This window comes from Mastigoproctus giganteus, chromosome 14 (genome assembly GCF_048544385.1).
Source record: "Mastigoproctus giganteus isolate SK-2022 chromosome 14, ASM4854438v1, whole genome shotgun sequence".
Taxonomy (NCBI): domain Eukaryota; kingdom Metazoa; phylum Arthropoda; class Arachnida; order Uropygi; family Thelyphonidae; genus Mastigoproctus; species Mastigoproctus giganteus.
In genome coordinates, this window is record NC_143588.1 from 58938344 (window position 1) to 59186879 (window position 248536).

The following is a 248536-nucleotide window of genomic DNA, read 5'->3' on the forward strand; positions in this document are numbered from 1 at the left end:
TAGTATTATTACACAGAAAAAAAAGAAATCTAATAAGTAAAAAATATGACCCTCTAATAAGTGTTTTCCCCCCTTCTAATAACTATTTTTCTCAGTTCACGTCCTTCACACAACCTTCTGTTTGTCATGTAACATAACACGAGGGGTACAGTACCTTTCCTGACTTAAAATATATTTCTCAATATCCTATACATTATATTTATTATCCTATTTTTATTTGGTCTAAATTCAAAACATTTTAAATTCAAAATGAAGATAGATTCTCTACAAGAGAAAATCACAATAAGTTAGCATTTCTCCAATTTTACAAATATTAGCGGGTCTCAATCACACAAGTTGTCTGTCCAACATGAGGGGTACCGCTACTGAATTTCAGCCTTTCTGTGAAAAATAAAAAAATATTTTTTTAAGAAGTGTGATAATTTATTTTATAAGTTTAGTTCAAAGAAGTACTGTATATATATTTAATTTATATTTTGCATGTGAATATTTTTTTATAAAGAAAAAAAAAAAGAGATGTATATTGTTGCTAGGGGGGGCTGTAAAATTCTCTCCCCCACAGATGTCCCACATTTATTACAGTGGATTCCAGTTATTTGGGCCACTGGTTAATTGGGGCAAATCTTAAAAAACTGAACCCAATCGAGAAAATAGCCAGGGTTTACTTCGCTTAATTGGGACAACATGCCATTTAATCGGGGCAGGAGACTGCAGCACTGGAGATTGCGATCGTCTGCGACCGTACCACGTGGTTCTGTCAGATTTCTGGAGATCACAACCATAAAATAAAAACAACTAGCAGTCACCTGTTTGCTGGGCTTTTCTGTTAGTGCAATCTATCATAAACAGATAAACTTGATCTTATTGAATTTGCAATAATACAGACAGCTGGAATTCTGTGGGTTATTATGGTAAAATGGAATCTTCAATCATATAAAAAATTAATTTTCAGAATCTTCTCTTCATTCCTATTTTTAAAGCTTTGCAACTTATTACTCTGTTCTCACTTGCACATATCATGTTACTTGCAATTTGTGTGCCATGTTCTTTGTTATTGATTGCTTATCTTTTTACTGTTTTAAATTTTAACCTCCACCCACAAATGTCAGCGAACAGGAATGTCAAATAATTAGTATGTACATATTACAGCAAGTATTAATTATTCCAATTATCACATATAGTCTTTGATTTTCACAGATCATTTAATTTTTTAATTGGTAAATTTGTGCTTAATATATCTTTAATTTTATAGCCTGTGGATAATATTCCTCCTATTTTCGCTAATTAGAATCGCTGTTTAATAGAATTAAAATTCTATTCACAAACGTGATCACAATGACCGGCGCTTACTACATATCATATAGTGAAGGGTACTTTACTATGGTGAGTCCATCGTAACGTGATTTGATTGTACAGTGAACCAATTGTAAAGGGGGGGGTCCATTGTATTTTTAACTCTTTACATGAAACGTTGGGTAATTGGGGCAGCTGCTTAATCGGGTCAAAATGCACTAGTCCTGATGTGTCCCAAATAACCAGAATAAACTGTATTATTATTATTATTGGAATATTAAGGATGCATCACTTTATTATTATTATTATTATTTTAGCCATATAGTGGAAGGAAGCCTAAGGTAGGCTTATGCTGCACCAGCCAAAAAAAAAAAAAAAATTCTCGAGTTACCCTGAGAGAGAGAGAGTCAAAAGTAGAAAGGAATCACCAAGAAAGAAACCCTGGGTGTGCCAAGCCAGATGTGAGCCCCTGGGGTAAATGCAGGCTAGTAGTTGGCTTGGTGAATTTACTGCAATAAACTCAATTAACAGATATATTTGTCATGACCTTTAATTTGAGCTTATCGTTATAAACTAATCTACTAAAGGGATATATTGTAGTTAAGAGCAATACATGTATTTTTGTGATATACAGAACATTTTTTGAAATGTTCTGTATATCACAAAAATACATGTATTTGCATTTATGATCCAATTGGAATGCATTTATGATCCAAAATAACAAAAGTGATCTATCAGTCCAATTCTGAATGATCACAGAACTGTGGTTGTTTGAAAAAAAAGCTATGCAATTCTGCATGGTATAAAATAAAAAAAAGGAAAAATTACCTAGTGAAATGTTTATTCCCACTGGATATGGCCCTACTTTTTTAAAATTTTATGTAACACCTTTCATAATAATTCAGTAGTGGGAATGAAAAAACGCACGGTACTGCACCTGGGTAGCAATAATCCCAGATTAACATTAATATTAACAGTGGCACATGATACTAGAAAGAATGCTTATATAGCATCAGCCAAAACAAAAAAAAAAAAAACTTCCTTGATTCATTACGAGATGATTATATATTAACAAGTTATTTTAATTTCAAAATAAGGGAAGGCACCAATTCATATGGTATTAGAACTTCCATATTATATCTGCACAGTGTGCATCTTTACAGGCTCATTCGCCTGCTGTGTGGGCCAAAAAACAAAACTGCAGCCGTTATCAATCCACTGAAGGATGGAAGCCTCTTTATCAATTCATGTTGAGAGAAATGGATCAAAATGTTCCACGCTGGGCCAGTGCTGGTTGGCAGATTGACAGTATTTAACAATCAGGGACTTGAACCTTTGTCTACTCAAGGAGAGGGTGCTACTGCACTCCTGCTCATGGAGGCCTTAAAAAACACCACAAACTTTCAAAGAAAAACCCCTCTCTTTCTGCCCTATTTAATCAGGGATGTAGTTAGTCAAATGACAAAATATTTTGACTTTTAACAATGTGAAAATGATTTCAGTTTAGGAAATAATAAAATAAATGTGTTTGTTATATTAGTATTTGTAGTAAAAAAATGATGGCAAAAAAAAAAAAAAACTTCCCATATCACCTGTCCATCCCCTCAAATAATTTGTCTAGCTTTTCCTTGAATTTATTCAAATTACCCACTTCCACAACAGATGGAAGCTTGTTCCAATAATCAACAACTCACTGCCTAAAGGCAAACCTCCACAGATTTATTCTATAACCAAAGAGATCTATTGAAACACTTTTCTGTTGGAAAACGCTACATCTATGTAATGATTCTGGTTTTTATAAGATATAAATTTATTGAATGTGGACTTACTATGGATTATACAAAATTATAGGATCATTTGACATTTATATTCAAAGAGGTTGATTGTGTCAGTTAACAGCTCACTTTTCAAAACTGATTTTTTTTCTGAAATGGTACAGCAGATAAATATGCTTATTTAGATAATATATAAAATATACAATTACATTTTATATCTTAATCAGACAAGTCAACTTATACACCAATCTTAGAAAGAGAAAATATAACCCAAACCACATCATCAAGTTTATTCAACTGATCAAGAGGAACAGATCTATTGAAACATTTTTCTGATGGAAAACACTACATCTGTGTAATGATTTAGGTTTTTATAAGATATAAATTTATTGAATGTGGACTTAAAAAGGCAAACTGGCAGATTTTCACAGAACATACAGCAGTTCGGCTGCAAAAACAGGAAAATGAGTGGTATAGATCAGATAACAATTGCAGCCCAGACCAAGCACTTACTCTGGCAAAATGCCAAGTTAACAAAAACATCGGACCTGTCAAATCACGGAAAAACCTGAGGAAGAATGTAGTCCTTGGTGGTTCCCTATACTTGGGAGACGAGGAGACACTTTCAAAGAGACAGAACATCTGCACAAAATTAGGTGGATGCACTGAGAGATTGGTACAGACCTCTCAGGAATCAATATACAGCCCTCATTAGAGACAAGGAAATGAACTCCCTATACCCAGGAGAAGGGTGCACTGAAAGATTCATATAGAACCTCTCAGGAATCAATATACAGCCCTCATTAGAGACATTCATTCAAAGTGCCATTAAGTACCACTGCCTAAACCTAGGCTTATATGTGGCATAGTGCTTAATGTCACTTAAACTTGGCCATTAAAACTCTCAACTTTCAATTTAACAATTCAACACAACTAAAATAACTAAAAATATAAACTACGAGAGCTCTTATACTGCTTGACCCAAGCTAAGTGAGACAGATGTTAGGTTCACTGCTAACCTCGCCTATCCCAATGGACCTGGTTTCCATCCCAGCCCCTGGGATGGGCTCTATCCAGCTATGATAAGCTCTCTTCTTTTAAACACAGCAGGTATAAACTTGTTAAAATAACAAAATCTGTACTTTGCCACAAACATGATCCATAACATACTCTGCTCGAGGCCACCCAATAATAATTCACAGTTTATACCCATGTATAAACTCATTAAAATAACAAAATCTGTACTTTGCCACAAACATGATCCATAACATACTCTGTTCAAGGCCACCCAATAATAATTCTAGTTGATTCCTAGATGCAATAAAACAGAACATGTTCTGATGTTTCCTGCTCTCCACAAGTGCAGTTCTCATCTCTCACCAGACCCAACTCATACAGTCTCTTTGCAAGTCCATGCCCAGTAAGAAAGAAGGCCGCATATACTCCAAACTGTTGCCAGACTTTCTTTCTTACTTCTATAATATTCACTTTAGGTAGAAACATACAAGTAACTCTTCCTTTTTCGGATGTTTCCCACATCATCTCCCATACTTGCATCAGTTCTGACAAGATTCTCTTTTTCTCTACTTTAACATCCTGTCTGGTATACAGCCCCCCCTCCTCAGGACATGAACTCACACCCAAGACAATCTTCCTTACATTATGCCTTGTATAATACACCATTGAGCCAAAACATTATGACCACCTACTTAATATGATGTTGGTCTTCCATGTGTAGCCAAAACAGCTCATACCCAGCGAGGCATGGATGCTACAAGATTTCGAAACATCTTGTGGTATCTGGTACCAACACCTAACCAGCAGATCCTTTAACCCCCTGTAAGGTCCGTGGTTGAGACACTGCAGATTGGAGTTGCTTTTCCAACACAAACCACAGATACTTGATGTCTGGGGAATTTGGAGGCCAGGGCAATACCTGGAAGTCGTCCTCATGGTCCACGAACCAGTCCTGAACAATTCAGACGGTGTGGCATGGTGCATTATGCTGCTGAAAGATGGTACTGCCAGAGGGGAAGACCACTGCCATGAAAGGGTGTACCTGGTCAGCAATGATATTTAGGCAGGTGGTAGATGTCAGAGTGCCCAGCACATGGATGACTGAACCTAGGGTATCCCAGCAGAACATCATCCAAAGCACAACACCACCACTGGCTTGTTTTCATCTCATGGTGCACCCAGGCACCATCACTTCCCCAAGTAGACGACACGCATGTACCTGGCTGTCCACAGGAAACTTGATTCGTCAGACCAGACAACCTTCTTTCAATAATTCAAGGTCCAGTTTCGATGCTTGCATGTCCATTAGGCACTATCACCGGTGAACTGTAGTTAGCATGGGCACTCAGAGTGGCCTGTGGCTACGCAGCCCCATTTTCAGCATGGTTCGATGTGCTGTGTGTTGTGACGTTACTTCCATCACCAGCATTCCAATTACTGGCAAGTTGTGCCACAGTCACCCTTCTGTTGCCACGTACCATCCGGGAGGGCCTTCGCTCATCTCGAGCATCAATGAGCCATGGTTGTCCAACACCTTGCCGGGGGTTTGTGGGTTTCCCATCCTCGGATCACTTTTGGTAGGTATTAACATGGCTGAAGGTGAGCACCCCGCCAGCCGTGCTGTTTCAGATATGCTCTGACCCAGTCATCTGGCCATTACAATCAGCCTTTGTCAAAGTCCACTGCTTTTCCCCTCTGAAGAACAAGAGTAACACTGATTAATGGAACTCAGTGTCAGGTGTTTTTTTATAGTGTCCCGACCCATGCACACGACATAGTTCACCTGCACTTGCTTCAATTTGCTGGTTGTAATGTTTTGGCTCATTGGTGTATATCAATGCAGATAAAACTATCTGCAGATCAGCAGGTATTCTACCCGAAATCACCTAGAGAGCATCCGTAGACACTGTCCTGCACACTCTATGACAGATAGGAGGGCAAATCTTTGGGCCTGCAATATATGCTTCTTTATCAATGAATTAGTCATCCTATGTCGCCAAGCTGCCAAAGCATAGGTGACTATAGATACAAGTAAACAATCATATAGCAAGTTTAATGCACAATCGTTGATACCCCAGTCAACTAATGACTCTAACTTGGCATTAGCATAAGTACACAATGCAAGAAAGCAAGCTTATGCTGCATCAGCACAAAAAAAAAAAAAACCTCCCATTTCACCCCTCCATTTGTTCCAAATGCCTGTCCAGCTCAGCCTAAATTTATTTAGGCTATCAACTTCCACAACAAAGATGGAAGTCTGTTCCACCAATCAACTATAGGTGGAACAGACTGCTGGCTAAAGGCAAATTTCCACACATCTATTCTAGAACTGTCTTTCCTCAATTTGAATCTGTGCCCCCTCAGGTTCTCTGAGTAAGAGGAAGAATCCCATCAGCATTCAGCTTGCTCAACTTGGCATATAATATTCTAATTTTCTGTTTTAAATATTAAGGAACAAAATTCATTCGCTCTCCTATCACCACCCCGAGGTACTTAACAGATGTTACAGATACTCCTTGAGTCCTCACAACAGGGTGTCTACTCATACTGGGTTGACCTTTAAATAATAACTGCACCGTCTTCTTTTCTGAGATTTACAGGCCATACATCTTAGACCATTCCATCAGATCCCACATAATTCACACAGCCTGTTCTTCTAGGTGTGACCAAGCATTACTGTATATCAAGACAAGAAGGTAATTACCATACGCCAGAAAATCAATCCCAACATAGCTCTGCATCAAAAACTCATCAATGGTCACGCACCAGGCCAGAGGATCAATCACAAAGCCCTGAGGACATACTCTTACAACCTCTCTGTGTAATCAGTTCTTACAATTACTTTCCTTTTCTCAAAATACTGTCTTAAAGACAGAAAACATTTTTTTGTGCATTCTGTAACTCTTAGCCTAGAGAGGATCCCCTCCCACCACAGTCTATCGAATGCACCGTGAAAATCAGTAAACACACCCAGCACATACCACCCATTGTACTCTTGTACATACCTCACATATGGCATTTTCTGTTGATATCCCTTTCCTGTAACCAAATTGGTTACAAGAAGACAACATTCTTCGTTCATATCTAATCATTATCCTACTTATATATAGGCATTCGTATGTTTTAGCCAATACTGATAGCAAGGCAATCGGATGGTATGCAGCGGGCTCTTCTGGTGTCTTATCTGGACTTTTAACTATCAATCTCAATAGTGCAGTTCTCCAGGCCAGGGGAAAGAAATCCCTATCCAGACATTTATTATACATTTGTACAAACAGCACTGATTTCATCTGAAATGCTCTTTTCATAACTTTTACTTCAATGAGGTCAAGGCCTGGCGATCGGTCATCCTTTGCCTTGCAAGACCTCCTCCTCCTGCTGCTGAGACCAATACTCAAGCATTGCCTCTGACCATCTCTTGTTGAATCTCAGTATGTTCCATCTCCAATACTGGAAATAGATCATCCAAAACTATGTTTGTGGATCAATACCAATCTATAGTGTTAATACCATCTATTTATTGTATAGCTTACTTCATTAAATATACCTTTTCTGTAACTATCTTAAAAATAGAACCCCGTGGGTCTCTTGATCCCCTTTCGCTCACAAACTTTCTAAGAGTTTTCTTTAACAGTTAGAGATAAGAAAAAAGAATCCTGGAGGCAAATGGTGGGAACTTCTGGAAACAATGACCGCTGGGGAGTTGTCTACAGAATAGTGACCAACAAGCTGCCAAGAGATGTTCTAGAAACAACTGTCAAACCACATGGAATCTTAACCCTTTGTTGAGCAGAATCTGTGAATAACATCTTCAACAGTATTCTCCAGACTGAGGCTGGAGATTACTCCCCTGCCCAGATTGACATCATGAAAGAAAATACTGATTATGACAATGCCAATATAGAACCTCTGTTCACTATAGAAGAATTAGAAATAATATCTAAAATCAAAAACAATAAATGCCCAGGTTTTGACTTCTTAGAGGTTGAAATCATCAAAAAGTTATCCAAAATAGCACTAACTGCCTTATATAATAAATGCCTGACAGATAGAATATTCCCTAAAATTTGGGAAAAAAAGCTGTTTTAAGATTAATCCTGAAAAACCCCCTACTGATCCCAAATCATGCAGACCAATAAGCCCTACTCCCTGTACTTGGGAAAATATATGAATGACTAATATACAACATATTTCAGTACTACACAGAAGCAGGCTTATATTGTAACAATCAATATGGATTTAAGCAGGACTTCAGAGGATGCCATGCACCACCTACTGACAACAGTTAAAAATACAGAGGAGGAATATATGTTGGCAATCTCTATTGATTTTGCTGGGGCCTAGTGTCCTTAGAAGACTCTGCCAGGAAAATTCACCACAAAATCTCTACAAGTCATTCCCAAAAGCCTAGCCTTTGGGGATGACTTGATTATCCTTGTAAAAGGTAACATGTGAGTGGTTGTAGAACAAAGATCAAATGCTGCCCTCAATGCAACTGCAGGAGTGGGCACAAATGCACATGCTCAAGATATCCCTTGAAAAAACTAAATCCATACTTTTGAAAGGAAACCTAAGGAGACGCCCTCAAATTAAAATTAATGGAAAAACTAAAAATTGTATTAGAACTAAAATAATTTTGTTAATTTTGTTTTTGACTCAAAATTAACTTTTTATCACCATTTGGCATATTTGGCAAAAAAAAGTGAAAAACTATGCAAGCATGATTGCCAGGATCAGTTAGGCTAAGTGGGAGCTCGAAAGAAGGACCCTGGCAATCATATACAGAGCAGCGTTCTTGCCTGTCATCACTTATGAGAGCCGGCAGTGGCAGCTCACGACTCTGATGTTTGGGGGTGCTGCATCTTAAAGTTACATTAAATTGCCTTGGTTATAAGACATGTAGACATACACAGTATAATAATAAGCAAGTTAAAAATACTACAAAACATTAACTAGAAATTTAACATTAACATACTAACTTTTATTTTAAAAAAAAATCCATTCTTTGGTTTTTATTTGTTGAAAATAGATTAATAACTTTTTCATTCAAGTCTGGTGCACTGTTGACCAAGCTTTTCTCTATCGAAAGCATTGCTTGAGCATTTAGCCTTTCTCGATTCGTAGCGCTCCTTAAAAATGCTTTTATTCTTTTTAATGTTGAATGGCAGCGTTTGGGCTCTGAAGTAGTCATCAGAATGGACAAAAGAACTTTTATGAGTTTGTAAGTTCATCAAGAACTTCAGCTAAATTATTTTCTGAGATAAATTTCAGCAAGTCAGTTAATTTGCAATAATGGTATAGATCATGTCTCTTATAGAAAACTTGTAATTCCATAAGAAGTTTTCTCTTTCAATCAAGGGATATGCCTCAGTAGTCTCCTGTACCTCTTCCATGGGCATTTTAGTACGAAAAATAACAAAAGTTCTCCTTGTTAAACAATTTAGCAGCAATCAATTGCTTTATAAAAGAATATCTCTCACCTATGTCAACACTTATAAGGCGCATACTTCCTTTGCTTCAATCATGAGTGTTTTTGAAGGATTTTCAGAGCACATCGAATTACTGATTTTTAGAAAGAATTCTTAGTTTCCTATATATTCATGTATTTTAACTGCCTCAATTTCTCGAGATCGCATTTGATTATAAATAACTTCCACGTGAGGCATTATCTGATGGAAAAGTTCTAAACGGAACTCAAATTTATCATTACTCAAGATGTGCAAAATTCCAGTTGCTTCTGAAATAGTCTTACCTGTGTTTGCTGTTGCTTGTAGTTCCTCCATGCACTTTTTAAGGATTCAAAATTTTCATAAAAGCTGTTCAGGATACAATATTAGCATTAGTAGAGGCATATGATGCAAGAAAGCAAGCTTATTCAGCATCAGCCAAAAAAAAAAAAAAAAAACCCTCTCCCATTTCACCCCTCCGTTCGTTCGAAATACCTGTCCAGTTGAGCTTTAAATTTGTTTAGGCTATCAACTTCAACAACAAGTGATGGAAGTCGGTTCCACCAACCAACCACCCGCTGGCCAAAGGCAAATTTCCGCACATCTATCCGACATCCGTCCTTCCTCAATTTGAATTTATGCCCTCTGAGGTGATTATTCTGAGAAAGATGAAGAATCCCATTGGCATTGAGCATGCTCAAACCATTCAAAGCCTTATACACCTCTATCAGATCACCTCGCCGGTGCCTAGTCTCCAGACTCTGTAATTTGCAAAACTTAAGCCTTTCTTCGTAAGAGCAACCCTTTGTTCCATTTACTAATCTTGTTGCCCTTCTCTGTACCCGTTCCAGCAGCTCTACATCCTTCTTGAAATGAGGCCTCCAGACCTGTATACAGTACTCAAGATGTGGCCTAACCATTGCCTTATACAAGGGAATAATCACCTCCTTATCCCTACTAGAAAAATTCCTGTATATCATTGACAAGACACCATGAGCTACTCTTGCAGCTCGTCTGCACTGCTCAGAGAACTTCATATCTGCCTGCACAATTACCCCCAGGTCCTTTTCATTCTCCACCACTGTCAGTGTAGTACCGCAGAGTTGATACATTGCTCTGGGGTTACTGTTACCCATATGTAGTACTTTACATTTGTCAATGTTAAACTTCATTTGCCACCTCTCAGCCCATCTGTTCAACCTTTCCAGATCCTGTTGCAGCAGCATAGCATCAGTAGTGTCCTTAACGACCCTGCCAACCTTTGTATCATCTGCAAAATTAGACATTAAACTTGATATCCCATCATCAATATCATTCATAAACACCGAAAACAACAATGGACCCAACACTGAACCTTGAGGAACTCCACTAATAACATTAGTCCACGTTGAGCAGTGTCCATTGATTACCACTCTCTGTCTTCTGCCACTCAACCATCCCCTTATCCATAGCAGCAATTTGCCTCCAATGCCACACTGCTCCAATTTGTGCAGCAGTCTTCCATGTGCAACAGTATCAAAAGCCTTTCTAAGATCCAAATATATAATATCAAAGTTATTCCCTGCATCCAGCTCTTTTGTGACTACATCATAGTATCCAATCAAATTGGTCAGGCAAGACCTGCCCTTAACAAAACCATGCTGCGTCTGAGCTATAACTGAATTCTTGTCTAGATGATCCTGCAGTGCTTCTTTAACCAGTGCCTCCATTAATTTACCTGGAACAGAAGTTAAACTAACAGGTCTATAATTACTTGTGTCAGCCTTTGATCCTCCTTTGTGAATTGGGGTTACATTTGCACATCTCCAGTCTATGGGTACCTCCCCTGAGTCCAAAGAAGCTCTCATAATTATGGCTAGGGGTTTGCATACTTCCTTTGCTGCCTCCTTTAATATAATTGGATAGATCCCATCCACCCCAGGTGCCTTTTTTATGTTTATCCTCAACAAACTCTCCTCCACTTTCCTCTCAGTTATTACAAAATCATCCAGCTCACTGCCAATGTTTACTTTACCTACATCATTCTCCTTCCTGAATAACTCCTCATGCGTGAATGTAGATGCAAAATACTCGTTTAGATTGTTAGCCACCTGAGCAGGATCCTCAACTGTTGAACCATCAATATCCAGTGGACCAATCTGATTCATCCCTTTCCTTCTCGAGTTCAAGTATGTAAAGAACTCCCTTCTGTTTTTCTTTGCATCCTTTGCCAAGGATTTTTCGTAGTCTGCCTTTGCCTGCCTAATCTCCTTTGTGACTTGGTTACAGACCAACTTATATCTATCATAGGCTTCCATGTCACCCATTAATTTGTATGTATCCCATGCATTTTTCTTTTCTGCCACATGTCTCATTAGTCCATCTGACAATATTGAAGTTCCATCTTGTAGGTGAAGGTTAGGCAACATAGCTGTCCATATGCTTTCTGAGAACAGAGAGACACTGTGGCGATCTTGAGAAAAATGTTGGTATTGACATGATCGAAAAGAATATTCTTGAATCTCAGGTACTACTTGCTGCATTTCTCATCATCAGATTCAGTTGGTGTGCATAGCAGTGAATAAAATGTGCATTTTTGTACACTTCTTTTATTTTAGCCTAAACTTCCCCCTTCTTGCTTTTCATCACTTGCGCCGTCAAATGTCCCAGCAACCAGTTTTTGAGTATTTCCTTCAAGGATTATGTCTAACTGATCTAGAATGCACTTCGATATTCCATCTGCTGTTTGGTTTTTTCCAGAGTGAAAAAAACTCCAAAAATGCCCAAAAACCATCCAGTTCATATCTCAGAACAATTACCATTTGTATATGTTCTGAAACATCTGTTGTGTCATTAGTGATAACAGCTATGAATGAAGATTCTTTAATTTCTCTTTATTTCATCCCGGCATATTTGTAGCAAATAGTTTTTGAAATGTCTTTAAATGCTCCATTACTTTCTAAATGGTTCTTTAAATTGGAATCTAATGTACAGGCAAAAATTTATTAATCCTCTGAATACGCCTGGATTTTTAGAATAAAGGAATTTCAAACTGTCCACAAAATTTAATGCAGTCTATTTTAGATAATACCTCACAATTCTTGGTAACTTTTCTGTTATGCTTGCAGATCGAAAGTCTGTAGGCCTCACTTAGCTGTTCTTTAATATTTACGTCCTAAAAGAGACAGTGAAATCACATTATCAATGTTTCTTTGAACTCTCATGTTTTAGAGTTTTTTTCTTTCATTCTGTTTGTTTGTAAAGCCACTTTTTATCCACGTCAAGTCACCTCCGAACAGTAAACATGGAAAACAAAATGCATTTTTAACTTCACAACCACAAAGCCAACTTTTCCTTTTGTATCATTCAGTTTTAAAACTGCAAATATATTTCTTATTATTACTTATTTCCCACTGAGAAATTTGAATCTTTGGTATGGGGTGGCTTTTTTAATCGCATTTTTTTTCTTGGAGAGATAATTGTGAAAAACTAAGTTGCTGAAGTTTATTCACTGTCATGCAATTTACTTCATGGGGAAGCATGGAGGCCATGATTGAATCAAATTTCACAAACCTTGTGTTGTAGAAATAATGTTTTACTTACACATCACCTCATAATATAACTTCAACTTACCGAGTTCAAGCTCAATATGCAATTAAGCTGTAATCACATAATTACACTGTTGAGTATTGACTTAACACTAATATTATTTAGTTACATAATGGGAATTCAGGTGAATAACAAAAAGACACTGACATTGTGGCTACACATCCATAATGGTCAACAATGAAATCTGCACTGCATGCTTTACAGTGACTTTGATTCGTTTCAACTATAAAAAAATGTATGTTGCCAATGGCAACCAACTACCAGATATTCACTGGAATGCAAAATGTGTCACTGCCTGGTGCACAGTGAGGCCTAGTTAATTAAACTTCAAAGTTTAGAATACTTATTCTTACTTAAAGAATACTTATTTACAATAGAAGAAAATAATTATAAAGCTTTCACAAGCTTCACACAAAAAGTATTTTAAATGCGTAGAAACATCCAGAAACCGGCCTTACAGCCCACAGAAAAGTTAAAATCCATATCCCTTTGTGCCCGTGCTCTCACCATGCCCAGATGACGACATTTTAAACTGACAGGGTAGCTGTATTAGCTCCCTAACAGATACCCAAATTTGACTAAACCGGATTGGTAAGTGAAACAAAAGGGTGGTCTTACCAAGAAAGGCTTCAATTTAGAAAAATTCAGTGTCTGTAAACTAGGCACCTGAAAGGTGATCTGAATAAGGTGTTTAAGGCTTTGAAGGAATTGAGCAAATTCAATGCTGATAAATTCTTCCTCTTGTTTAGACTACAGACAATGGTGGGGGAGAATAAGTTTAAATCAGGAAAGGATGGCTGCAGGGGAGATGTGCTGAAGTTTTTCTTCAGCCAGTGGGTGGTTGATTGTCAGAACAAATCTGTTGTTGTGGACATAGGTAGTTTTAATAAATTCAAGGAAGAACTATACAAGCTATTGGAAGGGAAGAACAGGTGATGTGAAAAGGCTTTTTTTTTTTTTTTTTTATTGATGCCTTGCTTTCTTGCATCATTTTCCACTACTAATACTATCCAATATATCAGTGGAGAACATGGCATTGGCAAGTTCTGGCATTACAACCAGTAACTTTTATACTGAACAAGTAAATCTACAATTACATTCTCCTTTTAAACTCTTGTATCAGGGCAATGTATGCCAGTGGGTGGGTTTTTTTACCCCTTCTATAAGCACAAGTGTGCAACACACTTCAACCAGAAGTAATGTAGCACAGATCTTTTCTCCTTATGACTTATCTTTGTAGTTAATTCCACTATTTGCAGAGAGAGAGAACTGTTGAAATGATGTAAGCATTACCTTGAAAGATTGCCTGTCATACTCTGTGCAGGCTTGTACTATATATTTCTTGACTGCAAAGTTGTCCTTATCTCATTCTCCTATATTTCCACAAAGTCAGTTGCAATTTCCTAAGAGAAGGCAGTAGTAGCAGTATGTAATGAACGATGATTAAACAAACTATTGCAAAACTTCTTGATCACCATGTACTTTGCATTGCTTTGCATTTTTTTTTAATTATAAAACAAATAACCCAATTCAATTAAAAATGTTTACCTAATTTTTTTACAGTTTTTCATTACTCTTAGTTGGTTCATTATCAAAATATTAAGAAATTTTCTTACTATTCTTAATTACCCAAGAGACAAAAAAAAAAAAAAAAAACTAATAGAATACAGGCAGATTTAATACCATTTACAGTGTAAAATTAAATGAAAGTCTTTGGATTTTTTGGTCAAGAAATTTTACTATTATTTTCTAAAACAGATGTCCTTTATTTATAAAATAATTAATACATTAATTTTTGCTAGGAGTTTGGTAGTTAAAAAAAAATATATATCAATTTAGAAGCTTACTTTCCAGCTAAACAATGGGAGGATGGAATAAAGGAATAAATTTTTCTCTAACTGTATTTCAGCTATTTAGTGAACAGTATAGTATCATAGTGTATGATAAAAAGTATAACAGCACACGAAAAAACAAATGTCGACAAACAGGATTAAATGGATAATTAACTGCAATGATTATCTCAATATATAATTAAATCAAATAACAGAAATAGTAGCAAATTGAGGAAAAATGCAAAAGAAAAAAACATTGTCACATTTTGATTTAATGTGAGGGGCAAAGGTAAAGAAAGCCAACAAGAGGAACACAGGAAACTTTTAGTGTTCAAACATGTTTCCCAGTACCGCAGTTTCTCCCTACATTCTCAGTAAACAGATGGTGCATGTTATCAGTATAGGAAGCCGATAACGATGTATTGATTAGTTTTTTCTCATCATTAAAAGCAGATTATTGGAGTTCATGAGTGTAATTGCCTTTGCAGCTGCCTCACCCTCCAAGACTGCCTCAGTCTTAGGGTGTTTATTCCCCCTTCCTGCTGTTTTAACCTGATACGAAAAAGACTTCTGCTGCAACTATCGATAACATGCACAATCTGTAGAAGTTGTTTTCATATTGGGTTAAGACAGCGGGATGGGGGATAAACACCCTAAGACTGAGGCAGTCTGGAGGGTGTACCTGTAAGTAAATTTCAGCCCACTCATGAACTCTGATAATCTGCTTTTAATAAGAAAAAACTAATCAATACATAGTTAGACTTCTACTGCTACTACCAATAACACACACACACACACACACACACACACACACACACACACACACACACACACACACACACACACAATCTGTTTACCGAGAATTCAGGGAGAAGCTGCGGTACTGGGAAACACTTTTGACCGCTAAAGGTTTAACAAAGTTTCCCGTGGTTCTCATGTTGGCATGTTCTCATGTTACCTTAGCCAAGTGTGGTTTGAATATACATGGAGATATAGAAAATGACAGATATTTGATTATATAAAACTAAAAATGCATAACAGTAATGAATTAAATCACATTAGATTACACATACTGAAAAATGGAAAATAGAAGAAAATATTGCCAAAGAAGTTAACAGTTTCACTTTGGATGTGTAAATAACTATAAAATCAATCTAGAGATTTCACAATATCACAGGAGCAAATGACTATTAAATGTGTGAAAGAAAAATTCTCTAATACAAATTAAAGTCCTGTGAAACAAGCCAATGGATTAAAATAAGGTGATAAATGAATTTTCTCCTCAAGGTTCAAAAATAAGATTAACAAATCATACTTGTAATATTTAGAATATAACACATATGACGTATCACTTGAAAATACAATGTTTATTATACAGGATTATCCATTCATTATGCAACCCACTGGTCACTGGTATTTACAGGGATAAATGTGACAACTGCATACATAATGCCATTGGATAGGGCGTGAGATATTTCTACAGGTGACAGAAGGCAGTTTTATAATGAAAACTGCCTTCTGCCACCTGTAGTATTTGAGTACAAAATTTATTAGTGCAAGTGCATAATACAGATTTTTTCCTAAGAAAAATGCACATTCAGAACTTTACTACCCTGTATCCAAATCATTTCTGCCAAGCCAGGACATTCAGTAATTCAGACTGATACAGGTCTAATACAAACAGACCTGTATCAAATAAGACTAAAGCAAAACAATGAAAACTGTGCTGTTGTAATATTCTTCAAAAAGGTGCATAAAAGGTGCATGGTGAATACTTTCAGCACAATATGCAACAGTTTAATTCTATATTTGTTTTTAATATTTTTATTATATTGCAAAGTGGGTTGCACTTTAATTAGATAACCCTGTATCTTGCACAGGTACCAGATAAACATTACCATTTAGACATCATTATAGTAAAATGTTTATTAAATGTTTTGGTGCGTGAAAGTAGGTGTCACCATCCTTGTACATTATAATTTTGAAAATACAAAATTGCCAGTCCAGTCTGTTAGGAAAATTAAACCTTCCTTTTATCCTGAATGGGAAGTTTTGTCTCTTGAAATAAACTGTCGAAATAACTTGATCCACATTGTGTGTATACATTATGAAAATACAATATACAAATGGTTGTTTGAAGACATTGGGTAGGGAGTTCTTCATCTAATACCTAACACAAAATAATCAGAGACAGAAGAGTAAATGTCAGGAAAAATTTCCATCTACAATCTTGGCTGTCAGTAGGCAGAAACTGTTGCACTCATAACAGTGTTATATATTGAAGAAGAATGGAAACTGCATTAAAAAGCTACCCAATACCTATGGTTCACCTGTCTCTATATTTTTAGAACAGAACTGTACTACAATTGGTAACCATCTTTACCTGGTTTAAATTGTTTACCATATTATTAATATTTTAAGCAATTTTAGCCAGTGTTTCAAAATAATCTGTGTAAATATAAAAAACTGCACTGCCAACAGTCATCCACAACCTATTTCAAACACCATCAATTATTTAATTCCTTACTGTACATTTTTTCTGGGTTTTTAAAACTAATTAAATTGCATAATTTAATTAAAGCAGTAACTACCATCAGGAGTAAAGGGAAGGGTTTTTGCTTTCGTAAAGGTTGGCGCAGTATAACTGTAGTCGTTTTTGCGCCAATAAAATCAAAATCAAGCTTTCGTAAAGGCAACTACAGTGGTCTGAAACAGTATTTAAATTCTATATGGTGGGACCAACTGATGTTACCAGCAGAAAATTCAAAATGGGAAGCATTCAAAGAATTAATCTTGGAAGCTACTAGGCTTATAATACCAACTAAGAAATACTGTTCAAGGTTTAGGCCTAAATGATGTCAGATGAACTAATGAGACATATTGCAGAGAATAAAAATGCATGGGATACATATAAATTAATGGGTGACATGGAAGCTTATGATAGATATAAGCTGGTCTGTATGCAAGTCAAAGGAGATTAGGCAGGCAAAGGCAGATTATGAGAAATCCTTGGCAAAAGATGCAAAGAAAAACAACAAAGAGTTCTTTACCTATGTAAACACTAGAAGATAAGGGATGAATCAGATGGGGTCCACTGGATACTGATGGTTCAACTGTTGATGATCCTGCTCAGATCCTGCTAACAAACTAAATGAGTATTTTGATTCTACATTCACTCATGAGCAGTTATTCAGGGAGGGGAATGCCAGAGGTGAGTTAAACTCTGGCAATGAGCTAGATGATTTTGTAATAACTGAGAGTAAAGTGGAGGAGAAATTGTTGAAGATAAACACAAGAAAGGCACCTGGGGTGGATGGGATCTATCCAATTATATTAAAGGAGGTAACAAAGGAAGTAAGCAAACCCTTAGCTATAATTATGAGAGCTTTGGACTCAGGGGAGGTACCCAGGGACTGGAGATGTGCAAATGTGACCCCAATTCACAAAGGAGGATCAAAGGATAAGTAATTATAGACCTGTTATTTTAACTTCTGTTCCAGGAAAATTAATGGAGGAACTGGTTAAAGAAGCACTGCAGGATCATACAGACAAGACTTCAGTTATAGCTCAGACACAGCATGGTTTTGTTAAGGGAAAGTCTTGCCTGACCAATTTGATTGGATACTATGATGTGGTCCCAAAGGAACTGGATGCAGGGAATAACTTGGATATTATATATTTGGATCTTAGAAAGGCTTTTGATACTGTTGCACATGGAAGACTACTGAAAAAGATTGGAACAGTGTGGCACTGGAGGCAAATTGCTGCTATGGATAAAGGGATGGTTGAGTGGGAGAAGACAGAGGTAATCAATGGACACTGCTCATCGTGGAAATGTTATTAGTGGAGTCCCTCAGTGTTCAGTATTGGGTCCATTGTTATTTTCTGTATTTATAAATGATATTGATGATGGTATATTAAGCTTAATGTCCAAGTTTGCAGATGATACAAAGGTTGGCAGGGTTGTTAATGACACTAATGACAGCACTCTGCTGCTACAGGATCTAGAAAAGTTGAACAGATAGGCTGAGAGGTGGCAAATGAAGTTTAACATTGACAAATGTAAAATACTACATATGGGAAGTAGTAATCCGAGAGTGACGTATCAACTCTATGATACTACACTGACAGGGAACGAAAAGGACCTGGAGGTAATTGTGCAGGCAGATATGAAGTTTTCTGAGCAGTGCAGACAGTCTGCAAGAGTAGCTCATGGAGTCTTGTCAATGATATACAGGAATGTTTCTAGCAGTAATAAGGAGGTGATTATCCCCTTGTATAAGGCAGTGGTCAGGCCACACCTTGAGTACTGTATACAGGTCTGGTGGCCTCATTTTAAGAAGGATGTAAAGCTGTTGGAATGAGTATAGAGAAGGGCAACAAGATTAGTGAATGGATCAAAGGGTTGCTCTTATGAAGAAAGGCTTAAGTTTTGCAAATTACAGTGTCTGGAGACCAGGCACCTGCGAGGTTTGTTTGTTTGTTATTTGGTTTTTAGGAGCATTAGCAACTAAGGCCATATTGCTCTGGGATATGCGATGGTCATTCTCTGACCTTTCCACATCCTCCGTATTTGGTGGTGACGGGCTCGAACCCCGGTCTAATCAAGAAGCATGTGCTACGCACTGCTGCTCCTTCCCACCTGGCTATGGAGGTGCCCACCTGTGAGGTGATCTGATTGAGGTGTATAAAGCTTTGAATGGTTTGGGCATGCTCAATGCTGATGGGATTCTTCTTTTTTTTTTGATAGTTGTTGGCGCATCAGCTTCTGTGGCCATAATGCACCTCCCAAGGTTTTTGCAGTACTTCGATCCAAGCCCAAGGCAGGATTCGAACCCGCGACCTTTGGGTTGCCAGGCAGGCACTTTACCCACCTGGCTAGTCCGGTCGGCTTCTTCCTCTTGCTCAGAATAATCACCCGAGAGGGCATAAATTCAAATTGAGGAAAGACAGATGTAGGATAGATGTGCGGAAGTTTGCCTTTAGCCAGGGGGTAGTTAGTTGGTGGAACAGACTTCCATCCTTTGTTGGGGAAGTTGATAGCCTAAATAAATTTAAGGCTGAGCTGGACATTTAGAATGAATGGATGGGTGAAATGGGAGCGGATTTTTTTTTTTTTTTTTTTGGCTGATGCTGCATAAGCTTGCTTTCTTGATTCATATGTCTCTACTAATGCTAATAATAAATACAACTGTTACAATTATCTACTGGTTCATAATGCTACCCATTAAAGTCAAAATCTAATTAGAGTGGGAGGAGAGAAGCAAAATTAGTAAATTAATACTTCAGTAAAGTTATGTTACCAATTGTAGAAATATGAAATGCAGGAGATAAGATTTTACAATGTAACATATCAAAACTGAAGAATTATTGAAGTTCAAAGAACTCAAGTGATGTTTATTTTTATTGCTTTTGTACTTCAAACACAATACGTGTGATATTAACAGATTTAATTCAATTTATAAACAGAATATTTGAAATGCACCTAAAGTTTTATGCACAATACCTGGGTAAAATTTGGAAATGAAGAAAGAAAACAGATTTCTGTCCTAATCAGAATAAACTGGTAAAATAAAATTTTACAGAAAAGTTAAGAATTTTTAAACTTTTTTACTGTAACTATTTAAAAGTTACTATAACCATTTCATTCCATTAGCAAGTACAAAATCTCACATGCTCCTGATTGTTTTCTTTATTAAACAAAGTTTATTTATTAATAATGCTGATTATGTTATTATAATATATTGCAGCTTATGTCAATCATGTGAAATCAAGTTTTTCATCCTTTTCCCATTATACAATGTTAAAACTGCAACGGTCATTACAGATCATCAGAACAATTGTCTAGGTAGATGAGCTTGGCAATGTTAATACACAAAATCCATTTATATATAAATTTGTCTTAGTGCAATAAGAAAAATTTTCTTTCAGTTTACTGCATGGTTCTGTACTTATGTTATAAAGTTACTAGTTACATAAGTAATTTTTTTATGCCAATACAATCTGAAAAATCACAAGGAACTACATTGTTAATTTTGGAATTTTTAAGCCAGATCAGTTAATAATTTGTTTAAAATTATAAATAAATAGTTAAACCTTTACATTTCTCAACCAATAAAGTAATCTATGAAAACATCTTATCATCAGCATCTTGAGTTTTTCAAAGAATTTTCAAAAACATAAATCAAAATGAAATATTTGTACAGATGTCAATAAAAAGCCACAAGAAATTATCTATATCAAAGCAAACTATTGTTTTTGAATTTTGGATCCAAATGTATAACATATAAAATTCTATTTAATCAATCAGTGCACGATTAATGATTAATAATACTTGATAATTCAACATTTTATTCTGTCACATTTTTAACTCCCAGTAGAATTTCAGTGGTCATTAAACACAGTGCTGTGCAAACTGGATTTAAACAATTAAACAAATCTTAGGCATTTCACACATTAAAAAAGTCTAATTTCATCTTTCCCAACTCTAATACCATAGTATATTAAAAATATAACTAAGCTTGTTTGCTCAAATGTGCCATATTCTAATTTTGAAAATATAAAAAAGCTACAAACTTTTGAAAAAAAATTTCTTTCATGAAAAAAATAAAATAAAAAAGATTGTAACTGTTTATTAAAGCAGCATTTATTTTAAAAATTCAGTGTCCCAAGTGGCAAAAAAAAAATCCTATCACCACAGTTGACAATACACATTTATCAACACTTAGAAATGAACTGATAGAAATTAAGCTGTTTTATATTCTTCACGTTATTTTGAAATGAAAATGGTACAATATACATGAAAATGATCAACAGCACAATGATACCGACTAACAAGCTATAAGAAACAATATATTCTAGTATTTTACTGGATCTAATTCTGATATGAAAATGTTTTTATGATATCTGTTAAACTTTGGAGTAACTTTCTTTAGAAATAAGTCACACAATAAAACTTTCCTATAAAGAAAAGTTGATTTTTTAAAAAATACAAAAATACTATTCTTTTAATTATTTATAATTTAATACACAACAGTCCTTAACACATAATCTATTGCTTAAGGGTCAACTAAAAACCATTATCTATAATTTTTAATTCTAATCTCAAAATATGAAAATCTGGTTTCTGGTCCCAGCAAGAATAGCTCCACAAATAAATATCCTGATTACATATCAGTAATTAACATTTTTCCCCCCTTAAATGGAAAGAAACACCATACAATTAAATAAAATGAAAAACAACATCTCTCACGGTAAAATTAATATAACATTTCATCCTACAAAATGTTCCCAAAACATTCTAACATTTTGTGATGTTAAAGAATTTTGATTGTGACAGTTCTGTTCCTCTTGTTAGATTTTGTATGCATGTTCAACTTTCAATACCTGAAAATATTCCCCAATTTAAATTTTTCCATAAGGCATTATAGTATTTCAAAAGTGGATGGACTACTAAACCTGGATTCAGATATTATTTTACTATGCAACTGTTTGTTAATTTTTTTTATTTATTTATTATTTATTTATTTATTTTTGTTTCAAATGCATTGTTTAATGCTATAACAATTTTCAAATGTGCAGTCTTTTATGCTTTTAATATTTTTGCACCATAAGAATAATCAGTCAATGTATTTATATTAACAAATTTACACTTAAGGTGTAAAGAGTATTAACAGATATAGGACATATATATTTAATAATGGTCCCAAGTTTTAAATAAGAAAAATTTCCCTTTTTTTTTTACTGTAATCACAACTTCCTTCCTTCCTTCTGGAAGAGGAAATGATCGGTTGAATGTATATATATAGCCATGAATGTACTAAAAAACAAAATGCAATCGTTAACATCTTAATTTTTTTTTTTTTTTACTCTGTACAATCTGCATTTTGTACATAAACTCCATAAGCTCCTAGATAATGGAAATGTTTTTATGATGAAAATGCAATAAAAACTATTTTTACACCAACTGATATTTTCACCCAGAGTCCTATATATTACATCACTAAGTCTGGAAGACTTCAGTGCCTTTTATGAATTTTTGAAGTGATCGAGCTGAGATATTAACAGTCTCTCTAGTCATATATTCTCATTAATAGAATTTCTTTGCTTGTGATTCCTTATTATTCCTATAAAAAAAAAAAAAAAGTTATGAAAAAATAAGTAAAAAAATTAACCATTATAGATGTTAAAATATATAACAAATTCTTTTCATTTTACAGTAAGCTGGCAAAAAATTTTATTTACCATTGAATTCATTTAGGCTACCATGAAAATTAAGTAGTAGCATCTATCATCCTTTAAATTAAAAGGAAGAAGCAAATAGAACTGGTGATTTTGCCATGATATTGAAAGATTAATATATTAGTTAATGGAATGAAATCTGACTTCAAAATATATTTCAGTGTTGCAACCTACAACAAAGACTTACCGAGAAATGGAAAATTTGAAACACCGATATGTAATGCCATATTTCAGCAAAAAAAAAAAAAGAAGCCTTATGTAATAGGCACTGTTATGTGTAATTAACTGCTAATGAGCAGGTTTAAGAGAACTAATGAAAAACAAAATAACCTTAAATTTTTTATTTATTATTATTATTTTTTTAACAATACTCATCCATTAAAGACATTGATAAAAGAACAGGAAAAGGTGAAGAAAAAAGTAAATTTTAAAGAAAATTCATGAAATCAATGTGAACGCATACTAAACAAAAAGCAAGTCTTAAACAAACACCTTTGCTATACCATTATCCATCCTTGCTAAATATGAAGAATTATACTTCAGTTCACCTATTAAAGAGACACTTTACTCACTCCAGCCTTTACTATTTTGGAGGTAAATTGCACATAAGTTTCCTTAAGCACTGTCTGAATGCCTAAATTATTCTGAAGTTCCTCTTGCTTATCAAGTTCTTCCATGTTTCCAAAGTGCCCCAGCATTATCAGTAAAGCATTTTTAATTACAGCTATTTATATAGAATGTCCCAGAATGATGTTCACATCCTGAAAAAAAAAAGAACAGCTTCATGAAAGGGTCCAAAAATGGGCAATTCAGATGGTGAGATTAACAGAAGGACGACCGTATAAGGAAAGACTCCGATTATGCGGGCTACAGAACTTGACAACCAGGTACCTTAGAAGTGACCTGATTGAGGTTTATAAGGCTTTGAAAGGGAAGGTGGATTCTCACTGTTATAAAGAATTCCAGAACTAGGGGTCATAAATTTAAATTGCAGGGCTTGAGGTTTAGATTAGATTGTAGGAAGTTTTCTTTAAGCCAGTGAGTCATTGATAGCTGAAAGAAGTTGCCCTTGGAGTTAGTTGAAGCTGACAGTGAATAAATTCAAAGGACAGTTACCTGCAAGAGGAGGGAAACATGTTTTCTTATCTTTTTTTTTTTTTTTTTTTTTTTTTACCAGTGCAGCAAAAGCCAGTGGCTTCCTTGCATTATATGGCAAATACCATTACTATTACTTTTGAAAAGTTTCTGGCTAACCATGATTCATTATCTGAAAATATAAACATAATATTAAATTACAAATATTTAAGTGATCTAACAATTTTTTGGAACATATCTTAAATATTATCATTCTTTTTAAGTTTAAAAAAGTCATGTTCACAAAACCTAATAAGAATAATCTTTTTTTTTTTGAATGGGCTATCTGGGTAGCAAATCCACAAAGATATGAAGACGTTACATCTTGACTGACCATTATATGGTATGATCAAGAACTGGGATGCCAAATTAATCCATAGAATCACCAAAGATCAACAGAGGCCTGCATGACCTACAAGTGTGTCAATCACAGAAAACACTGCTGTTTGTGACAAGTTCTAAAGGTTGTAGGATTTGGTTAAACATATAGCAAAGAAACTAGAAATATACTGTGAACAAGTCCAATATACAATCCACAACCTGGGAATTAAATAATAAATAGAAATTCAAGGTAATGGGTAACAAAGGATTCATAACTGAAATGTTTTAGGATATTAATTGCTTTAACATTCACCCTGTTTGTCAGATGTGACTCCTTCAGGTTACTATCACTCAAAAAAATAAAAAATTAAGAAAAAAAAAAGCGGAGGGAAATAAATGGGGAACCTAAAGATAGATGATGAAATTAACTTTTGAGGAGTGGTTAGAGGACCAAGACAACAGGTCTAAGTAAGTGGGTCTAGAAAACATGGGGGAACATTGATTCAAGTGCATAGTCTCAGGGGTGACAATGTTGAATAAAAGTTAATCCATTTCCAAATTGCTTCATTATTTTTAATTTATAGTAATGCCAAAAACAAAACTTTATATATACTTCCCATAATACATAGCATGTAAAAAAAAAAAGCAAAATAATTAATTGATGCTACTTACAAAAGCAAATATTGAAATGTAAAGATATTAAAGGAGTAAATTTTTATTAAAAAGAAATCAAACACTCAATATATCCACTCAAACATATGCAAAATAAGATGTGTTTCTTCCCCTATTCCCACATTATGGAGTATTTTAAAGTAGAGCTAGCTTTCACTTTTTCCCAGGAAAGTTGATAGTGTTAGGAATGATGAAGTTAATTAAAAGTTAATCCATTTCCAGATTGCTTCATCATTTTTACAGTAATGTCAAAAACTTTACAAATATATAGTATGTAAAAAAAAGTCAAAATGATTAATTAATGGTAAATACTGTATACAAGGAGACATAACATAATGGAAGGAGGAGTTATACATTGTGACAAATGTATAGATCCAAGATGAGCATATCCAGTAGATCAGCGTTTCCCAAATTATTTTAATTATGCAACACTTTTCATCTCACAATGTATTTATGGAACACAAGTTTAGTGGGAGCCAAAGAACTGTTTGCTAATATTTTATTACATAAGACTTGCTGTGCATCAGGAGCATCTTTATTTCCAACACATGTAAAGCTGAAATTTAAATAACGATCATCATACTTTCATTTTGGTCTTTTATTAGTTGGTTCCTGTTTTTTCACTTCAGAACAGCCTCCATAGCTAAGTGGTCAGGAGCAGGAGTGCAGTAGCACACGCTCTTTGGGTAGACCAGGATTCAAGCCCCTGACTGGTAAATACAGTCGATTTGCCAACCCACACTGGACCAGTGTGGCAGATTATGGTCCATTTCCCTCAACGTGAATTGTTGAGGAGGCTTCCATCCTGCAGTGGGTTGAAAATGGTTGCAGTTTACCTTTTTATCTTTGTTTTTCACTTCGGATTTTTGGGGGGAAAAAAGCTGTGATTGTTCATTCCTCACTTTGAAGTGTGACAATATTGTGTTTGTTTTCATTGACCACAGTTACAATACTAGAAATACTTGCTTCTCATTTTTTAAAGTTCATTTTTCAACCACAAATTTTTTCATTTATTTTAATAAAAAAAAATTTATACAAGGAAATGAGTTTAGTTATGATATTAGTTCGTTTCCCCTCTCCTTCAACCCGTATACTCCAGGCTAAATCACATAAGAATGGCATATTGGATTACAACATCGATACTTTTTTGTCAATGTCATTGCCTCTATGCAAAAGCGCATCAAAATAAAGTGTTCCGTGGTCTATTTGATTATTAGTCTATGCTAGTATATTAATAACTGAAAAAAAAAAAAAAATAATGTTCAAAATTATAATGATACAAAAGTGGTGTAATGCTACAAACATGCAAAATTTATTTTATTTTATTTAATTATGATTTTTCACGGAATACTTGTTCACAGAACACTAGCGTTCCATGGAAGACAGTTTGGAAAACGCTGTAATAGATAATTACACAGCTGCCAACTTTTGACTATCAAAAGCTAAAAATCTTCATTTTTTTGCAAAATGAAGGAAGCTTTTAAAACCCACACTATACTAGAAATTAAATTTTCCTGACAATGTATACATTTTATATTAAAATACAGTCATACGATTGTGTTACCAGTAGTATGCTTTCAAATATTAGCTTGCCTAGGATTTCTCTGTCTGTGGTTTTGTTATTTTGGGTTTTTTTTTTAGGAGCATTAGCAACTAAGGCCATATTGCTCCAGGATATGCGGTGGTCATTCCCTGACCTTTCTGCATCCTCTGTATTTAGTGGTCACGGGCTCGAACCCCAGTCTAATCAAGAAATATGTGCTATACACTGCTGCTCCTGCCCACCTGGCCTCTGTCTGTGGACTTCTGTTTGGATTGTCTGTTAGTTATCAACTGATAAACGCTTCAAGAAAAATACTATTGTTGACTTTGCCTTCTTCAGAACTGAGTCAAAATTTAATTTAAAACAACGGCATGGCTGTCTAGACTTGGCTGTCAAAAGTATTTCTAAAGCTCTCACAAGAAAATTTGAATGTGGTTCCTATTATTCTCACCTGGATGAATATCCACTCTCACTAGGTACTGCTGTGAGGAATTGTTAAAATTTGTTATATTTAAAGTTTACATGCATGCTTGTCAGTTCCCCAACCAAGGACAACTGTACATAAATTCTTTTTAGTTTCATAACACAGCAAGTGGTAGGTTCTCACAGTGAAACTTACAGAATTGATGCTGCAAAGCATCTACTGCTTCATCTATTTTTTTTTTTTTAAGTGACATTAAGAAGTATTGGAAACTTATCCACAAAAAATTTAAGTTTAAAAATCATGCACTATCAAGTGATAAAATTTGTGGATCTCAGCATTTACAAGAACATCATTTTTTAATGGGAACTTGTGCATTATGTAGTCACATGCAGCAATAAAGTACTTTCTCAGTGAACAAAATCTTCTCCTCTTGAAAGAAGTTAACTAGTGTACAAGTTAGTGCAATAGCATGACATACGCTATTTAACTTCTTTCATAACCTGAGGCTTTAGCCATAAATTATGCTGTAATCTAAATTACCCCACACCATCAGGCATCTCTCACATTGTGGAGTTATACTTCGCAACTGGGTTATCATTGCAACAGCAGGGTACCTGCCCACCCACTGACGAGCCAATAAGGTCCAAAATGGTGCCTATGGGTGATGGTATCTGCCGAGAATAAGTAACAATAGTCTTCTCCTAGGGTGAAACGTTACGCATTCGAGGTAGTGCAATATCATGGTAGCAACGTCGTGAAAGTATTCACAATATGAGATATACTTAATGATGTCAATTTATAACTACTTAAGTAGTAGGCTACATACAGAAATGATGCTATTGCACTAACTTGTACACTAGTGTACTTTTCAATTTGATAACTCTGAAAAGTGCTTTACCCTTTTTTTTTTTTTTTTTTAAACTTCAGTGGCATGTATTAATTGAATGTGTTTAAATTTATTTTAGCTTTTAGCATTTCTTTCTAGATAGATAGATAGTTAGTTAGTTTTTTTTTTTGTTTTTTTTGTTAGTTTTTGGCGCATCAGCTTCTATGGCCATATTGCACCTCCCAAAGTTTTTGCATTTTACTGTGATCCAAGCCCGATGCGGGAATCGAACCCATGACCTTTGGGTTGCCAGGCAGGCACTTCACCTACCTGGCTAGCCCGGTCGGTAATTTTCTAGATAGTAGTATGTGTCCACAAAATATTCATTTACTTTCACAGGAAGGCAGGAAAGTGGATAGTCCCATTTTCAACACAGAACAATGAAATAAGAACAGATTATTATCACCAGTCTCTCTTAAAACCCCTGATACTTCAGTTTTAAGGACTACCACAACAGGGCCATTATCAACACTAAGTGCAAGACAGTTTTTTTAAAGGAATCCTACAAGCTTTTTAAGTGATTCAGCAGAAGATTGTCAATGTTGTATTTTTTAAATACTGGCACTGAGAGCAAGATGCTCTCAATTTGACAATTTATTTTTGTTATTACAATAGCATCACTATTATACATAAGGGAATCACCAAAATGGTGAAAATAGTATAATTTTTATCATATCTCATATTGTGAATACCTTCACAACGAGTTGCTTGATATTGCACTACCTCGAATAACCAATGCTTCACCAGTGGAGAAGACTTGTTTATTCTCAGTGGATAGTACCACCCAGATGGCCATTTCAAGGCTGTTGGGCCTCTCATTGGTGGGTGGGTAGGTACTCTGGTGTTGCAATAAGTTAGGGCTATTGCACTAACCATTATGTCAAGTGAATTCCTCATAGGTTGAGGCCATAGCTCTTCCAAATTCTTTCAGTCTATACTGTTGTATACCATCTGGCATCTCTCATATTGTGAAGTTATACTTCATAACTGGGTTGTCACTTATTTCATTGGTAAACTGTTGCTTATTTGAGGTAGTGACATTAGGAAACTCCTTGTGAGGGTATTCACAATATGAGATATGATAAAAACAATAACATTTTCACCATTTCGGTGATTCACTTACATATAACAATTATGCTATTGCACTAACCATTAAGTCAAGTGAATTCCCCATAGGTTGAGTTCACAGCCTAGAATCACTTTATTACGTCCACTTATAGCAACTAGTGGCAAAAACAGCAAATTTTCCAGAGTCAATCCTACATCCTTTTTTTCCTATCTGTGCAATCTTGCTAAAGGATGACTGTTGTTTTTGTTCTTTTACTACTGTACTTTTTTGCTATTTCAGTATCAGCAAACATATTTCTGAATAAATTGTCTGCAAAACTAAGAAGCTTATGTTCTATGATAAACAATGTTTCCGTCTTTTTTTTTTTTTTTTTTGCAGCTCTTTCTATGTATTGCGTGTTTTTCTTATGCTTATTTGTTTGCTTATTATATTCCATTTCCCACCTCTTGAAATTGAAAATCACATCTACATTCAGTACATAAGGTTTGTCTTCTTTTCAGATTTCACAATATGAAAAATCTTGCATATATCTTCTGAAATCTTATATCTTGTTTCTTTCGCATCTTACTTAAAGACACTGTAAATTACAAGCAGTTCTTCATTACAAAGAGCAGTGTTATTGTTCTGTATTCATATTTTGAAACTCATACAATTAGTAGCCTATATTTGTTAACAAAAATAAGAGAAATTTTATTAGTTTTCAAAATAATGCCGCTTTATAATTGTAATTTTACTATTTTTTTTTTTTTTTAATACTAAAACTACAAATTCTATCATAAACTAGAGAGCTACTGGCTGTGTTGTAACTATATTGAGTTGGTCTGGTGTAACATAAAAGGCTGAGAAAAGAAGCACAAACAGCAGTCAGAGCAAGATTAACCTCCTTTGATTTTCAGAATTAACCTCCTTTGATTTTCAAAAGGACCCAGAAATGCTATGAGCTGCATTGATTACATTCTTTTTAATATCATCATTACTAAAATGATTATTTTAGATACCAAAGATAGTATATAGTAATCTGATTTTCAAACATCTAATTTAGGAATGAGAATTTTTGACACCATATCTTACAAACTTTAGCTCAACTTCATAAGATGTTACATTTTATAAGTAAAATAAACAAGAATAAAACATTTCTTTCAATGTTTATGAACAATATATGTTACAGAATGCACACATATACTCAGCCCAACACTTGAGGCCATACTCCAGCATCAAATTATACAAAACATCTGCTACAGTAGAGATCTTTGGTCCCACAGGAAATAGCTATAGTTGGTAATGCAAATGTCAAACATATTGTGCAAAAAAGGCAGTTGGAATAGAACTAGGGTATGTCTGCCAGTAGCTAAAGTAGATGACGTTATAGAGCAGCTAACATCTTCCAAGGGTACAAAATGTGATATTATGTGATATTGTTGTACACATTGGCACTACAGATATTAAGAATAGGAAATTTGAGGATTTAATTAACAAATACAGAGCAATTTTGAGAAAAAGTTGCAGGATAGGATCAAAATTGAAAGTGTCCACAATCTTACCTAAACATGATAGGAGCGAGCACATGAGCCTTGTCAATCAATTTGGTCCTGTGTAAGGCTCATAGGGTAGAAATTTTCTCAGGGTGGTCCAAGCTTAACAGGAGAGAGTGTTTCTTCAGAGATGAGATACACTTAAACAGAAGGGGGTACAAGAACATATGCTGATGATATTGATGCAGTGTTAGATGGGTCGGAAAACTGCCAACCTGGGTGGGGGCTAGACAGACTAGATTAACAGTAGCCACAGGCAGAGTTGAAAGTGATTCTTGCACTACTTCTATCAGAACATTCAACAGTACAGAAAGCAAGGTGTCAAGATTTTAATACCGCTGAGGTTACTCATGGAACAAGCAAACGCATAGGCTACATTAGGGTTACTAAAGAAAAACAGCAAGACTTCTTTACTTATATAAACTCTCAGATTGGTCCACTTGATATCAATGGTTCGACTGTTGATGATCTTGCTCAGATAGCTGTCAAACTGAATGAGTATTTTGCATCTACAGTCACACGAGGAATTCTGTGGGGAAGTGGAGGACAGAAGCTCATTAAACTCTAATAGGAAGTTGAAGTTAAACATAAGAAAGGCACCTGGGGTGAATGGGATCTAACCAGTTATATTAAAGAAAATATGTAAACCCTTAACCATAATTATGAGAGCATCCTTGGACTCAGGAGAAGTCACCCACAGACTGGAGATGTATATCAGCAATTCACAAGGGGGAATCAAGGGTGACACGAGTAATTACAGACCTGAAATTAAAGAGGCCTGGGATACCAGCTTCCATAGATGAGTAAAGAAATGCAGTGCAACCAGTATGAACAAGTAACTGGGTTTAATAAGTAATTAATTAACAGGAGCTTTTGAGATTTAAGTATCTCTTCATCAGCTGAGTTTTTATATTTACATACATAAACATAAAATATGAAACGTTAAAAATGGAATGTGCAGAGTGTGGGCATGTTGAGTAAAAAGAGAGAGAATTCAAGAGGATATGCGAATGCTAAAGCACCACAGTGTAGAACTGGGTGATTGTAGATGCTGGCTGCGTACATGGGCTGATTGCCAACATTTGTCATGCTATAACACTACAGACCCCATGATTTGGTGTAGATGCACGCCTCTACTGCGGTTAAAAACACTATGACAACTAGATATGTGCAGTGACTCAAGCCACAGTTGTTGATGGTAGTGATGGGATTGGTCAACCACCTCAGTATCACGTCTGGATTGAGGTCATGTTACATCGACCAATAATGCTCTGCAACTGCAGAGTCAGCTAATCGAATGGCCCTTTCATGTTCAAAGAGGCGGTCCTAGAGTCTTCTGGCAGTTCCCTCCACATAGCAGCTGCTACAATCGTGACATGTGATGCAGTAAAAGAGGTGGGCCGAGTGTCTTGACCCTCGAGACAAGAGATCGTGATCCTCTCCCAAAAAGTTGCAGGCACTTTATCCGGTATCCACATAAGATCTTAAAAATGCAATCTGAAATGATGGATAATATGAGATATAAGCAGAAGAAACTGTCTCATCGCTATGGGGGGCACGTTGGATGTGCGGTAAGCTCACAGGCTTGTAAGTCACCCTTGTTCAAGACATAGGTGGGATAGCCACAGTTGGTAAGGTCAGCTCTTATCTTAGAAACTTCATTGAGCCTGGCGTCCATGGAGCTGGAATGACTCCAGGCTCGAGAAAGTAGTGCACATGCAGTACTGGACAGGTAGCAGGGGCATGCGCTGACCTGTAGTTGGTAAATAGGCCAGAGCACATGGGCTTTCGAGTATACCAAAGTTTCCAGATGCAAGCCTATGCATTCACCAGGACATCCTGGAAGAAAAGGGTGTTGCTCAACTAATTCTATTGTGAACTGGATGAAGGAAGATAGGGAGTTGGGATGTAGTAGTTGTGCCTCTGAACCTCAGGGGATAATAGTTAAGATGTCATCAACACAATTACACCAGAGGGTGATGAGTACCTCCAATTCCTCCATCGCAATGTTAGCAACAATGGAACTGACAGGGGCATCCATAGCCAAGCCATGTATTTGTCCGAAGAGAGAATCACCAAATGTGACCATGCTACTGGACAAGCACAAACTGAGAGCAGTACAGATATCCTCCTTGGATAGAGATGTTCTGTCTGGTAAGCTGGTGTCTCTATTCAAAGAGTGTTTTGTATATTATGATGGCTTGCTGCACAGGAATGGAAATAAATAAAGAGACAACATCAAATGATGCCATGATCTTGTCTTCAGGAACGGTGAGGTATTTGATGAGGCATAGGAATTCCTCACTGTTCGAAACAGTGTGACTAGTATATCCTACTAGGGATGTTAGTAGATGGGTGACATACTTCAATGGCTCGTATGTTGGAGAATTGCAGCAAGAGACAATTGGTCTTAAAGGAATGCTTGTCTTGTGAACTTTCAATAGGCCACAGAAGTGGGAGAGCTGGCAGCCCGTGGCATGCAATTGCCAACGTGTGGATTTGGAAATCTTCCCAGACTTGAACCAATCATTAACTGATTTATTTACCTTGGATTCCAATTGCTCCAAGACTTTGATGGGAGGGTCCTGCACTGGTTCATAGATGTTGGGAACAAGTAGAAGGGATAGAGCTTAGATATTCAGGACAATCCATCACAGCCACGTGGCATCCTTTGTCGACGGGTAGAATGACGATGGAATTGTCATTCCTGATCGAATTAAGGGCAGCATGATGACAACAGATGAGATTAGAGGCAGCGGGGCGGACACACTGAAGAATTGACGCTGTCTTGAAGCAAATTTCATTTGCAGTATCTTCAGGGAGGTGGATCAAAGATGCCTCATCCCCATAGCAAGTTGGGTGATTGGAGTTCTATGCAGTAGAATAGCAAACTTCATACTGAAGGTGAGGAGTTCGTCTGGTTGTCAGATAATTGCTTGCTGCTGAGGTTTCAGAAAAACTGAGAATTGTCCACTGAGGGATCTTTCTGGGTGTTGGAACAGCGAACCTCTCTGAGTAGGCCAACAAATTTATGCTGCTGGCACAAGCGGTAAATATCAGATTAGTGGTTAGCCTGGGAACAAAGAGTGAATCAAGTTTGAAAAGGTTAACGGAGAAACCAAACCTCTGAGTTCCTGGATAAGTATGGACTTGTTGATGGTGGTTCTATGCAGCTTTAGGTGGCGGTAGTAGTAGTAGTGGCATGTGATGCAAGAAAGCAAGTGTATGAGCTTATGCAGCATCAGACAAAAAAAAAATTTCAAAAAAACACGCCATTCCCTCCAAATGCCTGTCCAGTTCCACCTTAAATTTATTTAACCTATCAATTTCCACAACGACAGATGGAAGTTTGTTCCAGCAATTAACCACCTGCTGGCTAAAGGCAAATTTCCGCACATCTATTCTACATCTATCTTTCCTGAATTTGAATTTATGCCGCCTTAGGTTCATAATCTGAACAAGTGGAAGGATCCCATCAGAATTCAGAGTGCTCAACCCATTCAAGGCCTTATACACCTCAATCAGATCACTGTGCAGGTGCCTAGTCTCCAGCTACTGCAATTTGCAGCACTTATGCTTCTCTTGGTAAGAGGATCCCTTCATTCCCCTCACCAATCTTGTTGCCCTTCTCTGTACATGCTCAAGCAAATCTACATCCTTGCCAAAATGAGGCCTCCAGACCTGTACGCAGTACTCAAGGCATGGCCTGACCATTGCCTTATACAGAGGGACAATCACCTCCTTTTCCTGCTAGCAAAATTCCTGTATATCATTGACAAAACCTCATGACCTGCCCTGGCAGCCTGTCTGCATTGCTCAGAAAACTTCATAATCTGACTGCACAATTACTCCCAGGTCTTTTTCATTTTCTACCACCTTAAGTGTAGTACCACACAGTTGTTACGTTTCTCTGGAGTTACTTCTACCCATATGCAGTACTTTGCATTTGTCAAGGTTAAACTTCAATTGCCACTTCTTAGCCCATCTGCCCAAATTATCTAGATCCTGTTGCAGTAGCACACTGTCAGCCATTACTGTCATTAACAACCCTGCCAACTTTTGTTGTATCATCTGCAAACTTCGACACTAAGCCTGATATACCTTCATCAATATCATTGATAAATAAACCAAACAACAGTGGACCCAACACCGAACCCTGTGGGACTCCACTAATAACATTAGTCCACGAAGAGCAGCACCCATTGATTACCACCCTCTGTCTTCTCCCACTTAACCATCCTTTTATCCATTGTAGCAACTTACCCTTAATACCATTCTGCTCCAATTTGTACAATAGTCTTCCATGTGTCAAAAGCTTTCCTGAAATCCAAATATATGATATCAAAATTATTTTTTGCATCCAGTTCCTTTGTAACCACATCATAATAATCAATCAGATTTGTCAGACAAGACTTTCCCTTAACAGACTGACGCTGTGTCTGAATTATTGCTGCAGCCTTGTCTTGATGATCCTGCAATGCATCTTTAACCAGTGACTCCATTATTATTTTACCCGGAACAGAAGTTAAACTAACTGGTCTGTAATTACTCGTGTCACCCTTCGATCCCCCTTTGTGAATTGGGGATACATTTGCACATCTCCAGTCCGTGGGAACCTCCCCCGAGTCCAAGGATGCTCTCATAATTATGGCTAAGGGTTTGCTTAGTTGCTTTGCCACCTACTTTAATATAACTGGATAGATCCCATCCACCCCAGGTGCTTTTCTTATGTTTAACTGCAACAATTTCTCCTCCACTTTGCTCTCAGTTATTATTAAGTACCCTGCTACAATTTGATAACATTCTGCCATTTTCAAACCTTAATAACTCCCTTATGTGTGAATGTAGATGCAAAATACTCATTCAGTTTGTTTGCTATCTGAGCAGGATCATCAACAGTCGAACCATTGATGTCAAGTGGACCAATCAGATTCATCCCCTTCCTTTTTGAGTTTATATAAGTAAAGAAATCCTTGCTGTTTTTCTTAGCATCTTTTGCCAAGGATTTCTCGTAATCTGCCTTCGCCTGCTTAACCTTCTTTTTGCCCTGATTACAGACTAGCTTATATCTGCCATAGGCTTCTGAGTCGCTTGATAATTTATATGCATCCTATGCATTTTTCTTCTGAGAAAAACTGAGAAAACTAAAATGAGGGTAGCAGTGTTATAGGCCTAATAAGCATGATGAGTACAATAAACAATTGTACAGACGAAAGTGGGTCTTAAAACTTTCCAGATATTGACTGGACCCTGCGGGTTGGTCACTCACACAGTACCAAGACTTTAGTAGATTTATCGGATGATTCCTACACTACCATGTTAAAGAGTAAGCATTTCTCTCTCTCTCTCTCTCTCTCTCTCTCTCTCTCTCTCTCTCATCATCAACAACACTGACCCTTCATGCATTAAGAATCTGCAGATAAAAGACCCACTATGTGGGAGTGATCACAATTGTATTGAAGTGGGATTTACTTAAAGATCTACCTACCATCAAAGGCAAAGGGTAGAGCTTTTGCTTCCATAAAGGTGACAACGGTGGTCTCAGTCAATTTTTAAATTCTATGCAGTAGGACCAACTTACTTAAAGACACTGTAAATTACAAGCAGTTGTTCTTTACAAAGAGCAGTGTTATTGCTCTTTGTAATGAACAAATTTCCAATAGCAAATTCTAAATTGGAAGAATTCAGGGATATTATCATAGAAGCTACTATGCTTTTTAGACCAACTAACATATAGAAGTTGAGGTATATTTTGGAGTAAATGGGAAGGAAACTCGACATGGGGAACAAAATTTTTAAATCAACTAGATGACTGTTATTTGTATCAACATGTCAAGGAAAGTACTAGAGAAAAGAATATCCTAGACATCATCACACATGAATCAGATGACATAACAGCGCTGACAGTAGAGGAACCAGTAGCAGGAAGTGATCATGGAGTTGTACGGTGGATGATGACGAGAGAGGTAGCAGAAGTAAAAGGCAAAGGAATGGGTTTTAATTTCAGAAAAGGAAATTACGATGCCTTAAGGTACTACATGGCCTCTATTAACTGGGTAGATATCGCGCAGAGAATGAATACAATTGAACTGTGGTACGCTTTTAAAACATTAATCACAGATGCCTTGAATGCGTATATACCATTAAAAAAATACTCCACGAGAAGGGTTCCAAGTTGGATGAATAGTGAAGCTGCCACATTACTTGAGCAGAAAAAGGTGGCATGGAAAAGTTACAGAGCAATAAAAAGTACTGAAGCCTATAACAGCTACAAGGTGATGTGTAATAGAGCCACAGAAAAGGTTCGACAGGCAAAGGCAGTTTATGAGAAATCACTAGAAAACAGAGCAAAGAGGGGGGATAAAGAATTCTTCACATATATAAATGCCAAGAAGAGCAGGACAAACCAGATCGGACCTTTACGTAAGGGAAAGGGGATAGTAATAAATACACCAGCTGCCCGTTGCAGGTGAACTCAACAGTTATTTTGCATCGATATTTACAAATGAAAAGCCTTTTGTGGCAAAGGGAAATTGTGGGAGCAAAGTTAAAAAATATGTAATTAATGATATTGAAATTTCGCAAGATTATTTAATGAAAAAACTTTCAAGCCTACAGACCAGTAAGGCTCCTGGAGTTGATGGAATATACCCTATAATCTTAAGAGAGGCGGCAAGCGAGTGCATTGAACCACTGAGGCTAATTATGCGAGCATCACTAGACTCTGGGGAGATTCCCTTGGATTGGAAAAGTGCAAATGTATCTCCCATACATAAGGGTGGCTCTAAAAGTGAAGTGGGAAATTATCGACCTGTCAGTCTGACTTCAGTAGTAGGGAAAATCGTGGAGGCAATGATCAAGGGTGGAATTCAGGATCATTTGGATCGAATTGAAATTCTCAAGGATACTCAGCATGGTTTTGTAAAGGGAAAATCATGTTTAACAAACCTGGTTCGCTATTTCGAAAGGGTCACTCACGAGCTGGATTTAGGGAATAATTTCGACATTGTTTATTTAGATTTCAGCAAAGCTTTTGACTCAGTCCCACATGAGCGGTTGCTTTATAAGCTGGAACAGGTTGGAATCACTGAGAAAATCCTTAGATGGATAGAAGGATGGCTTCAGGGCAGGAGGCAGAGGGTTGTGATAAATGGCTATTCCTCAGATTGAGTTGATGTAAGAAGTGGGGTTCCCCAAGGATCAGTATTAGGACCACTGTTGTTTTTAATTTTCATAAACGACATTGATGAAGGGATAGAGGGCGTTTTGTCTAAATTTGCAGATGATGTTAAAATTGGTAGAGTAGTTAATGATCACTGTCAAGCTGAGCTTCTTCAGAGAGACCTAGATAGACTTCAAGAATGGTCAGAAAAATGGCAGCTGTGCTTTAATCCAACAAAGTGTAAGGTATTACACCTGGGAAACAGTAATCCCAAAATAACTTATTCACTTGGTGGAGTTCAACTAAACCCAGTACTGGAGGAAAGGGACTTGGGTGTTATGATACGGTCAGACATGAAATTCTCTGAGCATTGTAAACAGGTTGCAAGAAAGGCCCATGGTGTCCTATCGATGATCTATCGAACTTTTGCAAGTAGAGATAGGGACGTGATAATCCCATTATATAAGGCTTATGTTAGACCACACTTGGAATACTGTGTTCAAGTATGGAGACCGCACCTAAAGAAAGACATCGAGCTTCTTGAAAGGGTGCAAAGAAGGGTAACTCGCTTGGTGAGATCGGCAAAAGGGCGTCCTTATGAAGAAAGACTTCGAATATGTGGGTTGCAGAGTTTGGAAACTAGACACCTTAGAGGAGATTTGATTGAGGTGTTTAAGGCTCTGAGAGGCATCAGTAAAATGAATGAGGACGAAATTTTCAAGATTATAAATGATGCTAGAACTAGGGGACATAAATTCAAGTTACGGGGGGAAATGTTTAGATTGGACTGCAGGAAGTTTTATTTTAGCCAGCGAGTTATAAATTACTGGAATAAGTTGCCTTCATGGGTGGTGGAGGCCGACAGTTTGGGGAAATTCAAAGGTCATCTGGATAGTACTTTCGGGTAAGGGAAGCGCATAGGATGATAGGATTAATTTCCTTTTTATTTATTTTTTATTTTTATTTATTTATAAATTATTATTATTTATTTAATTAATTTTTGTTTTTATCATTGTTTTGTTCGGATTTTTTTTTTTTTTTTTTTTTTTGGCTGGTGCAGCATAAGCCATAGGCTTTCTTGCACCATACGGCCGTTACTAATACTAATACTAATAGTATAGACCTAAATGGATGTCAGAAGTGATAAGATTGTAGCAGCAAAGAAAAAGCATAAAATCAAATTAAATAAGGCCAACTGATTGTTGGAACTTCCATCTGGTGTTTTAGAGATGAATAGTTTGAATACATTTGAGGGACAAGATAAACAGTTAGAGTTGCAAGGAAGAACTAAGTAAACTGTTAGAATGGATGGACAGCTGAAAAAAAAATTTTTTTTTTTCTTTTTTGTTTATGCTGTATAGGCTTGATTTCTTGCACCATTTGCCATTAATAATAATATACAATACTGTACAGTAAGCCTAACAGCACAAAAAAAAAAAAAAAAAAAAAAAATATACATATACAGTAAACCCCCCACTATTCGTGGTATCTGTATTTGCGGTTGCTGATTTAATATAAAATGAAACCTAAAAAAAATGCAAATTTTAAAGCGCCGTGAACATTTTCGGCCATAAAAAAAAACATGGGCATGGCTAAAATTATCTTTCCCGGTCAAAACAGCACTCAGTGGGTGGGGGTGGGGGGGGAGAGGGGTAACAAAATCGCGAGCATGGATGTTTCTTGCTAATCCTTATTCAGTATGTGTTATGCGCTTGTCATGGAAGGTTTCATCGTTTGCTTTTAATTTATATGCTTATAAATTGAATAAATTTATCAATTTATATGTATACTTACAAAATACATACTTATTAAAGTGATAAATCTACTGTTTTGCGGTATAAAACAGACTTTTTCGAGTGTGTTAACAGAAGAAAGTGACTTTATTGTGGACAAGTTCATTCTAACCCGTACAAAAATATGGCTACGAATAACAAGGGAAATGTGAAAAGATCAAAGGTGGTGATGACATTAGCGAATAAAATTGAGTTATTAGATAAAATTTCTAATGGTGAAAGTGTCTCCTCAGTGGCAAAACATTATAAAATCAATGAGTCAACTGTACAATTGATCAAGAAATCGGAAGAAAAAATCCGCCGTAGTGTCCGTGAAAACGAGCTAATTGCTTCAAAAATTTGCTCTGTAACTCGTGATGTTAAATTAGAAAGGCTTTAAATCTGTGGGTAGAAGACGAAACCCAAAATAAAATTCCATAAGTTCACTCATCATTCATGAAAAGGCAAAACTCCTTTATAAACACTTTAGCGAAACTGGCAATAGCACCGGCAGGATGTTTTTTTAGCTAGCAAAGGCGCTAGTTTGAAAGATTTGTTTGAAATTTCTAATAAATATTACATTTAATATTAAATTGTTTCTTATTTTCATTTCGATGCCATATGCTTGCATTTCACTATGTACTGTCTATGTACATAGTCATATTACATACATAGACAAAATTTTAGACTAGTTTTTCTTATATATTTCATACTTTGGAACGGAACCCCTTTATTACTATGGGAGCCATAACTCAGTATTTGCAGCATTTCTCAGGAACGTAAACAAGAATAGCGGGGGTTTACTGTATATATAATAATAATGTTGCCACTAAACCATTTTCTGTTAATCTAGTTTAGAAAAGACACTTCTCGATTGTTTTTATGGAGCATCAACATCTTAAGCCATGTTGCTTCAGCCTATATATCCGTAAAGATATAAATTCACAGCCAGATCTGCATATTGCGCAGGCAAAAGCCCTAGAAAAAAAAAAAAAAAAAAAAATCAAGGGAAGAACTCAGAATAACTTAGGAGAAAAAAAAAAAAAAAAAAACTCTTTTCACCTGGGTTTGGCCAACTAAAGCCCCATTTGTGCTTTTCCATATTTATTGAACAGAATGCATATTATCAATATGTGGAAATTTCTAAAGAAACATTGAAACTATATATTTATATATTGTACAATAAATAAATAAATAAATGCCACACAAACTCTCCAACATTACTGTGACCCAGAAACAAAATGGATGTGACAACCTTGTAGCTGGACCACTGCCAGATTTCAGAATGAAATCTTCAACACTTTGTTAATGTAAGGGTTAACATATGCATTAACAAAGGCACGAAATTTTGTTTTTGAAATGTATTCATTCATTATGTCACTATATGTATGGAAAATGAGCACAATGTCATTATATTAATGGATAAAAATTAAGAAAAAATAAGCTTTACTTATTTCTTTAGACTATCACTTAAACTCCCTAAGATTTCTCATTCCAAGGTTTGAAAATACCATTTCAAATTTACGATATATATATATATATATCATTTTTGTAAGAATTAAAAAATACAGATAACAATACTCACTGATACATCATGTAACCGATCATTATCACAAGCTGTAATCCCATAAACACAAAGAAGTAAAGTGGTGTAAGGCAATTTAGTGCCTGAAGAGGTGGGCATGGATTAGTCTGCAAAATATTAAAAAAGGATAAAAATTTAAAAAACACACACACAAGTTAGAGAAAATATGGAGTACCCCCAGTAACTTTCATATTTATACTACAGAAGAAATAATAAAATGAACTGATGAAAAATCAAATCACTATTATATGAGTGGCAGTAAATAAGTATTTACTCTTACCTTGAAATATCTGATTTGGGGATTTCATATTACGTATATAAAAATATATTACTGTCTCATAAGTTAAATTACAAGGGGTGATCATTTAATTCACAGACTGGTGCAAGATCTTATCATAGTTATCAACTGAATCTTCTGTGGATTTCTCCTTTTTGAAATACTCTCCCCTAAACTTTACACATATTCACCACCATTGTACTTACACATTAAATGCTTCTTGCAAGCCATTTTTCAAAAAACTGCAAAGTGCTTCCATTGTGGCTCTGTGGAACAACTATGAATGCATGAAACGTTTGCTTTTCAGAGCTTTCTTCAGATGTGGAAACAGGGGGGGGGGGAAATCACACAGGACTAAAGTCCAGTGAATAATGGGGATGTGGCAGAATCTCAGCACCTACAGCAGTGATCACTGGTTGCACAATATTAGCCGCATGGGGGCCTGGCATTGTCTTGATGGAGAAATCACTTCGTGCCAGAAGGTTCTTGACATTTCTTATGAATGGTGCGGCAAAGTTTGATTCTGAGAACCTCAGAGTATGCTTCCTTATTCATAGTTGTTCCATGAGGCACAAAATGTGTAACAAAAATGCCTTTTATGTCAAAAAACACAAGAACCATTTGTTTGTCAGCCAAACGAGAAGCTTGAAATTTCTTACATCTTGATGAACCAGAATGCTCCCACTTTCCCGACTGTTGTTTTGTCTCTGGATCATAGCGAAAAATCAGTCTCATCACAAATTCAACTATTCACAACTATTCCATTTAAGAAGTTTCGACCCTATGTTTCAAAACTACCGAGCATTTCTTTGCACAAGTCTACTCTTTACTGTTTTTGTTCTGGAGTCAAATTGTGTGGAATCCAATTTGCACTACTGTATGAAATGGACATTCTAACAGATAATTCACAGAGTGTAATTTGCCTGTTTTCAACCAAGACTTCTTGGGTTTCTGTGATTTGCTCAGGGGTTGTTGAGGAGGAAGGCTGACCAGGTCTTGGGTCAGCTGCAACAAACTCATGGCCTTCACCGAATCATCCATGCCATTTAAATATGGCCATCCTACTGACACTCAATACCATATGCTTCATTAATCTCTAACTGTTTCTGATTCATTTAAGCCCTGTCTGACACAATAACAAATCACATATTGTTCAATATGTATGTCTGACATGATACTTGCTTCAAAACGATTGTCAGTGATACGCGGCTAAAAAAACTCTTCACGCAACACTAGCTCAGCAGGTACTGGCATGTGCACAGTCTGCCCAGTAGCGATCAAGGAAAGTGGAAATTATGGAAAGTTTGTGCAGTAAACAAAATCTTGCACCAGCCTGCAAATTAAATGGTCACTCCTCATATATTTATTTTTCCTAGGTCTATTGGTCACCAAACTAGAACCATCAATACTGCAAGAGATGAGGTGGTATGCTGGAGAAGGTTTTGCAAATCCATGAGGAGATGAATGCTGTATATGGGGAGGATTGATCATCATATGAAACTGAAAAATTGGAAAGACAGTTAGGTGTGGGCAAAGCAGTGTGTACAATGACCAAGAGAAGGAAGACCATCTCAGCAGCAAACTGCCATTGTAGCTAAAGTGGAAGAGCTAATCCTTGAAGATAGATGTGTAAATATAAATCTTATAGCAAAGGATGTGAACATTAGCCATGGGTCTGTTTGCACCATAATGCAAGAGTTTCTGCATACAGACATATGCAGAGACTCTTGCAGAGGAGAAGGTGGCAGCCAAATAGGTTGTGAGACTTACACCTCCTCAAAAGCTCTATAGGAAAGTGTTCCACCAATTTTTAAAGCTTTATAGAGAGAATTTTGATGATTTTTTGATTGAATTGTAAAGACAGATGAATAGTGGTTACATTACAATGACCCAGAAACAAACATAGGAGCAAATAACAGAAACATTCATCTTCACAAACTCCCCCAAAAAAACAAGAAGATTCAACTGTCTGCAACTAGTTCATGTTGTCAGTCTTCTGGGACTCTAAAGGTATCAATCATCCTTACAGAATATCTTCCAAAGGCAACAGCATCACCGGAAGCATCGCTACAGAAACCACCTGGGAAAGTTAAGAGAAGCAATCGATATGATTAAAGAGGCCCATGCGCTCTAGATTCATTATTATTGTGTGACACATAGCGAAATGGAAGACAGAATAAATAATGAATTCTCATTATTTGTTTTTTCCTTAACTGTATAAGTGAGGTCATTTATGTTATACTAAGTATAATATATGGGCCTTACTTATACAGTTAAGGGGAAAAAAAATTAATACAGGTTCTGAATATATCCTATTATTATTATGTGCAAGGGTTTTACAAGATTCTCAAACTCTTAGAAATACCTGGAAAATCTCCAGAAATTCTGCATGAACTACTGAGAGTCTGATTGTGTTATGTACCACAACTCATCCACATAAACAGCCCTTGGTGCATATAATGAACATTTTTACAAACAGCTGCACAAAATTAAAGTTATGATAAATATGTTGAAGTTACTATTTTGTTAGAAGTATGTAAAAGCCAAGTTGAAGTAGCTTGTCATAATGATATATCAAGGCATTTAATGAAAACTACAGGTAGCCTCAACTTTTAGACAATGCATTCCTGAAAATGTGTTAATGACATGTCTAAATATTATAATGGGGATTCCATTTCCAGACAATCTGAAAAATATAAAATCTCTAGTTATGACATACACTTTTATTTTTGTATCATGAAATGTTATTCAATGTATACAAAATATTTTTAAACACTTAAAACTGAATTTGTTTATAATTATGTCTCCAGCCCATACATTGTGGAATCTAGGACTTTCACAGGAAATGGTCCAAAAATTTGGCAAACATGCTCACCTAAATAAGATTGAAATTTAGATTGCACACAATTTACAAATAACTGTGTGCAATTAATTTCTATTTTTGCAAGTGGACATTTATTAAAAAGGAAGTGACAAGATCAAGCAAACTTCATTAACTATCCCAAAAGGCATATTTAACTTGTGAAATGCTATACTTTGCATAAACAAGATATGAAGTGTACAATTAACTTTGAATTGTCGTAACCACAGTTGACAGAGCCATTAGAAATACTATCTAATGGTGCTTATGGTTCCAATAGTTCAGTGTTTAGGTAAGCTTTAATTGCAAAATTATCTGATGTGATGAATTAAAAATATCATGTGCTGGGTGTTATTGTGCATAATGCTCTTGCATGATAACACCAAACAATTAATAAAAAATTGTGCCTGAGAACAGTAATGTAAATTCTAGTTACTGTAGACTGTATTCTATTAATTTATTTAGAAACAGGACAGTAAATTGAAATTACATAGACCAAACTCCATATTCCAAGGATGATACATGAAAAATTGACTATGCAATGAGAAATTCAGCCTCATCCACCATTATTCAGACCTCGATCCATCCGCTTATCACTTATTTAAACTTATTCTGCATTTCCGGAGAGATCAGATTAACTGCTCCGGGGTTACTATACCTAATTCTTCTGAAATAAATACAGAGGAATTGAGTTTTGCTTTAAAATATATTAAAATTTGCTGTCATGTATCCAAAATCTGTTAAAGTTTACCATCAGATAGTTCACCATACCTATAATAAATCTACTAGAAATGAAAGGGCAAGAAACATACTATATCATGTTTTACAAGCTTATATGGAAGTAGTATACCAGTTCTGATGAGTCAAATGTCTAAAAGTGATTTGAATGGGTACTTGGAAAATGGATAAATCATATTCTTCAGTGGCCATGTCGAAGCATTTGGATCTCTAAAAAGTTGTGTAAATTTTTTTTCAATGAGATATTTAAACGAGTTTATGATTTATGAATAAGGTTTTAAATTTTATACCAAAATCTGTGAAACAATATAAAAAATAAGTTAAAAAACCTATGTCTATAATATGTTTATTATCAACACTTTTTCCTACCTGTGTCTTTGCATTAACTGCAGCCACATCACGTTTAACAATATTAAGGCCATCTTTTAATTCTTGGAATACAGCCTGAGCTTCGAATGTTTGTCCACCGCTTGGTTTAGCTGGCTGATTTTGATTAGTAAGTATATTACCTGTACGCTGATGGATATCCACAACAAATGCTCTAGAGAGAAAAAAAAAACAATTCAAAAACGGTACAGTCAAACAGCCTCCTATAAGTATAATAAATCTCCCAGAGATGCGAGGGCAAGAAACATTTTGCATCATATTTGACAGGCTTCAAGTTGTGACATGTTTAAAAGCTGAAGAGAGGATGGCAGTCAGTCAGTAAGTCAGTCCTCACGTGTGAGGACTGACTGACTATGTGCTGAAACACAAGCAAGTATATCAGTAGAACAAGCAAAGGCAAAGCTATGCCAGAAGTTTTTTGACCACAAAAACATAGTCCATTTTGAATTTGTACTGAAGAAATGACAAATTCCATTATTTGAGTGATTAATTACAAGTGCCGTATGCTGTTGGTTGGTTGGTTGGTTATTTTTTTTTTAGGAGCATTAGCAACTAAGGCCATATTGCTCCGGGAATATGCGGTGGTCATTCCCTGACCTTTCCGCATCCTCTGTATTTGGTGGTGACGGGCTCGAACCCCGGTTTAATCAAGAAGCGTGTGCTACGCACTGCTGCTCCTTCCCACCTGGCTACGGAGGCGCCCGCCGTATGCTGTCTTCTTGATTAAGTGTGAATTTAGTTTATGTAGGGAAAAACAGCGTTTTGAGAAAATTTAGTTTACTGCTGGATTAATCTGATAATACACTGAAATTTATACAGTGCTAAATTTAATTTTTTTTGTATTCTTAAATCCTACCCTTAGATGTGCTTAATATAGATTGAGAGTTTAGGGTGTAATGTGAATACAAGATGCCATACTAATAATCATGATCCTAATGCTTGCTCATATCTGTAGGTAAGTACAACAATAAATCTTAAGGCAACTAATGCATGAACATTAAAAATAAATGTAAATTATTGTATTATTAGGAAAGTCAGATTGGAGAAAGTAGTTTCAATAAGAGAAAGTCAAAATTCCTATTTTCTTAGACTGTAATGCAATGGAGAATCGCTCCCTTCGGTTTATAACCCGAGCTACAACACCTCTGCTACTTTGTGCCCATTGCCATGCTGCTCTAGTCTGGGGCATGAATTCTGTTTAAATACAATCAACTGATTAACAATGAATTAATAAACTTAATTAATTAATTGACAATACTACACTAAGATAACAGATTCCTAAATGCAGTGAAACTTATTTATCTAGCTTTACGTTATACCTTGCGCTAACAAGTTCAGGATATATGTTAAGCTATACTTTAACGATCACAATGTTAAATTAGTTATATCTTTAGCTAAACACAAAAGATATATGCCCAACAAGTGATTTGAAGTTAAGTTAATTATAATATAAAAAAAATTCAACTAATGCCAACCTAATTGATTTGAACTTTAGAGCTACCTATTTACCACAATTAAAAATTGAGTTCCCCTACCACTCACTCTATAACAATGGCAACAAGATTTGCATGAAACAAAGGTTATGCATATATTAAGTAGTAACCTTCAAAATGTCTAGCTAAATTAAGAATAAAATAACAAGTGTGACTAGGACTATAAAGCTTCTTACAGAGTATGATTTATCAGTTTCTTGGAGCTGAAAATTCCGTGACTTGCACTTGGATAATCTCTACACAGGTGAGATAGCCGATTGGCCCTTTTGAATTGGTTTTGGCAAGCTCAATAAATGGCAGACAAAAGGAGTAAATTATCCTGACAGTGGTATGGTCATGACTATGTTCCAATGATACACTTCCCAAAAACTTTCTGGTCTTATGATGGCTTGCTACTATTTACTGGTTGGATGCATTTTCTGGCCTCTTGATAGGATATGTTCAGCTGTTTTCTGTTTCTCTTTTTATTCTTTCCACCGCTGGCAAGCATGAAAGTATACAGGGTGCTCTCCTACGCAATTTGTACAAATTAGCTTTGAAGCTGGACATTCCTTGCAGTTGTGGTTTTTGGCACTACATTAAGCACAGGCATGGTTGCCATGAGAGGTTGTTCGTGTGTGGCTGTACTTTTAGCATTTAAAACACCTCAATGCATTTGGAATGTATATCCTTACTGAGCAGTTCAAATAACCTGCTTTGATGGAATTTGGAGCCGCACGGTATTGAATGTAAGGATGTGAACTAGAGTAAGAATGAGATTCCCATCCTTGCACATCAATATTCAGTTGATAGCTGCCACACCATAATCTTTCAATTCAGAGCAGGTCATTTCTTCAGAAACATGGAGATCCCACTCTGATATGACACCATGTGAAGGGTTTGGAGTTTTATTGGGGGGGGAGGAGTTACAGCGACAGGTATTCCCCTATCAACGTGGCTTTCAGAATATTTTGGGCATGTCCAACACACAAAGCTTCCACTAAGATATTTTGGGGATCCTGCCAACCCTTCTAATCCTTTCTGGATGAAGGGTGAAATTTATTCAATTTCCTGCTCTCTTGCAGAATGGAGAATAAGAAAAAAAAAAAAGTAGTGTCAATGATGCTGTATCTTCTGTTCTAGGCCTTTCTGCAGAGGTGTTATCTGAATGGTTACGCAGGGACCTTGTTGGGGGGGCCCCAAAAGAAGAGGAATTTAAATTACTCATAGAAGTAAAATAAAAATTTCTGATGCTTTAAGTACCTCACCCACCATGGAGCCCTATGAGGGATGCCCACTTGCAAACTAGCAGGTACTGCATATGTGAATGGAATGCAGAGTTCACTTAGAGTATCAATGCCCATCCAATAAGTCTTGACTGTCTCAGGACCAAAGGAAGGAGACTTAGTGGAATGCAGTTGATGCTAATAGCAAGGACCACCAGCCAACTGATCCTAGTCAGGTTGGTCTGGGAATTCCCATCTTGTCAAAGCAGGGGCCAAAATGGTATATTAGAGCTGGTGGGCTACTCACCCACAAAGATCCCCCTTTCAGAGTTCACACATGTTGCAGCTCATGGCTGCACATGCTGGATTCCAATGATGTAACCAAGGTAGGAAGGAGTACAGGATCCCAGTGATGCCTATCCGGAAGCCTAGCAGCATTACTGAAAGGTCCCCTCACCATGTACAGGTGCCCATGTCAAGGGGATGAGAGTTGGCAGAACAGAGGCAAGATTATAACACCAACTGCCTTAGGACAATAAGTTCAAGTCAAGTGAGCTATATAACATTGGCCTTCAAAGCCCCTTGTAAAGCTGTACCCTAGAATTATAAGCAATATTGGGTCTCATTGCAATGCTAAGTGATTGTACTTCATGATAAGAGCCACCTACAACCTACCACTGCTTTGGAGATCCAACCTCTGATACTTCTTAGCATCGTAGAGGTTGGACCATTCCTCCATGAGAGATGTCACACCTCGACAAATGTCTACACTGATTTGCACCTGGGTGGTCATCTCTAGGATACTAGGTAATCAATAACATTTTTGAATCTTGAATATGGAAGTAACACCCAGGGTTATTTTGCTTGCAGCTCTGTAGTGTAGAGGTGCAAGCAAAGGATTTGGCTGATGCATAATGAATAGACTTTTAAGCAATTCAAAGTCTATTCATTCTGCAGCAACCAAATCTCAGGTACATCCTTTGGGTAGGGGAAAGGGCTATATATTATTTATGTTTGCATTTTCAATATATTCCTTACTAGAATACACAGGGTAAATATTTTTCCAAAACTGTTACAGAGAAATAAAGATTAATATCAAAGTAATTACAAAAACCTTTCCCTCAGATCCCTTTGCTGCTAGCTGTCAGTGGGATGGACTTCGTTAATAAAATATACTTAAAAAAAAAAAAAAAGACTAATGCAATGTGATAATTTTTTGCATTACTATACCGTCCTTTAAAAAATAAAAATTATTGCATGAGAAAATTACAATTATTCTAGTGTACCCATTGTGAATATTTTGCCAAAACTGTTGCTCAGTAGCTTTTTAATAGAACTTTCTAATAAAAAATAATGGAAATTTTGAAAATCTGTCAGAAAATTTTACTGAAGGTTTTTTTTTTTTAACTCAATTTCACTGCTAAATAAAACCTATAGCAAAAGTAATCAGGTTGAAAGCTTGTTAGCCAGAGTTATTCAAGTACCAGTGGCAAATATTTTGCCAAAACTGTTGTTCAATAGCTCCGTTATGGATCCTCGAGTTATCCTTATTAGGACACAACGTGGACAGCCCTAAATTGGAGAAGTTCTTTTAAAGGAAAGAACAGAATTCAAAGATCTCTATTTTTGGTAGGTTAACTCATAACTGTAATCCATGCACAGGCTAATTCAAAACATTAAATTTAAATAATTCATATACAACTCACTTTACATCTCTGACAGCCTGAACAAATTCTCTTTGGTTTCCTAAAAGAGCTTCAACTTCATGTCTTCTAATGGTATCCAACATCTGGGGTGGTACACCTTGTCCTTGAGGGATCTGGCCCTGTGGAACTGAAGTGATTACTTAATAAGTTCAGAGAATCAGTACTTTATTATTTATGTGCATCTATATAAATCTATTTAGTATAATAAGAGCTATTATCTGCTCAATAGCTCCTATATTCTTTGTTACTTTTTGTTACTTAATAAATATCTTGATCTCTTTATTAGGAAGGCTTCTTATCCAACTCTCCTAGTCCATGACATAAATTAATTAAAATACAACAAAATTAATAAACTATGTTTAATGTGTTCCATGATGATATCAACAACAGCGATTTAATAACCTGGAATCACCATTGAGGTCCCAACTCAACTCCATAACTATCAAACCATCAGTATGGCACCTCCGTAGCCGGGTGGGCAGGAGCAGCAGTGCATAGCACATGCTTCTTGATTAGACTGGGGTTCGAGACCGTGACCAACAAATACGGAGGATGCAAAAAGGTCAGGGAATGACCACCACATATCCCGGAGCAATATGGCCTTAGTTGCTAATGCTCCTAAAAACCAAATAACAAACAAACAAACCATCAGTATAGGAAAACATGTCAAATTTACTCATAATAGGAAAAAAAAAAAAAAAAAAAAAAACAAATAAATAGGAAATATGTGAAGACAAATTTCTTCCTCCTTAAGTTAGATGGAAACTTTTTGATACTTCACGTTCACAGGATGGAAGGAAACTAAAAAATGCGTCGACACGCAAGTATTTTAAAAGAAATTTAGTCCCCATCATGCAGCATTTATAGGACCAATCATCTGATATTAAAAAAAGGTCTGCGAATATTGATTGAGTTTTTACAGAGTTTCATTTCAAGTGTTTCAGCAATAAGTAATTTACTATAATTGTGCTGAATATTAATTATTTTGGCTTCATTAAAAAGACAGGAATGTGCCTCATTCACAGCATGAAATGCCAACTCTGAAGCGTTTGCTCTTGACACACATACAGAAGCCTCGTGTTGTTTAACATGAAAATCCAAACACCCATAAAGTATGACAGAACTGGTATTGCCAAGCCAATCATTACTGATAAGTAACAACAGAGAGGATCCAGGGTTAAGAGCATAAAAACTGGACATTTGGTGGTTAGAAACATGTCATACTTTTAGACGAATCATCCTTCACACTTTTTTCAACATCAAGGAGAGTTTACATTTGGTGAATGCCAAAGGAAAACACCATCCTGACTGTCTTGTGCAAACTTTCCAACATGGAGAAAGATCAACAATGGTTTGGGCAGCAATATCTTGGTATTTTTTAGGTCCTGTCACCACTTTGAACGGGTGAATTACTGCCACTGATTACTTTGATATTCTGACTGAACCATTTTATCCCATGGTGTAAACATTTTCTCACAAACGATGCTGTGCTTCAAGATGATAATGCTCTAATATACACACAGTCAGATGCATCCAATCTTGATCTGAGGAGTGTGAAACTGAAGCTAGGCATCTCACTTGGCTTGCTCAACCACCAAACTTAAATGTTACTGAGACACTGTTTATGCATATTTGGAGAGGAGAGTGAGAAGCAGATTTACTCTGTCTTCATCACTCAAGGAACCCGAAACGTTTCTCCATGAAGAATGATTCAATATTCCTCTTAAGAGTTCAAGATTTATCTGAATCTCTTCCATATAGAATACAAGCTGTTTTAAAAGCAAATGGCAGCCCAACATCATATTAGTGCATGCTAATAACTCTTATCACAGGCATTTCCCATTATTTTGTAAATACCCCTGTATTTACTAGTACCCTAGGCTTTTGCCAAAAAAAAACTGCTGTACTGCAAATTATACTATGACCACAGAAATTGAATGCAGTGCTTTTTATAATGTCATTAACTCATACCATAATATGACTAAGCAGTTTATCATTCATTGTTCCAAATCATGTCTGACAGATTATGTCATTCACACCATACACCACATAAATTTTAAGGCTTAGAATGTGATGCTCGAGGAGCTTTTCCTGTGGGTGCTGCTTCAGAGCAGAGGAGAGTTTCCACAATGAAAATAGGACTCACATTTGGTGAGTACAGGCTTGTCACACTCCTGGTCCTGAGTTGGATATCATCATTCTTCTCTTTCTTGGTGATTCTCTTCTACTCTTACTCTCTCTCTGATTTATTTTTTTTTTTTTTCCCCTTTTAAGCTGGTATAGTAAAAGCCTCAGCCTTCCTTGCACCATATGGCTAATAATAATAATATGCTATAACCATAAAACCTGCAATCAAGGGATGTACCTACAAAGAAATGCCCACCAGGAAACAAGCTCCTTGAGTAACATTCAAGTGGTCACTTACGATTCATAACAGTTCAAGCAACAACACTCGAAGCTTTTTATTTTTAATTTAAAAACTTTTCAAAGAGTGCCAGATTTTTTAATGCTAAATTTAAAGCCTTATATTGATTTATATATTAACAATGGAATATTCATTTATATATTGATAATGGAATCAATTTGTAAAACAAGTAAGCTCTTTGTACCTTAAATCACAGAAGTCTTACGCAGAGGGTGTTCCAAATCAAAATAAAAACTATTTTAAACATTCATTAGATAGTATGAATCAGAGCTGTAATACTCAATATGTTCTACGTTGATAATAATATTAGTAAATAAATAAGAGGAGTTTACCTCAATATAGTACGTGGAACACTTCCGTATGATACCCTCCAGAAATTAAAACGGAAAAAAATCGACAACTTACCGGTACATTAAAGTAAAATATAAATAATTAAAGTAAAATATAAATAATTAAATAATCAATTTAACACAATTCAAAATCAATTCAAAACAATTAAAATTCAAATTAACGCAATTAAAAGAATCTAACGAAAATATTCAAAACGATTTTCCTTCCTCTCCTCCCTTCCTTTCTTCGTAAGGAAGGAAAATCGTTTTGAATATTTTCGTTAGATTCTTTTAATTGCGTTAATTTGAATTAATTGTTTTGAATTGATTTTGAATTGTGTTAAATTGATTATTTAATTATTTATATTTTACTTTAATTATTTATATTTTACTTTAATGTACCGGTAAGTTGTCGATTTTTTCGTTTTTTCCGTTTTAATTTCTGGAGGGTATCATACGGAAGTGTTCCACGTACTATATTGAGGTAAACTCCTCTTATTTATTTACTAATTTAAACATTCATGTAAAAGTTAATCTTTAATAAATCAGGCTGTCAACATAAAAATTAATCATTTTGATATTTTTAGATGTCCCCCTACACACGCACACACAGTGGCCACAAATTGCATCACCCTCTATGGATAAAATTATTTTGTCATTCTATAATGTTAGTGTGGTATTGCATCATCTTGTTTATAAAAGCATCTACCTGCTACTATTTGTCTTCACTTCCTTTCAACAGAGGTATGGCATAGATTCAATTAACTACAAAAAAGAAAAGAACAATTATTGCTCTTGATAGGGAGGCTTTTCTAGTTGACATATAGCTGCAAAAGTTTGCTGTAACCAGTCATGGTTATTTAAAAAGAAACATCAGACTGGAGATGCTAAAAGATCTGAAACTGGACTGAAATGTAAAAGTACTACATACAGGACAGAATTTTGAACTTTTGCATTCATTGTGCAAGTTCCACAGATCTAAAATACATGTGAAAAGAACAAACTGGGGTAAATGTAAGTGAGAGAAAGGAACAAACTGGGATAAATGCCACTAACCAACGAAGACTTGTGAAAAGTGATATGAAAGCATATCAACTCTGTAAGAAGCCTATATTAACAAAATCCATGAGGAAAAAATAACAAACCTGGGCTAAAACATACTAATTGACAACTGAGCAAAGGAGTAGGCAGAATACATTTTGTAAGTGATTTCTGTTAATCATGACCACTACATAAAAATTTTAAAGGAAACTTTCTGTTCATCATCAGAAACCACTTTAAAAGAACAGAAAATTGTTTTTCCAAAATGACTCTTCACCTTGCCACAGTGCATGTGAGTTTAGAACAACATTACATAATCATTAATACAAATTCTAGTATGCTATTTAACTTGTTTCAAGCAATGACTGTTTAATCTTTTTTTTTTTTTTAGGTGAAGTCATGCAAGATTGCAACACCCAATACTTATGGCCAGGATATAGTCCTCATTTGAACTCAACCAAAAACTGCTGGAGTGTTATGGGACAGAAAATTTCTGCTAAAAACCATGAAGCAAAGTGGCATTGCAAGACACTATTCATGTCTGGTATCATGAGAACTAAGGAGCAATTCTATCAAGGATCTGATGCACACCATGCAAGACAAATACAGACAGATAATTAAAGCTCACAGCAGCCAACAAAATATTATTAATATCTGTTATAGAAGACTTAATTCTATTGGAACATGTGCAGTCTGGAAAGCAAGGTGTCAAGGATTTCAAGATCTGTAGTGGATCATCAAAAAACAAGTAAGCTGTGTTCTTACTAAGAGTAAAACAAGTGCAAGTATAGTTGCATGTACACTACTATTAAAAACATAGTAAATAAATTTGGTGAATTTGAAGTACTAATTAAGTAATAAAATTCAGATATTGTAATGATATCGAAGACTTGGTGTCACTAAGACATAAGGGATGATGAATCTGAATACAGAGAGTAGTACAATATGCACAGAAAAGACAGTTACAGGTCTTGTAGCACTGAACATTTCTACTAAATCCACAGCACAGAAATGACATACAAAATAGGAGAGGTAATGCTCTTAGTTAAGAAACATTAAATCTACAGCAGTGCAACAATGAGTCAGTTTACCAGGAAAGAAAAATGAGATTAGGAATGTGTTAGAGGCCTAATAACTACACAAACAACTATAGAGATAAATAGTGTACCAGTAAACCACAATGTCATATAATGGGGAATTTTAATACTGCAGATATTGAGTGGTACTTGTAGTTGGTCAATCACACAATATCAAGACATGGATTTACAGGATGACTATTTTCTACAGCAAATTGGTAGAGAGGCAACAAGAGGAAGAATACTCTTGATCTGAATCAATTCTTCAAGCATTAAGAATCTGCAGTTAAGACTCACTGAGTAGCAGTGATTACAGTGTACTGATATGGAATTAACTTAGGATGTAACTACTGTCAAGGATAAAGGGAACATCTTTTGCTTTCGTAAAATTTGACTATATTACTACTATGACTATACATTACTATGATTATAGTTGTCTCAAACAGTTTCTCAATTCTATGGGACTAAATTAACTGTTGGTAACTGATGTTACCAACAAAATCTAAATAAGAAGCATTCAGGGATGTAATCATAGAAGCTACTAGGCTTTTCATACCAACTAAAACATACTGTTCAAGGCTTACAGGGATGTCAGATGAATTAATGAGACTTGTGGAGGAGAAGAAAAATACATGGAATGAATATAAATTATCAGGTGATCAGAAGCTTATGGTAGGTATAAACTAGTCTGCAGTCAAGTCACAAAGGAGGTTAGGCAAGCCAAGGCAGATTACAGGAAGTCTCTGGCAAAGACTTCTTTACTTCTGCTAACAGCAGAAGGAAGGAATAGAATCACCATGGCCCATTTGATATTGATGGTTTAACTGTTGATGATCCTGTTTAGGTTGCTGATAAACTGAATAGTTATTTTGCATCTATATTCACACATGAGGAATTTGTTAGGGAAGGGGATGCCAGAAGTTTATCAAACACTAACAGGGAGCTAAATGAATTTGTGATAACTGAGAGGAAAGTGGAAGAGAAATTGTTGAAGCTAAACATAAAAGGTAGGTACTGGGGTGGGTGGAACCTATCCAATTATATTAAGGGAGGCAGCAAAGGAGGTAAGCAAACCCTTAGTCATAATTCTGTGAGTATCTTCAGATTCAGGGGAATTCCCTATGTTCTGGAGATGCTGGAATATATCCCAAATTCACAAAAGGGATCAAAAGGTGACATGAGTAATTATAGACCTGTTAGTTAACTTCTATTCCATAAAAAATAATGTAGTCACTAGTTAAAGAAGTAATGCGGGATAATGTAGACAGGGGTGCAGTTAAACTACAGTCACAGCATAGATTTGTTAAGGGACAATATTGTCTGACCAATCTGATTGGATACTACTTCAAGTTCTCTACCCACAGGCAGGTTTAGGGCTCCACTGATCCATTTTTTTTTTATCTTGTGCTTTACTTTTAATTCCTGCATAATTTCCTCTTCCCATTCAATACATCATTCCAATTCTCCTTCTCCCAACAGCTCTCTTCACACACATCTTTCCCTCTATCACTTTCCTCAGCATTTTTCTTTTTTCAAAAGATGTCCTGTAAAGTTCTTTGGTCTTCTTAGTTCTTTTACTAATGTTCTCTCTTCTACTTTCCTCAAAAGTTCTTCAATACTCGCTCTGTCCACCCATTTCACCCTTTCCATTCTCCTCAACACCCACATCTTGAAAGCTTCTGGCCGTCTGATCTCTTCTCAGCATCCATGTCTCTGAGCCATAAAGTACAATAGTCCATATTAATGTTTTCACTATTTGCTTTCTTAATTCCTTCTTGAAACGAAACCTTTTCTCAATAGTTCTTTTCTATTACTACGCAATTCTTTTTTTCTATTTCCTCCATGCTTTTCCCACTTTGTCATTATGTTTCCCAAGTATCCGTATTTATCCACCTGTTCCAATCTTGATCCATCTAATGTTACATTGATTCTTCTTCCTGGCCTCTTTGAAATTAACATTATCTTGGTTTTCTTGCTGTTAATTGTCATATTGTACCCCTTTACTTTGCTGTCCAAGATATCCAAGGAGCTCTGTAATTCCTCCTCATTATTAGCAACCAAAATCTGGTCATCTGCAAATCTTATTGTCTTTATCTTCTCCCCTCTGCTCTTTTTTCATACTTTTTCATCAATGCTTCTGCATACAGATAGTTCTCGACTTTACAAGTTAATTCGGTCTTAGCGCGCACTCGTAAGGCAAAAACTCAAAGCAAAAACTTATTTCCCATAGACATAATATTAAAAACAGGGGTTACGTTCACAACAGTAAAATTTGACCCTAGTAATGTTAAATAATGGTCAACGAAACAATAGTTTATGCTTAAAAATGATTTATATTTCTAAAGAAATGAAAACATAGCCTTTAATATCAAGCAAATTATAATAATAAAGAAATTATTTATGTCATACAAATGTTAAAGAATATTTATTCTTCACATTTGCTTACGATCGAAAATTTTGTTTCCAATGTTATTCCTCTTTGCTGTTTCTTTTTATTAACATCACTTTCTGTAGTATTACTTCGTTTTGGCATACTGTACAGTATTAAAAGCGGGATAAATTTGAAATAAGACAAGACAGCAAAAATGAAGAGCAACACAACCACTCTTTGTAACGTCAGCGTGGTAACTGCTTTATATTATGTAGTTAGTGAGATGCTCTCATCTGCTTGAACAAACAAACACACAGTAGTATGCTATGTAATACTACAGTAGTACTGTATAGCTATGTGTATGGCTTGAAATGCTGTATTTATGAATGTTTGGCATTCATTTATCGCAATTAATGTTCATATTTTTGATTTTGTTGATACTTGATAAAAAGAATTCTTAAACCCGGGAACTCAAAGCGAAAACTCTTAAAGCAGAAACTGCCTGTGTACATTAAATAGTACATGGAACATCCTTGCCTAACACCCCTACCAATGTCTACTTCTTCTGAATCCTCTCCATCAATCCGAACCACAGCTGTCTGTCCTATGTAAAGTTTCCAAGTTAGTTTTATCTCTCTTTTATCTTGGCCAACCTTTTCTAGTACTTCCAACAGCTTATTCCAATTCACTCTGTCAAAAGCTTTTTCGAGAAAAAAAAAATTGCCAGATCTTTTCCTATTTCCATGCTTTTTTTTCTGCTAGTTTTCTTAATATTCCCTATTGCCTCTCTGGTTCCACATACTTCTCTGAACCCAAACTGATCTATGAATTTGCACTCCATTTTTGCTTTAATACATTCCGAGAGAATTTTTTGGAATATTTTTGAGGAATGAGAAATTAAACTAATTATCCTATAGTTGGAACAATTTGCTGCACTCTTCTTTTCTAATGGAATAATTATGGATTTTAGTAAGTCTTTGGGCCAGCTTCTGCATTCATAGATTTTCCTGCAAATCCTGAACAATTCTTTCTCTGCCTCTTCTCCAAGTCCTTTTATAATTTCTGCTTCATCCAGTCCAACTACCTTCCCTCTTTTTAACGAGGCCACTGCCTTTTCGAATTCTTCTCTTAATAATTTTAGTCCTAAGGTCTCTTCTTCATCTTCTGCTGTCACAGGCCAGACTTTTGGTTTATTTGTTTTATCATATAGCTCTTCTATATATTTCTTCCATCTTCTCCTTATGTGTTCTTCGTCATATAGAAATTTTCCACTTTTATCTTTCCACTAGTCTTATTCTTCTTGTTAAACTCTTGACCTTTTCGTACATTAGATTACTTCTTCCTCTTCTTGCAATTCCCTCTGGTTCTCTGCACTGTTCTTCCCACTATTTTTCTCTTGCTTCATCTGTTGCTCTTCTAAGTTCATTATTTAAACTCCTATATTTAATCCTTGCCTCTTCTGAACTTTGGTGCTTCCATTTTCTCCTCTTCCCCACTTTATAATTTCTTCTGTGATCCATGGTTTCCTTATCCTTTTCTGATCTACTGTACCTAATTTGCTTTCTGCTACTCCTACTACAATTTTTTTAAATCTTTCCCATCTCTTCTCCACTTCTTCTATTACCTCCCCCTCCACAATCTCTCTGTCAATTGCCTCTCAGAAATCTCCAGCTAGTGCAGTCTTCAGTACATTCAAATTCCATTTCCTTCTTTTTATTGTTTGTTTGTTATTTGGTTTTTAGGAGCATTAGCAACAAAGGCCATATTGCTCCAGGGATATGCGGTGGTCATTCCCTGACCTTTCCGCATCCTCCATATTTGGTGGTCACGGGCTCAAACCCCGGTCTAATCAAGAAGCGTGTGCTATGCACTGCTGCTCCTGCCCACGGTGGCACCCTTCTTTTTATTGAGCTCCATATTCTCTTGAATGTAACTTCATTTTCAACGCTACCAAATTATGGTCAGGGTCGGCGTCTGCACCCGCCCGGATAGCTATGCAAATTCTTCACAGCATTCCTATATCTTTTGTTGATTAAAATAGTCTATTTGGTACCTGTCAACATCCCCTGGTCTTCTCCAAATGTAAAATTCTAACATCATCTTACCCCTCCCATTCCTTGTCCCAAGTCCATAGTCCCCAAACTCATCTCCTTCTCTTCCTTTACTGAGGACAGAATTCCAATCTCTCATCACAATGACGATGCATCTGTCACTCCCCAGTTCTTCCATTATTTCCTCCATTTGTTTATATACCTCATCCTCAGTATGGCTGCTTGTTGGTAAATATACTTGCATAATCAATAAATCTATTGGCTGGGCCTTTAATCTTATACCTATAATTCTGTCACTGACTTGCATCCCTTTCTTCAGGCTTTTCAGTGCATTTTTATCTAGAAGTATAGCTACTCTTTGCTGGCTGTCATTCCCTCCTTTGTATATTAATATTACCCTTATATCTTCACTCATGAAGTCTCCCTCATCTTTCCATCTAGTCTATACCTAACATATTCAGTCTATTTTTCTTCATTTCTCTTTTCACATTTGAGTTTCCCCTTTCCTCAATGTTCTTACATTCCACATGCCAATCTTCATAAATGCATACTTATTACAAGGATTTAGCTGGTTTATGACTGAACAGCCTTATTACATCTCTTGCCGATAATGACATTCACAGCATCTGCCTGTTGAGTCCAGTTTCTCCTAATATTTGAATCTGACATCATGAAGCTACTAGGGATAGATGTACAAAGTGGTTTTCCATTGCCTTCCTTGCCAGCAATGACCCTCTATGGGGTTGAGAGCACTAGCCATTTCTCAGACTTCTTATCCTCTGCTTGCCACTTTTCCATTCCACTGTTGTCATTTCTGTGATCTTCCGCTGGTCAGGAAGAATGTTGTTGCTGCCTCAACTTCCGGCTATTTGTCAGCTTATCTAGAAGCTTGCTTGCTTTCTTGATCGTATACCTTTACTAATGTCACATCCATCGTCATAGGAATTGTGGCTTTTTATAGAGGTAGACCTGCCACAAGTGACTGTTTATTCGTAGCAAACCCTCACTGAGGGCCATTCCACTATCCGCAACCTGTGGGTTCGCTTAGTGGCACAGGACCAATATTCCTGGGAGGTCTCCCAGAAAAATGGATTGGATACTATGATACAGAAACAAAGGAACTGAATGCAAAAAATTATTTTCATATATCGTATACTTGGATTTCAGGAAAACTTTTCATAGTGTGGCACATAAAATACTGCAGTACAAATTGAAGCAGTGCGGCACTAAGAACAAGTTACTGCTACAGATAAAGGAATTGTTGAGTGGGAAAAGGCAGTTGTTATTAATGAACAAAAATAAGTTTGCCTTTAGCCAGTGGGTAGTTGATTGCTGAAACAAACTTCCATCTGTTAACATTAGCATAGGCACATGATGCAAGAAAGCAAGCTTATATAGCATCAGCCAAAAAAAAAAAAAACACCCTATTTCACCCATCCACTTGCTCCAAATGTTTGTCAAGTTCTGCTTAAATCTATTTAAGCTATCAACTTCTACAACGACAGATGGAAGTTTGTTCCAGCAATCAACCACCCGCTGGCTAAAGGCAAACTTCCGCACATCTATCCTACAACCGTCTTTCCTCAAACTGAATTTATCCCCTCTCAGGAGATTATTCTGAACAGGAGAAAGAATCCCATCAGCATTGAGCATGCTCAAACCATTCAAGGTTTTATACACCTCAATCAGATCACCTCGCAGGTGCCTAGTCTCCAGACACTGTAATTTGCGAAACTTAAGCCTTTCTTCATAAGAGCAACCCTTCGTTCCATTCACCAATCTTGTTGATCTTCTCTGTACTCATTCCAACAGCTCTACATCCTTCTTAAAATGAGGCCTACAGACCTCTATACAGTACTAAAGGTGTGGCCTGACCATTGCCAAATACAAGGGGATAATCACCTCCTTATCCCTGCTGGAAAAATTCCTGTATATCATTGACAAGACACCATGAGCTACTCTTGCAGACTGTCTGCACTGCTCAGAAAACATATCTGCCTGCACAATTACCCCCAGGTCCTTTTCATTCTCTACCACTGTCAGTGTGGTACCACAGAGTTGATACATTACTCTGAGATTACTGCTTCCCATATGTAGTACTTTACATTTGTCAATGTTAAACTTCATTTGCCACCTCTCAGCCAATCTCCTCAACCTTTCTAGATCCTGTTCCAGCAGTGTACTGTCATTAGTGTCATTAACAACCCTGCCAACCTTCGTATCGTCTGCAAACTTGGACATTAAGCTTGATATATCATCATCAATATCATTTATAAATACAGAAAACAACAATGGACCCACACTGAACCCTGAAGGACTCCACTAATAACATTAGTCCACGAAGAGCAGTGTCCATTGATTACCACACTGTCTTCTCCCACTCAACCATCCCTTTATCCATAGCAGCAATTTGCCTCCAATGCCACACTGCTCCAATTTGAGCAGCGGTCTTCCATGTGCAACAGTATCAAAGGCTTTTCTAAGATGCAAATATATGATATTAAAATTATTCTTTGCCTCCAGTTCCTTTGTGACTACATCACAGTATGAAATCAAATTAGTCAGACAAGAATTCCCCTTAACAAACCCTTGCTGTGTCCGAGCTATAACTGAAGTCTTGTCTAGATGATCCTGCAATGCTTCTTTAAACAGTGCCTCCATTAATTTCCCTGGAACAGAAGTTAAACTAACAGGTGTGTAATTACCTGTGTCTCCCTTTGATCCTCCTTTGTGGATTGGGGTCAAATTTGCACATCTCCAGTCCAGGGAAGCTCTCATAATTATGGCTAAGGGTTTGCCTACTTCCTTTGCCACCACCTTTAATATAACTGGATAGAATCCATTCACCCCAGGTGCCTTTCTTGTGTTTATCTTCAACAATTTCTCCTCCACTTTACTTCCAGTTATTACAAGATTATCTAGCTTACTGCCAGAGTTGAATACACATCTGGCATTCCCCTCCCTGAATAACTCCTTGTGTGAATGTTGATGCAAAATATTCATTCAGTTTGTTAGCTACCTGAGCAAGATCATCAACAGCTGAACCATCGATATCATGGGGACCAATCTGATTCATCCCCTTCCTTCTAGAATTTACATAAGTAAAGAACTCTTTGCTGTTTTTCTTTGCATCCTTTGCCAAAGATTTCTCAATCTGCCTTCGCCTGCCTAACCCCCTTTGTAACTTTGTTACAGACCAGCATATATATATCATAGGCTTCTGTGTCACATGTTAATTTATATGTATTCAATGCATTTTTCTTCTCTGTCACATGTCTAATTAGTTCATTGATATCCATTTAGGCCTAAGTCTTGAACAATATTTCTTTGTTGGTATGACAAGCCTAGTAGCTTCCAAGATTAATTCTTTGAATGCTTCCCATGGTTCCACCATATAGAATTTAAATACTGTCTCAGACCACCGTAGTCACCTTTACGAAAGCAAAAACCCTTCCCTTAACCCTTGATGGTAGTTACCTCTTTGAGTTTTTTTTTTTTTTTTTTGATTTGATTTGGTAGTTGTTGGCGCATCGGCTTCTGTGGCCATATTGCACCTCCCAAGGTTTTTGCAGTACTTTGATCCAAGCCCGAGGCGGGAATCGAACCCGCGACCTTTGGGTTGCCGGGCAGGTACTTTACCCACTCGGCTAGCCCGGTCGGCACCTCTTTGAGTAAATCCCACTTCAGCACACTGTGATCACTGCCACCTAGTGATTCCTTTATCTGCAGATTCTTGATGCATGAACAATCACTACCGATAATCTGATCAATTACCCCCTCTAGTTGCCTCCCAAACATGCTGCTGTAGAAAACAATCATCCAATAAATCCACAAAAGCCTGGCTAGTGTGTGAGTGACCAACTCACAAATTCCAGTCAATATCTAGGAAATTAAAATCCCCCATTATAAGACACTAATTTACTGGCTCTATTTCTCTGCACAATTGTTCATTATACTCGTCAGATTCATTAGACTAACACACACACCTACTCTCATTTTTCCTTTCCGAGTTGTTATGTCACACCAAATAGACTCAACATTGCATTGTCCACCAACATCGATTGGATGCACTTCCTTAGATTTTGTGTTTCTTAACTAACAGCATAACCCCTGCTCCCTTCCTGTCCTGTCTAGTCTTTCTGTTCACATTATATTCTCCAAATTCCAGTTCTACACTGCTTATGTCTGTGTGATACCATGTCTTTGATATCCCAACAATATCTGCCTTTGATGTCTTGACTAGCACTTCAAGCTCATCGAATTTATTAACTATACTCCTAGCATTGGTGTACAAGCAAGTATACATGCACCTGTTTCTACTCTTAGTTACCCTAACATAGCCCATGTATTTACTTGTTCCACTATGACTCCCAGGAATTTCCAATGTTGTTGTGGAAGTTTATAGCTTAAATAAATTCAAGGCAGAACTAGACGAACATTTGGAATGAATGGATCGGTGAAATGGGAAGGGTTTTTTTTTTTCCGGCTGATGCTGTATAAACTTGCTTTCTTGTATCATGTCCCTTTACTAATGCTAACACTGCTCTTTGTTGACTAATGTTATTAGTGAAGCCCACAGGGTTCAGCACTTGTTTTCCCTATTGCTTTCTATATTCATTAATGATACTGATGAGGTCATATCAAGCTTAATGTCTAAATTTTCAGATGATACAAAGGCTGAGAAGCTATGATTGAAGTGCAATATAGACAAATCCAAGCTACTTCATATGGATAGCAGTAATCCCAGATTAACGTACCAGCTGTGTTGTGCCACACTCAGGGTAATGGAGAATTAAAACATTGTTGTTGTTTGAGGTTTTAGAGTGCTACAGCAGCTAAAGGCCATTATGTGCCAAGCAATGGTAGGAGGAGAATGAAAAAGATTTAGAGGTTGAGTAGTCAGATGTGAAGTTCTCTGAGCAGTGCAGATAGGCAGCCAATGGGAGTTTTGTTAATGATATACAGGAATTTTGGTAGCAGGGATAAGGAGGTGATTATCCCATTGTACAAGGAAATAGTTAGGCAGCATTTGATTACTGCATATAGGTCTGGAGGCTTCATTTTAAGATGAATATAGTCTGCTGAAACTTGTGCAGAGAATTATGGGAACAAAAAGGGTGGTCTTGAGGTGATCTGACTGAGATGTTTAAGTCTCTGAATGGTCAGAGAAAGCTCAATGGTGATGGCATTCTTCCTCTTGCTCAGAATAAATGTAAATGAAGAGGTATAAATTCAGATTGAGGAAGGATGGTTGCAGGATTGATGTTTGCAGTGATGAGCAGAGTTTGCCTTCAATGAGCATGTGTCGATTGTTGGAACCAACTTTAATCTGTTGTTGTGGAAGTGGATAGTTTGAATAAATTCAAGGAAGAACTAGACAAGCTATTGGGAGAGATGGATAGGTGGTGTCTGAAGTTTTTCTGCCACTACTAATACTAAAGGTATCACAATCATTTTTTTTTTTTTTTTTGCTGGTATATATATTTATTTATTTTATTTTTCATTGTATTAATGTTTATTTCAGACGTTGGTCACAAAGAAAAGGCATTCATATGGTCTGCAGTGTATCTCTGTGATTATTTGTAAATAATGAAGTTTAAATATTTTTTCTTTAATTTCTTATTAATAAAATGCCTAATCATTTTACATCAGTGTACAAAAAATTCAGGCCATGGGGCAATTATTTGCGGTGTAATGTTTGCTTTGGAAAAAAAACTTACTCTCATGCAATTTATGTGATTGCCATTATGTGGGGGAGGGGGGCATATAAAATATCAATATGATTAATTTTACTTACACGATCCATTAGAAAATAAACCAAACAATCATAACATATCTGTCAAAATACAGGGTGCTTCAAAAGTGATGGTCAATAATTTAAAGGTTAACTGTACAGACTACATGCAAAAAAAGCCTTGTAAACATGGGTCCTTAAGTGAATCGCTTTCGAGATATTGCACATTTCTAGTTGAGACCCACCACTGACAAGGTGAACTGTACAGAGTTGGGATCCACCACTGACTTGTTTGTTTAGGTTAAGTTATGCTCATTCTCTCCGTTTCCCCTCTCTCGATGCTCTAAGTCTAGAAGGCATACTAGTACTTGTCAAAGGATAGTCAACATGGAAAGAGGTTACAGCAATGAAGAGTATGCAGACATACACTTCATGGATGGTAAAGCCAATGCAGTGCACTAGAGGCTGCACGTTTGTAGTAAAAAGCATTTCCCCACCAAAGACAGCCCAACAGGTACTCATTCATAAGGGTACATCAACACCTTAGAGAACATGGGTGCTTTGCACATGGAGTATAAGCAGGTAGGCCCAGAAGCATAACACCTGATGTTGAGGAAAGGGTGTTAGAAAGAACATCCTGTAACATCTATAAAATCCTGTGATGTTGAAACCAAAAATTAAAAATGTATTATCTTATGTTTAATAAAACCACCCTTAGCAAAGGATTCACAGCTTTTTTGCTAAACTAGTGCTCCCATAGTCAGTGGCGGATCTTAACAGAAAATGTGCATTATCTCGAAAACTCGTTATCTCGTTCATTTGCAGTCCAATGTTCACTGGGACTTTTTTGCTTATTTTAGTTTGTACTTTTCACCTTTAAATTATTGACCATCATTTTTGAAACACCCTGTATATGCACAACACTTATGTTGAAAAATGCATTAAAGAAGTAGTAGTAACCTTATTTTATTTTTCAGGAAGTCTGGCATACCACTTTCTTTTCTTTTTCTTTTTTTTTTTAAATTTTATAACTAAAATTGGCTCAACAGTTTCCCAGCTGAATACCATACTTGAAAATAATATTTCTTGCTTTGTCACCTGGCACTGTTAGCATTTTTTTCACAATCACACAGAAAACAAATCCTTCACCCTTGGTATTTGGGCAAGCAAGGATGAATACCTCATTATGGATGACCTACCCCTTATTGACCAGAATTCATGGTCAACAAAAAGTTTTAGGTCTGTTTTGAACCATCTGATCAACTGACTTTTTTTTTTTTTTTTTTTTTTTTCAACATGCAGATAAACTACAAGAGGTTCAAACAGCCTTGAATTGGTTCTCATTAAATTTCAAAATATTATTAAAAACATAATACAGTGCAGGAATGATTAGAAGGTACCAAATGCAACATCACGAAACTGGTTAGTGTTGAAGGAAATCTGGTGATCAAAAGGTGTGTCTGTGTGTGGGGGGGGGGGAGTACTACAGAAAGTTAAGGGATTTATTACACCATATGAACTGGGGTGACAGAGGCAAATGCGTAAAACCTCTAACTACTACCCCAGTTAACAGAGAATACAAGAGAAGAGGCAGATGAAGCATATGTAGGAAATGTTTAAGGGAATTATTCTGAAAGTCACAAATATTTGTTCCGGTGGGAGGGTATTATGAAAGAAGGATGTCAAAACGGATGATAAGAGAGTTGGCAGATCTTATATAGCTAAAGAAGGAAGCATGGGACAGTTATAGATCATCACATGACAATGTTACATATTATAACTATAAGCAGGTACATAAATACTAACAGATTGGACAGGAAAGGTAGAAAGCTGGATATGAAAGATCAACTCAGCATGAAAATCAAGGGCAAAAAAGAGTAAATCAAATAGGCCTTCATGTCTGAAATAGTTAAATGAGACAATTCATTTGGAGTTTCAGATGAGTTATGTATTTTGCATCCATTTTTACAACTAAAAACACATTTGAATCAGAGGGAAACAGAAGAGTCAGATTACTGTAAGGTTAGTGATCTGATCTCTGAGAAACATCAATCAGAAAAATTGCCAAGGAGGGTCTTGGGATGGATGATGTGCACCCAATCATATTCAAGAATGCAGCAAAGGAGAGCTGCCATACCACAGAGAATGCTCCTGAGATTATCACTGAAAGAATACAAGAAACAATGTTAGTCATTCGCGAGTTACGTAAAACTCGACTTACGTAATAAGTCCTGGAACATATCTCTTATGTATCTAAGAGATATGGTCCAGGAAATTTTTTTTTACCATCGATCTTGGAAAATCCAGTCTATTGTATATGGAAACAGCATTTTAATTTACTTAAATACAGATTTTAAGATCAACAATAAATCTTTATTCTTTGAGATTTTAATAAAACACACATCCAGAAATACATTACATTAGACAATTTCTTACTATTCACATTAATATGTAAATTTTTGTTTTTAATGTTTAACTTTCTTCATGCATTAATACAAAAATTCAACGTTAGCTGATCGAAAATGTGCAGAGTCACATTGCAAAAGTTGAATGGTGCCATATTGTTGTTTGTCGTGGTTAGGTTGGGAGGGAAGATTTGAGCATAATCAGAAATGTTGAAAATGTGGTAGAAGGTATAGCTGTATCTTTCAAACCTATTTTTACCTTTATTCAAGCAAAACTTTCCATAGAATTATTTATGTATACACTGTTTCCTTTCATTACAAAACAATATATTTTAGGTATAGGCAGACCTTGAAAAATAATTCATTGTAATTTTCCAACAAAAATGTATTTGCTATAAAAGGATTTTACTTTATTTGGCCTCCCCAAATAAAGCATGCAGTGAAGGGATTTTTTTTTCTTTAATAAAAAGTGTCATTTATTCTGAAGAGATATCCATATTCATTTTATTTTCTATTAAGAAGATGCATAATCTAGAGTTATGCTACAATTTACATTAGAACTTTACACTCTTGATTTTCATTTCATTATCCAAGTAAATGGTTCAATGGTTAAGACTGTCATAGTACACTGGTGTCCAAAACTTAAGGACCAACACTATTTCTAAAAGTTACAACCACAAAATCTTTACTTAAAGTACTCTTTACTGATGAGAGTAGATTCAGTCTCAGCAGCGATTCTGGACATCAGCTCAACTGGCGAGAGGTTGGCACATGGTATCACCCCGCAAACATCACTGAAAGGGATCGATATGGCGTTCGAGGTGTTCTCGTCTGGGGAGGCGTTATCTTGGATGGATGTACACAACTCCAGATACTGGAAGCAGGACTGAAACTTGTTGAATGCTAATGTACTGAGGTAATCCGTCCCACGAGTGTCTGTTCCGAGATGCCATTGGCCCCGAGTTCATGTTTATGGATGATAACGCCACACCACACCACATTGCACTGCAGCTGTTGATATGCTTTTGGAAAGTGAGGACTCTTTGTATGGATTGGCCTGCCCGTTCCACCAACCTAAATCCCATCGAACACATATGGGATGATTGGGGAGACGCCTAGTGGCACATCCACACCCACCATTAAAAAATGTTCACCAGCTGAAGATGGCACTGACAGAGGAATGGACGATGTTACCACAAGAAATTATCAACATCGACATTAGGGGTGGCCATATCTCCAACCAAGGACCACCTCTTTCCTTTGTTCCATCTTTGGCACTGATGCATCTGTATCATGGCAGCCAGTACCATGTTGCCATTTTTGAATCAAGTCCCTCTGTACCAGTTTGTTTCTGTTGTTGTGTCAGTGTTGTTTCCTTCTTCATTTCAGTACCTCACGAGGTTCCTTTGGTATGCTTTTCCCATATCCAGGCCACTCCTATGAGAAGCTACAGGTGAAAATCTGACTGGTCCTTAAATTTTGCACACAAGTATATAAGGCTGCCCTATGGTTGGTTGGTTGGTTGTCTGAATTATCGAATGTATGATTCTTTCGCTTCAAAGGTGGTACTTGTTCATATGTCCATTCTGATATTCCCTTGTCAGAGCCTTAGTAATTTAGAATCTCATATTTTCGATCTTCTCTGGCTTAAAATCTCCATATCTACATACTTTCAAGTGTTACCTCTATCATTCTCCCAACTCCACTAATCACTTGGAATTCTTTGACTTCCTCTCTTTGAAAACTGACTTTCTCCAGTACAACTTTCCTAACAGTGAGGTAATTTTCCTTTGTGATTTTAAATGTCTACAACTCCAGCTGGCTTCCGTTTTCTTGTCACAGGAATCAAGCTGGTTGAGATGAGGCATTTGGAATTACTAATGACTTCACAAAAATTGTTCATTTACCTACCAGAAGACCGGACAATCCTAACCACACAACCACACTTGATCTTTTTCTTACAAACAACCCTTCTAAATACAGTCATCTCTCGATTTGAACGAGGGGGTGGGGGTTTACCTTCCAGGAAAACACTGCACAGTCCAAATCCACACAATGCAAAACAGTTTATGACTTAATGAGGGTTCCATAACTGGAACAAAAACAGTACCATTCAGTACGATGTACTGAAGGTACATAGAGGCATTGTTAATTCCAAAAATCTTGAGAGATGTGTCAATAGGCTCATGAACATTTCACTAACTTGCGTACATCATTCACCTATTCACACACTTGTAAAATTGTTGGTTGCTTCATTTCTCTGTTGGTGTTAAATTGTAATCCAGTTGGTCTATTCTTTGCTCAATTAGTCTATTATAAAGTTGGTCTATTCTTTGCTTAACGGTTGTTTAATTCAAAAACCATCCTTTTTGTTGCCTCGGTAATCTGAAACAATCACTAAAAAAGTTAACTTTCTCAGGAAGCCACATGAACCTTTTGACCATACTTTTTCTAGCTACAACTAGAGATAAAAATATCACTGCATGAACCAATCTCAACAGAAACACCAAGGACTTAGTGAATGGAAAGAAAGGATATAAGCATTATAAAGACTACTGTACAAATTGGAGCAGAATGGTATTAAGGGTAAGTTTCTACAATGGATAAAAAAGGATGGTTGAGTGGGAGAAGACAGAGGGTGGTAATCAATGGATGCTGCTCTTCATGGACTAATGTTATTGGTGGAGTTCCTCAGGGTTCAGAGTTGGGTCCACTGATGTTTTCTGCATTTAATAATGATATGGATGAAGGTGTATCAGACAATGTCCAAGTTTGCAACAAAGGTTGGCAGAATTGTTAATGACAGTAAGGGCAGTGTGCTACTTCAACAGGATATACAGGAAAATTTGGGCAGATGTGCTGAAAAGTGGCAACTGAAATTTAACATTGACAAATGCAAAGTACTGCATTTGAGTAGAATTAACCCCAGAGAAACATACCAACTGTGTGGTGATACATTTAGGGTGGTAAAAATGGAAAGACCTGAGAGTAATTGTGCAGTCAAATATCAAGTTTTCTGAGCAATGCAGACAGGCTGCAAGAGCAAGTCATGGGGTTTTGTCAATGACATACAGGAATTTTACTAGCAGGGAAAAGGTGATTATCCCTTTGTATAAGATGGTCAGGCCACGCTTTGAGTACTGTATAGTCTGGAGGCCTCATTTTAGGATGTAGATTTGCTTGAACACGTACAAAGAAGGGCAACAAGATTGGTGAGTGGAGCAAACGGGTCCTCTTACCAAGAGAAACTTAAGTGCTGCGAATTGTAGTGGCTGGAGACTAGGCACCTGCAAGATGATAGATCTGATTGAGGTGTATAAGGCCTTGAATGGGTTGAGCACGCTGAATTCTGATGGGATTCTTCCACTTGCTCAGATTATGAACCTAAGCAAAGTGGAGGAGAAATTGTTAAAGTTCAACATAAGAAAAGCACCTGGGGTGGATGGGATCTATCCAGTTATATTAAAGGAGGCGGCAAAGCAACTAAGCAAACCCTTAGCCATAATTATGAGAGCATCCTTGGACTCAGGGGAGGTTCCCACGGACTGGAGATGTGCAAATGTATCCCCAATTGACAAAGGGGGATCGAAGGGTGACACGAGTAATTACAGACCAGTTAGTTAACTTCTGTTCCGGGTAAAATAATGGAGTCACTGGTTAAAGATGCATTGCAGGATCATCTAGACAAGACTGCAGCAATAATTCAGACACAGCATGGGTTTGTTAAGGGAAAGTGTTGTCTGACAAATTTGATAGGATATTATGATGTGGTTACAAAGGAACTGGATGCAAAAAATAATTTTGATATCATATATTTGGATTTCAGGAAAGCTTTTGACACTGTTGCACATGGAAGACTATTGTACAAATTGGAGCAGAATGGTATTAAGGGTAAGTTGCTACAATGGATAAAAGGATGGTAAAGTGGGAGAAGACAGAGGGTGGTAATCAATGGGTGCTGCTCTTCATGGACTAATGTTATTAGTGGAGTCCCACAGGGTTCGGTGTTAGGTCCACTGTTGTTTTGTATATTTACAAATCATATTGATGAAGGTATATCATGCTTAATGTCTAAGTTTGCAGGTGATACAAAGGTTGGCAGGGTTGTTAATGACAGTAATGGCAGTGTGCTACTGCAACAGGATCTAGATAATTTGGGCAGATGGGCTAAGAAGTGGCAACTGAAGTTTAACCTTGACAAATGCAAAGTACTGCATATGGGTAGAAGTAACCCCAGAGAAACGTACCAACTGTGTGGTACTACACTTAAGGTGGTAGAAAATGAAAAAGACCTGGGAGTAATTGTGCAGTCAGATATGAAGTTTTCTGAGCAATGCAGACAGACTGCCAGGGCAGGTCATGGGGTTTTGTCAATGATATATAGGAATTTTGCTAGCAGGGAAAAGGAGGTGATTATCCCTCGTATAAGGCAATGGTCAGGCCACGCCTTGAGTACTGCGTACAGGTCTGGAGGCCTCATTTTGGCAAGGATGTAGATTTGCTTGAGCGTGTACAGAGAAGGGCAATAAGATTGGTGAGGGGAATGAAGGGATCCTCTTACCAAGAGAGGCTTAAGTTCTGCAAATTGCAGTGGCTGGACACTAGGCACCTGCACGGTGATCTGATTGAGGTATATAAGGCCTTGAATGGGTTGAGCACGCTGAATTCTGATGGAATCCTTCCACTTGTTCAGATTACGAACCTAAGGGGGCATAAATTCAAATTAAGAAAAGACAGATGTAGATTAGATGTGCGGAAATTTGCCTTTAGCCAGCGGGTGGTTAATTGATGGAACAAACTTCCATCTGTCGTTGTGGAAGTTTATAGGTTGAATAAATTTAAGGAGGAACTGGACAGGCATTTGGAGGGAATGGTGTGATTTTTTTTTTTTTTTTTTTTGGCTGATGCTGCATAAGCTCATACACTTGCTTTCTTGCATCAAATGCCACTGCTACTACTAAGTGGGCATAAATTCAAATTGAGGAAAGCCAGGTGTGCAGAAATTTGCCTTTAGCCAGCAGGTGGTTAATTGCTGGAACAAACCTCCATCTGTCATTGTGGAAATTGATAGCTTAAATAAGTTCAAGGAAGAACTGGACAAACTTTTAGAGGGAATGGTTGTGTGATTTTTTTTTTTTTTTTTTTTTGGCTGATGCTACTACATAAGCTCAATGCTTGCTGTCTTGCATCACATGCCTCTATTACTATTACACAAAAATTAACATAAAATATGTGAATCGACACATTTCAGAATCTATATCAACAAATAAGAGTGTAAGACAAGGTTGTGGATTATTACCAACACTATTCAACATGTATATTAACAAAATATTGCAGGAATGGAAAACACTTAACAGGTGGAATTCAGTTATCCAACAGCAAAATTAACACAATTCCATATATCAGTGGTGAGCTATAGTGGATTTGCATGGGCTCGTGAGAGCACATTGTTATTTTTTTTTAAATTTGCGAGCCCATTGTTGAGATGATCATTTATTTTTCAAATGAAATCCTGAATGCAATTGAGTATCCAGAGCCGAAACTACAGTGGGGCAAACGGGGCCCCCTTCCCAGAATTTTAATGGTGCAATCGATCGGTTATGTATTTTAAAATTGCTTAATTTTTGATTTAATTACAGTCAGACCTCTGTTTAACCAACTTTTTTATACCGAATCTTTTTAAAATTCCCCTTGGTAATTACATTTAAAATACAGTAGTTTCCATAGAACATAAATAATTTTCATGTAACAAACAGATTAGGAGAGACAACTTTGTATGCATTGTTCTCACCTATGGCTTTTAGGTGGTAGTAGTAGTGGCATGTGAGGCAAGAAAGCAAGTGTATGAGCTTATGCAGCATCAGCAAAAAAAAAAAAAAAAAAAAAAACACGCCATTCCCTCCAAATGCTTATCCAGTTCCTCAAATTTATTTCACTTATCAACTTCCACAACGACAGATGGAAGTTTGTTCTAGCAATTAACCACACGCTGGCTAAAGGCAAATTTCTGCACATCTATTCTACATCTGTCTTTTCTTAATTTGAATTTATGCCCCCTTAGGTTCATAATCTGAACAAGTGGAAGGATCCCATCAGAATTCAGCTTGCTCAACCCATTCAAGGCCTTATACACCTCAATCAGATCGCCACGCAGGTGCCTAGTCTCCAGCCACTGCAAATTGCAGTGGCTGGAGACTAGGCACCATTAGTCAATATGCTTTCCATAGCCAGTTAGAGGATAAAGAAAATTCCTGACACGGACAATAGCCTCTGGTCCCCCTTTACTGCGACAAATGGGCATATGTTTTTCGGAGAAGTGAGTGATCCAAGCCTTCCAGTAAATTTCTCCTGTCTATGTTTACATGGTCACAGTAGCTGAATATCTGAACGATTCCGATATTTTGCACAGTATTCAAAGAACTAGTGACAGTAACAACATTGGGGAGGGGGGAATTGAGGCAACTAAGATATTATATAAACTTTACGAAGATGAAATGTTGGCAGATTTTGAAACTTTGTTGAGCCTTTCTCTGTGTAAAAAATGTTCTAAAATATAATGGCATACAGGCAATAATTAAAAAAAAAAACTATTACCAATTAAGTATGATTGCTAAAGAACTTGATGTGAAAACTACAAAGATCGGTCATGTGTTCGGGCTACTAAGAGCAGCTTGTAGCTTGCGAATGGTAATTGCGGGTTAAGGGAATTATCCTGCATTGTGCAAACATTTTGAATCAGAAGTTAAATATTCGAGATTGTTAAAGTGACTTTTAAATCTGGAATTTCTTAACCATTTAGCACCAATGATCGATATCCTGCAGGAGCTCTCTTACATTTCAGAAGCTTTACAGATTCACTATGGCAAAAGCAGATTAATTATTCGAACTGTCAATGCTACTGCTAATTTGAAAAAATTCTGAAGGGAAATATGAAGCTAAAATTGAGAGCACGTTGAAGTGGAAAGAATTTGACGGAATCGAAATCGAAAGTAAGAACAGTAAAATTACCCCGTGACAAGTTATTAAATGCATTGTTTTATCCTTAAAGGATAAGTTATTAATGCAACAGAATGACTTTAAATAAAATAAAGAAAATAATCATTCCATTGAAAAAATTTTTAAACATATTCTACCGGAAATTGTGGAATTTAAAAGAACTTTCGTCTCGGTGGCAAGACTGAAAACCGAATAAGAAATTTGTTTTCGGAAAAAATTAATGATTTTGTCGAAGACAGTTTTTTAAAATAGAGTGAAATTGCCTTTACAATTAAGAAAGCCAGAAATATCTCTGAAACCACTGCGATTAGCAGTGCTGAAACTGAGCGAGCTTTCAGCGTAATGAATAATATTGTGTGAATGAATGAATAAATAATGTTGAAAATTAAACACATTGCAGATTATGATGACCATACATCTAAATGGAAAACCATTGCTTCAATTTGATCCAAATCGTTATGTCAATTTTAACAAAGAAGTAAATTTCATATGGTAATTTTTAGAAGAAAATTTTCTTGAATATTTATGCAATTTTTTTTGTGTAATCTGTGATTTTTGTTTTTATATTCTAGAATGTTTGTGATAATTCGTTATTTGTAATATGGGAAATATTTTTGTTATTTTTTATTTGCAATATTAAAATTTTATCATGGAAAAAAAAAAAAAAAAAAAAAAAAAGTATCCATTATATTTGCCTAGTTGTGAAAAAAAAAAGAAAAAAAAGTTGCACATCTGCCGAGCACGCGCAGTAGTTGGTTTTATGTGAAACATCCTACGCGTCACTATATGACGTCATACTATTAAAAAATTCCGAAAAGTTAGAACTCAAGATATCGTACTGGTCACGGAAAATGTGTCACATGCTCTAATCTAATCATACTACTAGTGAGTGTCCTGCACAGACTAGTGGTCTCAGCATGAGAAGCACCTCTGGCAGACACCGCAGGTGACATCACTTCCGTGACCGATCAGATTTACTCGGTAGGACCTCTCCCCAAAAGGATCTTTTACATCAAAAAGTCGGCAAAAGTGAGAGCCCATTGTCAAAATATTCACAACTCACCAGTGTGTGTGTGTGTGTGTGTGTGTGTGTGTGTGTAAATAAAATCTTTATTGTATACAAATGTGGTAAATACAATAGACCCTTCACAGCAGTAATGCTATGGGTTTTACATTGGCTGGTGGACAATAGCCTTGGGGAGACAGGGCCTACATCGAAGTTCGTGCTCACTTCCCAGAGCCAACAATAGAATATTATGCTTTTGACAGTATTTACAATGAATTAATAAAGATATTCACAAATACATTAATATTAATATTTATATTCATAAAGTTATTATTGACTTTATTCATAACACATTCATAAAGATATCGTGCTCTGAACATTTACAATATATTGGGCATCGTTATGCTGCCCTTATCAATGTGCACTTTGCCTGGCCAAGGTCAGGCTCTTAAGGATCTGTCTTCGGTACCTCCGATCCTTCGCAAACCTACAGAGGTCACCATCAATTGAATGGATTATGGGGAGCAATCCCCTGGGGAGAAAGCAATTACTGAGCGATAGTCTGTTATAGTGGGCTGTGAGCTGACCTCAGTCCAGGTAGAGGGATGCTCCAGCCACACAGTCCCCAGATGCTTGGTTCCGAGACCATTCTGGTTGTCATTTTGACAGTGAGAACAAGGCGTTTTTCAAGTACAAGATCTGGAAGTCGTGCAAAATTAAGTGACATCACCATTGCAGTTGTTCTTTGCTGGGGTGGACAATGATGTTTTTGCATGATCCAATGAAGGAGCCAGTATTTGGTGGAGTACACGCGCTTCATGTTGGTGGGGGCCACGGACCCCCAAATTTCCGAGGCATAGAATACAATGGAGTATACTGAGGTGTATATGTACCGACAAGTCACATCCAGATCCCTAACGTGGAGCAGTTGTTTTGTGGTCCAACGCATTTGTCAGAATTTTGCTATGAGCTTGTCAATGTGGGGGTTGAAGCTCAGTTTATAGTCGAAGATGACTCCCAAGTCTGTACGCATCTTGACCACTGGGAAGGGAATGGCATCTAGAGAAGCTTGGATTTCAGTGAGTCGGTGCTTCAGAGAAAAGACAATTTGGGCTGATTTGGCATGGCTAATGACAGGCCAAATTGATGGAGATAGGATCCTAAGATCAGTGACTTTTCACTGATCTTTTTATTGATGTTTGAGAGATGTTTGCCGGGGTTAATCCGAGTATATATCTCAATATCATCGACATAGCAGAGTATGTCTTCTCTCTATTGCACAAACGGAATAATAACTGCAGTGAATAATGCTCCGGAGAGGACTCCGCCTTGGGGAACTCCCGCAGTGATCATTCTCCAGACTGTGTGTTGATCCGCTTTAAGAAGAATGGTTCTCTCAGAGAGCAGGGTTGTGATAAACCACAACATGTCACCTTTTATGTAGAAGTAGTATTCTAGGAGGTGAACAAGTGAGGGGATACTGATGGAGTCAAAGGCAGCTTCCAATGCCCTGAGAATGGTGTTGGTTATGGATGCTAAATTGCTGATGTTCAGGTAATTTTGGCCAAATCAGAGGAGGAATTACAGATATTAACGCATCGTTTAAATACAGTAGCAAATAACTATAAACATATCAGCTTTAAAAACAAAATCAATGGCAATGTGTGGTCATGATATCAGATGGGTAAAGATAGTAATAGACGGAAACATCATTGAACAAGTAACTGAATTTAAATATTTAGGAAACAGGATTTCAGACTTTATAAAGGATATGGAATACAAATTACAAACTTACAATAGAATGAATGGAATAATAAAAAGAAATTGACAAACAAAAGAAATTACAAATTCATAACATAAGGGAGTACACACTTAAATATGGTAGTGAAGTATGGACACTTGGGAAGAGGGATAAATGGCATTTGGAAGCAGCCCAGATGAAAATTTCTCAGATCACTATTGAGATTAACAAGACTAGATCAAAGAAACACAGATATAAGAGATAGACTAAAACACCTCCAACGTAATAGAAGAAATACAAAATTATCAGTTAAAATGGAAAGAGTGCATAGAGAGAAAGAGTAGGGCGAGACTACCAAATTAGCAATGAATTACAACCCAACTGGAAAAATAAACATTTTTTTCCCATTTTTCCATTTATTTGTACACACAATTATTTACAAATTATATACAAAACTTACGAAGAAGATATATACAATTTTATATACATTAGCATTCTCATTATACATATATAAGATACTATATTATATATGAACACGTGTATGTATGTGTGTGTGTTTTACCTGTATCAAGGGTGACTCCTAGGCCTAAGCCCATCTCCACCTTGCACGTCTGTGTTGGTGCAGAAACTCTGCAAAGCTTTATGTATTGGTGTATGGTGTGTCACTTGTGTCAGTCCACCTTGCCACCAGGGAGCAGCCAACGCCTAGGCAGCCGCTGCCCACCCCCCAAGCACAAGCAGCCAAGCCTGGGTCTACTATCACCTTTAGTGCCTTGTGCACAAATCCAGCACCCACCGGAGATAGTGCAATACCGGTGGGTGCACTGGAAAAAGAAACAGAGGGCATCCCAAAAAGAGATGGATCAAACAGTTCTTTGAAAAGCACCATTTGATCCATCTCTTTTTGAGGTACAGGCTTCACAAGCCTAAAATGTTTGATCCATCTCTTTTTTGAGGTAATGGTACAGGCTTCATAAGCCTAAAATACACCAAGTTCAAAAGAAATATTAACTTGAAATACATAAATTATGCAATAAAACATAAACACAGTATGTTTTCCAGAATGCAAGAAAATTTTCCTTAAAATTATAGAACCTTATATGTATATTGTATTTACATTGTACATACATTGTAAATTGTATATAAAATTCAGCTGTGGACACAGGAAACTTGTACCAGTACAAACAGCTGTAAAAAATTAACACAGTGATGTAAATTGCTCATGGGCACAAATAATTTTTAAAACAGAGCTTCGATAATTTCTCCTTGTTATAAATTGGCTATGTTTTGCAGCATTCCCACTTTGGCCAGCAATTCATTTCTTTTTGTGTAAATTACATTATCAGTGTAAAAGTCAATTTAAATCAAAGAACAACCCTTCAAAGGCATGCACAATGATCTGTGGCTGATTTGTAAATCAAATTGAGAGCAATATTTTTAATGGGGACTTCTAAGGCACTCAATCATTTGCTGATGGATAACCCTTGCCAAGGTGTTTGGAGTGAATAGCACTATTCCGGGACAACAAAGGGCAACTCTAGGAGAGAGTACCAAATTATACAGAGCACTACGTCAAACAAGTGCCGAGTGGAATGTGACAGTGGCAGCAAGAATATTTGCCCTTCTATAATAAATAAAAAGTTCATTCTATACTGACATTGTTTAATAACTATTTGTGAATCTGTACTTCAAAAGTATGCAATGAAATATTTTACCAAAATTTGCCTTCTAAAACATGGATGCATCTTCTGATTTAAAACACACACCCACCCACCCCTTAAAATTCATTAAAATATCATACTTCCTCCAACTTGTACTGCAGAAAGCATTGAAAGTGTACGTTCTTGGCGTCCAATCATTTCATCCAATTTTCGGTGCAAATTCTTCATTATTTCAAACATTTGACTCTGACCATGGAATATTTGTTGTAGTTCACGTTGTTGGTGGGTTTCATACTAAAATAAACAAAACAATAATAAATATATCACAGTGAAAAAAAAAAAAATTCTATTTTTTAAATAAGATCTTATTTAAAAAACATTTTTTTATAATAAAATATTCTTCTGTATTATCCATTACCTGGTTATGCCCAACATAATTTTTGGTGGCTTAATGCTATTATGACATCATATCACAGTTAGAACAGACTGGAAAGATAAAGAAAATCTACCCGAGGTTGAAAGGATACTTAGTGCAATTATTTCAATTGAAAAAAAAAAAAAAAAAAAAAATCATAGTAATTATGCAAATTTCTCTGCCCTCCATATTACTTAAGATCAGAACATTTTGCATAACTATAGCCAGTGTTTAATAATAAGTTAAGTGGTATCATACTGGATTATGTTTTTAGAAATAATTTTAACATTAGAAAGGAACTTTAAAAAAAAAAAAAAGTGGGCTAAATCAGATTGCATTATAATAGGGGATTTTAACTTCACAGATAGACTGGAACTTATGGGTTGGCAACATGCAGACTAGCAAGACTTTTGTGGATTTATTGGATGATTGTTTTCTACACAAGAATGTTCAATAGGCAACCAGAGGGAGTAATACTCTTGATCTGATTATCAGCAATGATTATTCATGCATTAAGAATCTGCAGATAAAGGAACCACTAAGTAGCAGTGATCACAGCATACTGCTGTGGGATTTACTCAAAGATGTAACTATCATGAGGGGTAAAGGGACGGGCTTTTGCTTTCATAAAAGTAACTATAGTGGTCTCAGGAAGAAAAATGCATGGGACACACAAATGCCTATGGTAGATATAAAACAGTTTGTAATAAAGTCACAAAAGATGTTAGGCAAACAAAGGCAGAGCATGAGAAATTTTTGCCAAAGAATGCAAAGAAAAACAGTAGACTTCTTTACTTCTGTAAGCTCTAGAAGGAAGGGTATGAAACAGATTGATCCACTTGATATCAATGGTTTGATCGTTGAGAATTCTACTCAGAAAGCTGACAAACTGAATAAGTATTTTGCATCTACATCCCTGTCGAAGCAGTTTCTCCTGTTAACAATTAAGTTAAAAGAGGAGTTCACTATTTTTATGGAACAACAACTTTTAATATTTGAGAGTTGGAAAAACAAATGAAGTCAAGACATCTCACAAAAGCTGCTATTGATTTCAGGCATAAGCTTTTATACAGCAAAAAAGAACAAGCGAGAGAATGCTAAAGAACTTATGGCAAAAAATATTAAATTAGCAGCAAGAGTCAGGAATCTATCAAAGACTCTTAGTTTTTATGTTAATTTATATATTTTTGAAAACAATGGAAACAACTTATCAAATTAAGAAATACTCTCCAAATTATAGGCTTAAATGGATGAACCTCATATCAGAGAAGAAAAATACATGGCACACAAATTGTTGGGTGACACAGAAGCCTATGGCAGATATAAGTTAGTCGGTAGCCAAGTCACAAAGGGGGTGAGGCAGGTGAAGGCAGATTACAAGAAATCCTTGATGAAGGATGTAAAGAAAAACTGTAACGACTTCTTTACTTATGTAAACACTAGAAAGAAGAAGATGAATCAAATTGGTTCACTCAATGTCAATGATTTTACTGTTGATGATCCTGCTCGAGTTGCTGCCAAACTGAATGAGCATTTTGCATCTACATTCACATATGATAAATTCCTCTAGGGAAGGGGATGCTGGAGGTTTATCAAACTATAAAATGAAGCTAAATGATTTTGTAGGAAGTGAAAGGAAATTGGAAGAGAAATTGCTGAAGCTAAACTTAAGAAAGGCACCTGGGATGAATAGGATCTATCCAATTATATTAAGTAAAGGAGGAGGTAGCAAAGGAAATATAAATAAACCCTTAGCCATAATTAGGAGAGCATCCTTGGATTCAGGGGAGGTTCCTGCAAACTGGAGATGTGCAAATGTATCCCCAATTCACAAAGGGGAATCAAAGGATGACACAGGTAATTACAGACCTGTTAGTTTAACTTCTGTTGCAGGGAAAATATGGAATCACTGGTAAAGAAAGTAATGCAGGATTATATAAACAAGGCTGCAATTATACTTCAGACACAGCATGGGTTTGTTGTGGAGAAATCTTGTTTGACCAATTTGACCAAGCTTTTAATACTGTTGCACATAAAAGACTGCTGTACAAATTGGAGCAATGTGGCATTAAGAGCAAGTTTCTGCTATGGATAAAGGAATGGTTGAGTGGGAGAAGACAGAGTGGTAATCAATGGACATTGTTCTTCATGGAACTCCCCACCCAGTTCAGTGATAAGCCCATTGCGGTTTTCTATATTTATCGATAAAGGCATATCAGGCTTAATGTCCAAGTTTGCAGATGATACGAAGGCTGGCAAAGTGATTAATGACAGTGTGCTACTGCAACAGATCTAGAAAAGTTGGGCAGATAAGCTGAGAAATAGCAATTGAAATTTAACATTGATAAATACATTGATAGTAGCAGTAACTTCGAGTTGTTTGTTTGTTATTTAGTTTTTAGGAGCATTAGCAACTAAGGCCATATTGCTCCAGGATATGCGGTGGTCATTCCCTGAATGACCTTTCCTCATCCTCCGTATTTGGTGGTGACGGGCTCGAACCCCAGTCTAATCAAGAAGCGTGTGCTACGCACTGCTGCTCCTTCCCACCTGGCTACGGAGGCAACCTGCAGTAACTTAACTGCAGTAACTTTGATTTTAAGAGTTTAACTGCAGTAAGTTTAAAACTCTTAAAATCAAAAGGATCGATAGGCCCCGCTTTCGCGGTCCGTATTCGTACTGAAAATCAAGATCAAGCCAACTTTTCGACCCTAAGTATAGTACCAACTGTGTGGTACTATACTTAGGGTCGAAAATGAAAAGATCTGGGGAAATTGTGCAGTCAGGTTATGAAGTTCTCTGAGCAGTGCAGACAGGCTGCCAGGGCAGCTCATTGGTTTTAGTCAAAGACATACAGGAATTTTGCTAGTAGGGATAAGGAGGTAATTATCCCATTGTATAAGGCAATGGTTAGGCCACATCTTGAGTACTGCAAACAGGTCTGGAAACCTCATTTTTCGAAGGATGTGAATCTGTTGGAATGGGTGCAGAGAAGAGCCACGAGTTTAGTGAGAGAAACAAAAAGATGCGCTTACTAAGCAAGACAGTTTTGCAAATGCAGAAGAGGCATCTGTGAGGTGTTCTGATTGTGTAAGGCTTTGAGCTAGCTCAATGCTGATGGGATTCTTCCTCTTAATCAGACCACACAAATGATTGGAGGGGGCACAAATTCAAAATGAGGACGGATGGTTGTAAGATAGATGTGTGGAGGTTTGACATCAGCCTGCAGCAGGTAGTTTATTGTTGGAACAAATTTTCCACTACTGAAGTGAGCAATTTGAATAAATGAGTGCCACTGCTAATGCTGCACATTTAACATATGATGTAAAAAAGCAAGCTTATACAGCATCAGCCAAAAAAAAACTTCTCATTTCACCCATCCTTTCGCTCTAAAAGTTTGTCCAGTTTTTCCTTGAATTTATTTAAGTTATCAACTTGCACAACAACAGATGGAAGTTTGTTCCAGCAATCAACTGCTACCACTGGCTAAAGGAAAATATCTGCACATCTATTCTGCAACTGTCTTTCCTCAATTTGAATTTATGCCCTCTCAGGTTCCTAATCTGAGCAAGAGGAAGAATTCCATCAGAATTAAGTCTGCTCAAACCATTCAAGGCCTTATATACCTCAATCAGATCAGATCAATTTTTAGTATAAACTGGCAGTAATGTCAATGTAATACCAAGTCCAAACTATATCTGAATTAATTAGAATCATGTAATTATAAAATTGCAAATTTAGTATTAGGATGAAGTTAATAATACATGCCAATGTTTAGTATCATTCAAATGAATAAGGAGTGAAAGCCTTTACTTTTGTTTTATAATACAGATGTATGAACATAATGTCATCTCTCAAAAAGCACGTTTCCCCATTACTTTGTCACAAGTATTAAGCAATTTCCATTACATTTGTCTTATTTTAAAAACTAAACTCACTGCTTCTTCTGGATTAAATTCCATTTCTTTGCGCTGTGCTTCATCTGGATGTTGTTTCCTATACCTTTAAAAAATTAAATTTTTTTTGAGAATATTTTATATATGAAGTGTAAAACTAAAGAGAATTATAAAATAAACACAACATTTAAAGAGAATTCCTTATCTAGGAATTTTCTTTAAATGTATTTATTCTGATGAAATCATAATAGATGCTGCCAAATTTTTATTTCTTGATTTTTAAATAGAACGGTTAAAAAAAAATAATAATAAATAAGAAAGAAGTAATTTGGAAAGCAATGCAAAATAAAACAAAAAAGTATGGGGTGGGGTAAAATAATGCCTACACAACTGCTGGTGAATTAAATATATAATCCACACAGTCAGTGCTTACTTTATATAAGCAATTACTAAACAATTAACACTAACTGTGAGACATTACAGCTGTGTGTCAGTTTCAGTTCAACAGGCTTTAAGACTTGTCTGTAGTGTCAGATATTATTTATGCATTTTAGCTCTGAGACTGTAATACAAATACAATAAAACATAATTTGAATTTATGAGGAATAAGTTCACGTAACATAGTCAAAATCTAAAGAAATAAAATATTCAATTTATGGTATTCATATGAACTATTACACTAGGAAATTGAAAAAATAATAATAATAAATAAACTGTGATGCTCTACTCAAAGTCAATAGAAGAAAAGGGACTTGGGAGTTATAATTTGGTCAAACATGAAGTCCTCTAAGCAGTGTAGACAGGTGGCAAAGAAGGCCCATGGCATGCTATTAATGATTTATCAAACATTTGCTTGTAGAGATAAAAGTCATCAATCCACTGTATAAGGCAACTCTAAGATAGTACTTGGGAATACTGTATTCAAGCATGGGAGCTGCACTTAAAATAAGAGCAGCATGTGTACCTTGTATGCACGAAAGATGTTTTATTTTATGTGAAAACAACCATGGCAGCACTCGAGTAAAATCGTTTAAATTTTTGAATGGTATATTAAAGTAGCACCACTTAAGGAGTCCTTAAACTTAAGTTAGTATTTTTGGATGGTTTGATCAAAACTTACTTATGCTACTTAGAAGGTTGATGCTGATCAAAATCTTGAGAAGCAGATTTTATTAAAGACTATTTTTTTTCATTCTCTATGTTTTTGACATCATTTCCATATCTTAGCATAAACTTACTCTATTGAATCAGCTACTTACTTTACCAAATCAATGTTAGCACCATTTAGGAAGTGATGTCATTTGCATTGTTTAAAATCTAACAGCCACCTAATAGGAAGTAACGTCAATTGTGTCATTTCTGCAAAAAATTGTTACCAATCAATTGCGTCATTTTTGTAAGAAAGTTTTATTACTGATCAGTTTTACTCCAGTAGTACCATAGATATTTTCACATCAAACACAAATACATTAAGCTTTGTGAAAAAGTGCAAAGACAGGCAATGTGTCTAGTGAAATCAGCAAAAGACATCCATATGGAAAATATTTCTAATACACTGGCAAGAACTTGATAACTAGGCACTTTAGAGGAGACTTAAAGTGTATATGGTTCCAAGAGAAGAAAGTAAAATGAATGCGGATGATGTTTCCTACATTACAAATCCAGAACTATAGATCATAAATTCAAATTGCATAGATAGAGGTTTAGAGGATCGCAGAAAGTTTTATTTTAGCCAGCAAGTTGTTGATTACTTGAATAAGTTACTTCCATGGGTGGCTGAGGCTAGCAGTTTGTGGAAATTCTAAGGGCAGCTGGATGGATATGTAAAGAGTCAAATGGGTATTCTATTTTATTATTTTTAATTACTTTATTTGTTTATTTTTTTGACTGGTTCAGCAAAAACATTGGACATTCATGCACTATAGCTAATACTAATTTTACCTAGGACATAACCATACCTATAGATCTCAAAGAACAGACCACAATGTATGGTTATGTCATGGTATAGTCTAAATTTAAGATCTTTAAATTAATCTAAAATAATCTAATATCTATAAATTTAATAACATTTGTCAATCAGTTATCATACATCATGTTATTGCCTTTCAGTAACCCTGGTTACAAAACCTGTGTGCAAATCCTGAAATATAGCACCAAGTATAATGAAAATGACTCGGGTATGAACTAAAGTAAGCACAGGTCAAGGTGTGCTTGTCCACACCACACAGAGAAATGCCACCCTTCTATGTTACTAAGCAAAACAAAGTAGTAATGGCTCTTAACTGGTGCAATATCACCACTTTGCTTATTGGAGGCCTGAAGCAATAAAACCCACGTTTAGTCTACAGAACAAAGCTCTGGAAATAGCCCCCCATCCCTTCCATCAATTACAGTATGATTGATGTCTTTTGAGGTAATGATGGCATCACGACAAGATCCACTCTTCCTTTCATTTTGAGGGCAGAGCTCTAAAACGGTGTTCACAGGCTGACTGCTAGATACTTCACCAGACTGAACATATTGGTAACTCTCTAGAATGCATCCAGATCAGCTAGTGTATAATCTCACTGCCACTACTCTGCTAGATAGTGACTGGAGGGAACCCAAGTAGTATGTATGCAGGGGTCACTATTGAGGCCACTTTATATCAAGGAGCTAGGTATATTATTGCCATGTCAACACCATAACCAATTTTTTTTTTAATTCTTACATGTCCTCCCCACCTTTTCTTACTATTTAATTCACATCTTTTCTTACTATTTAATTCATCATGAATAGTCAAACTAACTGAACACACTTATCTACGAAAAGATCTAAACCTCTCAAACACTTCCTCATTCATTTCACAAATATACATGGTCTAAATTCCAATCTCAATGCCAAGCCCCACTTACATTTTCTGAGAGAATCCTAAATATTCGTTGATTCAACCAGTCCCCAACTCATTAGTTTTCCTATTTATTTGCCGCATGTTTCCTTTCTCTTAAAAGGTAGTACCTGTGCATAAGTTTGCTCTGATATTTCCCATCTGAGACTTAGTAATTTGGAATCTCCTCTTTTCAATCTTCTCTAGCTTGGAATCTCTCTCTCTACCCCATTCTATCAAATTCATCTGCTGCCTGTTATTTTTCTCCCAACTCCACTAATCACTTGGACCTCTGACTTCCTCTCTTTGAAACTCAACTATCTCCAGTCCAACTTTCCTAACAGTGAGGAAAGTTTTCTTGGTGATTTCAACGTTCACAACTCCAGCTGGTTTATATTTTTTAGTTACATGCACTGAGCTGGTTGAGATGCTGAGGCTTTTGCACAGATTGTTCATTTACCAACCGGAATACTATACAATCCTAACCACACAGCCAAAACTCTTGATCTTCTCTTCTTTCAAACAACCCCTTTCAACTACAGTTTAGATGAGTGGTCCTCTAGACACCTCAGATCACAACTTGGTGATGCTTTCTTCTCCCACAAAACCTTTCTCTTGTGACCATTAATGTAAATCTTGTAAATGCCAAACAACACAAGGTGTTGTTTGGCATTTACAAGAATGTAAAATAGGATGATCTGGGAGATTTCTATTTTTCTTTTCTTTTTTGGATTACTGTTTTAAATCTTCTGATGTCAATGTTTGCCCAGATTGTGTCAGTCACATTATCCTTGTAGGGATGAAATCCTTTATTGAATACTATCTTAAAATCTCGTCCTTATTCTAAACTTTGGTTTCCCAACAAATGTGCTAAGGCTTTTCAAGATAAGAATGCTGCATATCACAATTAGATTACAACCAAATCTCCAGTTTCATTTTTTTCCCTCCACCAAAGCTTGCAACAATTGTACAGTACATATTAATCAGTTCAAACTAGATTTTGAATAGCCTACAAGTAGAAAACTTGCATCTTGTTCAAACTGTAATCAAGCATTCTGGTCTTTTGCCAAAACAACTCCATCTGATCAACGATAACCAGTATGGATTCCACCAGTGTTTATCCACTGGTAATGTAATATTGGCTTAAGTAACCATCTATGGACAAATTCAATGAAACGTTTTGTGAAACTCAAGCAATGGCTATTGACATTTCAAGGGTTTTTGACTGTGTAAAGCATACAAATCTTGGCTTCCATCTTGTGGTCTGCCAACTGTTTTTTTGTAAGTGGGTATCCAGTTTTCCCTCTGACCACTCACTGCAGGTAATGGTAGACAGCCCTCTGTCTTCTAACTTCTCCAGTAATGCTGGTGTTCCCCCATGTTCAGTTCTTTCTCCTACTCTTTTCCTCTTGTATATTAATGACCTCCTCCTTCCATTGACTGGAAATCCTATCCATAGTTTTGCTGATAATTGCAATCCACCTCCCAGTTTGAGAAACCTTAACCTTCAACTTCTTGAATATCCACTACCAATTCCTTAAACGCTGAACTCCATTTAATTCTCTAGTGGTGCAAAAATAACTTAATTTCAATCCTTATAAACATTCCTGTCTCATATCTCACAAAAAAGGATTCTTTTTGACTTCTTGAACGTTGACCTCTAATTTCTCTTGGCATTACAAATATTGCTTCCTCCTCTTCTAAAAAACTGGGTTTTGTCTTCTGCTCTTGGCATTACTTTTTTTCTAAGCAGCTATTCATTCTGGATAAATCTCAAGTCACCATACCATGGAATATTGTTCCCATATCGCTGACGTGGTCATGTTTGCTGACAAGGCTAGTGGGAGTCAGATGTGTTCAAAGCCGCTAAGTGGATTTTCTTATTTATTGATTTGAAACTATTGTTTTTCTAAATACTTTTGATTTAAATTTACTACTATAGCATTATTTTGTGATTTTCTGATTAATCTGGTGTATTTATTCTTTACTCGGCCTTGTAATTACATAAAAGTATCAGTAAGCGTATCAACTCCACGTGTTTAGCTCCGCTGAATGAGACGTTTTTTAGCCATATTTAGCCACTTTATTGACTAATTGTTACATCAAATTATTTTCTATAAGTAGCTTATACACCAAGTCAGGATCCTTAGTTTATTCTGAATTGAGACGGCGAGATTTGGAAGTTAATTAATACTTAAGTGTCCGTAGATTTACCGTTCGTAACTTGCCACCATTGTTATACGACACAACGTTATATCCCGAACTAGACAGCTTAAGCTTAGTATAGTACAGTATATAATATAGTCAATTAATCAGTAAAATCTCTTAATTTTATTAAACTTTGTTGTCAATTAAATTGTACTTTTAACATAAAATAGTATAAATATATACTATTACTTTTAACAAAATAGTATAGTATAAATTTGTATTTATACATATAACAACTTAGATTATAAACGTAACATAATTAATACATAACTTGATACAGAACTCTTAGATAATACTTGATACTGAAAAATATATATAGCGTTATAACTGTGTTGGGATACAAGTTTAGGGTTATAATGTTGTACTGAAATTGAAATTTTATTGAAATTAAATCGAAATCATGACTCAGACCAGAGCAGCAAAACAAAAGGCTCAAGCTAATGGGAGTGCCATGGCTCAGAGGAGAACTGGGGGAGGGCAGTTGCCCCCTGAATCACAGCCTTTAAAAATGCACTGCTTCCATGATGTTTGGGGACATGATATTGCCATGGGGGATGTCTCTGTGTGTGCGCAAGGCAAGGAGTGTAACGAAATCAGGCACCAACTCAGCGTTGTTATGGGCCTATATGAGAGCTTGAAGGACAGGATGGATGCCCCCGAAGGATCTAAATTGAGGGGCCCATCAAGCTCTCAGCTGCCCATATCAACCCCAGAGCTTACACTTGGTCATCACGCAACACAGCAGCAACCCCCAAGGCAGAATACACTGGTCCACAGGAACTAGTAGTTGTTGGTGACTCTACTGTCAGGGAAATGGGGAACATGCTTTGTAAAAAGGATAGGTGGAACAGGACAGGGTATGTCTGCCAGGGGCAAAGGTTGATGACGTTGTAGAGCGGATATCATCTTTTAAGGGCACAAAAGGTGATATAGTTGTACACATTGGCACTAATGATATAAAGCGTAGGAGACCAGCAGAATTATTTAAGTACAGGTAACTGTTGAAAAAAAAGCCGTGAATTAGGGTTGAATTTGAAAGTGTCTGCAATTCTGCCCAGACACAATAGAAGGGAGTATATGATGAGAGCCTTGTCAATCAATTTCGCGCATCTCTGTAGCCAGGTGGGAAGGAGCAGCAGTGCATAGCACACGGTTCTTGATTAGACCGGGGTTCAAGCCCGTCACCAACAAATATGGAGGATGCGGGAAGGTCAGAGAATGACCACCGCATATACCGGAGCAATATGGCCTTAGTTGCTAATGCTCCTAAAAACAAAACAACAACAACAACAACAATCAATTTCACCCTGGAAAGATTGTTCAAGGGGCAGAATTTTTTTCAGCCTGGTCTGTACTTGTTAACAGGAGGGACTGCTTCTACAGGGATGGGATACACTTAAATAGAAAGGGTGCAAGAATATTTGCTGATGCTATCGAGGCAGTGTTAGGTGGGTCAGAAAACTGCTAACATGAGGGGATACAAGGACTAATAGATTAACAGTAGCCACTGGCAGAGGTGAAAGTGATTCTTGCACTGCTTCTATTGGAATGAGCAGAAGCACAACTACAAGAAAGCAAGATGCAGGATAGTTCAGAGACTGCTGGGAGTCATTGCGGTACAAGTAAACACATGGGTTGTGTTAGGATAGCTAAGAATAGGAACAGGTGCATGTATACTTGCGGGTACACCAATGCTAGGAGTTGGGTAAATAAGTTTGAGGTATTGCTCAAAACATCAAAGGCAGATATTGTTGGGATATCAGAGACGTGGTGTCACACAGATATAAGGAATGCAGAACTGGAATTTGGGGAATACAATGTGTACAGAAAGGATAGACAGAATAGGAAGGAGGGGTTATGCTATTAGTTAAGAAACACATAAAATCCAAGGAAGTGAAGCCAGTCGACATCGCTGGACAGTGCAGTGTTAAGTCAGTTTGGTGTGACATAAGCATTGGGTGGTTAAAATTGAGAGTAGAAGTGTGCTATAGGCCTAATGACTCTGATGAGTATAATAAGAAACTGTACAGGGAAATAGTGGGCCAGTAAATCAGAGAGTCTTATAATGGGGGATTTTAATTTGCTAGATATTGACTGGAATTTGTGGATTGGTCACTCACACACTAGCAAGGGTTTTGTGGGTTTATTGGATGATTGTTTTCTACATCAGCATATTCGGGAGGCAACTAGAAGGAGTAATACTCTTCATTTGATTATCAGTAGTGATTCTTCATGCATTAAGAAACTGCAGATAAAGGAACCACTAGGTGGCAATGATCAGTGTGCTGAAGTGGGATTTATTCAAAGAGGTAACTACCATCAGGGGTAAAGGTAAGGGTTATTGCTTTCGTAAAGGCAACTATGATGGTCTGAGACAGTATTTAAATTCTACACAGTGGGACCAACTGATGTTAGCAAGAGCAAATTCAAAATGGGAAGCATTCAAAGAACTTATCTTGGAAGCTACTAGGCTTTACAAACCAACTAAAAAATATTGTTCAAAGTTTAGGTCTAAATGGATGTCAGATGAACTAAGGAGACTTATGGCAGAGAAGAAAATGCATGGGATACATATAAATTTACATGTGAAACAGAAGTCCATGATAGATATAAGCTGATCTGTAACCAAGTTACGAAGGAGGTTAGGCAGGCAAAGGCAGATAACGAGAAATTACAAGAAAAACAGCAAAGAATTCTTTACTTACGTAAACTCTAGAAGGAAGGGGATGAATCAGATTGGTCCACTTGATATCGATGGTACAACTGTTGATGATCCTGCTCAGGTAGCTAACAAACTAAATGAATATTCTGCATCGACATTCACACATGAGTTATTCAGCAAGGGGAATGCCAGAGGTGTATTCAACTATGGCAGTAAGCTAGATAATCTTGTAATAACTGAGAGTAAAGTGGAGGAGAAATTGTTGAAGATAAACAAAAGAAAGGCACCTGGGGTGGATGGGATCTATCCAGTTATATTAAAGGAGGCAGCAAAGGAAGTAAGCAAACCCTTAGCCAAAATTATGAGAGCTTCTTTGGACTCAGGGGAGGTACCCATAGACTGGAGATGTGCAAATGTGACCCCAATTCACAAAGGAGGATCAAAGACTGACAAGTAATTATAGAACTGTGAGTTTAACTTCTGTTCCAGGAAAATTAATGGAGGCACTGGTTAAAGAAGCACTGCAGGATCACCTAGAGAAGACTTCAGATATAGCTCTAACAGAGCATGGTTTTGTTAAGGGAGAGTCTTGCCTGACCAATTTAATTGGATACTATGATGCAGTCACAAAAGAACTGGATGCAAGGAATAACTTTGATATTATATACTTGGATCTTAGAAAGGCTTTTGATACTGTTGCACATGGAAAACTGCTGCACAAATTGGAACAGTGTGGCATTGGCGGCAAATTGCTGCTATGGATAAAGGGGTGGTTAAGCGGGAGAAGACAGAGTGGTAATCAATGGACACTGCTCATCGTGGACTAATGTTATTAGTGGAGTACCTCAGGGTTCAGTGTTGGGTCTTTTACTGTTTTCTGTATTTATAAATAATATTGATGATGGTATATCAAGCTTAATGTTCAAGTTTCCAAGTTTGCATACGATACAAAGGTTGGCAGGGTTGTTAAAGACACTACTAACGCTATGCTGCTGCAACAGGATCTGGAAAGGTCGAGAAGATGGGCTGAGAGGTGGCAAATGAAGTTTAACATTGACAAATGTAAAGTACTACATATGGGAAACAGCAACCCCAGAGCAATGTATGAACTGTGTGGTACTACACTGACAGTGTTAGAGAATGAAAAGGCCCTGGGGTATTTTGTGCAGGCAGATATGAAGTTCTCTGAGCAGTGCAGATGGGCAGCAAGAGTAGCTTATGGTGTCTTGTCAATGATATCCAAGAATTTTTCTAGCAGGGATAAGGAGGGGATTATTCCCTTGTATAAGGCAATGATCAGGCCACACCTTGAGTACTGTATACATGTCTGGAGGCCTCATTTCAAGAAGTATGTAGTGCTGCTGGAATAAGTACAGAGAAGGACACAAATATTAGTGAATGGAACAAAGGGTTCCTCTTACGAAGAAAGGATTAAGTTTTGCAAATTACAGTGTCTGGAGACTAAGCACCTGCAAGGTGATCTGATTGAGGTGTATATAGCCTAGAATGGTTTGAGCATGCTCAATGCTGATGGGATTCTTCCTCTTGCTTAGAATAATCACGTGAGAGGGCATAAATTCAAATTGAGGAAAGACAGATGTAGGATAGATGTGCGGAAATTTGCCTTTAGCCAGCAGGTAGTTGGTTGGTGGAACAGACTTCCATCCCTTGTTGTGGAAGTTGATAGCCTAAATAAATTTAAGGCTCAGCTGGACAGGTATTTCGAACAAAGAGAGGGGTGAAGTGGAAGTGGTTTTTTTTTTTACTGGCTGATGCTGCATAAGCTTGCTTTCTTGCATCATATGCCTCTACTAATGCTAATAATGCTATTTCGGGTGAGCCCACAAGGCCTCTCTCAGGCTTCTGTACTTCAAATGAGGCCAGTCAGTTTAATTAAGGGATGATCTTACAAAGAAAGGCTTCAGTTCTGCAAATTTCAGCTTCTGGAGACTGAGTACCTGTGAGGTGTTTAAGGCTTTGAATGAATTGAGCAAGCTCAATGCTGATGGGATTCTTTCCTCTTACTCAAACCACACACATGGAGGGGCACAAATTCAAAATGAGGAAGGATGGTTGTAAGAACAAGCTTTCCCCTGATGTTCTGGAAGTGAACAATTTGAATAAATTCATATAAGAATTAGACAAATCATTGGAGAAGATAGACAGGTAGACTGATGGAAGATAGACTGATGTTGTATAAGCTTGCTTTCTTGCATCATTTGATATTAATATACTAAACCATTCAGAAAGAAACATGTATACAATTTCATGAAAATCTATACACTGATGTTAAGTTATCATCTGTAGACAGACAGAAATAAATAATAATCATTGGATTTCTACTGGTCAGATTTTTATGAAATTTGGGATGGTTTAATAAAGGTTCAATAAAAGCCCATTATGAATTTCATAAAATCCCATCCAATAGGAGTTGAGCTATTAAATGCAAATGGAAAGACAGAGACAGACTGACGATATGTGTTTCACACATATGCCAACGTGCCTAATTAAATGCAATATTTAGTAAACATTTTTTGTGCTAACTGTCATGTAACATGACAGTTAGCACAAAAACATACCTCAGGATTGAAACTATACTATATTTACCAAATTTATCAAAGTAATTACCAAAATCTTAGTTTTTTGATCTTCATGTGTTGGGCAGTTATGAGGCAGTATTTGTATAGGTTTTTTTTTTTTTAAGGGAGGGAGGGTAACATATTAACCAACTAATATGACATGTGTTATAAACAGGTGTTAAGAATATTCTCAATAACATCCAAAATTTTGAGAAGGATTGGTGTAGCAGTGTTTCTATAAAATGGAACAGATGTGGGAGGAGCTAAAGAATCAGTATTGAACCTAATACCTCTAGATACACCAAAAAAAAATATATGCTGAAAGTGAAAGTTGTTTCAACCAATTTTCTCTTCTTAAGAATGCTTGATATATGAACCGACGAGCCAAAACATTATGACCAGTGAGTTGTTAGGCAAATTTATGTCGTGGACTAATGTTATTAGTGGAGTCCCTCAGGGCTCAGTGTTGGGTCCATTATTGTTTTCTGTATTCATAAATGATATTGATGAGGGTATATCAAGCTTAATGTTGAAGTTTGCAGACGATACTAAGGTAGGCAGGGTTGTCAAGGACACTACGGACACTATGCTGCTGCAACAGGATCTGGAAAGGTTGAGCAGATGGGTGAGAGGTGGCAAATGAAGTTTAACATTGACAAATGTAAAGTACTACACATGGGAAACAGCAACCCCAGAGCACTGACAGTGGTAGAGAATGAAAGGGACCTGGGGGTGGTTGTGCAGGCAGATATGAAGTTCTCTGAGTAGTGCAGACGGGCTGCAAGAGTAGCTCATAGTGTATTGTCAATGATATATAGGAATTTTTCTAGCATGGATAAGGAGGTGATTATTCCCTTGTATAAGGCAATGGTCAGGCCACACCTAGAGTACTGTATACAGGTCTGGAGGCCTCATTTCAAGAAGGATGTAGAGCTGCTGGAACAAGTACAAAGGGCAACAAGGTTAGTGAATGGAACAAAGGGGTGCTCTTACGAAGAAAGGCATAAGTTTTGCAAATTACAGTGTCTGGAGACTAGGCACCAGCAAGGTGATCTGATAGAGGTGTATAAGGCCTTGAATGGTTTGAGCATGCTCAATGCTGATGGGATTCTTCCTCTCGCTCAGAATAATCACCTGAGAGGGCATAAATTCAAATTGAGGAAAGACAGATGTTGGATAGACGTGCAGAAATTTGCCTTTAGCCAGCGGGTGGTTGGTTGGTGGAACACACTTCCATCCCTTGTCGTGGAAGTTGATAGCCTAAATAAGTTTAAGGCTCAGCTCGACAGGTATTTTGAACGAACAGATGGGTGAAGTGGAAGTGTTTTTTTTTTTTTTGGCTGATGCTGCATAAGCTTGCTTTCTTGCATCAAATACCTCTACTAATGCTAATGCTAAATTGAAGCAACTGCAGGTGAACTACAGCGTGTGTGCGGGTTGGGATACGGTATAAAAAACACCCTATACTGAGCTCCATTAATCAGTGTTACTCTTGTTCTTCAGATGGGAAAGGCAGCAGACTTAGGCAAGTTTGACAAAGACCAAACTGTATGGGCCAGACAACTAGGTCAGAGCATATCCAAAACAGCATGGCTGGGGGGGGGGGGGGTGCTCACAGTCAGCTGTGGTTAGTACCTACCAAAAGTAGTTCAAGGAGGGAAAACACATGAACCACTGCCGTGGTGTTGGACAACCACAATTCATTGATGCTTGAAGTGAGCAAAGGCTCTCCCGGATAATACGTGGCAACAAAGGTGACTGTGGCGCAACTCTCCAGTAATTGGAATGCTGGTGAGGGGAGCAACATGTCACATCACACACAGTACATCGAACCCTGCTGAAAATGGAGCTGCATATCTGCACGCCACTCCAAGTGCCCATGCTAACCACTGTTTACAAACCAATCTGCAGTGTCTCAACCACGGACCTTACAGGAGTTAAAGGATCTGCTGGTTATGTGCTTGTACCAGATACCACAAGATACATTTAGAAATCTTGTAGCGTCCATGCCTCGCCAGGTACGAGATGTTTTGGCTGCACAGGGAGGACCAACATCATATTAGGTAGGTGGTCATAATGTTTTGGCTTATCAGCGTACATGTGTGCGTGTGCACACACACAAAATTAATGACAATTTTGTGTGTGTGTTAATAATAATGTTCAATATACAGGTTGTTGTTCGGTTTAACGACACAAGGGCTACTAAGGCCAAATTGTGCCTGTTCATCGTTAATTTACAATGCATATCGTTGGATAGGTTAAATATATGCTTCTGTACAAGCCAATATGTTTTAAATATAATAAAAGTTCTGCAATATTTGCTTCATTTCCTAAGAAATGAGATAAATCAGTTGACATATTCAACATGGAGAGTGACTGAAAAGTGTTTGACCGGATTGCTGAATGTAAGGGACAATCAACCATAAAATGATGGACAGTAAGTCAATATACAGGATTGATTGATTTTCTTTTTTATTTCTGGCACAAGGGCTACTTAGGTCATATTGCACCTATCAACAAGATGGTCACACGTGATGATTGTAAAAACAGTCAGAAATGGTCATATAGATGTATCCATTTTAGGAAGCAGAAGAATTCCGGGAGTTTAGCATCATTACCTATGATATGGCAAAGTGTCAAAGGTTCTTCAAAATTTCATAGAAAACTGAATGAGGCTTTTTGGGCATTCGTTTCTGTTTACACAGAAACTGGAAGGCCATAACTATGGTTCAGATTTTATTTGAAGGAACTTGTTATGCATTTCAGCCTGCCATAGAAGCATCTATTGTTCCTTACACATACTTCTTATATTGGATCTGTAGTCAAACATATGGAATGTAATAATGCAGCGATGCTCTCTTGGATGAATGTTTGGCTGCAAAATCCACTCTTTCATTCCCTGATATCCTAGTGTGGCCTGGGATCCAACAAAAGATGACTACTTTTAGTCATCTTTTGATGACAACTTTTGTTAGGTGGGTCGGAAAACTGCTAGCTTGGGGGGAGACAAAGACCAATAGATTGACAGTAGCCACTGGCAGAGGTGAAAGAGATTCTTGCACTGCTTCTATTAGAATGAGCAGAAGCCTGAAAAACAAGATGCATGGTATTTCAGAGACTGCTGGGAGCCATTGTGGTACAAGTAAACACATGGGTTGTGTTAGGGTAGCTAAGAATAGAAACAGGTGCAGGTATACTTGCGTGTACACCAATGCTAGGAGTTTAGTAAATAAATTTGATGAATTTGAGGTATTGCTCAAAACATCGAAGGCAGATATTGTTGGGATATCAGAGACGTGGTGTCACACAGATATAAGGGATGCGGAACTGCAATTTGGGGAGTACAACGTCTACAGAAAGGATAGACAGGATAGGAAGGGGGGAGGTGTTATGCTATTAGTTAAGAAACACATAAAAACCAAGGAAGTGAAGTCAGTCGACATCGCTGGACAGTGCAGTGTGGAGTCAGTTTGGTGTGACATAAACATTGGGAGATCAAAATTGAGTAGGAGTGTGCTATAGGCCTAATGACTCTGATGAGTATAATAAGGAACTGTACAGGGAAATAGAGTGGGCCAGTAAATCAGAGTGTCTTATAATGGGAGATTTTAATTTCCCAGATATTGACTGGAATTTGGGGGCTGGATACTCACACACTAGCAGGGCTTTTGTGGATTTATTGGATGATTGTTTTCTACATCAGCATGTTCGGGAGGCAACTAGAGGGAGTAATACTCTTGATTTGATTATCAGCAGTGATTCTTCATGCATTAAGAATCTGCAGATAAATGAACCACTAGGTGGCAGTGATCACAGTGTGCTGAAGTGGGATTTACTCAAAGAGGTAACTACCATTAGGGGTAAAGGGAAGGGTTATTGCTTCCGTAAAGGCGACTACGATGGACTGAGACAGTATTTAAATTCTATACAGTGGGACCAACTGATGATGTTACCAACAGCAAATTCAAAATGGGAAGCATTCAAAGAACTTATCTTGGAAGCTACTAGGCTTTACATACCAACTAAGAAATATTGTTCAAGGTTTAGGCCAAAATGGATGTCAGATGAACTAATGAGGCATATGGCAGAGAAGAAAAATGCATGGGATACTTACAAATTAACACATGACACAGAAGCCTATGATAGATACAAGTTGATATGCAACCAAGTTACAAAGGAGGTTAGGCAGGCGAAGGCAGATTACGAGAAATCCTTGGCAAGGGATGCAAAGAAAAACAGCAAAGAGTTCTTTACTTATGTAAACTCTAGAAGGAAAGGGATGAATCAGATTGGTCCACTTGATATTGATGGGTCAAGTGTTGATGATCCTGCTCAGGTGGCTAACAAACTAAATGAATATTTTGCATCGACATTCACACATGAGGAGTTATTCAGCGAGGGGAATGCCAGAGGTGTATTCAACTCTAGCAGTAAGTTACAGAATCTTGAAATAACTGGGAGTAAAGTGGAGGAGAAACTGTTGAAGATAAACACAAGAAAGGCACCCGGGGTGGATGGGATCTATCCAGTTATATTAAAGGAGGCAGCAAAGGAAGTAAGCAAACCCTTAGCCATAATTATGAGAGCTTCCTTGGACTCAGGGGAGGTACCCATAGACTGGAAATGTGCAAATGTGACCCCAATTCACAAAGGAGGATCAAAGGCTGACACAAGTAATTATAGACCTGTGAGCTTAACTTCTGTTCCAGGAAAATTAATGGAGGCACTGGTTAAAGACGCACTGCAGGATCATTTAGACAAGACTTCAGTTATAGCTCAGACACAGCATGGTTTTGTTAAGGGGAAGTCTTGCCTGACCAACTTGATTGGATACTATGATGCAGTCACAAAAGAACTGGATGCAGGGAATAACTTTGATATTATATACTTGGATCTTAGAAAGGCTTTTGATACTGTTGCACATGGAAGACTGCTACACAAATTGGAGCAGTGTGACATTGGAGGCAAATTGCTGCTATGGATAAAGGGGTGGTTGAGGGGGAGAAGACAGAGAGTGGTAATCAATGGACACTGCTCATCGTGGACTGATGTTATTAGTGGAGTCCCTCAGGGCTCAGTGTTGGGTCCATTATTGTTTTCTGTATTTATAAATGATATTGATGATGGTATATCGGGATTAATGTCCAAGTTTGCAGACGATACAAAGGTTGGAAGGGTTGTCAAGGACACTACTGACACTATGCTGCTGCAACAGGATCTGGAAAGGTTGAGCAGATGGGCTGAGAGGTGGCAAATGAAGTTTAACATTGACAAATGTAAAGTACTACACATGGGAAACAGCAACCCCAGAGCAACGTATCAACTCTGTGGTACAACACTGACAGTGGTAGAGAATGAAAGGGACTTGGGGGTGGTTGTGCAGGCAGATATGAAGTTCTCTGAGCAGTGCAGACGGGCTGCAAGAGTAGCTCATGGAGTATTGTCAATGATATACAGGAATTTTTCCAGCAGGGATAAGGAGGTGATTATTCCATTGTATAAGGCGATGGGCAGGCCACACCTAGAGTACTGTATACAGGTCTGGAGGCCTCATTTCAAGAAGGATGTAGAGCTGCTGGAACGAGTACAGAGAAGGGCAACAAGATTAGTGAATGGAACAAAGGTGTGCTCTTACGAAGAAAGGCTTAAGTTTTGCAAATTACAGTGTCTGGAGACTAGGCACCAGCGAGGTGATCTGATAGAGGTGTATAAAGCCTTGAATGGTTTAAGCATGCTCAATGCTGATGGGATTCTTCCTCTAGCTCAGAATAATCACCTGAGAGGGCATAAATTCAAATTGAGGAAAGACAGATGTAGGATAGACGTGCGGAAATTTGTCTTTAGCCAGCGGGTGGTTGGTTGGTGGAACAGACTTCCATCCCTTGTGGTGGAGGTTGATAGTCTAAATAAGTTTAAGGCTCAGCTGGACAGGTATTTTGAACGAACAGAGGGGTGAAGTGGAAGTGGTTTTTTTTTTTTTTTTTTGGCTGATGCTGCATAAGCTTGCTTTCTTGCATCAAATGCCTCTACTAATGCTAATGCTTGCTGGTGTTCCTGGATTTGTATCAGCTGAATTTTTATGGTTAGTAAAATCAGCCACTTTATAGAAACAAATTTCAAAAACCAATTCAAATCACTAAAATGCACTACGCTTTCACCATTATCATATGTTTGGTTTTAAGGATCAATTTTGAATGCTTTTGTGATATTTTTCTAAAAGCACATTTCTGGAGGTCACTACCATAAAACAATTTGCAGTTTCCAGTTTTACCGGGCTTTTCTGTTAGTGCAATCTACTATAACAGGATAGTAAACTCGGTCGTATTGCATTTGCGATAAAAACAGCTAGAATTCTGTGAGTTTTTATGTTATTATGATGAAATGTGTTTCCCCTTCACTTAAATCTTCAATCATATAAAAAAAAAAATATGATTTTCAGAATCTTCTCTTCGTTCCTAATTTTAAGCTTTTTACATATATTTAATTTTGTTATTTGGTAAGGTAATAATAAAGTGTAAATTTGTTTACTTTTATAGCCTGTGTATAATATTCTCTTTTATTTTTGCATATTAGAATTGCCATTTAATAGAATTAAAATTCAATTCATAAATGTGATCATAATGGCTGGCACTTACTGCATATCATATAGTGAATGGCATTTTATTATGAAGTGTCCATTGTATTGCAATTTGATCGTACAGACGAATCGTAAAGCGAAGGTCCACTGTATTTTTAACTATTTACATGAAACTTTGCATAACTGGGGCAGCTGCTTAATCGGGCCGAAGTGCACTAGTCCCAAATAAATGGAATCCACTACATATAAGAGTAGTAAGCAGGAAACTAAAGAACGGTAATTATAAAGATAAATTAAGTGCAACACAAAGGAAATAAGGCAAAAAGGATGATTAAGACTAATGAACAGACTACATAAATATGAACTCACCCAACACTATAAGAACAAACCAATAAGATGCGATCAAACTAGATAAGATCGGAATAAGTATGGAAGTAAACATATACATGTCATGTATGCTAGCGACCTCAGTGCCAAAAATGTGAAAATATGTGAAAAATTTTGAAAAAATTAATAAAAAATATTTTAGACTGGTGCCTGTAAGTGTCTGGGCCATACTGTGTGAAAAGGTTTTATATATATATATATATAAAAAAAAAAAAAAAAAAAAAAGCAGATACCCAGAAGACAGAGATACAGTGTTCATTATACAAGTATAAGCATCCTGGAACTAGCAATCATAGATACGTTTAACACCACAGAAAACAGTAGCAACTAGGTGTCAATAGGTACATATATCAATGAGTCAAAACATTATGACCAAAACAGCTTGTACCCGGTAAGGCATGGATGCTTTTAACTTTTGTAAGGTCCCGTGGTTGAGACACTGCAGATCGAAGCTGTTGTTCCAACCCAAACCACAGGTGCTCAATGGGATTGATTTCTGGGGAATTTGGAGGCCAGGGCAATACCTGGAAGTCTTCCTCATGTTCCGCAAACCAGTCTCGAACAATCCGGGCAGTGTGGCATGGTGCATTATTCTGCTGAAAGACGGCACCACTACAGTGCAAGACCGTTAGGAAAAATTAATCGCATTTAAATTAAATGCATCCCATTTGTTATGAATGTCAATAAGAGTAGACTCATCATTTACATCGAAGTCCAAATGATTGGCTGCAAAGTCAGAGGAATTGTTTTTTTCTAACAACAGTTCTCAGGGGTATCTGTAACTACATTCATAGATAAAATTAGGATAGTCCAACGTGCATATGTCATCAACATATCTGAAACGAGTGACATCGTTATGAAATGAACGTTCATACCAATAAAGGTAAAGGTTGGCTATAATACAGGAAGTAAGCCAGCCCATAGGAGTACCTTGGATTTGGTGATATACCGTATATCCATCAAAAACAAAATTATTTAGCATTAGCAGGGCATATAATGCAAGAAAGCAAGCTTATGTACCATCGGCCAAAAAAAAAAAAAACCACCCTTCCCATTCATTCCAAAGGTTTGTCTAGTCCTGCCTTGAATTTAATTTAAGTTGCTGACCTCAACTACAACAGATGGAAGTTTGTTCCAACTATCAACCACCCACTGGCTAAAGGTGAATTTCTGCACATCTATTCTACAATTGTCTTTCCTCAATTTGAATCTATGTCCCTTCAAGTGAGTAATATGAGCAAGAGAAAAAAAATCCCATTAGCATTAAGCTTGTTCAATCCATTCAAGGCCTTATACACCTTAATTAGATCACCTCGCCGGTGTCTCGTCTCCAGAAGCTGCAATTTACAGAACTTCAGCCTTTCTTGGTAACACCAACCCTTTGTTCCACTAACCAATCTCGTTGCCTTCTCTGTACTGATTCCAGCAGCTCTACATCTTTCTTAAAATGAGGCCTCCAGACCTGTGTACAGTATTCAAGGTGTGGCCTGACCATTGCCTCATACAAGAGGATAATCACCCCCCCCACCTTATCCCTGCTAGCAAAATTCTTGAATATCATTGACAAGACACCATGAGCTACTCTTGAAGCCTTTTTGCACTGTTCAGAAAATTTCATATCTGACTGCACAATTACCCCCAGGTCCTTTTCATTCTCCACTAATCTGAGTGTAGTACCATCCATTGATACTTAACTCTGGGGTTACGTATCAAACCATATGCAGTACTTTACATTTGTCAATGTTAAACTTCAGTTGCCACCTCAGCCCATCTGCTCAACTTTTCCAGACACACTGTTGCAGTAGCATAGTATCATTACTGTTATTAACAACCCTGCCAACCTTAATATCTGCAAACTTGATAATTTATATGCATCCCATGCATTTTTCTTCCCTGCCACGAGCCACATTAATTCATCTGATATCCCTTAACTGTATTTCTTAGTTGGTATGAAAAGCCTAGATTAAATCCCTGAAGGCTTCCCATTTAGAATTTGCTGTTGGTAACATCATCAATCAGTCCAACTGTATAGAATTTAAGAACTCTTCTGGGACCACTGTAGTTACGTTTTTGAAAGCAAAAACCCTTCCCCTTATCCTTGATAATTACATCTTTAAGTAAATCCTACATCAGTATTCTGATCACTGGTGATAATCAGATCAAGAGTATTACTCCCTCTGATTGCTTCTTGAACATGTTGCTGTAGAAAACAGTCATCCAATAGATCCACAAAATTCTTGCTAGTGTGCAAGTGACCAAATTCTAGTCGATATCTGGAAAGCTAAAATTCCCTATTATAAGACATTCTGATTTACTGGCCCTCTATTTCTCTGAACAATTGCTCATTAGGCCTATCACACACCCCTATTCTCATTTTCTCTTTCCTTACATCACAATACATCGATTCAACCTTGCATTGTCCACCAATGTCAATTAAATGCACTTCCTTAGATTTTGTTTCTTAAACAGCATAACCCCTCCTCCCTTCCTGTCCTGTCCATGCTTTCTTTACACATTATACGCCCCAAATTTCAATTTTGCACTGCTTATGTCCATGTGACACCACATCGCTGATATCCAAACAATTATTCTTATACCTATTCTTACTCTTAGTTACCCTAACACAACCCATGTATTTACTTGTTCCATGACTCCCAGAAGCCCTTGAAACCCCCAGTAACTCGCTCTGCAGGCTATTGCTCATTCCAACAGAAGCAGTGCAAGAATCACTTTCACTTCTGCCTATGGCTACCGTTAATCTATTAGTCTGTGAGTCCCCCCCCAGTTGGCACTTTTCCGACCCACCTAACACTGCCTTGATAGCATTGGCAAATATTCTTGCATCCTTTCTATTTAAGTGTATCCCATCCCTGTAGAAACAAATCTCTCATGTCAACAAGCACAGACCACACTGAGAAAAATTCTACCCCATGAGCCTTGCAATCTCTTCAGGGCCAAACTGATTGACAAGTTTCTCATCATATACTCCCTCCTATCATGTCTGGGCAGAATTACAGATACTTTCAAATATAACCCTAACTCGTGAATTTTTTTTTCAACATTGACCTGCACTTGTTAAGGCTGCAGATCTCCTACTCTTAATGTCATTAGTCCCAATGTGTATAGCAACATCACCCTTTGTGCCCTTAAAAGATGATCTACTCTACAAATTCATCAACTTTTACCCCTGGCAGACATATCCTGGTACTATTCCACCTATCCTTTTTGCACTACATATTTCCCATCTCCCTGACAATAATTTAAGACGCAGTTTGACTAAATTATTCGAATAGGAGATATTACATTTCAATATATGTTTATATTCCTGATAAATGTTTTGAAGAACCTTATAAAGATTATCTAAATTAATACAAATGAACAAGCTATAGAAGTCGAATGTTTGAATTACTGTAATACGACTGATTTTTAGCTTATCTAAAACCGGTAGATTATTTGAAAATAATATTGCTATTTGTAATAATGTTTACACTGGGTTTTTAGAAGTTGTTCTAGGGTTATACCAGGAACTTAGGCATAGCTATTTTTACATGAGGCAATGAACCTGAAATTAACAGATGTTTTATGGAATTTTGGTATAAAGTAAACATAAGTTTAAATTATTGATGTTTAGTTTCAGAATTTTATTTAAAGCCAATAATTTTTTGGTAATGATATTGTATGAAGGTGCAATAGTTTTTTTTATAAGTATCACTAGATTGAAGTTCTTTTCTTAAAAAAAAAATAAAGGCACAAAGCTTTGCAGATGAAGGCATAATTGTTGGATCCATTTTCTACTGTGGTAATAACAAAATGCTTATGAAGTTCTAGTAATTTCTTTTTTATCTTGGCAAAGTTACACAGAATTTGAAGGATTTATTGCATAACGATTTGGACCATAATTTGGAATACCTATTAACCAGATCAAAGAAAACAGTATTACTCCATATTTGGTATGCTTAAATAGGGTTATTGTGTTTGTAAGCAGGTGAGCACATTCAGTAATCTAAAAAGGTATTGATAGAGCTGTTTTTTGACAGCTACATAGTTAGCTTTAGGGATAAGACTGAATTTAAAACCATTTGATAGAATATCTTTAAGATCAGAGTGGATAACAATACCTAAATCACTAGTAAAAAAAAGTAAAGTGCAGCCATTATCAACCCACTGCAGGATGGAAGCCTCCTCAACAATTCATGCTGAGGGAAATGGACCATAATCTGCCACGCTGGTCCAGTGCGGGTTGGCAGATAGACCGTATTCAGCAGGCAAGGGGCTTGAACCCCGGTCAAAGAGCGTGTGCTACTGCACTCCCGCTCCTGCCCACTCAGCTACGGAGGCCGTAAATCACTAGTAATGATATGTAATGACCAAAACTGTTGGTGAATCTGCCTTTTCCTTATCAAGTAATGCCTGAATATACAAAACACACCTCTATTACATAGAGTTCTAGTGGTCTGATTTTAATGAAATTTTGGGATGTTTCAGCTAATCTTTAAAAAAAAAAACCCAAACATAAAAGTTCACAAAAATCTGTCCACTGGGTGTCTAGTTGTTAAAGCATAGAGAAGGATGAGCAGATGTGGTGAAGACAAATGGCACTTAAGTGTATGTGAAATATGCCTAAAAGGCCTCTAGAGAGAATTCCTTGAGTCTAAAAGTGGAATCAACCCTCATACTGCTCAGAAATGAACTTGCACTTTTTTTTTTTTAGAACAAATAACAGTTGCTAAATAGCCATTATTCCTTCCTCTCCCTTGAACTAAAACTCTACTGCTGATAGCCATATAGCTGCAGAAAAAAGAAAACAAAATCAAAATATTGATCTTCCTCTTAATAATGAAAATAACATGAAGACAACAGAATGATGATATTACTCTTCTGCAAAGCAAAATTTTAAACTTTTTTGCAGTAACACTGGTGTACAGTTAATATTATCAAAGTTTACCTATTTTATGTTGTATAAGCTTGCTCTTCCTTGCATCATTTACCACTACTAATACCAAACAGTAATAATACTTCAAATGCATCTGAAGAAAAAATAAACTGTCAGAAATAATTCATAATGGAGAGGCACATTACGAAGACAATGATACCAACAACTAACAAAAAAAAAAAAATGTGGTGTTGTTAAAGAGAACAATTTCACCATGTGGAAAATGCATGTTTTCCTTTAAAAGCTGAGCAAAAAATCAAAATGGACTTGGGTATTGTTTTGTATTTACATTAAGCAACAGTTACCATTAGTTGTAATAGTGTATTATTATAAGAAGTTGGGAACACTATATTGTACCTTCATGTATTTCAAGATTAACAGGATTCAAACTGCCTATTTAATGCAATAGACTTCCACGACAGATAGAGGTTTGTTCCAGCAATCAACTACCCACTGGCTAAAGGCAAATTTTCACACATCTATTCGACAACTGTCTTCCCTCAATTTCAGTTTATGCTCCCTCAGGTTTGTAATCTGAGGAAGAATCCCATCAGCATCGAGCCTGCTCAATCCAACCAAGGCCTTACACACATCAATCAGACCACCTTGCAGGTGCCTAGTCTCCAGAAACTGCAATTGGCAGAACTTAAGCCTGTCTTCATAAGAGCACTCCTTTGTTCCGGTCACCAGTCTTGTTGCCCTTCTCTGTACTTGTTCTAGCAACTCTACATCCTTCCTAAAATGAGGCTTCCAGACCTGTATGCAGTACTCAAGATGTGGCCTGACCATTGCCTTATACAAGGGGATAATCAACTCCTTATGCATGCTGGCAAAATTTCTGTATATCATTGACAAGACCCCATGACCTGCTCTGGCAGCCTATCTGCACTGTTTAGAAAACTTCATATTTGACTGTGAAGTTATCTGCAGGTCTTTCATTCTCCACTACCCTGAGTGTAACACCACACAGTTGGTACATTTCTCTGGGGTTATGGCTATCCAGCATGCAGTACTTTGCATTAGATTGGAGAATGAGAGTACAGTAAACCCCCGTTATTCGCGGTATCTGTATTCGCGGTTTCGCGATCGCCGATTTAATATAAAATGAAACCTAAAAAAAATGTGAATTTTGAAGCGCCGTGAATATTTTCCGCCATAAAAAAACAAGGGCATGGCTAAAATTATCTTTCCCGGTTAAAACAGCGCTCAGTGGGTGGGGGGGGAGAGGGGTGACAAAATCGTGAGCATGGATGTTTCTTGCTAATCCTTGTTCAGTATGTGTTATGCGCTTGTCATGGAAGGTTTCGTCGTTTGCTTTTAATTTATATGCTTATAAATTTAATAAATTTATCGATTTATAAATTGATATGCTGACAAAAGTGATAAATCTACCATTTTGCAGTGTAAAACAGACTTTTTCGAGTGTGTTAATGGAAGAAAGTGACTTTATTGTGGACAAATTCTTTCTAATCCCTATAAAAATATGGACATTAATGAAAAAAATTGAGTTATTAGACAATTTCTAATGGTGAAAGTGTCTCCTCAGTGGCAAAACATAAAATTAATGAGTCAACAGTACGATCAATCAAGAAATCAGAAGAAAAAAATCCGCCATAGTGTCTGTGAAAATGCGCTAATTGCTTCAAAAATTTGCTCTGTAACTCGTGATGTTAAATTAGGAAAAATGGAAAAGGCTTTAAATTTGTAGATAGAAGACCGAACTCAAAATAAAATTCTGTTAAGTTCACTCATCATTTGTGAAAAGGCAAAACTCCTTTATCAACACTTTAGCGAAACTGGTGATAGCACTGGCGAGATAAGTTTTTTAGCTATAGCAAAGGCACTGGATTGCAAGATTTGTTTGAAATTTCTAATAAATATTACATTTAATATTAAATTGTTTCTTATTTTCATTTCGATGCCATATGCTTGCATTTCACTATGTACCGTCTATGTACATAGTCATATTATGAAGGTACATATAATACATACATAGACAAAATTTTAGACTAGTTTTTCTTATATATTTCATACTTTGGAACGGAACCCTTTATTACTATGGGAACCATAACTAGTATTCGCGTTTTCGGTATTTGCGGAATTTCTCAGGAACGTAACCCCCACGAATAGTGGGTGTTTACTGTATTTGGTGCAGGCAAAGATTTTACGGCTCCAGCTAACAGAGCAGTTTTTCTTAAATGTTTGCCATTTTATTGACTTAACTGACACATTAATTTATTTTCTAGGAGTAGCTTTATATTCTTAGTTATGAGACAGTTTATTTTGAATTTAGATAGATATATTCTAGGTTATTGCTTAGTATCAGTAAAACTTGTACTATTTGAAACTTGCCCCCATTGTTGTAGTATGGTAGAATGATACGGAATAGTGTAACATATATCTTGAACTTTTAGTAAATAAATTTGTTGAATCTTAAGTGCTGGTCAAGACATCAAAGGCAGGAAAACAAGATGCAGGATATTTCAGAGACTGCTGGGAGTCATTGCGGTACAAGTAAACACATGGGTTGTGTTAGGGTAGCTAAGAAAAAGAACAGGTGCATGTATACTTGCGTGTACACCAATGCTAGGAGTTTGGTAAATAAATTTGATGAATTTGAGGTATTGCTCAAAGCATCAAAGGCAGATATTGTTGGGATATCAGAGACGTGGTGTCACACAGATATAAGGAATGCATAATGCATAATTGGAATTTGGGGAGTACAATGTGTACAGAAAGGGAGAAGGGGTTATGCTGTTAGTTAAGAAATACAAAATCTAAGGAAGTGCATCCAGTTGACATGGGTGGACCATGCAATGTTGAATGAGTTTGGTGTGACAAACACTGGGAAAGCAAATATTACAGGAGGAGTGTTATACGCCTATTGACCCTAATGAGTACAATGAACAAAGAAATAGAGTGGGCCAGTAAATCAGTGTCTTATAAAGTGGGATTTTAACTTCCCAGATATTGATTAGAACTTGTGGGTTGGTCACTCTCATACTAGCAAGGCTTTTGTGGATTTATTGGATGCAAAGAAATCCAAATTTATTGGATTTCTTTGCCAAAATTCCAAATGGAATTGCCAAATCCAAATTTATTGCATTTGGCAAAGGATGCAAAGAAAAACAGCAAAGAGTTCTTTACTTATGTTACTTGATGCGTCTCAGTGAAGCCTGCAACACAATATTTTATGCATATCAAGAACAAAGAAAAATAAAAATAAACGATTGGGTATTAAATCCTTTCGTCACAGCCAATGACATAACTGCTGACATGCCAGTCAATTTAAAAGAATGTTTACTAGAAAATGCAGTGGAAAACTCAATGAAAACAAAGAGCCCAACAATATTCTATTGGAATGAGCAGAAGACTAGAAAACAAGATGCAGGATATTTCAGAGACTGCTGGGAGTCATTGCAGTACAAGTAAACACATCGGTTGTGTTAGGGTAGCTAAGAATAGGAACAGGTGCATGTATACTTACATGTACACCAATGCTAGGAGTTTGGTAAATAAATTTGATGAATTTGAGGTATTGCTCAAACCATCAAAGGCAGATATTGATGGGATATCAGAGACGTGGTGTCACACAGATATAAGGAATGCAGAACTGGAATTTGGAGAGTACAATGTGTACAGAAAGGATAGAAAGGGAGGAGGGGTTATGCTAATAGTTATGAAACACAAAATCCAAGGAAGTGAAGCCAGTCAACATCGCTGGACAGTGCAGTGTCGAGTCAGTTTGGTGTGACATAAGCATTGGGTTGTTGTTTCTTTGTTGTTTGGTTTTTAGGAGCATTAGCAACTAAGGCCATATTGCTCCGTGGATATGCGGTGGTCATTCCCTGACCTTTCCGCATCCTCCATATTCAGTGGTCACGGGCTCGAACGCCGGTCTAATCAAGAAGCATGTGCTGCTCCTGCCCACCTGGCTACGGAGGCTCCCAATGCTTATATGGCGCCTCCGTAGCCAGGTGGGCTACGGAGGCGTAGCCCACCTGGCTACGGAGGGCTACTCCTACTCTCAAAATTGAGAGTAGGAGTGTGTTATAGGCCTAATGACTCTGATGAGTATAATAAGAAACTGTACAGGGAAATATAATGGGCCAGTAAATCAGAGAGTCTTATAATGGATTGTAATTTCCCAGATATTGACTAGAATTTGTGGGTTGGTCACTCACACACTAGCAAGTGTATGAGTGACCAAGGCTTTTGAGGATTTATAGCACGATTGTTTTCTACATCATCATGTTCGGTAGGCAACTAGAGGGAGTAAGACTCTTGATCTGATTATCAGTAGTGATTCTTCATGCATTAAGAATCTGCAGATAAAGGAACCACTAGGTGGCAGTGATCACAGTGTGCTGAAGTGGGATTTACTCAAAGAGGTAACTACCATCAGGGGTAAAGGGAAGGGTTTTTGCTTTCATAGAGGTGATTACGATGGTCTGAGACAGTATTTAAATTCTATACAGTGGGACCCACTGATTATGTTACCAACAGCAAATTCAAAATGGGAAGCATTCAAAGAACTTATCTTGGAAGTTACTAGGCTTTACAAACCAACTAAGAAATATTGTTCAACGTTTAGGCCTAAATGGATGTCGGATGAACTAATGAGACATATGGCAGAAAAGAAAAATGCACGGGATACACAAATTAATGGGCGACATGGAAGCGTATGATAGATATAAGCTGGTCTATAACCAAGTCAAAGGAGATTAGACAGGCAAAGGCAGATTATGAGAAATCCTTGGCAAAGGATGCAAAGAAAAACAGAAAAGAGTTCTTTACCTATGTAAACTCTAGAAGGAAAGGGATGAATCAGATTGTTCCACTGGATATTGACGGTTCAACAGTTGAGTCCTGCTCAGGTGGCTAACAAACTAAACGAGTATTTTGCAACTACATTCACACATGAGGAGTTATTCAGGAAGGGGAATGCCAGAGGTGAAGTAAACTCTGGCAGTGAGCTAGATGATTTTGTAATAACTGAGAGGAAAGTGGAGGAGAAATTGTTGAGGATAAACATAAAAAAGGCACCCGGAGCAGATGGGATCTATCCAGTTATATTAAAGGAGGCAGCAAAGGAAGTAAGCAAACCCTTAGCCAAAATTATGAGAGCTTCTTTGGACTCAGGGAAGGTACCCATAGACTGGAGATGTGCAAATGTGACCCCAATTCACAAAGGAGGATCAAAGGCTGACAAGTAATTACAGACCTGTGAGTTTAACTTCTGTTCCAGGAAAATTAATGGAGGCACTGGTTAAAGAAACACTGCAGGATCATCTAGACAAGACTTCAGTTATAGCTCAGACACAGCATGGTTTTGTTAAGGGAAAGTCTTGCCTGATCAATCTGATTGGATACTATGATGCAGTCACAAAAGAACTGGATGCAGGGAATAACTTTGATTTTATATATTTGGATCTTAGAAAGGCTTCTGATACTGTTGCACATGGAGAACTGCTGCACAAATTGGAGCAGTGTGGCATTGGAGGGAAACTGCTGCTATGGATAAAGGGATGTCTGAGGGGGAGAAGACAGAGTGGTAATGAATGGACACTGCTCATCGTGGACTGTTAGTGGAGTCCCTCAGGGTTCAGTATTGGGTCCATTGTTGTTTTCTGTATATATAAATGATACTGATGATGGTGTATCAAGCTTAATGTTCAAGTTTGCAGACGATACAAAGGTTGGCAGGGTTGTTAAGGACACTACTGACGTTATGCTGCTTAACATGACATTAACATTACAATTTAACATTACATTTTTCAAAGTATTACATATGGGAAACAGTAACGCCAGTGCAATGTATCAACTCTGTGGTACTACACTGACAGTGGCAGAGAATGAAAAGGACCTGGGGGTAATTGTGCAGGCAGATATGAAGTTCTCTGAGCAGTGCAGACTGGCTGCAAGAGTAGCTCATTGTGTCTTGTCAATGATATACAGGAATTTTTCTAGAAGGGATAAGGAGGTAATTATTCCCTTGTATAAGACAATGGTCAGGCCACACCTTGAGTACTGTATACAGGTCTGGAGGCCTCATTTCAAGAAGGATGTAGAGCTGCTGAAACAAGTACAGAGAAGGGCAACAAGATTAGTGAATGGAACAAAGGGTTGCTCTTACAAAGAAAGGCTTAAGTTTTGCACATTACAGTGTCTGGAGACTAGGAACTGACGAGGTGATTTGATAGAGGTGTATAAAGCCTTAAATGGTTTGAGCATGCACAATGCCGATGGGACTCTTCCTCTTGCTCGGAATAATCACCTGAGAGGGCATAAATTCAAATTGAGGAAAGACAGATGTAGGATAGATGTGCAGAAATTTGCCTTTAGCCAGCAGGTAGTTGGTTGGTGGAACAGACTTTCTATCCCTTGTTGTGTAAGTTGATAGCCTAAATAAATTTAAGGCTCAGCTGGACAGGTATTTTGAATGAATGGAGGGGTGAAAAAGGAGTGGCTTGCTTTTTTTTTTCTTTTTTTTTTTTTTTTTTCCGGCTGATGCTGCATAAGCTTGCTTTCTTGCATCATATGCCTCTACTAATGCTAATATGTGATTTTTGATCCAAAACTCAAACAGTTCAAATAAATTACTGATGAAGCTCTTTCAAAGCTTCTCACACTTCCCTCAACTTATTTGTGTGAACAAGGCTTCTCTGCCTTAACGTCGATAAAAGTTAAGAACAGAAACAGTTTGAATCCGGAGTCAGCGATCATTCTTGCCCTAACTGTTACTTTGCCACATATTGAACTGCTGGCTTCAACAAAACAAGCTCAACAATCTCACTGAGTTTTTAATATTTATTATGAGAATAAATGTCTGTATTTCGACGACTTGTCGAGCAACACAAAACATGTACATAAAAGTTAACTCACTATAAGCATTTAGAATTCAAGTGTAGAGGTTTACTTGTAGTAAAATATAGGACGCATACATATATGGGGGTACAAAAATAAGAACATGATTCTTTGGGAGTACATGAACAAAAAAGGTTGAGAAACACCGATGTAGACAAGACTGCAGTAAAAATTGAGACACAGCACGGGTTTGTTAAGGGAAAGTCTTGTCTGACCGATATGACTGGATACTATGACATGGTCAAAAAAGGAACTGGATACAAAAAATAATTTTGATATCATATACTTGGATTTCGGGAAAGCTTTTGATATTGTCACACATAGAAGACTACTGTACAAATAGGAGCAGTATGGCATTAAGGGCAAGTTGCTATAATGGATTAAAGGATGGTTGGGTGGGAGAAGCCAGAGTGGTAATCAATAGACACTGATCTTCATGGACTAATGTTATTGGTGATGTCCCCCAAGGTTTGATGTTAGGCTTGATTTGATTTGGATTTTATTGGCGCATTAGCAACTAAGGCTATAATGCACCAAGATTGATGTTAGGCCCATTGTTGTTTTGTATATTTATCAATGATATTGATGAAGGTGTGGCCGAGCGTACTGGCAAGACTAAGGCTGGCACATGTGCCGATCAACTTATATTCCATAATTAGGTCTTATCTCTCCGAGAGACGCATCATCGTGGAAGCACCTTATGGTAGAGTGAATCGTGATGTCCACAGGGGCTGTCCCCAGGGTTCTGTTCTGGGGCCGCTCCTGTGGAATATGGTTTTGGATGGGTTCTTGGCTTTGCACCTTGGTGATGTGCGCTCCCAGGCCTTTGCTGATGATTTGGTCCTCACCATTGCTGCAGATAGCCAGGCCCAGCTAGAGGAAAAGGCCAATCAGGCAATGCTGATATTGCAAAACTGGACCAGAACCCACTGCCTGACGATATCAACAACAAAGACGTCCTCCGTCCTGCTAAAAGGCAAGCTTGGTATACGTAGACCGCCACAAATAAAGGTGGGACCTACCACAATAAAATTAGTGACCCAGTTAAAATATTTAGGAGTTATACTGGATGGTAATCTTACTTTTAAACACCATCTAACTTATATCAGAGCCAAAATCAAAAGATACTCTGGATTGGTGGCTAGGATCGTCAGGCGGGACTGGGGGTTAAACCAACGCACCCTGTCATTGTTTTATAAAACAACCTTCCTACCGATCATCACTTACGCCTCAGCAATATGGTTTTCCAAAACAGGAACTGTAGTAAACCGACGCATCCTTGATGCAACGCAAAGAACAATCCTACTGACAGTTACACGTGCTTGTAGGACAACCAGTACCCACGCGCTGCAGGTCTTAGCCGGAGCTCTTCCCCTTGACTTAGAGATCATGCGTAGGGGAATGAACTACCACAGAGAGAAAGGAATACCTTGTACATACCATGGCTATACTGTGGACGTTAATGCACTACAAAAAAAATGAAAAGACAAGGCTGCAAAAACACCTGATGCAAGTTTGGCAGGAGCGCTGGGCCAACTCATATAAGGGAAATATCATCAGGAAATTCATTCCGAACATCGACAGGATGTACCCCAGTCCCCCAACTTGGTTTCAACCTGGCTTATACACCACTTATTTATTGACTGGTCACGGGGCCTTTACAGCCAAGCTGGCAGCGCTGGGGATTGAGGTGGATCCGAGATGTGCCTGTGGGGAGCTTGAGTGCTGGTAGCACATTATGTATGATTGCACCCATTATGAGGACCTCGGGTGCAGACTGATCACTGCAATACACTACCTCCCCAAGAACTTGGAATCACATCTATTGGACTCACTTGAGGAATACAGGGAGCTAAAGGAATATGCCCAAAAACTATTTGGTAGGCGTAAAACATTGATAGCCATCTACAGAAGGTAAATAAAAAAAAAAAAAAAAACACACACAGAACATGCATGGAGAGGACTCAAGGAGAACCTCGCCCAGGAACCTGCTTACTACTAATCATCTAAAACCAGCGATCGCAAGAATAACCCCATGGAGCTGCGGATCTTCCCATGATGAAGAGAACCACAGCCATAGCTAACAGACCAACAATGGACCTGACCAGTGTTCATAGCTGAGGAAAAATATGGCTACCAATGACAGAGAAGACCAACGAAGATAGAGAACTCCAAGTTGCTGCCTCAATGGAGCCATATTGGCTCTATGCTGTGCACTCTCTTGTGCAGTGCAATTCTTTTACTCCCACACCCGGCAGGGGTGGGAGGTGACGGCTTGCTGTCGCCTCTCTTCCCTGCCACACCATTTCTTCCCTCTGGTGGGGCATGGGCATGCCTCACTGAAAAATTGGGGGTCACCTACCCTATCAACCCTCTTCTTCCTATTTCACCCACCAGCCTTCATTCTCCCCTCCCAGCACTTTTTCTTGCACAGCGTATAGCCCTACACGTCCAAATTTAAATACACCAAAAAATTTCGCCCAACCTTTTAGGCACTTCAGAAACAGGCTTTCAGCGTCAACCCCATATTAGTGCTTTAATGTAAGTGATTTAAAATCAACCGCGGTCGTTCCAATTTTATTTTAGGTCCTAGCCACTAAAATCCCAGGAAAGTAAGTGGCAGGACCAGCCAGAGTACAATTGACTCAATGGTAACACCCAGCTAGCCTCCACGTGGCGAGGTATGGACAACGTCTGGTCCCATTAGGGGCCTGGCGGCCAATAAGCCGGATAAACAATGGGCACAACATATAACACTACTCATAACCCACACACTTCTAAATCTCTGGCTTTGACAGGGTACTGTCACCAATACATAGAACATTCGCGGAGATGGGAGAAATCCCAGGAGCCGCTAGACCCTCAATATACCTCATACCTCATATGTCAAAGCCTGCAGATGATACAAAGGTTGACAAGGTTGTTAATAATAGCAATGACAGTATGCTGCTGCAACAGGATCTAGAAAAGTTGGGCAGAGGGGCTGAGAAATGGCAACAATCATAATTGTTGGTCACTGAATAAATAACCAATGTCTGCTAATAAGACTAATAGAAATCTTTATTTGGTTGATAACACAAATTTAGCCTGACAGTGTTCATGAGTCACCTAACAGGTGACCCTCAAAAATAACATTCCTGTTTCCATTAATTAATGATTAAAAACATGAATTTTTTTTTTTTTCTGCCTTCCTAAATATAGTCAAACTTATACTGCAATAGTTTCTGAAATGATTTTTTTTGTACAGAAATTGCACGTGAGAATTTTTCAAGCACCTCATCACGATTCTTATAAAATGGAGTTCTTTCTCGACGACTGGCAGAGTACTAGACAAGCACCAGTGCTAAGTTCATATGTAGTTTCGGTTGCTTGATTTTCCTCTCCCACTAGGTCAATAAACGTCTATAGTCTTACTCCAGGTATTTTTGAAAGATTTATTTTCATAGAATAAAGATGAAATTTCATAAAGAGTACTAAATTTTACATACTGGAATAGACCTAGAGATTGATGTTTCTATTTTGTCTAAAACTGTTTTTTTTTTTTTTAATATAATTTTCATCAGAATTAATTTTTTATTAAAACTTTAAAAAATTACATACAATAAATAATGAAATATATTAAAAAAGATAAAACAATAGTATTGTTCAAGTAGAGTTCAAAAAAACCCAAAATGTTTTCCAAAAATTAAAAAGAAAATGGGCACCTGTAGGGTGCTCCACCACTGTCAGGTTAAATATGGAAAGACTTCAGTTTATACTAAAATAACACATAAAACCGAAGTCAGGTTCACCTAGTTCTTTTTTCTTATTTATTTTTAACATTGAAATTTATTTAGTTTTATTCTACATCTCTTAGATTACAATAAATACCAACTTACTCTTCTTTTTGTTTTTCCAACTTTTCTTTATATTGTTCATATTCTTTAGAAAATTTTTCTTTCTCAGCATCTGCCATTGTCTGTGTAGGCTATATAAAAGAAAAAAAAAGAATCCTTTCATGTGCAAGTTTTGCACATTTTACTCAATTATAATATCTCACATATGAGGTGCTAGCCAAAAGTTTGACTGATGGCAATAAAATTAATTTAGAATTATGTTAGTTATACACCAGTGTTGTTCCCATTAAAGTCTCCTCCAAAGTTTATACATCAATCCCACGGCTTCTCCCTCACTTCAAAGAATTCCTGGAACTCCTGTTACATGATGCTATCAAACTATCGTCCTTTAAACTGGATTTTTACTTGAGAACAGGAAGAAATTAGAGGAACATCACTTTTTTTTTTTTTAGTGGTTAAAACTAAAAGCTATTGAGCCAACAAAGCCACAGGACCGATGTATTGTTGTGATTAGCATTAGCATAGGCATATGATGCAAGAAAGGAAGCTTATGCAGCATCAGCCAAAAAAAAAAAAAACTTCCACTTCACCCCTCCGTTTGTTCGAAGTACCTGTCCAGCTGAACCTTATATTTATTTAGGCTATCAACTTCCACAACAAGGGACGGAAGTCTGCTCCACCAACCAACTACCCGCTGGCTAAATGCAAATTTCCACACATCTGTAATACATCTGTCTTTCCTCAATTTGAATTTATGTCCTCTCAGGTGATTATTCTGAGCAAGAGGAAGAATCCTATCAGCATTAAGCATGCTCAAACCATTCAAGGCTTTATACACCTCTATCAGATCACCTCACCAGTACCTAGTCTCCAGACACTGTAATTTGAAAAACTTAAGCCTTTCTTCGTAAGAGCAACCCTTTGTTCCATTCACTAATCTTGTTGCCCTTCTCTGTATTCGTTCCAGCAGCTCTACATCCTTCTTGAAATGAGGCCTCCAGACCTGTATACAGTACTCAAGGTGTGGCCTGATCACCTCCTTATCCCTGCTAGAAAAATTCCTGTACAGTAATACCCCGACTTACGCTACCCCGACTTACGCGAACTCGGAGTTACGCGGTTCTTGATTTTTTCGTTTGGCAACGCTGCCGCACACTATCTTCAAGGTCGTTTTTCATATGTTATCGATATACGGTGCGACGGCGGAGAATGAGAGCGAAAGATGAACAAAATTCAACTTTGCTGCTTTTATGTTTTTTATATCAGTGAAGGGGAAACACATTTCACCATAATAACGTAAAAACCAACACAATTCCAGCTATCGGTATAATCGCAAATGCAATTAGATCGAGTTTACTACCAGTTTATAACAGATTTCACTAGCAGAAACGCAACTGGATTTTTATTGTTTTATGGTAGTAACCCCTAGAAATGTGAGGTGTTAATAGTGTATCTTTGCCTTTACGGTGTTGTTTATTCAGTTGCTACATGCGCGCAGCTTTGTTTATGCGTATCAAGCGTACCTCCTCGTTTTGTAATTGCGCTTTATTCCCTAAAAATGAGTAAAATACTTAATTAAAAGTTGTGAAAAGGAAGCGTCCTGGTGAAGACACTGCAGATTCAGAGAGAAAAAGAGAAGCAATTATCGATAAACAGAGGTGGACTGGGTCAAAAATTCTTACCCGGGAAAATTTATAGTGGCCTCATACTATGGTTTATGGCCAAAATCACACCGGCCACCGGGGTTTCCCCGGTAAGGCTTATGGCCAGTCCGCCTCTGTCGATAGAGAAAAAATATGAAATTGTGAAACGCTTTGAGCGAAATGAAAGACCATGTGATATTGCACGTGCTACAGGCCTAAATGAAGCAATAGCGAAAAGCACATGACAATTGCAAACTTGACAGGTTGAAAATTGAAAAGGGCTCAATTGTAAAAGGCTTAAAAATTTTAGAAAACAGACTCCAACGAAGAACGCGTTATAGCTACAAAGCAAAGAATAAAAAAATTATTAGCTTGCTACGAAGAAATTCTGCGTGAAAAAAAGAAGGCGCTGTGTCGTCAGACGAATTTATTAGATTTTATGAAGCCATCGACATCGAAATAACTTTTTTACGTAAGTCATTTGTTTTTTTAATACATATTTTGTATTAATATGTATAAAGAACTGCAATTTTATTAATATTTTTCTTCTAAACTAGTGTTTTTGTTAGTCCTTGGTCCCAATTAAGCAAAATTTATATGTATTTATATGCAAAGTTGTACCCCGACTTACGCGAATTCGACTTACGCGATTTTCGTCGGAACCACCTATCGCGTAACTTCGGGGTATTACTGTATATCATTGACAAGACACCATGAGCTACTCTTGCAGCCCATCTGCACTGCTCAGTTTGGTTTGGTTTTTTTTTTAGGAGCATTAGCAACTAAGGCCATATTGCTCCGCACTGCTCAGAGAACTTCATATCTGCCCCTAAGTCCTTTTCATTCTCTATCACTGTCAGTGTAGTACCACACAGTTCATACATTGCTCTGGGGTTGCTGTTTCCCATATGTAGTACTTTACATTTGTCAATGTTAAACTTCATTTGCCACCTCTCAGCCCATCTGCTCAACCTTTCCAGATCCTGTTGCAGCAGCATAGTATCAGTAGTGTCCTTAACAACCCTGCCAACCTTTGCATCGTCTGCAAACTTGGACATTAAGCTTGATATACCATCATCAATATTATTTATAAATACAGAAAACAATGGACCCAACACTGAGCCCTGAGGGACTGCACTAATAACATTAGTTCACAATGAACAGTGTCCATTGATCACCACTCTGTCTTTTGAGATGCAGAAGCCAATCCTGAGAGTACCATTTCTCTGATGTGTTCTCCTGACATTCTTCCTCAAATGCCTTAGGACCTCAACTTAGAACTAGTGATTTACTGTTTAGTCTAGCGAAAGGAGCACCTGAAGAATACTTCCCTCATTGTTGAAGAAAACAATCAGCATGCTCTTGATATTTGATCTGACCTGCCTTGACTTTAACAAAGAGATGAATTTTTCATTACAAGAAATGCTGCTTTGTTTCTGGGTTACAACCATGAAGACAGCTTTCATTTCCTGTTTTGACCTCGTAAATTAAGTTTCTATCCTTACCAGCCAATGCTTGCAGGTCCCTGAACATAAAAAATTGGTTCCTGTTTTTATTTGTCTTTCAGCTAACAAGGTACAAATTTTGTAGCAGTCCACCTCACATTTAAATTTTCAGTTAAAATGCATCAGCATATACTGTATGATAGGCCCACAATGGCACAAATACAGTATACCCCCGCTATTCACGGTATCTGTATTCGCGGTTTCGCGGTCGCTAATTTAATATAAAATGAAACCTAAAAAAATGTGAATTTTAAAGCGCTGTGAACAATTTCCGCCATAAAAAATATGGGCGTGGCTAAAATTATCTTTCTCGGTCAAAACAGCACTCAGTGGGTGGGGGGAGAGGGGTGAAAAATCGCGAGCGTGATGTTTCTCGTTAATCCTTGTTCAGTATGTGTTATGCACTTGCCATGGAAGGTTTCGTAGTTTGTTTTTAATTTATATAGGTTATCAATAAATTGAAAAATAAATTTATCAATTCTTAAATTGATATGCTTACAAAAGTGATAAATCTACCGTTTTGCAGTGTAAAACAGACTTTTTCGAGTGTGTTAACGGAAGAAAGTGACTTTATTGTGGACAAGTTCTTTCTAACCCGTACAAAAATATGGCTACGAATAACAAGGGAAATGTGAAAAGATCAAAGAAGGTGATGACATTAGCAAATAAAATTGAGTTATTAGATAAAATTTCTAATGGTAAAAGTGTCTCCTCAGTGGCAAAACATTATAAAAATCAATGAGTCAACGGTATGATAAATCAAGAAATCGGAAGAAAAAATCCGCTATAGTGGCCGTGAAAACGCGCTAATTGCTTCAAAAATTTGCTCTGTAACTCGTGATGTTAAATTAGAAAAAAATGGAAAAAGCTTTAAATTTGTGGATAGATTCACATAGATAGATAGATTTGTGGATAAAATGAAACCTAAAAAAATTCACATTTTTTTAGGTTTCATTTTATATTAAATTAACTCAAAATGAAATTCCATTATGTTCACTCAACATTCGTGAATTTAATATTAAATTGTTTCTTATTTTCATTTCAATGCCATATGCTTGCATTTCACTATGTACTGTCTATGTACATAGTCATATTATGAAGGTACATATAATACATAATACATACATAGACAAAATTTAGACAAAATTTTAGACTAATTTTTCTTATATATTTCATACTTTGGAAAGGAACCCCTTTATTACTATGGGAGCCATAACTTAGTATTCACGTTTTTGGTATTCACGGCATTTCTCAGGAATGTAACCCCCACGAATAGCAGGGGTTTACTGTATTGTTAATCATATGCCATGTCCTTGTGGATGACTTGATGCATTTTTTCAACATTTTCATTAATCCGACTTGACAATAGATGACCTGGGCATTTAGAATCCTCAACTGAAGTGTGACCACCTTGGAAATGCCAAGGTGGTCACACCATTGAAAAGTTTGCATTCTACACATAGCAACATCGCCAAACATTAAGCAAGTCTCCGATGCTGTTTTCTCAAATTTATGACAAGATCTGATGCAAACCCACTCTATTCCATAATGTGTGCCACCTTACTCATCTACAAAAAATTGAAAGGCACCCAAACAAAAACACATTTAATGCCAATTGTGTATAAAATACACCTTCGTATTGGAGTGAAACATGACACACTACAATGAATTAGTTCAGTGGTATTTAATGGTACACTGCTATAACACATGTGGTTAGTCCCCATGCAGCAAGTCTGGATACTTTTGACTTGCACCTCATACTTAATTCAATATTTAAGATTAAAGAATTACAAAAAATATTATTCAATTAACCAAAGACAAGTTAATCCTTTCATTTACTAATCATTTCTCAAAAATGTAACATATTTATAAGTAAAAAAAATAATGTTTTTCTGCATTGAAATTAATCTATTAGGATGTTTTATGGTCAAAAATTGAACCTGACCTTGAACAGTTCCAATCAAAACTAATATGAGGAGCATTCAAAAAATAAGTTACACCTGCCACCATCTCTGTGTATAACTGGTATAACTGTGCAACAAATGTGGCACCTGCTCGAAATGGAGTTCATATCATGCATCCCCTGGTAGGTGATTTTCATTAATATAGCGGTACCAGTTGTGTAGGAGCAAGCATTCATAATGGCACGTCAGCTAGAATGTTACTCCAAGTTCGAGGTATGCAGAACAGTACAATTTTTGTGGGCGAAATGTCTGAATTGTTCCAAGATTCATCGTGAAATAATGGCGGTGTAATGCTGCCTCATACTATTGTAGTTTCACAATGTTTTTCACCAACCTTATGTAGAAATAAAACACAAAGAAAACGAAAACTGGAATCTTGATAACTATGTATTTATAATAAATAATATTTGCCTGTATTTACAATAAATTATATTTAACTTTACAACTAAAATATATGAAATATACATATAAAATATACATTAAAATATACTGGGTTAAGAACAATAAAATACATTAAAATATACTAAATTAAAAGCGATAAAACCATAGCTTTCGAAGGCTCCTGCCTTCTTCTTTAGCGGTCTAACTAAATACATAGTTATCAAGATTCCAGTTTTCGTTTTCTTTGTGTTTTATTTCTACATAAGGTTGGTGAAAAACATTTAAAACTACAATATGAATATACCCAACCTCAGAGGCCTGTTTGAAGAAGCTGCCTCATACTGCCAAACATTACGGTCTTTGAGAACAGCCATGAAAAACAAGAGGCCTGGAGAGTTAAGCAAAGTTGTTGTTCTCATTCAGGACAATGCCAAGCCACACAATGCACGCACAACACTTGCTCCAAAGTTTTGGATGGGAGGTAATGCAACATCTGCTGTACAGTCTCAATCTTTAGCCTCGTGACTATCGCATTTTGGCAAGCTGAAAGAACATCTAGGGGGACAACGATGAGCAGGTACAAACAGCAGTTCGACGGTGGCTAAATTACCAAGGAGTGGATTTCTATCATCAGGGAATCTAACGTTTAGTCACACGTTCCGAGAAGTGTTTACACCAACTCAGTGACTATGTGGAAAAGTAGTGCAAGGTACGTGCTTTCTATTGCATAATGTTACATACCTCAATAAATGTCTCTTGGGCTACAATGGTCAAGTGTAACATATTTTTTGAATTACCCTCGTAGGTTACTGAACTTTACAATTCTAGCACTTTTTTTTTTTTTTTTTTTAGGAGCATTAGCAAATAAGGCCATATTGCTCCGAGGATATGCGGTGGTCATTACCTGACCTTTCCGCATCCTCCATATTGGGTGGCTCAAGGGCTCGAACCACGGTCTAATCAAGAAGCGTGTGCTACGCACTGCTGCTGCTCCTGCCCACCTGGCTACAGAGTCGCCAATTCTAGCACTGACCCAGGATGGAATACCTCTGAACTAGGTAACACTTTTAAGAGGTTTTTTTTTTTTTTCTATCTTTCAAAATTAACATTTTTCTCATTTTTAAGATCATTTTATTATGTGTTACAAACATTTAATTTCAAAATAATTAAATACTTATTATCATTTCAAGAAATCTACATTATTTTCCAGGAAAATACAAATGTGCCAATTTTCAAAAATGGTAAGTTGATTCACTTTTCTCGTAACGTGAATAATTCGGAAACTGAAATTTGACACTTCAGTATGTGCATATCACCAAGAATCCTGGTGCATGTGGCTACGCATTTTAGCATTCCATGTTTAACAATACAAAAATTTTTAAGAACAGCTTTCCATGATGAATACTATATGAGAAAACTCCTTTTATTATGGGGAGCCCATCGACAGAAGTAACTTTTAACTCCACCTCATGGGTAAATTTTTGTTCATTTTTCTGTCCCATTACCCCAGGGGCTCACACCTGGTGATTATGAGCTTGGCAACCCAGGGTGCTGAGCTGGATATTATCATTCTTTTCTTTCTTTAATTCTCAATGTTCCTTACAAAGCAAACTATTTGACTTTCATTAATTTGTAAAAGGTTGTGTGACTTAAATATGATAAGCACAACAAGGAAGAACATGTGAGCCCCAGAAAGACCAAGGGCTGTAAAAGTGTCAGAAGCCCACTTGCTGTTCAATTGCCAGCTGCTCAATACCTTAAGGGATATGTTGTGTTAATACCTTATCAAAATTGTTGATTGCAAAAAGAAAATCTCAGCTTTGCCAACATGCAAAACACATGAACCAAACTAAGACAGCATTATTAGAGTCATATGATACAAGAAAGCAAACTTATGCAGCAACAGCGAAAAAAAAGAAAAAACACGCTCCCATTTCACCCCTCCGGTTGTTCCAAGTACCTGTCCAGCTCAGCCTTAAATTTATTTAGGCCATCAACTTCCACAACAAAGGATGGAAGTCTGTTCCACCAACCAACCACCCGCTGGTTAAAAGCAAACTTCCACACGTCTATCCTACATCTGTCTTTCCTCAATTTGAAATTATGCCCTCTCAAATGATTATTCTGAGCAAGAGGAATAATTCCATCAGCAATTAAGCATGCTCAAACCATTCAAGGCTTTATACCCCTCAATCAGATCACCCCACAGGTGCCTAAGTCTCCAGACACTAATTACCAAAATTTAAGCGTTTCTTCATAAAATCAACCTTTTGTTCCATTCACTAATCTTGTTGCCCTTCTCTATACTTGTTCCAACAGCTCTACATCCTTCTTAAAATGATGCTTCCAGACCTGTATACAGTACTCATGGTGTGGCCTGACCATTGCCTTATATAAGGGGATAATCACCTCCTTATCCCTGCTAGAAAAATTCCTGTATATCATTGACAAGACACAATGAGCTACTCTTGCAGACCGTCTGCACTGATCAGAAAATTTCATATCTGCTTGCACAATTACCCGCAGGTCCTTTTCGTTCTCTACCACGGTCAGTGCAGTATCACAGAGTTGATATGTCACTCTGGGGTTGCTGCTTCCCATATGTAGTACTCTACATTTGTCAATGTTAAACTTCATTTGCCACCTCTCAGCCCATCTGCTCAACCTTTCTAGATCCTGTTGCAGCAGCATGTTGTCATTAGTGTCCTTAACAACCCTGCCAACCTTCGTATTGTCTGCAAACTTTTTTTTTTTTTTTTTTTTTTATGTGAACCCCAAACACGAGAGGTATTAGAACCTATAGTACTTAGTACCGTGCTTGGATTGGAGGTTGAGAAGACGAAAGAAGATATTTGTTGACTTTGGACTTTTTTGATTGTAATTTTCAGGAAATACGTATGAAGGAAGGTTGTTCCAGAAAATGGCAGTTGAATGAATAAATGAGGAAGATGAAAAGTTGGTTCTGTGTGTTTGAAGTTGAACAGTAAATGGATGTTGGCTGGTGGCGGCACGTGTTCGGACTGTTTTGAAAGAGAGAGCGGGAATTCTAGAAGCCAATTCAGAAGAACAGTGCCCATGGAAGTATCTGTAGAAGAGTCATGCAGCAGAAACAGTACATCTATGAGAAAGCGAGTGGAGAGACTCTGTTAGAGATGAATCATTAATTAACCTAACTGCCCTCTTCTGAATGGAATCAAGAAGCCTAAGAGAGGTTTTAGGGGCACCACCCCAGATGTGGGAACAATATTCCATGGCAGGGTGGATTTGCAATTTATACAGAGTGAGCAGCTGTTTGGAAGAAAAGTAACGCTGAGAGCGACAGAGAAAACCAAGTTTTTTAGATGCAGAGGAAGCAATATTTGTAATGTGCTTGTGCCAAGAGAGATTAGAAGTCAGGGTAATCCCCAAAAGAAATATATCATTTTGCCTAGAAATTGAAGTGTCACTAAAGATAAGCATAGGAGCAGAAGAATCCTTTTTGCGAGATATAAGACAAGACTGAGTTTTAGAAGGATTGAAATCAACCTAATTGTCTTTGTCCCACTGGAGAATTACCTGAAGATCGGCATTTAAGGAATTGGTAGCAGATTTTCGAGAAGTTGAAGCTGATTGAGCAGAACAAGGTTTCTCAAAATGGAAAGTCGAATGCAATGCGCTACCATCGGCAAAACTATGGATAGGATTTCCGGTCAATGGAAGAAGGTCATTAATATACAAGAGAAAAAGAGTGGGGGAAAGAACTGAACCTTGGGGGACACCAGCATTAGTGGAGAAGTTAGAAGACAGAGAGCCATCTACCATCACCCTCAGTGAGCGATCACAGAAAAAACTGGATAACCAATTACTAAAAACAGTTGGCAAACCGTAAGATGGAAGCTTGTTTAGAAGACCTGTATGCCAAACACGATCGAAAGCCTTTGAGATGTCAAGGGCAACTACTTGTGTTTCACCGAACCTTTCCATTGAATCAGTCCATAAATGGGTAACATAAGCCAGAATATCACCAGTGGATCGACACTGACAGAATCCATACCGGCGATCGTTGATCAGACGGAAGGTTTCAAGGTAGTTTAAGAGTTGGCGGTTAATTGATTTCTCCATTACTTTAGAAAGAGTAGAAGTAATTGCAATGGGATGATAATTGGATCGGAGGGATTTGTCACCCTTTTAGGAACCGGCTGGATATGAGCAAATTTCCAAGGAGAAGGAAAAACACTTTCGGAATACGAAACTGAAAAAGGGTGGCAAAGAATAGGAGTACGTTCAGGAGCACAGGTTTTGAGAACAAGTGGAGAAATACCATCAGGACCTGGAGCTTTCTTAGCATCAAGATTTGTCAAAATCCTTCTGATATCCTTTAGACAGAAGACCACAGGAGAAATTGAATGGAGCGTGTTGGGAATGGTGGGAGGTGTTTTACCAAGATCAATTAATACATGAGTTGGAAGAAAAATGGGATGCTAGCAGGTCAGCTTTATCCTTGGCTGAAGTGATAACAGAACCATCTGGTTTGGACAGAGGTGGGAGCAGAGATGGGCAAAAGTTGCAGCCAATAGCTTTGGCAGGAGACCAGAATGCTCGGCTACCATTACGGCAAGAAGCAAGTTTTCTACTCTTAGCCTGTTCAAACTCTAGTTTGGACTGATTACTTGGACATCAAGTTTGATATACTATCATCAATATCATTTATAAATACAGAAACAACAATGGACCCAATACTGAACCCTGAGGGACTCCACTAATAACATTAGTCCACGATGAGCAGTGTCCATTGATTACCACTCTGTCTTCTCCCACTCAACCATCCCTTTATCCATAGCAGCAATTTGCCTCCAATGCCACACTGCTCCAATTTGTGCAGCAGTCTTCCATGTGCAACAGTATCAAAAGCCTTTCTAAGATCCAAATATTTGATATCAAACTTTATTCCCTGCATCCAGTTCCTTTGTGAGCCTATCATAGTATCCAATCAAATGGTAAGGCAAGACTTTCCCTTAACAAAACCATGCTGTGTCCAAGCTATAACTGAAGTCTTGTCTAGGTGATCTGGAAGTGCTTCTTTAACCAGTGCCTCCATTAATTTTTCTGGAAGAGATGTTAAACTCACAGGTCTATAATTATTGATCTTTGATCCTCCTTTGTGAATTGGTATCACATTTGCACATATCCAGTCAATGGGTACCTCCCCTGATTCCAAAGAAGCTCTCATAATTATGGCTAAGGGTTTGCTTACTTCCTTTGCTGCCTCCTTTAATATAACTGGATAGATCCCGTCCACTCCGGGTGCTTTTTTATGTTTATCTTTAACAATTTCTCCTCCACTTTCCTCTCAGTTATTAAAAATCATCCAGCTCGGTGGCAGAATTTAACTCACAGAAATAGCTGCATTCCCCTCCCTGAATAACTCTTCATGGGTGAATGTAGATGCAAAATACTCATTTAGTGTGTTAGCCACCTGAGCAGGATTATCAACAGTTGAACCATTAATGTCCAGTGGACCAATCTGATTCAACACTTTCCTTCTAGAGTTTACATAGGTAAAGAACTCTGTTGGTTTTCTTTGCATCCTTTGCTAAGGATTTCTCATAATCTGCCTTTGCCTGTCTAATCTCTTTTGTGACTTGGTTACAGACCCACTTATATCTATCATAGGCTTCTGTGTCACATGTCAATTTATATGTATCCCATGCATATTTCTTCTCTGCCACATGTCTCATTAGTTCATCTGACATCCATTTAGGCCTAAACTTTGAACAATATTTCTTAGTTGTTATGTAGAGCCTAGTAGCTTCGAAGATAAATTCTTTGAATGCTTCCCATTTTCAATTTGTTGTTGGTAACATCATCAGTTGGTCCCACCATATAGAATTTAAATACCGTCTTAGACCACCGTAGTCACCTTTACGAAAGCAAAAACCCTTCCCTTTACTCCTGATGGTAGTTATCTCTTTGAGTAAATCCCACTTCAGCACACTGTGATCACTGCCACCTAGTGGTTCCTTTATCTGCAGATTCTTAATGCATGAAGAATCACTAGTGATAATCAGATCATGAGTATTACTTCTTCTAGTTGCCTCCTGAACATGCTGATGTAGAAAACAATTGTCCAATAAATCCACAAAAGCCTTGCTAGTGTGTGACTGACCAACCCACAAATTCCAGTCAACATCTGGGAAATTAAAATTCCCCATTATAAGTCTCTGATTTACTGGGCCCACTATTTTCCCTGCACAGTTCCTTATTATACTCATCACAGTCATTAGTCCTATAACACACTCCTACTCTCGATTTTGATATCCCAGTGCTTATGTCACACCAAACTGACTTGACACTGCACTATCCAGCAATGTCAACTGGTTTCACTTACTTGGATTTTGTGTTTCTTAACTAATAGTATAATCCCTCCTCCCTTCCTATCTTGTCTATCCTTTCTGTACACATTGTACTCCCCAAATTCCAATTATGCATTATGCATTCCTTATATCTGTGTGACACCACGTCTCTGATATCCCAACAATATCTGCCTTCGATGTGTTGAGCAATACCTCAAATTCATCTAATTTATTTACCAAACTCCTAGCATTGGTGTACATGCAAGTATACATGCACCTGTTCCAATTTCTAGCTACCCTAACATAACCCATGTGTTTACTTGTACTGCAATGACTCCCAGCAGTCTCTGAAATACCCTGCATCTGAAATAGCTGCAATTTGGCCAAAAAAGATCATCAAAACCTATAACAGCAAGGGTCCCACAAGATAATGTACTGTTCAGATTACTGTTTACTGCTACCATTTCTCCAAAGAAAGCCAAACTTCATAATCTATGCTGATGATACAAAGCTACTGACAACAATTCAAGCACAGAATGACCCCCAAATTATAACTCAGCCAGCTATCATAATACATTCCAGCCTATGAAATCAAGATAAATTCAACTAAATCAACTATAGCAGTGTTCTCCCAGAAATGATGCTAAACTGAGATCTAACTGCCTCTGGATGACATCCCCATCTCCGTAGGTGAACAGCACACTGATTTAGGAGTTGTTTTTGGCCAAAAACTGACATTCAATCTTCATCTATCAGAGCACAGATGCAAAAGCTAAATGGAATGCAAAGAAACATCTGTTGTATGTTGATGCTCTCTGCATAACAAAGTGCTGCATTAACACCATTCATTTACCCTTCTGTACTTTATGGGATAGAGTTATGGGGATCTGCTACCCCCAATACTCTGAAGCACCAGTTTGCACAGGAATTCTGGCTGCTGAGATGGACTACATTCAAACACCAGGTGTGAGCTAGTTACAGCACAACGATCTGGAAGCTGCAATCAATATTTCTAGAATGCCAAAGAGAATAAGTGACATCAGGCCAACAGCTACTGTAAAACTTCTTGCTATATGATTGACCCCCACGTATGGAACCTCTACCACTATAGTATCCCCAACTATAGCCTAAAGGCTACCCCCATCCATGTGATAAATACAAACTGCACATCGCAGACAGGTTTATCCCAACTAAGATGCTAAGTCTGATCCAACAACTGGACTCTGATTTTATAAGAATCTCCAAAGAGCCAAGGTATTGAAAATGCATCCTCAATAAATGAACTCAACCATGATGTTCTCCATCAACTTTAATACTTTTGACTCTTCCACTGTACTGATGACTACTGTTAATGGAAACTTGCTATCTCACTGGGAGAGATGATTCTGGACTTAGGTGAATATTACATGATCTTTATTGTAAGGTGCAAAAAGTACATGCAGGTACCCAGACTTTACAACAGTGTTTCTCAACCTCTTCATTGTTGCAGCAAACTCTAAAACTAAAAAAAGACTAAAATTTTGCGGCACACTACAATTACCATTATACTCATATATATATATATATATATATATATATATATATATATCTCATCCTGTAATCACCCTGTGTATATATATATATACAGGGTGATTCACTACCAGTGTGACAAACTTGCAGGAGGTGTAGGGGGCACAAAGACGAATCGGAATCACATAGCATTGCAGGGTCCGAAATGCCTTCGTCATGCAGTAGAGGATGTTGAACGGGAGGTCGTGTGAACAGCAATCCCGCTGGAAGTCAGCATTTGTGAACCGGTTCCCGAGGCAGTAGGATGGACGAGTATTCAAACGTTGAACTGGCCGACGTGCACCTCGTGCATGGAGCTGCGGACTGTAACGGGCGCGCCGCTCTGCACTTGTACCAGGAACGTTTCCCGCACAGGCGTGCTCCTCATCATACAATTTTCGCACGTGTGCACAGAAGGTTACGTGAGACTGGTTGTTTCACGAGAGGTACCATGAATCGAGAGCAAACTATGAGGATGCCAGACAATGAGGAGAATGTCCTACGTCTTGCAGAAGGCAATCCAAGTACGAGTACTCGAGCGATAGGCCAACGATTGGGTATTTCCCAATCCACTGTATGGAGGATACTGTCAACAAACTAAATGAGTTCATACCATCTGCAACACGTCCAATCATTGGAGCCTGCGGATTATCCACTCCAGAGGACTTTTGCTACTTGGTTTCTTCAACAGAAACTGTTCGCAAATGCTGACTTCCAGCGGGATCGCTGTTCACGCGACCTCCTGTTCAACGTCCTCTACCACATGACAAAGGCATTTCGGACTCTGCAATGCTATGTGATTCTGATTCGTCTTTGTGCCCCTTACACCTCCTGCAAGTTTGTCGCACTGGTAGTGAATCACCCTGTATACACACATATATTTAAATAATGTTCAAGTAGTTGGAAAAACGGAATATTTCATAATAAAAATAAAAAGGGGGGTACAGCATACATCAGGGACAGCAAAAAGCATATTCCACTACATGATGCCTGAAATATGCTCATATAAATTAGAATAAGGTATAAAATAAAAATAAAATAATATAATGCCAGCAGTACGGCAAGACGAGCGAAAAGACAAAATTAATTTCATCAAGCAGGGAGGGAAGAGGGGTAAAAAGAATAAAAAAATATTGCAGCAGAAACTCTAAATTAATTTAGAAAATCTAAATGTACAAATAATAATTCTTTGAAATTTAAAAGCCAATTAAATAGAAATTTAACGGAGCCCCCTCTCACGGGCACCAGATCCAAATTTATGTAAAATATCACCAAACAGAGATTTAAACCACTACAATAAAACAAGACAAAAATAGACTGACCATTATGCCCCATCTTGACAGAGGACCACAAGCCCAATAATGGTCAGGGAATCACTGCATTTCAAACACTAAACAAATCGCCGCAAAGGAGAATCGATCGTAAGATCAGTCCGCCACACCGATCCCCAGATTGAACTGCCAATGCAGGGAATTGAACAGCAGTGGTCCTGATGCAGCGAAAATCAAAAATAAAACAGACATGAGCACTCCAGTGCAAAGCCACACTACTGACAAAAGTAAACTTAACCCGTTTATATAAACGAATAATAAACTATAGATAGCAGTACATTGGTGATATTTCACATAAATTTGGACCTGGTGCCAGTCAGAGGGGGCACTGTTAAATTTCTATTTAATTGGCTTTTAAATTTCAAAAAATTATTATTCGTACATTTAGATTTTCTAAATTAATTTAGAGTTTCTGCTGCAATATTTTTATTCTTTTTACTCCTCTCTTCCCTCCCTGCTTGATTTGAAATTAATTTGGTCTTTTCGCTCTTGCCTTGCCGTACTGCTGGCATTATTTTATTTTATTTTTAACCTTATTCTAATTTATATGATTACACACACACACACACACACAGACAAATATATAATTTTTGTTTATTTTTATTTATAATATATATATTAGAAATGAATAGTATAAATAAAAATAAACAAAAATTATATATATATTCAAACTGGAAGTTATTTCTGTTGGGTATATTTAATAATAAATTTGTTTTAAATGCTTTAACATTCTTTTGAACATATATGAATTGCATGAAATTTAAAAGAAAATATGTAAAAAAATAACATAATTATATAAAAACTAAGACAAGTATAAAGTTATAGTACCGTGATAATAGACTAAATATAAAAATAGTGAAATGCTTAAAGTGCGGTACTCACCTAGAATATAATCTGCAATAGTTTTATGAAAAGACTGATGGCTAAATATAAGGTGGAATGGTTGGAATGGTTAAATTAATGCATTAAGGTGGGATGAGATTTAATTTAACGGAATTTTAAAATAAGCGCAAGGAAGCAGAAGAGCACTACTCCGTCCCTGGTTGTCATAAAGTAGAAAATAGTTAATCTGGAACATAAAAGAATTGATAATGCCAATAGCCATGACAACAGACTTCATTATGTGAGAAGTAACGCGTGCTGTATTTTAAGGAATTTTCTATACTCTCGTGATGCTCTTTGGGACACTCAGATGTGAGAGATTCCAAGCAGAGGAAAGGTGAAAGGGAAGTTTTGCGTTTAGGATGTTGAGATTAGTATTGTTTCGAAACCATTTGATAATGAGGTCTTCATATTGAAGAATTTTATGGTTGGTTTTAAGTCTTATAATGGTGATAGTGGAGTCAATTAAAGGAGTGTGATTGTGGGTTTGAGCATGAATTGTGAGTTCTGTACTAGCTTGTCCCGATCTAAGACTATTATAGTGGTAGTACGCGCGAGTGTTGGAGATTTTGGTAGAACCAAACTTGGTAGTAGTACTACCAATATAACAAGACATCACAGTTTGATTGACATTTAATCAAGTAAATTATATTGTTCAAATCGTTGGTTGGGTATTTGTGTGTGTCTTTGTAAGTGTTGAATAAGGATCCGAGTTTATTATAAGCTGAAAAAATAAGGGAGATATCAGTACCTGTAAACACACAGCGGAATTGTCCAGCAAGTTCGTTATGGTATGGGATGATGATGCATATATTTGCATTGGTGGTGGGTTTTGGTGGATTGTTAATTTTACTTTTGGCAGTGGAAATAGTGTGTTGAATGAGTTGGGTTGGGTAGTTCCTAGCTGTAAATTTTTTGTGAGGTATTGAACTTCGTTGGTTAAGTCATTTTGTGAGTACGGTAATACCCCGAAGTTACGCGATAGGTGGGTCCAACGAAAATCGCGTAAGTCGAATTCGCGTAAGTCGGGGTACAATTTTGCATATAAATACATATAAATTTTGCTTAATTGGGACCAAGAACTAACAAAAACACTAGTTTAGAAGAAAAATATTAATAAAATTGCAGTTCTTTATACATATTAATAAAAAATATGTATTAAAAAAACAAATGACTTACGTTAAAAAGTTATTTCGATGTCGATGGCTTCATAAAATCTAACAAATTCGTCTGACGACACAGCGCGTTCTTTTTTTTCACGCAGAATTTCTTCGTAGCAAGCTAATAATTTTTTTATTCCTTGCTTGGTAGCTATAACGCGTTCTTCGTTGGAGTCTATGTTTTCTAAAATTTTTAAGCCCTTTACAATTGAGCCCTTTTCAATTTTCAACCTGTCAAGTTTGCAATTGTCATGTGCTTTTCGCCGTTGCTTCATTTAGGCCTGTAGCACGTGCAATATCACATGGTCTTTCATTTCGCTCAAAGCGTTTCACAATTTCATATTTTTTCTCTATCGACAGAGGCGGACTGGCCATAAGCCTTACCAGGGAAACCCCGGTGGGCCAGTGTGATTTTGGCCATAAACCATAGTATGAGGCCACTATAAATTTTCCCGGGTAAGAATTTTTGACCCAGTCCGCCTCTGTTTATCGATAATTGCTTTTCTTTTTCTCTCTGAATCTGCAGTGTCTTCATCAGGACGCTTCCTTTTCACACCTTTTAATTAAGTATTTTACTCATTTTTAGGGAATAAAGCACAATTACAAAACGAGGAGGCACGCTTGATACGCTTAACAAAGCTGCGCGCATGTAGCAACTGAATAAACAACACCATAAAGGCAGAGATACGCTATTAACACCTCGCATTTCTAGGGGTTACTACCATAAAACAAGAAAAATCCAGTTGCATTTCTGCTAGTGAAATCTGTTATAAACTGGTAGTAAACTCGATCTAATTGCATTTGCGATTATACCGATAGCTGGAATTGTGTTGGTTTTTACGTTATTATGGTGAAATGTGTTTCCCCTTCACTGATATAAAAAACATAAAAGCAGCAAAGTTGAATTTTGTTCATCTTTCGCTCTCATTCTCCGCCGTCGCACCGTATATCGATAACATATGAAAAACGACCTTGAAGATAGTGTGCGGCAGCGTTGCCAAACGAAAAAATCAAGAACCGCGTAACTCCGAGTTCGCGTAAGTCGGGGTAGCGTAAGTCGGGGTATTACTGTACTATATTTGAGGGCATTATGTATTTGGTTGTATAAAACCGCTTTTTTTTGTGCAGAGGGGGTGGTGCAAAGCAAAATGTAGGTATTTGCCTGTATGTGCATTTTTTCTGAAAATCTTTGTACCTAGTTTAGTACCTGTTTTGTAAACAGTGAGGTTGAGAAAATTAATTTGGTTGTTGGTTTCATTTTCAAGAGAATTTTAACCAATCATGTATTGAATTAAATTTTAAAAAGAGATTGTCTATAGTGGACCTACTGCTTATTATGAGTACGTCATCAGCGTAACAGGTGTATAATTTTATTTCTATTATTGTTATTTTATTTTATTATTGAATTTTATTATTTTATTATTGAATCTGAAATATCTAGTAAAAGTGAAGTGAAGTGAGTTCTAGGATGTTATTAATGGAAATAGAGGTACATTTTGTCAAAGCGTTATCTGTTGTTAAGAATTTCCGCAAAGCCTGTAAAGTGTATGGGATATGCACGTTAGTATACAGAGATATTACATCAAATGATGCTAGGATATCTCCATCAGAAATTGTAGTATTGCTTATTTTCTGAAAGGCCCGATTGGTGTTGCTGATTTTGAATTCTGAGAATCTGATAGGAGGGGATATAATTTTAACTAAGTAGGTGGATAGGTTTGCAAAAGCTGACTTACGGAAAGAGATAATTGGTCTTAATGGGTGGCCAGGTTTGTGTAGTTTGGTGATGGCATATCCCTACACAAACCATCACCAAACTAAGTTTGGTGATGGTTTGTGTAGGGATATGCCATCACCAACGCTTTACAAAACTAAGTTTGGTGATGCCGTTTTCAATAAACCTGGAAAATGCTATTAATTGGGCTTTCCCGCTAATATCTGCAGAATTATCTACTTGCAATGCAAGGAGCCACCCAAAATTATTAATATTTCAAACAAATTGTTCTTCAATATCATCGGACATTTCTTTTATATGCCTGCTTCCTCTCCCAAAATACTTTTCACAATTACTCGACATGCTGGTAAAACCAGACTTTCTGCAATCAGGTGAGGGTTTTTTTTTTTTTTTTTTTTGCCACCAGTTTGGCTGCACTTTCATGTGTTGATCACCAATCACCAGATCTTGCGCACGCGCGTGGGTGTGTGTGTGTGTGTGTGTGTGTTTAATGGCGCACAAGCTACTTTGGCTATATTGCACCTATTCATAGGAATGTTGAAAAGATAAAAATAAATAAATAATTAATGTGAAGATAGTTCAATCTCATTTCAGGCCAGAAACTAATCATAGTCGTTCATACATTCCTATTTGTTTCAAATAACAGAAAAGTTCATTAATATTGGCATTTTCACCAATGATATCATGTAATGTTATCCGTTCTCGGATATTAGCCAGAGAATTAAATATTGAAGTTCGATGTTGTTGATAATGTGGACAGTCAATCAAAATATGTTTCACTGTTAAATGCTCAGAGCACTGTGAACAATGAGGAGGATCATCACCTGTGAGTAGATGGAGGTGAGTTAGATGAGTATGTCCTATTCTAATCCGTGCGAGTACCACTTCTTCTCACCAAACTGTCTCTGAATGCATGAGTGCCAAAATTTTGGGTCCTGTTTCAACTGGAAAAGTTTGTTATTTGTTTGTTTATGCCATAGTTCTGTCCATCGTGCATGGTACGCTGTTTGAATTATAATATTATAATCAGAAACTGGAATAAAGACAGAAGTTAGGTCTAGTGTTGACAGATTTTTAGCAGAAATATCAGCCAACTCATTCCCTTTGATGCCTGAATGTGCTGGAATCCAGCAAAAGTTCACTTGTTGCTGACGATCTTCAATTTTCAACAGCAAATACTTGATTTGATTTAATACAGGGTGATCATAATGAGAGAGATTCTGCATTGCTCGAATTGAGCTGAGAGAGTCAGTGTAAATTAAATATTTTGCAGATGGATGAAGAGTCAAATTTTCTAGAGATAATTGTATTGCATATAATTCTGCTGAAAAGCTGCTGTACTCAGGTGGAAGAGAGGCTGATATGATAGCAGAGGGAAACACTGCTGCTGCTCCAACAGTTGAATGTGATTTGGAACCATCAGTATATATCGGTAAGAAGTCAAAATAGTTTTGAATATGGCTTGCATGGAGTTGTTGCACATTCAGAGTCGGTAAACAATTCTTTCCCCCATTGGAGAAAATAATTATCACAGGCTGGTTGAGGAAATGGAATCCATGGTGGGTGAGAATAATTCTTTCTGTGCTGCCTACTCTGGAGAGGAACATTCCAATTTTGGGCTATTTCAAGGAGCCGTAGGCCTGCTGGTCGTATTTTATCTGGTTTATTTCTATAGAGATTGTGAAATGGTGGATTAAAGAGATATGGTTGGATGGGGTGCAGAGAACAGTTTCGTATTCTGACTGCATATTTAAGTAGTAACATTTTTCTGCGGAGGTACAGAGGGGGCTCATGGGCTTCAATATATAGCCTATAGGTTGGTGATGTCCTATAAGCACCAAGGGCAATCCTCAGTGCATTTTGTTGTACAAGATCGAGCCAGCGCAATACACTCTTTCATGCAGAATCATAAACTGGGGCACCATAATCCGAGATCTAATCAGTGCTCTATATAAGAGCAGCAAAGTTGTACGATCTGCTCCCCAAGACTGGGCAGATAGAGCTCTTAGCATGTTCAGCTTTTTCAGACAGGTAACCAAATCTTGCACTGTAAACTTCTGGAGTGATGGACACTGCAAATCTTTCATAGCAAGATTCATCTTCCAGGCTCTCCCTCCTCATCTAAATGCCGCTGCCCACTTCTTAACCATAGAATAGGAAGGGGCATCCTCCCCAATGCTGTAACTATATCCTCATGAATTACCTTTGGCATTAGTCCCTTTTTACCCAAATACTTGGATGACTGCATGGTAACTGATTATGTTCACCTTTCCTCATTCACACAACTTTGTTAACTTCAGGACCTGTAATTAAAAAAAAAAAGCAGTGTGCATACCCTGTACGCACAAAAGATGTTTTATTTTATGTGAGAACATCTATGGTGGCACTAGAGTAAAACAGTTTAAATTTTTGAATGGTTTGATTGAAACTTGTTTACGTACTTATGCCACTTAGAAAGGTGATGTTGATCAAAATCTTGCATAATATTACTACCCACTTTCATGAATAATATTCTGCTTTTATTCTTGTATAATATTATCGCAAAATGTTATCGCTTACTTACGCAACTTAGAAGGTTGCTATTGATCAAAATCTTGCATACTATTATCGTGAAATGTTATCACAATTGTAGAACCATTTAAATTTTTGAACGGTTTGATTGAAACTTACGCTACTAAGAAGGTTGATGTTGATCAAAATCTTAAGAAGCAGATTTTATTAGTCTGCATTTTATTCTTGCATAATATTACTACCAGCTTTCTTGCATACTATTCTGCTTTTAATCTTGCATAATATTACTACCCACTGCTTACTCTACCAAATCAATGTTAGAGTAAATCACTAGAGTAAAATCGTTACCAATCGATTTTACTCTAGTGCCGCCATAGATGTTTTCACATCAAAAATTTCGTTAACAATCAATAGTGTTATTTCCGTTACAACAGTTGATTCAATTACTCTAGTGCCACCATTACATTTTCACAGCAAAAAGACTTTACTGAAACTGCATAAAACTTGGTAGGTTACTACTTGAAGTAATACTATACTACTACCCTTATATACTATACCACTACCCTTAGCCACTGAAATCCCAGGAAACTAGGTGGCAGGACCTGCCAGAGCAATTTGTTGTGATACTGGATACACCCAGCTAGGCTCCACGTGGCAGGGTATGGGCAATGTCAGGCCCCACTAGGGGCCTGGCGGCCAATAAGCCGGTCAAACAATGGGCACAACATATCACACTGCACAGACACGGCACACACACTTTCACTAAACCATTGAAACCAAAATATGCCATAGTCAGCCGATGATACAAAATGCATGACTTTAAGCATCAATAACACACTGTAAATCATTCTTTATGTTACCATAGGTATGTGCCCAACCTCAGAGAGAATATCAATGTGCTTCAGAGAAAAAAAATACTTTCACATCAAAGGAGAGAAAGGGGGGAAAAAAGTTCTTCTTAAGGACACAATGTGATGGGTGTGATGGGTAATCTTTATATGTTTACATGACATAGCATTCTGAAGGACACATAACATAACTTTGTTAATGGAAAATCAAGTTTAACTAACCTGGTAAGCTATTTTTACACAGTTACTCAAGAGCTAAATGTAGGGAACGATTTCAGTATAGTTTATTTGGATTTTAGCAATACATTTGCTCAATCCCATGAGAGGTTACTGTATAAGCTGGACCATGTTGGGATTACTGGAAAGATCCTAAGATGGATTTCAGGATGGCTGAAGAGCAGAAGGCAGAGAATTGCGATTAATGGATATTTTTCAGATTGGTATAACTTTGTAAGCATTGGTTCTTGGACCACTGTTTCTGATTTTCATAAACGGCATCGACAAATGGATAAAGGGTGCGATATCAATAGTTATAGATGACAGAGTTGGGGAGAGTTGTTAATGATCAGAAAGCTAGATGTAGGGAACAATTTAGATACAATGGCTTACAATTGGGAAATAGCAACCCCAAAATTACTTATAGACTTGGTGGGGGTCAAATTAAAACCAGTTGAGGAAGACAAGAGTTGAGTAGTGTAAACTGGCTGCCAAGAAAGCCCATGGTGTTCAATCGATGATTTACTGAACAATATCCTATAGAGAAAGGACTGTGCAAGGCAATTGTAAGGACCACACTTGGAATACTGTGTCCAAGTATGGAGACTTCATCTGAAAAAAAGACATTGAGCTCCTTGAAAGGGTCTGAAGAAGGGCAACTCACATGGGGAGACTGGCAAAAGGGCTACTGTACTAGGAAAGTGATTATGTGGACTACAGGGCTTGGCAAACAGACACCTTAGAGAGGACCTGACTGAGGTTTGCAAGGCTCTGAGAGGGTTTAGTAAATTGAATGAAAAAGGGGCATAAGTTCAAATCACTGGGAAGTGGTTTAGACAAGATTGTAGGAAGTTTTTTTTCAGTCAGTAAATTGTTGATTGCTGGAACAAGTTGCCTTTGCAGGTAGTTGAGGCTGAAAGTTGGGAGAAATTCATCAGTCAACTGAATAATAACCCACATGACGAGGGGAGTGCATAATTCATATTTTCTTAACTACTTTTTGATGTGAAAATATCTATGGTGGCACTAGAGTAAAATCTATTAGTAACGGAAGTGATGCAACTAGATTGATTATTTAGTTTTTAGGAGCATTAGCAACTAAGGCCATATTGCTCCAGGAATATGTGATGGTCATTCCCTGACCTTTCTGCATCCTCCTTATTTGGTGGTGACAGGCTCGAACCCCGGTCTAATCAAGAAGTGTGTGCTATGCACTGTTGCTCCTTCCCACCTGGCTACAGAGGCACCGATGCAACTAGGGATCACAATTCTAGTAAAAATCTTAATACCGGTATTTCGATATTTTTAATTTATGAAACTGGGATACCGGTATTCCAAAAAAAAAAGTTATTTCTACCACATTGACATCACAGGGGAGCCAAACCACCACATGGCAACAGTCAATCACAAATATTCTGGGCACTATTTTCCCTGAGACTGCCATGCCTACTTCACCTGAACAGCATAGAATATGCCAAGAAAATGACACACACACACCACTGAACCACCGTTCATGCTAGATGACATCAAATCCATGGCAAATCACGTAAGAAATAATAAGTGCCCTGGCCTCAATTATCTCGAACCGGAAATTATCAAAAAAGTAATGGATCTGACCCCCAAACTCCTCCTCAAGGCATCTTTCCAAGAAACTGGAAGACTGCAGGACTGAAGCTGATCCCAAAAACACCCACGAAGCCTCCACAACAGCCAACCACCTACAGACCGATAGCTTTGCTACCAGTGATCAGCAAACTATTTGAGAGAATGCTATATGCCCGAATTGGCACACATTACAAGAGTGCTGAACTGCACATGTCTACCCAGTTCGGCTTTAAGCCCGAGTCTTCGACAGTAGAGGCACTTAAACATCTCCTGCACGGTGTGGCCAATACCAACAGTAAATACTACCTAATCATCCCCATAGATTTTGCCGGGGCTTTCGACACCATTTGGTGGCCAAGTGTCCTGGCAAGACTAAGGCGGGCCAACCTTCCCTGCAATTTGTATCTCACTATCAAGTCTTACCTTACCGACAGGAGTATTAGTGTTATGGCACCATATGGTAGGGTAAACCGCCGTGTCTGCAGGGGTTGCCCCCAGGGTTCCGTCCTGGGGCCGCTGTTGTGTTGTGGAACATTGACTTCAATGAGTTCCTGGCCATGGACCTTGGTGACATCCAAACCCAAGCTTTTGCCGACAACTTAATCTTGAAAATTGCTGCCAACAGTAGAACCCAGTTGGAAGTAAAAGCAAACCATGCCATCAAGATACTACAGGACTGGACCATCTTACACTGCCTAAAAATCTTACCAACTAAGACATCCTCAATCTTACTGAAAGGCTCCCTTGACCTGCACAGGCCGCTTCAAATAAAGGTGAACAACACCACAATGAAACTCCAAAGCCAGCTTAAGTACCTGGGAGTGATATTAGATTGTAATCTTTCCTTCAAGCAGCATCTCACACATCTAAGAACAAAGATAAGGAAGTACTCTGCACTGTTAGCACGTGTGGTCCGTCGTGACTAAAGACTTAAACGTCGCGTACTCTCCTTATATTATAAAACGACATTCCTACCAGCTATAACATACGCCTCTGCGGTTTGGTATCACAAGGCAACTGCCATAAATAGACGCATAATCGACTCAATCCATAGAACTATCCTGTTAACCATTAGAGCCTGCAGCACCACTAGCACTGTTGCCCTACAGATCTTCGCCGGAGCCCTTCCCCTTGACCTGGACATCATACGTACTGGAATAGCCTATTATATAACCAAAGGAATGCCTTGCACCCACCTAGACTACACAGTGGATAACAATGCAATCCACAAGGCTGAAAAGAACAGGCTGCAGAAATACCTAAAAGAAACCTGGCAATACCGCTGGACAAACACAACAAAAGGGAATATCACCAAAAAGTTCACCCCGGACGTAGACAGAGTATACCCCATTCTTCCAACCTGGCTGCAATCCAGACTTTACATGACCTACCTCCTGACGGGTCATGGGGCTTTCAATGCAAAGCTTACAGCATTGGGAATAGTGGAGGATCCGCGTTGTACTTGCGGAGAACAAGAAAGCTGGGTGCACATTATGTTTGAGTGTGCCCAATACGAAGACCTTAGATGCAGACTAATAACTAGAGTTCACTATCTACAGAGGGATCTTGAGTCACATCTACTAGATACACAAGAATATTTAGCCTTAACCAATTTTGCCCAGGGATTATTTACCAGGCAGCAAACACTAACCACCATATACAGAAGACCTTAACGGAATGAGACAAAACAATCCTGCAAATAGCAGTGAGACGACACAGAGGAGCCGACTATACAGACCTTGGACTGACTACAAAATGCACTGGGAAAAGACAAGTGACAATATATTGTCTAACCACAAGAGTCATGATTACCGCCAATGGAAGCAAAAAACACCTTTAAATAGTCGTGGCATCAGAACAAAGGGACACTGCCCCAAGATCTTGCAGCATAGACCCACTACATAATGACAAAAGGTAGTGTGAGGAATAGCAAACATCACGGAAGGGATAAAACCCCATAATGACAGCCAGTAGACTTGATTATGACCCCAAGATAATGACCAGAAAATAGGACCCAGACCACATGCAGTCTGGAAGGATGACATCCCAGATTTAACCCCCTATTAGTGTCCCACCTAGATGAGACTCAACGGCCAGCTTTTTAGGGCCTGCAAACTGATGGAGACGACATACAGTGGCACTCTCCCGACGGGACAGCCTATTAGCGACCCAAAACTGCACTCTTGAGCAGATCTTTCTTTCCAAACTCCTGGGGAGGAGAGGCTTGCCTCTCCTTGCCTCCCCAATTTTCTCGCTCTGGTGGGGCACGGGCATGCCTCACTACCTGCAGGGGCCATCTACTCTGTCAGCCCCTTATTTCCAATTTCTTCCCCCAGTCTTCATCCTCCCCCCAAAAAAAAACTTTGTCTTGCACAGCAATTAGCCCTACATTTCAAAATTAAAAGAGAACATCAAAATTCTTGCCCGAACCTATTTGGTTTTTAAAACTCACTTTCACCGCACAGCCCCACGTCGCATACTATTAATACTAACTTGTTAAGTATCACTAATATCAACCTCGATTTTTTTTTTTTTTTGTCCTAGCCACTGAAATCCCAGGAAAGTAAGTGGCAAGACCAGCCAGAGAACAAATATTGGTACCACCCGGCCGGCCTCCCTGTGGCGGGTATTGGTAACGTTGAGTCTCACTAGGAGCCCGGTGGCTAACAGGCCGGACAAACAATGGGCACAACAAACTACATAGTACATATCCCACACACTTTTAAATCTCTGGCATGTCTGATACAGAGAACATACGCGGAGATGGGAGAAATCCCAGGTGCCGTCAGACCCTGAACATACCTAATACTCCAAAAAAAATTTTTGGGGTATTAGGTAAAAATTTCGCAATAATTTTTGAGGACAATAAGCTGCAATAAAGTAAAGAAAAAAACAAGTAATTACTTTAATTTATGTTTTAAATCAATTTTATTACAATAATAAATATTCTAGCAAAAATTATTAAACATACTAAAAACAAAACAAAACAAAAAAAAAAAAAAAATATAAGCATCCACACTACCTGTCCGAATAATGTGAGTTCTTAAGAAACTCAATAGTGTTATCGTTTAAACTGAATCTAATTTTGGTACATATTTAACTAGCAGCAGAAAACGTCCTTTTGAATTCTGTGCTGGTTGGTGCTTTATACTGAGATAGTCGTAGGCCAGTTTCGGTTTAACACCCCCCCCCCCTTTATTCCCTCATCTTCGAAAAATCTTATTTCCTTTTTATCAAAAATAAAAAAATTTTCTTTTTGACTTTTTATGGCGCTACATCCATATTAACGAAAGAAAGGTACTAACAGTTAAGTTTGGTGAGGAAACCAAACCTAAGTTTGGGGAGGGAGATTATCTATTTACTTTTATTTCCTTGTATTTTAGTATCGCCGACAGTGTTCATTGCTATGATTTTCGAACAGCAGCACACCCCAAGCACTAAACCCCATAAGCTACCTAAATTCATTAAAAAAATGAGAATTTCCAGGAGCTGCGGGATATTCCCCCCCTCCCACACACACGAGTATATATGTGTGCATAAATATATATATGTGTGTATATGTGCGTGTGTGTGAGCTGTCAGTTTCTCAAGAGCAATGACACAAATATAAAACAAAAGTCCTTTATCATACAAATCTGGTGTTCATTTGCATCTAATCTATTCATTTTTCTCATTTAATCTGTTAATACATGCTATCATTTCCATAAAATTTCTCTCAATTAACAATCTCAACTCTTTCTACAACTTCAAACACTAAACTAATTCAATCTTAATCAATATCAATGCTAACAATCCCATGTAATCTCTCTTAATTTAGCAATATCAATTTTATTTACAACTACAACCAATACCATCATTCCTCTCTCTCTCTCTCTCTCTCTCTCTCTCTCTCTCTCTCTCTCTCTCTCTCTCTCTCTCTCTCTCCCTTCCTCTCTCCCTTCCCTCCCTCCCTCCCCCCCCTTAGTTGAACTCTGCTGTATAGCTCTTCCAGTACCGTCTTATTTCAGGATTAGCATAGGCACATGACACAAGAAAATCAACCACCCACAGGCTGATGGCAAACTTCTGCACATCTATCCTACAACCATCTTTCCTCAATTTGAATTTATGCCCTCTTAAGCAATTATTCTGGACAAGAGGAAGAATCCCATAAGCATTGAGCATGCTCAAACCATTCAAGGCTTTATACATCTCAATCAGATCACCTTGCAGGTGCCTAAGTCTCCAGACACTGTAATTTGCAAAATTTAAGCCTTTCTTCATAAGAGCAACTCTTTGTTCCATTCACTAATCTTGCTGCCCTTCTCTGTACTCATTCCAACAGCTCTACATCCTTCTTAAAATGAAACCTCCAGACCAGTATACAATACTCAAGGTGGGGCCTAACCATTCCTTATACAAGGGGATAATCACCGTATCCCTGCTAGAAAAATTCCTGTATATTATTGACAAGATGCTATGAGCTACTCTTGCAGACTATCTGTACTGCTCAGAAAACTTCATATCTGTCTGCACAATTACCCCCCCCCCCCAGGTTCTTTTCATTCTCTACCACTGTCAGTGTGGTACCACAGAGTTGATATGTTATTCTGGGATTACTGCTTCCCATATGTAGTACTTTACATTAGTCTATGTTAAACTTCATTTGCCACCTCTCAGCCCATCTGCACAACTTTTCTAGATCCTGTTGCAGCAATGTACTGTCATTAATGTCATTAACAACCCTGCCAACCTTTGTATCGTCTACAAACTTGGGGATTAAGTCTGATATACCATCATCAATATCATTTATACAAATACAGAAAACAATGGACCCAATACTGAACCCTGAGGGACTCCACTAATAACACGAGTCCATGACAAGCAGTGTCCATTGATTACCACTCTGTCTTCTCCCACTCAACCATTCCTTTATCCATAGCAGCAATTTCCTTCCAATGCCAACACTGCTCCAATTTGTGCAGCAGTCTTCCATGTGCAACAGTATCAAAGGTTATTCTAAGATCCAAATATATGATATCAAAGTTATTCTTTGCATCCAATTCCTTTGTGACTGCATCATAGTATCCAATCAAATTAGTCAGACAAAACTTTCCCTTAACAACCTCATGCTGTGTCCGAGCTATAAATGAAGTCTTGTCTAGATGGAAAGACTTCATTTGCAATGCTTCTTTAACCAGTGCCTCTATTAATTTCCCTAGCACAGAAGTTAAACTAACAGGTCTGTAATTATCTGTCTCTCTTTGATCCTTCTTTGTGGATTGGGGTCACATTTGCACATCTCCAGTGCATGGGTACCTGCCCCAAATCCAGGGAAGCTCTCATAATTATGGCTAAGAGTTTGCTTACTTCCTTTGCTGCCTCCTTTAACCTAACTGTATAGATTCCATCCACCCTCAGGTTCCTTTCTTGTGTTTATCTTCAACAATTTCTCCTCCACTTTGCTCTCAGTTATTACAAGATTATCTAGCTTACTGCCAGATTTGAATACATCTCTGGCATTCCCCTCCCTGAATAACTCCTCATGTGTGAATGTTAATGCAAAATATTCATTTAGTTTGTTAGCTACCTGAGCAGGATCATCGACAGTTGAACCATCGATATCAAGTGGACCAATCTGATTCATCCCCTTCCTTGTAGGGTTTACATAAGTAAACAACTCTTTGCTGTTTTTCTTTGCATCCTTTGCCAAAGATTTCTCGTAATCTGCCTTCGCCTGCCTAACCTCCTTTGTAACTTGGTTACAGACCAGCTTATATCATAGGCTTCTGTGTCACATGTTAATTTATATGTATCACATGCATTTTTCTTCTCTGTTACATGTCTAATTAGTTCATCTGTCATCCATTCAGCCCTAAATCTTGAACAATATTTCTTTGTTGGTATGAAAAACCTAGTAGCTTCCAAGATTAATTCTTTGAATGCTTCCCATTTTGAATTTGCTGTTGGTAACATCATCAGTTGGTTCCACTGTGTTGAATTTAAATACTGTCTCAGACCACCGCAGTCACCTTTACGAAAGCAAAAACCCTTCCCTTTACTCTGATTCTAGTTACCTCTTTGAGTAAATCCCACTTCAGCACACTGATCACTGCCACCCAGTAGTTCCTTTATCTGCAAAATTCTTGATGCATGAACAATCACTACTGATAATCAGATCAAGAGTATTACTCCCTCTAGTTGCCTCCCAAACATACTGCTGTAGAAAACAATCATCCAATAAATCCACAAAAGCCTTGCTAGTGTGTGAATGACCAACCCACAAATTCCAGTCAATATCCGGGAAATTAATTTCCCCATTATAAGACACTAATTTACTGGCCCACTATTTCTCTGCACAATTGCTCATTATACTCTTCAGATTAATCAGGCCTATAACACATACCTATTCTCATTTTTCCTTTTCCAGTGCTTACGTCACACCAAACAGACAACATTGCATTGTTCACCAACATCAATTGGATGCACTTCCTTAGATTTTGTTTCTTAACTAACAGCATAACCCTCCTCCCTTCCTGTCCTGTCTATCCTTTCTGTACACATTGTACTCCCCAAATTCCAGTTCTGCACTGCTTATGTCTGTGACACCATGTCTCTGATATCCCATCAATATCTGCCTTTGATGTCTTGACTAGCACTTCAAGCTCATCGAATTTATTAACTATACTTCTAGCATTGGCTGCTGCTCAATTGCATTTCAATAGAAGTAGTGCAAGAATAAATTTTACCTCTGCCAGCTGCTACTGTTAATCTATTAATCCATGTATTCCCCCAAGCTAGCAGTTTTCCGACCCATCTAACTCTGCCTCAATAGCATCAGCAATATTCTTGCACCCTTTCTATTTAAGTGTATCCCATCCCTGTAGAAGCAGTCTCTCCTGTTAACAAGCACAGACCAGGCTGAGAAAAATTCTACCCGCTGAGCCTTGTAATCTCTCCAGGGCTGAATTGATTGACAAGGCTCTCATCATATACTCCCTCCTATGGTGTCTGGGCAGAATTGCAGACACTTTCAAATTCAACCCTAACTCCCGGCTTTTTTTCAGCATTGTCTTTTCGAGAACAGTTCTCTGCTAATACTAAAAGAAATTACCACAGCAGTAGTAGAAGCCGGGGCACTATCTGACTGGCTTGTTATTCAACTTCCGGATTAACTTCTGGCACAGGAAGATGCCTGGTGGAATCCTTTACTATATAGCTGGACACACCCAGATTTGGACCCAGAACTACCACTGGAAGTCTGCAACCCCTCCAAACAACAACAACCACAAACCCCTCTTTTGGTGCGAGCAACTTATTTCCTTCTCATTTATTTATTTATTGAATTGATTGCAAGTTACAATCGCCCCTGGTACTACTTTTTTATATGCAAGCTTATGTGCAAACCCCAGAAGGGTTTGCAAGCATTTACGTATCTCTCCCTATCTAATTGAAATCTGACCCAATCACTGTGTTATTCTTTAAACTTGCTCTTCTTCCTTTGGTGGGAAAACAGAATATATTTTTCCCACACAAAGAAATGCTTTCATCTTTTACCTCAAGATCACCTGTTTACAATACCTTTCAACTGCTCCATACCAACACCCTTTCCCAAAATGCACGAAGTGTTGCATCCTCAAGTAGCGGTGTAATAGAGGGAATGAACTATTCTTCAGAAGCTCTTAATTTTAATCCTTCTGCACCTGCCATACAATTGTTCGCTATTTTACTTAATTGCACTATCAGACTAATGCCACTAATGGAAATATTTCTGTAATGATGTTTTCGTAAATTTTACTTCCACACACACACACACACACACACACACACACACACACTATACCTAGTAAGAGAAATATATTTGTAAGATTTTATGTCTTACAGTTTCATGACTGTTTTCAGGTTACCGTTGCATTTGTACTGTGTATAACAATCCCTTATTTGTAAATTCAGCAGTATTAATGATTTATTGGTGTCAATTTTATAACTTATGTGAAAAAATCATAGATAATTATTTTTTAAATTAGTACCGAAAAACCGGTATTTTTGTATCAATACCAGGATTTGAATACAGCAAAAAAGTGACCGGAATCCCAGTATTGCAAGCCCTAGACACAACTGACATAATGGAAACTGTGCAATTGATTGTTAACGAAATTTTTGATGTGAAAACATCTGTGGTGGCACTAGAGTAAAATCGATTGGTAATGATTTTACTCTAGTGATTTATTCTAATGTTGATTCATTACAGTAAGCAGCACGTAGTAATATTATGCAAGAATAAAATGCAAGATTTTGATCAACATCAACCTTCTAAGTTGTGTAAGTTTCGATCAAACTGTTTAAAAATTTAAATGGTTTTACAATTGTGATATGATTTCGCAATATTATGCTAGAATAAAAGCAGAATATTATGCAAGATTTTGATCAACATCAACCTTCTAAGTAGCTTAAGTGAGTAAGTTAGTTTCGATCTAAACATTCAAAAATTTAAACTGTTTTACAATTCCAATAACATTTTGCAATATAATTATGCAAGAATAAAAGCAGAATATTATGCAAGATTTTGATCAACAACCTTCTAAGTAGCGTAAGTGAGCAAGTAAGTTTTGATCAAACCGTTAAAAAATTTAAACAGCTTTACTTTAGTGCCGCCATAGATGTTTTCACATAAAATAAAACATCTTTTGTGTGTGTACAGGGTACAAATGCTGCATTTTTTTGGCTGGTGCAGAAAAAGTCTGGGCTTCCTTAAACCATCTGGCTAACACTTTTTTTTTCACTAATATTGTGTAAAAGGCATTATGAGGAATACATATTCAAAAATAAATAAAGTTAGGCATTTACTACATATCAAGTGTCTTATTTTATTTATTTAGTTTCCTACCAACAGGCACATTCACTGTGCCAAATAATATTACTAATGTCAACATTTTGGATCCAACTTTGCTGATCTCTTATCAAGACAAATTCTGAAGGTGTCTCTTCAAGTTGGCACTTAACAACCTGAGACTACTAAGTATCCCATTTTTTAAATACATAATGGAATGATCTTTTCTAATGATTTAAGAAGATATTAGCAACTTACAAATAACCACGGAGAACAGTATTTTGTCTTTAAGTTAAACATAAGCATAAGCTTTGGTGGTCAAAAACTCGTGGGAATGTGATAATCCTATGCTTGAAATCAAATACACTACAGCATAAAACATATTTGATTTATGCTGATTTTTTTCTAATTTCTTTTTAAACAACTTATATTAATTAGAAACATTTAAAGCTAATGACACTGGTTTAAATTTCTACAGGCAATTTAAACCAGTATCATAAAAAATATTTAAAGTACATTAAAAATATTACAATACATACTGGTTGTGTTCCTGGGGGATACAGACTATAAGTGAGAAACTTTAAAGCATCATGATCATCTGAAATTGAAAATTATAATATATTAATAAGATGCTCAAAGAATAATTGTAATATACAATTGAAATCATAATCCATATCAGCATCCGCATTAATTAAAGCAAATTTAATACCAGTTTTTATTCAATACACAGTTTCCTAATATATTTCCAATATAGTTTCCTAACCCATTATCTAAAATAAACAATTAAATAAAAAAATACTTTGGATCTAGTAATACAGATAGGTTCAGATCCCAGAAGTACACTCGTTACCATCAGACTTAAATTGCAACAGGTTTCAATTTTTCAGGGAATAGATATGAAGAAAGGTTCTCTAGAATGGAAGCAGAGGGATGAATGAAGAAAGTAATTATGGATGGTGATTGGATGCTGTAAAATACAGCTATTAACCAGCAAAACTACATATCCTAAGTTTGAACCATATGCTCATGTCAAAATTAAAACAAAATTTTCTTTGAAAACACTTCAGAAGACCCCCTGCAATATTTCAATAAAATAATATTTTCATACACAACAAAATCGTTATGAAAAACCGAATGAAGCCAAAAACTTATTTTTCTTTCATGTCCTCCTCTTCTTTACTCTCATGTCTCAGCTCCAATATATTCCCTAATTAGAATGTTTGATGAACATACAAACTGAAAGCAAAGTGACTAAAATAAATAAGTAGATAAAATAAAACAAAAAAAAAAAAAATTGGAAATTGAATCACATACCAATAGACAAAGTCTCAACTCTGCAAGGTAACAATTTTCAACCCAATAAAAAAAAAAAAAAAGAAATCAAATTAAGCAAAAATAAAAATAAGGAACTAATTAAGACATACTAATATAATAATAATAACAAATTAATATTTGTTTTTTTTTAAATTTGAATGCAGAAAAGAATGTCAAGAAAAATTATTATTCTAATAATTCACTAAGAGAAGCATGACAAAAAAAAACAATTATGCAGTTCATAAATGACAGTTGACACTATATATTCTGAAAATACTTTTTGTTCAATTACATAGTATTGTCTGTGACTACCCTTGACTGAAGTAAATGTTTTTCGTGAGGTTTCACTGGTTTATCTGACATCTAATTAAATTTGATTATCTAGGTGGAAAGATCAAATTAAGGATTAAAATAAGGAAATAATTTAGCATTAGCATGGACACATGATGCAAGAAAGCAAGCTTTTTTAGCATCAGCCAAAAAAAAATAAAATAAAATAAAATGCCCCACCTCTCATTTCACTCATCCACCCACTCCAAAGGTTTGTCTAGTTCTGCTTTGAATCTGTTTAAGCTATCAACTTCTACGACAGATGGAAGTTTGTTCCAACAATCAACCGCCTGCTGGCTAAAGGACATCCACACATCTATCCTACATCTGTCTTTCCTCAATTTGAATTTATGCCTTCTCACACATTCTGAGCAAGAGGAAAAATCCCATCAGCATTGAGCATGCTCAAACCATTCTAAACTTTATACACCTCAATGATTTTTTTTTTTTTTTTTTGATTTGGTAGTTATTGGCGCATCGGCTTCTGTGGCCATATTGCACCTCCCAAGGTTTTTGCAGTACTTTGATCCAAGCCCGAGGCGGGAATCGAACCCGCGACCTTTGGGTTGCCGGGCAGGTACTTTACCCACTCGGCTAGCCCGGTCGGCTACACCTCAATGAGATCACCTCGCAGACACTAATTTGCAAAACTTAAGCCTTTCTTCATAAGAGCAACCCTTTGTTCCATTCATTAATCTTGTTGCCCTTCTCTAAACTTGTTCCAACAGCTCTACATCCTTCTTAAAATGAGGCCTCCAGACGTGTATACAGTTCTCAAGGTGGGGCCTAACCATTGCCTTATACAAGGGGATAATCACCTCCTTATCAATGTTAGAAAAATTCCTGTATATCATTGACAAGACACCATGAGTTACTCTTGCAGACCATCTGCACTGCTCAGAAAATTTCATATCTGCCTGCACAATTACCCCCAGGTCCTTTTCACTCTCTACCTGTGTGTGTGTGTGTGTGTGTGTGTGTGTGTGTGTGTGTGTGTGTGTGTGTGTGTGTGTGTGTGTGTGTGTGTGTGTGTGTGTGTTGCCTCCATAGCCAGGAGCACCAGTGTGTAGCACACGCTTCTTGATTAGACCAGGGTTCGAGCCCGTGATCCACCAAATACGAAGGATGCGGAAAGGTCAGGGAATTACCACCGCATATCCCAAGAGCAATATGGCCTTAGTTGCTAATGCTCCTAAAAACCAAATAACAACAACTATCAGTGTAGCACCACACAGTTGATATGTTATTCTGGGGTTACTGCTTCCCATACGCAGTACTTTTCATTTGTCAATGTTAAACTTCAGTTGCCACCTCTCAGCCCATCTGCCACAACTTTCCTAGATCCTGTTGCAGCAGTGTACTGTCATTAACAACCCTGCCGATCTTCGTATTGTCTGCAAACTTGGACATTAAGCCTGATATACCATCATCAATATCATTAATGAATACAGAAAACAACAATGGATCCAACACTGAACCCTGGGGTACTCCACTAATAACATTAGTCCACGAAGAGCAGTGTCCATTGATTACCACTCTGTCTTCTCCCACTCAACAATCCCTTTATCCACAGCAGCAATTTGCCTCCAATGCCACACTGCTCCAATTTGTGCAGCAGTCTTCCATGTGCAACAGTATCAAAAGTCTTTCTAAGATCCAAATATATGATATCAAAATTATTCTTTGCATCCAGTTCCTTTGTGACTACATCATAGTATCCAATCAAATTGGTCAGACAAGACCTCCCCTTAAAAAATACATGCTGTGTCCAAGCTATAACTGAAGTCTTGTCTAGATGATCCTGCAATGCTTCTTTAACCAGTGATTCCATTATTTTCCCCAGAAAACAAGTTAATCTAACAGGTCTATAGTTACTTGTGTCACCTTTTGAACCCCCCTTTGTGAATTGGTGATACATTTGCACACCTCCAGTCCATGGGTCCAAGGAAGCTCTCATAATTATGGCTAAGGGTTTGCTTACTTCCTTTGCTGCCTCCTTTAATATAACTGGATAGATCCCATCCACCCCAGGTACCTTCCTTATGTTTAACTTCAACGATTTCTCCTCCACTTTGCTCTGTTATTAAAAAAAAACCACTTAGCTTCCTGTTAGCATTTGATAAACCTCTGACATTCCCCTCCCTAAATAACTCCTCATGTGTGAATTTAGATGCAAAATATTCATTTAGTTTGTTAGCTACCTAAGCTGGATTTTCAACAGTTGAACCATCAATATCAAATGGACCAATCTGATTCATACCCTTCCTTCTAGAATTTACATAAGTAAAGAACTCTTTGCTGTTTTTCTTTGCATCCTTTGCCAAAGATTTCTTGTAATCTGCCTTTGCCTGCCTAACCTCCATTCTGACTTGGTCACAGACCAGCTTATGTCTATCATAGGTTTACGTGTCACCTGTTAATTTATATGTATCCCATGCATTTTTCTTCTCTGCCACATGTCTAATTAGTTTTTTTATCATCAATTTAGGCCTAAATCTTGAACAATATTTCTTTGCTGGTAGAAAAAGCCTAGTTGCTTCCAAGATTATTTCTTTGAATGCTTCCCATTTTGAATTTGATGTTGGTAACATCATCAGTTGGTCCCGCCATATAGAATTTAAATTCTGTCTCAGACCACCATAGTTACCTTTACGAAAGCAAAACTCCTTCCCTTTACCCCTGATGGTAAATACTTCTTTGAATAAATCCCACTTCAGTGCACTGATCACTGCCACCTAGTGGTTCCTTTACCTCAAATTCTTAATGCATGAAGAATCACTACTGATAATCAGATCAAGAGTATTACTCCCTGTTATTTTTTTTAATTTGAAGGGAAAGGAATTTCAAGAAAAATTATCCAAATAACTCACTAAGAGAAGCACAACATAAAAAAAAAAAAAAAAAAAAAAAAAAAAACAATTATGCAGTTTATAAATAACAGTCTGCACTATATATTCTGAAAGTACTTTTTGTTCAATTACATAGTATTTTCTGCTGACTACCCTTCACTGTAGAAACTGTTTTTCTGTGAGGTTTCACTGGTTTGTCTGACATCTAATTAAGTCTGATTATCTTGGTGGAAAGCTCAAATTAAGGATTAAAATAAGGAAATAATTTTATTTCATTATAAATTATTATCATGTCAAATGCCAAGTCTAAGAATGACTAACAAAGAGACTATGTAATTAAAGATAAATACTGTTTTATGAGCTGAAGTACCAGAAGGACAGCTAATATTTACAATGAAAAATAAAAATATTTTGGAAAGGAAAAGCTCAAGCACTGGGCAAGTGATTTTACATTATTCGATATTCTATTATTAAGTGAATTTGTATCAGATCATCAACAATAGTAAATGCTGTCACCTCTGCTAGTAAAATTGAAAAAAAGAAGAATTATCCTGATATCATCCTGTTGATATTATCAACTTTAACATCAGTGAGGAAAATGAGTTTGCCAGAAGCAAAAATTAGATTGGAAAAATTTCAGATTAACAAAGTCAAAAAATTTAAATAATTTCTTGAATCAGAGAAATAAATCCATTAAATTAATTAATGGGGGAGGGGAAGAGTGAGCACTCTGCACACATCAGTATTTTCTAAAAAAAAGAAAAATAGAAAACTGTGAATAAGTGAAGTGTTTACACAGCATACTAAAGAATATTTGCAAGATGTGCGCTTACACACTCCTGTTAAAGGAATTATTATTTCTCATTGTAGGTACTCTTATCAGAGGTGAATCGAGTGTTGTAGTCAAACTTCAATCTAGACAAACCTCAACAGTACATAACTGAAAAAATTATTGGGGAGGGGAGGGGGGCAATCCAAGAACTGTTCAGACTAAAGATTGACTTGATGGTTGCTATTCAACCTGTTGAATAGCAACCATCCTCCATCAGCCAGACCCAAGAAAGGTTCAGTAAGGGCTAAACCAAATGAAGCGAATGGTCATTGCTATTTACACTTCCTTTGGAATTCTCTGCATTTGTTAGTATTCACAGGATAAACAATAGATATATAAAAATGTTAATTTTCAATTAGGGTTTTTTTTTTTTAAACACTTATTCTGCAAAAAAGCAGCCAGACCTGCAAATGTGAGATCCCATTGTTTCTGAACACTGATATATTAGCAATGACTGTATAAGGATTGTGTTACAAGAACACAACTGGGATATTCTACCTCATCCAATTAACATTCCAGATCGGTCCTGCAGATTTTTCATTGTAGATGAATTCAATATATGAATAAGTACTCACTATGTAAGGAGTAGTTGATGGCTTTAACCATCTTCCCCAATAATGCAAGGTTTATAATACTTTTTTTTCCAGATTTAATAAATCTGTGTCATTTATGAACAACTGTGCATAACTTAATGACTGGACTTCATATTTCCGAATAAAATCCATTTTTACCTGTGAATAAAGGTGTTATTTTCAAAACTTAAAGCCTGATTATAATTTACAACACTATCATAATTTTGAGTCTAAATAATAATTACTTTACCTGCAAGACCACCTGTTGCAGCAGATAAACCAAAAAAACCATATTGAGGAAGGAATACATTCTCCACCCGCAAACACATTTCAAAATCATCCTCAGTATTTGTGTTTCCATTATGAAATAATACCTATAACAGAAAGAAACTTTAACAATTATGCATAAGCTTTCTATTTATTAATGAATGTTTCCTTAAACAATATAATAATAAATCGTTGACAGGGGAAAACATTTAAAAGCACAGTATAGAAACAATCTACTATTTAAAAACTCGAAATATAAAAGCAATCAGCAGGATCAATTTGTGAAATCTCTAAAAACTTGTAAGTATGCATACAAAAATGATGCAGTCTTCATAAAGGGAAATTTATCTTAAGGAAACTGAAGTGTAACAAACAACCTCTGGTTTACTTGTTACACTGTCTGTGTAATGTATTTGTAAAGTAATATACATAATGTTCATCCTAGTGCCAAAATATGAATTTCTTTAAGTAACTATAGATTTATTGATTTGCCATTTTTTTCAAATTTCTGACAATGCTATTATAAGCAATTTTTATTTTATTTACACTGAGTGATCACTGAATTATGACAACCCCTATGAAAACTGAATGCAACCCATTGACCATGTGAGGTATGAGAGTGCCCAGTTAGTCGATCTACGTAGCACAGATAAGGGTTCAGTAGGTAGTAAAATTCTGAGCACTTTGATAAAGGACAGATTGTGGGTGCTCGATGAGCTGGCGCCTCAATTTCCCAAACAGCTGAACTGGTTGGGTGTTCGAGAGGCGCCATAGTTAAAGTGTACCAAGACTGGCGTCAAAATGGTCAAACAACGATGCGACAGCAAAACTGCAAAGGTCAGTGAAAGGTTGATGTTAGAAGTGAGCGATGGGTCCGACACCTCGCACAGGCGAGCAGGCACAGCACTGTTGAAGAGTTAACTACCCAATAGAACGTGGGCCAACCCGGAACAATATCTGGAATGACCATGCATCACACGCTCTCACGTATGGGCTATACTAGCAGATGACTCCTACGGCATCCTCTCTTAACCAAAGTTCATTGGTGTAAAAGACTCGCCTGGTGCAAAGAGCATGGAAGTTGGACATTAGAAGACTGGAAGAAGGTATGCTGGTCGGATGAGTCATGTTATTTATTCCACTCCATGGATGGTCATGTACGGATTTGGCATCGACAACACGAGGCTCTTGATCCATCATGCATGGCATCAAAAGTGCAGGCCGGGGGAGGCGGTTGTATAGTGTGGGGGCATGTTTCACTAGCAGGAACTTGAATCCCTGGTGCATGTGGAACATGCCTCCAATAAATAGTGGTCTCTGCTATCATCAACTACTTGCTGACCATGCACACCCCGCTATGTTTTAAGGTAAGTTTAACGTTATTACGTTAATTTAACGTTAAACTTGCCTTAAAATCTCGATATTCTAATAAACAAAGATACCTTTCCAAGGATAGGAAGCTTCATGATAAATTAAAAAATTTTCTACATCCTAGCGATTGGTCTGTATTGAAGACCTCCATAGATTTGCGATGGGAAGCGCAGGCCTCATATATAAAAAACAGACACGTTCACAAATTACAAACATTATCAGGCAGGTCAAGACACGGTCATATGAATTCTAACACATTGTCGCGGGCTTACGACCAAGTGCATACAAGTTGAGTGACAACCCCCCCCCCCCAGCATACATACAACATGCTACCACAGAATATATCAGCTAGTTTGTGAACACCCCCTCGCCCATCATTCAACGAACCGACATATCAACAGGTTACAAATCTTTCCGCGTATACGCTATCGCAGGACCAGATTTAACTTTTATCCAAAGGATTAAATTATAATTTATCACCTCGAAAAATACCTAAAAAACAGTGTGTAACTGAAACTGGATTTGGACTTCGTAATGTTCAACAAAAAGATTTATTTATTAAACAAGTTAACCAAGTGGTGAATAACATAAAAGAAACGAGACTTCCTAAATTGAATACACATGACAGTTCAACTTTATGTGAACTTCGGGAAAATAAAGACATTATTATACAGAGGACAGATAAAGGAGATACAGTGGTAATACTCTATAAACTTGATTATATTAATAAGTTAGAATCAATTGTTTCAGATACCTCCACTTATCTTGAAGTAGACCAGGCACTATTTACCAAATTAGTCAATCACTACAATAGAATGTTAACCACGCATCAAAAAAGCCACTACATTACTATGGCTCAGTTAAAGGAATTGAAGGCCAGAACATACAATATTCCTGCACTCTTCACTCAGGTAAAATTACACAAGACTGGATTTCCTATTCGACCTATTGTTTCCTACAGGAACTCCAGCATTTTCATCCTTAGCCACACATGTATATAACATTATAAAACCGTTGAGACAGGCGATACAATTTGGGATTAAGAACTATGACACATTATTTAATAACCTTAAGGACTGTAGACTTGGCGACAATGACAATTTATTCTCACTAGATGTTACTCATTATATACAAATGTAAACATTGAATACACATTAGATATTATTTGGGATATGTTAAATAATAACTTGATACCAATTAATTATACGAAGCTTCCTATTAAGGAAATTTTTTACTTAACTGTAAGTTGAGGCTAACTATATCACCTTTCAAGACAGTGTACAAACAAATTTTTGGTTTGCCAATGGGATTGAGCCTGAGTGGCTTAATATTGGAGATATATCTCTCAACGAATGAGCATATACATTTGATGCCTTTTCGACTCCGTTCACATAATATGGGTGGTATTTAGACCATGTTCTAGTTATTACTGAAAGTAGTACTATCCAAGACCTTTTACATTCATTTAATAGTATTCATTCTAGGCTCAAATTTACATTGGAAAGGGAGGATACAGATACAAAGCCATTAAATTTTCTAAATTTCACGCTTACTCCGGACTCCAATAAAATCCAATTTAACATCTATCAAAAACCTACAAACACCAGTATGCTTCTACATTATAATAGCTATCACTCATTCACCTACAAAAGATCAATTATCTTTAATCAATTTCTAAATGCCTACAAATATTCAACAACGGAATCTGCTTTGGGCTTAGAAATACAAATATTAACCAGCAGATTAATAGGGGTTATTCCCTTGCTACAATAAACCAAATTAGGGTACAAGCTAAGGATAGGATACAAAATATGACACCAACCAACAATAGTAATATCAAAAAATATTGATTTCTGTCCCATACATTGAACAGTGGCACAAACAGCTTAACAGATTCTTTAAAGATACCAAATTTAAAATTGTGGCCAGGCCAATACAGAAATTACACTATTCTGAAAAATCACTCAGTCCTTTCCTCGTTCGCAACACAAATTAATGACCTGGTATACATTTCTTGTGGTGATTGCGGCTCGTCTTACCAAAGTTCGACACATTTTCCTTTGAATATTCATGTTAATCAACATGCAGTCTCAGTTCATGCTTCTCTTTCAGCAGCATCAGAATCAGCCTTTCACGCCGTTAACGAAAAACACTTATTTAACGAAGACAAAATACTAAGTGTCCAACTAAATTAAACGAGACTATTAATTGCAGAAACCGTACAAATTAAATTACACGAAAATTCGGTTAATGTTAGTCGACGATATCTCATTTCCGATTAGTGGGCAAAGCGCATGCTCGAAGACAAATAATTCCTATTTAAGTTTCACACTCACCCCTATTCGGAAATTTTCATTCCTGTGATCACGACATACGATCAAAAAGCATTGTCAGCTTCATCATCATCATCATCAGCCATTTTCAATCCACTGCAGGATGAAGGCCTCTCCAGCAACTTTCCAGTTCCTTCTGTTTTGAGCACTGGACATCCATTTACTACCCACAAACTCATGAATTTCATCTATCCATCTCCGCCTTTGTCTTCCAGGTTTTCTTCTAGCTCCTCTTGGATACCATTCTGTTATTTTCTTAGTCCATCTGTCATCATGTCTTCGAGCTATGTGTCCTGCCCAAGACCATTTTAGTTCTTTAGTTTTGATAAGAATGTCCTTTACTTGAGTTTGTTGCCTAATCCATGTGTTTCTCTTCTTATCTAACAGTCTTATTCCCAATATGATTCGTTCCATTCTTCGCTGTGTAGTTCTCAGCTTCTCTTCCATTCTTTTGGTGAGTGCCCAAGTTTCACTTCCATAAGTCATGATGGGGAGTATACATTGGTCCATTATTTTACGTTTCAGACAAACTGGGATATTGCTCTTCAGTATGTGACTATATTTCCTGAATGCTATCCATCCAAAATTTATTCTTCTCTTGACTTCCATCCATTTATCATTATTACAGCTAATAACTTGTCCCAGATAAGTATATGACTCCACCTTTTCAATTACTGCTCCTTCAATCATTATTTCCCTTTCTGTGGCAAACTTGTTCATCATTACTTTAGACTGTCAGCTTCAGGAAGGAAAATCATTTGACAATTTTTTTCGTTAAATTCTTTGAATTAATTTTCTTATTTTTAATTGCATTAAATTGATTTTTAATTACGTTTTACTGTTTTATTCAATTTTTAATTGCACACTGCAATTAAAAATTGATTTTTAATTATTTTTAAATTATTTGTTACTCTAATTAAGTTTTTCAATTTTTTCGTTTTAATTTCTGGAGAGTATCATTCAGAAGTGTTCTACGTACTATATTGAGGTAAACATCTCTTATTATATTAAAAATAAATATTTTAACTATAATAATCATTAATTTACAGATCTTGAGTTCAATGATGGTCACTCACATGCTCCGTAAATCTGCAGATATGGAAAATCTTGTGTGTATAATATGAGGACCACCACATTGAGATGTCTAAGTCATGGGCAGCAAGATTTCTTTTAAAATATTTCTAATCTTATCACATGCAATAAGTGCAGGCATTTAAGGAAATAATTTCAAAAATGAAGGCTTCAAACCAACAGCATCCACTTCAATGCTATGTTCAAAATAGTATTGGCATCCTATTCATGAATTAAACGTATCCCATGAGATAGCAGTAGTAGCTTGTGATGCAAGAAAGCAAGTGTATGAGATTATGCAGCATCAGCCAAAAAAAAAAAAAAAAAAAAAAAATCACACCATTCCCTCCAAATGCCTCTCCAGTTCCTCCTTAAATTTGTTCAACATATCAACTTCAACAACGAAAGACGGAAGTTTGTTCCAGCAATTCACCAACTGCTGGATAAAGGCAAATTTCCGCACATCTATTCTACATCTGCCTTTTCTTAATTTGAATCTATGCCCCCATAGGTTTGTAATCTGAACAAGTGGAAGGATCCCATCAGAATTCAGCATGCTCAACCCATTCAAGGCTTTATACACCTCAATCAGATCACTGCACAGGTGCCCAGTCTCCAGCCACTGCAATTTGCAGAACTTAAGCCTCTCTTGGTAAGAGGATCCCTTCATTCCCCTCACCAATCTTGTTGCCCTCTGTACATGCTCAAGCAAATCTACATCCTTCCTAAAATGAGGCTTCCAGACCTGTACACAGCACTCAAGGCATGGCCTGACCATTGCCTTACACAGAGGGACAATCACCTCCTTTTCCCTGCTAGCAAAATTCCTATATATCATTGACAAAACCCAATGACCTGCCCTGGCAGCCTGTCTGCATTGCTCAGAAAACTTCATATCTGACTGCACAATTACTCCCAGGTCTTTTTCATTTTCTACCACCTTAAGTGTAGTACCACACAGTTGGTACATTTCTCTGGGGTTACCTTCTACCCAATTGCAGTACTTTGCATTTGTCAAGGTTAAACTTCAATTGTCACTTCTCAGCCCATCTGCCCAAATTTTCTAGATCCTGTTGCAGTAACACACTGCCATTACTGTCATTAACAACCCTGCCAACCTTCATATCATCTGCAAACTTCGATACTAAGCCTGATATACCTTCATCAGTATCATTGATAAATATACAAAACAGCAGTGGACCCAACACCAAACTCTGTGGGACTCCACTAATAACATTAGTCCACGAAGAGCAGCACCCATTGATTACCACCCTCTGTCTTGTCCTACTTAACCATCCTTTTATCCATTGTAGCAACTTACCCTTAATACCATTCTGCTCCAATTTGTACAGTAGTCTTCCTTGCGCAACAGTGTCAAAAACTTTCCTGAAATTCAAGTATATGATATCAAAATTACTTTTTGAATCCAGTTCCTTTGTAACCACATCATAATATCCTATCAAATTTGTCAGATAAGACTTTCCCTTAACAAACCCATGCTGTGTCTGAATTATTGCTGCAGTCTTGTCTAGATGATCCTGCAATGCATCTTTAACCAGTGACTCCATTATTTCGCCCGGAACAGAAGTTAAACTAACTGGTCTGTAATTACTCGTGTCCCCCTTTGTGAATTGGGGACACATTTGCACATCTCCAGTCCGTGGGGACCTCCCCTGAGTCCAAGGATGCTCTCATAATTATGGTTAAGGGTTTGCTTACTTCCTTTGCCGCCTCCTTTAATATAACTGGATAGATCCCATCCTCCCCAGGTGCTTTTCTTATGTTTAACTTCAACAATTTCTCCCCCACTTTGTTCTCAGTTATTACAAAATGATTAAGCACCCTGTTACAATTTGATAACTTTGTGGCATTTTCAAACCTTAATAACTGCTCATGTGTGAATGTAGATGCAAAATACTCATTCAGTTTGTTTGCTATCTGAGCAGGATCATCAACAGTCGAACCATCGATATCAAGTGTACCAATCAGATTCATTCCCTTCCTTTTAGAATTTATGTAAGTATAGAAATCCTTGCTGCTTTTCTTAGCATCCTTTGCCAAAGATTTCTTGTAATCTGTTTGCCTGCCTAAACAGATTAGAGACTAGCTTATATCTGCCATAGGCTTCTGAGTCACTTGATAATTTATATGCATCCCATGCATTTTTCTTCTCTTTCACAAGTCTCATTAGTTCATTTGATAACCATTTAGCCCTAAACCATGAACAATATTTCTTAATAGGTATGAAACTTTTAGTAGCTTCCACGATTAATTCCTTGAATGCTTCCCATTTAGAATTTACTGTAGGTAACATCGTCAGTTGATCCCACGGTACAGAATCTTTACGTAAATCCCACATCAGTACACTGTGATCACTGCCACCTAGTGGTTCCTTTTTCTGCAAATTCTTAATACACAAATGATAACTGCTGATAACCAGATCAAGAGTATCAAGATCACTGCTGATAACCACATGCTGCTGCAGAAAACAATCATCCAATAAATCCACAAGTCTTACTAGTGTATGAGTGACCAATCTACAAGTTCCAGTCAATATCTGGGAAGTTAAAATCCCCCACTATAAGACATTCTGATTTACTAGTCGACTCTATTTCTTTGTACAACTGTTCATTGTACTCATTCGAGTCATTAGGCCTATAACACACTTCTACTCTTATTATTTTTGCTTTCACAGTGCTTATGTCACACCAAACTGACTCAACAGTGCACTGTTCATCTATATCAACTGGATGCACTTCTATTGATTTTATGTTTTTCTTAATTAACAGCATGACACCTTCTCCTTTCCTATCTTTTCTGTACACATTGTACTCCCCAAATTCCAATTCACATTCCTAATATCAGTGTGACACCACCTTTGATGTCTTGACCAACACTTCAGATTCATCAAATTTATTTACTATACTTCTAGCATTGGTATACATGCAAGCATACATGCACCTATTCCTATTTACCCTGACACATCCCATATACCCACCTGTTTCAAGATTACTGCCATCAGTCCCTGAAACCCCCAGCACCCCTCGCTCCAGTTTACTACTTATTCTAATAGAAGTTGTGCAAGAATCACCTTCACCTCTGCCTGCGGCTACTTTTAACCTTTTAGTTTGTGAATCCCCCCCAAGCTAGCAGTCTTCCGACCCACCTAACACTGCCTCGATAGCATTAACAAATATTCTTGCGCCCTTTCTATTTAAGTGTATCCCATCCCTCTAGAAGCAGTCTCTCCTGTTAACAAGCACAGACCACACTGAAAAAAATTCTACCCCTTGAGCCCTGCACATTCCCTCCAAGGCCAAATTGATTGACAAGGCTCTCATCATGTACCCCTCCTAACGCATCTGGGCAGAACTGCAGACACTTTCACATTTAACCCTAATTCACGACTTTTTTGCATCACTGACCTGTACTTGTTAAGTAAATCTGCAGATCTCATATTCTTAATGTCATTGGTGCCAATGTGTACAACAATATCACCTTTTTTGTGCCCTTAAAAGATGATATATGCTTTACAACGTCATCAACTTTTACCTCGGCAGACATACCCTGGTCCTGTTTCATCTATCCTTTTCACACACTATATTCACCGTCTCCCTGACAATAGTCACCGACAATAACTAGTTCCTTTGGGACCAGCGCATTATGCCTTGGAGATTGCCGCTGTGTTGCCTGATGCCCAGGAGTGAGCCCTGGCATTGAGTTGGTCAGCTGAGAGCTTGATGGGCCCCTCATTAATTTCTTCGAGGGCATCTACCTACACCTGAAGCTCTCATAGACACTCAGTAGAACGCTGAGTTGATGCCTAATTTCTAGATACTCTCTGCACCTGGCACACACAAAGACATCCTTCCTGGCTAGATCACGTTCTGTTCCATAGAGTTCGGCAAACATTTCACAAGTTACACATTTTTTTTTAGGCTGTGATGCTTTGGAGAATCGCCCCCTCAGTTCTCCCCCGAGTCACAGCATTCCTGCCACTTTGTGCCTGTTGCTTTGCTGCTTAGTCTGGGGCATGATATTTTAAATTAATAAGATCAATGAATTTAATTAATTGTCAATACTACGCTATCTAATAGAATTCTAAATGCAGCGATGCGATACGTATTATGCTATAATTATACATTAGAGCTACCTAGTTACCACAATTAAATTTGAATTGATTTGAATTTACTCTATACAAAAAGAGTGGCTGCAAGATTTGAACGAAATAACGATTTTACATATATTAAGTAGTAATCTACAAAAACTATCTAAATTAAAAATAAAAATAACCAGCGTAACTATAAGACTACGTATAAAGTTATAAATCATCTTGTACAATATACAAGATGATTTATAACTGCAAATATACAGACAGAGTGAAGCCAAGATGTGATGCATGCAGCAGCAAGGGAACAGCAACAGTTCACCAATATATGGGGCGCCTCCAGAGCCAGGTGGCCAGGAGCAGCAGTGCATAGCACACACTTCTTGATTAGACCGGGGTTTGAGCCCATGACCACCAAATATGGAGGATGCAGAAAGGTCAGGGAATGACCACCGCGTATCGCCGGAGCAATATGGCCTTAGTTGCTAATGCTCCTAAAAACCAAATAACAAACAAACAACCAACATATGGCTAGGTCTCTCCTTGGTGATCACTGATCAATTCCTATAATTACTGCTTTTGTTACAGCTGATGCTTAAGATGAGCAAGCAGTACATAGATGACATTAATCCGTACTAAGTTACAGAAAAAGATGTATTATTACTCGTGCCCAAATATGATTCATGCATGGGAATTTATTAATCTGGTAACAATAGAATCAAGAAATTCAGTCTGGCAACTAATATTTTACAGGTCAATCTAGTAGCTATAAGGCTGAACAGAGAGTTCTTTGTCTTATGATTTTTGTGATCTGTGCCTTGCCAACAAGGAGATTGGCATTATTTTCAACAAAGATACAATGGACTCTTAATATGGATGGTTTTTTTTTTTTGGTAGTTGTTGGTGCATAGGCTTATGTGGCCATAATGCACCTCCCAACGTTATTGCAGTACTTTGATCCAAGCCCGAAGCGGGAATCGAACCTGCGACCTTTGGGTTGCCAGGCAGGAACTTGACTCACCCGGCTAGCCCGGTCAGCTAGTAGTAGTATGGATGTTAAAAACATCAACTGCATTCTGTTATGGAAAGAATTGTATTCGTTGAATGAATGTGAAGAAGAATAATAGGACCAATCATATTCAGCTTTTGTTAGGGTTGTGCAAAAACTATAATGACCTAGACAGCATTTCATAATTTAGTTTTATTTTTTTTTTTTTTGCTACAGAAAAGTTTCTTATTCAATACATTTAATTTGTGAAAGCATTAATTAAAATAAATGGATACAGAATTTCAAAAATAGAATTTTTGCACTAAAAACAGATGCTAAATCTTTTGTTGAATCATCCTGAATGCTGATAAAATCACAGTATTGAGTGGGCTGAGAAATTAGGTTTTTTTTTTTTAATATTCCAGGAGAGCAACAGAAGATGACTGCAAATGAATAATTTATTTATTTGTGTTGCTTTGATATACTGGTAATAATTTATGCATCATTTATAATTAAAAAAAAAAAAAAATATATATATATATATACACACACACACACACACACACACACACACACACACACACACACACACAAAAGTTAACCGCACCAAGAAATTTAACCTTCTAACCTTCACAATTAACAAATCATCAAATATCATAGCACAAAGTTGATTGATATTGGATGGCACAACTCACCTAACATTTTCCACAATGGTAAATTGGACAGGATGGACATGCAGAATAGTCAGCATATTCACCACAATTGAACTCCCTTTGAACTTTTACTTGCAATGCAGAGAAATGCAACAACGAAGCAGAAATATAGCAGTTAATAGACAGCAGGGGTAAGTTCTTTTAGGCACATATTAAAAGAACTGAAGCATGTGCAGATCTTTGTTCAGTAACCCACCATGCATAGCAGCATAGGAACTAGCTATTTAGAGCTTCTCCATAATACTGGAAACATGAACACCATGAGAGATTATCAGTATTATACTTCCATATCTTACTACATTCACAAAACTACACACAGCACAAACTTTATGCTATTCAAGCAAAAAAATAATTAAAGGAAGGAACAACACTAATCAGATGATTTGAATTCAGACTTTTCTTCCTGTGAGATCATCACCAACTTCATCTCAAAAGGAGTGTACTTAATTAAAAGTAATTTTGCATAATAGGAAAATACAACAGTGAATGGTTTCATATTTATAGAATAAATATAATGTAAATAAATCCAACATTTATTCTCAGTTATCGGTAGATAGTATGAATCAGAGCAGTAATACTCAATGTTCTATGTTGATATTATTATTTGTAAAATAATAAAAGGAGTTTACCTCAATATAGTATATAGAACACTTCCGTATGATACTCTCCAGAAATTAAAACTGAAAAAAAACGACAACTTACCGGTACATTAGAGTAAAATATAAATAATTAAATACCAATTTAACGCAATTAAAAAGAATCTAACGAAAATAATCAAAACGATTTTCCTTCCTGAAGCTGACAACGCTTTTCGACCATATGTCGTGGTCACAGGAATGAAAATTACTGAATAGGGTTGAACCTGAAACTTAAAGTGATTATTTGTCTTCGTGCATGCGCGTAAAGGTCCACGCATCGGAGATCAAATATGGCCGCCGAACATTAACAGAATTCTCGTGTAATTTAATTTCTACGGTTTCTGCAATTAATAGTCGCGTATAATTACGTTGAATATTAAGTATTTTGGCCTCGTTAAATAAAAAAGTATGTTTTCGTTAATGGCATGAAAGGCTAATTCTGACGCTGCTGAACGAGAAGCACGAACTGAGGCTTCATGTTGATTTAACGAATATTAAGAGAGAGAATTGCGTCGAACCTTGGTAAGATGAGTCGCAATCACCGCAAGAAATGTTGTATACCAGATCATTAATTTGTGTTGCGAACATGGAAAGAACCGAGCGATTGTTCAGTATAGTGTGTAACTTCCGTATTGGCCTGCCCACAATTTTAAATTCGGTATCTTTAAAGAATCTATTAAGCTGTTTGTGCCACTGTTCAACATATGGGACAGAAATAAAGTATTTTTTGATATTACTATTGTTGGTTGTTGTAGTATTTTGTATCCTATCCTTAGCCTGTACCCTAATTCGGTTTATTGTGGCAATGGAATAACCCCTGTTTAAGAACCTGCTAGTTAATATTTGTATTTCTGAGTCCAAAGCAGATTCCGTCATTGAATATTTATAGGCATTTAGAAATTGATTAAAGATAATCAATCTTTTGTAGGTGAACGGGTGATAGCTATTATAATGTAGCAGCATACCGGTGTTTGTAGGTTTTCGATAGATGCTAAATTGTATTTTATTCAAGTCCCTGGTAAGCGTGAAATTTAGAAAGTTTAATGACTTTGTATCCGTATCCTCCCTTTCCAATGTAAATTTGAGTCTAGAATGAATATTACTAAACGAATGTAAAATGTCTTGGATAGTACTACTATCAGTAATAACTAGAACATCATCTAAATGCCTCCCATAGTATGTGATACAGGATCGAAAAGGTGTCAAATGTATATGCTCAATCATTGAGAGATAGATCTCTGATATTAAGCCGCTCAGGCTCAAACCCATTGGTAATCCAAAAATTTGTTCGTACGACTTGTCTTGAAAGGTGATGTAGTTGGCCCCAACTAACAGTTTAATCAAGTGAAAAATTTCCTTGATAGGTAGCTTCGTATAATTAATCGGTGTCGAGTTTTTATTTAACATATCCCAAATAATATCTAATGTGTATTCAACGTCTAATGTGTATTCAACGTTTACATTCGTATATAACGAGGTAACATCTAGTGAGAATAAATTGTCATTGTCACCTAGTCTACAGTCTTTAAGATTATTAAATAATGTATCGTAGTTCTTAATCCCAAATTGTATTACCTGTCTAAAGGGTTTTATTATATACATGTGTGGCTAAGGATGAAAATGCTGAGTTCCTGTAGGAAACAATAGGTCGAATAGGAAATCCAGTCTTGTGTAATTTTACCTGAGTGAAAAGTGCAGGAATATTGTATGTTCTGGCCTTCAATTCCCTTAACTGGGCCATAGTAATGTAGTCGTTTTTTCGATACGTGGTTAACGTTTTATTGTATTGATTGACCAAATTGGTAAACAGTGTCGGGTCTACTTCAAGATAAGTGGAGGTATCTGAAACAACTGAATCTAACTTATTAATATAATCAGGTTTATCTAGTATTACCACTGTATCTCCTTTATCTGCCCTCTGTATAATAATGTCCTTATTTCCCCGAAGTTCTCGTAAAGCTGAACTGTAGTGTGTATTCAATTTAGGAAGACACATTTCTTTTATGTTATTCACTACTTGGTTAACTTGTTGAATAAATATATCTTTTTGTGGAACATTACAAAGTCCAAATTCAATATCAATTACGCATTGTTTTTTAGGTAGTTTTCGAGGTGGTAAGTTATAATTTAGACCTTTGGATAAAAGTGAAATCTGGTTCTGCAATAGCGTACATGAGGAAAGATTTGTAACCTGTTGATATGTTGGTTCGTTGAATACTGGGTGAGGGGGTGTTCGTGAACTAGCTGACATAATCTGTGGTAGTATGTTGTGTTTCTGTGGGGGGGGGGGTTGTCACCCAACTCGTACGAACTTGGTTGAAAGCCCGCGACAATGTGTTAGAATTCGCATGAACGTGTCTTGACCTATCTGATAATGTTTACAGCTTATTAACGTGTCTTTTTTTTTTTATTTCTGAGGCCTGTGCTTCCCGTTGCAAATCTATGGAGATCTTCAAATACAGACCAATCGTTCGGATGTAGATAATTTTTTAATTTATTGTGAAGCTTCCTAACCTGGGAAAGGTATTTTTGTTTATTTGAATATCGAGATTTTAAGGCAAGCTTAACAATATTACGCGATGCGGCCAGTGTTAGTTGTTTTATGCCTGAAATTTCTTGATTTAAATTAACCCTGGCAAACTTCAGAACAATGTTGTTTTGAAGGCAATATTTTAGAAAAGAAATATGGTAACTTTGCATCAAGCCATTCAAAAAATTTCCCATAATTGTGTGTATCGATAGTTTACCACTGGAGAGACAGGAAGTGAATGAAATAGTCAATAAGAGTTTAAAAAATGAATTAGATAATATGAATCAGAGCTGTAATACTCAATATGTTCTACGTTGATATTAATATTTGTAAAATAATAAGAGGAGTTTACCTCAATGTAGTACGCAGAACACTTCTGTAAACTCCTCTTATTATTTTACAAATATTAATATCAACGTAGAACATATTGAGTATTACAGCTCTGATTCATACTATCTAATTCATTTCTTGTGGTGATTGAGACTCATCTTACCAAGGTTTGACGCGATTCTCTCTCTTAATATTCGTTAAATCAACATGAAGCCTCAGTTCGTGCTTCTCGTTCAGCAACGTCAGAATTAGCCTTTCATGCCATTAACGAAAACATACTTTTTTATTTAACGAGGCCAAAATACTTAATATTCAACGTAATTATACGCAACTATTAATTGCAGAAACCGTACAAATTAAATTACACAAGAATTCTGTTAATGTTCGGCGGCCATATTTGATCTCCGATGCGTGGACCTTTACGCGCATGCACGAAGACAAATAATCACTTTAAGTTTCAGGTTCAACCCTATTCAGTAATTTTCATTCCTGTGACCACGACATATGGTCGAAAAGCGTTGTCAGCTTCAGGAAGGAAAATTGTTTTGATTATTTTCGTTAGATTCTTTTTAATTGTGTTAAATTGATTTTTAATTGATTTGAATTGGTTTTTAATTATTTATATTTTACTCTAATGTACCGGTAAGTTGTCAATTTTTTCCGTTTGAATTTCTGGAGAGTATCATATGGAAGTGTTCTACGTACTATGAGGTAAACTCCTCTTATTAATTTACAAATTCTCAGTTATCACAAAAATAATATCAAATTTCAATTAAACTACTTTAGTTTATTTGATAAACTTGCTATTTTAATTTTTAAAAGCAGGGTATGAAATACTTACAGAGAGGGTATTTTTATAATACTCAATTTTTGCTCTTACAGGAAAAGGCTTATTTCTGAAATCCCTGAGGCAACCAGCCAACTGCTGGTTAATGCCATCACTAAAATAAAGAAGTTCTACTTAAAATCAAAACACACTGGCAATTTATTATTTAAATAATTTTCAAACTTACAAAACCAATGATCATAATGTATTTGTCTAAATACATTCTAATCATTTAATTCCTTATATAGGATACCCATCTTATTGTATTAAATATTTACAAAAGGCAGAAAATAAAACTAATAAATCATTACTAGAATATAAAAGTAGGAGGGTCAAAATGTGCAACACAGATTAAAGAAATTTTCATGCAGGTTTTGAGATATATATGGAAAACATGTATCAGAAAGGTAGGGAAAATGTTTTGATATTTAGTTAATCTCAGAACAGAGTGGAAAAACCATATCTAAGGTGAACAAAAATATTTTAGAAGTACGAAGTGAATTCTTTGAGTTGATAAATGAAGGAATCAACAATGTAGAGAAAGAGGTTGAAATTTGGGTAATTTTATTTTTTTCTGATGATATTTTCACCTCAATATTAGAAATGCTTTTAATATTGAAGTGGAAAAGTTCGTGGAAAATATCAAGAATGGAAAGGCAGTGGGTGCACATGAAATTAGACCTGAAATGCTCAAAACTGGAAGGAAAATAGTGTCAAAAGTTACAATGTAAGGAATTTCACCTCTTACTGTACAGGGTAAACCAAGTATTTATTTATTTTTATTTTTTTGAGAAGAGGGTTATAAGTACTATTGCATATAACCACAGGGAAGAACAATCAGGTTTAGGATAGGTCCTGGCCTACTCTTTCTGTCAGGCTAAGAAAGTCAATGCCAGGATCAGATATTTGCATTAAAACAAATTATAGAAAAGCCACAGGAACATAACAAGAACCTCTTTTGGGATCTGCTGATCTTGAAAAAAGCACATGACAAAACCATTTTATCCAGAAAGCTGCTCTTTCAAATTCCAGAAAAATATGATAAAGGATAATCTTTTACAAGTTTAAAGGAAATAAAGTTTATATAAAAATGGCAAATCTGCAAAGCACTGAAGAAAAGAAAATGACTGAAGATTAAACTTGGATTGAAGGGAGGTTGCACCTTTAATCAGTTATTTTTGCAGTCTTTATCAACCATTAATAAAAAAAAAATAAGTTACTAACAAAGTTTATTGTGGAATATTTAAACTAAGATTGTAGACAATTTAGCATGAAAATTAGTACACAAAAGCAAAAGTTATAAAAACTGGAAGAGATAAAGAAAATTTCAAAGTATAGACTACATAACCAAAAATTGACATGAGTTAGTAATTTTGTATATCTAAAACATTCGTTAAACTGTATGGAAGATAAGATATGGACATAAACAATAGAACAAGTAAAGCAAAAAGTGCAGAAGCATTAAACTCATGTGGGACAAAAGAAACAAATAGCCAAAACACAAAAATCAGCCATTATAACACAGTTCTTGAGTATTTTAACTAGTAATAGGCATAATCAAATGATTAATAATCGATTATATGCAAATTAGGAGATTATGAAAGAAAGTAACAGCACTTCAATTTAACAGCAGATCAAACCCCTCCACTGTTATTTTCTTTCCTCCAGTTTTCATGTTGTTGATTTCGTAATCAACTAATTTGCATATATTTTACTATGAAAATGTTATTGATTATTTCAATTATGACTCAGTTATGCCCATCACTAAATTTAACATACGCAGCTGAGAGCTTGATAAGGAATGAAAGAACTGATCAAAAATTAATCTTCACAGTACTAAGTCTTAAAAAAAAAAAAAAAAACAAATGGAACTAAACTGATGGATGCAATGGCAAGACCATATTACAAATGCAGCTGAGGAAAATTTGCAGAGACATCAGTACAAATTTTCAGCACTCGTGTCTGACAGTTTTTGCTTTTGCTGACTGACTATATATCACATAATCACCAGTCATATCAAGTTCCTTTCTCAAGGTGCCATTTCTTTACATTGTCTTAATCAAAGGAGATATACACAATGATGGGTATCAGCAATGTTGTATCATTTAGAAATAGATTCTGTATATCCACATCACATTTGTGTACACATTTGGAAGGATATCAGCAAATAACTAGTCAGCAGAGCCATCTGCATGAAACAGGAGGATTCATGTTTATCAACCACTCCAAGTTCTCACCCTCAAGTATGGAAATTGTACAGCTTGTCTCAATTTGTTCACAAATCTTCACTAGTTCTCTGCTTAATCAGAACGTGTTTAATGGATGATAACCAAATATTAGCAATACTGGGTGCCAGATATTTGAGGAAGGCCATTACTTTTATGCAATTATTGTAACTGTCTAATCTAATTTGATGGGTTTAATGCAATATATATTTAATATTGCATATTAAATATATATTGCATTATATTTTTCTTGAATTGTGGATCATAACTGAAACTTGGCTATTCTAGATTCCTGTATACAGAATATAATGATAATAATAAAAACTGATGTCTGTATCAAAAAGAAAGCTGTAGAAACAGGCTGCTATATGTATGGTCCACTTTATCTACTAATGTTTATGCCTACAAAGAAGTTGATCATGACAGGATTCACTGCATCTATAACTGTATCAAAGCTATATACAAGGGGGTATCAAAAGGTTTGTACCTTTACCTAGAAATAATAGTCCTAGAAAGGTGAAACTTCACAGGAACTTTAATCCTTTTCTATGTACTCTTCATGTATAAGTAACACATTTCTCCCATCTATGGATCAGTTGTTTAATGCCTTGATCATAGAAGTCCACACTTTGGGTCTGAAACCACAATTCCACTTCATTGACGACTTCCTGAGACGAATCAAAGAGGCATTCACGCAATGATTTCTTCATTTCTCGAAACAAGATGATGTCTTATGGTGCTAGGTAAGGAGAATGTTGGGAAAAGTTCAACATCCGGATTACCCAAAACCAACAATTGGAGAGAACATTGCATTCGACATTGCTTCTACAAAAGCATCAGCAACCTTGGAATCCACCGGGCAGAGACCTTAGACATATGCAGATGGTCCACGCAAAATGCTGTGGGCAGACCCATAACTAATTCCCACTGCATTTGTGATGAAATGAATTGTCACATGTCTCACCATCTGTGGATGTTGATGGCCTTCCTTCTCTTGGCTCATCAAAGACACTTGTATGACCGCACTGGAACTCCCATTTTCACCTTTTTACAATGTCATAGGATGGACAATTCTGCCCATACACAGCTTTCATTTTGTCATCAATTTCCTGAGCTTTCTTGCTCTGCAATTTCAAGAACTTGATCACTGCTCGATACTCCACTTTGTCAACCATAGCATCCTTCCTCATATACCGGGCTCAACCTCTGGTGTATGATCACCTACAGGAATGAAATGTTGGTTATCGAATATGTAGACAACTTATTAAAAACGACATCTTCCTACTGATGTTTTATCTAGATCAGGGTACAAACTTTTTTACACTCCCTTGTATTATGTACATTTTGTATGCTTATGTTAGTTATAACTGACATTTATGTTTTGTCATTATTAATTCTGGTGTTGGTATTTTTGTAATTTTATAGGATATAAGACTGGGTCAAGGAGTTTAATGAATTAATGTATGGGTTGAAAATAAGGATGTACGGGTTGCATCCTAAAAAGGGAATCACTGAATCAGGCTTATGTAATTACATTGCTGCCAACTTTTGACTTTCAAAAGCTGGAGATTAGTATTTGCAAGCAGGAGGGTGTTTTTTTTTTTTTAAATCCTCCTACTTTTTGTCCGGTTTAGCAAAAAACATTTTTTAGGAAAAAGCAGAAGTCTGCACAAGAAATTAAATTTCGCCAACAAAAACACATATTTTATATAAAATACAGTCATAAGATGATTTACAAGTACAGTATTCTTTTAAACATTACCATAAATAACATTTTTATTCACTTTATTCATTTTTATTCACTTCAAAAAGATACTACAGCAGACTGCACTTTTACAGAAAATGTTGAGTCAAAGTTTTATTTTCTTCAAACAGTAATCTTAAATTACCCCATGTTTCCCTTTTTAGCTGTATAATCAAGATCATTTCTAAAACTAGACAGGAAAAAGAAAATCTGAATTCAGTTTTTTTTGTTTTTTTTTTCACATTTGTTCTCTGACAATTAGCTTTGCTATAAGGAATTATTAAAATGCCAAGACTTGGGACAGCTTTGTTTATATATTATGCTTGCTTGTCAATTCCTCAAGAAAAGGCCATTCTTTCTTCTTTCATAACAGCATCTACTAGGTTCTCATGCTGAAAGTGACAAAAATGATCTGTAAGTAATCCTTAATGATACTGAACAGTACTGAGTGTGCGCATGTGCATCGTATGTGGGTGCACATGTGTATGCACATGGATGCATCTGTGCATATGTGTTTTGCAAAACTGATTCATTTCAATTTGGTTCAAAAAACTTGTTCTCTGAATAGTGTTATTTGAAGGAAAATTGATTTGCCAAATATGATTATATTTAAGTTAAAGTTAAGTAACTTAATGCATAAGTTAAATATTAATATTTAACTTATGCATTAACTTTAATATTTTAACATAAAACTTAATGTATAAGTTAAATATTTACATTACTTATATTTAAATTAACACTTCCAACAATTCAGTTGGACAACATACTATCTAAGAATTTTGTTAGGAGCTAGTAGACGCTGACTGCTATAAGGAAACACTTTGTCTCAGGAATTCATGACAGAAAGTCAGTTGACCACCAAATTAATTCACCAAATTTATTTGCAAAGTCATAATTTCTGTTATGTGTGTATTTTAACAAGAGCGAGCAACATTCCGGTTCATATTTCTAAATGATATAAAGGAGAGGGAAAAAAACTGACAAAAAAGAGAGAGTAACTCCCATAAGTGAATGGGCCTGTTGTACTGGAATCCATAGAGATACAAATAATAATGCATATCTCCAGTGAAATATTTTAATGACTTTGGAGCTTTCGAGGCTGAATGTGTCTCTTTTAAGCTCCAAAGTCATTAAAATATTTCACTGGACGTTGTTGTTGTTATTTGGTTTTTAGGAGCATTAGCAACTAAGGCCATATTGCTCCGGGGATATGCGGTGGTCATTCCCTGACCTTTCTGAATCCTCCGTATTTGGTGGACACGGGTTTGAACCCCAGTCTAATCAAGAAGAATGTGCTACGCACTGTTGCTCCTGTCCACCTGGCTACGGAGGCACCATTTCACTGGATATATGCATTATTATTTGAAAAGTAACTCCCAATTCAAAGTTTTCATAAGGTGCTGAAAATATAATTATTTTTTTCTTTGAAAAAAAAAAAATCTTTAATTATACAGTCGATTCCGGTTATTTGGGACACATCAGGACTAGTGCATGATTAAGCGGCTGCCCCAATTATCCGAAGTTTCACGTAAATAGTTAAAATACAATGTACCCCCCCCCCCCTTTACAACTGATTCACTGTACAATCAAATCACGTTACGATGGAGTCACCATAGTAAAGTACAGTTCATTATACAATGTGCAGTAAGCGCCTGTCATTGTGATCACGTTTGTGAATTGAATTTTAATTCTATTAAACAGCGATTCTAATTAGCGAAAATAGGAGGAATATTATCCACAGGCTATAAAAGCAAAGATATATTAAGCACAAATTTACCCTTTATTACCTTAATAAGTTAAGGTATTTAATTTTTTCAGGTATCATTTAATTTTTTAATTTACCAATTAAAAAATTAAATGATACCTGAAAATTGGAAGAATATGCGTGATAAACGGAATAATTAATATGCACTGTAATATGTACATACTAACTAAACTAGTTGACATTTCTGTTCACTGACATTTGTGGGTGGGGGTTAAAATTTAAAACAGTAAAAAGATAAGCAATCAATAACAAAGAACACGGCACACACAAATTGCAAGTACCACGATACGTGTAAGTGAGAACAGAATAACGAGTTACAAAGCTTTAAAAATAGGAATGAAGAGAAGATCTGAAAATTGATTTTTTATATGATTGAAGATTTCATGGAAGTGTAAACAAACACATTTCACCAAAATAACCCAAAGAATTCCAGGTGTCGGTATTATCGCAAATTCAGTAAGATCGAGTTTACTGTCCGTTTATGATAGATTTCACTAACAGAAAAGCCCAATAAACAGGTGACTGCTAATTGTTTTTATTGTTTTATGGTTGTGACCTCCAGAATTTCGACCGAACCACGTGGTACCGTCTGAGACAATCGTAGGGTAATCTCCAGTGCTGCAGTCTCCTGCCCCGATTAAATGCCATGTGTCCCAATTAAGCGAAGTAAACCCTGGCTATTTTCTCGATCGATTAAAGATTTGCCCCAAATAAATGGCTGCCCCGATTAACCGGTGGCCCAAATAACCGGAATCCACTGTATTAGTATTTAATAAACTAAGTTCATTTATTAATCTTTAGTGCTTTCAAATTTTTTTTTTTTTTTTTTTTTTTTTAAGTAATCCATGTGTTTACCACAGCAGTATTACTTAATGAAATAAAATAAATATACTGATTTTTTTTAAATAATCCAATTTTATCACAGTTTCATCATTTGTTACAAAAATGAAAAAGATAGGAAATTTCTTACAACTCAAAGGTGATTATGATAATAGAATTTGAATCTTACGTTTGATGACTATATGATTTTGTTCCATCATTTGCCATTGCCATTATGTATGGATTATTGCCCTAAAAGATAAAAACCAATCATTATTATCCTACAATATAAGTATAGTGTGAACTATTATCTTCTAATTACAGTTAATCTATAGGTGTATTAATTCAAAGTTACCCATTTAAAATATTCTTAAAAAGTTATATACATACATGGTGTTTCAATTAAAACACACCAGGTTCTATCTTGCTTATTATTATTATTATTAATACCCATATGGTGCAAGGAAGCCTGAGGCTTATGCTGCACCAGGAAAAAAAAAAAAAAATTCCCAAGTTACCCTGAGAGAAAGGGAGAGCTTATTTTTTAGGTTTAGGCTATTTGTTGTCTGGACCATATTTTGTCATATTTAGGATAAAATTTTTTAATCTGATGTTAAGATTGGACTAAGTATTACCACTTAGATTTTACAATTTCTAAATTTACATTTTTTCTTAATCAAATGTTTTTCTCAATGGGAAAGTTGTTCCCCATTCTTGGCTTGGTTGTCTAAAAACACCATCAGCATATTTCTGAAACAAATTTAAGTGGATTTTAATGGGGGCAGGATGAACAACAATGATTGTATGTAATGGTAAAAATGCACAGTTAGCAATATCATATCTCCTACTTGCAAACAACGACAAAAGAAATAACATTCAAAACAATTATTTGAGAAAAAATAAATAAATTCTGGGGTGGAAAGCAGCAATTTCTTGAAATAGAAATTAAAAGAAAAACAAATACACAATAATCAGTTTATTATCATGTGTATAAAAAAAAAATTTATATTTTTTATTCTTGATAATAATAGATATTTTGATACATAACTTTGCAATTTTGGCTGTTTGTTATCAAAGATCAGTTATCAGTAACACTCAACAACATTGTATGGCTGCTGCTATATCCGAAATTAATAGGTAACAATGTAACTAAAAAAAAAAAAAAAAAACGGTACTGCAACAATGGTAGAGTCAATTTTAATCTTATAGCAAAACAACAGATATACAAAAATATAATTTACAACATTCAATGTAGTACCAGTAGTAATACTAGTAGTCAAGGTATGTGATGCAAGAAGGCAAGCTTATGTAGCATCAGCAAAAAAAATAACCATTTCACACATCCATTCCCTCTAAACATTTTTCCAGCTCCTTCTTCAATTTATTTAAGCTATCAAACTTCCACAACGACAGATGGACGTTTATTCCAGCAATCAATTACCCACTGGCTATAGGCAAATTTCAGCACATCTATAACTGTCTTTCCTGAATTTAAATTTATATCCCTCAGGTGTGGAATCTGAGCATGAGGATGAATGCCATTAGAATTGAGCTCACTAAACCCATTCAAGGCCTTATACACCTCAATCAGATCACCTAGCAGGTGCCTAGTCTCCAGATGCTGCAATTTGCAGAACTTAAGCCTTTCTTGGTAAGAATACCCCTTCGTTCCCCTCACCAATCTTGTTGCCCTTCTCTGTACTCATTCCAACAGCTCTACATCCTTCTTAAAATGAGGCCTCCAGACCTGTACACAGTACTCAAAGCGTGGCCTACTCATTGCCTTATACAAAGGGATAAATCACCTTTTCCCTACTAGCAAAATTCCTGTAGATTATCGACAATACTCCATGACCTGCTCTGCCAGCCTGCTGCCTGCACTGCTCTGAAAATTTCGTATCTGACTACACAATTACTCCCAGGTCTTTTTCATTTTCTACCACCCTAAGTATAGTATCACAAAGTTGGTATGTTTCTCTGGGGTTACTTCAGTACTTTGCATTTGGCAATGTGAAACTTTAGTTGCCACTTCTCAGCCCATCTGCCAAAATTTTCAGGATCCTGTCGCAGTAGCACACGGCAAGTATTGTCATTAAAAACCCTGCCAATCTTCGTATCATCTACAAACTTCAACATTAAGTCTGATATATGTTCATCAATGACATTGGTTTGTTTGTTTGTTTGTTTGTTATTTGGTTTTTAGGAGCATTAGCAACTAAGGCCATATTGCTCTGTTAATATGCGGTGGTCATTCCCTGACCTTTCCGCATCCTCCATATTTGGTGGTGATGGGCCCAAACCCCGGTCTAATCAAGAAGCATGTGCTACGCACTGCTGCTCCTTCCCACCTGGCTACAGAAGCACCTCAATGACATTGATAAATAAACAAAACAACAGTGGCCCAACACTGAACCCTAGGGGACTCAACTAATAACATTAGTCCACAAAGAACAGTGTCCATTGATCACCACTCTGTCTTCTCCCACTCAACCACCCTTTTATCCATTGTGGCAACTTAACCTTAATGCCATACTGCTCCAATTTGTACAGTAGTCTTTCATGAACAGTATCAAAGCTTTCCTGAAATCCAAGTACAGTTATGGCCCCGTATCCGCTGATTTGGTATTCACCAATTATATTATTTTAACCACGGAAAATAAACGAAAAAAACTTAGCACTTACTACTTGCGTGTCCAATATGACGCTTAAATTTATTTTTTACAACATGGCATATGGTTTGGTCACCAACATTATAACGGTTCTTTAGAGATTTAACGGATGCACCATTTTCAAACTTTTGAATAATTTCAAGTTTTTGTTTAATTTGAAAGCACAACTCTTGCGTTTGCCCATCATTTTTGCGATTTCTAAAGAGAGAAAAAAAAAAAAAAAAAAATTCTGACATCCCTGACATAAATAATGAAACAAATTTTGTGCTTTTGCAGTGCGACAGAACAATAATTGACGTGACACATTAAATCAAACTAAACATTGCGGGTTTTTTTTTTTTTTTTTTGAGCAGGTGTGAAGACAGCAGGTGTTGCAAGATAATAGTACACTAATCTCCCAATGGCAACTTACAACACCAGTTCTTGTTGCTTATTTATGACTTGAAAAATATCTGTTTATACCTATTCTAGTTATTACTTGAATTTTATGATTTTTAATTGATTTTTTATTTTTATTTGTAGTCTTGAAGTGTCCCAGTTAATCCAATCCCGATAAATCAAGAGTCTGCTGTACTTTATTATTACCGTATTTAATGCTGGTAATGCCTTACTGTGTGTTCAATTTATCAATTAAACTTTATTATACGTATGTATGTACAAGAAAATCACGTTATATATGGGGTCAGCAGGTGTTCGCTTATATCCACAGTTTCAGCCATTCATGGTAGGTCTTGGAACGTATCTCCCATGGATAAGGGGATCTTTGTATATGATATCAAAATTATTTTGTGCATCCAGTTCCTTTGTGACCACGTCATAGTATCCAATCAAATTGGTCAGGCAAGACCTTAACAAACCCATGCTGTGTCTGAATTTGCAGTCTAGTCTAGATGATCCTGCGACGCATCTTTAACCAGACGCATCTTTAATATATGTTGATCTGTACCCAAATTACAAAGGAGGTTAAGCAGGCGAAGGCAGATTACGAGAAATCTTTGGCAAGGGATGCAAAGAAAAACAGCAAAGAGTTCTTTACTTATGTAAACTCTAGAAGGAAGGGGATGAATCAGATTGGTCCACTTGATATCGATGGTTCAACTGTAGATGATCCTGCTCAGGTAGCTAACAAACTAAATTAATATTTTGCATCGACATTCACACATGAGGAGTTATTCAGCGAGAGGTATGCCAGAGGTGTATTCAACTCTGGCAGTAAGCTAGATAATCTTGTAATAACTGAGAGTAAAGTGGAGGAGAAATTGTTGAAGATAAACACAAGAAAGGCACCTTGGGTGGATGGGATCTATCCAGTTATATTAAAGGAGGCAGTAAAGGAAGTAAGCAAACCCTTAGCCATAATTATGAGAGCTTCCTTGGACTCAGGGGAGGTACCAATACACTGGAGATGTGCAAATGTGACCCCAATTCACAAAGGAGGATCAAAGGCTGACACAAGTAATTATAGACCTGTGAGTTTAACTTCTGTTCCAGGAAAATTAACAGAGGCACTTGTTAAAGAAGCACTGCAGGATCATCTAGACAAGACTTCAGTTATAGCTCAGATACAGCATGGTTTTGTTAAGGGAAAGTCTTGCCTGATCAATCTGATTGGATACTATGATGCAGTCACAAAAGAACTGGATGCAGGGAATAACTTTGATTTTATATATTTGGATCTTAGAAAGGCTTTTGATACTGTTGCACATGGAAGACAGCTGCACAAATTGGAGCAGTGTGGCATTGGAGGCAAATTGCTGCTATGGATAAAGGGGTGGTTGAGGGGGAGAAGACAGAGTGGTAATCAATGGACACTGCTCATCGTGGACTAGTTTTATTAGTGGAGTCCCTCACGGTTCAGTGCTGGGTCCATTATTGTTTTCTGTAATTATAAATAATATTGATGATGGTATATCAAGCTTAATGTCCAAGTTTGCAGACAATACAAAGGTTAGCAGGGTGATTAAGGACACTACAGATGCTATGCTGCTGCAACGGGATCTGGAAAGGTTGAGCAGATGGGCTGAGAGGTGGCAAATGAAGTTTAACATTACATTTGTCAAAGTACTACATATGGGAAACAGCAACGTATCAACTCTGTGGTACTACACTGACAGTGGTAGAGAATGAAAAGGACCTGAGGGTAATTGTGCAGGCAGATATGAAGTTCTCTGAGCAGTGCAGACAGGCTGCAAGAGTAGCTCATGGTGTCTTATCAATGATATACAGGAATTTTCTAGCAGGGATAAGGAGATGATTATTCTCTTGTATAAGGCAATGGTCAGGCCACACCTTGAGTACTGTACACAGGTCTGGAGGCCTCATTTCAAGAAGGATGTAGAGCTGCTGGAACGAGTACAGAGAAGGGCAACAAGATTAGTTAATGGAACAAAGGGTTGCTCCTACAAAGAAAGGCTTAAGTTTTGCAAATTACAGTGTCTGGAGACTAGGCACCGGCAAGCTGATCTGATAGAGGTATATAAAGCCGTGAATGGTTTGAGCATGCTCAATGCTGATGGGATTCTGCCTCTTGCTCAGAATAAATCACCTGCGAGGGCATAAATTCAAATCGAGGAAAGACATATATAGGATAGATGTGCTGAAATTTGCCTTTAGCCAGCAGGTAGTTGGTTGGTGGAACAGACTTCCATCCCTTGTTGTGGAAGTTGATAGCCTAAATAAATTTATCGCTCAGCTGGACAGGTATTTTGAACGAACGGAGGGGTGAAGTGGAAGTTTTTTTTTTTTTTTTTTGGCTGATGCTGCATAAGCTTGCTTTCTTGCATCGTATGCCTCTACTAATGCTAATGTATCTTAGCTATGTACTGATTCCTTCACAAACCATATTAGAAAATCAAAATAAGCTCCAAAATTGATTATGATGGCAATATGGTAAATAATTATTTTATAAATATGTATTCCTAAGAAATACTCACCTTTCCATCATTATCAAATGAATCAAAAAATATTCCAAGGCCTGTCCAGACATCATTACTACCAAACACAGGACCTTCAATACCTTTCTTGTCAACATACCAGAAGGCCTAAATATAAAAAAAAATATTACTTTATATAGCTTCTTTAAGGAACAGACTTTTCAAAATCTAACTGACAAATTTACATCCATTTCAACTACTATAATACTTTAGCTCATTTTACTGATATGTCAGAAGGATTTTCTTAATCAAATCTGTAATACAGACTTTGATTTAACATTTATCTAGTTTAAGAGTAGCTAGAATAGATTTTTTTTTTTTTTTTTCTTTTTAATTTCTTTTTGGCTGTTGGAATTATTAGTGCCAACTGTTTGGCACTAATAATTTTTTCATTATTAGTGCCAAACAGTATGCAATTTTTTTTTTTTTAAATATTAAATGCATATTGTTCATAATCTGGGGTTTTTTTTTTTTTTTTTGCTTATTTCGCAGATTATTGTTAGCTCTGGACAGCCTATGCATGTTTCCCCATGTACTGTAATATAAGACTTATGAATATGGTATCACTTGCAAAATAAGTAAAGAAAGGGGAAGAGAAGGAAAACGAGACTGAAGTATGTGGGAGAAGAATAATAAATATTATACATTTGTAATTAAATTGAACAGCAAAGTTTAGAGAACATAAAACTATAGTTTTATTAAGTGTTCTATAACGTTATAATCTTAGTAATTAATTGATAAGAAGATAACTATAGTAGACTCCCAGTTATCCAGTGGCGGTTTAACCAGGTTGTGGATTAATTGGGATGGTGTGGGGTGGAGGGAATCTGATTTAAGTGTTTTAAAAAATCAATTACAGTAGCTACTTACAATAATTTATTTCTAAATTTAAATGTTTAAATTTAAATTAAGTAAGTGCGTTAGAGTGCCTGTAATGCACTTATGGCAATGGTTGCATTTTTTATTGTGTTGTTCATCACTCCACAAACTCAAGTTACTCCCATCTGAAAACTGCCTGGAGTGTGCCTAAAGAAGTTTCACTTCAAAAATAATGCTTAGGGTCCCCAAAAACCTTTAACGCCACTGAAAGTCTACTGTACAATTCTATTCTTAGGGATTCCTTCAACCCTTAGGTGCATATGCATACAATATGTGTGTGCCAAACACGCATAGCAGAAATTAAGTAAAACTTCTTTAGGCAAACATTTATCACTTGACCAAGTGATCCCGTATTGACTGTGTGACGAATCTGCATGAATGGGAGCCTCAGAGATATAAGATGTTTCGTTACCAAATCTAGTTTCGGCAAGTGCTGTGGCATCAGATGCTATTTAAAACCATTTGACTTCGATAGAGCCAGAATTACTTTGTTCTTGAGAGAGCCCCATCAACTGTTACAGGTTGACATTTGATTTACATCCTCATTCAGAATTGCTGTTTGAAGAACAGTGTGATCTCAAGCTGCTACAATTTTCACATTGTTCCTGAACCAAAGTCGATCACGCACAAAGCAGGCTGAACTGAAATCATTATCTAGAAATGTACATTTAAACTGTGCATGAATGCTTTGATATTTCTTAAAATCCTGTTGCTAACACCAACTACACGTTGAATGATTTGATGGAGTACTTTTGGCAATGGGTTTTCACTTCTTCGCTTTTCATTTTGACTAGGCTTCGAGGACCCTTCATCATTTTCATTTGCAGTATCATGTGGATGGACCTTCTCTGGCTTCTTTGTTCAACTCCATCGCACGCTGTAATTTCTTCCGCTGTTGAAATAGCTTAGATCTCTCCTTTGTACTCAATGGAAGTGGTTTTGGCGGTTACATTGCAGGTATACGTGCTCTATTACACAAAAAAAAAAAAAAAAACTTACTGTTAGTCTTCGGCATGTTGAATTATAAATTTTTTTTTCCATTTAAAATTTATTAAATATGGTGAAGAATGATGAAAGAAATAGCGTGGCACAATCAGTAGGGGGGTACTAACTGGGTCATGCATTGCACATGCCTGGTATGGAGTGGTACAGAGTGTAGAGTGTGTTTAGTGTCAAACGGCACCAGGGGTTTCCCCCATCTCCGCGTGCTATACATTATGGGTGTGAAACAGAACACTGTCAATGCCAGAGGTTTAAAAGTATATGGATTTTGTATTTGTGTGGTGTCGTGTACCGTTGTTCATCTGGTCATTTAGCCGCTGGGCCCCTAATGGGACCCAACGTTGCCCCACTCCGCCCCGTGGAGGCAGACCAGGTACACTACTTAGTTATTTACTCTGGCAGGTCCTGCCACCTAATTTCCTGAGATTTCAGTGGCAAGGACCTATAAAAAAAAAAAAAAAAAAAACACGCTATAGATAGGGGTCAGCCAAAACAAAGGGAGTACTAGTTGGGCGATTTGATGTTGTTAAGTTTTTTGATGTAGGGCTCAAACAATTTGGGGTTGATTCAGACACTAGTTGTAAGTTAGAGAAGGGGAGGGAGACTGAAGACTGGGGGGAAAAGACAGAGATACGGGGTCCATAGGGAAGATGACCCCAAGTCAGTGGAGCAGGCCCATGCCCCACCAGAGTGAAAAAGAGGGGTGGCGAGGGGGGGAGGACACCAGGGATGAACTCCCCCTCCCACCAGGGAGTGGAGGCAAAGGACCACGCAAGGGAGCGTGGCTAGGGAGGCCTAAAGGCAGCAGCTGAGCTGTGCTGGTGAAGGTTCTGTCACTCCTGGGACGAAGGAAGAAAGGAGTGTCTTTTTTTTTTTTTTTTTTTTCCTTCTCCTGAGAGGACTGTCATATCCAGGAAGTTTCTTATTTTGATCTTCAATGGGTGGTGTTTGGGTGCCTAACCCGTCTAGCAGTGAAGACAGACTGCACAAACTCGGTAAAGGCAGCATAGCGCTGCTCGTCCATTATAATCAGGTGCTCACAATTCCGGGGATTTCCTTGCATTTTAGTGGCAAACCTTAGCCGGAACTCGTCATATTCATGGCAATCATACATCACGTGATCCCACGTTTCTTCATCCCCGCAGTGACACAGCGGATCTTCTTCAATGCCTAGGGATGTCAGCTTTGCTTTAAAGGGTCCGTGGCCTGTAAATAGAAATGTAGTATGGAGGCCTGGTGAGTACCAGGGAGGAGGCTTTGGACTGATGAGGTTCACAGAGGCAATGAACTTTTTGGTTATCAATCCTTTGTTGGTGGTGTCCCATGTCTCTTGCCAGGTCCTGTACATAATTTCAGAGATTCTCTTCCTTTCCTGTTTGGGATTGTTATCAAGGTTAAGAGTGATGCCTGCTGTTTCGGTGGGAATACTCTTCTTCAATCGTTGATATAATCCTCTTCTTATTACCTCTAGGTGTAGGGGTATACATCCAGCTAGAACCTGCAGAGCTGGGGTGCTTACTGTACGGCACGCCCTTGTTACGGCAAGGAGCATAGAACGCTGTACGGAGTCTAGTTTACGGCGATTTCGGTCGAGGGAGGCCCTAGTACACCACACTGAGGCTCCATAGCAAGCTATTGGCACAAATATGGCATTATAGATGATGGCCAGAGCCCGGCGCTTAAGGCCCCAGTCTGCACGGCTTATACGGATGATCATGGCCGAGTATTTTTTTATTTTCTGTGACATATATTTCAAGTGAGGATGGAAATTTAGCTTCATATCTAAGACGATTCCTAAATACTTGATTTCTGGGTATAATTTTATGGAGGTGTTGTCAATTTTGATAACCGGTGGTCTTCGTAGTTGGAGCGTTCCCTTGAGCAATATAGATTTGGTTTTCTCTCCCGAGATCTTTAGTCGGTGAATGGCTGTCCAATCCTGGAGCTTAGTTAGTGCACAATTTGCTCTCTCCTCTAAATCAGCTCTTGTGTCACCATGTACCACCAAAACCAAATCGTCAGCAAACGCAAGGGGTTGAGTCATCCCCAAGTCCATCCCAAGGAACTCGTCCAGGACGATGGACCACGGAGTGGTACAACGAATCATTTCATGTTTCATTTTCTTGGCAGTTTTTTCAATCCACAGATGCACTGCACGTGTATGTGCGCACACGCCTTACAGCGCTGACTAACAGTGGATCTTCGCTTTACAACTGGTTGACTGTACGATGAAATCACTTTGCAATGGACACTCCATAACAAAATACCTTTCACTATATGATAAGATGTAAGTGCTGGTCATTGTGATCACGTTTATGAATTGAATTTTAAATTCTATAAATGTGATTCTAAAAAGTGCAAATAGGAGGAATATTATCCACAGACAATAAATATAAAGATATAAACCACACATTTACATTTCATTCTCTTACCAATTAACAAAATAAATGATACGTGAAAATCGAAAGAATATTTTCCACACAAAAGAAAGGAAGGTAAAAAGTCAATTACAATGGGTATTCCCTGGTGGTCACCTTACCGATTACTAACCAGGCTAACTTCGGTGATCGCACATGGATAACCTGCACATTTAGCCTATTATGATAGTTGGCTGTTCAGAGTGCCAGTAATGCGCTTACTTATGGCAACGGTTGCATTTTTTGTTGTGTTGTTCATCAAATCCACAAAAACAAGTTACTCCCATATGAAAACTGCCTGGAGTGCACCCAAAGAAGTTTCACTTCAAAAATACTGCTTAGGGTCCCCATAAACCCTTAACACCACTGAGAGTCTACTGTACAATCATATTCCTTAGGTGCATATGCATACAAAAAGATAAGTATTCATTGTTCACCAATTAGTGCATGCTAAGCCGAAGTGGCCTCCGTAGCCGAATGGTCAGGAGTGGGTATGCAGTAGCACACGCTCTTTGAGTAGACCGGGATTGAAACCCCTGACTGCTAAATACGATCAATCTGCCAACCTGCCTGGACCAGCTTGTTTGTTATTTGGTTTTTAGGAGCATTAGCAACTAAGGCTATATTGTTCTGGGGATATGCGGTGGTCATTCCCTGACCTTTCTGCATCCTTCGTATTTGGTGGTCACGGGCTCAAACCCCAGTCTAATCAAGAAGCATGTGCTACGCACTGCTGCTCCTGCCCACCTGGCTACAGAGGTACCCCCTGGACCAGCGTGGCAGATTATGGTCCATTTCCCTCAGCATGAATTGTTGAGGCAGCTTCCATCCTGCAGTGGTTTGATAATGGCTGCAGTTTACCTTTACCTTTTTAAACAGGCAGTCACGCTTTGAGTTGCAGTTGTCCAGTAAGTGCATATATATTTTCTTAGCATTTATTTCACAAGTTTTAAAGCTACCCATCATGCTAAAAAGTAAAATTGTTCTAAAAAGAAAAAGAATACAACAAACACTTGAACTCATCAATAAATATCAAAAAAGTGCTAGAGTGTCAGCTTTAATGAAAGAGTACAGTGCTGATGAACAGCAAAGAAACAAAAAACTTCTTTACTTCACTTTTTCAATAAATAACAGAACATATATGTTATATACTTTTTTTCCTTCAAATAGGCCTCTGGGATTGGGAATGTTCTGATTCATAATAACTACAATATAATACACCAACTGTATAACTATAACTTTAATAAAACAGAAATAATATAAAGACCAGATATAATTAAAATGATAAAATAGAATAAATTACACTTATTGTGCAATAAAAGCAATAAGAAAAAATATAAAATAAAATATAAAGAATAGCAATTACACTATACAGAATAAAAGTGATAAAATGGATAAAAAAAAATCAACGAAAACAACCGCAGCTTTCAGAGGCAACCGGAACTGTTCATCCCACCCAAGAATTACAGTTCCAAAAAGAGGGGGGGGGGGGTGAATATGGATTCCGTCTGTTAATGGTGTTATGCTCAGAAGAGCAAATCTGCAAACTCTCGAGCCATTTGTGGTACCAAAATCCATGTGAATGATTGACTATGACTGCATAGCCAGGTGAAATTTGGTGGTTCTCCTCACAAAAATGTTCAACCACAGCAGATTTCCCATAACCTGCAGCATTTATTGTGTTAATATAAATAAATAAATAAATAAATAAATTCTCTGTTTATACTCCGGGACGAACAAACGATCAGAGGAACAGCACAAAACGAACAGCACCGTATTCATCAGTCACGGGCTTGAACCCCGGTCACTCAAGGCACGTGTACTTATGCACCCGCGCGCCTTACCACTAGGATACAGATTGTTCATGATCTGAGATTTTTTTTTTTTTGCTTATTTTGCAGATTATCTGATTAAATTAATTTACCGACGTTGGTTAATTGAGAGTCTATTGTATATTTAATTTCACTTCTCTTAATCATAGAAAAAGAAACGGAAATCAATTAATTTAAGGGGGAGGAAACGAATATACCTGGAATTTAATGCACTAAATTGCTTAACTTGTTTTAGCTATGATCACTCTGGGACAACTGCCATATGGAAAGAAATTTAAACGTAAGTGTATCTTTAGAACGGACAATAATCATTTAAAATTATTTTTACCAAAAACTAGCATAAATGTCTATTGTATAATGAACAAAAAAATATAGTATGTCCTTAAAACTTCCCATTCCCTCAAATAACAACTGTGAAATATTATAAGATTAGATTAAAATTACAAGCTTAGATTGAGATTGTAAGAGTAGATTAAAAGATCAGATCGTTAACTGCATGCCTTTAGTACTCATGGTTAAAAGAATATATATACAATACCTTACAGATTACACTGAATGGGTAGGTAACAAACTTAACTAAAATCTCAAGATGCATGAGGTGGGCTAGACAATTTCAGTCATCTCTAAGATGAGGTGACAAATGAACATGCATCAGTAAACAATATTAAGGCTGTATCTGTTTCAGTTCTATCAAAAAAATCCCAAACTGAAATTTGCATGCATTGCTAGAAAACAAGAAATTTCTGAAAAATAGAATCTAACTTCTTATGCAACATTCCAAGTCTTATTTTAAAAAATAATGGTAACAAACAAAAGCTTTTAAGCTATGGCCAATCAACTAAATAAAAAGTGCTAATAAAAACACAAGTTAACAAAAATGCAGATTTTTATTCACTCTGTTGCTTGGGAGAAATTAAGCTTTGGATTAAATTCACGAATAAGCAGCACACAAGATTTTAGTTCTTGTTTTTTTTTTTTTTTTTTTTATAATAAAATGCCCGCGGAGTATTTCAGAAAATACAGTAATATAGAAAATACTCCATTGGCAGCAATGAAGTTTTTGCTTGATGATGATACTGATTTATACTGGACCTAACTTTCAGATGGTAATGGATTAATGCAGCAAACTCATAGGGGCGCTGCGCAATATTTTAAATTTTCAAGGGAAACACAGTGACTCTACATCTGTCAGACACCATGCAAACTACTAGCTTGAGGTAGTTCACAGTTTCAACATTACTTAAGTTGTTTGGACCTAACTACTTAATAAACAGAACTGTTAGGTATTTCTTTTGGCCTGGGGTGCAGCAAAAAAAAAAAATTACAGGGTTTTTCCGTTAAGAAGCCCATGGGCTTGTATTTGGTTTTTGCATTTTTAAGGTTCACATATTGTCCCTAAATAGAAGCCCATGGGCTTCTTAACGTAAACAGGTTTATTTTGAAATAATATTTATTTGATTAATGAAAGGTTATTTTTATTTTATATATTGCAACAATAGAACAGTATGAAATTAAAAATTATTCTTATTATCTTAAAAATATATAAACAAAAGACAAATAATTGCAAGAAGAGAATTATTTATATTAGTAATTTTCATTCAGAACCTGTTGTATCAGAGCAATCCGAGTTAGTAGTGGAAGAATTGTTGTTTTCGTCTTCATCCAATTCCATTAATTCTTCATCACTTCCATCACTAGCAAGCCAGATCATCAGATTCAATTTCAAGTCCATGATTGTTTTCAAGGATAATTCGCAATTTTTGATGTAATACATTGGTCGCTGGTACTTCTTGTCCGTTTGCAGCAATGCTGCAACATTCAAATGCTCTTTGAATTGATTTTGATTGGATTACAGGCAGAAATAACCATTTCAAAAATCTTTTGGTAAGATGGTCCTTTTCTATATCCTTTTGGAGTAAATTCAGCAGTTTCTTCTCTTACCCAATTATCCCATTCCTTTCTCATAGCAGCTTTGAAACTGGAATTTATAGCAACATCTAGGGGCTACATGTAGTGTGTTGTCTTTCCTGGAATTATTACTGCCTTTGAGCCATAATTTTTAAAAAGATATTTTAAAATTTCTTCTTTCTTATGAGTTCCATAAGAATCCCAAATAATTACTGATGGAGTGTTACTAAAATAAGATCCTCTCTCTTGCAGAAAACATTATCTATCCACGTCTTCAGTAGATTTGTATCCATTGATCTGCTTTTGTTTACAGCAACAACTGCTTTACTACTGGGGATTGTTACTTTGGGAATTTTCTTTAAGCCACGAAAAATAATCATAGGTGGGAGTATACATCCATCCAATGATATTGTCAAACAGACAGTGTATAGATTTTTTCTGAACCCTGTATCCATACCATCAACATTTTTGCTCCCAACAACGTGAAGAGTGCAATTTCTTGCCATGTCAAAGTAACATGAAGTTTCATCCATATTAAAAACACGATCTTGTCATTCCTGCTGTAGCATTATTTACTTGAATTAAGTATTGCTTTACTTGTTCCTGCGTTTCCTTTGGATCGCGATTATCCAGTTGTCCATGATGAGTTATTCTACGTGATCTAATCCGATGTCTCAGGGTCCATCCAAATAAGAACTTGTTGCTTACTTTATTTTAAGTAAGCATATTTTAAGACCAGATTCTGGTGAGAAAATAGTTTCGCAATATGTTATAGGTAACTGATCGGTGGTTATTTCGTTCTTTTTGAAAAATTCAAATAGTTTTTCTCAATTTCGGGATAAAACTCCTTCCTTCCTGCACCCTCAAGACGTTTGTGTTTACATTTTTTAACAAGCTTCAATAATTATGCTTCTTGTTGCAACCAACGGCGAAGATTTTTCTTGTCAATGCCTGTTTGTTGCGATATCAAATTTTGACTTTCCCCCGCTTTTAAACGTGTCACAAACTGTAGTTTTTCCTGGATAGTATACGATTTTCGTTTACTAGACTTTTTATTTTCTATTTTTAGGGCTAAATATTCTGACAACGAGTAAAGACGCGCAGTTCACATCTATTGCAATGACATCTCAGGCATGCGCAGAGTGTCGATATACAGTACGTTACGAGAAAGTGCGTTATTATTTGTCCCCAATAAAAGCCCATGGGCTTCTATTTGGAAAACAAAATCCTAATATAGGCCCAGATGGGCCTATATTTGGGTGGGCCTCTTAACGGAAAAACCTGGTATGGAGACACTAGGCCTGTGAACCGAAAAAGTTTGGGAATCCCTGGATTAATGTAATACATCTCCACATACTTCATGCAAATTGTGGAAACATGCATTTTCCCCCCTCCATGTGACTTAAAATATTTATCTGACTGATTTATCCTGGTAAATGTAGCTCAGGGTATCTGAACATCAGTTGCACTTTTCTAGACAGCAAAACTGGTTTCTTATTCATATTACCTTATGAAACTGCTGTTGCCACACAACTGCATTATCCTCTTTCATATAATCTATACCAATAATGGCAAACCATATGCTACTACAAATCATGCTACTTGTGACACATGCCACAAAGTAGCATGCATAGAAATATATCAACACATAGCTGTACCACAAATAGTTTATAGTAAATAAATTATTTCCTATTTATATAAACAAATATATTTTTTCTTTAAAGACAAATTTATTTTATGGTCTACTACAGTGAAATTATGCAACTTTAAACTGTTAAGACTCATTAGAAATTTAAATACTGTTATCTTTTTGTAATTCAACAACACTATTTACTAATTTTAATCAATTTCCCCCACCCTAAAGCACATGAAAATTGCTATATTAATATAAATAAGGTGTATACTTTAAACATACTTGCAACTGAAGAAGTCCTCAAGACAGGAGAATATAACTGATTCACACAGACTATATGAAAAATTGCATGAGGATTACAAGAAAGCTTAGATAGGGCTCCTCAGTTAAGTGGTTTACTTTTGGATAGTGCTTTTAAATATTTGATTTATTTAGATATTGTTGGATTATTTTGTTATAGGTTTTCCTGTAACTGTTTGATTTTAATAATATTATAGATATAATATTTTAAAGTTACTTTCATTGATATTTATTTAATTTTATAATGGTAGGTACAAGATCTGTCTTAAACATGTCACAGGGCATCATGACTCGCACGGAAATAGCAGATGGCGATTTACGGGTGAGTAATGATTTAATCCGTTGTGGAACCTGTGGAATGTTTTCCAAGGTCGACCTGGTGACTAATCCTACCTCACCTGGGGATTCTTTTCTTTGTGATTGATGTAAGGAGTGCACCGATCTTAAATTACAATTTGGTGCACTGATGGAACAATTTGAGTCCCTGAAAAAACGAGTGCTTGCCCTCGAAAATAATGCATCTGGGAGCTCGTCAGGGACTCAAAACTCCAGCAATCTACCAAGTGATGCATACCCGATTCGAGCCTCAAAACAGAAAAACCAAGTGCAAACTACTCTGGTTAAAAAGGAGACTCCATTGTCAGGGAAACGGGGAATATTTTTTGTAATAAGAATAGGTGGAGCAGAACCAGGGTATGTCTGCCGGGAGCAACTATTGATGATGTCACCAACAGATTGTCAGATTTTAAAGGGGGTAAAGAAAATATTATTATTCATGTGGGGACAAATGATATTAAATGTACACGATCTGACGATTTGTTGGAAAAATACAGGACCATGCTGAGGAAATGTCGCGAGCTAGGCCATAATGTCTATGTGTCTGCAATTCTGCCCAGACACGATAGGAGGCATTATATGTTAAGAGCCTTGTGGATTAAGAAGACTTGAAGGAATCTGCAAGGCTTTAGGGGATAAATTTCTATCAGCATGGCCCACACTTGTAGGTAGAAGGAATTTGTTTTGTAGAGACGGGATACACTTAAACAAAGGTGGTGCAAAAGTTTTTGCCAGTATTATTGAGGATACCTTAAAGGTGCAGGGAAACTGCTAGTTAGGGGGGGGGGGATGTGGGTAATACTGACACGAGTTTATCTGATAATATTGGTCAAAGTAACTCTTGCACATACCTTAAGAGTTCTTATCTGTTACCCCAACTGGACGTATTATCTAGATGTTCTGGGGGCAGAAACGTTTCACGTGAGCGGGTAGCTAATATCAGGGAAGAGAGCCTAAAAAACTTCAAGGGTTGTGTTAGGGTTGTTAAATATACAAGAATAGTAAATCTTAATTGTTTATACAGTAATGTTAGAAGTGTCATCAATAAAATGAGCGAATTCAAACTGCTGGTTAAAACAAGTAACGTGTACATAATAGGGGTTACAGAGACGTGGTGCCACCCGGAAACTGGGGATGATGAGTTTCAGTATGGCTTGTATAATGTATTTAGGAAGGATAGGTTAGATAGAAGGGGTGGTGGGGTAATGCTTCTTATCAGAAGCAGCCTGAGTGCGACGATAGCTTTCCGGATTCAGATATTTCACATGCTAGTATAGAGTCTGTATGGTGTGAGATAGTTGGAAACTATCTCACACCACAACCACTGAAATACCACCACTTTGCTTATTGGAGGCTTGAAGTGGTGAAACCCATGTTTAGTCTCTAGAGCAAAGTTTCTGGCATCCCCCTTCCCCCATACTTCTCCTTCAACCCATGCACGGTACTAAGTACTATAGGTTTTGATACCTTTTGTGTTTGGGGTTTTCATAAAAAAAAAAAAAAAAAAAAAAAGGTATAATGCGAGTAGGAGTAATCTACATACTAGGTGATTGTGAAGATTATGACAAAAGCCTCTAAATGCAAATGGAATGGGCAAGTAAGCGTCAATGTCTTATTATGGGTGATTTCAATTTGCCTCTAATTGATTGGAGTAAATGGGAAGGAGACTCTACATTGGGAACAAAATTTTTAAATCAACTAGATGACTTATTTGTATCAACATGTCAGGGAAACTACTAGAGAAAAGAATATCCTAGACCTCATCATCACACATGAATCAGATGACATAACAGGGCTGACAGTAGAGGAACCAGTAGCAGGAAGTGATCACGGAGTTCTGCGGTGGATGATGACGAGAGAGGTAGCAGAAGTAAAAAGGCAAAGGAATGGGTTTTAATTTCAGAAAAGGAAATTACGATGCCTTAAGGTACTACATGGCCTCTATTAAATGGGTAGATATCGCGCAGAGAATGAATACAATTGAACTGTGGTACGCTTTTAAAACATTAATCACAGATGCCTTGAATGCGTATATACCATTAAAAAAATACTCCACGAGAAGGGTTCCAAGTTAGATGAATAGTGAAGTTGCCACATTACTTGAGCAGAAAAAGGTGGCATGGAAAGGTTAGAGACCAATAAAAAGTACTGAAGCCTATAACGGCTACAAGGTGATGTGTAATAGAGCCACAGAAAAGGTTCGACAGGCAAAGGCAGTTTATGAGAAATCACTAGCAAACAGAGCAAAGAGGGGGAATAAAGAATTCTTCACATATATAAATGCCAAGAAGAGCAGGACAAACCAGATCAAACCTTTACGTAAGGGAAAGGAGATAGTAATAAATACACCAGCTGCCGTGGCAGATGAACTCAACAGTTATTTTGCATCGATATTTACAAATGAAAAGCCTTTTGTGGCAATGGGAAACTGTGGGAGCGAAGTTAAAAAATATGTAATTAATGATATTGAAATTTCGCAAGATTATTTAATGAAAAAACTGTCGAGCCTACAGATCAGTAAGGCTCCTGGAGTTGATGGAATATACCCTATAATCTTAAGAGAGGCGGCAAGCAAGTGCAATGAACCATTGAGGCTAATTATGCAAGCATCACTAGACTCTGGGGAGATTCCCTTGGATTGGAAAAGTGCAAATGTATCTCCCATACATAAGGGCTCTAAAAGTGAAGTTGGAAATTATCGACCTGTCAGTCTGACTTTAGTAGTAGGGAAAATCATGGAGGCAATGATCAAGGGTGGAATTCAGGATCATTTGGATCGAATTGAAATTCTCAAGGATACTCAGCATGGTTTTGTAAAGGGAAAATCATGTTTAACAAATCTAGTTCACTATTTCGAAAGGGTCACTCACAAGCTGGATTTAGGGAATAATTTCGACATTGTTTATTTAGATTTCAGCAAAGCTTTTGACTCAGTCCCACACAAGCGCTTGCTTTATAAGCTGGAACAGGTTGGAATCACTGGGAAAATCCTTAGATGGATAGAAGGATGGCTTCAGGGCAGGAGGCAGAGGGTTGTGATAAATGGCTATTCCTCAGATTGGGTTGATGTAAGAAGTGGGGTTCCCCAAGGATCAGTATTAGGACCACTGTTGTTTTTAATTTTCATAAACGACATTGATGAAGGGATAGAGGGCGTGATGTCTAAATTTGCAGATGATGTTAAAATTGGTAGAGTAGTTAATGATCACTATCAAGCTGAGCTTCTTCAGAGAGACCTAGATAGACTTCAGGAATGGTCAGAAAAATGGCAGCTGTGCTTTAATCCAACAAAGTGTAAGGTATTACCCCTGGGAAACAGTAATCCCAAAAAACCTTATTCACTTGGTGGAGTTCAACTAAACCCAGTACTGGAGGAAAGGGACTTGGGTGTTATGATACGGTCAGACATGAAATTCTCTGAGCATTGTAAACAGGTTGCAAGGAAGGCCCATGGTGTCCTATCGATGATCTATCGAACTTTTGCAAGTAGAGATAGGGACGTGATAATCCCATTATATAAGGCTTATGTTAGACCACACTTGGAATACTGTGTTCAACTATGGAGACCGCACCTAAAGAAAGACAGAGCTTCTTGAAAGGGTGCAAAGAAGGGTAACTCGCCTGGTGAGATCAGCAAAAGGGCGTCCTTATGAAGAAAGACTTTGAATATGTGGGTTGCAGAGTTTGGAAACTAGATACCTTAGAGGAGATTTGATTGAGGTGTTTAAGGCTCTGAGAGGCATCAGTAAAATGAATGAGGGCAAAATTTTCAAGATTATAAATGATGCTAGAACTAGGGGACATAAATTCAAGTTACGGGGGGAAATGTTTAGATTGGACTGCAGGAAGTTTTATTTTAGCCAGCGAGTTATAAATTACTGGAATAAGTTGCCTTCATGGGTGGTAGAGGCCGACAGTTTGGGGAAATTCAAAGGTCATCTGGATAGTACTTTCGGGTAAGGGAAGTGCATAGGATGATAGGTTTAATTTCCTTTTTATTTTTTTTGTTTTTATTAATTATTATTATTTAGTTATTTATTTTATTATTTTTATCATTGTTTTGTTCGGTTTTTTTTTTTTTTTTTTGGCTGGTGCAGCATAAGCCATAGGATTTCTTGCACCATGTGGCCGTTACTAATACTAAATACTAAAGCGCCGTCAAAAAAAGAGCTTTGCCTCTTCCATACAGCAAAGTATATTTCCATTCTACTATTTTTCTGCCAGCATATAATAACACCCTTTGTTGACTATACTAAGAGAATTCTATACACTGTTTGTTTCACCTCAGAAAGCTTCACTAACTGTGAACTGTTTTAAACCAACAGAATTAACGACAATTAGAAGTTTTGGCAATCGTGGCCATTATATTCAAACTGAAAAAACAAAACAGCTAAATCAATTGAACACACACACACACACACACACACACACACACACACACACACACACACACACTTCCAAGGATTAAGTAGTTCAAATGCATAACTGATATTAAAATTTAGGGGAAAAAAAAAACATTTAAAAGAGTTTCAGCTGTATTATGACTAGAAAAAAATAGCATGAATTTAAATGGCAAATGTGAAGATAAGAGTGCTGATCAGAAGAATAGCAAATCAAAAAGAAAATGAGCAGTAAATGTGTTAGTAATTAAGAGGCCAAGAATATTACACCTCCATGAGCAAGAAAATAAATTTGGACTAAACCAACAAAAGGACAACAGATCATCAATTTGCAAATACAAATGAAGATGGAAAAGGAAGGTTAAAGTAACCAAAGAGTATTATGGAAAATTTAAGACTGGCATTGTCTCCCATCACATGAAATGATGGCGCATCTAAGACAAAAGGGAAATGTGAAACAACCTATTTATTGGCATAGCTGCTTTACTTTTACATATGAAATACCATCCATTTTTTTTTTTTTTTTTTTTTAATTCTCCTGCTTTTTATAACTACGGAATTGCATATAATTTGAGTCACTGGTGGTAAAAATATCTAATGAAATAGTTTTAAAACACCCAGTGCTAAATGTTACTGAAAATGTGTTCTTTACAATTCCTTGCTAACTTTGAAGCATAAAACAGATGCTTCAAATAAAAAAAAAAATAAGCACCAGATCAGAAACATTAAAAAAAAATTAATGAATAAATTAAATGCATGTAACTTGTCAAACTTTTCAGCATTTCATTCCTTTACTACTGACAAATTATTATCAATATTTCTATTATTAATAAAAAAAAATTCTATTTTCCACTTTGATTATATTAGATGCTTCATAAGATACTATGTCTCGGATATTAGCTTTATTAGATCCAAAAATAATATAACTAAAATCAAACTTACCAAACCATCTGCTCCTACACGTCCTCGTCCATTAACTCTAAACACCATCTCTATCTCCCACCATTCAAAATTAGTTTTACTTTTAGTCCATATTGAACCTACAATATAAAATGAAACTTTTTTTTTTTCTGAACCTTTATTGAACTTCTCTAACCATATTAATAACTATTAAAAACAAAATTGAAAAAACATAACACAATGTTGTTCTGAAAAAAAGAATTTTTTTCATTTCATGTACCTATTAAAATTTCTCTTGTAATAATAATTTCACTTTCTCTGCATTAAATTCATATGAAAAGTCTGAGCATGACCCAATTGAAGGCTCAAGTGGTGAAAGGCTACTGGGATACTGTAATTCTTTTCATTAAGATTATCTTAGCATTTCTTTTTCTAATAAATCAGGATATGCAGGAAAAATAACTTTTGTTTTATACATTCAATGACTGCTTTAAGAGAGGCTATAGTGCATCTTACTTTTTTCCTGCCTGATTGCTTAGGATTCAAAAAGCTGAATGGCTGCTCTCTTCTCTATTATCAACAGGTGGAATGCATTGTGTCCACTTATTACCCACCCCCACAGCTTATTATATTATTGTTTTCAAGAAGACTTAAAAAACAGTCTTCCTTACACTCAAACCAATCTGAGATTGAATTATAACCCAGTTTTAAATTAAAACTGGTGTCATAACTGCAGAAAACCAGCACCACCAAAGAAAAAAGAATCATCAGCCACCAACCTCCATTCAAGGTTGGTCCATGCAGTGAAATTTTTTAAAAAATGTTTTCCTAAGCTTTAGATCCCTTTCAGTTTGAAGTCCCTACCACAATTATGATTGCAGTGGGATAACTACATCTCTGGTTATAATTTACATGAGGATCACTCAAAACATTATCTACTGTAGGTTACTTTTAGAACTTTTAAGGTAACTTTTAGAATAATCACTGGGAACCAGCTCTGCACTGTATGATGGGTGGTTTAATTCCTGGAATCCATATCTCTTAAAACAGCAAGCTGCTTTATGGGAATTTTGTAGAGGAGTATTATCATGAAGAAATAAAACACTGTCGATTTCTTTTCTCCCTCCCTTTATGGCCCCCTCAAATTTGTGACAATAGCAGCACAGGCATAGCAGTTAAGTTTTTTTTTTTTTTTTTTATGTGTGGCACATAGTCTATCAAAAGAATTCCTTTTGATAGATTATATGCCACATATGGTGGTATATCCTCTCCCATGGTGTTTACTTTGAAAGGACGAAGTTCATGTTGAAAGGATCCCAGGGATGAAGAGCCATGTTTCATCACCAGTTACAATTCTTATAATTATATACTTTCTCTGCATTAAAGATAAAATATATAGTCACTATCCTTGAAAGAAATCCCCTGCGGATTTCCATGATGCAATCATAAATTTCTCACAAATGCCTGCACTGAAAAGAAGTTTGCATTCTTAGTACTCAGTGAGATCTGAATTCTGCCAGGGCCAAGTTTCAGAGAGAATGATCAGTATCAATCCCTCAGAAACATTACATTCTCTGGCAATCATAAGCTTAAATAAGTCAAATCAGGTCTTCAATTTTTTTTCTTGTGTCTGAAATTGTCACTCTTAAATCCTGTTAATTGTTGCAATTATTCACATAACATTAGAAGCAATAACCTGAAAACTGGAACATTAACTGTGACTTAATATATGCTTTTATTATGGCAGAAGAGTTTCGTTGCTTATTAAGAATAGCTTGCTTCACCTTGTGTTCATTACATTAATTGTTGAATTCTCCTTAAAAAGAAATTAGAATTCTAATTATTAGTTTTTATATTCTAATTAGTTTTTAGATATTAAAAACTAAAGAAATTAATAAACCATGCTCTTAATTTTTTTTTTTTAATGATGGTCAGTGTGACTTGAACCTGGTAGGAAATCCCAATGAAGTTTTTTTTTTATGTTTAAACACCTTGTCAGAATCTTGATACCTTAGTAATGTATTAAATATTACCATTTTATTCATCTGAAGAATATAAAATATTGTTAAGAAATAGAAATTAACATTTAACTGTATTTAGCAAATTGAGGAATTCATGCCAAATGTTCAATGTATCCCTCCACATTTATTAATCATGTGTTGCAGTCTGAGTACAAAGTTGTATAAAACATGATCCAATTCCTTCCAACAGAAAATATTATATTCAAGTGCTTTCTTCAGTGCAAGACTGATTTGCAAATTCTTCTGAAACACTCAGAGATAACCCCAGCATGGGTTTTTACTCGATGTCACAAATCAACTGACATTGAAGGCCATGCCAGTCCTTTGCTATACACCTCAGGGTAATGGTTAGAAACAACCTTGTTGTCAAAAATTTCATCCACAAATGATCAACTATTGCACTATTCTAAATTGTCAACCAAATCTATCTCCACAGAATAATGATTTTGTTGGTATGAAAAATCTGATGCTTGCAAAACTGCAAAAGGAAAGAAATAGTATGATAAATTAAAAAAAAAAAAAAATTTTTTTTCACCCAGTACTATATAGTCATTAATTTAATTATTAAATTGTATTAATATATATATATATATATATATATATATATATATATATATGAAAAATGCTGGTTTATATATTAATATTACTTTTAGATGTATGTATTCTTTTGTATTTTAATCTTTCTTTTGTGCATCGTTAATGCCATTGTTTTTGCCGTATTGGCCAATTGAACATTATACGTGCCAGTAAATATTTGTTTCTAATTGTTCGAATGTTACCTATTATTAGTGGTTTTTACATATAGGCATTAGTGTTCATACAATTCTGGTCATTAAGGTAGCCTTATTTAGGTCATCTTAAATCCACATGGCCTATACATATTAGGTTTAGAAGTTTAATGCTTAATGAATTTTCATGATAAATTACTGATGAAAATTTTTTATCTGTAGCAAAAGGTAATTACTAATTATTATTAACAGTATACTTCTATCTTATTACTATCATACTTAATTTATTATAATACATTTTTGCATTCCATCACGTGGCCGTCAATCCCCTACTTCGTCGGGGGCTTTGAGTGGATTGACAGCCCATTTGATGTAATGCCTCATACTTACTCGTTTCTGTTTGTACCTGTCACAGTTTTGCTATTTTAAGTTCCTTTTCTTTTGTTTAATTTCTTCCTTCTAGAAATTAAACTTATCTATAAGTTTAATTTCTAGAAGTTTAAGTTCCTTCTATAATTAAAATTATAGAAGTTCCTTCTATAATTTTACTTTTTAGATTTAAGTTTTTGAATTATTGTTAGTATATCTATTTATAGTATTAATTAGTTTTAATTTTTATTTTTTACAATCTCTTCAGCAAACTGTGATAGAGTACACAAAGCTCTACGAGTAAGTATCCGATATTGTTAAGTAGGAATTTAAGAGTATTGTTAATATTGTGAATGAACAATGTTAATAAGTTAAATTAACATTGTGAATAAACAATAAACCAAAGCATGCACATCTTGAAACTGGAGCTAGTTTTGCTGTTGCTCACTATGCAGTTCATCAGTGCAGTTCTCCTATTCTTAATATCATTAGTGCCAAGGTGTACAATATCACCCTTTGTGCCCTTAAATGATCATATATCTGCTCTACAACATCATCAATCTCTGCCCCTGGCAGACATACCCTGGTCCTGTTCCATCTATCTTTTTTGCACAATATGTTCCCCATTTCCCTGACAACAGTCATCTACAACAACTAGTTCCTTTGGAACCAGTGCATTCTGCCTTGGGGGTTGCCGCTGTGTTGAGTGATGTTCACTGATTTGCATTTATAACCAATATTATAAATGATTAAACTTTCATCTTATTCATAAGTCACAAACAAAGCAACTTTAAAACTGACTCTTAAGGCAAATGTACAGCAAATAATTTACACATATGCACAGCAATGCTCTGGGATCTCTTCTCAACAGGCTGATGAACTGCACAGTGAGCAACAGCAAAACTAGCTCCAGTTTCAAGATGTGCATGCTTTGGTTATTGTTTATTCACAATGTTAATTTAACTTATTAACATTGTTCATTCACAATATTAACAAGTTAAATAATTTATTTAGAGAAAAAAAAAAAGAAAACTTTTGCCATTGTCACATGATGATAAACTTGAACTTACTCTTACCTGAGTAAGTAGTTACCTTGAACTTATTTGAGTATGATATTGTAAAAAAGAGCTACAAAAAAATAAATAAATAAAATAAAATACTTCAGCAATAGCAATTGAAAAGCATCATAATGTAGCTAATTTAGTTCATTCTTTCTCTAGTTTTGTGCAGGGAAAAAAAAACAAATGTTCAAAGAATTAATTATTAAGTTGAAACTGTATAAATAAAACCACTGTTTACAGAAAGTGGTATATAACGGACATTACACAAAATGAAAATTTAAAGAACAAGCACATAAAAAGGAAATTTCATGTATCTATGAGGAAAGCCAAGCAAACTGGGTAAATCAATGCATCCTCCATATACCAGGCACACTGATGTGATGTATAAAAATTCTGCTGGGGAAGAAAAAAAAAAAAAAAAAAAAATTTTACTATTGCATAGCCATTAACATAATTTCTAGTAATTCAGGTAGTGGTGAATCTGCAGTAGCTTTTTTATCCATTGAAGTTTTCACTCTTAACAATATCAGTGTGGTTATTATTATACCAAGGGTAATATGGACAAAATTTGGTTATTAGTTTATTATAGTTAAATAATAGACATGCTTATTTCCTTGAGCAAAATTAGAAGAAAAAATAAAAGTGAAAAAAATTTTTGAATAAGTGGTACTAGTTAATTGGAATTCTACTGTAATTTAAACCACATAATGTACATCAATTATTTCATAAATTTCACTTCATTAATAAGCAGAAAACTTTTATATATAACAAATATCTCCATGCTTAACTGTCATTGACTATTTTTTCACCAAAATATAATATATATTATATAAATATATTTTTTTTGAAAATTAAAACAGTTACCTTTTTTACTCCTTAAAGAAGGGGTTATTCTCACCATTTCTTCACTGGCAATGGCATCTAAAAATCAATTATTATTTTTTTTTACTTCAAACAAAATTATTCTACACTAAACAGAAAAAAAAAAAAAAAAAAAAATATATATATATATATATATATATATAAAATATTTGTGCAAAGGATGAATCATAAGAAAGTTATACAGTGTTCTCCCCAGGACCTATCAAATGGGTGCACCGCCTGGTGAATTTAACCGGCTAAAATTTAAGTGATTGTCGCGGTACCATATGGTACTGCTCGCTGATCTCAATCAATATTAATTCGAACATGCTATGCGATAGAGATCAATGCAATGGGAGCATATAACATTAAATTATGCAATTAATTTTTGCTCTGGATTGCTTAAGACACATTTAAAAATAACAGAAAATTTTATAATATTGCGTAGTATTACACTTCCCCACCTGGCTACTTCATAATGCCACCCAGCTGGCAAAGTTTTCTGGGGAGAATACTGTTATACCACATGAACAAAACACAATATTAACTGGTGTTAATAACACACTGATTTCCTCTAATAATATAATAAAAAAATAATACAAATGCAGTTCAAAAATAATAGTAATGGTATGAAGATCCAGAAAGACGTGTGATGGATTAAATGGTGGAAATTGAGAAAAGAAAGGTTCAGGAAGAAGATACTGGAAAAAAAAAAAAAAAAAGATATTGGGACTGTAATGAAAGCACTAATAAAATGTGGATACAAATGGCTAAATGGATAAAATCTGCAGCTAAAGAAGCAGTGGGAAAATCCAAACAACAAAGATGCACAAAGACTTGGTGGTGGTAGTGGTGTGAAGAGGTGCAAAAGTGGATCAGCAAGATTTTTAAAGATTAGAGAAGATCAATTGGAGGCAGAGGATTTTGAGAGGTACAGGAGGGCTAAGATAAAAAAAGCAAAGTATAAAGAATATGATACTCTCTACAATAATTTGAAAATGAATAAGGGGAAAAAGCAGATATAAATTTTCAAAAACAAGAGGACAAAAAAAAAACAAGATCTGGAACACATTACATATATGAAGGATGAGAACCAAAGAAACTTCACCAACAGGGAGAAAATAAACAGGTGGAAGAATCAACTCGAGCACCTGTTGAATGAGGAGGCAGCATAAGACCATATAAATGAGGTAGCACGAAATATGAGTTTGATTAGGCAATTTTAGAAAGTTTTGAGATTGTGGCAAAGATAAAACTAGGAAAAGCTATAGATCCAGATAGTACACCAGCTGAAGCATGGGCAGTACCAGGAGTAAAAGGGCCGGGCTGGCTATTTAACAAGATATTGAATCCAGGAAGAATGCTGTAGTACATATCTGACTCCCAGTATCCTCTCCCTGCTGCCTCATTTTCTTATTTCTTTACAAATATTATGACAGTGATACATTAATAACATTTATAATATGCAATGCTTAATACTGTAATATTATTTGAAACATGTCCGTATTATAAAACTATAACTCTATTGAAAAGCATATAGATATGTGAATAGGCCAACATAATAACACACTAACTTTAACTCAAATGTAAAAACATAAGTAATCAAAAACAAAAATCTCCTGCAGCAGTTCAAAAAAACATGTTAAAACTTTAGAACATGCTAACAAGGTGGGAAATTCTCATAAAAGTAGGGAAAAAAAAAAAAAAAAAAAAAAATCAACTGTACTAATCATTAACCTACAAATGACAGAAAGACAGAAAAGACCCGATTATTGGGGCATCTAAAACAAGAATGGCAAACCCGCTGGACAAACAGCACCAAAGGAGAAGTGACAAGGAAATTTCTTCCTGACATACACAAAGTGTACCCTAAATCACCGCCTTGGCTCCACCCAGGACTGCACTCCACTTACATCCTGACGGGTCACGGACCTTTCAATGAAAAACTTGCAGCCTTTCGGCTTGTGGAGGACCCACATTGTCCATGTGGGAAACGTGAGAGCTGGCAACATTTGATGCACCAATGCCCACTGTACGACGACCTACGTGGAATCCTAATCACCAGACTAACTTACTTACCTCAGGACTGGGAACACCATCTCCTGGACAGCTTCGATGAATATAGTGTGCTCGCCAAATTTGCACAAGACTTATTTGCAAGAAGGAGAACACAAATTGCAATCAATAATGCACGCCATTAGCCCAGGGCTCCCTGCACCTGAGCATCCAAACTGAATCAGACTATGGCCATTTTGGTAGGACCTCACTCTCTCTCTCCTAGGATTGAACATCCATCACAAATGATAGGCGATCCGACACCATATATGCGGACTCCTACTAGACAATGATCTCTCTCTGGACGGGACTCTTTCTCCCATGTGCGAAGCAACGACTGGACCACATGACCACTGCAACTCTGCTGCAGCACGTCGCCTGGTGTTCTGAACTGGGCACCTTTTCGCAGTTCACTTTTAAAACCCTATCCCTAGGCAGGGAAGGGGAAGAGATGGGCCTCTGTCTCATCCCCTCCCCTGCCCCCCTTTTTTCCCTGGTGGGGCTTGCTCCACTGACACTCCTGGGATCGCCTTCTCTTTCGTTCCCATACTTCTACCTGTTCCCCCCAATCTTCAGTCTTCCCCCACTCTACCTTTACCGACTGTGAATGTCCCACTGCAAGCTGCTAAACTTCAATGTGGAAAATTAAACCTAACCTTCATTTAAAACCTATCTTGGCCTTATCTAAACCTCTAGTGTCTAGCCCATTTTTTTTTTTTTTTTTTTTTTTTACATAGGCTCTAGCCACTGAAATCTCAGGAAATTAGGTGGTAGGGCCTACCAGAGTAAATAATTGTAATACTGGTGTACCTGGTCTGCCTCCACGGGGCCAAGTGTGGGCAACGTTGGGCCTCAGTAGGGATCCACCGGCTAAATGACCAGATGAACAATGGTACACGACAGTACACATGTACAAAATCCATACACTTTTAAATCTCTGGCCTCAACAGTGTTCTGTTTCACATGACAATGTATACTATGTGGAGATGGGGGAAAACCCCTGGTGCCGTTTGACACGAATACACTTTACACTTGTACTAATCATTCTGATCTATCTACAAATCTATACAAGATGTCTTTGTGTGTGCAGAGAGTGTGAAGAAATTAGGCACCAACATTCTGATGGGCATCTATCTATAAGAGCGTGAAGGAGGGTAGATGCAGTTGAAAGAAATAAAATGGGAGGGGGGGCCTATAAGCTCTCAGCTGCCATACTCAATCGCAAGGCACATTCTTATGCATCAGGCAAAATAGCAGCAATCTTCAAGGCAGAATGCACTGGTCCCACAGGAGCTAGTTATAGTCAGCAACTATTGTCAGAGACAGTAAATATATTGTGCAAAAAGGATTGGTGGAATAGGACCAATGTATGTCTGCCATTCCAGCAGAAGCAGAATTGCCAGTCTACTTCCTTCCTAAAGTGAGGCCTTCAGAAAGAGAAACTGGTTAAAGAAGTAATGGTCCTGCATTACTTCTTTAACCAGCAATTCCATTATTTTCCCTGGAAAAGACATTAAGCTACTAACAGGTCTGTAAAGCTGTGGTCTAACCATGGCTTTATACAAAGGGAAAATCACCTCCTTATCCTTCTAGCAAAATTTCTGTATATCGTTGGCAAAACCCCTTGAGCTGTCCCAGCAATATTTCTGCACTGCTCAGAGAACATCTTGTCTCACTGCACAATTGATGTTACTCTGGAGGTACTGTACAGGGGTAGCAGCAAAACCCATTTGTTTGCAGTACCTTGCATTTGTCAATGTTAAACTTCAACTGCCATTTCTCAACCATATTGTCCTATATCTTTTTCCAGTAGTTCACTCTGATGACTGTCATTAACCACCCTGCCAACCTTTGTATCATCTGCAAACTTAGACATTAAGCCAGATATACCTTCATCGATATCATTGATAAATACTGAAACCAACAATGGCCGCAGCACTGAACCCTGGGGAACTTCCAATAATAACATTAGTCTATGAAGAGCACTGTCCATCAATAACCACTCTGTATTCTTGTAATCATTCCTATATCCACAGCAGTAACTTGCCCTTAATGCCCCAGTTTGTACAGCGGTCTTTTATGTGCAACAGTATCAAAAGCCTTGAAATCCAAGTATATGATGTGAAAATTATTTTTCAGACTGGTTAGACAAGACTGCCCCTTAACAAATCCATGCTGTAATTGCATGCCTGTCCAGATGGTCCTGCATTCCTTCTTTAACCAGTGATTCCATTATTTTCCCTGGAAAAGACATTAAAACTATCAACAGGTTTGTAATTACTCATGTTTCCTTTAGATCCAGCGCCTCCGTAGCCAGGTGGGCAGGAGCAGCATTGAATAGCACACACTTTTTGATTAGACCGGGGTTCGAGCCTTTGACCACCAAATACGGAGGATGCGGAAAGGTCAGGGTTTGACCACCGCATATCCCCAGTGCAATATGGTCTTAGTTGCTAATGCTCCTAAAAACCAAATAACAACAACCTTTAGATCCCCTCCTTCATGAATTGGAGAGGCTCCAATCAGTGGGGACCTCCCCTAAATCCAAGGATGCTCTCATAATTATGGCTAAGGGTTTGCTTAGCTCCTTTGCTCCCTCCCTTAATATAATTGGCTAAATTCCATCCACCCCAGGTGCCTTTCTTATGTTCAATTTCAACAATTTCTCCTCCACTTTTCTTTCAGTTACCACAGTCATTTAGCTCCTCATTAGAGTGACTAATTTCTGGCATCCCCTTCACTAAAGAATTCCTCATGTGTGAATGAAGATACAAAATACCTACTCAATTTGTCTGCAACCAGAGCAGGGTCAACATTTAAACCACAGACATCAAGTGGCCCAATGAAATTCAACCCCTTCCTTCTACTGTTAATATAAGCATAAGTCTTGTCTATTATTCTTTGCCAGAGCCTTCTCATAATCTGCCTTCACTTGACTAATCTCCTTTGTGACTTGATTACAGACTAATTTCTATCTACCGTAGGCTTCTGTATCACCTGATAATTTATATGCATCCATGTACTTTTCTCTTCCATGTGTCTCAATAGTTCATCTGACATCCATTTATATCTGAAACTTTGAACAGTATTTCTTCATTGGTATGAAACACCTAGTAGCTTCTTTGATTACTTACCTGAATTTTTCTCATTTAGAATTTGGCTGTTGGTACCAACATCAGTTGGTCCCACTGCACAGTATTTAAAAACTATCTGAAACTCCTGTATCCACCCTTATGAAAGCAAAAGCCTTTCCCTTTACTCTTTACAGTAGTTATGTCTTTCATTAAATTCCACATTAGTACACATTGATCGCTGCTGCCCAGTTGGTCTTTCACCTACAGATTCTTAATTCATGAAGAATTGCTACTGAAAACCTGAGATCAAGGATATTGCTTCCTCTTGTTGTCTCTCTAATATGCTGCTGTAGAAAACAGTCATCCAAGAAATCCCCAAAAATCTTGCTAGTCTGTAAGTAACCATCCCACAAATTCCAGTCAACAACTGGAAAGTTAAAATATGCCATTGTGATACATTCTGATTTACTGACCCCCTCTTTCTCTGTATAGCTGTTTGGTATACTCATCATAGTTATTAGGCATGTAACACACTCCTACTATGAATTTGGTTTTCCCAGTGCTTATATCATGCCAAACTGACTCAACATTGCACTCGTCACCCACGTCAACTAGATGCACTGCCTTAGATTTAACATGCCTCTTAACTGAGAGCATAACTCAACTCCACCTCTCCTATCCTATCTATCCTTCCTGTACACTTTGACCTCCCCATATTCATATTCAGTATCACTTATATCTGAGTGACACCACGTTTCCACCATTCCCACAGTCTGCATTTGATGACAATCAGTACTTCAAACTCATCAAATTTATTTCCAATGCTCCTAGCATTAGTATACATTCAAGTATATACATGCACATGTTCTTACTCTTAATTAATCTAACATAGCCTATGTATTTATTTGTTCCATGATGACCTACAGCAGGGACTGAAATTCAAGACACTTTGCTTTCCTGTCTGCTTCATGTATCAATCATAGCAGTGCTAGAATCACTTTCACCTCTGCCTGCAGCTCTAGATAAGCTATTAGTCTGTGTATCCCCCCCCAGCTACCAGCTTTCCGATCCACCTATCACTGCCTTGATAGCAGTGATAAGTATATTACATTAAATGGGAAGATTTTGCATATAAATGCTGACACACACCAAAATTGATGAAATATAAAAAACAGCTTCCAGAAAAACAGATCCACTTATGCTTTTTATGGCTAGCCCCCTCAAAATTGCTATAACGGGGTATACTATAGACCAGTGGTTCTCAACCTTTTTTGCCCTATTCACCCTTTTCACCATACACCGATGAGCCAAAACATTATGATCACCTAACTAATATGATGTTGGTCCTCCACATGCAGGCAAAATAGCTCGTACCCGGCAAGGCATGGACACTACAATATTTCTAAATGTGTCTTGTGGTATCTAGTACCAACACGTAACCAGCAGATCCTTTACCTCCTGTAAGGTCCGTGATTGAGATGCCGCAGATCGGAATTGATGTTCCAAGTCAAACCACAGATGCTCAATGGGATTGATGTCTGGAGAATTTGGAGGCCAGGACAATACCTGGAAGTCTTCATGTTCTGTGAACCAGTCTCAAACAATTTGGGCAGTGTGGTATGGCACATTATCCTGCTGAAAGACAGCACTGCCAGAAGGGAAGGCCGTTGCCATGAAAGGGTGTACCTTGTCAGCAATAATGTTTAGGTAGGTGGTAGACATCAGAGTGCCCAGCACATGGAGACTGGACCCAGGTTCTCCAAGCAGAACAGCACCCAAAACATGACACCGCTGCCACTGGCTTGTTTTCGTCCCGCGCTGCATCCAGGCGCCATCACTTCCCCAGGTAAACGACGCACACATACCCAGCAGTCCATATGGTGCAATAGGAAACTTGATTCTTCAAGATTCCTATTGCACTTGAAACTTGAAAGTGGGAGCAGATGACTTTCCATGCCAGATGACTCCCATGCCCATTGTAGGCACTGTCGCCGGTGAACCGTGGTTAGCATGGGCACTCAGAGCAGCCTGCAGCTATGCAGCCCAATTTTCAGCAGGGGTTCGATGTACTGTGTGTCATGACACGTTACTCCCATCACCAGCATTCCAATTACTGGCGAGTTGAGGCACAGTCGCCCATCTGTTGCCAAGTACCATCCAGGAGAGCCTTAGCTCATTCCGAGCATCAATGAGCCATGTTTGTCTAACACCTCGCCGGCGGTTCATGGGTTCCCCCTCCTTGGACCACTTTCGGTAGGTACTAACCATGAGCACCCCACCAGCCATGCCGTTTCAGATATGCTCTGACCCAGTCATCTGGCCATTCCAATTTGGCCTTTGTCAAACTCTCTAAGTCTGCTGCCTTTCCCATCTGAAGAATAAGAGTAACACTGATTAACGGAGCTCAGCATCAGGTGTTTTTTATTCCATGTTCCGACCTGTGCTCTAGTTCACCTGCAGTTGCTTTGATTTGCATAACAACTCTCTGGTCAAAGTTTTAGCTCATCCATGCATGTCAGAATGTCATTTCTCCACCCCCCCCCCCTTTCCAAGTTTGTCTGACTCAAAAGGTGCATTCTAAAAAGATAAAGTGAAATATTTATCTTTATTTTTAATTTGATATGTGACATCCAATAAAGTGTGATGTCTGGTGGATTATGTACAATCTGTAGAATTGAAGTTTGTAGAAAGATCAATATTCCAACAATTTCAGTCTGTCGATCTGTGGTCCCAATTCCTTCCCCTGGTTGAAAACCCCTGCTACAGACTGTATATAATAGTAAATTTTCTGTTTATTTATACTCCTGGACAACCACATAAGGATCAGAGAGTATACAAGACAAACTACAAGAATGTAACTAATGGAAAAAAAAAAAAGTAAATACAGTTATCTAAGGACCTTATTTTGAAGACTAATTTTTTGTGAATATATTTTGTTGAATTAAAAATTCAACATGGAATTCTTTGATTCCACTGTGCATTGTTGAAAAACTCTTTATAAAAGCCTACATGATTAGCTTATTTTCACCCATAATTTGAACAGTGTATTTAAATGCTTTTAACACATGATTAAATTTTGTTTTCTTATTTTGCTAACAACTCAAGAATAGCTATATTTGTTACACATTCTTTTATCATTTAAATCAGTTCTCTTGGCTACTATATGCTGTTTCTGTGGGAGAATTCATATTATCAAGAAATTTTAGTTCAATGACATTCGTTAAAATTAAGCCAACAATTCCTTAAGTATTTTCACAGAAATACCAAACAGATTTGGTTTTTAAAACCTTCCTCCATTCATTATTTTTTTTAAACTGTTTGCTGGTGTCATACTTTCACTATTTATGTGAATAACCATGATAAAAAGCTTGAGGGAAAATCCCAGATTCTGAGCACAGCATTTAATAATGTGTGGAACAGTCAAACATCTCCTTATTCAAATGTAAGAAAAACTACTGTTACTTCAATGTCCACAGAACGTGTGACCACATTCAGGAATGTGCAATGTTAGTAAACTCCTCAACACCAAAAATAATTCAATAATTTGGGCATAGTTTGTTGACCATATAAACTTCTGCACTGAGCCCAGCCACAGTTCTCGTGGTACTCAAGCTAATACAGTTTGCTATGTATAGGACAATTTTTTTTTTTTTTATGAAAACCCTAAACACAATAGGTATTAGAACCTATAGTAATTAGTACCATTCATGGGTTGGCAGTTGAGAAGAAGAAAGAAGATAGTTGTTGACATTAGACTTGAACTAATGTAGACTGTAATTTTCAGGAACGTAAGGAGGAAGGTTGTTTGCATGTGTTCGGACTGTTTTGAAAGAGAGCAGGAATTATAGAAGCCAATTCAGAAAAACAGTGTCCATGGAAGTATCTGTAGAAAAGGCATGCAGCAGAAACAGTACATTTATGAGACAGCGAGTGGACAGACTCTGTTAGAAATGAATCATTAATTAATCTAACTTCCCTCTTCTGAATGGAATCTAGACACCTGAGAGAGGTCTTGGGGGCACTGCCCCAGACATAGGAACAATATTCCATGGTAGGGCAAATTTGCGATTTGTACAGAGCAAACAGCTGTTTGGAAGAAAAGTAATGACGAGAGCAAAAGAGAAAATCAAGTTTTTCAGATGCAGAGGAAGCAATATTTATAATGTGCTTGGGCCAAGAGAGATTAGAAGTCAGGGTAATCTCCAAAAGAGATATATCATCTTGCCTAGAAATCAGTGTCACCAACGATAAGCATAGTAGCAGAAGAATCCTTTTTGTGAGATATAAGACAGGACAGAGTTTTGGAAGGATTGAAATCAATTAAATTGTCATTGCCCCAGTGGAGAATTATCTGGAGATCGGCATTTAAGGAATTGGTAGCTGATATTCGAAAAGTTGAAGCTGATCGAGCAGGGAGGTTTCTCAAACTGGAATGCAAAGTGCTATCATCAGCAAAACTATGGATAAGATTTCCAATCGATGGAAGAAGGTCATTAACATACAAGAGGAAAAGAGTGGGGGAAAGAACTGTACCTTGGGGGAAACCAGCATTAGTGGAGAAGTTAGAAGACAGAGAGCCATCTACCATCATCTTCAGCGAGCGGTCAGAGAGAAAACTGGACACCCAATTACGAAAAAAAGTTCACAAACCATAATACAGAAGCTTGTTTAGAAGGCCTTTATGCCAAACATGATCGAAAGGCTCTCAGATGTCAAAAGCAACTGCTTGTGTTTCACCAAACGTTTCCATTGAATTTGTTAATAAATGGGTAAAGTAAGCCAGTGGATCGACAGTGACGAAATCCATACTGGCGATCGTTGATCAGATGGAAGGTTACTAGGTAGTTTAAGAGTTGGCAGTTAATTGATTTCTCCATTACTTTAGAAAGAGTAGAAGTAATTGCAATGGGACGATAATTGTATGGGAGGGATTTGTCACCCTTTTTAGGAACTGGCTGGATGTGAGCAAATTTCAAAGCAGAAGGAAACCCACTTTGGAATAAGAAAGCGAAAAAAGGCAGCAAAGAATAGGAGTAAGTTCAGGAGCACAGGTTTTGAGAACAAATGGAGAAATACCATCAGGACTTAGAGCTTTCTTAGCATCAAGATTCATCAAAATCCTTCTGACATCCTTTTGATGGAGGTCCACAGGAGACATTGAATGGAGTGGGTTGGGAGGTGTTTCACCAAGTCCATTAATACAGGACTTAAAGAAAAATGGGATGCTCTGCAGGTTAGCTTTATCCTTAGCTGAAATGACAACAGAACCATCTGATTTTGACAGAGGTGAGAGCAGAGATGGGCAAAAAGTTGTGGCCAATAGCTCTGGCAAGAGAACAGAATGTTCTGTTACCATTAGGGCAAGAAGCAAGTTTTATACTCTTGGCCTGTTCAAAATCTAGTTTGGATTGATTAATAACTGCTCTACAATTGTTGCAAGCTCTGGTGTAGACAGAAAATAAAACTAAAGTACTGGAAATAAGCCAATTACGATATGCAACATTCTTCTCTTGAACAGCCTTAGCACATTTATTGGAAAACCAAAGTTTGGATAAAGGAGGACATTTTAAGGTGGAGTGTGTGGAATAAAGGATTCCATTCCTGCAAGAATAATTTCACTGACATGATCTGAGCAAATGTTGTCATCAGCAATTTTGAAACAGTAATCCGACCAAGGAAAAGAAGAAAATAAATCTTGCAGATCATCCCATTTTGCATTATTGTAATACCATACAACTAGAGGTTTGGAATAGACATGATATAAAGGCTCCATTGAAGAAGGGACAGTCACCAAGTTTGATCTGAGGTGCCTAAAGGACCACTTACTTTGTACCGTGTACTTAGAAGAGTTGTTTGTGAGAAAAATATCAAGCATGTTGGCTATATGATTAGGATTGTACAGTATTCTAGTAGGCAAATGAACAATCTGTGCAAGGTCATTAGTAATTGCAAAAGCCTTGGCATCTTGACCAGCTAGGTCTATGCAACTAGAAAACGGAAGCCAGCTGGAGGTGTGAACATTAAATCACCACAAGAAAAATTACCTCACTATTAGGAAAGTTGGACCACAGAGAGTCAAGTTGCAAAGAAAGGAAGTCAGAGTTGAAAGTGATTAGAGGAGGTGGGAGAACAGTAGAGACAACAGATGAATTTGACAGAATAAGGTAGAGAGATTTTAAGCCAGAGAAGATCAAAGAGAGAAGATTCCAAATTACCAAGTCTCTGACAGAGAACATCGGAACACACAGAGGCACAAGTACCACCTTTCAGGCGAAAGGAATCATACAGCGAATAATTTGGGCAACTGAGATGAGCAGTGGTTGAATTAGCCGATAACTGAGATTCAGTCAGAAAAAGTATATGGGGTTTGGCAGAATGTAAGTGGAAATGGACGTCATTGAGACCACGTATATTTATGAAATGAACTAGGAAGTGCTTGGGAGGTTTACATCTTTTTTCAAATAAGTTTACTCTATTAGTTAGGCGCCTCCGTAGCCAGGTGGGAAGGAGCAGCAGTGCGTAGCACATGCTTCTTGATTAGACCGGGGTTCGAGCCTGTCACCACCAAATATGGAGGATGCAGAAAGGTCAGGGAATGACCACCGCATATTAACAGACCAATATGGCCTTAGTTGCTAATGCTCCTAAAAACCAAATAACGAACAAACAAACAACTCTATTAGTTTGACAATTCATGCTGTATTCAATAATAAGAAAAAATTTGTGGGGTGGGGGAGTAATTTCATTACTTCATGCTGTATGAATAATGAAATTTTTGGATATGACTTGCACTTGGTAAGAATATATCCAGATCCTTGACATAACATGGCCTCGACAATGCCTCCCGCATACACATTACTCGGAGTCCTTCCAATCACTATCTGGCAGAGTAGAAGCAGCAAGATTATACACTAGCTGATCCGGAAGCCTCCTAGAGAGTTACCAATGCGTTCGGTCTGGTGTACTAGCTAGCAGCCAGCCTGAAAATGCTGTTTTAGAGCTGTACCCCTCGATATGTAAGGAAGTTTGGATCCTGCCATGGTGTTCATCAACCTCAAAAGACATCAATCCTACTGCATGACAGAAAAGAATGGGGGGTTTGAGGGGAACTTTGCTCTGGAGACTAAACATGGGTTTTATCACTTCAAGCCTGTATAAGCAAAGTGGTGGTATTGCACTGGCTGATGTAGTAGTAGTAGTAGTGGCATGTGATGCAAGAAAACAAATGTGTATGAGCTTATGCAGCATCAGCCAAAAAAAAAAAAAAAAAAAAAACCACCATTCCGTCCAAATGCCTATCCACTTCCTCCTTAAATTTATGCAACCTATCAACTTCCACAACGACAGATGGAAGTTTGTTCTAGCAATTAACCACCCGCTGGCTAAAGGCAAATTTCCGCACATCTATTCTACATCTGTCCTTTCTTAATTTGAATTTATGCCTCCTTAGGTTCGTAATCTGAACAAGCAGAAAGATCCCATCAGAATTCAGCGTGTTCAACCTATTAAAGGCCTTATACACCTCAATCAGATCACCGCGCAGGTGCCTAGTCTCCAGCCACTGCAATTTGCAGAACTTAAGCCTCTCTTGGTAAGAGGATCCCCTTCATTCCCCTCACCAATCTTGTTGCCCTTCTCTCTCTCTGTACAGAGAAGGGCACCAATCTTGTTGCCCTTCTCTGTACATGCTCAAGCAAATCTACATCCTTCCTAAAATGAGGCCTCCAGACCTGTACACAGTACTCAAGGCTTGGCCTGACCATTGCCTTATACAGAGGGACAATCACCTCCTTTCCCTGCTAGCAAAATTCCTATATATCATTGACAAAACCCCATGACCTGCCCTGGCAGCATGTCTGCATTGTTCAGAAAACTTCATATCTGACTGCACAATTACTCCCAGGTCTTTTTCATTTTCTACCTCTTTAAGTGTAGTACCACACAGTTGGTACATTTCTCTGGGGTTACTTCTACCCATATGCAGTACTTTGCATTTGTCAAGGTTCAACTTCAGTTGCCACTTCTCAGCCCATCTGCCCAAATTATCTAGATCCTGTTGCAGTAGCACACTGCCATTACTGTCATTAACAACCCTGCCAACCTTTGTATCATCTGCAAACTTCGACATTAAGCCTGATATACCTTCATCAATATCACTGATAAATATACAAAACAACAGTGAACCTAACACCGAACCCTGTGGGACTCCACTAATAACATTAGTCCACGAAGAGCAGCACCCATTGATTACCACTCTCTGTCTTCTCCCACTTAACCATCCTTTTATCCATTGTAACAACTTACCCTTAATACCATTCTGCTCCAATTTGTACAATAGTCTTCCATGCGCAACAGTGTCAAAAGCTTTCCTGAAATCCAAATATATGATATCAAAATTATTTTTTGCATCCAGTTCCTTTGTAACCACATCATAATAGCCTATCAAATTTGTCAGACAAGACTTTCCCTTAACAAACCCATGCTGTGTCTGAATTATTGCTGCAGTCTTGTCTAGATGATCCTGCAATGCATCTTTAACCAGTGACTCCATTATTTTACCTGGAACAGAAGTTAAACTAACTGGTCTGTAATTACTCGTGTCACACTTCGATCCCCTTTGTGAATTGGGAATACATTTTCACATCTCCAGTCCATGGGAACCTCCCCTGAGTCCAAGGATGCTCTCATAATTATGTGTCATCTACCACCTAGTATTACCACACCTCAACCCCTGATTACATTGGTTCACACCTGGTTGGTCACCCACAGTATGCTTGTGCATGGGGGTTATACCCAGAATTACTAACAGTCCCGCCATCGTGAAGTTACAAGCAGAGGATTTTGCTGTCACAGCCCTTCTGGACTTAACCGAAATTAGGTCCACTTGATTTGAGCATCACCCAAATATCAGTTCCTTCAGCGCTTTAGTCTCCCATGTTGCAAATAGAGCTTGTCTGGCATATCTGAGAGAATGTCTGTGACAGTCTCAAGAACCAGTTATGTTGGGAATTTATTCCTATGAATGGCTATGGAACTATGGTGTTGAAGCAGCGTAAATCACACATGTTCTTTTACATAATTTTATGTCCATTTATATTTCGTAAAGGCAAAATGAGTTCCCATGGTCAAATTTTTGGACACTTGCCAACTTAATTTAAGCTAGTTGTTAACTTCATTTAAAAAAAAAAAAATCAATATTAAAACAGCAAAGCAATAAAAATATGCACTTATATTGTACTGTATATGTAAACATTATTAGGCTAAGGCAGCGTTTCCCAACCAGGGTCCACATGTACCCCCAGGGGTCCATAGAAGCTTTGAGGGGGTCCACAAGAAAAAAAAAACTGTATTTCGGGGGTCCATAATATAAGCTAAGGGGTTCCTGATAAAATATTATAAATAAAATAATTTGTTAAATAAAAATAAATAAAAATAATAAAATAAACTAATGTCATAGAAAAGTCCAGAAATTCACAGTTAGAAGATACTCGTATTTTCTGGAACCTTCTTTAGTTGACGCAAAAAAAAAAAAAAAAATCTTTCCATAGAAAATTCTCGAAGAAGAAAACATTAATTAAGCACCAACTAATTTAGAAAGAGTCAGTCAGTCAGAGGCAGTCATTTCATTCTATAGTAAGTAATCGGCATCGTCCTGGTGAAATCTATTGTTTGTGTTATTGAACGTTATTGTTCTAGTGAACTATATTTCCATTAGTACCTACAAGCATTTCCAACATCAAATATTATAGGTTAATAATATTATTATTGTTTTCAGATTACTCATGGCTCATGCAAAGAAGAAAACAAGACAATATTTGAGTGAATATCTGTTGTATGGTTTTATTGAATCGCCAGAAAATATCACAAAACCAATGTGTCTTATATGTATGACTGTGCTGTCTAATGATAGCATTAAGCCAAGTAAGCTTCATCACCATTTGGAGACAAGGCACAGCGAAAAGAAAAATAAATCAGTGGAGTATTTCCGAAAACTAAGAGACAATTTTTAAGGAAGAAACAAATTGGATCAGATTTTTAGTAAACAAGCAAGCAATAAAGATAGCGGTTTATTAGCATCATATGAAATCAGCAAAATAATAGCAAAATCTGGAAAGCCACATAGCATTGGTGAAACTGTCATCTTGCCTTTGATATCAGTTGTAATTTCAACAATGTTAAACAAAAATGCACGTGAAATTACCGATAACCTTCCTTTGAGCAATAACGCAATATCCAGACGCATGATAAAATGGTCTGAAGATGTAGAAAATCAACTTATTTCTCAATTACGAGTGAAACAGTTTGCAATGAAACTCAATGAATCAACTTTGATGGGCAATGAAGCACTTTTATTGGCATATGTAAGATGTATGGATGATAATCATCTCAAAGAGGAAATGCTTTTTGCAAGATTCCTCAAAACAGATACTAAAGGTGAAACAATATTTAAGGAAGTCCAGTCTTATTTTAGAGAAAAAAAATATTCCACTCGAAAATTTAATGGCTTGTGCTACTGATGGCATTCCTTCCATGGTCAGTAGGTACAGAGAGTTTATCACTCATTTAAAAAATGCATTGCCAAAAGTATTTTGCATACATTGCGTGATTCACCGCCAACATGTTTGTTTGTTTGTTATTTGGTTTTTAGGAGCATTAGCAACTAAGGCCATATTGCTCCGGGATATGCGGTGGTCATTCCCTGACCTTTCCGCATTCTCCGTATTTGGTGGTGACGGGCTCGAACCCCGGTCTAATCAAGAAGCGTGTGCTATGCACTGCTGCTCCTTCCCATCTGGCTACGGAGGCACCGCAGCCCCAACATCTGGTGGCAGTAGTAGTAGTGGCACTTAATGCAAGAAAGCAAGTGTAGGAGCTTATGCAGCATCAGCCAAAAAAAAAAAAAAAATCACACCATACCCTCCAATTACCTGTCCAGTTCCTCCTTAAATTTATTTAACCTATCAACTTCCACAACGACAGATGGAAGTTTGTTCCAGCAATTAACCACCCGCTGGCTAAAGGCAAATTTCCGCACATCTATTCTACATCTATCCTTTCTTAATTTGAACTTATGTCCCCGTAGGTTCGTATTCTGAACAAGTGGGAGGATCCCATCAGAATTCAGCGTGCTCAACCCATTCAAGGCCTTATAGACCTCAATCAGATCACCGCGCAGGTGCCTAGTCTCCAGCCACTGCAATTTGCAGAACTTAAGCCTCTCTTGGTAAGAGGATCCCTTCATTCCCCTCACCAATCGTGTTGCTCTTCTCTGTACACGCTCAAGCAAATCTACATCCTTCCTAAAATGAGGCCTCCAGACCTGCACGCAGTACTCAAGGCGTGGCCTGACCATTGCCTTATACAGAGGGACAATCACCTCCTTTTCCCTGCTAGCAAAATTCCTATATATCATTGACAAAACCCCATGACCTGCCCTAGCAGCCTGTCTACATTCCTCAGAAAACTTCATATCTGACTGCACAATTACTCCCAGGTCTTTTTCATTTTCTACCACCTTAAGTGTAGTACCACACAGTTGGTACGTTCCTCTGGGGTTACTTCTACCCATATGCAGTACTTTGCATTTGTCAAGGTTAAACTTCAGTTGCCACTTCTTAGCCCATCTGCCCAAATTATCTAGATCCTGTTGCAGTAGCACACTGCCATTACTGTCATTAACAACCCTGCCAACCTTCGTGTCATCTGCAAACTTCGACATTAAGCCTGATATACCTTCATCAATATCATTGATAAATATACAAAACAACAGTGGACCCAACACCGAACCCTGTGGGACTCCACTAATAACATTAGTCCACGAAGAGCAGCACCCATTGATTACCACCCTCTGTCTTCTCCCACTTAACCATCCTTTTATCCATTGTAGCAACTTACCCTTAATACCATTCTGCTCCAATTTGTACAGTAGTCTTCCATGCGCAACAGTGTCAAAAGCTTTCCTGAAATCCAAGTATATGATATCAAAATTATTTTTTGCATCCAGTTCCTTTGTGACCACATCATAATAACCAATCAAATTTGTCAGACAAGACTTTCCCTTAACAAACCCATGCTGTGTCTGAATTATTGCTGCAGTCTTGTCTAGATGATCCTGCAATGCATCTTTAACCAGTGACTCCATTATTTTACCCGGAACAGAAGTTAAACTAACTGGTCTGTAATTATTCGTGTCACCCTTCGAACCTCCTTTGTGAATTGGGGATACATTTGCACATCTCCAGTCCGTGGGAACCTCCCCTGAATCCAAGGATGCTCTCATAATTATGGCTAAGGGTTTGCTTAGTTGCTTTGCCGCCTCCTTTAATATAACTGGATAGATCCCATCCGCCCCAGGTGCCTTTCTTATGTTTAACTTCAACAATTTCTCCTCCACTTTGCTCTCAGTTATTACAAAATCATTAAGCACACTGCTACAATTTTATAACCTTCTTCCATTTTCAAACTGTAATGATTCCTCACGTGTGAATGTAGATGCAAAATACTCATTCAGTTTGTTTGCTATCTGAGCAGGATCATCAACAGTCGAACCATCGATGTCAAGCGGACCAATCATATTCAGCCCCTTCCTTTTAGAGTTTATATAAGTAAAGAAATCCTTGCTGTTTTTCTTAGCATCTTTTGCCAAAGATTTCTCGTAATCCGCCTTTGCCTGCCGAACCTCCTTTGTGACCTGATTACAGACTAGCTTATATCTGCTACAGGCTTCTGCGTCGCCTGATAATTTATATGCATCCCATGCATTTTTCTTCTCTGTCACAAGTCTCATTAGTTCATTTGATAACCATTTAGGCCTAAACCTTGAACAATACTTCTTCATCGGTATGAAAAGTCTAGTAGCTTCCACGATTAATTCCTTGAATGCTTCCCACTTAGAATTTACTGTTTGTAACATCGTCAGTCGATCCCACTGTACAGAATTTAAAAACTGTCTGAGACCACTGTACTCCCCTTTACGGAAGCAAAAACCCTTTCCTTTACCCCTGACGGTAGTTACCTCTTTGAGTAAATCCCACTTCAGCACACTGTGATCACTGCCACCTAGTGGTTCCTTTATCTGCAAATTCTTAATACACGAATGATCACTGCTGATAACCAGATCAAGAGTATTACTTTCTCTGGTTGCCTCTCGAACATGCTGCTGCAGAAAACAATCATCCAATAAATCCACAAAAGTCTGACTAGTGTGTGAGTGACCAACCCACAAGTTCCAGTCAATATCTGGGAAGTTAAAATCCCCCATTATAAGACATTCTGATTTACTGGCCCACTCTATTTCTCTGTACAATTGTTCATTGTACTCATTCGAGTCATTAGGCCTATAACACACTCCTACTCTTATCTTTGCTTTTGCAGTGCTTATGTCACACCAAACTGACTCAACAGTGCACTGTCCATCTATATCAACTGGATGCACTTCTTTTGATTTTATGTTTTTCTTAATTAACAGCATAACACCTCCTCCCTTTCTGTCCTGTCTATCCTTTCTGTACACATTGTACTCCCCAAATTCCAGTTCTGCATTCCTTATATCTTTGTGACACCACGTCTCTGCTATCCCAACAATATCCGCCTTTGATGTCTTGACCAACACTTCAAATTCATCAAATTTATTTACTATACTTCTAGCATTGGTATACATGCAAGCATACATGCTCCTATGCCTATTCCTTGTTACCCTAACACATCCCATATACCCAACTATTCCAGGATGACTGCCATCCGTCCCTGAAACCCCCAACACCCCTCGCTCCAGGTCGCTTCTTATTCTAATAGAAGTTGTGCAAGAATCACCTTCACCTCTGCCTGCGGTTACTGTTAAACTATTAGTCTTTGTATCCCCCCAAGCTAGCAGTTTTCCGACCCACCTAACACTGCCTCGATAGCATCAGCAAATATTCTTGCACCCTTTCTATTTAAGTGTATCCCATCCCTGTAGAAGCAATCTCTCCTGTTAACAAGTACAGTCCAGGCTGAAAAAAATTCTACCCCTTGAGCCTTGCACAATCTTTCCAGGGCCGAATTGATCGACAAGGCTCTCATCATATACTCCCTCCTATCGTGTCTGGGCAGAATTGCAGACACTTTCAAATTCAACCCTAATTCTCGGCTTTTTTTCAACAGTGACCTGTACTTGTTGAGTAATTCTGCCGGTCTCCTACTCTTAATATCATTAGTGCCAACGTGTACAACTATATCACCTTTTGTGCCCTTGAAAGATGATATCCGCTCTACAACGTCATCAACCTTGGCCCCTGGCAGACATACCCTGGTCCTGTTCCACCTATCCTGTTTACATAGCATGGCGAAGAGATTGAGTGGACGTCTTCATGAAGCCTTAACGCTTTTAATAAAAGCTGTCAACCTCATTAAGGCTAATGCCTTTCAAGATCTCTTTTGCAAATTTTGTGATGAAAATGAAGGATTTGACCATCTTATACTGCATACAGAGGTGCGACGGTCGTCTAAAAGGCAATTGTCTTCGTCGTCTTTTGACACAGTATTGTACCATTTCTAAATGAAAAGGAGATTGGAAAACAGTTGGTTCCATGAAAACAGACATATTTTACCTCTCATATGTGTTTGAAAACTGAATTCTCTTAATAAGCTGCAGCAAGGACATAACTGTGATTTAATATCTACCAAAGAAGCCATTAATGCATTCCTAGGAAAACTCAAATTATACAGTCTTAATATCTCACGCCGTGCATTTGACCAGTTTCCAAACCTTGCTTCAGTTAGCAGTGATTTAAAAGATGATGACTGTGTTGTGTATGTTGATCATTTAAAAAAAAATTTATGAAGACATGCAAGTTTGGTTCAAGGACTGACTAGAACTGAACTTGATTGGGGTGGTGATTCCATTTGAGGTAAGTGTTGCTGATGTTGAAATTGATTTACAAGAGGAACTTGTTGAATTGCGGAATAAATTTATATATGTTGTTTGAAATAATATTTAAAAAAAAATTTTTTTTTACTAATTCTGTCATTACAAGTAAAAATGTTTCAGTTTTATCAATTGAAATTTTCAAATTTTGTAATTTACATTTTTTATATTATATTGGAATTGTTTAATTATTAACTTTTACTAACCTACAAATAAATATTTTATTTAGGAATATTACATATGCTTATATGGGGGTCGACATACCTTGTGGACCCCTTGAGTTAGGACTCAAGGGGTCCACAAGAAAAAAAAAAAAAGGTTGAGAACCCTTGGGCTAAGATAAAGAAAGCCTGCATAAGAAGCATGCAAAAGTTCGATGAAATTTACTGGTAAAAGTACTTTGCCATAACGGCATTTGTATTGTTGCTCGCCCTGTAAACAGACCGTGGGTGTTATTGGTCTGGAGTAGAAGTTGAATCCCACAGCAGCTTGAAACCCTCCCGAAATGGAGGGGGCGGTAACCTGACCTTTTTTCTTTAGAATCATTAATCGAATTAACTAATTGAATCACGAACAGCGTCATACTGGAAGTTCTGGTGTCGTAAAAAATGTTTGTAACATAGTTTCACTGGTAAACTTTTTTGAAGTTTGCCGTGCTTCTCGTGTGGGCTTCCTTTGCCTTTTTTTTCTTAATAAACAATTTAGCCACTAGTCCACCAGTGATTCTAAAGAAAAAAAAAAGGTCAGATTATCCCCTCCACTTTGGGAGGGTTTCAATCTCCCATGGGATTCAATTTCTACTCCTGACCGATAACACCCACCGTCTGTTTACCGAGTGAGCAATGATACAAATGCCGTTACGGAAAAGTACTTTTATCGGTAAATTTCATTGAACTTTCGCATGCTTCTCGTGCAGGCTTTCTTTACCTTCGCCCATTATTATTTTCATACTGTATTAGTCACACAAAATTATTCATGTTTTAAGAAGCCAAGGATAAAAAAAAATTAACAATATTTGCTTCTTTTTCTATTGATAAATCTTAAACAAGAATGGCCATCCCTTTTGTGGAACAAACTGAACGCTTCGGACATTCATTTTGTCACAAGCAGTGGTGGGATTCAGCCGATTTGCATGAAACTGTCCCTAGAAATTCCCAAGTTCGCCGAACCAGTCCTTAAAGGCCATTTAACGCTGAACACCATGCGAGCTACTTTTCGTCTACATTTGGTTTTTATTTTTTACCTTGAAAAGGGGGACTAAGGTAATAGAGAACCAGTTTTTAAGATTTTTGATTCCCACCATTGGTCACAAGCTATATTTCCTTTTCCTCTTGCATTTTTACCCTTTGTTGTTCCAACTTAACCAGATCTTTCTTGGTCTCTTAAACAACAAGTGATTCCAGCATCTTCCCCATATTATTTCTACATCAAGGAAGCCAATCTCATTTGTGAATTTCAATCTGTAAGTGCTGGAAAGTTCCTGCCAAACACCATTTGCCATAGCTTATGTAACCTCCTCCCACGATGCCAAAATATTGTCTGAGGATTTCTAAATATTATTTCACTCCGGAGCTGATGACCAATGCTTACTATCTGTCTAGGTAATCAGTTTTCACACAGTCCACCTGATATAACAGGCTTCAAATGTTGTTAATCACCCCTTAATCCTTTGGTTGTAACAAAGAGGCTGTATTAGTTGTTGCAAAAATTACTTGAATGTTGTCATCCAGACAAAAATCACATCATCAGAAACAGGCAAGGCCCTATAGCTGAAATTTTGTTTCTTACAATTCTTCTTGGTGAAGAGAGAAGTAGCTAATTTTTCATATATAGAATTTAAAAGTTTAAAATTAAAAATGACACATTAAAACATAATTCGGAATAACGAATTTGAGAGGTAATCTAATTCCTGCAGTCCACCTGATATAACAGGCTTCAAATGGGATATTTGTTCAAATATATTTTCATATTGTTGTGCATATTAAATTGTGTAACTCCAACTTCAATTATATGGCAACACTGCAGGTGTCTGAAAACCAAAGCAGGTGAGCACCAGACTGATAAGGATTGGCAATCAAGTTCATACTACTGGAATGAATCTCTTCAAACTGCCCCTAAAGGGTGTACACACTTATAGATTCCAAAGGTGATTATCAATAATGTTCATTGAAGCAACTTAATTAAACATTAATTATAATGTTGGTTAGAGGTGCTCCATATCAGGATTACAAGCAATACTTTTAACAGAAGTTTTCTTCAGACCTTTCATTTTACAACTGATCACTAAAGGTGATCAATTGTGAAATGTAGTATGACACCTAAATTTTAAAAGCTTATATGGCCATATATGAATATTTTATTCATTTAAAAAAATTACTTGTAGCCTAACTGGTTGCACAGGTTAACTTTCTCATCCCAGCCTTTAGAAATTATAGTACAGCACACAAAAATATGAAAGAAAATGTTTCTTTTTCATATCAACACATTTATAAATACTATAAAAGTAAATTATAATAATTAAATGCCATGGCTAAGCTTCAAATGAAATTAAAACCTTAAATAATTCTCACTTCTCTGGGATATCCCATTTTTAGTAACTTATAATATGCATGGAAATTGAATTTTTTTTTTTTCTGGTTAATGCACTATAAAAATAAAATATCGATTTTGTAGTGATAATAGAAAATTTTTTGTTTCATCCTAAGCAGTCATGTTTGTAAATTATAGAACTTCATTTTTAAAAATTTCATTGAATTTTTTTTTTTTTTTTTTTTCCCAGTTTTACCTTTTTATGAAAAAGTCATTATTTTCACAATAAGATATTAAAATATCTTATATCTTATTTGAAAAAAAAATTTTCCACTTAACTGGTTGTTTTTGGTAATTGCTACCCTCCATATTTATTAAACTATAATGCATATTGTTTTTATGGTATAGTTTAGGGCTAAAGCCTTGGGTTACGTAAATAGTTTAACTAACGTACAAGTTAGCACATTTAGCATTAGTAGAGGCATTTGAGCCAAAAAAAAAAAAAAAAAAAAACCACTTCCACTTCACCCCTCTGTTCGTTTGAAATACCTGTCCAGCTGAGCCTTAAACTTATATAGGCTATTAACTTCCAAGACAAGGGATGGAAGTCTGTTCCACCAACCAACCATCCGCTGGCTAAAGGCAAATTTCCGCACATCTATCCTACATCTGTCTTTCCTCAATTTGAATTTATGCCCTCTCAAGTGATTATTCTGAGCAAGAGGAAGAATCCCATCAGCATTGAGCATGCTCAAACCATTCAAGGCTTTATACACCTCTATCAGATCACCTCGCTGGTGCCTAGTCTCCAGACACTGTAATTTGCAAAACTTAAGCTTTTCTTTGTAAGAGCACCCCTTTGTTCCATTCACTAATCTTGTTGCCCTTCTCTGTACTCGATCCAGCAGCTCTACATCCTTCTCGAAATGAGGCCTCCAGACCTGTATACAGTACTCTAGGTGTGGCCTGATCATTGCCTTATACAAGTGAATAATCACCTCCTTATCCCTGCTAGAAAAATTCCTATATATAATTGACAATACACCATGAGCTACTCTTGCAGCCCGTCTGCACTGTTCAGAGAACTTCATATCTGCCTGCACAACCACCCCCAGGTCCCTTTCATTCTCCACCACTGTCAGTGTAGTACCACAGAGTTGATACGTTGCTCTGGGGTTGCTGTTTCCCCATATGTAGTACTTTACATTTGTCAATGTTAAACTTCATTTGCCACCTCTCAGCCCATCTGCTCAACCTTTCCAGATCCTGTTGCAGCAGCATAGTGTCAGTAGTGTGTTTGACAACCCTGCCAACCTTCGTATTATCTGAAACTTGGACATTAAGCTTGATATACCATCATCAATATTATTTATAAATACAGAAAACAACAATGGACCCAACACTGAACCCTGAAGGACTCCACTAATAACATTAGTCCACGACGAGCAGTATCCATTGATTACCACTCTGTCTTCTCCCCCTCAACCATCCCTTTATCCATAGCAGCAATTTGCCGCCAATGCCACACTGCTCCAATTTGTGCAGCAGTCTTCCATGTGCAACAGTATCAAAAGCCTTTCTAAGATCCAAGTATATAATATCAAAGTTATTCCCTGCATCCAGTTCTTTTGTGACTGCATCATAGTATCCAATCAAATTGGTCAGGCAAGACTTCCCCTTAACAAAACCATGCTGTGTCCGAGCTATAACTGAAGTCTTGTCTAGATGATCCTGCAGTGCTTCTTTAACCAGTGCCTCCATTAATTTTCCTGGAACAGAAGTTAAACTCAGAAGTCTATAATTACTTGTGTCAGCCTTTGATCCTTCTTTGTGAATTGGGGTCACATTTGCACATCTCCAGTCTGTGGGTACCTCCCCTCAATCCAAGGAAGCTCTCATAATTATGGCTAAGGGTTTGCTTACTCCCTTTGCTAACTCCTTTAATATAACTGGATAGATCCTATCCACCGCAGGTGCCTTTCTTGTGTTTATCTTCAACAATTTCTCCTCCACTTGACTCTCAGTTATTACAAGATTCTCTAGCTTACTGCCAGAGTTGAATACACCTCTGGCATTCCCCTCGCTGAATAACTCCTCATGTGTGAATGTCAATGCAAAATATTAATTTAGTTTGTTAGCTACCTGAGCAGGATCATCAACAGTTGACCCATCGATATCAAGTGGACCAATCTGATTCATCGCCTTCCTTCTAGAGTTTGCATAAGTAAAGAACTCTTTGCTGTTTTTCTTGGCATCCTTTGCCAAAGATTTCTCGTAATCTGCCTTTGCCTGTCTAACCTCCTTTGTAACTTGGTTACAGATCAACTTATATCTATCATAGGCTTCTGTGTCACGTGTGAATTTGTATGTATCCCATGCATTTTTCTTCTCTGCCATATGTCTCATTAGTTCATCTGACATCCATTTAAGCCTAATTTGCATCATTTCTGTACATAGCAAACTACATAAGTAGTTATAAATAGTGCATCATTAAGTATATGAGATATACTTAATGATGCACACCTCCATAAACTATTTATATAACCTGAGGCTGTAGCCCTAAACTATACCGTAATCTAAATACTCCACACCACCACCAGGTATCTCTCATATTGTGGATTTATACTTCGCAACTGGGTTGTCATCATTGCAACACCAGGGTACCTGCCCACCCACTGATGAGCAACCAATAAGCTCCAAAACGGTGCCATATGGGTGATGGTATCCGCTGAGAATAAGTAACAAGTCTTCTCCTAAGGTGAAGTGTTACTTATTTGAGATAGTGCAATACCATGGCAACTCACTGTGAAGGTATTCACAATATGAGATATACTTAATGATGCCAATTTATAACTACTTATTTAGTTGGCTATGTACAGAAATGATGCAAATGCACTAACTTGTACATATTGTTTTTATTAACTTTTTTTTGTTCCAGTCCACTCTTTTTTTAAGTACTATTAGACTTAACTTGTTTTTGATGATTACTGCACTCCATTTTAGAAATTTATAATTTGGCAATGAGTAGAAAGTTCCCACCCCCAGCACCAGTATCTTGCCATGAATGTTTATAGAAATTACAGATTATTGGGGGTAGTCCTAAATTTATTTTGGATGAAACTTTTTGGCAGGGAAAATTCAAAAATTAGTGAACGGTTTCTAATAGGAATGGAGATGTATGTATTTACCCTATTCTTGGATGTTATTATTCTGCAAACCATCTCAATTTGGCAATAACCTATTGATGACACACGCCTCCATATAACCACCATTGCACATGACTGGCACTGCAATTTTTTGTAAGTATAACTTTTTTTTTGTCTTTAAATTTGTAACATAGTTATGTGAGTTACTGTTCACAAAGAGGTTGGCTCTCTCAGTTCCAATGATGCTACTTTATTTATAGTAGTTTTTATCACTTTTATGTACAACTTTATCATAACATTCAGTATTTAATTTTTTTTTGTGTATATCTATGTGCATCTCAAAAAAAAATTGTAAACTTTTTTTTTTCTTTTCTTTTAATTTTCTGTTTCATTATTATATTTTTATTTTACAGTGAATTTAGCCAGTGATTTTTCAGAGCTTATCAAGAAACACACTCAAGAATGCTAACATATTAATGTTGGTCATAAAGAATAAAAGCACTCATATACAGAGATATAATGGAGATGGACAGATGAAATTTCACAAGTTCTTGGGTAGAAAATGGATGGCCATTGCACAAAACAGAAGAAAGTGGCTTCATCCAGCATTATTTATTAACAATAAGAAATTTTAAAATTCCTTATTGTTAATATGTTAATATATTATATATTTCTAAGAAAATGTGAATTTTTTCATATCTTGACAAAACAAAAAAAATTCCTCGCAAAACTTTCAGGTTAAGTTCCTCACCTAGCTACTAACATGAACAATAAATTTGAAACTGCCAAAAACTTGAAAATTATCAGATATTACAAAACAAAAAAAATTGCAGAATTCGTTGTATAGAATGTTTAGTGCTATAGCCTTTTACAATATCTGCCATGCAAATCAATTATATGAAATTTATTTTAATACTTCAAAACTATAATTTTAACAATTTATATGCCTTCAGCATTGAACACAATTTCAGAAACAGTTCTTTACTAATAAGCATAGTTCCAATAAAAGTGACCGGATCAATTTTCTAGTACTTTTTTTTTTTTTTACTTCATAATTCCTTCCTTAAATGTTTTTCATCCTCGCTGTTTTACACCAACTCAAGTCATATCTTTCCCTGGATACATCACTAACTCAAAATCCTTGCGAAATATTGTACTACTCCTGAAACTTTCAGGTTAAGTTCCTCATCTAGCTTCTAACATAAACAATACTGTACTTTTAAGTATGCATTCACTGCGGTTGTTCAATTTTCAGTTTTCTTAATTTCTCAGTGATGCGTATACTGTTTCTATGATAAAATTTCAGTGGTACATGAATAACAAACCACGTGAAATGTTATCAAGTATCCCTCGATATGGTTAATTAGTGGCATTCACATATTACATTAATTATGAACAAACACGTAACGTCCATCTCTCAATAAAATATAAAAATATCATATTTGTGTAGTCTGAATGTGACAACAGTTCTTGATTAAGGTGCTAAAGCCCAATAGGAATTATACATTTTATATAAAAAGATTCTGATCAAACAAAACAGACCAGCTGCATCTGATCAAAATTTAGAAACGGAATTCAAAAAACTTTTTTTTTTTTTTTTTTTTCTTCGAAGAAATAATATTCTTATAAGTAACACTGAAGAAGCATTCGTGATCTATGCGTTTTCCAAAAAATCTGGCCGGTCTACGTATACAACCATATGTTCGTACAGAAATGGTTAGAACTGTACTGACACGTCATATTTTGCCTGCGGTAAAAGATACATCGTCCAGCGAAGAGCCACGTGTACTAAGAAAATGAATAAAATATGACGCTTCGATACGTACAAGGTCAACAATAATTTAAGATTGCAGCAAAAATTAAAGAATATGAAAAGGTACATACTTCCTTGGTGCTCCCAGAAAGGCACCGTGCCATCTTTTTGTGCTAAATAAGGTCCTTTAAAACTATACTTATATTCAAATTTTTTATGAGGAAGGTCACATCTTACACTAAGAACTATCAACAGTAAAATACCGGCACAAAAATTCCACATCCAACCCGCAGGAGCCATCTTTCGCGATTACCTGTTCAACTGTTTGTACACGACGGTCATAGTAATCTTCAACTGCTCCACCTGTTGTTATTCGCACAAGCGAAACCATCCAACATCAGTGCCACGTGGAAGGATCACCCTAAATGTCAAAGCCGGTTGGTATTTTACGCACCATGTCTGCTAAAAATCGATTAACTCTAAACACTTCTAGTAATTTTAATTCATAATTACATAGCATTAAAGACACATTAAAAAATTATTCCAGACCATTAAAGTAATAATAATTACATGCACTATGTAAATATATAAAAGTTAATGTTGTTGTACGCTGTTTTCCAACGTGAACCAGGACATTAAATAAAAATATAATCGGTTATAAAAAAGAAAAGTTTAATGTCATGTATGACACCCGATTGGTTTCAATGACGTCAATAACCCTCTGGATGACATTTGCTACAAGATATGTGGAGACGAATCTTTAGCTACTCCACCCAAACTCCTGAAAGCCAGCAGTTAGTTGTCCGCTTGGACTACAACACATTATACAGGCTCTTAATTGTTTTTAGAAAACATCTCTAAGGAGTCGGCATTAGTAGTAGTAGTAGTAGTAGTAGTAGTGGCATGTGATGCAAGAAAGCAAATGTATGAGCTTATGCAGCATCAGCCAAAAAAAAAAAAATCACACCATTCCCTCCAAATGCCTGTCCAGTTCCTCCTTAAATTTATTGACGCTATCAACTTCCACAACGACAGATGGAAGTTTGTTCCAGCAATTAACCACCCGCTGGCTAAAGGCAAATTTCCGCACATCTATTCTACATCTGTCTTTTCTTAATTTGAATTTATGCCCTCTTAGGTTCGTAATCTGAACAAGTGGAAGGATCCCATCAGAATTCAGCGTGCTCAATCCATTCAAGGCCTTATATACCTCAATCAGATCACCGCGCAGGTGCCTAGTCTCCAGCCACTGCAATTTGCAGAACTTAAGCCTCTCTTGGTAAGAGGATCCCTTCATTCCCCTCACCAATCTTGTTGCCCTTCTCTGTACCCGCTCAAGTAAATCTACATCCTTCCTAAAATGAGGTCTCCAGACCTGTACGCAGTACTCAAGGCGTGGCCTGACCATTGCCTTATTTCCCTGCTAGCAAAATTCCTATATATCATTGACAAAACCCCATGACCTGCCCTGGCAGCCTGTCTGCATTGCTCAGAGAACTTCATATCTGACTGCACAATTACTCCCAGGTCTTTTTCATTTTCTACCTCCTTAAGTGTAGTACCACACAGTTGGTACGTTTCTCTGGGGTTATTTCTACGCATATGCAGTACTTTGCATTTGTCAAGGTTAAACTTCAGTTGCCACTTCTTAGCCCATCTGCCCAAATTATCTAGATCCTGTTGCAGTAGCAGACTGCCATTGCTGTCATTAACAACCCTGCCAACCTTTGTATCATCTGCAAACTTCGACATTAAGCCTGATATACCTTCATCAATATCATTGATAAATATACAAAACAACAGTGGATCTAGTATCAGTAAGGCCAAACAACGTAAGGAAGTGGACTGTTTCTGCATTAGATTTAAAAAAATAAAAAAACCGACTATTCACAATATTCTCATTCCGCAAGGTAATCAACCAATCCGGTTTTGAAGTTAAGCAGCTCAGGGCCGGTGTTAGGGTGCGCAAATTTCTACTCTTCGTATTATTTCAATATCAATACCCGAAATAAAAAACATTTTTTCATATTTATTGTACTGTTAGGTTTTCACTATCTACAATTATACCATAGCGATAGGTACAGTAATCCATAATCCCTTAATGACGTTGAGAGCGGAAATACATGCTGATGTACTGTTAATTGGGACCATAATAATGCTGGTAATCACCCTTATAATGCTGAGTTAGTCATTGTGTAGGTTAAAATTTAATTACAGTAACCATTCACACCACACCCTCTTGCATTTAAGAACAATTATTTAAGAAAGAAATATAGTTAGGGAAGGACTTAACGTGGTTATTTTAAATTAAGAATATTATTATAATTAATACCACTCATTTACCACGTAAAATTAATAATATAGTTTATTAAGATAAATGCCTAAACCACTATACATTTAAGATAAAGTTTTAGGCATCTTCCGAAACTCATCATAAGACCGTGCAATTGGGGAGCAGAGAACAGTCCAGATATCCGGAGGGGCACACACAACCACCTCCAGCAGTGGCGCATTATCCCATTGGCAAAAATAAAAATAAAAAACATCTGCCTAACCATCCGATCAGAAGGGGGGTCCTCAAATTCACTGTTTCAAAAACTCATTGCTGTTTTTTTACTAATACTTTTAAGTTATTTTTATCGGAAACTGAACTCTCTACTTGCCAAGGTCAATGAACTATTTGAAGATTAATTTGAAAACTACGTTTTATTTTTCAAAAATGTTTTTACCATTTTGATGAAATTTTATACAGCATTTAGTTCTTCTTTAAATAGTTGAGATAATCGAAAAAATAAAGATTGCTTTGTATGTGACCGGCTTATGCTTAAGGTAGCCATGGTCTTATCAAAAGGTTTTCCGTGAATGTCTAAGCAGAACTGAGGTGCAGCGGAATAATTGGCAGCTTTTTGATTTTAATGAGTGTAAGAAACATTAAAAAACGAGTGTAAGAACATTAAAATTGAGTGACAGAAGAACACTGAGTGGTGAACTTAGTTCAGCTCTCCGTGTTCTTCTGCCACTCAATATTTAATGTTGATGAGGACCCCAAATTCCATTTAGCCTTGGGCCCCATGAAGGTATAACATACCACTTCCTCCAAACCCTTAGAACCAGCCTGCATATCAGCTCCTAAAATCTGTTTCTTAGTGAAATTAAAAAATATTTACTTAAAATTCACGGATACTTTTTAAAAAACACACACTATATTTTCAGTTGGAGAAATATTATTTTGTTCATTAGCACTATTAATTTGCTGATTGAGCACTAAAAATAATTAATTTGTTGATTAAGCACTAATGTGCAATTAAAAATATTTACTTGAAATTCATGAATACTTTTAAAAAAATACACACTTTATATTTTCAGTTATTATTATTATTATTATTATTATTATTATTATTATTATTATTATTATTATTATTATTAGCCATATGACGCAAGGAAGCCTGAGGCTTTTGTTGCACCAGCCAAAAAAAAACAATTGAGTTACTCTGAGAGAGAGAGAGAGAGAGAGGAATCGCCAAGAGAAGAATGATAATATCCAGCTCAGGACGCTGGGTGTGCTAAGCTCATACTCACCAGATATTTGGGAAATAAAACAAATATTATTTTAGATTGTTGATTAAACAGTATTAATTTATTGATTAAAAATAATTGTGTTCAAATTACATTCTAGTAAGACATTTTCAGTGTTGTAAATAAATGTTTTATTAGCCCAGTGGTTAACTTATACATTAGGGTCACCCGGAAAGTTAATTCATATATCCGTGTGTATTGTAACTGTAAATTGCGTGTGTTCTCTGGTTAATTTGCCTGCTTTGATAGACGAAAATCCATCAAACCATCAGGTTTTCCAGGGTACCTTGCTATCTACGCCTAAGCAGTGGTGTATTCGGGCCGGAACGCACTGGTACTTTTTTTCTAAATGTCATAATAGAAAATCATTAAATTTATACACCTAATATTATGAAACAATGGCATAATCAAAGGGGAGCGGAGAAATATCTATTGAGAGCCCATTGCTACTAAAAATATATATTAATAGTAATCTTTAAAATTAATAGATTTTTTAAAAATTTATATAAAAACAAAAATATAAATTTCGCAATGAAACTTGAACGTTTCTTACTAAAGTACAATGTGTTAGATAAAGAGATCCAACGAATGAGATATACTGTGATGCGTGCGAACGCTGCATTTTGATTTGCCATGTGCTGAACGCTAGAACTGGTTTTTCTATGAACCGCGTCTGAAGTCTGATTCAGTTACTGTACAGTCGATGTGGCGTTATCATATAGTCTTCTGCGGAACGAGCGTTCCGGTACTATTTTTTTCAGCAATACACTTCTGCACCTGAGACCGATTAACTCAGCCGGGGAGTGAAAAAAGCCCATAAGAGTTCCTCGCATTATCGACGGGATTCCAACCGGCACCTTTTCAACCCGATGTGGGCAGGACGATGACGATACCACGGTGCTACCTTGCAGACTAGCCCAGTAGTTATGATGATATTGGGGTCCCCTGTAAATGATTACATCTACCCATATATTTATTTTGTCTGTAAATTGCGTGTGTTCTCTGGTCGATTTGCCTGGTTGCTGGACGAAAAAACCTTGCTATCTATGCCTGAGACCGAATAACTCAGCCATGGGGAGCCCAATACTTACCTTACTTTATGGGCATTTACCCATAAAGCACGCAGACTTCCATTTAAATCTCACCACAAAAAGAAAATTATTTTTATAAAGAAAATCCTGTGGTGCTATCCAATAGCAAAATTTAAATAAAATTTTAAAAATGGTGGCTAAAATCAGCGTGGTAGTGCAAGAGAGATGTCATTCCCGTGAAGTTATGACTTATGATGTCATCCACGCAAAAAATCATGGGAGACAAAATCTGGTCAAACTGACATATCGGTTACACCACACGAGTTGTGCCACCTAGCGACGGCGGCAACAACAAGTAAAATCGGTTTAAATGACCACCCTTACACCGTTCAAGGTTTTGCTTCAGGCGCCACGAACGATACCGCCGACACGAACCAGCCACATTGATTCTGGCATGTTACAATGTTCAACAACCCGAGGGCTCACATCTGGTGAGTATGGGCTTGGCACACCCAGGGTCCTGAGCTGGATATCATCATTCTTCTCTTCTTGGTCCATTGCCTTTCCCATCTGAAGAACAAGAGTAACACTGATTAACGGAGCTAAGTATCAGGTGTTTTTTATACCGTGTCCCGACCCGCGCAGTAGTTCATCTGCAGTTGCTTCGATTTGCATAACGACTCGCTGGTCAATAATGTTTTGGCTCATCGGTGTATATGTCTGTGAATTGCATGTGTTGTATGGTCGATTTGTTTACTGGACAGAAATCAATCATCGAGTTTCCAGGAGAAAAAAAACATGCTATCCTCGCCTGAGGTCGACTAAATCAGCCACGTTTTTAAAACCTTTCATAAAAGTTTAATACATCAATGAGACGGTTGCCAAATTCCACCCGGTGTTAGGAGGAGGACATTGATTTTATCAACTGTGCTACTCACGAAGGCAAAAACTATTGGAGACCTATCTTTATTACCTCGAAGCAGACTGAGAGTGTTCACAAGTCAGGGCCGGCGCAAACGGGTGTGTGCCTCGTGTGCACCGCACAAAGGCGCCAGTTAAAGAGGGGCGCCAAATTTGGTTTTAAATAATAATAATAAAGAATAAAATGTAAATATATAAAAAATATATAATATAAACTATATATAAAATAGTTATATATAATATTATATATAAAATATAAACGTATGAAATATCTGAAATAGTTATTTATGTAATAAATATGTAAAGGAGGCGTCTTTGATTGAATGCGAAGGTATACGCGTGAGACGTTAGTCGAACACGGAAACGGTAGCACGAGATCAAAAACAGCCCTTTCCACACATATTACATACATAATTTTTTCTACGATCGCAATAATTGATAATAAATTATAATTACATGCATAATTCGCATGACTAATAAGAGTTGGCAATTGATAGTAAGTATTTTTTTGGTAACTGTATGCTGGTATCATAAAAATGCGAACATGCAAACGAATTATTAGATTCAGTAATTCTTACAAATTATAATAAATCTTGCACTAAACTTGTTTTGTATTAACCAAAAATAATAAATAAAAAAAAATTAAATCAAAACAAATGAATCAGTTAAATTGTTGATATTTCATATAATTTGACATTTCTGTCAGCCATATTGATTTATTTCTTCACACACCCCAGCGCCTGAAATACTTTTTAGGCACTGTTATCAAAGAGTGATATTTGTGCCAAAAATGAGTACTTTATATGCGGTCGTAGGAAGAATATTATAAAATAATAATAATAAATTATTTTTTAATCATACATTAAATTAAACAATTATGTTAATTTACATTATTTATGCAATTTTATAGAATATTTACTAATTATTGGGCACAGAGATTCGTAGAAAAAGAATTGCGGCTTGTTATCAGCACTAATTGTTTATTTTCCGATAACAGAAATCCGTTAAAGATCTATTTTCTATATATATAGGTCCGCAATTGTCTTAGGTCCTTACTCGACATTTCCAGTTGGTGGAGTTAAAACATAAAGCAATTTTCTTTAGCAAGCGTTATTGTTTTTGTTATTTAATATTTATAGTTGTTTATGTGAATTCCTATTCATTTTCCTCATGGTAAGTAAAATTTTATAATTTCTTTCAGTTTCTCTCATTAGCTAAAAGAATTGATATTCAATTCTACTCAAAATAACAACAAAATAATTACTGTAGTTCTGAATCCGACATAATTTTTAAATTTTGAAAATTAATTAGTGCTTTTATAATATCACGAAAATTGTCAAATGAGTAACATATTTTTCAGAAATTCAGATCAATTTTCGAAATTAAATTTACCTAGAATGACTTTAATCCCTTTGTTTTCATTTTGAGTAGCTATGAATTCTCTTGTACGAAAGGAAAAAAATTCCAATTTCCTTCTCATTAAATAATAAACTAATTCCTATTTACCCTAAATTTCTGAGGAAAAATCAACAAAATTATCTGGTGCTCAAAATAAGAAACGGAAGGCCGCACGAGAGGAATTGTGCAACCAATTGTCTGGTTCTTAAGCAAGTTCTTAGAAACCTCAGAAAAAAGAAAGAAAATTTCATGTTCTGAAATTTTTTCAATCGTCTGGAGAAGGAAGTGGAACGGAAGCGCAAGAAAATGCCGTGTGCCATCAAAGTTCACTGGCCTTTCAGAATTGATTGATCAAACAGGACCCAAAAAAACAAGTAGAAAAGAAAGGCAAATACAACAGAGTATACCATTAACATCTACTACTACTCTTACAGAATCGATTAAACAAAGAGAAATTGATGACGTTTCTAAAAATTTCTCCCAATTAGAAGATCCAGGTACGTGACGAAAATTTTTAGCAAAGAAACAAAGAGACTATTTAGTCGGACATCCTCATCCTCCTTCTAAAATAATCAAGTGGGACGTTCCAAGAGATAATTTACTTCCAAAAAGTATTGACATTACGGCTAGTATACTCAGTTTCTAGAGATTCGGTATTTTGTTTGTATTGCAAACTTTTCGGAGATGGCAAATCGCAACTTAATAATGAATCTGGATACAAAGACTGGCAACATTTGTCACATATTTTAAGTAAACATGAAAAAAGTGAATCAAATATCAAAAATAGTGGTAGTTTTGATCAACTTCGAACGAATTTAGCAAAAAAATATCACAATTGATTCTAGAGAACAGAAGTTGTAAGAGACAGAAAAAAAGTACTGGTATTCGGTAACTAAACGTATAATTCATGCATTACAATTTTTAGCCTGACAAGCTATAGCTTTCCGCGGATCGTCTGAACAGTTATATGAAAATAATAATGGCAATTTTTTGAAGTAGTAGAAACTTTTTCAAAATTTGATGTAGTGATGGAGGAACATTTAAGCTGTATTCAATAAATATTTACTCTTATACCAGGTTAAATTAATAATATAGTTTATTAACTTACATTTAAGGTGACGTTTCAGGCATCTTACCGATACCTATCATCAGACCATGCTGCTGACAGACTCCTGCTTGCCGATGCTGCACACCTGAAACGTCACCTAATGTATATTGTTTGGGGTACAAGCTTAATAAACGATATTATTAATTTCACGCGGTATAAGAGTGGTTATTAAATATAGTAAGTAATCTTCATGGAAATAAGTAACGTCCTTCCCTAAATATAAAAGAAGCCTTTATCAAAAAAAAAAAAAAAAAAAAAAATTACAGCCAAGTTGCTTTAAATCTTTTCAACAAGATTAAATTAAGAATATTGGTGTGTGTGTGTTTAGTGGGGGAGGGAGACACTGGGGAACAATAGTTTGGGAGAATGCTAGATACTAGATTAGATTTGCGAAATGACCTCGGCAGTCTAAGAAAGGCAAATTTATACCCTTTCCCTTGTTCTCACTCATTGTGCATGTGAACAATAAGTTGGTATTGGATTTTAACGTTTTGCTCATTAATATTACTTACCGAAGTATATAGTGTGTTAGAACCGTGTGTTATTTCTTGAAGAAAACGACGTCTATAAAAATTAAATGGATAAATTATCCATTTCAGCTGAAAAATGGCAGTTAAGCAGAAAATTGGCAAACAAAGATTCTACCTTTGGATAATAATAATTCTAGATTATTCTATTGATTGCAAAGCGCAAAGTAAAGAGAAAAACATAGAAAAAATCGTTGGGGTAGTTGTGCAATCCAACATATATTTCTTTCAACAAGGTGGAAGGTTGCCAGAACACCATACTTTCTTTTCATAGTGATGTACACAACTTTTCCAAGAAGAAACAAAAAAAAAAAAAAAAAGGCAAACTGCAGCAATTATTATTACCAGATGGTGCAAGGAAGCCTGAGGCTTTTGCTGCACCAACCAAAAAAAAAAAAAAAAAAGTTCTGAGTTACCCCTGAGAGAGAGAGAGGGAGGGGGGGTGTTAGAAATAGAAGGGAATCACCAAGAAAGAGAAGAATGATGATATCCAGCTCAGGACCCTGGGTGTGCCAAGCCCATACTCACCAGTTGTGAGCCCCTGTGGGTATCATCCCATTGCAAGACGGAAGCCTCCTCAACAATTCATGTTGATGGAAAAGGGACCATAATCTGCCACGCTGGTCCAGTGCGGGTTGACAGATCGACCGTATTTAGTAGTCAGGGGCTTGAACCACAGTCTACTTCAATAGCGTATGCGATTGCACTCCCACTCCTGCGCCACCGTAGCCAGGTGGGCAGGAGCAGCAGTGCGTAGCACACGCTTCTTGATTAGACCGGGGTTCGAGCCCGTGACCACCAAATACGGACGATGCGGAAAGGTCAGGGAATGACCACCGCATATCCCCAGAGCAATATGGCCTTAGTTGCTAATGCTCCTAAAAAAAAAAAAAAAAAAACAAAAAAAAAAAAAACCAAATAACAACTCCCACTTGGCTACGCAGGCTAATGGTAGAAACAAAATTATCTAAGTTTATTATTAAAATTAATATTAAGATTAATTGTAACAAATGATTCAAGAAAGCAAGCATATAAAGCATAACCTAAAAAAAAAAAAAAAAAAAAAAAAATTTCTACCCATCTCAGCTGTCCATCCCATCAAATAATTTGTCTAAATCAACCTCAGTTTATTGAGATTACCCACCTCCAGACCACCAAGCAAAAGTTCCCCTGAACAATGCACCAATGTCTTACTGAAAGCAAAATTTCTCACATCTATACAGCAACCATCTTTTTCAGTTTTGTGTGTTGTCTGAGAATCGACGACACATATAAGGATACATATTTAATTTACCCAAACCCTTTAAGGCCTTAAACACATCCCCGGGGGCTCACGTCTGGTGAGTATGGGCTTGGCACACCCAGGGTCCTGAGCTGGATATCACCATTCTTATCTTTCTTGGTGATTCCCTTCTACTTCTCTCTCTCTGGGTAAATTCAGAAATTTTTTTTTTTGCCTGGTGCAGCATAAGCCTCAGGCTTCCTTGTACCATATGGCTAATAATAATAATAATAATAATAATAATAATAATAATAATAATAATAATAACTTCAATCAGATCCTTTTGCAGATGTGCCTAGTTTCCAGAAGCTGCAGTTTGCATGAGTGAAAGTATGCTTCATAAGGCTACCTACCATCTTGTGTATTGACCAGTATTGTTGCTCTTCTCTGTACCCACTCGAACATATCCACAACCTTCGTAAAATGAGGATTCCAGACCTGTGCACAGTATCCACAGTGCGGATTAGCCTCCTTGTCCTTGCTGGCAAAAATTCTTGTATATCATTGATAAAATGCCATGATCTGTCTTAGCAGTCTATCTATCCTGCTAGGAACAGTTGATATCAGACTGTACAAATACCCCAGTTCTTTTTCGTTCTCCACTACCTTGGGTGCAGTACTATCCAACTGGTATGTACTCTGGATTTACTGCTTCTCATGTGAAGTACCAAAAAAAAAAAAAAAAATCAAATTACTATATTAGGGTTTCCCGTAAATGATTACATTAACCCGTATTCGTGTCTGCAAATTGCGTGTGTTCTCTGGTCGATTTTCCTGTTTCGCTGGACGAAAAACCCAAGTTTCTCAGGGAAAAAACCTTGCTATCTACGCCTGAGACCGACTAACTCAGCCACGGATTGAAAAAACCCACTAAAGTTCCTCGCGTCATCGACGGGATTCGAACCCGGGCCTTTTCCACCCGGTGTGGGGAGGACGGTGACGATACCACTGTGCTACCCACGCAGACTCATGTGAAGTACCATCCATTTTCTCTATCTTTAATCAACTTAAATTGCTACTTCTCAGACTATCTGCCCAATTTTCTAGATTTTGTTGCAGTAGTACGACTTGATTCCTGTCACTTATATCCATTAACTTTTGTATAAGCGCCGGCTACAAGCATGTAAAACCTGTTCGGTCGGATAGACCCAGCGCCTAGTTCTGTCGAATAGGGCCCCGCGCACAAATGGTCAAAATAATAATATCATCTGTGTCTTTTTTGCATTTCTATCAATGAGCCTACCGCCTTCTAAATGTCTAGTTACCCACATTATCATCATTCCAAGAGCACTTTCACGAGTCGACTTAAAAATTAATCTGAGAATATATTTCATTCTCAATGTTTCATTTAAAACAGTTTCCGTAGAAAGAAGAAAATTCCAATATAACGAACGGTTTGCAAGAGATTTCACTGTAAACGCATTGTTCGCACCTTTGGCCTTCAGGCAATTAGCGCTGTTGTTGCTGCTAAGCAGAAATTAAGAATCAAAGGGATTACCATTCTGCAACTCAGTGTTACTCTTAAAAACTATCCAACCGACTGTCCCACATACGCAGAAGTCATCCTGGTCATCTGATTGGCTAACGTTTACAAGTATTCAACACGGCAGGCAATTAATTTGAAATGAATACACTACATGAATTGCAGACTTACGTAATTTTCTTATTATCTGGATCTGTGTTCCATATTTATATATCGCAGATACAAATTAGTTTGTTTATACCATACATTTCAATTTTTCTCAAGGTAAGTAATTTTTATAATGGAAAACTACAAAGAAAACTTTTTTAATGTATATAGAGATACAGCTGTGAAATTTATTTAATAGTAAGAGTAATGAAGGCATGTGATACAAGAAAGTAAGCATATGAGTTTATGTAGTATTAGACAAAAAAAAAAAAAAAAATTCATACAACCATTCCCTCTAAATGTTTGCCCAGTTCTTCCTTAAATGTATTTAACCTATCAACTTCCACAACGACCGATGGAAGTTTGTTCCAGCAGTTAACCAACCGCTGGCTAAAGGCAAATTTCCGCACATCTGTTCTACAACTGTCTTTCCTCAAATTGAATTTATGACCCCTTTAGGTGCGTAATCTGAACTAGTGGAAGAATCACATCAGAATTCAGCGTGCTCAACCCATTCAAGGCCCTATACACCTCAATCAGATCACCTCGCAGGTGCCTAGTCTACAGCTGCTGCAATTTGCAGAATTTAAGCCTCTCTTGGTAAGAGTATCCCTTCATTTCCCTCACCAATCTTGTTGCCCTTCTCTGTACACGTTCAAGCAAATCTACATCCTTCCTAAAATGAGTCATCCAGACCTGTACGCAGTACTCAAGGCATGGCCTGACCACTGCCTTATACAAATTTGTACAAAGGGATAATCACCCCATTTTCCCTGCTAGAAAATTCCTGTATATCATTGACAAAGCCCAATGACCTGCTCTTGCAACCTGTCTGCACTGATCAGAAAATTTCATATCTGACTGCATAATTACTCCCGGGTCTTTTTCATTTTATATCCTAAACGTATCAACTGTGTGGTACCACTTTAAGTGTAGTACCACACAGTTGATACGTTTCTCTGGGGTCACTGCTACCCATATGAAGTACTTTGCATTTTTCAATGTTAAACTTCAATTGCCACTTCTCAGACCGTCTGCCCAAATTTTCTAGATCCTGTTGCAGTAGCATACTGCCATTACTGTCATTAACAACCCTGCCAACCTTTGTATTATCTGCAAACTTCGACATTAAGCCTGATTTGTTTGCATTTGCTTTTAGCTTCTATTCTCTATACGATTTCAATTTTTTAGCATTGCTTATAAACATCACGAAACTTACCTCCTAATCCGTATGGTTAAAATATGATGAAAAATTGTAATGGGAATTTTTTTCCCCCGTGGGAAAACTTATCAAACTTAAATATCTAATTTATTCAATAAATTCAATATTTATTCAATTTTATTCAAATGCATTCAATGAATTAGATATGCCTTCATCAATATCGTTAATAAATATTGAGAGCAGTACGTTTCAATCGACAATTCAAGCATGGAAGGCTGAGGAACTGGATTATTAAAGTAGTCCATCAAGAGCGACGAAACCATCTCTTTATCCACAGCAATAACTTATCCCTAATGCTAACCTGCTCCAATATGTACCCTAGTGGGTAGCATAGTTGGTATAATTATTACCTTCCAACACTGGGCAAAAGGGACACGAGTTCCAATCCCGTCAATAAGGCGAGGAATTTTATGGGTCTTTTTCACACCTAGCCTGAATCAATCGGTCCCAGACGAGAGAAGCATGGTATATATACACTGTGCTGCCACTTCATTAGGTACATCCCTGCTGTGCATACAAGTGGTTTGTCCCATAACGTTGCAAGTCACATGACCACAGTTGTGGATATAAATTCAGCAGAACAACTTTTCTAGTATCAGTTAAGCGTACAAACTGTGGCAAGAATAAGGAAAACGAGTGATTTAACGGACTCCGAACGTGGCTTCGTAGAAGATGCAAGACGTGCTGGACAAAGCATCTCTGAAACGGCAGTTCTGAACTTTTCACGCAACACAGTTTCAAGGGTTTATCGAGAATGTGCAACGAACAGAAAACATCCTTTCAACGGCACTCCTGTGGAAGAAAATCGCTTGCTGATGAGAGAGGTCAGAGGAGGATGGCTAGAATTGTGCAAGCAAACAGACGTGCCACGACGTCGCACATCAGATCAGAATACAACCTTGGTGCGCAGGACAAAATATCGCAACGGATCACTAATCGCACTTTGTACGGGAATATACTATTAAATACAAAATTGTGCAGTTCACAGATGACACCACGTGGGCAACTGTGATAATCAGGAACCCCAATATCAAGGTCACAAAAATCCCACAATTCTACACTCCCTGGGCAGCATGTGCCCACCTAGTCACCTCCCTGGGAAATCTTTATGTGGTTGCCTTATACTGACGGCCAAGGGCAGAAATCGACTACGCGATAACATGCCTAGAGAATCTTCAAACTGCACCAAGCGGACACAAGATACTAGTGGCGGCGGACGTCAACTGCAGGTCCCCCCTCTGGCACAGTACCACGCCCGAAAGAAGAGGCGCAACAAATTGGCAAAGGCTCGAGTAGCACCTGGTCAACTCCATATTTGTTATTAAAAACGAACCCTTCTGCCTCCAGACCTTCTGGAACACCTTACGGGATAGCAGAGATCGACATAACTTTAGCCACAAGAAACATAGACACCCACATCACAAATTGGACGGTTAGAAACGCCTGGACGACCTCGGATTATCGTACAATAACCTTCACATTAGAAAAGGAACCTGACAAGAACAACCGGCAACAAGCACATGCTAAATAGATTCACCCTCAGCAAGCAAGGCAAACTAGGACATGTTCCGAGAGACGCTACGCACAGCAGGCCAGCAATACTTGCACTCACACTCAGGGAGCAGGCATGCGAGAGTGAAAACCCGGCTCGACTCCAGAAGGATGTAACAAAAATAATACCTGAAACAGCAGAGAAAGCCATGAAGAGAAAAATCTCCACTGCAGGGGCCACGCCCTGGTGGACTCCAGAGCTCAGACGAATGAGGAAATTAGTACAGCATAGAAAAAAACAATTTCAGAGGGCTAGGAGGAATTGGCCGTAACAAGAAGTCACCGAACTCAGGAACCAATATAGAATCGCTAGAAATCATTATACTGAACAGATAAAGAAAAAGGAAAGAGAATCATGGGAGAGGCTGGTACAAGGGTCAGGAAACAGCAACTCCTGGGGGGTGGTATACAAAATTACCACTCATAAACTCCCAATGTGGGAAGTCATGACAGCCACCAAAACAGCACAAAGAAACTTAACCATAACCCGGGAGGAGTCGATTGGGAACATCCCTCAGAAGCTGCCAACGACACTAACAGATGAGCAGCAGACTATCTGCCAAGCAAATAATTGCTATAATAATGACCAAATAGAACCTCCCTTCACCTTAGAAGAAATTCAGGATGCAGCAAGCCGTGCGAAAATTAAGAAATGCCCTGAACTGGATCTAATCGAACCGGAGATGGCAAAAGAAGCAAAGGAATATATACCAGAATCACTGCTAAAACTATTCAATTGCTGCCTGGAAGCAGGTAAATTTCCACTACGGTGGAAAAAGGCAAATTTAAAACTTCTCCTAAAAAACCCAACAAAGCCACCAGTGATACCTTGTTCCTATAGACCCATAGCCCTGCAACCAGCCCTTAGTAAAATATACGAAACGCTGCTATATAAAAGAATCAAAAGGCATTATAATGAAGAAAATCGACATGACAAAGCAATACGGATTTACTCCTGGCAAATCCACTATTGAAGCAATACAGAACCTCCTCTATAGAGCCACCCATTATCAAAGTAAATACTCCCTCGTAAACGCAGTGGATTTCGCCAGGGGCGTTCAATACCATCTGGTGGCGAGACTCAGAGCTGACAACCTTCCATTGAACCTTTACAATTGCATGAAGGATTACCTGATAGAGCAGTGCAAGTTACCACACCATATAAATGTCTCAGTCGCCCTGTCCGCAGGGGCTGCCCAAGGGTTCTGTCCTGGGGAGTCTCCTGTGGAACTGCCTTAGATGAATTCGTCGCCATGGATCTGGGTGGTGTGGAGGCTTAAGCCTATGCAGATGACTTGCTCTTGACCATCGAGGCTGACAGCAGATCCTCCTTAGAAATGCAAGCAAATGATCTCCTGCAAAAGCTGCCACATTGGACGAAGTACATTTGCTCAAACTAGCACCTGACAAGACAAAATCGGAGCTGCTAAATGGTACGCTATACTTAAGGAGACCCCCTCAAATTAAGATTGAGAACAAAACAGTTAAACTGTGCGAACAAATTAAATACCTAGGATTAATCCTCGACAGAAAATTAAATTTCAAGCCCCACCAGAATATATTAAACAAAAGATAAGAAGATATGTGGCCCTCGTCGCTAGAGTCACTCGCAGGGACTGGGGACTCAGCCGTATTACACTGTCCCTCTGCTACAAAGCAGACGGACAGAGTAATACGGCTTCATCTCTGCCATCACGTATGGCTCCCCTATCTGGTACATGAGGGTGGGACTAGTAGTCAATAAACGGTTCCTCGAAACCATTCAGAGGACCATCCTCCTTACCATGACGGGAGCAACTGGCACGGCTGCCCTCTATGTACTGCAGGGGTTCTTCCCTTGGACCTCGACGTTACCCGATGCAGTCTGCTCTACCATCTTGCTAGAAATATATCGGCTACGATGTATGACCTTACTACGAACATCACTAATGGCCGCAACTGTGAGAAGAGAAGAATCACCGACCGCCACGTCCAGATTTTGTCGAGGAGATGGAGGGACACAGAAAAAGGCGCAGTGACTAGAAGATTTCTTCCCACTGTCATCCAACTGTACCCTAAGGCCCCAGCGTGGTTTCACCCCGGTCGGAATACCCCCTTCCTCCTTACAGGACACGGCCCCTTTAAAGCTAAGCTTTACCAACTTGGTATCATAGATAACGCGGACTGTCCCTGTGGCAACTCGGAGTCCTGGAGACACTTAATGTTTGACTGCGATCTGTATGACGACCTACAACTACGCCTAATAACGGCAATCCAATATATACCAGACAACCAAGAACCCAGACTGTTAGACACTCAAGAGGACTACAAGGCACTCAGTCAATATGCCCATGATCTATTTTCCAGAAGGAAAACAATGATAGTAATACACTAAAGGCACCCCAATTAGGACTGCAGGAAGTCAAACAAGTAGGTGACATACAAAAAACTCACCAGACGACAGAAAGACGAGACTTCAGGCTGATTTAGATGGCCTACTGTCGACCCAAAACTGCACTCCCTTGTGCGGACCTGTTTTTCCTTCTTCCCCGGGAGAGGGGGGAGGAGAGAATTTGCTCTTCTCGCCTCCCCATAATTTCACTCTTGTGGGGCGTGGGCATGCCCATTTAAAATGGGGGTGGGGTAACCTTCCTATCCGACCCCTCTTCTTCCTATTTCTCCCTCCATTCTTCACTCTCTCCCCTCCCAACACTTTCTCTTTTACAGCGACTGCCCCATATGTCCAAATTTAAATCCATCAAATTTTGCCAAAAATTTTAAGCTCTCTAGAAATAGTTCTTTCAGCGTAAAACCCCAGGCAGCGCTTTCTAAATGCAATTTTACCTAAATCAACCGCGATTGCTCCAAATTTTATTTTAGGTCGTAGCCACCGAAATCCCAGAAAAGTAAGTGGCAAGACCTGCCAGAGTATTAGTCTCTTAGTACACCCGGCCGGTGTCCACATCCCTAGGTATGGTAACGCCGGGTCCCACTAAGGGCCCGGCAGGCCAACAGGCCGGATTAAAAATGGGCACAACAAACTACATACCACATGAACCGTACATTATTTTTAAACCTCTGGCATAGACAGGGTACTGTCACTCGATACGCAGAACATACGCGAAGATGGGAGAAATCACCGGAGCCGTCTGACACTCAACATATCTATACCTATAGTCGCACTTTGTCGTGATGGGCTACAACAGCCGACGGCCACATCGCGTACCTTTGTTATCAATGAAGAACAAGAGAGCACGCTTCCTGTTGGCACAGCAACACCAGTACTGGACTATCGAGAATTGGAAAACAGTTGCTTGGTCTGACAAGGCGAAACTCCTGGTGCATCATGTTGATGGAATGTTCAGAATTTGGCGAAAACAACATGAATCCATGGACCCGTCATGTCTTACGACTACTGTGCAAGGTGGTGGGGGAAGTGTTATGGTGTGGGAAATGTTTTCTTTTCACACGTTGGGTCCATTGATACCCATCGATTCACGTCTGAATGCCACATCGTTGCTGACCAAGTGCATCGGTTCATGTTGACAGTTTATCCTCAGTCAGATGGTTACTTCCAGCAGGATACAGGTCATGTACATATACAGGTCAATGTTGAAAAAAGGCGTGCGTTAGGGTTGACTTTGAAAGTGTCTGCAATTCTGCCAGACACGATAAGAGGGAATATTGTATGAGAGCCTTGTCGATCAATTCGGCTCTGGAGAGATTGTGCAAGGTTTAAAGGGTTGAATTTTTCGCAGCATGGTCTGTGCCTGTTACCAGGAGAGAGATATCATATCAAAATTATTTTTTGCATCCAGTTCCTTTGTGACCACATCGTAGTATCTCATCAAATTGGTCAGACATGACTTCCCCTTAACAAACTCATGCTGTGTCTGAACTATTACTGCAGGATCTTGTCTAGGTGATCCTGTATCACCTCTTTAACCAGTGACTCCATTATTTCCGCAGACCACAAGTTAAACTAACAGGTCTATAGTTACTTGTGTCACCTTTTGAACCCCCTCTTTGCGAATTGGTGATACATTTGCACACCTCCAGTACATAGGGACCGCCCCTGAGTCCAAGGAAGCTGTCATAATTATGACTAAGGGTTTGCTTTCTTTCTTTGCTGCCTCCTTTAATATAACTGGATAGAAGCCGTCCACTTCAGGTGCCTTTCTTATGTTTAAATTCAACAATTTCTCCTTCACTTTATTCTCAGTTTTTAACAAAATCGTTTAGCTCCCTGTTAGAGTTTGGTAAACGTCTGGCATTCCCCTTATTGAATAACTCCTCATGTGTGGATGTAGATGCAAAATATTCATTCAGTTTATCAGCTACTTGAGCAGGATCATCAATAGTGAACCATCTATGTTAATTGGGCCAATCTGATTCATCCCCTTCCTTCTAGAGTTTAGATAAGCAAAGAACTGTTTGTTTTTTTATTTTTGCCAAAGATTTCTCGTAATCTGCTTTTGCCTGCC

General features: G+C 37.1%; 1 protein-coding gene across 1 annotated transcript; it reads right to left on the reverse strand.

Moving 5' to 3' along the window:
- Positions 1-22767: 22767 nt before the first annotated feature.
- Positions 22768-230242, reverse strand: ergic53 (lectin, mannose binding protein ergic53). The gene is made up of 15 exons (XM_090389265.1): positions 229959-230242; positions 202369-202425; positions 197368-197465; positions 181719-181826; positions 176307-176368; positions 169579-169678; positions 154639-154762; positions 149031-149089; positions 116064-116152; positions 83149-83212; positions 78936-79089; positions 49960-50086; positions 45538-45709; positions 41294-41400; positions 22768-23078 (listed from the first exon to the last, which is right to left on the reverse strand). Exons 1-15 carry the CDS (start codon positions 230125-230127, stop codon positions 23042-23044), a joined length of 1527 nt encoding a protein of 508 aa, XP_090245391.1. The 5' UTR covers positions 230128-230242; the 3' UTR covers positions 22768-23041.
- Between the last annotated feature and the right edge of the window lie 18294 nt (positions 230243-248536).

What these genes read in the sequence shown, in the direction of transcription:
- ergic53 (XM_090389265.1), bottom strand. Translation starts at nt 230,127, where the DNA reads ATGGCTCCTGCGGGTTGGATGTGGAATTTTTGTGCCGGTATTTTACTG. An exon ending in TTTCTGGGAGCACCAAGGAA is followed by an intron (nt 202,426 to 229,958) that starts GTATGTACCTTT and finishes ATTGATTTTTAG; the next exon opens with ATGCCATTGCCAGTGAAGAA. An exon ending in CAGGCTGTCAGAGATGTAAA is followed by an intron (nt 45,710 to 49,959) that starts GTGAGTTGTATA and finishes TTTTCTCTCTAG; the next exon opens with AGCATTTGTTGTGGATATCC.